At 33.2% G+C, this 288,358-nt stretch overlaps 2 protein-coding genes and 1 long non-coding RNA gene across 3 annotated transcripts; 1 reads left to right on the plus strand and 2 right to left on the minus strand.

Moving 5' to 3' along the window:
- The first annotated feature begins 8,030 nt into the window (after positions 1–8,030).
- Positions 8,031–159,230, plus strand: RhoGEF64C (Rho guanine nucleotide exchange factor at 64C). Its single transcript, XM_053750399.2, has 11 exons — positions 8,031–8,380; positions 44,184–44,222; positions 96,447–96,550; positions 146,388–148,215; positions 148,439–150,583; positions 150,656–150,933; positions 151,142–151,348; positions 151,657–151,946; positions 156,544–156,655; positions 157,564–157,827; positions 158,334–159,230. The coding sequence occupies exons 3-11, from the start codon at positions 96,488–96,490 to the stop codon at positions 158,463–158,465; spliced, it is 5,319 nt and encodes a 1,772-aa protein (XP_053606374.1). The 5' UTR covers positions 8,031–8,380; positions 44,184–44,222; positions 96,447–96,487; the 3' UTR covers positions 158,466–159,230.
- A 15,898-nt stretch (positions 159,231–175,128) lies between these two features.
- Positions 175,129–178,132, minus strand: LOC128672951 (uncharacterized). Its single transcript, XR_008405016.1, has 2 exons — positions 177,404–178,132; positions 175,129–176,761 (listed from the first exon to the last, which is right to left on the minus strand). It is a non-coding gene; the product is annotated as an uncharacterized LOC128672951 (long non-coding RNA).
- A 15,004-nt stretch (positions 178,133–193,136) lies between these two features.
- LOC128672866 (collagen alpha-2(V) chain-like) lies at positions 193,137–259,004 on the minus strand. Its single transcript, XM_053750344.1, has 25 exons — positions 258,826–259,004; positions 230,374–230,423; positions 227,443–227,942; positions 210,528–210,593; positions 210,423–210,432; positions 210,250–210,281; positions 210,032–210,103; positions 209,538–209,660; positions 208,931–209,125; positions 208,649–208,795; positions 208,053–208,161; positions 207,686–207,775; positions 206,871–206,932; positions 206,215–206,421; positions 205,890–205,961; positions 205,708–205,776; positions 205,021–205,249; positions 199,847–199,923; positions 199,395–199,487; positions 198,630–198,743; positions 197,460–197,605; positions 196,740–196,922; positions 196,220–196,363; positions 195,691–195,777; positions 193,137–195,104 (listed from the first exon to the last, which is right to left on the minus strand). Exons 1-25 carry the CDS (start codon positions 258,849–258,851, stop codon positions 195,029–195,031), a joined length of 2,979 nt encoding a protein of 992 aa, XP_053606319.1. The 5' UTR covers positions 258,852–259,004; the 3' UTR covers positions 193,137–195,028.
- Between the last annotated feature and the right edge of the window lie 29,354 nt (positions 259,005–288,358).

A 288,358-nucleotide genomic window follows, 5' to 3' on the forward strand; every position in this document is an offset into this window, starting at 1 on the left:
TTAAAGATCAAAAAATTATATAATCTCAAATTTTTATAGTCGAACAAAAAATGTTAACATTCATTACTTACATTAATAATAAATGACCAATTTATTTATTGAAAATTATAGCAACTATCAAGTTTGCTACAATGGCATTTGTCTCGCTGGTTGGCAGATAAGGTTTTCATAGATAAATTTTTATTAGAGACTCATTTGTACACCAAGGTAAATTTTATTGTTATTATTATATAAGTTACTAAATACATTTATCGAAATAAATGGTGAATGGCAACAGCTGTCTTATGTATGTTTCCATTATTAGATTGTAGAAAAGTCACAGTTTAATACATTGTGTACAAAAACACAAAGTGTGAAAAAAACTAATTAGGCATAATAGAATTTTGTACATTTTCATGGCTGTTATTTGTTTCTTAATGTATCAGGTACCTGAAATTAATGATTCTAGAACGAATTCTAAAATATAATCGTAATTATTATTTTTTTTTATAAAATACGTGCACGTATCCATTGACATTATGGTGTTGCAAGCGATGCGTAAGTGACCACTGTCCGTAAGTACATCGTACATCTCACAATTGTCCTCACGCCATCACTAAAAAACAAGAAGTTTTCAAGACAAAATCGTGTCGTTTGTCAATGAACACGCGCACGCCATAGCTGCCCAAGCGCAACGGATGTGACCACTGTCCGTGATTACTGAGTGTTACGATCGACCCGAATACATGATACATCACACGATTGTCTGCACGCTATCACTCAAAAGCAAACGGATGCTTGTTTGCAAAATGTTGCAATGTTTCGAGATACTGCAGAGGCTGTATTTGAAAGGTATGATGGTAAATAGACCAGTTAACTTCCTAACTTTTCAGGAATACAATTTTCCGCTAGACTTCTTGACCGTCCTTTGAAAAGACTGCGCTGTTGCTTTAATCAAGATAGACCTACCAGGAAAGGATTCAGACTTCGCCTATGTTCATTGGGTTTCTCAGGAACTATCCTCTTGTTGAGAACAGTAAATATAGTAGTCTATAGAACCCTCAAAATAAGAATAATTAAAAAGTATTTGTTAGTATATATGTACAAAATAACCTTGTCCTAAATTTTTAAATTGTATTATAATGTCATTACATATGTTATTTATTTTGGTTTGCGTGACCATGCTCCGCTGGTTTGCAGGATTGTTTTGTTTTTGCCTTGTTGTTTTGTAGTAATGTCTAAATGATAGTTTTAACGACATGGCTGGATTTAGAAACGTGTAATGATTTCATCATTGGAAATTAACGGGTGAAATTACTTGGAAAAAGTGTTACATCGTCCAGTTTTATTTGAGGTAAATAAAAGCTCTCATATAAACTACGCAATGTTTTTTGATTCTCGTCGGCATATGTCTGCGTTTGGCGACAGTGAAGAGCTGGCATTAAAAGAAGAAAAATTTTAATACTAATACGATTCATTTTAAAAATGGATCTGGTACATTTAAATCGTTCATTAATTAGAATAGTGGCCAGTATTATATTGAATTTATCAATATTACAACGATAACATAAACTTACTCGGAATCATTGAAAGAGAAAGTAAATATTTCGATCTTACTCGTTACATCGAAACCAATTGAAACTGGGAACTTTCAACAATTAGCAAAATTAACTTGTTGTGAAACAGTTTAAATGGAAGGTTATAAATATTTGGTCTACTTGTGCCCTCTTCGTAAGTATACTGTTAATAGTATATGCTACAATACTTTGTAAGTATTCTATATTCTGCATTGATTTTGAGGTTAAGGCGGAGCAAGAGTTTCCATCCCGAAGGCCTACCACGAAACATAATAACATGTAGCACGTTATTAACGTCCACATGCTGTCTCTTTTTTACATATCGTATACACATCGTGTAAAAGAAGAGAGAACATGTGGATACTTTGTTGTATTTTTCTGTTTGTTTCATGGTAGCCGTTATATTTCGAAACATAAATGAATCTAATTGCGTTTGTTACTAAATCATGCAAAATCTACTAGGCGAATTGATTTTTATAATAGTAGAATATAACCTGAAATATTATATATGATATTTATATCTCGCAATCCGTGTTCACCAAATAACAGGACTTTGTACCGAAAATCTACATTCATTCCGCTTTATGTACTTGAACACCGTGATCACACCTTTGTTATGACTTTCATCATCATCATCAACTTTAGGCTATACTTATCAATCCATTGCTGTATATAGATCTTCCTTTTTTCGCGTCAAAATGGATTCCTATGGTCCTGAGCCAGTCTGGCAGTCTTGTCCTTCGCTTTCCCGTGAGCCAAACAAATCTGACCAGCTGGCTTGTGGTTTACCAACCGGTTTCTGTCTCTCTCTGCCACCACTCCGTCCATTCATAGTCCATCGATGGTCCATACAATATATTATCACTATAATTTTGTTCAATTTACAAAGCATGAACGCAATCCGTGTATGACTATCACAATCATCAACTAAATGCACTTATTCATAATGCTTCTTATATAAATGTTAATTTGGATACCATGGGTACAAACATTGATGAGATTACAGAAATATCATTTTCTTGTCCATCTCTCTCTCTCATCATGGGTTTGTTTACTTGTTCTGTTTGGAGATTTGGACACAACGTGATAACTTTGTAAGTGATTCAAAAAAAGGGCTCAAATATGTTTTTTTTCTTCTATTAATTCGAAGAAAAGTAATTAATAACTAAATGTGTTGACTACGTCAGTGTTTGTATATAATTCAAAAGTGTGTCCAGATAGTATATATCTAGCGTCTGAATTTATTTTATCTATGGTCTGATTACTCAAATGGTATTTCTTTTAAACAGGTTTACATTTAAATTTAATACCGGAGATTATAACCATGGTATAATATAGCGTCATTTCTGTAAATAATGTATGTGTGATCGGCTGTCGGCACAATATAATTTTGCATGCAGTCGCGTAACATCCGGTGAACTCGGCAAACACTGCGTTTGATGATGTATATACATTAGAGTAAGTATATTTGTGCACAACCGAGCAATATATCATTAGATATTTGGTAAAGCTTGACCTGAATTGCAATCTCTTCCAACCAAAAAAGTAACGAAGTTGCTCTCATTTCTGTTTTAGGTGATTAACGTTGATATTTGTGTTTTCCTCCATTGCGATTACGTGAATTATATGATACTAATGACCCATCTCAGTGTCGCTCGGGTAAACACAAAATAACTTATACACTTAATCCTTTCCCAAGAATAACACTGGCTAATGGTGAAAACCGCATGAAAATTCGTGTAGTACCTAGCTTTTGAGTTTATCGCGATCAGACGTACAAGCGGCAGAGTACTTTATTTTATAATATGTATAGTGACCTGGAGAAGTTTTTTAGTCCTTATTTCGAAAGCATAAAACTGACGCACAAGAAGAAGAAGAAATTTGAATCTGAAGATCATGCAGTCTTTCAAAGTTCCCGTTGCGACTGAATAAGGCTGTAGGTATGGTGAATACAAAAAAAATTCAAGGTTTGAAGTGCCACCGGTACTACTGGGGTATTATTTAATCTGTGCCGGTACCATGTACCACCCATGCTAAATGATAATAAGTATAATACTTCATATTAAATGTTGCACATTAAAAACAAGCTAAATTTTCGGCCTCCAAAAGTTGTGAAAGAAGCAGAGTTGGCTTTGACCCAGCAACCTTGCACTAGACACGACAACAAGCGTACCTAACGTGCTACCAACTAGAGCTCAACATAGTTGACAAACTTTCCCAATTACCCATTCTTTACCGAACGATAAATTTGTTAAACGGCATTGCGATTGCTGATGTTGTTGTAAAATTTTCAAATGTCACTTGAATGCGGAAGAAGTTTAGCCGCAAAAATAAAACACTTTTTTTAAACTAAGTAATTTATCAAGCATAAATAACTTAGTTTTGTAAGTTATTTATCAAGCATAAATAACTTAGTTTTGCCGAAAATCTGGGAAGATTACAGATTTTCTAAATATAAATGCTTATTAAAAGAAAAGTTGATTGGTGGGAACCAATCAACTTCTTTTTAAGTATTTATATTCCAGTGTTGGTCGAATACCTATCTCTCTAATGAAACCTATTAAAACCTAGAAAATTAGGCTAAATTAGACGCATTACTGTACTGATAACCGACCAAAAAATCAGTATTTTAAAGTGATTTGCATCAACTCACAAAAAAAAAAACATTAAAAACCACTCAGTCCCACTAAAAATGTTCGATGGTCAATAGAGCCATATAATAATATTTCCAAAGAAATTGAATAACATCTAGGGTAGTATTTGGGACCCAAAACTTTGGGTGTGCGTGATAATGGTACATACCTATGAAAGACCATTATTCAAGTGTAGATCCTAGTAGGTAATTAAAACATTACAAATGCGAAAGTTTGTGGGGATGTATGTGCATATGCATGTGTGTATGTTCGCTACTTTTTCACGCTAAATTTACTGGACGTATTGTTATAAAATTTTGTACACGGGTAGATTATAACCTGGAATAACGCAGCTAGTTATACATTTATAATATAATTCGTGACTGAATTTGACGAACTCATCATATCAGACTGCTACATTTTTCAGATTGACCTGGGTCTTGGATATTTATATTAATAAATAAGGAACAATCAAAATATTTTATAATCTATACTAGGTATTGTAATAAAGAGGTAAGCGTTTGTGAGTTTGTGACTTTGTGAGTGTGTATGTTTGAGGCGAGTAATCTCCGAAACTACCGAACCGATTTCAAAAATTCTTTCACCATTAGAAAGGTACATTATCCAAGATTACTATAGACTATATTTTATCTCAAAATTCCCACGGGAGCGAAGCCCCGGGAAACATCTAAAGTCACAAATAAAGTCCAATAAACAGATACAATAACGGTCGGTGCTCAACTTATTTTCTATAAGGTCAAAGGGTAATAAAATACTCTGTCAGTTGCATGTTATTAGTCCATAAATTACGTTTTATTTTCGACATTACATGCCTTTTGTCAGACAAACAATGCTGTGTTATTTTTAAACCACATGATGTCTCCATCATGCGTTAGTGACAGTTATTATGGGATGATGGCGGTTGTAGAAAAGCTTAAATGTGAATTTAATGATGGGATTCTATTAGACTCTTCGTAGGTCATAGAATCACATTGAACTGTAGTAAGGTTATCCTAACTAATATTATAAATGCGAAAGTAAGTTTGCTTGTTATCTCTTCACGGTTTATTTGCACATACAATATTTTTGAAATTTTGCATAAGTACATATAGTTTGAAGTACGGAGAAAGACAAGAAGGACCTTTCAACCCCGAGAAATGAATGTTCTCGTGGGAAATTCACGGTGACGAAGCCGCGGGCAAAAACTAAGTGGTTGCTATTATATATATTCTTATATGATATTTTGAGATGTAGGTACAAGGTAATAGAATAATTTGTACTCATTGTTATTAAGCACTATTCTCTCTAATATAATAATGCCCTATTGCTAAGAAGGCATCTAATATTACTTTTACGAATATCGCAAGTGACAGTAGACGCAAGACGCAAATTAATTTCGACCTGTAATCAGTTTCAGGTATCACGACTCTTGGCTCTGTCTATCCCGTAAGTGATAAAGACGTGACACTGTATATGTTAATCTAATTTCGTGATAAATAAAATTAATTACGTGCCATAGATATTAAAAGACAAACAACGATATTAAGACACAACACGCTGTTCTAATTAAAAAGCTATTTCGCCACGTGCTGATTTAGCATTCTAAGGTTTTGAAATTCTATCCGCGGATAACACTAGTAAAAGTGGTTTGAATATGAATATTAATGACTTGAATGATGTATGGAGGTCTGTACCCGGAATTTGAGCTAACAGATTCTAATAAAATAGTTTAGATAAATCTTCTAAAGATCTTATGGCATTATAATGTGTAAGTACTATGATCACAAAGATTTTTATTCTCTAATTCTCTAACAAAAAATAATACGTGTACGCAAAAGAAGAACTTATGGGAAATTAGGAATAAAATGCTTCGTGTATTTTCATGTTTCACTCCGCCTGTATAACACGGCATAATTAACTCTGGATTTCTGGACGTGAATATTCTTCCCGTTCCCGTATCGAGGGCTCGCGCTCGTCCCGTCGTCTCAGTACATTTAACAGCGTGGCCAAAAACATGTCGTAATTTTTCCTTGCTTGTTTTGTAAACCATACTAGAGTGTAGACATGACTTCATCGACGCCAAATCCAGAGTTCAGACATTATTTTTACGACAAATGCAAGGAAAATTACTTACACTTTGCCACGCAGAAGCACTAATCCTATAATTTTTTTTTGGTTACTTTGTAAGGCGTATATTTTTCAACCACATAACATACAACATGTAGTAGGTATGTGGGGTCGCACTTAAAGTTGGAAAAGACTGTGTAGTTAATTATGATTTTTCAATCATATATCCTGATATTTCCTAATATACTAGTTTTTTTTTTGCAAAAACTAAGCGCCAGTCGTGGTACAGTCAACAGCATATTAAGTTACCCTGCAACAACCTCTATGGCGCGGTAATAGCGGCGATTTTGCAATGAATTTGGTAGGTTAATGTGCTGTTGACTGTACATAATATTAATTTATCATTGACAAAAAAAAAATTTAAAATATGTATGTAGGAACTTTACTATCGTGCAACAAAAAACTGTCGAAACAAGTTTGTTTCCATATCATTGGTTACACATTAAACACGCCCAGCTCAGAATTGACGGAATGCAGTTGACATTTGTTAGTAAATGAAGCGAAATATATTTAGAAAACGTCTCTTTTGATAGATCACCATTCACAATATGTTTCATACTTACGTACCATTCTTTACGTACATACATATCGCACGTCGATTTTGGACATTTACTTGATCCAATTATTATTATTGTTCAATTGTATGCTGCGCTTTTGTAAGCGTCTGTTTGTGTACTTAATAAATAAAATAAATATGTTGGATACATATTTCCGTTGTTACATGAACAAATCATGAACACACACAGATTAACTTAGCTGCTTGAAGTTAATTCGAGACTTGTGTTATGTTATGAGACAGTAAAGGGTGAGTTGCGCCAGACAAGTTTGACCTGGGCGAGGCTGACGAGACAAACTCAGAAAAACGCAAAGCTTAATTTTGCGTTTTTCTTCTCAAGTTGACTGGTGCAACCGCAATAATGCGATTGATAATTTATAAGGAATACCTACCTATTACTACCTACGTAATAATAATGAACCTATTGGTATAAGTAACCATAGACCCTGATGTTATGTTTTGTTAGGTGTGCAAAATCAAGGTCAAAGTCATAGCAGGATATTCAGAAATTAGACCATCACAGGCACTTTTTCACGTCAAATTTTATATTATATAGTATTCTAAAAAAATTGAAGAATTGCCGAATTGAACTAAACGCAACGAATGATGAGTGTGTGACTGTAATGAAAAAGAAGATGCTGGCCAGGTTTTGTGGGCCCATGAGTTTGGGGTCCCAAGGATACAGCACACTCTAACGTCTGGTAGGTTCGCGACTGGCTTCCAAAATTAAAATAGCCTATTAGATTTTTCATTAATTTGGTATTACCGTGATAAATAATAAATTGCAGCCTGAGTAGGTATACTTAATATTGCAGCAGAAAATAGCCACAACTAAAAATTGTCGTCATAATTTACAAAGCCGGTATTGCTTTATTTAGAAACACACAAATTCGTATAGATAATATCTCTTTATAGGACCTTTATTTCGTTTTCTGTCTGCAATGTCGATAGCTATAAAGCAACTATGAAGCCGAGCGTCTATTTAGGAGCGTACAATCGAAATGTCAACTGTCTATTAAAAGAAAATAAATACGGCGTCCAATCGGCGGCCTATGGCGCGGCATCAGCAAACATTTTCTACAGAAACAGTTGCTATGCAACTGCAAGGAAACCGCTCGGTTGCGAAACAGGCCGCGCGGCTAAGGTGAAGGCAGCTTCGCCAGTCGCTCCGACGAGAGAGTGCCGAACGTACACGCTTGCGCCGCCGATAGCGAACTAAGGCCGCGCGCGCATCGCGCAGTGCACTCCTGCACCGTTCCAAATTCAAAAAGTAGTGTTGTGATTCCAATTTAAATTAGTTAGTAAAAAAATAAACAGTGCTGTGCCAGTGTTTTGACGATTCCCCCTGATCAGTGCATGGAGATTGTGAGAATTTTTCTCGTTATTTGACACACATATGACGTGAATAACGGTGCGGAGATCCGACGGTCGATCGACTCGCTAAAATCAAAGTGCTAGTGTTTCATCTGAACAGTGTACCGGAATTTTACGGACTTGCCTAAGCAAAGGTAAGCGGATATTTACAGTTATGCTTATTGTATAACTTTGGACGGAGAAAGCTCTCACACAAGTCCAATTTAATTTATCAGAAGCGCATACAAATAGAGACGCGAACTGCGCGACTCATCGTGAATTACAAGTTGGTATTAAATACTTAAAAGTTACTACACATATGTGAATATTGATTCGGTTTATACATGCAAATAACTGGTTGAGTAAAAGTTGTCACTCAAATTCTTGGTACATAATTTTAGACTAGTCAGCTTAGCTGGAGAATATTCATAGAGTTATGAGAGATAGAGTTATGAATATGCAAAAGAAATATCTATAGAGTCAAGTCTTAGACAAAAATGCTAGAAACAGGTTTACGTCCAGAAACGACAATGTTAGGAAAATATTCTTGAGAGTTCAGTTCGTTTCGGTAGTAGAGCGTGAGCTTTAAAAGGACTTTACTATCTCTAGAGAATAAGAAGGTTTCAATTTTAAATAACTATAAAATAAAATACATTTTATTCAATGCCCTTAATAATTAACAATAATGTAATATATTTAATATTCAAAACTAAGAGGAGGAACCTTTAAAAAACCTTTTAAATGTTTTAATTTTTTACCTCAAAAAATCTTATGCAAATATACTATAATATGTCTTGCTTTCATTGTATCTAAACATTTTTAATGTCTTATGAGAATCCTTTACTGTGTTGACAAAAGCAGGATTCAAAAAATTCGAAGGTTGCATTCGTCTGAATAAGGGTTAGAGATTACAAAATAGTGACAGGTTGCAAACCCACATTTATAAATAAAAAAACTGGGATACCAGTTTACAGAAATTCGATTGATTTTAATAATATGTGTGCGAGGAGAAACAAAAGACTATGCTTTTCCCCTATTCAGATCTGAATTTAAATGAAACTAGCGGCCGGACCCGGCTTCGCACGTATAAAAACATAATAAAATATAAACATAAACCTTCGTCAGGAATCACACTATTTATTGGTGAAAACTGCATGAAAACCCATGTATCAGTTTTTGAGTTTATCGCAAACAGACAGACAGACGCGACAATGGACTTTGTTTTATAATATGTAAGGACAAGAGTAAGAGCGTGCTCTATAGAAAATACTCGTTCTAAGGGTGAAAAGGACTCTGACTCATCCCGTAGCGTCGACTTCTGTTAGTATACATCCATTTAAGGTTGAACTTAAACGAATAATGATGAATTTATTTGTACGTTAGTTTTTTTTTAATACTTATTACTTTTTTAAAATCTGTTTTTTCTTAACGGTCAGGTTTTTGTCTTCTATGATATGTAACTGCGTTGCCTAATAGCAGCATCTCTAAACTTCTTTAGTAATTTTCTTTGTGTTTATTCTATTAAGAATATTAAATATCTATATAATCTACTATGTAAAATATAAAAAAAAAATACTGTACATAGACCAATCAATACTTTTTGACCACCAATTAGAGGAATGTTGTTATATATTGACTTCACGCAATACACATAATAATTACATTGCATGTCTTCAATATTGCTTACTAAATAATCGAAAATTACAGTGAGGGCAACAAAATAAATCAAACATAATTTTATCCACACGTTGCATATTATATCGGTCTCATTTAGATGCAATATCCTTCGATGCTATTTCCGGTACATTAATTTATTTACAAGCTATATGTATTTAATACCATTAATAATATTTTCTAAATGATCGTCTTCTGTTCTAGTCGTCTTCGAAATGCAAATTTAAAAAAAAAAACAGACATTCGAGGCCAGTTCCTTAATTAACGTTCTGAATTTAAAAAAGCGCGGTTTCAGGTTTGACCTGCAGCTGTCATTTGATTAATCAAAGTGGAAATCGTCAAAAAGTATTCGTTAATGATACTACTGATATGTTTTGGCACATCATATATATTATTTTTAACACCGTACATACTTTCTATCAATTAGTAAGATCAATAAATCAAATTGATACCTGTTGACATTCTGTGTATTCAGCAAATACTTTGTAAATATGTAATGTGCTTAAATTTATGTTTTCTCGTCAATTATTTGCAATCCATTTAGGATTTGAGGGAGTTTTGTGTTTGTTATTTACTTAATATTAATATCTTGAAATGTAGGTTACAACAAGCTAAGCTTTCGATACATTTAGCTTAATAAAATAGAATTATTTATCAAAGTTGCCATTTTCGTCGCTAGCTACTGTTAGATGCCTTTACTAGCAGCTTAAAAGAAATGTGACATTACTAGGCCACAAACACATTCGAAAAAAGAAATAAATCCTTATTCGGCAGGTGAGCCAAATATGAGATAATTTAAAAAAAGAAACGGTTTTATAATCACCGATCCTTAAAAGACGGCAAAGAATGTAAAAATTTTGCTTAAAATGTTGTTGTGCAAAAGATTGCAATGTGCGGCGACAGACAGTGACGACATTAACAAGTTACAAGACTAGCTATATTATTTATCACCACAATAATTCATTTTGTGGGATTGGCTCTATATATTAACTACGATAGGCTTTATATAAGGTCTACAAGATGGTTAAGTTGTAGTAAAATTAAATTGATTGATATAGAAACCAAAATATAAATTTTGTGCACAGTGTTACATTTTAAATAAGGAAAAAAAATAGAAAATTTAGATATTACATTTTTATTTAAATTATTTATATTCCTTTATTATTAACTTAATTACTCATTTAAATTTGAAGAACAAAGTGTACTGTATATTTCAAATAAAATATGATGATCAAAAATATTTCTGTAGGTTCCTGAATTTATCGTAAGTCTCGTTAATTCACATCACGCAATTTTTGGTCACGTAATATTATGACGGTCTTCTGATTATTGACGTTGACTGAATTATTAAAAAAAAACTCACTTTTCATTTGCATTAAAAATTGGAGTAATATTCTAACAAGGATTAGGAAATCAAAGTATTCTATAATCTAACTAAGTAGATACCTATATGAATTACATTTACGTAATTCAACGTTTCTGAGCCAGTTATTTGATAGATAGACAAAAATCATTAAAAATATATACTTCATTTAAAATAAACTAGATACCTACAGAAATCAATTCGTATTTCTTTAACTAACCAATTTGAATATAATGTTTTTTCTACATTAATATACAACTCAGCGAAAAAAAAAAACGGTTCAGTTACAAATAATATAGTGCAATAGCAAAATGAAGCCTGAAAATAGAAACGTAGTGTTAGTTTATTATTGTAGGTAGTGTTTCAAAGTTTACGTGCGATATTAAAGTTGGCATATCATATTAGGACACCATGTTATCTCGGGAGAATGGTAAACACGTGGTATCACAGACTATAAACTATGCCGTTATCAGGACAAAGGTTCTATGTTTATGGGAGTGTAAACACGTTCGCAAACACGGGGTGGCATAAAGGTAATTCCACATGGGTACACGACCCCGTGCTGTTTAACCGATATATTCTCACAGACTGCTCTGAGAACTTATTGTATTTATAATAAAATTCTTAAGAGATTCGTGTACAGAGGGCGAAGTGCCGGTTGGCATTTCACTTCTAACTATCTATTGTGGTTGTCGCTGCGTCACAGTGGCGCATTGTGATTGGTTAGCTGCGTCTCACTGCGAATCGACTCGATGGTGAGATGTAAATAGCAAAGTCGCACTACGCACACTGATCGCACGTATAGACCTATGTGGCGGTAATATAGGCGAATTTCCCTTGAATTTAGATATATGGAGATTGTGCTAACGACTGTACTTGTAGACTCGGGATGAAGCACAATATTCAGCGTTAATGAAGACTCTAACGTGTACAAATGTGAAATTTAATTGCCTGATAGACATTTTTATTTTCTGTTAACAATTTAATTGCATGTCATCTCTGAAGCCACGTAAACACACCTTTACTTCTCACCTGATAAACCAAAAATATTCGAAACATGTTTACTTTAGATTGGCCTTGCTCTTTGACTTCATTATACAAACAATGTAACATTTTTGTTATCTCAGTTACAATGTGACTACACCGGGGACAACTCCAGGAGTTTAATTTTTTCACAGTATGTGTACTTATGTATGTTGCACTAAGATATACTTTGTAAATTTTGGATATATAAAAGAAATATGTTTACCCGTAATTATTAATTATCAGGTAATAATAATAGATGATAATAAAAATATAAAATACACATAATGTATAATTATGTGTATTAATGTAATGTATAATACGATATTTGGACCAATAACATCCAAATATCGGTAGGATAGAACCAATCCAATCACTGCTTTTGAATCAGACAGATTTGATTGAAAATGGCCGCCGAAATATATCAGCCATTTTATCCTCAAAGGAATATTAGAATAAATACAGAAAAACGTGATTTATTGTCTTAAAATGAATCCGACCTTTTAATACAAAAGGTCAAGATCTGCTTTTAACTCCTCAATCTAGCCTAAATGTCAAACAAAACGTTATTTCAGATTTTGTATTAATATTTTAAAACATTTAATGATGCCTTAACCTTCTTTTTTATACAATATATTTTCATAGCTATTTTCATGAGATAAAAAAATGTCCGTATAATATATTTACATATAATGTTTTGTGGTCTTTTTCAGATTATATTCTGAACTGTGATTCTGAATTATCACGACAACCATTTCAAAATTTTCGTTCAGATTTTCAGATACGACACTAACAGTAATATATATAAATCATTTAATATATTATCTCTTCCTTATAGAGATTTATTTTAAGAAGGGTGGTATAGATTAATAAAGAGTGTTTAATGTGATTTTTATTTTTGATTTGAATTTTTTTATGATGTGAATAACATGTATGGATTTTAATTATCTGAAATAAACATGATTTTATTTATTTTTATTTTTTTAAACAAAATTTATGAAAACTTAATTAAGTAAAAAGGAACAAAACAACTTTTGAAAAGTGAATAATGTTTTAATTTAAGAATATAGTGTGATCGTCGACTCCAAGGCGGCCCGGTCAAGCCTCCCACTGGCAAATCGAACATACATTAAAATACGCTACAGATAAGTTTAATTAAAAAAAAATAGATCAAAAATATGTGAATCGGATTACTTATGTGTAGCGTATTTTAAAATAATACAGCTCTATTTTTTACTCGATTTTTTAAAATAAATGAGACAAGTGTTCATCTCAATTCAGTATAGGTATATACAGGTTTACATAAGCAAAGACTAGGTATTTAGATATTTGAACTGGTTGGCGATATGATTCGTTGGCTTTGATATGCAAAATATTTCAAAATATTAATATTTTTTTATGTCCAGTTTTTATAAACCGAAACAAAGGAAGTATCAAATTTTGAGGATTTTTCTGTACCCTAGTTGATTTGAAGTAAAAGGGCAGCGTAATTAGACCAAGGAGGTCTTATCCGTTTTGTTTACTGTATAAGTAGGTATGCACAAAGTGAAACAATTAAGTGTAACATTCCTCTTTAGGTTTAACTTAATTTAAAATAATGATAATCTGAATTTTATAACTTAGAAAATTCTATTAACTAACTTCCAATATTCATTCATCAAAGACAGTTTTAGTATAAAGTCCGGAATAAACGAAATAGTAATAGATTTTGTTTTTGTAGTTCGGTTGGTTTCATATTATGTTATTTTATTCTTAAATTGGATAGAATTGTAACATTTACAATATATTTTCTTTTCAAAATTTTCCTCTCATACATATTTATTTAAATCCTAACATCTTAACACACTCCTTCCATCGCTTGGATCTTCCTCTCCAGCTCAATCTTAACTACGGAAACAGTACTTATTCTGAGTTATCGACTAGCTACATTTGTACAACACTGAACTTCTCACGATCACGACTGTACATAACGACGTAATGTCTAACTAGAAAAATCAACATGTTTTTGGATTTTTCCAAGCACGTATAGCAATTAGGTATGGTATGCCACGCCGACATGATGGCTGCCAATGAACACGTTTCACTGTCTGACAGCAGACTGAAATGGCCACAGAATTGGTAATTCAGAATTGTCACGTTCATGCGTAATCAGTGACGGTTTTTGCAGTTTCGCAGTGCGAGTGCCCAGGGCGAAGTTTCTTCGGCGCTAGCTATCTGTATTTCTAGAGCGCCCTGCGCGACCCAGTTTATCAATTTGGGCAAAGCTACGATGAAATGTGTACAGACGTCACGTAAAGAGGCGGGGTTAATTTCGTTTTCTATTCGAAAAAAGGGGACTCGTAGTGGAACTTCTTACCTCATTCGTCTGCCCCAGCCCCGCGTATTGTCACACAATTTTTTGTTAGAGAAATATCAATAAGGGATTTGTTCTTTGGTATTGCATCGTGGTAAAAAGAGGCCGGTTACGTTTGTATATCTTTTTGTATCCGGCCTGGTGTGTTTTGCGTCCATAATAAAGGCTCATCTACGAATCTAAAACCGCCCCTTTATATCCAGCGCCCTGGGCGTTCAGCCATACGAGCCCTACCCTAACAACACGTAATACAACATGTTCATAATCATAATATTTAAAAAAATACATTACTAACTAGACGTACCTAATTATAATTAAAATGCTAGACAAAAACTTAACTGCCCGTTGATTAAAAACTCAAATTGCTTTGAATCCGGTAGTGTTACAATGTCAGACTGATTAGATTTAACTAGGCGGTGATTAGATTCGATTTTGCACTTAGTTCCGTAACTTTTTACAGGGATGAAAGTCCCCCTGTACGAGTATATGTTCCTGATGTGTCCTAACTATACAAATACAAGCGTGGAGAGGTAACAGACAAATATACAAACTCATATTTGCACTTAAAAATAGGTTTTACCCGCGGCCTGCTCGTGTTTATTTCCCACGGGAGCTGTACTTTTGGTATGATAGGAAGCCTATTTCCTTTTCCGTATTCCTAACTATATGTATGCAACATTTCAAGAATATTGGTTGAGTAGATAAAGCGTGAAGAGGTAACAAATAAATAAACAAACTTTCGCAATTACAATCTTACAATTTTCAACTTCCGCCTCACATATTACTTTCTTGTTGAAAAATAATCAACATTAAATAGCGAAAATCGTATGCAACGTAAATAAGTTTTAGTTAACGGAAAAATAAATAACTACGTTTTTATTTTTCTCTATTTGCCGATATATAACTGCAACTAAGGCGTAATAAGAAAAAACTCGTGAGTTGTAAAGAAAATCCGTTTAGAGGTGCCGGCCAATTGGACCTCGGCTCGACCTCGCAGCAGCCTCGGCACCACCGCATTCACTGTCGCTATTGGCTCAAATGCTGCAATCGCTTTTAAATATAGACTTTTTTTATTCATATTCCGTGTCACGATATGCGATAAACACGAATTTTACATTTAATTTTATTTTCAGCCAGCGTTCTCGGCGAAAAATAAAATGTTTTCACGTTTATTGAATAATTCTAAATTCCAAAATTAAAAAAATTCTTTTTTTTATTATATCATGATGAGACAACGGCAGAAACCATTAGAATAAATGATTTCACATTATACAAATGAAATTGAATAAACACTTATATGAACGACAATATAAAGTAACTTTAAATTTTGAATGCATTTTGACGTCATAAAATTTACCATATAAGTTCCTTGAATTGTTTTTGACATCTATAAAAAAATATTATTATTTTCAGGAATTTTACGTATAAAATAGCATATTCTGACGTTGGAGCATAGATACATCTAGACGTATTTTTTATTTTTAGAATTATTAGCAAGATATATTTTTGTGGGCGAAACTTGCGGTGCAACCTTGGATTGAACAAAACATGTTGTGAAAAGTCACATTCAAATCTCGTGATATAAATGCTAGTACATGTTAGTACAATTGTTCTGATAACATTGATAGTAGCAAGTATTGTCTGTCTGACAATGGCTCAAATATGTGAATTACCTCGAAAATATTCCATGCAATTTATATTAATGCCATAAGTTTTTCGCACGACATCTTAAATGTGTTTTAAAGTAATTCATGTTGCTGTGTCATTTGAGGTGTTAAAAATAACTGCAATGTTTAAATTTGGAACCGTCATTTGGTTTATTAGCATTTACTTAGTAATAATTATACCTTAATATGGCGTAATTACTGCTATTAGTTTACTATTACTGTTTACGATTATTTTGGGTCAAACAAATTATTTAACATTACATATAAAATTAATCCACTTGTTGCACATTCAGATAGGCGTAAAGGAGGAATCATTTTTCATCTTCATGTTTCATCTATTAAACCAATCATCTTGTATTTTCATTAAACGCTGATAAGAAATGTCAAATGCGTGTAGATATGAAAAACCAGCAATGTTAACCGAATACGCCAAAGTTTGGCAAACTGTCCGACGACAGTGTGGAGCCAAGCATAAAAAGGACTGTTGAAAATTAATTTAATCCATTGCAAATTTACTAAATCTGTTTCTCTGTTATCTGTCCAGTGTGAGTGAACTGTGTTTCCAGTTCAATTCGCGGCTATAACGTTTCGTACATACTCTTTCGTATATATGCTGCTATCATTTCTGTAAGCAGGTCTCATGGTAAGCCGATCTGGCATGATAGGGACCAACACTGTTCAAATGAGTTTCTTTCGGCATTTCTTCTCAGCAGTGGTCGTTCCGAAATGCCAGTAGTTTCTAGCTTGTGAGAAATAACTATAAATTTAAAGATTGACGAGAAAAAGTGCCTATGAAGGTCTAATTTCTGAATAAATGATTTGAATTTGAATTTGAATTTGAATTTGCAGAGACTATGGATCTTCACATGCCACGATCTAGACAAATCTCACTTGCTTTCTCTACACCCGAGTATTTTTTTCTTTTCTGTTGAGTTTATCTCACTCATAACTCTTTTCATGCATGCTTGCCGCTGAATTTTGAATCCATAAAATATTTTATCATAAACAATGTATGTAAATGAAGAATGGCAAAGTCTGATACTCAAGTCGGGCTGTTTAATAGTTTATGGACAAATTTTAGCCGATTTTCTCTTTCTAGTATTTTCTCATCATATACCTACATAAAATTGTAGTTACGTCTCCGTGTCTATCCATTGATTTGTAATAGAGAGTTCACTTTCAATTTTCTTCTGCAATAAATACTTTCATTGAGGACGGTACGAGGCTATAAAAGTTTCTGGTCGCAAACCATATCATATGGTTGGACTTTCCAGGCTTTTACTGTCTTTAAAGTACCAATCTTCGCTTACGTAAGCAAGGAGTGGTACCTACTTTGTTATATTATTTTTCACTGTTAATCTTATCTTGATATCATCTTAATATCTCAAACTTTAACAATATTGTTTTTGGTGCAATAAAGTGATTTTACTTACATATAAATATCCTATACTAATCCTAACATAATAAATGTGAAATTATTATAAATTATCTACTCAACCAATTTTCTTGATGAATACCTAACAAAACAAGTAAAAAAAATCAATTTATAACTATGATCTTTTAAAAACGTATTACAAAAAAAGAAAATTAATATTTATTTATTTATTATTATTTATTATTAGTAAAAACTTTCACTTAAATGGACTCGATTTGTACGCTCCGAATGTTCAACTTTAAAATATTTTATATTCGTTTAAATATTGATAATGCGTCAACGCGTCAACATGGGACATACATGATTTTCGTTTTAAATGTACAACACAGATATTTTACTGAGATTTTATATTTATTTACTGAAAAGGTATATTTATGTTTTTATTAAAAAAAAAATTGCAAATACATCTCTTCTTTGTAAATATTCTAAAGCAGAATTAAATAGGTATATACTGGCTACATTTATGCTGTGTTTACTTCTTCACACATAGTAGGTAACACATTAGTAGGTTTTTCACTTTCTGTTTGTTTCCAACAAAAAACCTACTCACATGAGTAGGTCTTTGGAAACAAACAGGTAAGTAAGGTAATGTAATGTCTCAATCACCCTTCAATAAGTATACTTTAAATAACTCGAGTAGGTAGTGATTATTCTTGTTCGTAAATTCGTATAATAAATTGCAACCCAGATTAATTCGTGACTGATGAATGAGAGGTGATGCAACTGCAAAGTTCAAGTTTTGCTTAACGACTTATTCGATCGAATTAATTTTGTTGCTCCTATTTTTTGTCTTGGTTTTTATGCTGATCCGGGAGAGAAAGGAAAATATTAAACGCCAGCTACTCCTGCTGCTTGTAAAATTAAATCAAGGGAAAGGGCTATAAACAGCTAATTATTCTCATTGGCTAGAAACATTACTATTTCAGAAGCTTTATCCATAGACAAACCCAATGCGACTCCACGCATAATGGTGTATACGGCTAATGACAAGTTTGTAGAAAAAAATATGTTTTTCCTATTAGCAAAACAAAAATTACGCGTAACGACATATATGTGTAAATAAAAATATATGTGAAATATATATATAGGCCTGGCCTTCATGTTCGCGAGTTATCCATAGTTTTACAAGTAAAAATTTCCAATTCTGTCGCAAAAGTAAGTATCGGGCAAAAGTTGGTAGTACTTAACTCCTGTATTTGTACATAATGGTAAATCACTTGTACAGTTTTACAAAATCCAACCTTGAGTTGTAAGCTGTATAGTTTGTACAATTTCTTTCAAACGTTACAACGTAGCGAACAATGGCAGCCGCCGAATTTCAATGTGCTTCACGTTTCGAAAGTGAGTATTGACCGTAATTTGTATGGAAATCTTTAGTTGTACCGAAGACCTTTTTACATGTTAACGTTATCGCGAAATCCGGGATTTTATTGATTTACTGTGTGGACAATTAGATTGTTATTTTGGATTGTGAAAAAAAAAACGCTTTTGCTGTTATCACAATAATAATTACAACATTAATTATGCTTTGTCATTAAATATTTCAATGATCCTATGATTATCGAAAAAACTAGGAAAGTCCACACTAGAGAAAGACATTATAAAGCCGTTCATTTTTCTGTCCTTTAAAATCTTACAATTTTGACTATAATGTCAAGGTTTAATTTCTGAATAAATACTATGAAATATAAATAAATATATTAGGACAAATCACACAGATTGAGCTAGCCCCAAAGTAAGTTCGAGACTTGTATTATGGGATACAAACTCAATGATATTATATTTTATAACAAATACATTATATAGATAAACATCCAAAACCCGAGTCAATCAGAAAAATATCATTTTCCACCATGACCCGACCGGGGATCAAACCCGGGACCTCTCCGTTCAGTGGCAAGAACTTTACCACTGCGCCACCAAATAATAAAATATCCCTCCCCTGGCTTTTACGATTTCGGCAACATTAAAAGTTTCTAGTCAATGCTGTTTTTAACTTTACTCCCACTTCAGCTTGGAAGACATAAAATCTGGACTTGCACATAAATTCTTCAATTTCAAGTACAAAATGAATGATCGTGGGATTTCTAATCTGAGTTAATAGTCATGCCGTTGACACCAATATAAATAGCTCCGAATGTGTTATAATGTTGGCCGTAAAATGTAATGGAGGACGCGTGCGAAACCAAGAGCAATAGTTAGTTTAATCTTAATGTAACCTTACTAATTTTATATTTAAGAGATTAGTGACTATTTGCAACTTTATCTGATGTAATACATTGTGATAAGGATATTGACAAGACATTGGTAGAAGTTGGAAATAATCGTGATGTGGTTTTTTTTGGAAATTCAAAAATATCAGCTGAATGGAAAGAATATGAAATGAAAAGGTCTCAAATACAGAAGAAAAATCACCATCCTTATTAAAACTCTTGCTAGTTTTAATTAATAAAGGGAAAATGTAAAATATTAGATCACTTGACACAACACGGCTTTTTAAGGAGTACCATTGAAAGAAAGGTAAAATCAAGATGGATCCAGAACCAGAAAGACAAAGCGCTAGTTATATGAGACAGATAAAGTCAAAACTGAGCATTGTGTCGTCAATTGGCAATGAAAAGGAATAATTGGAAGGAACTCCACCGAAAAGAGGCTAGTTAAATTTATATGATGATGATGATGATAAAAGGATATGTTGTAGAAATTTTGCTTTATTTCCATCATTTTATTAGTTATGTTTAATTAGACTAAGAATTTTTTGAAATAGTTCCAACGGTAAACTTTGTGTAAATTTGTGTAAATTTCAACGGTAAACTTATAAACATAGACATATCAGATATAATCCAGAACGAATTACGATCGAACAAGGAAACTTAGAACCTGATCTGTGTAAACTGGCGCGGTGTGTCAATATTTCCTGATCACGACTTTAAAATTTTAAACCGGAGTCAAACAAAACATTCTTTGAAGTTACCTCGTTGAATCATTCAAGGGAAGGCATAGTGACGAATGCATGGCCCAATCAACATCGAATAGAAGGATCTCACATCAATTGTAGAAATTATTTTATGTACGTTCACCAATTTCATTATCACAGTTGTACGTAAAAAAAAAACGTGTTTGTTATCATTATTCTGTTACGCTCGAGTGCCTGCGCAGGCGCACACACATAACACATTACAATAACGTCGAGTTGAACTGAACGCTGAATGCAGTTAACATACGCGGTGTTTTGTTTCAAAAGCAATTTTATACATACCGGTTTTAAATTATACTTAAGTACTCACAACTTTTATGTTGATCTCGTCACAATACAGGTCAAGGCAATGTGTGAAACTGCACAGCCGTATAATTTATTTTGAGTATTATTTTTTATTAACATATTTCTCATAATAGCTTGTAGATACTATCTGGTTATATGTTTGAGATACTTAGTGGTTTGAAATAGAGCATAAATAAAATAAAAAATCACGCCATTTTGTCGATATGTCAGCGGCGGACCGGTTAAAGTCAACGTCAAAATTGACGGTGCAATTAACCCTAAGTTTTCTATAGCTGTCTCCATGATCAACTAAATTTATCTCGCTTCAGCGGTTTTATAGGTTAAATACTCAAAAGTATTGTAAATAACGAATTCTTTAAATCACTTTTTGTCACCTTTCTTAAAATTAATAGACCAGCACGCGATATGGTTCTTAGCTAAGATTAATTTTACACTTTTTATTATTAATTATTACTATTCAGATGTTTAAATAAATGTTTATCTAGTCAATTTTATTTCAGAAAAATACCTAATTAATTATTGGCTGTAATAAAATCCGAACTAATATAGATGTGATGTAAAAAGAACAAAAATTTAATAATCAGAAGCACGCACGTTTTTTAAACAAATTATTACTAGTTAAAAATGTCTGAGCAAAATCTATTCCATTTCATTATAATCTGTACTAGCGAGCAGTCTCGACTTCGCTCGGGTAAAAAGATAAGAGAAATTGTACACAATATCTTCCTCAGGACAACTATCCTCCTCCTTCTTCACACTATCTATTGGTGAAAACCATAAGAAAATCCGTTAGATTTTGATTTTATCGCGAACAGACAGACCCGGCAGAGGACTTTGTTTTTATATATATCTAAGAATAAGGATTCTGTGATTTCACTCCCATAGAGTATATAAATACCGCTATTTTATGTGACATGAAAAAAGTAAGACATATTTTTTTCCTAACGGACTTGATTTCATTTCTCTCAGTTAAGTAATTGAAAAAATACCGCATATATTTTGGAGTAAAAAACCAAAAACTATTTCTTAATCAACTTTTGCGTAGTTGACAATATTTTTCGACTTTGAAAATCCTCAGCTCTGATCCACGTATTATGTATGCGATTTCTCTGTTTATAATTTGGTATCGTTTTCTATCGCTCACACACGCGAGGTGACGACTTGGTGTGATTTATTGTATGTTAATAAGATATATTATGTGTAAGAAGATATATATATGCGATGGAGACTTTGTATGTACTGTAATTAAAAACATAAAACACTTGATCTAATCATTTATCGTCTCTTCAGGTATCGTTGTCGTAATTTTTATCAGTAAAAAGTTCGTGAAATTATCTGTGAATCGAAAAAAAGTAAAAATGCGTTAACATTTTATCTTAAGTGTATTTTTGACGTCAATAAGTGACGTGTATCATTTTATGTTGAAAAAAGAATTTCGAATTTGAGTCAAATACCTATAAAAGTTATGTAAGTCTTTAAGATTATGTTATGTATATAAAGCATAAACACTGGTACCGATCATTTGACGAGACATAGAGCATTTTTTGATAATCAAATTTTAGCACACTAGTGGTAGCAGGTTTGGAGGTCTCGATCATTAGCATTTATTTGACAATTTGTCATCTCGGGTCGAAATTTTTAGCTTACTTTTGCAAAGAAGTACAAGTGCGTGAGGTGCCTTAAGAAAATCCTACTAATGTTATAAATGCGAAAGTTTGTGACGATGTATGTGACTATGTGTGTTTGTTACTCTTTCACGCAAAATCTATTGGACGGATTGATGTGAAATTTGGTATAACTATATATATTATTATACTTTATTATGGAATAATACAGGGTACTTTTTATCCCGAAATTTTCACGGGAATGAAGCCCCGGGGCGTGGGCGCTAGTATTTTACATTGCGTTGCGGAGAATAGCTCAAATAAAAATTAGAAAATTTCGCGAGAATTTTGTTGTTTCCATAAACAAAAGACGGTTACGACATAACAGTGAAAATTTCGAAAGCAAAGTCGGAAGTGATTGGCGAGTGCAACATTGTGAGCTTTTCTTTTTGCCAAATTCATCGAGATCCGTCGAGCCGTTTTGACGAGGTTGAATAACAAACAAACAATAGCATTCATTAATATTGTATCATGTGGTTCCGCCCTGGAATAGGAATCTGAGGCTAAAGAGATACATAGTGTTAGTAGCTTATGAGTAACGATAGCATTTGCTAGAAGGATCGATGTCAAAAAAATTAAAATTGTATCATGATTTATTTTTACCTGAATGTGTTTGCGGAAGCAGATGGATTTACAGCCCCGAATACAGGGCGAATAAAAGAGATAGTACGATATTGGCAGTTGTTTATAAAGTGAAGAGATTTTGAAGTTCTAAATTTAAATTTCAATGTAAGTAATGTCGATGCCATTTCATAAAATAAAACAATCATAACAATGATTATGAATTTATACTCGTAACAAGTTGATCAAAACAAAATCAGAATAGGTAAATGTGCGTTGACTTTACAAGAATTTCAAATTTCAAATTGGCATCGAATTTTTGCAGTCATCGTAAAAGGTCCGTGATCCGTGGTTATTGATAAATTAAATATATCTTAATGCCATAGAAATAGGATTGCTTTTTGATTGTAATATACTTTTTTTATAAACTTACATGTCAATCATTCACACATTCATGGTTCGGTGCGACCTTATATTGTCAGGTTCAAACTCTGTCAAGTGGAAAATATATAAATAAATGAAATAATGTATTCATGGACGCTTTGAAAATAAATATAGTTAACAGACAACTATTTATAGTAAATTAGCTGCTATTACTGTCGCATAAAGGTCCAATTTAACTAGACCTTTATGTTGTTGACTGTATCTATTTTAAAATTCACAAAATGTCTAATTTACTGCATGACAAGCGGCCGGTTCCGGCTCCGCTCGGGTAATATTATGATAAATCATACATCTAAACCTTCCTCAGGAATGACACGTATCTATTCGTAATAACACTTCTTTTGCGGTATTGTGAACTTTTGTGATGGCTAAAAAAATGGTTAAACTCGCGTCAGAACACGTGACCCGAAATTCGTAGGACGTCGAAAATGCACAACGTTTTAATTCAAGTCTTCACTTTTGCCGGCATTCCCCGAGTGCAACCCGTTTTTTATAATATCCGAATATATGAATTAAGAGCAGTTTCTACTCTAGATAAAACTATCGAGTTTTTTATTGAAAATATATTAAATCTGGCTTGTATAGCTTTCGAATGGGACTTTGTTAGCAGAAAAAGCCATGGTAGTATACTGGTCTAATATCCGAACTAGTTTCACAGTAGCCTGTATTAAAAATAGTACAGATAATACTCGTTCATTCTCGCGTGATTTTGGTTTCTTTCGGGGCTACAGCGCCGTGAAGCTCGGGGCTGAAGTTTCGTCTGTGATTTCGTTTGACGTTAACCCTCCCTGGGAATGCTTTCGTTGCCTGTCAGCTGCCAAGGCTATGTGTATCTTGGTGGCCTTATCCGATATTGAGGGGAGGATAAGGAGTAAGAGAGGAGGACTTTAAGGTGGAACACGCCTCACATTTGATAGTGAAAATAATTTTTAAGGCTGTATTCCGACTAGAGAGATATATCTCTCTACAAGAATCTCCACAAGAGTTTTATTACGATACGATTTATCAGAAAAATAAGAACTATCGGTGACATTTTTCTTACGCTCCAGTCCTTCACTTCGTATACGAAGTATTAAAATAATTTTATAACATTTAGTCCACTAGTCTTAGGCGTATGAAAATTTATGTATTTCCATAGAAATATAAACAAGTAAAATTGGTCACGCTAATCAAATCAAATGTATATAGAAATTAGACCTTTACAGGCGTTTTTTCACGTCATATTTTAAATTGAATAATATTTACCAAAGCTACAAACTACTAGCTTTCACAGCCTGTAGAACATTTTTTTTCTAATTCTAAATTATTTCCACTCATTGCCCGTGGTACAGTTCAGTTGTCCGGTTAAACTGTGTAACAAAAGTTTTCTGTGCTCCCCATAATTTGCAGTTGCAGACGCTAGATGAGTACATATAGCCGTATACGTGTTCGTGATAACGTCGCGTGCGCAAGCGCAGATTTCTTCCACACGCTCATGGAGAGATACCTTGTGTCGACCGTGTAGGAAAATAGTTGGTGATCACATGCCTTACTTAACCGGCATTCTTTCTATGGTTTATTTATCGGATGTAGAAGCGATTTCATTATTTGTGATGATTTACTCAGTCGCTTACGACGTATCGTATCGACGTATGTGCATCTATAATAATCATGATCAAGTTAATCACATAAGGTATTATTATTATTCTCGTGGAACGCCACATTATATATGGTATTTTAAGGCTATCTATAGTTAAAGTCTGATGATTATGTGAACGACTATAATGTTTGGCGCAAGCACGGTGCAGTATCCTTTTATGTAATTGATTTATGACATGATTACGAACGTTTTGTACATTTAGCTTTTTATTTATATTTTTTTTTGTGTGACAATTTTCAATAATTTTATTGGAAATACAACTTTTTTTTATTTTATTTATTCATTTAAATTTTGACATTTTTAATATTGATGTAAATTCGTCTTCCTAACTTTTAATATACGTATATAAGACCTATATTTGTTAATTGACGTCCTTGGGAAAAAGGCTGTGGTGAAGTTTGTTGCGCCGCTTCTTCTTCACCTGCGCTTTGGAAGTCGGCAGTAGACTTACTTTAAGCAATTTTTGACGTCTATAAGTGACGTATATCATTCTAAATTGACTAAAGAATTTTGAATTTGAAAGATGTAACAGAAATAAAATGTATTGCAGACAATTTTAAATATTACAATTTGAATAGGTTGATGTGCAGTTTGGTTATTCATACATTTGGCAATTAATAAAAGAGAATTTATTTTTGAAACTTTAATATTCACTGCAAACGAAACAAAAAAATGAAATGAGGTTAAAATGACATCACACATTTTTGATGATCACTTCGATTTTTAAAATTACATTTCAAATGACAGTAATTTGTTCAAAATTTCTGTAACAAATCTGATACACATAGCATACTCTGAGCCATTTTTTAAATGCAGCAAAGCATTTCAAAAAGAGCTTATGCTCAGAGTACAGAGAGGTTTAATTAAATATACCTAGGCGTTTTGGCATGGCATGTTGTCTTATTTTCAAAATAATTGTAGAATGCTTATCTAATTGCTGCGTCGAAAAATATTCGTACCGTAAGTACCTATTTACATGTGAATGTATGTAAATGTTAAATTAGCTTATAATCGCGTGCGCCGCCCATGGGAACGCTAGAGACATTACCTGCGCCATGATTAGGATTTACGCAAGCGATAATCGCCCATGACACAATTCACAATATTATTTTCATTCAAATTATATAAGTATAATTTTACACACATGGAGAGTTTTTGAAAAGAAAACTATGATTGAGAATTTTAAGTATATGTTTTCTTTCAAATTGTCTAAGTTTCGATGTTTATCCTCAATGAGAAAAAGTGGCACGAAGCGAGACGAAAATTATCAACGGTATGAATTTAATATATATTATGATACAAACGCGGGGTTAGGTGGCGGCATCATGTTGCCAAAGTTTGTACAAAAAGAAATGTAGGAGATGGTTTTTCCACATTCCTTAAAATAAGGTTAAATGTCTTTTGACAAGATGTGATATATTTTAGTTATTAATTAAATTCTGTTATCAAACCAAACTGAAACTGAATTTAATAAAAATCCACAACTTGTGCTTTTGACAAATATTGTGTCTTAAACGTTCCATTGTATTTTAAAAACAAAAATAAACAATTTGTCAAGTGCAGTAAAGTATTGCAATATAATATTGCGTTACTGTTTGATAGACTGTACTCAACTTTCTTGCATGCAATGAGACAGCCCGTGTTTTGCTTGCAAGTGTCGCAATTGCAACGAATTGATACTTAATAGTTACGTGTGAATGTTGAAGAAATTATTATAATTTAATAATTATGGTAGCCGGAGGGTTATTATTTGATATGATATTTTATAATGATATATAATTAGCGGTAGATTCAATAGAAAATTTTACTTAGAAATAATTTAGGTAGTTTCATCATTTATCAAATTAAAGTTGTAATCATTTCTAAAATTACCATTTTTTTTTATATTTCCCATCTTGTTTTATATTTTCATATTAACGAATTATTCTCTCATATATTTTCATTACAAGAACAATGAATTGAAACGGTACTTGACAACTGAAAATGTTATTGCTATGGAAGAAAAATGGTATCAAGATATCTACTAGTTTATTGCACTACAGTACTACAGCCAAACATGGCGGCTTCGACTTACAATGCTGGTTTTCCCTTGCGGTAAAAAAATCACACTATAAACCACGCAATGTACGTTCGTTCGCGTCGATATCTGTCTGGGTTTGCCGATACGAGTAGCGTGGAGCAATTTTGACACTCTCATACAGGGCAAACCTTTTAAATAACAGTCAAATAACTATGTTAAACAAATTAACCTAAATAAAAATAACAGTTCACAATATTATCTTGAACATTTAAATTAGTATTTGAGCAACTCGCAAGAAAAACAAGTCAAAATGACCTAACGTTGCAGATTCAAAGTTGAAGGTCGCGCAAAAAGCGCGCGCGCAGTGATCATTACCATAAAACTAGCGTATCTGTTGAGACATCGCTTTCAAACACTTGTATAAATTGGTCGAGTTAACTGTCATATGTCACATATCTGTATATTTGTCAACCAAATTATGGCAAAAAGACAAGCAATAAGATTACGATAAAAAATTTTAGGTCATATGAAATTAAATCACATGATGTGACCTTATAATTTTTTATTTATTTTGTGACAACCCTGATATAATATTTTTTTACATTAAAGTACAACTAAAAGAAATAAAAAATAAAACTAATTAAGAATAATAAACTATTTTAAAAAGTGACCTTTAGCAGATACGAGATATAGGTAGGTACTTAATAAAAATATTAACAGCGGTCATAGCATCAAGGATGAACATTTCTAGACAAAAAATAACCTTTAGATCAGACCTAATGGAACTACTTGTATTTTATATAGCTTTAGTTCTAGTAGACCAATCAATTAATGTCTGGCTACTATAAATTGATAAAACTATAAACAAACACGTCAATGTGGTTGGTGCTGGCTGGTTGTCACGAACAAAAAAATAATAAAAATAAATATGATTCGGTCATTGTGAACCTTGCGCCAAGGAGTGCAGGAATTTTCCGTTCACCAAGGCGCTCTCATTTGTGGTGCATTCCTCTGAGGACACTTACGAGTAGTTATTGGAATTTTGAGGACATTCAATTCGGCGTTCACTATTTTGTAAACGTACATCGCATTCAGATTTTCATGTTTTATGTATGTATATATCAGAATGAAAAAGAAATTAAAAATGCTAAAATGTTTTCGATGTTTCGATCAAAAATGAGTTTCATTGTGTATGTCGTTGTTGTTCTATGTCTATGTCTATCAGAATTTGAAATATCACTCTTCCTTCAGTCTACGGATTTCAATGAAATTTGGTATACAGATAGGATAAAAGTCGGTGCAGTCCGAATGTTTGAGGATTTTTTGGGACTGCAACATTCATGCACGCTTAACTATTTACTTTAGTAGTATTTAATTTTTGAAGATCCATTTCGCTTTCTACTTTACCACGATGTTTCACAGAGATATATGTGTGTTGAAACATATCTCAGTACTGCGGCATGATCGCAGTCTAATTTATATCATGACTTAGAAAGTACACACAAAACGTGACCGATTCGGATCGATGTGTTACATCTTCCAAGACATGCTTGATAACATTTTGTTGATGTCCCTTTGTTTTTTGAATTGTCATCTTGTTGAACTTAATCTATATCCATATTTCTCAACAATCTGTTAGCGTGGTTCCGCCCAAAAATAGGATCACTCCACACCCTCCAGTGTTTGTCGTACGACACGACAAAGCGACTCATAGCAGAGGCAGCTAATAGGCAACAATACCATTCCCGAAGGTTGATGTAAGGCAGGCGGCCGCCCGACCAGTTGTAAAATTGAAAAGCGAATTTCCGCAAATGAGGTTATTTTTTAAATGAGGTGTTTCGCGAAGCCCGGTGACAGAGGTGTCACCGGGCTTCGCGAAACACCCGCAGAAAATCTTGTTTGAAAATCAGTGTTATCTTCAACAAATCATTGTTTGGGATAACAAAAGCTTGTCATGTTGTTATTGCAAATAGTTTTTTCCACTAAATAAAATATATTGGCATTACTATAATTAATATAAACGGTGGTGAATCATTCAATTGCAAATTGTGTGCAAGTAAATTGTACAATAACAGTGAACATCCTAGCGAGCCAGTGAACATGGAAAAAGAGAAACGTAGCAAAAACTATTGAGGTCTCCGTGACGGAATCTAGTCGCTGCCCGATCGGGTGTGAACCAGTCATCTCTGGTTTCAGCCGCTTCTGCAGGGTTTTGTAATGGAAAAATACCCATACTAATATTATAAATGTTACTGTCTGTATGTCTGGGCTTATTTTGATGACATGGAAGGATGTCGCAGAACGTGCGAAGTGGAGCGGATACTGGGCTATGATGCTCTGCGATTGAGGAAGCAACTGGAAAATGCTTAGATAAGAAAGAGATGGATATTTGAAGTGAACGAAAAAAATATTATATTATGTTTTTTCTCTCAATATCATTCAACATTTCAGTCTTTTACAATGCAATGTTATAGTGTAATAAACACAAAAATTACTATTTACCGGGTATCGTAGTAAAATAACAGTACCGAGCCAATTTCTTTAATAAACGTTTTTACGAATCGCTCGACCAGAGCCTTATTAGATCAAAAATATGGAAAAAAGGTCTTTATTCCATTAGAATAAGGGTTAATGGAGTAACAGTAAAATGCCAGATGTTTTCGAAATAGATTTAGAGTGGAAAATTGTTAGATATCGAGCCCGGTCGATGGCCTGTGTGACCGATCGATGATTGCCCAAGTGCACTATCGATAAATGCACAATTCTATGCAATTGTTATGAATTCATTCAGTCATAGATACATTTATGTCATTTGAATGATCTCCATATTATCGCAACATGGATGTTGAGACTAATCTGAGTAATATTCTACAGACGTCTATCTGTTAAATAAATATTAGGGCAATTTCACTCGGTGATTTAAATTGGAAATTTGAAACAAATATCGATAGCATATGCTCTAAAAATCTGAAATGGCTATAATGCTATAATGGGTCTCTATCATTAAGCATAAAAATTTAAGCCATAATGTAACATGGAATAACGGTTTACGCATAACTAACCTAGCCTAAAAGTATTGTACCTATGTCAAAAATCAATTATGCCTTAGACCTATTATGCCCAAACCGATGTGCCAAAGAACAATAGAACAAAATAAAAAATGCGAAAAATCGGGACCCCAACTATAATATTGGACTGGACAAAGTGTAATACCAGCTAAAAATCTACAAAACTAAAGTGTATTTTTCGTCTTTGAACCACAACTTGACATTGCCGTACACTGTAACTACCATTAAAAGACAGATTTAAATAGCATAATTTTGACCTATGCTCACATAATTTTGACCTATGCTCACAACTAACAGGGCAAGTTAAATAAATACTTAAAGAAAATTGAATTGCATTTTAGGAGGTCTATATCTTGCAGTAGTTGTAATAGGCTGTACAAAGAAGACAACAGGGTGGAGCAATGTCGATATGATCCGACATTATCTTGGCAGAATCTCAATGCCGCCTTCTCCATAAACCCCACAATATTTTTGCAATTTCATTAACAAACAAAGACATCTTTGTGTGAAGTCAAGGCAGTGGCGTAGCTACCAGAGGCCTGCACCGGGCACCTTAGCTCAAGGGGCCTTTAATCAACGAGCTATTTTTCTGCACAAGCACGTTTATCATTTTTTATGACAAATTTAAATAATCGAGAAAGGGTGACACTAGCTATCGATCTTTTTTGCTCAGGGCATATGGTGTGAGCACTCATCAATTAATATTCGGGTGTAACCATAGATAACGTAAAAAGATTTTCTCAACGACGAAGGCTGTTCTACATCCGCCCTTCCCTCTTTGGTGAGATGTAGTGGTAGGTTAGTTATAGCAGGGGGCCCTTGATATTTTTTGCACCAAGGTTTATGATTACCTAGCTACGCCACTGAGTCAAGGACCTTGTTTTAATCGACCATTTCCAGTGTACGTGTCCGGAATCCCAAGCTTCCTAAGATTCTATCTCTTTCCTGAGGTTTCATAACAATGTTAATGGAGTCACGACAGAGATATAATAAGAAATATACAAAACATTTACACATCCGTTTTAATTCACGGATTTGTACAGGCAACGCAATAACTTATAAGCCGGCTACTACAATACTATCGTCGAACTCAAACGCGACGCGAATGCATGAACATTGTGTAGTTTGTATGGGCGCTTTTATTTAGCAGCGATGTATGCCGAATCCACGAGATCCGCTATAGTGTGGAGATGGCATTACAAAAATTAATTTTGATTTCAATATTGTACCGTCATCTAATGGCGAGAGGTTAACGACAATAACACAAGTGTTTTTTATTGCAAACTAGTGGCCCGTCCCGGCTTCGCTCGGCTATAAACATAAGAAAATGTGTACCTAAACCATCCTCAGAAATAACACTATCGATTGGTGAAATCCGTACAAAAATCCCTCTAGTAGATATCCATTCATTACTCAGATTTGAAGTGAAATTAAAGGACAAAATCAGTATTTTGTCTACATCTGATTTTTGTCATAATTAGGTGCTTCTTTTTTGTGATTTCTCTATGCTGCAAACTGAATGCAGACAAAAATCAAACCTTAGGTTAAGATGATAACAAGTATCAAGAAACGACAAATATGTCTCTAGGTTTGACGTATGTAAATGTTGGATTTCTCTTCAATAAATCAATCAATCACTACATTTATTCTGAGTTTCAATAGTTTACCCGCCATCGCCATGTAAATTATGGTCTTCATTATTTTACGCTTTCTATGATCCTGGGATTTATTTCGCTAGCTTTATCAAAACTAATCATTATATTCAACCAATTCGGAATCCAATAATACTCATACGGCATGTTTAACTTATTATCCAGTAAACATTGTTTATTTATCTCCAAGTTAAATTGTGATTGCTTATAACTTCTGTAAATGCATCTGTGGAAAGATTGCTTTTCAATAGGAAGTAGTCAACTGGATAGCCTATAACTTGAGTAGGTTTAATACTTTATGAGTAATCCAGAGAAATTATAGTTGGATTAATTTTCCCTCGTTGATTTTCTCTTGGGCAATAAAAACGTCAGTGTAATTTTATGTTTTGTTGAGTGTGCTATGTGAGTGTTAAAAGTTAAAAGATTGTTTTTATTATTTATTTCTCTATTGGGAATTGAGGTTTTACACATAATATCCACATTTTAGAGGTTTCTCTTGAGGAATACCTAACACAATTTTTAGATAAATGCGGATATGTAATGATGTTTACGGATATTTTTCATCGATGAAGAAAAAATTGTTGGGCTGGGTGCGATATATCATCTATGGAATGTACTACCAGCTGCTCCTCCTGCACAAATTGTAAAAGCCAATCAAGGGAAAGGGAACTGGAGATTCTTCACAAAGGCTAGGCTTGCACCAGTCATACAGAATCTAAATTCAATTTTATATAGCTTAACTTAGCCTTCGAGTTTCACGACCCTTCAAGGTCTATACTCCGTGATAACCAGCATATTTAGTTTTGTTTCCTTTTACGCTATGAATGAATGTATGAATTTTAATAATGAAAATGATTTACATTTGTTTGTTGCTAATTATTTACAAACAACTGTAGAACCAGGCCTAAAGTCACCTTTAGTACAACATTACCAAGCCTGCCTACTTCACGATATATCTAACTGGCTTGGTTGGTAAGTTAATATGTCTATAAAGATTAGTAACATCGGATCAACCCAGGTAGACAAACGCAGATCGCATTTGTCTATTTGAGTATTATAGCATTCAAATCAAGAATGAGTCACGACAATAGGCGTATTGTGGACTTTCGCAGCTCAGTCAAGGGTAGCCACCGCTGACTACTTACTGGTCGGTGTGGTCGACTATCCGGTTCAGACATGTGTCTAGATCCTGTTGTGGTTTGGGTGTCAATGTCGCTTTTATTGTTTATTTTGAAGCGGATTTTATATAAACTAGTAATTTCACATTATGAAAATAAATCAATTAGAATAATGTCTATTCTATACTCTTGTTAAAAGAATTAGGAAATTAAGATAATATAATTATAACATAACATAGTGTTAGTTCTTTATAACTAAATTATAATGAACACATCTAATTCATTATTTCAAATCAATTCCATCAATAAAATTCATACTTTTTTCGTTTTAGAATAATCTGTTCAACTTCATTCATACAAAAATAAATCGTAAGCAGGACAGTTCCTGATTTATTTTTGTATGTATTATGTATGTCTTAAAACATGACACAGTTACCATGTTTTAAGATATGATTTTTAGCATAAATGAAGGATGCGAATACTTAAATCATCGTTTGGAGGAAACAGGAACTTAATTACATTTTACCAATTACATGCATTACACAGCACAAGGCTATCAAAACGTTGATTGTCTATAATTTTGTTAGAATTTATTGAACGGCAACGAGAAAAATAAAACATAAAAAACAAAAAAAAACACTGGCAGTTTCGAAGGTTTTACTTTTTTTTAACGAAGCCAAGCGAAACCTCACTTGTCTCGACTCGACGTCTCCCCGATGTCATGGCTCAGCGATCTCTATAACGAGATCTCGATTCTCGAGTGAATAAATCGATTGAATCGATTTGCAACTCTATGATGTGTTCTATAAACATTACGGCTGCAGTAAATATGCACCAGTTCGAACATTACAAGTCTAGTATTCGTTGGAAATCGTCATTTTATACATATGTTGACGCCTCATTATAATGTTTTGCTTGCGCCTATTAGCATTCATAAAGATTTGCATAATAATCTAATGTTTATGTAATAGATGCAGTCGTTAAATTTCTTATTTGGATTCAACGATTTTCTGGTCAAAAGAAGACATTGACAAATGTTTAATAACTTCTTGATATTTCATACGATGTATATTTTTAATACGATATAGAAAATTTAAATGAATAATTAAATTATGTTAACATTATATCATAAACAGCCTTTTTATATCTTGGATTATTATACACAAAAAAAGCCTTTTAATTTATGTCACAGAGTAAGAATATATAAATGTTGTATTAAAATATCCATTTGTTCCTTTACTTTATGATCGATAAAACTGAGAGCCTAATAAATTCAATACGTTCACAAAAAGTCTATAAATTACCTACAATTACAAACAGTAGGTAATAATATAAACTTGTGGTTGGCGAAACAATTGCCTATATAATTAACAAAGAACATTGAGTGTAGAGGAGTCATTTCCGTATGTTCAATCATGGAGAAACATTTGTCGAGTCGTGAGAAGAGGAAGACTCGCTTTCTCCGCTATTAACCGTTGTTGACTTTTTCATGCACACACAAAGGTTTGTCAAAGACGTTTATGAACAGACCTACTAACAGTGAGTCACCTGACATTTTACGAGGATGTCACAGAACAGCATTCTGAACCAAAATAGATGACTAATTTTATAAACTATTCCGAGGATCTCAATATAATAGAAACAACGGTAAAACTTGTTTCATTTAAAATTAGTATGTAGTGTAATAATTATAACTATTAAAAGGCTTTCAATTATTTTTACGGTAAAATGCGAAAGTTTCATTTGAATTTTGATTTCATATATACTGCACAATTTACTCAACAGTAAAATATATATATTTTTTTAATCATAGGAATTTAAAAATATATTTTACCTTGTCTAGACTTGATTATAAATAATGTAGACTTAAGCTATTACCAAATTACTATATAGGTATGTGCAAATCACCATTTAATTGAAATTTTGTGAGTGAATAGAAAATAATTTGTGTTTAATGTCTAATCATCGTGAGATGAAATAACCAAAATCGGTGTTTACGTGTCATTGCACCTGTATAAGTATTTCAACTCATTTTACACCAGGCTCAATGTGTGCGTGCGTTTGACAATAACGCGGACCAATCAAATCAAAGCACACAACTATAATCCGTATAGCTACATACATGCTCACGCACACATTGATACGCGCGTTAAGATTACATGAACTAATTCGAGATGACTAGTTAATTTATATACCAAAAGGTATTAAGGTTACTTTTAACGCCGCTGTAAGTAGTAACGAGATTTATATAACACTATTGCAAACTGCAATTTTCTTTGAACTATGACTTCACTCTTGTAGGCTTCATTCTTGTAGGCTACAATTATTTTTCACTTATGCCACGATGAGTGGCGAAGACTCGTTAAACAGCTACATTAGTTGATTCTTTGTGATTGTATATAAATTATTTCGTTCCGGCATATCGTCTACATAATATGTACAAAATGAGTTCGTGACATGAAATGTCGTAGTCAATTGGATTTCGTAATATGTAAATGAGTCATTCTGTTTAGGTTTAAAAGACATGAAATATTTTTCATATTTTGAACATAAAAAGCAATGTTTTTATCAGTTGCACTAGTCAACTTTGATATTAACTCTAAACTGAGCGTCGCCACTGTTTGGATAAAATGACAAACTGCGTTGTTGCAGGTTAAATTTAACGTGAAATTTGACTGGTGCAACTGACGCAAAATCAGTTAGTTCAAAATCTCAAGGAATTAGTAGGTACTCCGTCGAAGTACTTAGTAAATCCATGCAAAATGTTAGTATATACGTACTAACTGGCTAGTAAAAATAAATACTAATATATTTTAAGTTGTAAATTACGACATAATGACCATCTTTTTCAAAATAAAATTTATTTTTATTTATTTATTTATTTATTAGGACAAATCACACAGATTGAGTTAGCCCCAAAGTAAGTTCGAGACTTGTGTTATGGGATACTAACTCAACGATACTATATTTTATAATAAATACATATATAGATAAACATCCAAGACCCGGGCCAATCAGAAAAAGATCATTTTCCATCATGACCCGACCGGGGTTCGAACCCGGGACCTCTCGGTTCAGTGGTAAGAATCTTACCACTGCGCCACCGAGGCCGTCCTAAGAATTATTCTAAGGTAGATTTTCCTCCAGTGTTTATGTTGTTTGTTTCTACAGTGTTAGTTAATTACAATGACAAACAGACAGATTCCCACGGCTTCAGTAATTCCATTATGCAAGGAAAATGACACCCAGGAGTATGGCTGTGGTTACCAGTCTCGTCACGTCAGCCATATCTTATACGCCATCTTTATGAAATATTTATATAGTGTTCCTACCTACCATAATTTAAAGACTTACCCTGTTATTTATAAAAAAATATAAAATATACTTTAAACTAAAAAAAAATGTCTCGTCTCGTTCTATTACTATCAAATTTTGTAAAGTGCGACAGTGACAAAACATGCTTTATCTTTTTAAGAATAACAGGGTTAGATTATTGCAAACATTGCAACAACCACAAATCACCAAATAGGGTATATTTGGTGATTTGTGGTTTTTGGGTTGCATGAAAATTGTAATCATTTTCTAGAAAACGGTTTTGTTGTTTTAAATTTATTATGAAAGACTGATTTCATCAACCGATCAGCACTATCAATATACAAGGAAATATGTTCCCGTCGATAGATCACGTTCGATTGCCAGTTTGTCGATAAAAATGTACGAATATCGAATAAAATCGATTAGAAAAAACGTATTGACGTGATGGCACGCACTAGCCGTGTCGGTCAAGCGAATAAGGATGTAGATTACTGCTGTACCTAATCGTGTGTAATCGATTTACAAAAATTATCGATTATGAATTCGTAATTGATTGTACAGTTTGGAAATTAAGGCGATTTTGTGTAGATTTTGATATAAAACTAGTATGTATATGGAATTGTTTATTTATTATTTAGAGCCATCTGGTGAGCCCTCATCTTAGGCCATTCATTCTTTCAACTCGGCCCATTGTAGGTTATATATATGCTCGATGAACTAATCAATTTACCGTAGTATGTATTTTATTGAAATTGGATCACCTATTTAAAAAAGCAATCGTGCTTAGATGCCTGGATTTGAAAAGTTAAAGACAAATGACATTATAAAAATATCACTACATCACTTACCTATGTATATTGGTATTACATATAAATAACAAATATAATGGACTACCTTACATGAACACAGAATGTATGTGAGAGTTACAAATATGTGCATGGGTATTGAATAGGTATATAAAGGTTTTTCACACAATAATCGCAGCACATACGAATTCGATATGCAGATTGCGCAAACGCAAATTTCCGAGTCAAACCCGTTTGCGACAGGAAATATCAGATAGCGGTGTCACGATGCTTCGGCTCTCTCGCTTTTACAGTTTTTCTTTGTTGTACTTAGGTCTTAAACAATGTAAATATATCGATTTTGTATCAGGAATACTCGCCTTGTATCGATTCTGCCAACTCGTGTAAAGACTAATATAGAAATGTGATATTTTCTTAAATAATTTGTGTTTTTCAAGTCACCTAAAGACATAAGCATGAAGCGGTGGTAGTGTAATGGTTAAGACGCCTGTGGATCGAAAGGTCTCAGGTTCGAATCCTACTCGTGCCACATGAGTTTATATACCAATCTGACTCTATTGTTTTCATCGACCACCACTTGCTTCCGGTGAAGGAAAACATCGCGAGGAAACCTGCACACTGGTAGATAATTAACTTGTGTGTGAAATGGAGAAGGCAATGGAAAACCACTCCATTACTAATGCCAAGAAAGTTGTTTGTGTGTTTAATTCCACGTAATGGTCACGACCCTCAGCCATGAGGAATACGTCTATGAAGAAGAAAGACATAAGTAATATTTCCTTGGCTTTAGGACTCAAGTCAAGTCAGATGTCTCTAGGCGACTTCAATAAAATCGGACACCAATTTTAGATATAACACAAGCGATAGGAGAGAAAGAAGGACACAAGTTATGTAGATAGCTGACTGCTGCCAATTTAAAGGAGCTATATTTAGGCACGAATAGTTTTTTATGAATATAATCTATAATTTTTGGTTATGGATGTGATCAGTGACATACATAGCCCAATGTTTTACTTAATATGGCACAATGGTCGAGTTACACAATTCTACAAACTGTAACATTCCATTTCTGTTTGAATTACACAAACTCAACACTTGTGTGAGCACAGCTGACCAGCCTAATTAAAGGACCGTTTTATTGCATAATTCCGTTTCGGTTTTAATTCAAAATATATAAATGTATAAATAGGACATCGATAACCTAATGTTGATTAGGTACATTACATTAGGCAAATAATGAAAATATTAAGGAGGCAGTCGATGCAATTATACATACAATTTAGTTATTAATTTGACAAATTACATATTATTAAAAAGTTACATATTTGTAATGACAAGCAAAATATTTCAATAATGTTGTTTCCAAAATGTCACAAAAATTAGGTACGATCCAAACGTACCTATTTTTTGTGATAATTGGACTAGATTTGACCAAATTTAGTTTTCATTTTCTTGTTTAATTTCAAACCACGGTGCAGAAATGTCGTTTTCATCCGTTTCATGCATATCATTCTGTGGTCAACTCTCGTACAAATAGATTTAAATGTTGGGTTTAATATGCAGTGAAAACGACTGACTCTCGCTCGATATCATTAGCACATAATCAGTGTTTACGTATAGGCTCGTGGTTAGTATATAAATAGATTGGAATATACTATATTTAGTACATTTCTACGATCGATATTTTCATGTACTTACAGATAAACAAATTTCGATGTCAGTTAATTGAATTGGAAATGTATTGATAACATTTTTTATACATTGCACGTTTTCCCCAACATTTCAGTTGGAAACAAATTCCCGTAACATACCTGTCATGGCAATCTTTTCATAGAACAAGTTCAATTATATTTGACCGTTAGTTAAAATCGGCGAAACGAATTAAAACTCAGTTCAGTCTTCGACGAGATGAGTGTAGTTTGAGATGCTTTAATAAAAAAAATAATATCCTCCTAATTTATGTTTTTATACATATTTCAATGATACATATTATATGGTCTAAACTAGCGGCCCAACCCGTCTTCGCCCGGGTAAAACCGTAAAAAAATACTAAAACCTTCCTCAGGAATCACACGATTTGTTGTTGAAAACCGTGTATATGTATAAATCCGTCCATTTTTGAGTTTATCGCAGACATATTCATACTTATAAACAGACGCCACAGGAACTTCTTTTTATAATAGGTATGTAGTAAAGATAAGGTGGGTGTACTACAAGTAAAAACTAAATAAACTTTATACATAATTTAAGTCATTCTTTTTCTATGTATAATGATTGGTAAAAAATATGAAAAGAATTTAAGTGACGTGCTAAATTGGCAGTAGCCAATTTTGGGCAATTGTTTAAGTGTGAAAAATATAAACAAACAGGCATTTTCCATACAAATTATGTCAATGGCGATACGATTACATACCTACTTGTAAAAACTCGTGCTAACCACACCAACTGATAAATATTTTGATTGCCTTGCTCTAGATCCATTGATTTGGCTATCGTCTTTCATATTTTATGCAACTCGACATTGGAATTAATTTTAGGGATTTTCCTCTGTTATTTGCTCAGTTGTGAAAATATAATTATGACATATGTCATACATAACAAGGTCGCCAAAATATTATCTATTGGTTTTTTATTAATAAATAAATAAATAATCGCTAATTCCTAATAATAGCGTAGTCAAGTGGAAAAAGTGAAACTACCTCACAGAATTCGTCTGTAAAATATTCAAGTACGAAAGTAATTTTAATAGACATATTTCAATTTGGTGTACAAAATGTCCGAGAAAGCCCGTGTTCCCATGTCACAATGCCCTTTCATTTGACAGGTTACGTAACGGTTGGTAACAATGCGCACGAATTCGGTGGATATGACATGTCATATTTAAAATCGAGAGTGAAAATTAAAAATACTGGCAAGCAAGAGCTAACAAAAAAAATATCATGAACTTCGTGTAGGTATAACATTTAAATTTTATTTTAAAGTAGACGATGAAAATTATTAACACCGGCAAGCAAGAGCAAAGTAAAAAATATCGTGGATTTAAAATGTTGATTTTGTTCTATTTTCGAACTAGTTGTTATGTAGTGAAGGCAAAATATTTCTTCGTTTTATTTTATAAGATTTTATCACAAAGAAAATAATCGCTACGTAATAATATATCGGGATTTGTTACCTTATCTTATTTGGTTTGGGTCCCGCCGTAGACTACGATCTACTATCACGTATACTACGATCACGAGTCGACTAAGGGTTAAATAATTTACCGAGGCTTCTGACTATGATGCCCCAACATAGTCGCAAACACCTTATGTCCAAGTTTTGCGTTAATATCAAGTATATTATAGTTGATGCTATATCTTGGTTATTATTGTTGTCTCATTTAAACAGAGTCGTGAAGAAAGTGATTATCAGCTATTCTGTCACGAACGCTAATTCCGAGAATTTCGTTATAATGAGTGCAATTGCTACTAGTACAATTGATATAATTAATATGTAGGAGTGTTTGTGGCAGTTATGTATCTTTATAAGTTCACCTTTTGTGAAAAAATAATACATAATATTTTTAAAAGGATAATATTTTTGTAATATGTGACATGAAAGTACAAATAAATATTAACTATGCTTGTTATCATATAGATTAAAAAAATAATACTATATGAGCTGTTCAAAAAAATATATTTATTGAGTAATAAAATTTTGACGAAATAAAAAAATGCAGACTAAATCAAGTTGTTTGTTTCTTGAATCCATGTCTAAACGTCTCGTTTGAAGGCATGTTTTAACCTCACCGCTTGTTCCTACGGACGGGAAGCCAATACTAATGAGGCAAACAATGCACATGAAAAGTAGGTGCCACAAGTCTATTGTTCAGCAACGACACACGAACGTACTTTTTTTGACCTCCGTACTTTTGTTTTTTTAGGCGGCCGGCTCTGTTTGTGTCAATAGCCTTTTTCGGGAGCTTGTGTATTGTATTTTAGGACAAGTTTAAAAATTTATAGCTTTACTAGCTTTTGCCCGCGGCTTCGACCGCGTTAATTTTCCGGGATGAAAGGTACCCTATGTTCTTCTCCATATTTCAAACTACATGTATGCAAAATTTCATAAAGATTGCTTGAGTAGATAGAGCGTGAAGAGGTAAGTATAAAACCCAACAAACATACTAAAAGGCTACAATTGTATTCTTGAAAAGGCACATTCCTTGACTCATATTAGTTAATAAAAAAAATATTTGAGCTACGGTTATTTCAAACACCTCGTTATCACGCTCAATTCCAAAATGTTATGTAATAATATATAAAATAAACAGCACCTTTGTATTTTATTGTTATTGAGCAGAAAGTGATAAAATTACGCAATATTTGTTACGGACACAATTATTTTACGTAGATGTAGGATTTTTAACAAATATTTTTTTTTTTCCAAAACCGTTTCAAGTCATTAAGTTATGTAAGTAACATGAGAGCATACGGTGTTGGTTTGTTTGTGTGAATGTTTGTATATGAACTAGTTCGGTGGAATTCAAAGAGGCATTAAAACGTGTCCCCGGCGTCACTAACTGTTACGCAAAGAATTAGAGAAATTTATTTGTTGAACAATTTTTTTTTCATTTTAATTACCTACATTACCGATTAAATAGATGTTTTACAATTTTTATACAGAAAACTAAAATTGTTTCTTTTTGACAGTTAGCTTGGTCCTAAAAAGAGGTAAAAAATTCTTTTTAATTTATTTTTTGCTGTTGAAGTAACTGGTAGTAAATTTTATACATACTACGTCTTTATTCCTCACGGTGTAGACAGAGTCAAGAATTTCGAAAATTGAATGCCACATTTCGTTTGAAGTAATTTTTTTCAAACTGACCTGACTACAATAGAAATAAAATCGACTCGTGACGTTAGCGATATCGTAACAGTCCACATTCGATTACAGTAACTGAGTGTTTTAAAATGTAATTTAATAAAAGTGTCGAGTTATTGAACTCTTCTTCGATGCGTCAGATGCCTCCCGTCCATCTGCCGGAAGAAACTTTGTGTGGTGCAAGTGACGAGCGCAAGCGATTTTCACGCGGTCATAATTTAATACAAGCTCATTGTTGCGAAGATATGCGTCAAATGAGTATCGCGGTTGTCTATTTATTAGCAACTTTATGTAGCAAGAGGACAAGCTATTTTCATAATGGTTGTGAACGTTGAACGTCATACAACTACCACTATATGTATACTACCACTATATATGTTACCGTTGTAACTGTTAAATTAATCTTTTCTTTCGCTGTATTTTTAAAAGATTTTGAGCAATTATGTTTATATGTTACAATTCTTTTTCACTTTTATATTTCTTGCCACAAACGAAACATGGATTTAGGATAATTTTGAACATTTGTAAATACTTTGTGGTATAAATTTTACAATTATTTATTTTATTTACATACGTAGAAAATATTTATCGCTAGAAGTTTATTAATTAATCCTGATATTACTTTGAACAGAAATCAAAGTTAATTTTCTTGCGTAACCGCGTGGCAACCCATATTTTTTGTTCGTCTAGTTCACTTTTATAGGTATCGGAAAGTGATTCAAGTTACATGCAGGAAAAAATGTTTCTTCCAATCACTTTCATCTTTATTTATAGTTTGTGGGTATTTATATAATCGTATTTGTAAATTCAAGTATGTACCTAACTATTTGTAATACATAAATACGAAATAAAACTATTTACGCCACATAAATAAGAATTATATATTGCGTATTTAAAAAATTAATGATTACACTTACATAACAATATAAAACTACTCTTATCGAAACTTTCTTAAAAAGGAAGCCGTATCATATCTGATACTCACAATCGTTACATATTATAAAACAAAGTCCTCTGCCGCATCTGTCTGTCTGTCTGTCTATCTGTCTGATAAACTCAAAAACTACTGTACGTATTCTCATGCGGTTTTCACCAATAGATAGTCTGATTCTGGAGGAAGGTTTAGGTGTAATCGAGCGAAGCCGGGACGGGTCGCTAGTCATATTATTATATTTCATATTAAAATTATATTTCAACCGCGAGTAAACAAAATCAGATGATTTATCAGTATGAGAATAAAATAAATAAAAAGCACCCAAAAACGAGTTTCGTACGCAAACGATTTATCTGGTTTCGTCAAGATGGCCGCGCTTGCGCCTCTTACTTTCGTTATTTTCACTCTCGTTCAATGTAATCAAAGTGCGTTAACATTACTCAATTTAGTTCTTAACAATGGCGTAACTAACTAACCATACGACCTGGGGCAAAACGGATCTTGGGCCCCAATCCACATAACTCTACAGAAATCACTTTAATTCATTGAAGTATGGACTTCCATACTAATTTTATAAATGTGAAAGTGTATTTGTTTTTTAATTCATTGCTCCGAAAGAAAGACGTAAAAGAAGACTTTTACGTCTTTCTTTCGGAGCAATGAATTATATTGATGAGACTATTAGTCAGTATGGACATTGAGTAGCTAGCTAACAATTGTAAGTGCAAAAAAGATCTTGGGTGCACCACCACAATATTAATAATTTTTATATATTTTTTTTGTGCGAAATGTGACTGTTAATGATAAAAGGGCATTGGTCGGGGCTTGTGGCCCCTGGAGTTCGGGAGCCCCGGTGTATGGAATCGTCTAGTCTTTTAATAGCTACGTCATTAGTTCTGAATGACTTTGAATATTTCTATCATGATGGCTTCCGTGGTAGGCGTTACCTATATGTTTTACTCAAATATTGATTGCTATAAGTGCTAATTAATAGTACGTTTCGTAACTAGTTATTTTTGACATTTTGACGTTTCACATCGTTTGTGCTGTATCTAATTACTGTTTTGTTTTGATTACAGATTTTCTGGACGCGAGAGAAGCCATCGCTTGTGACTCAGGTAAGTTATTTTAAAATAATTATATAGTTTGCGATTTGTGAAACTTTTGAACAGGTTGCGTTACTATCATGCGCGTAGGAAAAAAGGGACTACGGCAGAATGGTTTGCTGCCCAGTAGAATGTTTAAAAACAATCTGAAAAAACAATTAACCCGTTTCAATATTATAGCGTGGGCTAATAATGGTCTTTAGGAAACCTGCAGAGATTTTCATGTTAAAGTCGGCTTTGGTAACCCTAGATAAATAAATATGTTAGGACAAATCACACAGATTGAGCTAGCCACAAAGTAAGTTCTACTGTTCTAGACTTGTGTTATGGGATACTAACTCAACGATACTATATTATATAAAATGTCTAGATCATTATTATTGAGTCATAAATTTATTTAAGCAGTAATTATGATGCAAGGACTTTCCCAAGGCAGAAAATCTTATCATATGTTAGTATTAACATAACTATTTAATGCAATTTACCTATAAATTTGTAAGCTAGCTAGATTTATGAAAAAATAGCAGTTCGTTCTAGCCGCTGTAAATTTATGCAAAAATAATTAATTTCAATTACAGTGATACATTTTGTGGGTTAAAAGGTCAAATATGGTGTTGGATCTATTGCGTTAAATATCCTTGTAAAATTACAAAATTGTAAAGATAATATAATTTTACAAATTTGAGGTGACCATATATACATTATATATGGTTATCTTTATTACTATTTACAATATGAACGACATTTGTTTGTTGTTTTACTTAATCTCAACTGTTATTGTATAATAAAATCATATGTTGTTGTATATTGTTGCGTGCGTCATAATTTTTGAATGCAAAAAGCATCTCATTGTTTGTAAATAAACTTCAGATATAGGTTTGTTATGTCATTTCAATTTCTATCTACTAAACGCGCTATCTACTAAACCAATCTTCTTGAAATTTTGCATACATATAGCTTGACGTACGGGGAAGGACATAGGTTACCTTTCATACCGGAAAAATAACTGCTCCCATGGCAAATCACGCGGGCGAAGCCGCGGGCAAAAGCTAATAAGTTATAAATAAAAATATAAAACTATTAAGTAACATATAAAACACAAATAAAGTAAATTTGTGTAATTGTTTTCGATGAAAAAGAAATTGTTCAAATAGGCTCTGTATCGTATAACAAGCGACGCCATACTTTTTCAGTTCTGTCTAATATCTTATTTCCATAAAAAAAATATAAATTTATAAATCAATCAAGGATGTTCACACATCCCATGGGCCATTTGTTTTCTCTTTGATAACCTTTATCTGAATAATCTCATTAGTGTCGGCATTAGAAATAATTCGGGCACATAAATATTCATGTGGTTGCAAAAAACGACGATTTCGATTTTGCTAATGTAAACTAATTTTAAAACAACAAGTTAGGAAACTTATCATGATTAATATGTGCAATATTAATTAGACAAACGCCACAATTTTTAGATTTTTTATTATTATTTTCATTAATTTTTTATAGTTTCGTGCCCAAAGAGTACTACTAACTACTAATAATAATAATACCATATTGTTTTATTCATTCATAGCATTAATGGATAGAAAAAAAAATGGGATTCATCCAAAATGGCCTTTTCTGACCAGGCTGTTATTATGCACTATTTGGTTCAATAAATTCAATTTTGTTAAACAATTAAAAAACCCCGACTTTCAGTATTCATTTTGAACGGCTGAACCAATTTTCATGAAACATTCGGGATAAAATTATCTATGACACAAAAAATCGGTTCATTCGTTTGGGAGCTACGATGCCACAGACAGATACACAGATAGACACGTTAACACTCCTCTTTTTGCGTCGGGGGTTAAAATTCATTGTAATACAGTAGCATGTCTACTAATCACCAGCGGCTGGTAAAATAATGGTTTATTAATACCGCGATGACCTTTAAAGTGTGAGAACGTCTAGACCGGCATTTCACGATTGGGTTCCAGTGTTTAATCAAGTAGAGAGGTAATAAGATTTCGTTCGTCTATTCGTTGTCTTATTGACAACATTTATGGTGTCTATATTCTTTAGGTATTTTATAACTATTGGAACTTATGACTCCATGATCAGGTCTGCTTCTTGACCTTATTTAAGAGTTATACCGGCTTTTCTGTCTTTTCTTCTCCAATTCGCACGATCTTAGTTTTAGTAGTCAGACCACAGGCCAGCTCTTTCAACTGTCTCGAAGTATACCAAAAAAATACTCAATTCAACACTCTGTTTTAACGTGAATAAAGGACAAATAAACACTTTCACAATCGTACTATTAGTATGGATTTTCTTGGAGAATTTTATGAGACAGGCCGCAGGCCCCTCCATATACGATCACAGTTGAAAAAAAATGAAATGTAATTTTCTAGTCTATATTCATTACAGTGTTGTCCTCACCGAGCTATATTTTGTTCATCTAATAAGCCGTAGACAAACGAAAGCTTACCGAAAATTAAATATTCTAATAGATAAATCAAAAATTAGTTCAGTGGAATCAGTTTTAGTTTATCAGAACACAGATCGGTTGTTCAACCTTCATAAAACTATGTATCCGATACGCACGCCTTCATCGGAAGTGTTCAGGGGAAGTAACACGATAAGTATATAATATCAAATATCCTTGTGAGATAAATGTTGGACATAAGTATTCATTTAACAAAAATTTGAAGAGAATAATAGTCTAGAATTTAATTTAATTTGAAGAGGATAATTCTCTTGATGGCTGTTAAGCAACTTAAGCAATGGTTGGTTATGGAATGGGTGACCGAAAAAGTTATCTCGTCTTGCTTGGTGCGTCGAAAGGCACGTTAGCCGTTGCTTGGTTCACCTGTTTTTGTAGTCCTATGAACCCAGCATGCATTTGGTTTGCGAGATGGGTAATGACCATAGATAAAAGAATGACATCTTCCATACCAGCTATAAGGAAGACCATCAGAGGGAACTTTAAAAATAGACTTGTGAGTTTGTATTATTAAGACAATTATCCACAGCGAACTCATTTCCGTTTATCAAAATTATTTGCATCAACATTGTTAAGGTTGAAGTAACATTAACAAAACCTAACATAACCAAACGATTTTCCTTCTTGTATGTACTGCAGATTCAATTTATCAACTTCGGACTTCGATCTAAGATAAACCATTCACGGCCAATTCAATACTATCTGCATTCGATCTAGGCATTGTATCGGAACTTTCGTTTCGATTGTGTCAGATTTCTTACCTCTATGACCCAGACCTTGTTATATAAGATGTTATCGTGAAAGTGCCAGGTGCTATACCGACACAACACTCGAGGCGTTTTCTTTTATAACCGGTTATAATTCCTTCTAATTGTTTTGAATGGCTTTTATTAATTGGACGCAGATCATAGTGTAGGAATATTGAATTAAACATCATCCTATGCAATTAGGTGGTGATAGTTCGAGCGAAAGTACTTACGAAAGTATTCGTTATACAATATTGCACATTTTGTTTGACAGATTGTTAAGTAGGTACTTAAGTTTTTAAATTAATTTTTTATTGTAGATATAAAATTGTACGGTAAAAAAAATTGAATTTCGAATTAAACTCAAAATTATTTCCAACACGAATTTAAATTTTATGCACCTTTCAAGATATTTTAGCACATTTCTTATCAACAAACCGTAAGTATGTTAAATTAACAAGCCGTAGATCCTGTTAAGAGTTGATAAAATGTACTTGTTTAATTCTGTAAAGACCCTTATGTCGTAGTCATAGTTGCCAAATTACAAAAACTTATCGTTTCACATGCGTTATCTGTAGCCGGAAATGCGAGCTAATATTATTCAAGTAAAACCAGTTGCTTTGACATCTTTTGTTTAGAAATTCATAGAGAAAATGAGAAAGAGTCGTGTTAATGACCTCATCGTCTCGTAATGTTTGACCCCTGTCTGCTGTAGTGTCGTCATGTGTGCGAAATTTTTAATAATTTTAAATTCTCTTTGTTTAAAATGGTATTTCGAAATATATTATTATCACTACATATTACAAAAAAGTCGCCCTCCGTTTTTAAGCTTTCTTCTTTCAAATCACACAATGTATTTTGATGCAGTTTTCGCTGTTGTTTAGACAATAGTTTGTCTAAACAACCAATGGTTTATAGACCTCGTTTAATTATACTAGGCCGAGTCGCTAGTTGTTAATAATTTTCAATTCTTTGTTTATTTATTATTGAAATGGTATTACGAAATAAGAAATAAAAAAATGTTTTCTAATTAAGAAATAATTTCATCATCTAATTAACAGTTAAAATTAAAAAAAAAAAATTCTAGTTATCAATAGTTTATTTCTGCGACATTAGCACAAAATAAGAGGAAATTACGCGTTTAATCGATTGCTATAATCGACAATCGATCATGGCGCCTACATTATGGTAACTTATAATTTGACGGCTGTCAAAACTCATATACTTAATCTGTGGACGGATATAAATACCGCCAAAACTCGTTTTACAACTTGTATGGATGATCCGAAAGTTAGTTATAATGTAACTGTTAAACATGATATAAGTAAATAATATATGAGGTTGAAATATTAATTTACGACTAGTTTATGTATTATCTAAAATATCAAGAAATAATTTTACGTAAATATTTTATGTATCAAAAATATATTTTTTTTGTATTTTACTAAAAGTATATTTACTTTTTCAATAGATAAATACCACATAAATACATACTTCTTTTCTGGAAATTATTGTAATGAAGTTGAAAAACGATGCAAAAATTTGCTCAAGTTTTATTTACTTTGACGATGAGAAAAGATTTTCAAGTCATATTAAAAATAGCTTCCTTGTGTACATTCTTTGTTGCAACAAACGGTTTGATTACACGGTCGTTAAATAATTAAATATTTAATAAAAAACAAGTAAATCCGGCGAAAACTGGTCACGTTAAGTGGGTCAAGCAACCAAGAGGAAGTTCAACGACTTATTAATGTAGGTACATAAGTATATTCTCAGGAAAGCACGTCTTTAGAGATATGCACAAAATATAACGGTCTTTCATACCTCTTGAAACTTTGAACGACAAAATCCTGCGAATATATGTGGAATACAGCAATTAGGATAAGGCATTATTTGAGAATATACATTTATAGGTTGCCATAAAAAATAACCTTTTTATCATAATTTAATATAAGTATACTAAACTCTAATTTAATATTTTTATATAATGTAGTCTTAAATGTTTAATATGATTATACTTGGCTCGACGGCAAAAATTGGAATCATTTTGAAAAAATATTATCTTGACGTATTTGCGCGTCGCTACTGTTGAACAAATTTCACATTGACCATAAATATATGGCTAGATGAGAGCGACCTATAACTTTGTTTCTTATATTCCCGCTGCAGCAGTTAACTTATAAGAAAATACAATTGTAATATTTACTTAGGTGTTAACCCCCCGCACCCCGGCCCCTAAGGTCATAACCAGTAACAACCGGTAACTCAACCAACCGAGACTGTTCTCATATGAACAATGTACCATTATCTCCCTGTATATTAGAACTATTCCCATTGAATATCAATTAGAATTCTGAGTTTTTTTAATTAACAGCTGTGTGTGTATGTAATTACTATTCCATATAATGTTGATTTTATTTTTGTTGGAATGTAGATTTAATTATTTTAGTACGCTGAATATTTTGTAATAATGTGTAATAATTTGCTAAAATTTTGTTAAAAAACTATGTATATATATATAAACCGAAATATCTAGTTATATAAAATTAATATAGTACGCTGGCCATTTTATAATAATGTGTAAATCTGAAATTTTGTTCAAAAACTATTATAACACTTAAATGAATTTGCTGCAAATAAATAAAAACTGAAATACCTTATTATATAAAATACAGTTGAAACCACAAACGGCTAACTATAAACTCATTTCAAAAAGGAAAGCAATAAATATAAAATAAAATAAATATAAAATTATATTTTCATTTTAGTTCTGTTATATATTAAAAGGTCTCATTTATTAATAAATGCAAATGCACATTATACAGTTGTTTAGGCGCTAACACCACACACATAGACAAGGGATGAGTTAGTGATGTGACATCTGACAAGTTCCATTAAACTCATTATTAGTGTGTGACGAACTCGACCCTTTATAATATGCGCGACAGGAGAAACTCGCAATGTTCCTATATAATCGACTAAGGCAGCTTTATAAAAGAAACTATTGCTCTTTATTCTGAATACATAACCTCAACAACAACAATAAATTTACAACAAACTTATACGACTACTTAATGGTAAACATAAATATTTCGTGTCTCGTTCCCGGTCTTAAATATCATTTACTTGTAGAATACATAACAACTAACTCATAAATGATCTTGCACAAATATGTGCGAGAACATAACACAAAAAATCGTGCTAGCTCCACAGAATATAAGATTTAGGTTTCTATAATGGCAAGGCAAATTGGCCTGAGATCCTGCCCTGTAATTGAGGTATTCGTTATTCGAGAGCCCTCAATACCGGTTTTAATAGAACGTCAGTTAAGACATGCGATTCTGCGGTCATGCAACATTGATGATCGTATTATGCAATTTTATCGCCGCGTTTTTGTTAAAAATTCAATAGCTATCCTATTTATTGTTTGTTGTCTAATTGTATGCAATTGAAATAGAGATCTTTGGAAATTAAGGTTAATGGATATAGGGGGAGAGAACGACCAAAATGTGATCATGAAAGCTAAAGATTTGTGTAGTAAGATGACGGTGGGAAAGATAAGGAAATGATCAATTTGGAAAAAGATTGAATCGGATTATACTATCACAAACCTTCAATTTAAAAGCTTTGTTTAACTTAATGTGGTAGGTCCAAAACCTACACCTATACTCACCACAGGTGTGTGTACTGTTCCACAATTTAATAAACAAGTGAGACAGCTATATATGGCCTTCGATTTCCGCAACTCTTGGCTCTGCTTATCCCGTAAGGAATACCTTACCTTACGGGATAGACAAAGCCAAGACGAGACGTGATAAGATGAGACGTCCTTCTCTGTACTCCCAACTTTATATGAGAAATTTCGAGACGATTGGTTGAATAAATAAAGTGTGAAGAGGTAACAAACAAACTTAGTTCAGCTTTTATAATATTGGTTACATTATATTTTGATGTATATGCTGCATATAATACCTATAGTCTTTGCCATGACAAGGTGTTTTGTGTAAACGTTGAACATTGTTTAAAACAGCTAATTATTATTAACCTTACTACATACAGCCAGCTGGTAGGAAGCACTTTTGACAGCTGCTAAAAAGTAACAGCTGTAACTTAAAAGTATAAAATTACGTCACTTTGGAATAAATTACGCTTGGCCGAAATAAAATGCGCGAAAATTTCAAATTGACAATAAAGACACCATATGCTTGAACAGACCGTTTACAATTTTTACCTATAATTGTACATTTTAATAATATACAAAACCATGTTATAATTATACTTATCAGTATTTTCTGGGATAACCTTGGTTACGAAAATGGTTCGTGCTTATAATAGCTAGATGCGCCTTCGGCTATGCTTCTGTGCAACACAGTGATGTTCCAGGCTATTTTCTACTCCTATAGTGAATTATAGCATGGGCACCATATTACCTTCCTTAATGGATGATGTAATTAAAACTTTTAATCCATTATACACAACATTTTTGTATATACTTATTTTAATTTTAGCTGTTGGTATAAGCTGCCAATGTCACTCTACGACCGTTCGACTATCTCTAGATCTATTTTTTATATTTCTAATATTACGTTTCTTCATAGTCGTATTCCTCATGGCTAAGGGTCGTGGTCATTACGTCGAATTAAAAACACACAACAACTTTCTTGGCGTGGTTTGCCATGCCTTCTCCATTTCACACACAAGTTGATTCTTATTGAATCAACCAGTGTGCAGGTTTCCTCACGATGTTTTCCTTCACCGGAAGCAAGTGGTGGTCGATGAAAACTACTATACATGACTCAGATTGGTATACAAACTCATGTGGCACGAGTAGGATCAGAACCTGGGACCTTTCGATCCACAGGCGGGCATCTTAACCATTACACCACCACCGCTTCAATATTACGTTTAGATTCACTTATTAGCATTTGTAATATTCGGAAATAAAAAATCTACAACGTGGTCTCTACTTTTAGAGCACCAGATCAGATTAACATTTAAAAGTCCTTGTATCGGGGATTTATGTAATATAAGGAACAATCATAACAACCAAGGCAGACGAACGGACATCCTCTACTATCATCCGATACATTTGTCCGTATGTCTGTTTAGATGAGCGTAGCGGACCGTGTATCCGGCGTATTGTCAGCACACGCAATATGGAATAATTAACTAGAAAAGCGATGAATTATATGTTTGCACATTCTTGTGATTATTGATTATCTGTAATTATATGTTGGAACGTAAATGTTGATCGCAATAGATTGCTCGTGAGCATAAGTTTTATTTTAATTTTATAATATTATAATTACGTCTGTCTGTTGAATTGATCTATGGATTTTATTTGAACTTTCTCTAAATATTGAATTCTTGCAGTTTAAGCAACAGTCAGCACTGTTTCACCCAGCTATTTACCTAGTTAACTAGTAATGTGTAGTCTTAGAGTGTCGATTTTGCAGAGGGTGTCGATTATGTTGATAATTTTTTTTTAAATAGTCCCTCTAAGATAAACATTTGCCGTTCGTCGTTGAATCGACACTATGAAAAATAATAACTATGAGAGCCGGCCCCATATAATGTGAAAAAGGCTCGTAAAGGAGATTTTAATTGCAGCTATGTAAAATTAAATGCCGATTAATTGATATCTCAATTAAACACAGGCTTGGCCACGTCTCGTGTCTCGAAGCAAAGAAAGCGTTTCACTTAACGCTCCGTCGCCTGTGCGTTGATCTTAATAAAAAAAATATTGAAGGATGTTCATCATCTATAAACAGTTTATCACAATTTATTTCGCATAATATGACGTTTCGGAGTGAATATATTTGTTATGTAATGATTAGGCATGTGTTTTAAATCTATCCATTTCATATGCCAAATTGTTTCGCAACATTAAAAGGTGTTACATTTTACTGATATTTTTTTTTAATTGTCGATATTATTCTACTTTCATTACTGGAAGCCTTATATTTATTGATGGATGGCGTTCAGTAGAAATAATTGGCCTTAAAATCAGACTTTTTATTTATACTTTAAACGTACTTACTCGAATCCGTGCTGCACTTATTACGCAACATGGGATATGCGGGATAAATCAGAGAAATGCGTATTTATATTCCGACGTAAGAAAGTTTTCAACAATATTTCACAATTTTAAACATTCCCTATGTAAACGGGATAGAGTTGAAAATGCATCAGACATTTATGAAAACGAGTTTAGCTGTCATATCAGCGTAGTCTTTTGTAAAGAAACTTGTTGACACGACAGCTGGCGAAAGTGATAATTGATTCTTCAGATTATGTGAACAACTTGGCATTATGATCGAGAATGTTAAGAGTAGGTATCGACTTGAAATTTAGACGTGATTGGACCAAAAAAAAATAGTACCAGCTTTTTCATTATGGTCTGTGTGGTCACTATTTGATCATATTATAATAATGTATGGTCATCGAAATTGTGTACAAAACAGAAGTTTTGAACACAATACAATATAATTTTGAAATAGATTGAACCATTGGGCAGAAGCCCAATGGTTCAATCTGCTTAAGAATTCATTTGCAAGGTTCCATCCGAACAAAATATATTGCCATTCATACATATATTGCAAGATAAAAACACAAGCTAGTAAATAGTCATGCAATCACCCTTGGCCAGGGTTGCCTACGTAAACCTCTAAAATTGCATTTCAAGCTTATTTCAATAGATGCATGTCAACGCTTTAGGAATTTGCGCAGAGCAAATAATAGGTATTGCAAGAGATAGACCGCTCCCGTCGTAGGATCTCCGACGAGCTTCCTATTATTTTTAGTTCTTTAATTAAGTATAAAACTATTGTAATTAGTTTCAATACATTTATAAAAAACGTTTCAATTAAGCACCCAAACAAGTCTAAGTTGATTACTTGGTTTATATGATAAGATATTGCATGACATCATAAAATAAATTACAGCAAAAATATAAAAAAAAACAATATTCAGTCGGTAAAGGTACTATACTACTAACTATATGATTTATATCTTTTGTATTAGAAGCCATTTTGAGCAAAATATGTAATTATGATTTATAACGAAGTGTATGTAGAAGTTTTATAGGCCACATTTGAATAAAAAAATAACCCATATTCGTGACTCGACAATCAGAAAGTTTATATCCATAACAAATTATTGTATTACTGTCTTGTACGAAATGAATGCTAATTTGAATGGTCGGAACTCAAGGATGTCATGATAAATATAGGACCTATTTTTTCCTCATGCAACAAAGAAATTACTCTTCTTTTTGTACCTAGTCTCTAATATTGTTCGGTAGATATATTTATATCTATATTTTCTACACATACTTATAAATTAAAAGCCACATTATATGCAAAACGCGACTATACGTGTGGTGTAGGGTATTTGGGGTTACTTTTTAGGTTTGCATATTTTTTAGATACAATTTATTAGAACTAACTTACAAATTAATAATTAAGATGTGATTTTAATTAAACTCAAATGAATTGATGGTAGGCCCCTATTATCAGTTTTACAAGATAAAACTAAAGAAGGACAAAATTACAGTTTCAAAGAAACCGACTCGCTTGACATCAATACATTACCAAACTTCGTGACTATCCTATTTGTGTACTATTGCTAATCATTCTATTTATTGCGATATACTAACACTATAGCACAAAGGACCCAAATGTTGTGAAACACGTCGACCTTTCCTGACTCATTGCAAAGTGCTGAGCGGTGAAATTGTACACAGAAATAACTGTATAGTCCATTTTCAATAACGAATTAGCAAATATTGAAAAAGGATTCCAAAACAAACATAACTTATAGCAGTACAAGCTAAAAGCTGAAAATAAAAAAATAGGTAGGTATTCGTTCTGTAAACTTTTCTTTGTAAATATAACAAGAAATCTTTACATATATTAAAACTGTAAGTGGACTATATCCGTATATATGAGACAATTAAAGAAAAATAATTAAGAGGTTACTTTATGTGACTAATAGAAGCAAAATCATTGTTTTAAGAATTTTTTTTTATCTATCTGTTTGTTTGTTGGCGCATCACGCAAAAAATACTGATGGAATTTGGTGCAATTTTCACAGTTGTGTAGCGGAAGGTCTGACTTAAACTCTGGTATACCTAGGTTTCATTGCGATACGTTGCTTAGACCCGAATAAGTGGACGCACGAAATAAACGCGAGCGAAGCCGCAAAAAGCTAGATTTTTAATAACATTGAGCTATTTACTTTAAAGAGTCAAAAACAAAAGTGGATCGAAAGAAATGGAGCATGAAGTGGCATTTGCCGTCCTAGTTGAAATAAAAGTTGTTACCTTTCTTCCGTTAGTCGAGGTCAACCGTGACCAATACAAATTCCTCGATCAAAACCCCATTGGCCCTGATCAGACCCAGTTGTTCATAAGACAATATCGTTCTTTGCAGGTCTTTGTTTTATTGAATGAAATCTTCTTCGAAATAATAAATTTGTTTTAAAAGACCGTAGTTTCATGCGAATTTGATTCAAAAGTATCGTGATCACTACATAGTAGGTACCAAAGTCGCTTTCCGCTATATGTCAATATATACCAAAACAGATTTTTATGTGGGTTTTTTAATAGATAGAGTGATTCAAGAGGAAGGTTTAGGTATGTAATTTATTATAATGTTTAAACTTTATATAAATAAATAAATATATTAGGTCAAATCACACAGATTAAGCCAGCCCCAAAGTAAGTTCGAGACTTGTGTTATGGGATACTAACTCAACGATACTATATTTTAAAACAAATACATATATAGATAAACATCCAAGACCCGGGCCAATCAGAAAAAGATCATTTTCCATCATGACCCGACCGGTGATCGAACCCGGGACCTCTCGGTCCAGTGGCAAGAACTTTACCACTGCGCCACCGAGGTCGTTTAATGTATGTAGTTATTATGATTTCACCCGAGCGAAACCGAGACGGGTTGCTTGTATAAATAATAAGTCTTTCAAGTTCGTTGGGCATTTGTCACTCTATAAAAGACTATCATTACAAATTTATTGGACATTTTTGTCTGTATTCTATGGAAGTTTCATTTTTGTATAGTTACCAATATGTCGTTCGTTCCAACTGCCAAAAGCAGTACAGTTCTACATTTATCGTAATAAACCATGCATGTACATTGTAGTAGGTACATTGTAAATTATTTTCTATTGTCTTTAATAATAGCTAAGCCTTCTCCAACTTTGTCATGTTAGTAATTTTTACTAGTTTAGTCATGCGGGTCTCGTTTAAATGACCCTGTCTACTTTCCATAGAACATAATGGTAGCATTATAAGTACATTAGATAGCTGAGTCTTCGCGCTTGTAAAGTCGGCTAAATCCAGTAGAAACTCGAATTTATAGGGCATTTGCATTATACATTGACTTCGTTGGAACACCATAAAATATAAGTATTATCTGTAAATGATGTCAAATACTCGGAATATCTTTCTCTCCGCTAAAATACATGTTTATTCATGGTTTCAGTCGCTTCCTAGTTAGCTTTATGGTTATAGCAATGGACCCTTTCTATAAAATTATTGTTCTTTATTTATCTGGAGCACGCCCTGTTCTAGATGTTTAGTGTACTATATTCTGTTTTACGGTATCTAAAACATTGTACAGTACTTCGTTTATTTAATATACTTGGATAATAATTAATTAAATTATTGTTTTTATCTCAGTAGTCAGTAGCTTTACGTCGGACTCCCCTTTAGCAAGACCCATTCTTCCGTTGCGTAAAACTGTGTCGTGTCTGGGGAATATTCTGTTTGCATATATTAACATCTATGAAATACTCGCTATAAATTAATGTTGATAAACGTATCGGCTCTAGTTCATATGCCGACTGCGTTTGCGAAATATTTGTCGACAAAAATCACGATTCTGACATTTGGAATAGTGCTGCGGTCGGCGCCGAACACGGCATTTGCGCCTGCGCATTCCTCCAGCTTGCTGCCAGGATTTTGCCGTGTTTGACCCCAAGGTTACATCCAGTGTAGACATCTATCACCTGTCACTATAGTTATTAGAGAAAATAAATTATGTCCAAAATCTTTGTTTCGTCAAAATCGTCATTTTAATGTCATTTCTGCAAGAATTATTTCTCTGCCTTTTTGTACATGTCGTTAACATAAAATAGGAATTTAAGAAAAATAAAAAGAAATAACCTTCAGCAACTGTCAGATTTAAAAAAATACTAGTTACTTGTTCTTCACTATTTTTACAAATAGAACGAGCACATAAAAGATATCGGTTCAAATCAGTTGCAAGTCAATAGATTCACAGATAACTTTGGAACCGATACGTAGGCGTCGGATTGCAAATCAAACATTTAGAGCACCATTCTCTTATACATTATGAGCTCTATGACTAACAACTTAAGAATAAGTGCATTTGCAATCAGATCGTAATGAGATGGACCCTTCTAATGCCCTTGCAGTATATGAAACAGTCTTTATAGTTCACTGGTCTTGGCGCTTACCCTATGAGGTCATGTGGCCTATTATGCTGATTTATCGATTTGATTATATGGATGACCAGATTGACCTAAAAGTAGTAAAGAAGGAAGACTTCAGGCAGACGGTAAATCGTAAAACTATGGCTTTGCTATTAAAATATATGCTTTATCCTTTAAGCGGTTGGGCCCGATAAGGCTTTGAGAAACACGCTCTGGAAAAAAATGAGGGAGTCTCAACTAGTCAAATGTATATTTGACTACATATTTTTTAATTATAAGGTACATACACGTTTGTAAATGTATGTCTATGCAGCAAATGCTGCATTTAGTTCTTCTTCACTAGCGTTTAATGTCATCAACTTGGTCGATGAAATAGAGACGATTTATTGTAATAATTTTTAATGATGTGTTTAAAATGAGGAAATTTGGTGGTTAGAAACTTAGATATCGAGGTACCAAACACTTTTGCAAGTCACTCAATACATATATTTTAATATTATTAACAATAAGGGCACGTTCATGGACAAGCCAGAGCGTCAAGGAATTCTGGTTGCTTTAGCATCATTCCACGGGATTATTTTGTAGCGGCCAGAGATGGTATGGTAAGCGTGGTGGCGGTAGGAGTTACCAAACTTTGGCGGTTTTGACTTACATCGCTGGTGTTTCCTTGCTGTATAAAGAAGCTCACATATGAACTACGTAATGCACATTTATTTTCAACGGCATATGTCTGATTTCGCCAACAGTTACAGCCGGTTTTGTTATAAACGAAACACATAAAAGTTGAATGCCAAAATCGTGCCGCTGTGATGTAGATATGTGTAATTCGTTTGCACACAACTCCAAAGGGTGGTCCGTACCGTAAATGCTTAACAAAATGTCAATCTCTGCTTGAAGCTGACCATTTAGATAGTCATAACTTGAGGCTAGCCAAACGAAATGTGTGTATCTGTATACTTAGCGTGACTTGTACCAGTAAATTTTGACGTTCACGAAAACTACGCGCCACTGACGTGTAGACAAAATGGCGTACTTTACGTTTTTTTTTGCGCATGCTAAAGTTAACGTTAAAGTTGACTGGTGCAACTCACTCTTAGATTAAAAAGCAATGGTTACAAAATTTATTGGTGTTTGACAGATCTAGTGGCAAATTATTGATTAGTCCTAGAGAAGATATCCAAGGTCATATTCTTTTTAAATAAACTGTAATGAAAATCAATAAATCGTTCTTTCAATATCAAATACTGAAACGAGAAAGAGGTACAAAAAGCATAACTAATCCAAGCTTAATTAAAGGTTTAAAATCATATAAAATGATGTAGTTAAAAATAAAGTTAAAATTTATATAAATCGATTGTAAAATTTTCTTTACCATAAATTGAGCTCCATTACTACTAGTACTACCAACTGGTCCAATAAATTGTACAACTATCACAATACTGCCTGGTAGATATTGCAAAAGCATTTAACTGAACTTTCAATTATTGTTCACGTGCTGCATATAATTTGTCCGTCTGTTAGTTGCAGTATCGGAAACTTATTAAAATTGATTGGTTGCGAAAGTAGGCAATACTTACTATAAAATATAAAGCCTTAAAATTAATAACAGGTACTTACTTTGTGCAAAATCACTACATGGTATAAAACAAAGTGGGTTTCCGCTGTCCAAATGTCTGTCCCTATATAGTGTACATTTTATTATAATTTTACCTGAGTGAAGCCGGGAAAGGATGCTAGTAACATTTATAAAATATATTAGTGTTAAATATGCATCATGATTTACTAAAATCGATTGAAATTCGATAAAATCGGCGATTGATTTATGAGAAACTTTAAATAGATGTTTTTGATCAACTCCCGAAATATGATCCAGTCCTTGTAGAATAACATATTAGAATAACAAACATATAACATAATACGGATTTTATGATAAAACAATATATTATACCTGTCTATTAGTGATAGTTAACACTAACACTAATTTGGTTATGAAAGTACAGTCATCAGCATATCATCGTTTCCACATTCAAAGCAAATTCGCCTCTATTACAGTACAGTAAAAGTCAATTTGAGAAACTTCACATGTGGTTTACTGTAGGCTATTAAAGGATTAATTTCGGCAATTATCAATTTTATCTAACGTAAACAAATGCAGTTTTTAAAAGGTTAAGGGTGAGTTGCACCGTCAAGTTTGACGTTGATTTTAAACGGCGCGTCGTTGACGTTTAGACAAACTGGCGTACTATGCGTTTTCCTGCGCACGTTAAAGTTAACGTCAAAGTTGACGGTAAAATCGACCCTTAGTGTATACATTCGGCAACAATATTTTCCAAGTTTGAAATTTACTGAGGGTGAATTGCACCGGTCATCTTTGACGTTGACTTTGACTTGCGCGCCGCTGACGTTTAGACAAAATGGCGTACTTTGCATTTTTCTGCACAGGTTAAATTTAACGTTAAAGTTGACGGTGCAACCCACTCTATACGTTTCATCATTTTATAAGTAGACAGCAGGAAATTTATTTACTAACAAATTTACTTTATTGTTTCAGGTACATACATAATATTACATTTACACATTGATGAAGTAATGCTCCAAAGTAAGGTAAATAACAATGAGATATAAGGAATATCAAGGTCCGTATGAATGATTTGTCTAGATAATGTTAATTGCGCTTAACTTCTATAGACAACGCGTGTTAATATATGAGCATAATGAGAAAAATGACGCGCCTCAGCCGCTCTTTACGAACATACAGTGGAATACGGTCGTGGAGAATATTATTTCAAGATGAGATAATTTTGAGCTATATAGCTCGCACTAAAATAGATGTGAAAAAAGAAGTGTCACTGAAAATATAGACGACTACATGAGCCTGATTTTCATGTCGATATTAGTGGAACGAAAACAGTATGTTCTTGGTAAATTTCATCTAAAATTTCACTTGAATCTTGACGTTTACGCGTGAAATTTATGTCGAAGTAACCGTTTCAAAACTTTGTGCTTCTAGTATTGAAATGAAGATTAAGCTCTATTGATAGTATGTAACTGCGGGAATCTAGGACCCCAATATCTGGCATAATAATAGCAGGTAATGTTTATGACAACATATCGATAGGGTTGTACGGTGGCTTATAATAATCTATCATTGACGAATGAAACTTTAAGCCATTAACATTTTTATCTTGGCATAACTTTGATGTTTACCTTCCCATAGACGATAAAGAGAATAAAACTACTACAAAATCATTATTTAGGTATATAGATAGCTATTCTACCTACACGTTGACAATTTTGATACATACCAATACAATGGTAGTATTATTACATAAATTACGACACCGCATTCAACTCATCATTACGTTTCGTCTCACGCAGCCAACGCAATGAAAGTGAACTCTTATAATTAATTGTGACTTACAAATTATTATTTAAGACTTAGTTGAGTAACAACACTTTCTCAACTCAATTGTCAGAGCTATTACATCTTTAATCTTATTTACTGTACCCATTGTGAGCCCTGAGAACTGTCTTGTCTGGAGTAGTATGCTTTCATCTTTTGTTTTTACCCTTTCTCATAGCTACGTGACTCGGAACGTCATTTTCCGTGACTACTTCTGACTTTAAGTGCGCTAAAAATTCTTGGATATCGGTGAAAATGCTTTCTCGCACATTATTAGGCTTTTAGTTGTTATTATTACAGTTAAGAAGAATTTTTACTTTCAAAGTGTTTTAGCGTGAGCACTAAATCGATTCGTGACTTTTATTCTCACTTTCTATAAAGATATTTGTTCACATTGATTTATATTATGAGTTAAATTAAAACCTCGTAAATTGTATTAAGATCTCGAAATAATCTTTAATAAAACACTAATTGTGTTCTACTATGTTTATGTTTAATGAGAATAGTAAAACATTGATATGTATAAATGTAATTATGTAATTATGAAATAATGGATTTTTTCATATTGAAATTATATTACTCATATTGCCCTATGTATTTTATCTTTAAGTCTGAATAATGTAATCAGATCACCGGCTCTTCTAGGTAAAGAACCTGGTGTGGTTTTTTGTTCAACCCGTTCTTGCATAGACATCTTAATCAAATTAGCATTAATTATTGAAGCATAGACATTACTGTACGTGTCTATAGAGAATCGTGATGAGTTATTAAAATATCTCACTTTCCAATTATTGAAAAACATGGCTGCCATTACGTGCATATTTTCTCGTCTTCTCATTAACAGAACATTCCAGACGCATGTTTCTCACATTGTTACTAGCGATGTTGATTGCTTGAAGTGTAGTAGTTTGGTCGACATCATTCTGTGCTAAGTTTTGTGTTTTTGTAAGATGAAACATTGAATTGGATTTATATACTATTTGTATCACCGACTTGAAATTTGATCTGTTTAGTTGGAGTAGTCAAATTAAATTTGGAGGAATCAAATTTGGAGCTATTATATACTTAAAAATTCCATTTTGAAGCTCATCTTGACTGTTCGTCGAAGCGTACCTTTTAGTTGTTAAATCCAAGATTTTTGTCGGTAGAAGCTTCCATTTTTCTTTATATGTTCTCAATTCTTTCTCTTCCTATAACCAATACTTTCTTCATCTGACTCTGTTTTCTTTCCTCGGGTAAGGATAAGTTTTTTGTTTGATTTTGTTTATTATCTGGCATTATTTTTGGTTTCTCATTACGATTGTCTATATATGACTCGAATATGATAACTAGGTTTCTACGTAATCCAAGTTTCCGCAAATAGAACACATAACCACAAGTAATAACTGTAACTACATGCTGTGGCGTAAGTCAGGAAATGTTACTTGTAAATAAACTTTTAGAACCTAAGTAGTTTCCTCTCAAAGATTTCGATGAGTAGGTAAAAGTATTGTATATAAATTTATACAACTGTATCATTTCATTAAGTTTTGAAAGTGTAGTTGAAGTTTATATTATTTGAAATTAATATACCTAATTCATGTACGTCATCTATAATGTGTGATTGTGCGGCTCATCACAAAGTCATTGCAAATTCGCACCTATTACCGCAGCATAAAGATCCATAGTTAACTTGACATGCGGTCGAGGATACTATGATATAAATCCTGAATAAGCAGGCGTTTTAAAAGCGCGGATGATAACATGGTTAACATTTACGAGGTCCGCATTATCATAAACTTAATTATCTACTGAGAAGCAGTATCGATCCGGATACACGATCCAAGATAACACTCTTTTCGATCGTGAAATTGCACGTGGAAAGTACACAACTATGTTAATATTAAGGTTTTATACCTATATAATATTTTAGTATCACGTCTGAACCACCTTCGGGATAGACGGAGCCATGAGTTACGAAATTCGAAGGTCATTGTTTTTATGGTGGGCTTATTGATGGAATTGTGATAGGTTGCTATCCCGTCGCCACTATAAGTACGACAGAAGCACTGCGGATCCGAAGGACATAACTCAGAAACGGGTACAACGCACTAAGAACCGCAGATAAATATCACAAGTGATCACAAGTTCAAGTATTTGCCCGCGTTGGGAATCGAACCCATCTCCAGATAGGGGTCGGAAAGCGTGATGAACTGATGACTACTACGCCACCAAGGTCTACAAATTTATATATGCTCATGTTGTGCCCATACATCTTTTAATTATAAAAACAAATCTAATATTTATATTGCTATGTAATTGTAAGTATTAAAGCCTTTACCAAATAATAAAAGTCCGGAAATCCTCATCAGCAAATTAGTACTATATCTTGACCATATACATTTTATCTACCTACTCATAATACTGCCATTTATCGCCTAAGTATATCAATCATTATAATATATCGTATTTCAAACACTTATGAGCTATAGTTAAAACCTTGTTATTGAATTTTTTTATTTATAAAAAGAAACAAAGACCCGGAGGTGAAAACAGGTTGACCTTTGAGCCAATATTAATATAAATATCATTGTCTCTAACAAATAAAACTGTTAGTATCTAAAAGCTGGTTATGATATTCATCTGTCAGTTTTTTTTGCCTTAGCTAATGAAATGTTCAATGTGAAGGACATTTTGTATGATAGTTGGTTCGAAGCTATACAATTTATCATATAATACGAAAAGCCTGACAGGCATTTGCGATTATAAAAGATATATAAAATAGTGCATATTCTAAGAAACTTTGTTTCACTTAGTCCGAGATCTTGATGCAAGGTCTTATTCTGGCTTTGATATCTGTGCACAAATTTCACAATCGTTATAACCTTAACCAAATAAATGGAAAATGCAAAAACAAATTAACGGTTTCATCTTTAAATCTTCTTTGATGTAATATTAGGTATAAAATGTAGAGAAGTCCCCCTGTCGTGTATGCTTGTCTGTACGATCGCGATTAACTCAAAAACTACCGGACGGATTTTTTTCACCAAAGTTTGATTCTAACGAAGGTTTAGGTGTAAATTTTTTTATGCTTTTACCCGAGTGAAACCAGGACGTCACACGTTTCACTGTTTGGGTTCGGAAACCAAAATGGATCACTGAGCAAATTAAAATTAGAATTGCACATTGAGATCTCGGACTATTGGGCGCGCCAGTGAGAGGCAGACAACCTTGATGCACCTTCATTTTTACTTCCTCCTAACCGGTGCATTGTGTACTTATCTTTGAACTTATGCATTCATGCATACGATATTCACGTACGCTCTATTGTAGTTTAAAGGAAATAATGTGTTTTGTGGTAGTCAAATGTCGCTTGATGTGGCTTTTAGATAAGGTTGATGGATATACAGACTGATCTTTTCGTTTTATTGTCTATCTTCCGTAATTTATAGATTGATACTTGATACTGTGATTATATCTAAAACGGCGGTAAAATACCATACAAATTGTATTACAAATGACAATATTTGGCTTGGCAGATTTTTCGTGATCATCTGGTGAAAATCTGCTGGACGGTTTTGGATGTTTGGAACATTAGGAGTCATTTTAAAGCACTGAAAATTCCATGAAGCGAGTGAGCTCAGGGTCAGATTTCCTACATTTTCTTCCTCCACTTGGCACAGTCTTCGGCATACTTATTGGCACGGATCGACATTGACGATATCGAGCCAACATTTCTTGGGTTCGCCCTTTCTGCCAATATATTTTTTCCATACATAATTTTCTAATTCAAAGACATGGCCATAAACAGAACTCCTGATGTTTTGCTATATCATGAACATAAAGACTGTCTCTAATACGCTTTTACTATTAGACACTACCAAGCTATAAACCCAAATAATTGTTAGCTTATTTTCAAGTCTTCATTCAGCTAGATCCACTAAGGGAAAGGTATGTCGATAGTGTCTTACAACGACTTTCAAAAGCAAACACAACTCATACTATATTTCAAACCAACCTAAACTGATTTCTCTCCATTGTCTGTCGAGGCTATATGTCTCCATTGATATGTTAAGCTCCAGAACTGGGCCACTCAGACCACCACATTTAGCCCAAGTAACGGAACACCAGTTCATTATTGAATGCATATGGGAGGATGTCGTAATTGGATGCAGTGTACACTATATCCGTTTTTGTTCACACTAGATGGCGGCCGTTAAGTCACTTCAGAGGCCTTTAGATTACTTGGAAAATATGACACTTTAGTGCATAGTTATATTTACAACTAACAATATCCTTAAAATGTGAGCCATTTTTGAAGAAATTGATAGGTGATTGGTGATTTACGTAATAACAAATAGGAATGGACAGGACGCTAATCTAGAGAAAACCGATTGATGGATAGCAATTAGTTGAAAAGCAACGAGTCGCTAACGTAATTGTTAATCAGATGGCAATGTGTGGTTGCGGGAGGGCAACTATAATGCATCTGATGAGACTGGTACTGGAATGGGGGAAAAGGGACATGTACAAAAAAGGAAACCTATTCTTTAGAGAATTTTATCAAATTATTGGAAATGGATAGGTACCCTTTTGTTCTTCGTTCTGGTTTGTTCTTAAATTCCTCGGATATTGTAGATCCAGGTTACAGCTAGTCATGCAAATATAGATTCTATATCTTATCTTCTCTCGGATTGTTCACCTGAATGCCTTTCTAACTGGGGAATATCAGAGTGTCGGAAACAATAGTAAGAAAATTTCTCGGAACGGAACGAAATGTTTCAGATTGGCCCGGTTACTGAACCAAGACAACGTTGAGCAAGATGCTTCCTCATTTCTAAAATGAAGGAGATGCCCTAGGGATCGAACAGGTTGTTGGTAGGTTAGGAGGTAAACAAAAACACTGGTTGATTTTAACAAGAATATAATATTATGAGAGAATTGTTGGAGAATTAAAAAGTAAAAATGTACCATTTCATGTAACATTTCTAGCGTGATGCTGAATGCAAAATCCACAAAATTGTTCACTAAAAACACGATATTTAATTTATTCCTATGCTTTCTATTGTTTTAAGTTATATGTAAAATACATTCTAGTGTATTGACTAAATAGACGTGCTTTAGATACATCAACATGAATATATTATAATGACACGATTAAAAAGGCCTTAGTACCTTTTCCAGATTATAGCATTTAGGTTTCTCAATTAGGTTTATTGAGATTAGGTTGCTGAAGAGTTGATTTTATCATGGAGCTTTGATTGATTTACGAATATTACTTCGGCAATATAGATACGAAAATAATAAATGATTATTAAGCACATAGAAAGCTATTCTACAAATCAAAATAGTCTATGCAATCAAAATAAATGCACAGTGCATTGTGGTGCTGTAACCGCCCACGCAATGGTCATTGTCCCACAGAATCCAGCCAATTAGGTTCTGTAACGGTTTTATAATGGTCCCTAGTGGTTCTATTGTTGGGTCTAGGCTCATAAGTAAATACAATGTCGAATATAAAGTTAGCTACGAGCGGCCGATTCTGATTTAAAATTTATTTTGAATATTAAATGACATCGTTTGATATCCTTGTGCCTATCTTAGACTTATTTCAATTCGATTTTCCCTTGATATGATTAATATAAAATACCTATACAGCCAATAAAATAAAATAAAACTTCAAATTCTCGTCATTTAAAAAAAAATGTATATTTAAGTTTTATTTATAAATATTTTCTTTGCAAGTGCAGAATAAGCGATGGTCTGTTAACTGATGTTTAATTAATGCTTTTATGTTTGTTTAAAATATATTATAGCTAAATACAATTAAGCTATTATTATCATCAACATTTACTACACGTGAACATGGCATCACATAATTAAGAATTAATTACTTGTTTACATCATTATTGTTTTAAACAAGGTCGTTGTAAACATTTAACACGGTCTGCTGATTCTGAAATTACGTGCACATTTTAATGAATCTTGTGGGTTACATATAAGTATGTAGGTAGATATTATACCTATGTGGTTGACCTGATCCACAGGCAAATCTTTCTGAAGTCCAGCAGTGTGTTTCGTGTGGCTGAGATTATGATAATGTCACGACTAAATATATATTTTTTTTTACAGCACGGTTTTTACAGCATATAAAATATGATTTGATGCAAAGTTTATGAAATATAAAACAAATAAAAAAAAGTTGTGATCTGGCGGATCATTCACTATGCGACCAATCGGAAATGACCACGCATGTAATATACGAATTAATTTTGTGCGTATACAATTTGATCATATTAAAATTTTCGGACTTCTGATCGCACGAAACTCTCAGTGTCATTCTATAGTGAATACCTGAATTAGCCTATTATTTTACTCTTGAAAACTGCAAATCGTTTTTGAAATTATAGGAAAGTAGATCAGAAGCAGGATATAACATATTCTGGAATTTGGGGCGAAAATTTAAGACGAATAGGGCATAAATTGATAAACTACTTTCATTGTAAGTGACACGACTCCGTTTATTCTATTACAGTTGTGCAACAGAATAAGGCTTAGCTAATTTAATGACAAAAGCATCTCGATTTATGTCCCAGACTACCCACTACAATAAAGCCTGTAATTCCTATCTATTATTATAGTATTAAAACGTAGGCCACATCGAGTTGTCTTTTCTCTATTTATAGGATCCCATACTTTAAAAAAAAAACGGAACCTTTAAAAAGATACTCGGGCGTCTGTTTGCCCGACCTTCACAGCTACAGAGTCAATTGAATTGAAATTAGGTATGAATATGACCCAAAGATTATGTAACTTGAATACAATTATTTTATTCTGGGCGCTACTATAGGCGGTTAAAAAACGTTTCGCAAAATGTATCGTGTGATATAACAATTGAAAGATTTTTGTTTGGGGATCCCAAATTTCGCGGTAAAAAATCTAAATTCATGACAGACCGAAGTGGAAATTCAATGGCCAGGATTTGTCCAAAGACTTCCGTAGTTAAATGATAAATTTAGCACACCTAGTGCTGTATCTAGCTGAGCGTGACTTATAAAACAATATATTTTTTAATAAAAACAAATTAGTAAAGTAGCTTTTCATGTTAATAAGACGCCATTAAGCCCATTATTTATTAAATAGAAGTGATATTATAAAATAATTCGTTTACCTTTATTTATTGACTAGTAATGGAAATACCTTTTGTGGTGCGACCCTACTTCAAGACTTGTCTAAATGTATTGTGGGAGCTCCTAATTTAAATCTAATTTATTTTATTACTAATTGTAGGGAAATATAATTTATCTTTATCTCAGGCGGTAATATCTTATCTTAACATAATTTTATTGAAGTTAGTCAGTGATATTAAGATGTTATCTGCTTTAGTGAAACTTGTAAAGCTAACGATCGCTCATGCTTCCTGACGGTTTAGAGCGTCCATAAAGATTATCCCTGATTAAACACTGGCAATGAAATTATCAAGAAATATAACTGTGTCCAGCCAGATAGATTTTTATAGTCCAATTGGTCCTGATAGTAAAGGGACACTGTATATCAAATGATTAGTAAGATTTTGAACTGAAATATAGCAGCATCTATAGAGTAGAAATATTTGTATAAATAATTTAACATAAATGATCGAGTTGCAATCCTAATCCTACCTTCTAATATGAAAGTATGTTTGTTTGTTACATCTTCAGGTTTTATTCGCTAAGTGAATCTTCTTGAAATGTATACTATACTTAGTTTGTGCTCGCAATTTCTCATCAAAATAACCGTTTCTTAGTGTTGCCGTTACACTTCCCAAAAACCCATATTTAAAATTTCAACAACATCTAGTGTTTTTGATTGTGCATTATCCGTGGTCCGTGTAGGTCCGTGCAGTGTGTAAGATTTTTTTAAAATATATTGCTTGGTAATATTCGTTTAATAACTAATGCTTCTTTTTACCTATCTAAGTATTTCTTACTTTAATATGTAGAATGTATCAATACTTTTATTAAGTTAATATACTTTTTGCACACAATGTTTACGTATTCTTAAAAATTGTGTATAAAAAGTGTGTTTTCATAGAATTTAATGGTCATTGAACATAATTTGGCGGCTATTGTAAAGTTTGCATAACGAGTGAAGGGCGAGGGACGGAAGTGGCCACACCGACGAATTGATTCAGTTATGGCGACTGCTTTCTCCGTTGATTTGGGAAATTTTAATTAACTTTCTAAACACCTGCTTATTTGTCACTTTTAAAATGTAATAAAGGGATTCATACGCATATAATGAACATATTATTTTTCTTAATTATAAGTAAAAAGTATGTACGATTATAATATTTTTACTAAAAATCACTTGGCCGAATTTTGATGAAATTTTGGCACAGAGATAAACGAAACATTCGGGCGTTACACAGGCTACTTTTTTATTATGGTTTCTCCCGAGCGAAGCCGGACCGCTAATTACGAAATCAATACGAACTTAAAATTAATAATAACAAACTCTAATATTAAACTAGACCACAATAGATCAGTTATCTCGACCGATGCATCTGTTATCAATGGCCCATAGCTGTTACGTTACTGCAAATTCAATCTGGAGCTTTCTAAGCTCTAAGGCACAAAAATAAAGAGAGGACAGAAGAGCGACTCAAATGAAGCAATCACATTTTAGAATAGGACCATACGATATCCATTGTTGTCGTACGAGGTGTCAGACGAACACATAGCCTTGGTATCTGATAAGCAACAATATAATAAAAAACAGTCTGGCAGGCCGGTTTTTAAATCGCAGTACAATTTTTTACGCCAACGGGCTTCACAGCGTTATAACCAACTTGAGAAAAAGCGGTAAAAACATCTCAAATAGTTTTTTTCTATTAAAATTTACAAAAAATAATGGGAATGTTAACATACAAAGATTACTAGTTATTTGAATTTCAATGATTTTTTTCCAGAAACCCGCGAAAGAAAAATGGAAGAATAATTAATTAGATAGAATACGATATCTCACTATTAGTTAATTCTCTTATTTATTGCGTGTGGTTCCGCCCAAGAATATGACCACTCCATGTCATGCGACTGAGGGACACATAGCTTAGGCAGCTAATAGGCAACAATATCCCAACCCAAGGAGGAATGACGTCAGGCAGGCGGCTGGTTATAAAATCACAGTCAAATCTCCAAAATTTGAAGGGATTCGCGGCGCCACATTTCCAAAAGCAACAAGGAGTATGCGGAGATGAGAGAGAGTTAATTCTCTTCTTTTTATAGTTTATTCTGAAAGGTAAATGCTAGATGCCTATCGCAAATAACGGACATTACGGGCATTACCGATCATTTTGATATACGGGCTCGGTGTTTCCCCTAAGCGAAACAATAAAATATTGGCAACACTAGTTATAGCTCTCGCTGTGATGAAATTTAGATTTTTTGGTTATTATTTCAATTTACGAGTAGACTTATTAAATTTATAAATGCAAAAGTTTAGATGTGAGTGATGGATATTTATTTCTCAATCACGCAAAATCTATTTGATGTAATTTGGTAAATGGATGGAATATTATTTGGATTAGTACAAAGTGTAATATTTATCGCTAAATTAGCCTGAAGACATACATACATGTGTCTATGTCATATCCGAGGTAATGTATTTAAAGAAGAGAATAAAAATAATTGAATATACTTTCACAAGAAAACTTGTAAGTAGTACCTAATTAATACCTACATAGCATTATGATCATAATATATAAGTACCCTATATTCTATATACCTTATAACCATCAATATTTTTTTCATTCTGTATGTTTCTAGTTATGCAAAGATATGTTGCCTAATGAAATATCTTCATATAACAGCATTATTATGTTTACATTGATATAAAAATCAGTTATCGGTGAAAGGGTTATTAAAAAAATATTAACATTTAAATAGCTATGACTAAGAATCGAATAATATCCGTTGCGAATAGCCATCGATATCGATTTACAATCGATAATCTGCAGCGGGAAATCGATTGAAATGCGAGAACTCGTCTACAAATTACCTGTCATTAGAAATGAATATCCATTTAATGTTATTAAGATAATTTGTCTGGCATTGGGATCATACGATAATAGTTGCAATGATAATTTTAATATTATTAAGAGCTTTATTATTAAGTTACGTTCAATCCTACTAATAATTAATTATAATTTTAAATGCGAAAGTTTGTGAGGATGTGTGTATTTAAGTATAGATAGATAAACACTTTATTGCACCATTCACAAAGGAGTTACAAGTTACAACAAGATATTCAAACATAATGAGTGCAAAGGCGGACTTATCGCTAATGCAATTTCTTCCAGCCAACCTTTGTATATATGTTTGTTACTCTTTCACGCAAAATCTTCTGGACTGATTGTTATGAAATTTGGTACACAGCTAGAACCTAGAATAACACATATGGTACTTTTATCCCGAAATTCCCACAGAAGCGAAGCCCCGGTGCGCAACTAGTAAGAAATAGTATTTCGTCGTCCTTAATGAACGAATTTTTATTGTAAACCTGTCATTGCAAACGGTGGTGGTTCAGAGGTTAAGACCGTCCTCCTGTGATCGAAAGGTCTCAGGTTCGAATCCTACTCGGGCCACAAAAATGTGTATACCAATCAGACTCAGATAATACATTTCACAGATCATCACTGGCTTCCGGTAAGGAAAACATCGTGAGGAACTGTTTTCCAAAACAAATTATATTACTGTAATAATTTGAAACAAAATAAACACTATTTTATTAAATTCATGAAATACAGCATTTGCTTGCGGCTTCGCCCGTTTAATTTCCCAAGGGAACAATTATATTTCCTTTGAACTAAGTACATGCAAAATTTCTTGAAGATTGGTTGAGCAGATTAAGCGTGAAGAGGTAACAAATCAGCAAACTTACTGTCGCATTTGTAATATTTGTTATTACCTACGTAGTTGCTGTTCATCGGTACGTAATTTTTATTTTTCAATATTTCATTCTCGATACCTCCGTTACGATACGATTACAAAAAAGAATACAATTAATAAAAAATATTTCAGTTCCTACATACTCGTAACACCTCAAAATATCAATACATCATTCAAAATCCTACGCTCCAGCGCTCGACAAAGAAAATCGTCGCACAATGCGGGCTTGACTTTCGTGTATTTGTAACCTGTCATTACATGAATGGACTATATGATGGGCCAACGAGTGCACTTTCGTTTTACAAACAGAGGGTTAAGAGGTCACGACGACACACCATTTTATATGTCAAGTGTTGCGTTGATAGAATCGATCCACTGTGCATTTCTATCTTTCTAAATTCTATAGCGAAGTTTTTTATCTCTCTCATCCTCGCATATTAGCGGTTAAATTCGGAGCTGTGACACTCCGAAAAAGGGTTTGCGTAAAAAATATTTGGAAGATTTGGCTATGATTTTTAACCGGCTACCTGCCTGATTTAACTTTTTGGGGGTATTATTTTTGCCTACCAGCTGTTAATACACGTGTCCATTAGTCGCCTCATACGACATCCACGGAAGGATTTGGAGCGGTCCTATTTTAGAGCGGAACCACACGGCACAATATGGAAATTTGTGTAATAACTTTTATCTAAGTACATCGTTCTCAATCCACCAGTAGGTACTGTATTCAGTACCTACTGGTGGATTGGAAAGAATCTGTTTGTGTACTTCAAAAGACCTAAGCAGCGTTTCTCAACACATACCTACCTCATTGCAATTAGCACTAAGAATGAAAAAAGCGACGTTGGTACGTGTACAATATCGGTTTGTTCTCTTTGATACAATGAAATACACGCTGATTTCATTAAAATCATCAATCAATTATAATATTCTTTGTACCGTTTAACAATGTTGTTGCATTTTAGGACCAATTAATAGATATTATTACAAAAAACATTGTTTAAATTATTTTTAATAACATTTATGTACTTAACTTTTTTATTTTGAATAAATTATTTACAATTTCTCGAAGTGAAATATTTTAACATAGGTAATCGTCTCATTTATCATCCCATCCTCGATATTGTATCCATAACAGGTTCCTATTTGAAAATTATTTAAACTTGAGCGTATGTTTTTCGATTACGTGCTCTACCCAGTAAGGGATAACGAACTGAACTTATAAATAAAATAAATGAGCCTTTTATAATAAGTTTCGTTTACATGTCATGTAACTGTTTATCATTTTCTTTTTTTAAATTAGTCTAGCTTGTATTAATTTCCATTTTCACACACAAAATTTAAACTTCAATTGCATTAAATACATGAATTAAACTTATTTTGATTACATTGCATGTATAGATGCGCATATTATTACGATATAATTATCGTCAACCTATGAAATTAGTCTCTTATTTTTACGTAAGTCACAAGTCAATTGTAAAAATTTCTGTCTTTTACAAGAGGAACAAATCTAAAAGATACATGTGAACGAAACTCTCCAACTAATATCCCTTTAAGTTGTTCGTTTTTACGTATTGTACGCTACTGGGTACTGAATTCACACGAAAGAACAATGATAAGTGTGAATTGCTTCAGTGGTGTAAAATTTGTGAGGAGAAAGCAATGTGAACTTAGAAATCGCATGTTAATTGTCTATGGGCGTAAGCCCTAACAAAATGTTTATTATCTTTGACATATTTTAGTACTGAACTATAATAAACATATTGTTAAGCTCGATGCATAGGAATCCAATGAAAGATCGTAAAAGAAAACTTAACACTTCTTTGAATTATCTCGTTGCGTTATCTGCAGAATAAAGATTGTTGTAATCTGGCAGCTAATTTATAAAGTATTGTATGAATCGTATAAATGCGAAAGTTTAGATTAGATCATTGTTGTTTTTTATATACTAGCAGCGCCCAGGGCTTTGCACCTGTGGCAATATGGAGATAAACAGTATCCTATGTCACTAAGGGATAATGTAGCTTACTACTTAAAGAACAGGGTATTGGAAATCAGTTGAATATTTCCGAAGATATAGTTTACAAAAAAAAAAGATTCAAATAATTTCGTTTTATAATAATAAAATTGAAATTGAAATATATTTTTTTAATTTTGATAAAATTTAGTAAGTAGGCAGATTTTTTCATAAAATTATAGACTAAGTGTAGCTTGTACCGTCAACATTAACGCAGAAAAACGCAAAGTACGCCATTTTGTCTAAACTTCAGCGACGCGCCCCGGTCAACGTCAAATTTAACGGTGCAACTCACCCTAATTAATTTTCAGCGCAAACATTTAACGGAAAAAATAATTATTTTTTGTAGGTCAGAATTAGTTATTCATATTGAATTGCAATTATTTCGTTTGTGGATAAAACGCAAACAACAATATCAGAATCTTCAACTTTCATCCAAATTAAAAAAAAAATGTAACCGAACAGTTTAATAACCTGTTCGGTCAGTACTGGGAATAAAATAATTATTTGGAACAAACCGATAATTTTTAATTCGGGCAAAACTGTGTGGTTCACACGAAGGATACTCGTACAATCATATAAATAATTAGTGAATTTAATTATCAACTAAATTTACACTTCATACCTATAGTTTAAACATTTACATAAATGTTTTTACAGAACTTTTTATGCAAACATATTTATTTTTAAACAAAAATGCTTTTCTCAAATTTTCCATGGACTATGTTAGATCTTGGAAAAGAAATAAGAAAAAAAGAAAGAAAAATAAATGAGAAAAGTAATGTTTCTTATGAGACTAAAGATTTCTTAACCCCATAAATATATTATTTTAGTTTATTTATCATCAACAGCACTAAAAAAAATTATGTTGAGAACCGGCCTCATTTGTTTGCTGCCACTCGAAATTGAGCTAGATACGGACCCAACAACGACCCACATACCCGAGGCTTGCATAAGATTGCTCCACTCAAAACTAATGTGGAAGTGCTCTGATTCAAACTGTAGAAAGTAAACAATTGATTCTGACAGTCAATGACAGTCACTTGTTTTTAGAAAACGTTGCGCTGCGCGTGATTGATAGGCAGCATGTATTTCTGGTACACAATTATTGTGTGATCAACTAAAGTTTTATAAATCACAAATTGCATTATACTTACAAATTTGTTGTGAGTCTTATCTTAGGTTGGGTTTATTATAAAAAGTCAAATTTTAGCAAATGTTTTTTAGGAAAAAGTCAATGGAGCCTGCATGTTTACAGCCAATATCTGGAACTGGATCATAGAAATAATCGATATCAATAAAAACGTATCCTATAAGGATTCAATAAATACGAGTAATCCTTGTTCATAATTTTTCAGTCGCATGTTAGAACGTTTTAAAAAACTGAAAATATAAATGTAAAATTTTTACATTTTTATGGAAATAGGCATTTCCATAAAAATGGAAGTAGCATCTTTTGACCTGAATTAGGCTATGACTACCAATGAACTCTTTATAGTTTTTGTAATGAATAAATATCAACCATCGACGTATACAACATTCCTTACAAGAGAAAATATTCTTTGTTCTTGGTTCTGCAGAGTTGTATAATATAAAACTCTGCTATATTTTTTGATAATTTAATATTTGAAATAATTATATTTAGAAGCACTTAACGTTCATTTCTACATTGATCTTCGTTTCTGATTGTATACGTCTCGAATGTACCAGTAATACATGAAAATAAATAAAATAAGTTGATTTAGTAGCTATGCTCTGTTGTACATTTTGGAGTTCTGGATCTTCGTGTAAAAAGGAAAAATATGAATAAATTTTAATCGGATTCCAGAGACCAACATTTTATCTATTCCAACACTAAATACAATTTTAACCCTTTTTCTAACACGACACAAGACATAAAAAAAAGTTTAATTGTTACTAGTGTGTTAAATATATCTTCAGAATTATTACTTGTATATTCAAGACGGTATGAACGAAGTGAATGTAACAATTTACTATCAAATTGTACAATATCCTTTTAAGAATAAAAATATAAAACATAGTCTAGAAATTCTTTCAACATCCAACACAAAGTGCTATCACTTAACTACTTAACTTTCTTAGGCTTCATCATTATATCAGTCTGAAATATCTTCGTCTAGTTAACAGCTAAGTAACAGGTATTCTTACGTAATTAGTTCCGAAGATTTATACTTTTTATGAACCGGAACGTTTTATATCCATTACAGATTTATAGATCACGAAAGTTAAGTCTAAGCTAGTTATGTAAGGTGATTCGCGACAATTTGTGTAGGAGTATTGTTAATTGTTTCTTTTTTAATTGGCATTATAGAAGTTATCCGGTTGTTTTCTGGTTAGTATCTAAGTTATAATTTTTGTCTGTGGACTAAAACTTATGATACACTGACTTGCCTTCACTCATTGACCAGTTTTGTGTAAGTTCAGATCTTAACTAGTTTTACATATTACCTGTTGAATTACGTATATACATACCCATATTGTGGCTATTATAGTTTAATACATTTACTGTGTATAGATAGTTCATATTAATATTTTGTATATTATGCATTACGTAGGTATAATGTTGTATTTAGTTATATGCTTATGCTTATTTATAATAATAATTCAAAATTTACATAAATAATACAAATAAAAAATGCAGGACTGCTGCAGAACCCATAACCATTCGATACTGCGTATTGCGTGGACGGTATCAGTTACATGGATCCAGTATTTCTCGCTCGCGTGAGGTATGTAGGTACCGTTAGCATAATTTTATTTGGTTTTTCTACGTAACAATATTTTTAGACCTCGTAAAGTCGTCCACTTCGGTGTAACTCATAAATACTTGGGTTATTTTTGTATCCGTGAACAGTTTTTGTTGAGCTTATGAATCAGCTGAAAATACAATGATTTTCGATATTTTCACATTTTGCGGTCGCAACGTTTATCGTCAAAACATTTGGATTGTTCAGAAGTAAGTAAATATTTTAATATCTTGAAAGCACGAATATGAAAAGCATTGCTAAATTTATTTGATTTGTTTTACCGAGCTATTATGTTGTAGTAAATATTATTTCGGAAATTAATCAAATAGAATAATTAAACAAGGACGACATGACTAGAGATGCCAACGACCCTGTGAAGTGGAGACGTAAAAATGGCAGACCCTGGGCGCCGACGCTCAACGGTTTAGGAGGAAACCGGTAAAACGCTCAAATGACAGACAATCGAACATGAAAAACTAAATGAGAAAATGTCAAACTGTTTTGATTTTAAAACATATTTACACAACAAAATGTTATCAATTTCTTATTCATGCAATGTTTTTCTGCATGAATAACAACATGCTTATTGGATTTATTTATTTAGGTTCCAAACCTTACGATCCATATTTTAAGTAAGTTCTTCTTATTGTAGTAAGTTAGTAAAAATACTTTATTGCACCAAAAATAAGATATAAACACAATTTAATCATTAAGATCATTTGTATGATACGTACAGATCGCATGACTGTTCCGATCATATGATTACGCCCCGAAACGAAAGCAAAAGTCAATTTTGCTTGGTTAACTGATAAATAACCCCTGCGTTACATAACACACCATAATCTGTGGTGTAATGATCTGTAGTACGGCTAAACCGAGCAATCAGATCTAATATTTGTTTTTACAGAAGCCTCAGGCTTATACTAGTCACGTAATAGCTATAAACAGTTTTGAAACAATCATGTAGTTTGTTCAATTGAATTGTAATGTACATATTTACACAATAACAGTTATGCATTTGAACAGAATGTCGACTTTTTGTTAATGTTAATAAAGTTTAAGAGATCAGGTAGGTCAGACCAGTATATTACCAAAAATACACATAAAAATATTTATTTTTAAATATGTTTTCCATATAACAATAATAGAATATTATTATTGACCTAATGAATGACCATGACTACTGGAAGTAAGTAGGTATTGTATAATCTGTGCCATGACCAATAAGGTAGGTAACTACATACCTATAAAAGGTTGGTACTCAGAGCGTTTACTGATAAAAAATTATACATAAATTTATATTTAAAAAATGGTAAGCCCTTCTGGCATAATAGGGACCAACACTGTTTGAATGAGTTTCTTTCGGCATTTCTTCTCAGCAGTGGTCTTTCCGAAATGCTAGTAGTTTGTAGCTTTGGTAAACATCATTTAATTTAGAATATGACGTGAAAAAGTGCCTGTGAAGGCCTAATTTCTGAATAAATGATTTGATTTTGATTTTGATTTGGTTTCGTCTGCTGCGGCAGCGCTGTCATTACAATTTTTCAAATTTTAACAAAGGACAAGAATTAGTTTTACTCTGACTTTAAAATAATGAATTTGTACTATGGTAATGTCAATTTTATCAATGATTGATTTTGGCAATGATTCCTTCCTCAAGAAAATTGACAGCGCGGCCGCATCGGTCGAAACGCTCTGAGCATAACCTAAAACACCTATGAACTTATATGAAAATCGTCTGTAAAGGCCTAATTTCTTAATTGACTTTGATGTATAAATTACATAATGTTTTAATTAAAATAATTTATACAACAAAAACCCATCATTTTGCAAGACAACTACATCTAATATTTATCAAACAAATTGAATGATTAAAGTGGTGAAACACAAGAATTAGCGCGCATTGTAGTGTGAATGAAACGAGATAAAAAGAAATCGTTTAGGCACGGCCGTTGCGCAGACGCAGACGTCCTAATAGGTGTTGTGAAATTGGAGCGGGCCTATTTAGACTATGTTAGGACTTTTTTAACAAGTGTCTTTGATAATTTTTAGTACTAAATAATGCCCGGGGCTTCACTCCCGTGGGAATTTTGAGATGAAATATAGCCTAGGTACATAAAAAATATAAATATATATCAATAATGTTATATCTTGGATAATGTACCCTGCTAATAGCGAATTCATTTTTGAAATCGGTTCGGTAGTTTCGGTGATTACCCGCCTGAAACACAAACGCTTACCTCTTTATAATATTAGTATAGATTACTACCATTCGTCCGAATGGACCTAACTGGTAGTGAGCCAGGCTATCTGTGGACCCATATAACATTTTTTAAAATTACGAAATGATTAAAAATGTATAGTCTTCATTAAAAAAAATAACGTTTTCTATTGCGGCGCCAAACAAAACTGACATTATAAAAAATTGCAGAATTATGAATTAATGGTAATTATTTTCTTGTTTCAGGTACCTAAAACATCACATATAGACATAGTAAGAACTATAGGGGATCTATAAGACGTCGCAGTATAACGCAGGTTTTCGAAGTAATCCCACGCACACAAAAAGCACTTAATTCTTACATGTAATGAAACAAAGTCCTATGCCGAACAGACAGCGGTCTGTTCGCGATAAACTCAAAAACTAGGACACGAATTTTGAGGCGGTTTTCACCAATAGATAGTGTGACTCCTGAATAACATTTAGGTATACACCTAAATGTTACTCGGATAAAAACATAACAAAACTATACAGTTTTGTTATGTTTTTATCCGAGTGAAGCCGGAACGTGCATTTCCCTCTTACACAAATAGTAGAAAAGGGGATTTTACGAGTGTTAGTAGTATTTAATAGTTTAGTTAGTTAGGAACCTTTATATAGTGTATAAACACTATATAAAGGTTCCTCTCCACAGAGATGCAAATAAGAGACACATATACGGTCTGATTGGCAAGTGGAGTGCGAGCACAGACAATGTGCAATGATGTTACATATATTGCGTGTTATGAATTACATACATATATTTTAACAGTACATTTAAAATACTGCACTTTTGGCCGTGTTTGTTCTATAATCGAAATATGTTCTTTTTTGGGAAAAGAAAATTTAAAAAATGAAGATTAACTGAGCATTTTCATTATGAAGTTGACAGATTTTCTTTCCGATAATAAAAATATGTATTATAGTTTTGACACTATAATATAATAGTTGTATTTTAAAAAGAGAGTAATGCCTTTCAAATCTATACTCCAATGTCTGATCTATGCTATGTGTTACTTTCCAACGCGATTTAGCTCGCAATATATCATACTGTGTGAACGAAAGGGCATTAGCAGCTTAGTTAGAGTTTAATACATCCAAGTTGAAACGTGAAGCAGTTCGAGCAAAACTGGACTTAAAATCCATTTGTTTTAAAGTCCAATTTTAGTCGAATACCGTTAAATGATCTTGGACGTTTTGAAAGTTTTGGTCCACTTCCAGTCCATGTACCATATCGGTGTTATTGAAAACTGATCGCATAAGGTTCGCGTCAACGTTCGCTACTCATTAATTAAGGACAACTCCGGAATGTGGTCCAAGTTACAAGAATATCGTGCTATGAATATTCAGTGTGAATGTCCAATATAATGCGACTTGGCGGTTTGGTGTGGAAGTAGGTGCTTATGGGATTCATATAGAAAAAAGTGACATGAAGGGATTTGATTATGTATTTAGTTTGATGAAATGTCCTACGAAAGTGCTGTGTAGGTATAGTGACAACTTCGTCTTAAGACTATAAAATAAATAACAAAAAAACCTAAGTATTATAAATGTCCTATCATAAATCAAGATTTTTATTGATCAAGAATTAGCATTAAAATGTAAGTACTAATAATATGTTTCTCCTTGAAGAAAATGGAATGACATTTCATTCTAAAAATGTATATTTATCTTTTAATAGTTGATTATTTTTTTTATTTGCATCTGAAAAATGGACCAGAGAGCATAGAGCGTAATATCCAACCAGGATATTGTCATAGATCATAAAAAACGAGAATAAATATCGGTCAACACTAGCGCTTATGGATTGAGCCACGCTGCGATTCTCTATAATACGACCGGCCACATACAGTTATTCTGACCTCAGAATAATAATTCAGATCTACCTAGATCTGAATTATGAACACGTAACTGGATCCTGGAGTTTCAGATCTGAGGTAGTGTTTAGAACTAATTAACTAATTAATTGATGGGAATAATTTACTTAACGATGCTAAGAACGATTTTATTTTTAATGTTTTTTTTTGTAATAAATTTTATTTTAAAGTTACGTAAGCAACATCAAAATTAATAACTGTATTTATGCTTTCATATCCTAATATTTTTTGGTTCAGATAGGCAAAGCTAAGATTTTGAAATGGATAAAATATATTTATCACAGTGTTAAAAATATTTTCTATTTATTTTGATGATCTACTTTATATAACTACATACTACTTCGATAGAAGAGATATTTTGGAACATACCATTACGTATTTTCTGTCACTGTTAATGACTTCATCTATCTTATCAACCCAAGGATTATGACCAATAATTGTCATCATAAACTATCACGACCTCCCAATCATCGTGATCTAAATATGCTTTTGTAACGTTATCGATATATGCGATATCGATCTTTTGAATCGATTAAACTTGAGTAACGATTATGTCAGTTATTATAACCGTTATGTAAAACAAATTGTGGGTCAATGAAAAACAACAATAATGATATCGATTAATTTTGTTTCTCTCAAGAAATGTTCGATTATTATCGACTCCAGGACTTAAAGTAGCCTTTTATTTTTTAAAATTATAATAATTACAGCTTCGTTCATGCCAATATAATCGATAACTGAGATAGCATTCCCATCACATGTCGATTTTGGCGAGATGAATATTTATGAGTTGAAATTGGGTGATACTTTTTAAAAAAATCAGGTCACTTGACTGGTTTCTCTCCGATTAATTTGTCAATCATTCGGATAAGACAATGGGCGTCGGTAAAATATGTTTTGAATCGATTATTCTCACTCGATACGGTCTTCATAGATTTATCAGTTGTATCCATTAACCTACTTGTAATTCTAGTGTACTAATCGGAAATGATTGTGTTCTAAATGTTTCAATCTATCGTTTGCATTAATTCAATTGAGATTACTCACTGTTATTTTTATTTCATTTTATAAGACAGATATTCGTTTAGATGTATGATAATATATCGTAGTAATCATAGACACTTTATTGTAATTCCAGTAACTGTTCTGTTTTTTTTATTTTACCTATAGGTGTTGGGTCTTATTTTCCTTTTGCTTACTCTGTCCTTTTCGGTGAAAAAAGTTAAAACTAAGTTTGAAACTTAATGTAGTACTACAGCATCTTCCTGTAAAATTTAGGCATTCCAATTTTTTTACCTATGGTCATCACGATGGAGAGTTATTTACTTGTCCTAGTTTTGTGTGGCAATAAACTGAACATTGAAAAATTACGAAAATATGCTCAATGAATCTCACACGAAAACAAGAATCTATCTGCAATTTTGTGAAGTCACACATCTTATTCGACATAACTATCAGGTGTGCGAACGTTTCACTCTAGTTGTGTTTGTAATTAACTGTTACGTAATCGTTGTGTCAGTCTGTACGTTGAAATACATTCGGATGTTTATTTGTAAACATAAATGTTGTTTGTTCATGATTTCATATTTTCATATTTCATATTACTATCTCTCTCTTTCTCTGCTCGAGCTGATAATTACGCAGAATATGCGAGAGGAATTTTTTCAAACGGGATAAAAAAATTAAAAAAAATTGAAGTGGCTCTCGATTTTTTTTTGTATACCGATGTTTGTATTTTGTATACCGTTGTTTTTTGTATACGATTTTTTATATATCGATGTTTTTTTATGTAACCTACCAATTCTATGAATTTTGACACTAGTCTAGACATCTGATTTTCCACTAGCGCAGTCTAACGTGGAAAAAGTCCAGGAAAACTGAATAGTGTCGTTTGATTTTGAAGATATAAACAATTTTAAATGCTATAAAAATACATTTATTATAACAATCATAAACATAGAGATTATGTAAGTCATCTAAATCGGTCGTTCACCAACAGTTCCCAAGGTTTTATGTGAAAAGTAACGTTAACATATATCAATTTTGTATGCGGCGAACATGTCCTAGTACGTGATATTACATTACTTACGTAAATGGAAACGCACCGTATCTGATTCATTCTTTCTCATATCTAGCCGTTATATGTCCACATAGTGATTGTAATATCACGTAGGAATAAATAGGCGAGACGATTTATTACTATACTTTGGAAAATGTTATTTTGTGGTGGCGTATGGTTCTGCTCTAGAAATAGGACAAATTCATATCCTCCCGTGGATGTCGTATGAGGCGACTAAGCGACACACAACCTAGGTTAAAAGGTAACAATAGCATTGCCAAGGAAGGCTGACGTCAGGCAGGCGGCTGGATGTAACATACAGCATTGAAAAAAATTTTGCAGAGAAAATCGATCTAGAAGTCGCGGCGCACTACTTGTGCAAACAAATATACATTTGAATGCGAAAGTAACATGCATTTGAATACAAATATACAAGAGGATCGTTAGCACAAGGTTGGCAGCTTGTAGTGAAAAAATATAATCACAGGTTGACCGCGACCCAAAACTAGTTGTACAGTCGAATGAATTTTTAACCAAACTCGTAAAAAAGTTTAAACCTATTTCAAGTTAATATATATTTTATTCCTATCGAATTTTATAACGTTTGATATTGAAGAAACGAGACAAAACATATTTTGTCTTAAATTAGGTTTAAACGTTCTTATGAATAAAAGGGAAAAATCTGTAGTAAAAATTGATGTGTGTATGTCAAGAAGCTCACTGATTGAGGTGAAATGGTACGTCTGCTGACTCATATAATCTTTATATATTATTTTGGACGTGTGTTGTTTTTTAATTATCATCTCAATCAATCACGCAAAGTTTACTAGACGGAGATGTTGTTTAATTTTTTTTATATTTATTTAGGCACATCAACAATATTTTACATATTAAAAGCTTAAGCTACTTAGTGTATACATTTATGACAGACGTGCACAACATTCTATGTTAATTTGATGGAGTAAGTATAATAATAAAGTATAAAATAAATATAATAGTAAAATAATATATAATATCAATCAAATGGAGTTCCATTAGTTTCTGCTAATATTGAAGAAAATAATTTTATAGCTAAATGATATTAAAAAAAATCAAATAATTTATTTATATTCTCTTATTAAAATTGTATTAAAACTTATAATATAAAAATAAAAAGAGAAGATATTAAAATTTAAAATATATACTTATTTTTGTTTTTTTTTTATAGATGTTTGACACAAAGCCTGATTTGATTCAATGACGAGTTGAAAACACTTCTATTAAACATTTCAATCCCAAAATTTATGAGCGAAGTTAGCCAAATTAAAATAAAAAAAACAATAAACCGTTGTTTAGATAAGAAAATGGTAGAAACTGTACACGAAGCACCAAAACCCAGTGCCGTATATGTAGTGACTGAGCAAGAATAGTATTCAACAATAGCACACGCCCAAAATAGAAGACCTGTTTCTTATTTTCTAACTCTATCAATCACGGCCAATTTGAAAAGATTACCGCAAAGATTACCTACATTCAATTATGTTATTCAGTCAGTTTTTTTTAGCATAAAAGGGCGCTGGCTTTTCAAAATGTCTTATACTCGTTTTTAGTGTTCCGTAGTCCTGCAGACAAGGAACCCTTAGTGTTTCGCCTTACCGTATCGTCCGTCCGTGGTCTAGTAAAAAACTATTAGTACTAGATTTATGTGTATATTATGTGGGTAATCGCGCCGCAAAAGTGGTTAAATAAAATCTCGAAAAACCCAAATTATTTGGATACTTCCTCTACACGAAAAATATTAATTACTACGCGTAAATTTAGCGTAAACCTATTTCAGTTTATCACGGACGATGTTTTGTTCCCGATTAGCCTAGAAGTCAGATCTAATTCATAGGTATTATCTACCTAATGGATAGTTATCATAGTTTCACCGCTTAAGCAAGCTTACTCGTATTTATAAACCGCTTATAATATCACATAAATTTTAACGATCTATCCTCAAGCGACTATGTGCGGTGAAATTTTCGCACATACTAAGATAAAATGGAACAGAAGTTTAACTCCAAAGTTAAATGATAACGGATTATAGTAAACCGTGGGACATTTACAAGAAATATAATAATTTTTACATATTATATCAGTACGCAATCAAGTTTTGGTGCAGGTAAATAGGAAAAAAAACGGTACAAAATATACCAACGTGATACAATAACCGTTTAACTAAGTCTTAAAAAAGCTTTACTTCGGTACCCTATTCAAGTAACATATCGATACGAAGCAGCATCTCGATTAATTATGTCAGTAAAGCGTGCGGTGATCGATAACCCGTTGGATCACGTGCCGGTGATCGATTGGAACGTAAGAAAATGGTCAGTTTTCTAATTGACAGCCAGCGCCATCTGTGTGTCAATTAATTCCGCGTAAATCATTGCTCTAGTTCTGTGTGAATTGTGGGTAGTTTTCATTGCTAACTAGCTTTTGCGTTAGCTACGCCCGTGTATGTTGCTGGCCACATTGCTCCGTCGTGCTTTGTTGCGTCGACGTAGCGCGTTGTTGCTCTCAAGTACTCTTGTTATTTTACATAGGTTTTGACGTTGAAGTGCGCCAATGTACGTTGACACTCCAATTTCTGCTCAATGAGGCCTGACCCTAAATATATGTCGTCATACACATCCCTTAGGATGGAATTTCCAAAATTCTATTTGTGTCTGTGCTCTCATAGGTAGGTTGAAGATCATTATGATGGATCCCGTACTTCTAAGTCTATATTAGATTTTTTTAGCTTAGCTGTACTTCAAAGCGCTGGTCTATATTGCGCACGGTTATTTATAAATCAGATTATCTAAAATATTTGCAGCTACTTACATTAAAAGTGAATACGTGTTCACAAAATGGGTGATTTGGTTTATAGATCAGCAATGTTAGACGAATGTTCTGTTCAGTAATAGGTAATTCAGTAGCAAATTTATTATGGCGGTACAGTCAACAGCACATTAGGCTATCCAAACTATTCACAAATATACTGTTTTATTGTAGTCGCATAGAGTACCGTGCAGGGGGGGTAACTTGATGTGCGGTTGTCTGTACATCAGCGAATGATTTCCTGAATTGAATCAGAATTGATTTGAAATTAACGCAGTTTCATCTGAGTTACAACCGCCTAGATATCGAATACACGCGTGATGTTTTTAACTATGTGTTTGGTGCGAGTGAAAAGCGCGGAGCGATATGTTTTCTTGTACTAATTTATACTTGGCTATTGTTTTAGTCGTACACTTATTATTTTTGATGAAAATTCACAAGATACTTCGTGAAAATATAAAACTACAATTAGACTATCTCGTTCGTTTAACTTTTTGAAATCAGCGGCTCAAAAAAATACACAAAAAGTTACTGACATTATTTTCACGATTATCTAATTTTTTTTTACAAAAAATGTCTTTTATGACATAAGCTTTTATTGTTGTCAGAGATATCTTATTGCATTCAATGTGTGACAAAAAATCATGCTCGCGCAGTAAACCGTTGAGGAGTTTCCATGTTTAGAGCCGTTCTTGCGTACACTATCAGGTGATTGTCATTCTTCATATATAGCTATCATAAATAATGCATTACCATCCAAACTACGATACAAAATTGTAAAATTTCAAAATCGGCTGAATAATATCTGCTTTAAATTTGAGTTACAAGATTCCCTCCATTACAAGTTAAATTAAAAGATTGTAAAATTAAGTAAAATCTGTATAACTTCTTCAGTGAAATCTAGGTCTTTGGTTGAAGCGGGCTCTCTTCCCCTGATTTTCTTGGACCACACCACAAATCGCGGTATCATCAATACAGCGTTGCTGATATATCCGCTGTTGGGTTCCTACGTGATAAATTATTTAAATTCACCTGTATCTATTTCCTGCGATTTCTATATTGCGAGATTCTGTACAATTTCATATGAAACATGGATAATTCAATTCCTGTGCGTATCTTTTGTTTCATGTGGGTGTCTTACCATTTATTTTTCGGTGTGCAAATGTTGCACTTGATATTTTTTGAAACTTCCGAATTATTAGAATTAATGTAATTTTAGACTGGAACTGTTAAAAAAGTCAAGACTTTACAATATATCTAAAGTATTTTTTGATATATTTAATTAAATTCTTTATAATATTGTAAGACTTTTATCAGTTCCAGGCTCCTTGACTCTAGAACGTAATAAGTAATGGATATAAAGAAACACTGTTCTTTGGGGAAGAACGCAATCTTCACAGTACTTATTGTTGAGTTTTGTTGAAAATAAATCAAGTATCAGTTCAATCCTATACATTCTAAATTAGAACATAAAATCACAAAAATAATAGAGTCTGTTTTAATTTATATTTATGTAAAATAATTGAAATACATGGTACTTAATATTGTTTACGTAATAAGACTTGTTAGTTAACTTTAATTGCGTTAGAGTTAACCTGTCGCTGTAGTCCGTAATATAATGATGTAAAAATAAATGAAATAAATAAATGTCCTACGTATTTCTATGATACAAGTAGGTGCAAAACATTAGCATTCGCGGTTTTCACCGCAGAATAGAAAGTAGCACCGTCGCTGTGCGACTGTTAATGCCATTTTTAGTGGAAACCAATCAGTTCCGTCGTACGTGCTATGGACACCCTTTAAGGTCTGTTAACCTGTATTTTTATGGGACTTTTACTATTGACTATTTGCAATACGTGATGAGCATGTTCGTATCCTTAATTTGTTAAGTGACACAGTGATGTAATTTTACACCGATGTCGAAAAAATAGGTAATGATATATGATATAGACATTGCTTTGCAGTGACAAGCCATAACAGTTTAAAGTTAACATACCATACAATTAATAAACATCTAAATGTTTTCGAAAATCCATGGAATTAGTAGGTACTCCGATGGAATATCTCCACTGGACTGGAGGAATCCCATGGAATTAGTCCACAATGGAGTGGATTAATTCCATGCGAAAATCATCATTTTTATTTGAATTCTCATCTTGAAACGTCATCGGTCAAAAGGTACTCATATGTTATTTAATTAAAAATTGGAGCGACAATGCCTTGTCAATATATGTGGGTAAATTAAAAAAAAAAAGCATATGTACCTAATCAGTAATCTCTTATGAAATTCAAACCTCACAATTGACAAATAGTGCAGAACAAAACAATCAAATAAAAGTTTTTCTGTATTTCGGGGGTATATATTAAATGATAGTATTACAGCGAATAGTAACCTAACGCAAAATCGCCACCGTAAAATTCAATTGGAAACACACTGCTGATCACAAAACGGTGTGTTTCGAGACACACAAATAATAGGGTCTTTTAACGCACGATCGACGTTACAATAAGGTCATGCCATGATCTTTGTGGACTGCTCACAAATTGATATAAGTTATAGAGAGGTATAACAATAACTGAATCATTTACTTCACGAAATTTTCTTGTGAATTATGATTTCTTAGTACAATATTTTCAGGTGAAGGTCTTGGATCATAGGACCACTGGGACCAAAATAAACTTGAAAAGTGGACCCAGTTTCACCCAAACATTGTATCTGTATGGGTTCACTCTGACCGCAGTTCCAGTCACCCAATACTTACGTCGGCATCCTTAGTTATCAGACCATTAGCACGCATATCATCCTTCACGATATAAAGTCATCACTTCTTGGGTTTGACCCTTCTGTCAGGGCCAGAACAAAAATAGTTATTTATTTCACCCTAATTACATAATTTACTACATGTATTTGACGTACTAACGTCATATTTATATTTTATGTTCATTAATAAAAAAATATAATTTGGTATATTAATGTGGTTTGAAACTTATAACTACCGATAGCAGAGTACATCACATCATTGGTCGAGTTCCACTTCTAAACCTTGGATATTTTTTGACTATGCCATACAAAAAGATTGGGCAAGCGCCGATCGATTTAATCTCGAGTTTGGAGCAATTTCGTATCAAATAACCGTATTTTTGCCAGATTGCGGAATAGCTTAAAGGGTGATTTTATCTATTCATGTTAACCCCATTCGATTTGCTAGTTTAGGATTTATGTGGAAATAGTTTCGTTTGTTTTATCATAGAACACATTACATAAGCTTTTACATTTAAATAATTATAAGTAGGTAGATATGTTACGTTACATGTATATTTGTTTTTGGCGTGTGGTTCCGTTCTAGTACAGGACCACTTCATATCCTCCCGTGGATGTCGTACGAGGCGACTAAGGGGCACACAGCATAGGCAACAATTCCCAAGAAGGGTTGACGTCAGGTATGCGGCCGGTATATAAAAAAAATATTGTACATATAATACATTTTGTTGATAATTTCTAAATGTTTTTTGAATAAAAATATCAGATGAACCCGTCAACGTTGCCTCAGTGAGTACCGACTTCATAAATTAGTATAATAATTTAATAAACTATGACTGGAAATTGCGTGGGAGCATAGTTATCTCCTATCCAGGAATTGGGTGAAGCAAAATAATGGCGTGATCTTCTACCCACACTCTACTGTCTTCGAGAATGGCAAACGTTTTACTTACTTCCTAGTTCGTATTGTTTATAATGTATCTATTTATTTATTAAGGTAATACACAGCAGCTTACAATTAATTTATGTTTGAAAATAGTGGCAATTCTATATAACAAAAGATGATTGTGGCTTAACTTATATTTTAATTTACGGTAAAGTAATGAAGCATACAGAAAACTTAACAGAACCGGATCAAATGGAAGGAATGGAGGTCTAGTATCAGCTCGTTGTTCGTTGAGAAAAAGAAATGAAACTGTGTCAATTTATTGAACAAAAGATAAGGATTACTATTATAAGTTAAATCTTATAATACCTCTCTGATTTTGTTAAGGGTTGAAAAAGAAGACTGCTGAAAGACGGGCTCCTTTCGTAATTTTATATAGCCACATAATGCAAGTTGATTCCCACATCACGAAACTCGAGCTGATATCGAAATGACGCGATGAAATTTCCATTGTTTAAACTTTTCTCATAAATATCTTTATAGCTTATCTTTTAAACACCATGTTAAAGGAATACCTTTGATATTTATTTTTATTATAGTGAATAAACATGCAAATGTGTATATAATATTTAAACTTTAAAACTATGAAGGTTGCTAAATTAATTTGCCCTGTGGCGTAATTTTTTTTGTGGACAGGAATATGTAATTTTGTTCCTATTTTGCTTAGCTCTCTAGTATAATAATATTTCGGTAAAAAATATTCTGATTAATATAAGAGCTGACATCGTCATCATCATATCGAGTGTGTTATTACTAACACTGGTGTCAGATTTCATTCAAGTCGCCTAAAGGCATCTGACATGATTTTTACGACCAGGTACTTACCGCCAGAGCTGTCATATGAATTTTATTTAACTTGTTTAAAAGTTTGATCTGGTAATTGTGTTTTTTATGTTTTGTCATAAAAAGTACGTAAACTACGAAATAAAAAAAAATTACGCGAATTTTACTTTAAACCTTTCATTGCAAATTAAACAGATCTTATTCGTATTGTTTTTTTACTACTTTATTATGCGTTTAAATCCATAATTACATTATTAGTAGTCCTTTCTAACTCAGCCCTAATAACATCCCAGTATCACACCTACTCCTGTGATAACAGATAAGTAAACGATATATTGAATGGCCTAGTAATAACTGCAGACAATATATGCATTTTCGACTGCGGATTATACTGCACAAGGGACTATGGTGTGGGTTTGAATAACTTCATTTCCAATACGCAGGCGTGGGATTGTTAGTATGTAATATCATATGTTAAGGCCATAAATGCTCCACATTTTGATATAACAAATAACGAACAATGTTATTCGACGAGTCTAGATGTGTGTCTTTGATTTTTCTTTTTGTTATATTTTTTTAAGTGAACTTCTTTATTTACGTTGTGCACTTTTTGTGATGAGTAAAAAATGTTAAACTCGCGTCAGGACACGTGACCTGATCGAAAATTCGTAAACGTTAAAAATACAACGTTAATATTCAAGTTTTCACTTCTGTCGGCACTCCCGGAGTGCAACACGTTTTTATCGAGTATATTGCTAACACTAGTGTTAGATTTTATTCAAGCCACCTACGTCTAACATGACTTTACAATAATCTACTGACATCTAGTGACAAGTACATTTGTCAATTAATAAAAACACTTAAATAGTGTTTTTGAAATAAATTTCCTTTTTTTACAATTATGCGTTTCCGTTTTGGATTAATAGCAATGTAATTTGAAAAAGTGTTGTTTTTGTTAAACAACAATATTTACTTTTCGTATGTCAAGTTCATACATTACGGTGGTAATGTATGAACGATATTGCACAAAAATGTAGGTTGCAATTGCAAGAAAGCTCGTGCCTACGCGCACTACTTTTAGGGAGTCGAGTAAAAAGGTCGTTGACTCACTACTGGCATTCTCAAAGAAGTAGGTAGGCGAGTACGGTTAATTTCGACAATTATGTCAAATGTATTAATCACTTTCGATTAAGAAAGTTCGGATCATAGATGAAAGAAAAATATATTCGGATATTAATGAAGGATCGATGTATTAAAAAATATTTTGATATTCTTTCATCTAGTTTCAATTATTTTAACCACTATGATAAATCTTCTTTATTACTTTGCAAACTTGTTTTTTTTAATATTTTATTACATTTCAAATATAATATTCGTGTTATTATGAAGCTGAATAATATGCTGATTTAATTGAATCGGATGGATATATAATTACATAGCTAATTGGTTATTGGATTTGACGTTAATGTCTATTTGAGATTTATGTGAAAGATTAATTAGGTAATAATATTATATTAATTTTTGCCTAAACCTGTCCCTATAATAGTTATAAAAAAATAGCCTATGAATGTAGGCTATTTTTGTTATTGTATTGCAAAAATCGGCAAAAATTTGGACCTTTTTGGATTTTCCCCTTTTTTTCGCTGTTAAATCTTTAATCTCTCGAGTTGGAGATTTTTTTATATATCCTAGAGAAAGAGGTCCTATTTTTGCTGAACAATTTTAAACCTCGCCCGGGTCAACTGGACGAATACATATATAGTCCTAAGAAAAAGTGACATTATTTGCCAGCCCCTCGTGCGTCACCTTCTGGGAGAAAAATCTAATTTCTTTTCGATACTGTGACAAACAGAAGTAACGCTGTTTGTGTATTTTTATGAATTACAACGCCAGTAGGTCGTATTTGGTCCGCCTCGATTGTACAACGATTGCGGTTATTTCCCATGAATTACGTTGACAAATGGGTGATTGACGTGAGTTTGCCGAAATACGGTTACGGTTTTCGTATTTATTCTACTTAAGATTCAATTTTTATTTTGCCGCTTTCGTTTTTTTTTTTTGCATTTTGTTGATTTTCATTGTTTTCGTAAAGAAGGGCGAATTTAAAGCATATTTGTTTTGTCTCTTTCTGTCAGTGTGCAATATTGCGCGCGCCGGTCCTTTCGAAATTTATGGTGACAATCATATTTCAGCCATGGATTTAATAAGGATTTTAAGATTTTTTTAAAGATTTTATAATAATACTTTCAGTAGGTACTGAAAGTAATTATTAAATCCATGGCAGGAATTAGTAGGTACTAATTCCATGGTTTCAGCTTAAAGTAGATATGTTTTAACTTTTTTACAAAAAAAGAGGTGATGTAGACTTGTCGTTTCTTATAGTGTTTTCTATAGATATTAAAAGTCACCATAACATTTGGAATTTAAATTGGTTTTATTCAAACTTTATTTACCAAGACACAAAGGGCGGTCTAAATGGTAAAATGTATTCTCTATCACTCAGCCTTCGAGAAAAATTGAAAAATTAAGTACAGCATTAGGTGTCTGAGTAGGTATTACCAGTGACTGCCGGTAGACATCAGCAGCAAATAAAAGGCAAGACTATAAAATAAACCAGAAATATATATATATCCGTTATTACCCGAATAATAAAACTGCTTTTCCACACGAATTGAAGGGGAGATTATGATGACTACACGTGTAATAGACTAATTTGAACGTGATTTAATCAAATCCTTCTTGTTTAAGGCTTGAAATAGCTTGGAGTAGGTACTTGGTATTCAACATGATCGTCAACTTTCATGTCTATCTATCAGCGTTATAGGATTATATTGCCTTATGACGCGGAGTTCGTGTATTCACATGGAATTCAATTTTCAATTAGAATGGTTCGTTATTCTCATCTCAGGGTATAAACCCTGACTGACTCGATTGACAACCCTAAGGGACTTAGGGAATAATCGCGAGGAAAGCATACTTACTATCTGGTCACTAACTAGTAACATTTCATCTATTCCGTCCTCGTGTGTTCCATTCGTGGTCGACTTGTTCGCCGCGAACTTAGACTTCGCGAACACAATATTTTTTTTTACAAAATTGTGAATATTCCAAAAACGGCTTAACCAATTTTGTTGCCCCACGAACATAAAAATTCAGATCAGATCAGATAGATCTGATAGATCCTAGATACCTTTTAAATTACATCAAAATCTGACCAACGGTTCGAAAGTTATCGCGTTACAGACATACATACAAAAAATTTATTTTTGCTCCAAGTAGAATTGTAGACCTCGCTCGCTTCGCTCGCTCAGTCAATAATAAACAATTTTGATGGCTGTACTTTCGCGGTCGTCTACTTAACGGCAACTTTCTAGGAATTATTTTTTTAACTATCTTGCTTTTTTAACTATTTTGCTTGCTGAAAGGCTTATAGAATGAAATAGGATAATTTCCACCGCGAGAAATTAAATAATTGACACGAAATCTGGTATTTCCGTAACCCGCTGTCAATAATATGATTAGCGTATAGTTTACTATTCTTCTGTCCTGCGGATGAAGCTGCGGGTCGTCTTCCAGTTTTTTTGTGCTGTGGCAGTGCTGATTTAACTATGTTCACTTTCACCATCTTCATGTTAGTGGGACATTTTCGTTCTTGGTCACACAATTATATATATATCATTTTCTCGACGATGCTCAATACGTTGACAATTTCTGAGATTGAATCGCGTTTTCGACTGCTATTTTGTAGATGTAGCAATTTCCGTTTTTGTTGGTTAAATATTTTGTACTCGTTTTACTTGATGACTTTATTTGATACAACTTTGACAGTGTTTAAGTGCTTTTATTTTAATTTTAAAAGTGCGGCACGAACATATTGCTGTACTCTATCTAGTCGAATCAAAATAAATAAATAATCCTAAAGTCCTAATATATTAGGACAAATCACACAGATTGAGCTAGCCCCAAAGTAAGTTCGTAAGGGATACTAGCTCATCGATACCATATTTTATAACAAATACTTATATAGATAAATATCCAAGACCCGGGCCAATCAGAAAAAGATCATTTTCTATCATGACTCGACCGGGGATCGAACCCGGGACCCCTCGGTTCAGAGGCAAGCACTTTACCACTGCGCCACCGAGGTAGTCAATTAATAGGCTTTCAGTGTATGGCGTAAAAAGTGACGTAATTATAAAGTGATAATAAATGGAGACTTGGAAGTTTAGACATAGAAAAAGAAAAGTCCAACTTTGAAATATATTTTTTGAAAATTTGTTAAATATATATTTTTTATTATTTATTATACGTGTATTGTTTGATGTTCAAAAAAGCTGTATATTCTATAATAACATATTTTGCTTTTAAATAAACAATCTTCGAGTTTATTATTGGTTCAAATTTGTAGTAGTAACTCTGTGTTAGTAACTCTATGCCACAGATAATTTCCATGCTTTATGCCTCTGTGCTCTGACGCCGCCACTGACAAGTCATTCCCCCCACCTGCCGACACGTCAAACAACAAACTTGCAATTAAGTACCCTAGTACTTCAGATTACGACCTTTATGGGAACTGTCTCTGGGGTCAGTGACCCCGCGTGCACCGGCGCGACTCATACGGATGCACTTGAACATTGCACAACAATCACTGCGGTTTAAGAAATAAAACATAGGTCTGTTTTATCTGTGAAGTTAATTGTTGTTGCGTGTTACAAGAAATTATATTTCTTATTTCGATGGAAAAGGCTTTGCACGTGCAAAATGTATGAGGGCCGCGCCATTTTGCGATTTTGGTGTCTTAACCCGTTCAATGCTACAGTCTGTAATATAAGTCATAACGACGAATCTATTTTGCACAAATTAATTTTAAGAAATTGGATTGTCACGTGTAATACGCCGAGGAAAAAGATTCATAAAGTTTTATTTCTTCGTTTGATAGCAAGTCTATCTTCTCAGAACCAAAAGTGTAAAAAGCAATGTGATATTACATTTCATCCAAGTCAGGGGGTACCTAGTTGATAATAAACAATTACAAGCCGTTACAACAAACTCTTTTATGAACTAAAAGACGTTTAAAAATTCATAATTACCCGAATTAGTCTGAATTAAATATTCAGTCTAAACTTAGATTGGTAAATGCACATATTAATCATGCCAATTTTTTGTCAAGAATTATAAATCAAGTTAGGTAAAAAGAAGCAAGTCTAATCTGTGCTTCGTTTTAATATTTATTCGCCCTATTCCCACTAACTCAAATAACCCTTTCCATGATGAATGATCAGGCACAGGGCAATAAATTTCTTTTATTAATATCCCAGTCTAATATTTTCTTGGAAATAGTAAATTAGACGGGATTAATGGTTTAGGTACGAGTTTGAGTGTAGGGCTGTATTATAGATATATAGTAGACTTAGTTTTTTGCTAAATGCCGTTTTCTCTTATTTTAAAATGTTAGTTATAAACCTTGAAAAAAAATTGTGATAAATTAATGAGATAAATTATAGAACAATACATAACAAACTTCATCGATAATACAGCACCATGGAAGATTTTGTAGATTCTTGCAGGATAACCTGTAGAACCTGTAGAGTATTTTACTAACGAAATAATCTTCAACACTAATTAATGTTATAAAAGCTTATTTTCTTTGTGGATAGGTAAATAGTTAGATATGCATTATGCCCGGGTCCACACTATCAGCAAACATTTGGACAAACTATTATGGTTTTGACGTACAATGGTGGGTTTTCTTTGCAGTAATAAAAAGCTCACATACAACGCAATGTACGTTGATTCCAGCCATTTGTCTGAGTTCGCCAATAATATGAAGGCCACATTAAATAAGGCTTTGTCTTGCTTGAAATAGCAGGGAAGTGTAACTTCTTTTCATTGTTTCAGAGCGATGTCACGGTGGAAGGGAATAGTGAGGTAGCCGACAGATGGCAGCAGCGGGTGCGATGTTCCGCCCCGGGGGCACGCTAGACCCCTACGGTACTCAACGGGTAAGTAATAGCCGCTTTCGAGAGATGGCGCGCTGTCAAGTTTTGAATTTGGATCTTTATATTGTTAATTTTATTTAAATATTTTTGCCAATGATTCTCCTTTTAAAATTTATTGAAGGAAATCTTTCTCAATATTTCCATCGCCTCTCTTTTGGAAAGTAGGTTTGCTGGCTAATCGGACTAATTCGTTCCTTCTGAATATTTTATGAGATTTATTTTATCTCTATAAATAAAAAGACTTACGTCCAATAGAACGCTCAATTTTAATTAAACCAAACATTGGTTGGCACTGTTTCGAAATAATGACAAAATTCGACATCAATTTAATAAAGTGGGATGTCCAACTCTGCCTGTCAATTTCGGATAAAAACCGCTCCGACTATTTTCACTTATTACACGAAAAGCAGAATTCATGAATAACAATTTGACGACCGCTTAATTTTGTCTGTGTTAAACTGATGTGGTCAGAGCATAAGATAAAAAGTACAGAAAAACATATGTAATTTATTTATCTCTTATATCCATTACATTTATAACAAATCGGCGCTAATCAATTGCTTAAATTTGTTGATAAATAAATAATAAATTACTAATACATTGACTATAATACATTGACTCAGACAGACAGACAGAGATCAACGAAATAACTACGATTCATTGGATATAATTTACTGCCAAATTCAGAAAGATCATTGTAAAATTCTTTGCGTGTTCAAGCGTAGAGACAGACGTGAAAAATGTTGTTTTGTCGACATTTTTTCGATGTTTGTGTACCTGACCTGTGTGCATCGTGCGATTTTGCTATTTACATCTTACCATCGAGTCTACTCGCAGTGAAACGTAGCTAACCAATCACAGTGTGCCATTGTGACGCAACGACATCTATACCACAATGTGATTGGTTCGCCGCGTCTCACTTCGAATCGATTCGATAGTGAAAAGTGAAATGCAAAGCCACACTTCGCCCTCTGTACTCTCGTTAGTTTGTACAGAGCTAAGGGTGGTAATGGAGAGCCAAAAAAGGGATTTGGAGCGTTATTGTAGTCGAAATGAAGTTGGGCCTTTTAGTTTAATTGTAAACAAATCCAACAAGCTGAGTTATTTGAGGCTGGTGTTTCATGAAAAGTTTAAACGATTTCGAAATTGATAACCTTTCATAACTTTGTTATTTGAATATTTTACATTTAAGCCTATATTAGGCTTAAATGTCAAATATACATGCATTCGCAAAATATCAAAAAAATTGAAAGCTTATACAATTTAAAGCTGATATAAAAAATGTGATTGGTTTTTTTGATTGTGCACATTTCTGCAACTCCTTGCGGGATTTGAATATTTATTTTAATGTAATTTACAAAATCTTGCAAATACTTAAGTTTAATATATGTTTGTTTAACAATAATAATGATATAATTAGTTTTTACAAATTAATTTCATTCATTCATTCATCATTTCCATGAACTAAAATTTCTAAAACCCTTTAAATCTAGAAGTTTTCAGTATCCATTAGAATGTATAAGCAGTTTTGTTTGCCAAAAGATTTTTTTTGCAAATAGAAACTCAGTTTTCATCTGTGTCCGTAAACCTGTGTGCAATAAGCTGACACAACGCTCTGCATATATGAATAAAATCACAACAGTACTCTTCAGATCAGAATTCTACTAAAATGGCGCACGTTATTTATGAAAAAAAAATTATACTACTGTTGTTGTTAGGTATATTTTGAATACTCTAAATAAGTTGTAAGATACTCAAACCTAAATATAACATTATTTTAAGTTATTTTTTTGAGGATAAAATATTTTTAAGGACATTTAAGGACATACAATTTTTTGCTGACCAAAAACAAAACTACTCAATTAATATAATTGAAGAATTGATTAATAAATCATTTTGGCCCTCTGTCATGTTTGTCAAGTAGTTTACATACACGAATACGTAGCGCATGCGTCTGTGACGTAAGCAAACATGGCGGATGTTTGATCTGTCGTAATGGACATGTAATGAGTTGTATTTACTGTGAGGAAACAATGCCTCCGTTACTTGTCGGTCAAGTGCTGTTGACTCACCTTTTGTGACGTTGTTTGATCGGGTCGTATGCAGTGAAAGGGTTAAACGGTAAACTATATAGATTTCCGCGATATAAATATAATGTATGCTATGTACGAGTGATAAAAAAATATTAACACACAGTTACATTCTTAGAAAATTGTTGCTTAAATAGCGCAATAGTTTATAATAGAAATACAATAAGAATATCTCATAAAAAAGGAATTCTTATGGAATTAAAAACAAACATTTTCACAATTTTTATAGTATTTTAGTAATACATGCTGCTAAATAAAGTTTCCCATTTCTTCCACGCATTCTCGCCGTCTTTTATACTTATTATTATTACATGTTTTTAATAAACAAAGAACTTAGGATTAAAACGTATATTTACACAAATAAATAATATATTTTTACTACCACTACAGCGTCATAATAGTTGCCATATAAATAAAAGTGAAACAAATCTGATAGACAGCCGTGTCCACCACCGATTTACTTTAACTAAAGCCCTTCAGGTTGCAATACTACCTTGTTATTTTCTTCCAACCATTATTATTTGGTATAACCATACATTTCGTTATCCATACTAAACAGAATTTTTGTGCGTTATTTGGACGAAACGCCACGATTGTTATGGAAATGTCCCGCGCGGCGTGTGGTCATTGTCATCCTAATTTGTTTGTTGAGTGTTTCCTGCGTTTACGCAACATTTTTTGAGTTTATTCTTAATGTAAATTATTACCGTAAATCTAAAGAACCTACGTTCCAAATGAGTGTTTAGAGTATTATACAATAATTATGTTAATAGAAGATTTTTTCATATTTATTCAGTTTTTCTTAAATAAAAGCAAAATTGACAAATAATACGCTATGAATTTGTGTAGACGCATTAAAAATAAATATTATCTTTATTATTCTATGACATCTGTAAGAAAAAGAGACAAAAATACCTCAAGAAAACATGTGAAATAAATGTGTCATAAGTATTTATAGGTAGCTATTGTGACGTATAATTATCTAGATAGAGATTCGAAGATGATACCGTCATCGTCGTGAGAAAATCAGATGCGACTTGTGTGAAATAAGAATGGTATAAGGTGAAATAGAAGAAAAGTGAAAATCTTCTGAGCTTGTAACGTGACAAGGGTGTAATTATACACGAAGAAATCAAGTACTTTCACTGGTGTTGTTGACATATCGTTATTATGATCATGTCTTCTAATATGTCCTATTTATAATTGTGACAGGTGATTTATTTATTTTTTGTATGTGCTCTGGCCAGTGTATTTGTACGAAATACTAGATTTATATCAAAATCGTAAGTTTTAAGCATTGAGGGTGAATAGTTACGCCGCGGGTGAAATGTCGATTTAGTATTTATCACTTTGATTGCGAGGAATTTAACAATATGTAATTATTGTTAATTGGCGTTCTAATGTTCGTCATTGTAGGGTTGGCATTGTAGGCCCCTGTTTGATTTGACCAATCAAGTTACTGGCCACTTACGACCATAAGCTGATTAGACGAAAATTTTACTTATTTTGATCTTGGACATTTTCTGTACGATTTTACTATACGTTCTGGAGTAAAAATTGAAATAAAAACGAACATTTTCTAGAGCTCATAATGCATAATTGTGATTACTGATAATCTCAGTATTTCAAGATTTGTATTATTGACGATAATGTGACAAAATAATTTAATGAATTTCGAAGGTTCCAACTAATTATGGTGTACTAAAACTGATACAAAAGGTAAATTTGTCAAATGACTCGAAATGGTTTATGTACATTACAAAATGGCAACAAATTTACCGACGTCTATTCGCCTTGTCCCCTGAGGTTATGTCTCGTAGGGGCATTTTAGAAAAAACAAATCGCGATTCGGTAAGTAAGTATTACTACAATAGGAGCTAAGCCTACAAAAATACACTACAAAAATATTCAAGTTGTCATAATAAACGAATTTCTTGATTTTATTAATGAGATGTTAATTAAACTTATTACTTACTATAGACTAACAAAAAAAAGAAATAACACGGATGTAACAGTCCCTGTACGAGTGTATGAAGAGAGCATTTATAAGCAACAATTGACGACCACGACCGTCCTGAAACGAGCATAATATAACATTTTATAAATAAAAGACTGTTCATCAAATGAGTCGTTTCGTTACGCTCTAAAGTCACTCAGATTTGTTGCGTGTTAAAAATAATTGAATTGCAAAAAATATATTAGTTTTGATGATCGGGCAATCGGCACCGATGAATATTGTACCTAATCGTTTTCTACTGTACCTAATTTTTCAGTTGCCGTTTACAACGTTTGGTTGACATTGCAACCTTCTCAATGTCCCTCATGGGGGCGCAAAGGGAGTGGTAGCACTAATTTCGATACCTCCTACGTAAAGTATCGTAACTGCATTTCGTCAACTTTACAGCACAGCCGTTTAAAGATCCGTTGCTAGTTTATCCATGATTATTCAGAAAAATGAAATCCTAACTTTTTGAAAATTTGCAAATGAATTAAGAAATGTGTAAGTAATAAACATGTGTACTAGCTTAAATAATATTTGTTCTAGTTTTTGAGAAAAATCACTTAAGACATTTTACGTGGATAATCCTAAGAAGTAAAGAATAGTATGTCGTACTTACCATAATTTACTTTGGACAGTTAACAAAACTATTTCATTTAAGTTATAGATACTATATTCTACGTCGTAAAATTTTGTAAAAAAATATTGTAAATAATAGATAATATATTATACTTTGTTTGATCGGTAAATAATAATATCTTAACTTTAGCAATTTTATTGCAATGAAAGGAAAATAATAAAAGAAATATGAAATCAAACATTTTTATTGATACTATAATGATTTCTTATCATTGTGTCACAATAATTTGAGTACTCAAAGTGCTATAAAATTAAATGTGACATAATCGTTTAATCTCTTACTTTGAGATCCTTCAATACAACTTGTTTATGACCTTATAATGTACTTATTTATGTATATGAATCAGTCTTATACATTTAAGTTAGGAAATAGGCAAATACCTAATAATTCGTAAATTCTTTAAGATGCAGGAAAAACATTGAACATATTGTATCACTAATTTTTGTAATCTCTTACCTACTTTGAGATTCTTTAAAACTTGCTTCTTGAACTGATGTGATTCATAAAGCTCTGTTTCAAGCAATGTCGGTGAAGGTTTGTTTTTATAAATGTCGCATTTATCACATTGGTCCTTCTTAGGAATGTAAAAACTTAGCTTAAAATGTTGGTTAACGATATTATCACGATATTGCCTTTCAGTATGGGCTTTATCAGAGTATATGTGTTCGTCAAAGCATTCTTTGTATAAGTCAAATAAGCGACGAAAATTTTAAATCACCATCTAAATTAATTACTACTTCTACTATTTATTACTTCTACTTCGCCCGTAATGAGATTCGTAATGAGAGATGGGTTGAATGGACTTGATGTGATCACACACACTTTTAACAACGTCTTCAGTTATCAGCTTCCGAGGATTATCATGGCGTCCATGCTGGTCCATATCTATTAATCCACTAGTAACATATAGTTTTTCCAAATCAGTGTAGACAAATTGTTCACTAATAGAGAAAGTATTTAAAAATGTTTTCTTACAAACAATCACAAATTCGTTTTCATCACTTCTGTTTACTTTAAGTCTATAAATTAAAGTAAAATTACTGCCTTGATGTTGTATCTGTGAAAACCCTACGTTTTTCTGTTTCTGCACTAAATAAGCTACATAAGCCCATTGCTTTTCTCTGTCACCTAAATTTCAAAATTGATTAAAAATGGCAATTATTTCAACGTTACTAATTTTCCAAGAACATTTTTGTCTACACTTCTCCAAACACATCGGTTTTATTGTTTTCGCATGCCTAGTGGTACCATCTCGACTCTTATATTCTTGGCCTAAATTTCTTAACGTCTTCCGCTTATTATCAATCCAATCTGCAACATGCCGACGTACCTACGATATTACCTACATCCTTTCGAGAAATCTTCTTTCTTTTTCTGGAACAACTTGGCGTTGATTCGGAAAATGAAGACAATGGAGTGTGACAATGAATGCTTGTGGTGTGGTTAGTAGATAGGTAGTCGGAAATGACTGATAAGGGTTCCTGTAAAGCATTCTCAATATACCAAGGACAGAAGTAATTTTCACAATCGTAGTCTAAATGGTTTGTAGCACAGTTTGGGGAAGGAATAGGTGTAATATTACTATTTGGTATTAGTTTCGGATGAATCTAAAACAATAAATTGTAAAAATAATAATTAAGCACTTATAAATAATATAATTTACTAATGCATTACCAAGGAATTGGCATAGGTTCACCTTCTTGTGCACCATTTACTTTTAAATTAATAAATGTAAGTGCGTCGTCAGGGTGTGCATCAAATTTTTTATTGATTTCCGATATAGGACCTAAAAATAAAAAAAACTTAAAAAATCTTCGTTAAATATTCTTATTATAAGAACAGTCCACAAACTGCAAGAAAATGGTAAATAACAATAGGAGTACCAAAAATCAATTTGTTTAAAGAAATAACTTACTATTCCGCGATGTACATTCTTGGACGTTGTTCTCAACCTCTATGTCAGAATCTGATAAAAAACACATCATTTGCTCAATTGCATCTAAATTTATATTTAAATGCAAAGGTAAAAATGCTGAAAAAACAAAATTTGACGATTTTTTGACACGTATAATGTGGTAAGTCACATGCCTTACCGAAGTAATCTATAGGATGTAGTACATACGATAAAAAAACAAAATTAAACGCCGACGTAAAACATCGTATGTACATGTTCCGATATAATACATTTTTATTTTTCCGGTGTAAAATATTGTATGTTACACATACGACATTTATTTTCTAAGTGAAAACGACGTAAAATATAGTAAGTATGAAATACTGTATTTTACATCGGCAAAGATAGAGAATTTTACTTTTATTTAAAAAAACCATTAATTTTACTAACAAAGTACACAACTTATATAGTACAAAATACATAACTTCATTTCTTTCTGATTCTTCAATCACAGGTGTTGTTTTAACTTGATTTTTTTTTCGTAATTTGAATTTTCAACTGTGTCTTCATTACGTACCGCATCATTTGTTTTGTCTATTATGATAAAATCAAGGATTCTTTGTTCTCTAGACGACATTTTGATTATACTTTAACGAAAAACATGCAAATCAATGTAAAAAAGAACAATAATAATGAATTTAATTGCTGCGTGACGACCGTACACTCCTCCCGCGTACTGTATGGTAACTGAAACATACGAGGCGCCCGCGCGTGCCTTGCGTCCCCGCACCCCCGCGTATTGTGTCGATAGTACAACATACGATTTTATACACGGGCAACATTTATTATACGATATTTTGTAGTCTGATTATCTAGACCTTCTAATAAAAATGTAACATTTTTTATTCTTGCAGTCATTAGTTGTTATGTTTAGAAGTACGAAAATGAAGAAAAGTTAAAAACCGCAAATTGTTGGTTACGACACTTTACGTAGGAGGTATCGATTTACCGGTTGTGTGAGTTCGTGTGGTGCTCGCTAATTACAGAATGCGGACATAGCGGTCAAGTTTAGTGCCATGTGATACCTACGATACTTGATCCTATTTCATAGTCCAATGCACATTTTGCACAGGCTATTTTTAATTTATTTTGCACGGGTGTTTCGTTTAAATTTATCGTCAATAATTATGTTGTCGAAATTCAGATTTTTGTAAACGAAGAAAATACTTACATACTCGTACAATTCTTCTAATATAAATTTACTAGCAGCTCGTCCCAGCCTCGCTCGGGTAAAACCATAATAAAACTTTCACAGAAATCTTACCCTATAGATAATCAGAATTAATTCAAAATAATTCAAGTTTAGGAAGTTAGGATGAATTCAATGGTGTTTAGCGCTTGACGAAATTTTGAATGGGATTATTCGTTATTTCATTTCACTCTCATTTAGCTACCCGAATTTTAAGAAATCCTGAAACACTGGTATCATTATTTTTGTTGCATAGCATTTATGTTTCAAGTATTTCAAGTTTGTATGAAAAATAACGAAAATCTTTACTGATCAGTAAAGATTTTCGTTATTTTTCATACAAACTTTACCCCCAACTTTTACCCCTTTAGGGGTAGAATTTTGAAAATTCCTTTCTTATCTGAGCACTATGTAATAACCTAAAGCTACTGTCCAAATTTCGCGTTTATTTTAGGCTTTGCGTTGATTAGTAAAAAACGCCTGTTCTTTATATACATATTATTATTATTCTTTTATACATTTCGTGCTTGACTAAGTTGTGATGAAATGGTAACATACATTAAGAAACAATTGTCGGCTCTAAATAAATAAATAAATAAATGATTAAGGAAATCAATACCTACATAGGTAATTTGGAAATAAATCTGTGTTTTACTGTATCATCATTATAATTTATACTAATGTATGTGCATTGTTAGGTACAAAATATTAAAGCAAAGTATACGCAATTTTGTCTAAACGCAGGGGCGCGCAGGTCAAAGTCAACGTCGAAGTTGACTAGTGCAACTTGCGACAATCGTAAGGAATCTACTATTTATACGGTCATTTTATGAAGCTATGCAAATTATATCTGTCAAAGTATTTCACATTACATGAGTGACATTGTTTTATAAAAAATGGAGGCTTTTAGACTTAATGGTGTTTTACGCGAGTCATTTGTTTTGGTTGGCAACACTGTGACATTTCCAGTGGAGTTTGATTTAAACACATTTGTCAATTTAGCAGAATATAATTTCAAAAATATTAGGCAATAGTCGGGTTCATGTGGTGTTTTATTTTGAAACCACGTAAGCGTGAGTTATTCATTTAGTTATGCGATAGCGAAATGTGCCCTTTGCTGTACAGATGACCGCATGTCGAGTTACCCTGTATCCTTATGTCACGGTAATAGGGGCGAATTGGCAATTAATTTGTGTAAGTTAATGTGGTATTAACTGTACTTTAGACTTGTAACAGATTATCTAATAATATTATCAAATAGATTTTTTAACAAGGTAAGGTGAAAATAATCCCTAGTAAATGGATAGCATGTAACAGAGTTGAGAGAAGGAGGTGAGTTAAAATTTTAGTTTTATAAATTTTAACTCACCTCCTGATAGTATAGTAGATTTAATAATGCAATTTAGCAATCGCAAAAAAGCACGGTAATCTGTAAAAAAAAACCTAACTATAAAACTTGAGTTCATTACCTGATATTGAGTAACTGATGGGTTTATAAACTTTCCCATTTTAATAGAGTAATTTAAAGTAATGATTATACATTATACGCCCGTATTGTCATATATGATTTATTACATAATTATGTGCAACATATGTTAGCTCAATCTCGAACATAAACGGTCTGTAAAGTTCACATTGGTTGAAGGTTTAGTAATGCGTCCTTTATAGTTTTAAATAGCTGTTTTTTGTAAACAACGGTGTAGAACTTTCATATAAAAGGTTTCCACCCCTTTCACCCCTTCGGGGTAGAATTGCCAAAAATCCTTTCTTAGTGCTCACCTACACTCCGCAGGGAACATACAGGCACTCAGTCACTTAGTCACTCAGTCACTCAGTCACTCAGTCACTCAGTTACTCAGGCACTCACTGACTCAGTCACTCAGTAAGAATTATATATATATATATATAGGTTGTGGGTGAATGGATGTATCTAATTTGAATATAAATGGTAGTTCAAGAGATACTTTTATTTAAAATATATTAATATCTTTATTTATCTTCCTCTCATCTTCGGGTGTTCCTTATTACATCCGGGTCTGAGACGCTCCAAAACTCACGCAAAAAATAACCATGAAATTTTGGAGATAAATATTTGGGTTGACATATTGCCTATCAGTCGTTAAGGCTATGTATAAGGGACACACTTGCTTCATACAACATCAAAGGGAGAATATTATATTAATGCCACACACCGTGATGTCTACCTATCTATTGTCTATTTCGTCGCGAACTTTTAAGTACAGCAGCAGTTGGCATACCACACATGCGTGTGCGCAGAATTCCGTGTTGATCTTTGTCTCTCTATTTTAAAAATTTAGACAATGCTTTTACCCAAAAGTTAAGGTATTTTAACATACTCCCTATGTTAAATATCGGCGATTAGTTTTTGCGCTAGTACGAGTAGACACTCGTCTATTTCACTTGCCCAATGTCAATATCAATACCCAATAATACCATTGCAATCGTGACCTATTATGATTCCTGTTCAGAAGAACTATGCGATTGACCTTACTTTCAATAGGACAATAGTTTTTAGAGTCCGGAATGCTATGAAAAGTTAATATTAACGTCACGACTTACATCGGTTTCTGAATGAGGTCGCTAGTTGGTATAGATAAACCAAGGTTTTCGACATATTCTTGCATAAGTTTAAATATTTTGTTCAGTGATCCAAGATAACAAACAGATTAGCCGATAGAATGTCTTTTTAATATTGTTCATTAATAATGCAAGAATAGGTTTGAAGTAATAGATGCATGTATATTGCTATTCAAAGTTTTATATATAAATAGGCACGGTTTAAAATCACACAATTTTATCATTTTTTCTGGACTAATATGATGTCATCGTAGTCATGAAATTTAATGTACGGTGTTGGTGTGTCTCTTTTAACACCACATTGTAAAAAAATGTAAACTCTTAATAATGTAAATGTTTTTGCAAATAAATAATCTTTGTCTTTGTGAAAAATCAATAAGTTTTATATATGAAATTCACAGATACGTGACAAATGTATAAAAGTTCACTTTTTCTGAAGTGAGACTTTGAAAGATTTTTCGTAATGAATAGAATACCTGACACTTTTGTTTTTTTAATCGTTTCTCTCTTTCTGTCTGCTATTCTAGCATGTTTCTATCTCAGGAATGAAGTGTTGAAGCCTGGGTAAAACTTATATTAAAACTCTGATACGGTTGCCTTCTTTCGCGATTCATTGTCTCACAATAGGATAACTAATCTTTGATTGACGCGTCTTTGTTGCACCTCATACATACATCTTTGGGCAACTTTGGACTTATCACAATGTCTCATACTAGGTACATAATGGTGACTCATATGATATCATAGGCAAGAAAATCTTAAAATAAAATTATTTTGAGATATAAATTTAAAGTGATTAATAGCAAAATATATGTAATTTTTTGCTTCACGAGATCCCCATATTTTTAAGGACTTAAGCATTTTAGTTGTCTGTCCGTACCCTTTCTAACAACTGAATATCTTTTGAAATACAGACTACATATTTGAAACGCACATTCCAACAGACGACGATGCGATGTAGCGTATGTCGGGAAACTTCTTAACAATCTTGTCTATTCTCGAGCTAGTACGTTAAAAATTATAAATATACTTCATAGCACTATTTCGGCACTTATTTCGCTTTTCCACTTTAATATAATTATATTAAAGTAGTTTAAATTATGAGAGCTTGCAAAGAAGGAGTCAAAAGTTCCGTGCTCAGTCAGTGTTCCGTTGCGACGACGCAGTACGTATATATGAAGCGGTGGTGGTGTAATGGTTAAGACTACGATGCCACAGACAGATACACACATACATAAATACACAAGCAGACCCGTTAAACTTATAACACCCCTCTTTTTGCGTCGGGGGTTAAAAATTAATTTGATGGTAGGAATTTGCAATGCAGATTAGTTTAGGTTCTGAACGCATTAAGAGACGATGGTATAAGACTCCTGGTGTTAGATTTTATTCATGTCGCCTTACTCTCATTTACGTAGTCTCATACAGATTAATCAACTTAATGTCAACCAGTTTTACGATGTTTTCCTAGCTTTAGTAACTGACAGGTAATAATAGCATTCCAGACAGGTGGCCGGTTTTATCATAGCCTATTCTTAATTTTTATTTACGGCCGAAGCACTCTGGAGTATGGGAGAATCAGAGATACTTGTATTTTTAAAATAACACATCTTTAACATACTTACATAATCCTTACATTTTATAAGAAGTCCCCTTGTCGCGTCTGTCGGTATGAACGCGACAAACTCAAAAACTACCGGACGGATTTTTCTTCTTCTTCAACAATAGATAAGTTATTCCTGTGGAAGCTTTAGGTGTATATTTTAATCTAGTTTTACCCGAGTGAAGTTAGGACGGGACGCTAGTACGATACATAATATATCTGTTAGGGGTCACTTAGCAAATTCACGGCATAGTTGCATAACAGACCGGCACAGGAATTCACTTTCCACGTGGAATGCTGTACTTAAACGTTGATTAGTTGTTATATCTGTATACTAAACTTAATATATAACTAGCGGTACCCGTCCCTCGCTCAGGTAAAAACATAGTAATTCATACACTTAAACCTTCCTATTTGTGAAAACCCCATGAAAATCCGTGAAGTAGATACAGACGCGGCAGAAGATTTTGTTTTATAAAATGTAGGATAATTTCACGCGTGTTTGAGTAAATTGACGTCTGTCACTTTTTGGGTAACTATGTACCAAATTTAATTCAAATCTATCTAGTAGTTTTTGATTGAGATCTTTACAAACGAAAGTATACCTCTTTTCTCTTTATCACTGTATAACATCTCGTCGTGTGTCTGTCCCTGTTATGCTTCTTTGATCTTTCAAAATAAGCAACGGATTTTGATATGGATTTTTAAAGATTACGACCTCGGTGGCGCAGTGGTAAAGTGCTTGCCTCCGAACCGAGAGGTCCCGGATTCGAACCCCGGTCAAAATGATCATCGGAAAATGATCTTTTTCTGATTGGCCCGGGTCTTGGATGTTTATCTAATCTATATATGTATTTGTTATAAAATATAGAGAGGTCCTGGGTTCGATCCACGGTCGGGTCATGATGGAAAATGATCTTTTTCTGATTGGCCCAGGTCTTGGATGTTTATCTATATGTATTTGTTATAAAATATAGTACCGTTGAGTTAATATCCCATAACACAAGTCTCGAACTTACTTAGGGGCTAACTCAATCTGTGTGATTTGTCCTAATATATTTATTTAATTATATTTATTTTGTTTAAAGATACTGTGATTTCTGAGGAAGGTTGTGTTAACTTACCATGGATTTTTTTCCAAACGAAGCCGAGACGCGCCGCTCGTCCTTCCTTCTTCATAGACGTATTCTTCATGGCTGAGGGTCGTGGTTATTACGTGGAATGAAACACACACAACAACTTTCTTGGCATTATTAATGGAGTGGTTTGCCATTGCCTTCTCCATTTCAAACACAAGTTAATAAGAATCAACCAGTGTGCAGGTTTCCTCACGAAACCGGAAACAAGTGGTGGTCTATGAAAACTACTATACGTGAGTCAGATTGGTATACAAACTCATGTCACTACACCACCACCGAATCACCGCGTCCTTCCTACTGATATTATAAATGCCAACGTTTGTGAGGATGTATGTGCGTATGTTTGTTACTATTTCACGCAAAATCTACTAGACGGATTATTATGAAATTTGGTACACGGGTAGAAATAACTTAGAATAACACATAGGGTACTTTTTATCCCGAAATTGCCACGGGAGCCCCGGGGCGCAGCTAGTAAATAGTAAATCTTCAATAACCTGAACGAAAAATCACTTACCGTTCTTGTGTAATAACGATGTAATAACAATAATCGTTTAGTATAATTCTATCAATGATTTACATAAGCCCCGCCCATACTTTCGCACTAGTGATGGGACCGGTCCTACTACGACACAGTAGGGTTGCCACTTGCCAGATGGAATGACTAAATACATGGGAAAAAAAGTCCGGATATTTGCCGTAGTTGGAATAATTAAATACAACGAAATAAAAATATGTTTTTTTTTTGTATTAAAATTCTTCCTATTATTATATAATATAACATAAGTAAACAAAATAAGATTTTTTTATCAAAATTATGCCAACCAATTGATTATTCCATCTAATGAGTGAAGTTATTAACTAGTTGTTAGCCGCGAACTTAGACCTCAGGAACACAGTAAATTTTTACAAAATTGTAAATATTTCAAAAACGACTTCACCGATTTTGATGCCCCACGAACTTAAAAATTCTATTGACAGATTACATCTATTGACATACCTTTTATATTTCATCAAAATCGGACCAACGGTTCGAAAGTTATCACGTTACAAACATACATACAAAAAAAATATTTTTGCCCCAAATAGAATTAATTGTAGACCTCGCTCGCCTCGATCGCTCGGTCAATAAACAGCGTAATTTTAGATTTATATAGTTTCGTATTTTTTTATTTGGGACACTTTGCGTTTATACGTGCAAATGCACACTGCAATGCACTTTGCATTTATAAAAAAATATGTCAAGAGACATGACATAGTTTTATTTTCTATTTTAAATCCCTTATAAATAAATATCGTCGTGACAATCCCGACGAATCCCGATCATGGCAACCCTACGGCTAACCCAATGTAAATAGTGTTGTGTAATAACGCGGCGAAAGGCACACAGGTGATATCACTTTCCATTTTTATACTATCGACGTTTGTCATTCGGTCATTTACACTACGCTAGACTTTATTAGTTGACTAAAATTTGTTCACGGTTTTGTGTGAAGTTTTATATAAAGCCGGCTACATACTATCGAACTTAGATGCCGACGGGAATGAATGTATTTAATGCCGCCTACACACTATCATTTAGTCAAAAAAGCAAACATTTAGTCAAACTTTAGTTCGGTATATATTGATGATTTTTCATTGCGATAATTAAAACAGATCCATGATCCTTATCATTATATACTTTAAAACAAAGTCCTCTACCGAATCTGTCTGTCTGTTCGCGATAATATAGCGATAAACTCAAAAATAATTGCACGGATCCGATTATGTGGTTCCTGAGGAAGGTTTATTTATTATGGTTTAAACCGAGCGAAGCCGGGGCGGGCCGCTAGTAAAAAAGGCCCTTTTATTACAAATTTTATTCTCATATCTTATTACATGCTACATAATTTTAATACTAAAGATGCCTTGAAAATAAACTAATTACATCACTCACAATAAACAATGGGTACGGTATAATTACTGTTTTTGGAGCATTATATGTAATCTTACCTTGTACTGGGTTAATTAGGCCTTGTCTGTAAGTACAATACCTGATATAATCAGACAAATAATCAGCGGCTCAGACTCCGTTCGCAGAAAGGGCCCATACAAGAAGCCTAACTGCGGAAAATAGTTCTCGAGGGAAGTAAGTAATACTTCCATACTAATATTATAAATACGAAAGTCTGTTTGTATGTCTTCGCTCTTCCGCTTCACGCTCGCTTTCACGGCCAAGCAGCTGGATGGATTTGTTTAATGTGGCATATTCGGCATATTCCCGTTTAAAACATTTAAGCATTTTTTTTAAATCCTCAAATGATTATAATGATTATAAAAAATAGACAATTCATTTTCACAATGTTAAAAGTACAAAAATAATACTTATTTCATACTAGAGTTTCATATATGCGACACGAAGGTTATAACGTGTCCTCGACGAGTGTCTCAAGTCTCAACATTAATATAAAATGGCTGATGTCGGCAATATGACATCCGGTCTTAGAAAGGAGATGTTGAGATAATTGCCAATAAAAGTCGACATTCGCTAGATGTTCCCAGTCTTAGATGGCGCATTGAAATTGTTTTAAAAAGATTTAACGAAATAACTAACGGTAGATTTCAGTTATAGTTAAATTTAGTGTAGCACAGAAACAACAACTGATGCCCGTTATTAGAAAATTGAAAAAAATATCTTTTTTTGGTGAGTTGCACCGTCAAACCGTTGATTTTAATTGGCGCGCCGCTGCCTGTTTACGCGCAATTAAAGTTAAAGTTAACGTCAAATTTGACTCGGGGATCCCCCTCTATTTTTTTATAGATTTCGACACATTTAACACAATATCTATACCTATAGGTATTGTGTTAAATGTGTGTGTTCCGCTAAACTATTTTGATTTGCGAATGTTAAAAAAGCAGAAACTGAAAATCTACGTATTATGTATAAATGAAAATTTGGCAGGCAATGAAATATCACCACACATTTTTCTATAGTCGTCGCACAAAGTCGCATTAGAACAAATTATTGTGACATTTTGCGTACATAATTATCCCCTGCGGTACGCCTGTCCTTTTGTGCCCTTTCCCTACCCCTTTGCCTCGGAAGTAAGTATATAATGTAAAACCCACAAATTACCAACAGATTCATCACATTTATTTTATATCAATATCCTTCTTACTTGAGAATAAAACATTTTATTATAGCATTTACCCACACGTCGGGAAAATGCCTACAATAATCATTATTTCCGATACGTTAAGTATCGAAATTAAATCTTTATCTATTGTATAATATATGCTTAATTAATTAAAACATTTAGTGGGTTGCACAGTCAATTATAATGGAAAAAATTATAATCATGAGCTGAGAACGTGGTGTGAGATTCCGTTTTAGAATAGGGACTTTCCATACCCTGCCGTGGATGTCGTACGAGGCGACTAGCGTATACAGCATTGACTGATATGCAACAATAGCAGGTTGTAAAAGCACAGTGGAATTTTCAAAACTGAAAGGTTTCTTTTTCACGCCCACTTTGCGCTTCGTGGTGTCACACCCTTAGGGTGTAACCAGAAATACGTAAATGAGAGAGAAAGAGAGAGTGAACGAATGAATGGGCTCAATGTTGTTGATTCTTCTCACGTTTACGAACACTTCTTCTAATATTATGATTAATATAAACATTAAAGCACCCACATTGAGTAATTCATTGACGAAAACAGTAATCTCCACTTCCTGTTAATAAAATATAATTGAATCAAAGGAAAGTATATCCAATCAATTAAAGAATAAAGATCAAATTTCCATGATTCGCCCTTTGTTTGCCAAAGCGAAATGAAAACTGGTATAATTGCTTCCCAAACGGCAATTACATTTTGTGCCTTTGATGTTATTCAAAAAGATATGTTCCGTCAAACGATCGACACCAAAATACTTGGAAATGTATTTAGTAAATTTGACCAATATTCCCTGAATACTACAAACTTGTATCCCATGATTTTGTCCACGTTTCAGGCTCACTCATGTATAGTAAGTATTTGTTGACCAACATTTGCTTCCGGTGAATAAAAACGTCGTGAGGAAACCTGCACACTGGTTGACTATTTAGTTTACTTGTGTTTATGCGACTACTTGTCACTAGATGGCGATAGGCAGTCGTAAGAGTCAGATGCTGTTAAGCGAGTTGAATAAAATCTGAGATCGGCGTTAGCGAAAAAGAGAAAGAAAGCACTATTGTGCTTTCTTTCTCTTTTTACTACACACATAGCGTAACCTAACACAATGTTAAGCGTAACACAATGAGAAAGAAACAATAAATAAAGAGATCAGAAAATTATATACATTACAATATAGGTATAATTATCATGAAAATTATCACCTCATTTGCGATTAAATTGTATGACATACAAAAGCGGTAAATCAAGAAATACGATTATGTCACCTGTAATGGATGTGACATAAACGTTATTCTCATTTATAAAAGCATTTAAATACATTAAACCAGTTACCAGAATAGCCTCTAGTGCCAATGAAATTTCTCTACTTTCCTATCGTATCGTTAAGTCAAGTTGCATAACCTATAAAACTAGTTGCGTACGTTAATACAAGATTCCAAATTAGTCATAGACATCCTCCCATCTTCATGTATTAGAGGTAAACATCATTATTTTATCGATTAAATAGTTTGTAATTTGTCGATAAACATTGTCTCATAATATTAATTTACTTCTAATTTGGTTGTTTAAAAAAATTTAATCTCATACATTTTTTACACAACTCATGTCAGGTATAATATGAGCTAGTTTTACTTTAATTACTAATTGGCACTATGATGTTTCTGCCTAATACATCTATATTTTTACATTCATATAATTTCTTTTTCGCATTTTCTTCGACATAAAAAGTAATCTATGTTACAAGGAGTATAGTTCTATTCCATGACAAATTTCATAACAATCGGGCCAATATTAAAATTAATACGTTACAAATTACAAATCTATTCTATTTATATCATTAGTGACATAGATAAATATAACTATTTGCAGTAAGATGGATGGTATATCGTTAACCTAATTGTTCTTATTTTAAAGTCGTACGTAGTGTCGTAGTCGCTGAGGATCGTGGTCATAAGTGGAATGAAACAAACCCAATATTTTTTTGGCAATATTAATGGAGTGGTTCTCCATTGCCATTTCCCATACTAGGTGATAAATTATCAACTAGAGTGCTCTCCGCGATGTTTACCTTCATCGGAAACAAGTGGTGGTCGTGGAAAACTATACGTGAGTCAGATTAGTATACAAATTCACGTGGCACAAGTAGTATTCAAACTTGGGGCCATTCGGTTCACAGATGGGGTTTTAACCATTAGACTAATACTGCGTTAATTAGTAAACTATAAATAAATGAACCGACGTTATTAGCCAGATGGCTGTGTATCAAAATCCGATTTTCCGACCAGTAAAGGTAACACACGCCCGATAACGAAGCCAGAAGTTGATCTTAATGACACTTAACATATCCGAACTAGATCGGTTTAATGAACTGTTTACAAGCTTGATTGAAATATCCTATATAATAGAGCAATATAGCAAAGACAAATAAATAAATTTTAGTACGTCAATCCTTCTTCTTGTCAGTTACGCAAAATACACTATTCTAATGAAACTTGAGGTAGCAAAGTTGAGTAGGGTAGGGTTATTTTTCATTTTTTCCTGCGGCACCCAGTAAATCTATTCACATACCAAACCACACAGATAATAAATGTATTCAAATATTTAGCGGTCCAAATCGCCTAAAGATCCAATTAATACCGTCGGGAGTGAGCTCAAAAACATTAATGACATAACCTTAATAGGGAAAGTGGTAAGAAAACCGTCTTTACCGTTAAACCAGCATAAACTGAACAGTTTCTTACGAGAATGTCGCATCAAAACTGTTTAACACGGCTTTAGCCCGCCACCTCATTAACTGTACCTATCAACAACCTTATATGCGATATTTAGAGTAATGACTTTACTGACATTATTACAGTAATAAAATATCTAACATAAAATTCGTTTTAATGCGCCATATTTATTTAATTTTATGACACGATAGCCCGATTATTTATTGTATAGTGAACTATAAAATATTAAATATAGTCATGTTGTCCACATTTGATGATTGATCAAAATCATGGCCTATCTGACAATTCAAAATTTATTTTTTAATGTAGATATATCTAAATATATTAATATCAACATATATAATGATTATTATGCCGATTCTCTGTAGTTTTTTTTTAGAGTTTTTCTGACAGATTTTTATATTAAAATTACACGATTTCAATACTTTTAATTGACGAGTATACAGAGTCAATGCATAAATAATTTGAACATATTTGTGTTCAAGTACACAAACAATTTAAAGTAAACATAACCTTCCAATGTAAGAAGTCTAATTTGCTATAGAAATGTATAAATTGTCAGCAACAAATTGGTCAAGGTAATGCGATTGTTAATTTATATTTTTTTATTTAAATGTCAAGGAATTTCTAAAGGTTTAAGAGAAGAATTAGTAATAATTTTATATTTGTATATATTCATTGATCGTTTAGATTGCTAATAAAGTTATTTAAATGAGTAATCTAAAGATACTAGACACAATGTAAAAGCGTTAAGGAATTATTCAAATAAAGCTTATGAAACATACCTACATACATGAAGCCTGAAATATAATATTAAATTTTTCGACAATCTTTTAAAGGCATTAATACCTACTTTTTATTACAAAATCTATTAATAAAACGTGACCAATCACGTCCTCTACCAACACAACTTAGGTCGACTTCGCGCTAGATTCCTCATGAAACGGCCAAAATACAACAGACACTTAAATGTCTATATTTGTTTTCCCCATCGCAAGAAGTGTAGGTACGAATGTTAACCCTCCGATTCTGAGTAGGCGCTTTTAGCCAAGGCGAGGTAGGAAGCAACCCACATTTTATTGTAGCAATAAATTTTACGCCCGCTATACAGCCAAGATTGCCCCTAGATTTTTGTACTCCCTATTCATGGGTGTCGCACTTATTTTTCTTTATTTCCAAACGGCCCGTTTGTTCCGTAATGAAAATTTGTCGGCCATATTAATGATCAAAAGCCTCTTTGTTTAACAGCGAGGAAAATCAAATTTTCCCTCGTTCAAGAGTTAATTTTGCGAGCGTGTCTAACATCTTTTTGTAAGACGTTTATTGAGTAGTAACAAAGATTTATTTGTTTGTGGCGGATATTGGAAATATGGATTCCATTTGAGGATATTTCAATTTTTCGACATTGCGTGTAGGAAACGTAGAAAATAAAAGGTTTGATTAATAAATGCATAGGTAGTAAAATTTTAGAAAATCAGGCCTGAACCTGAAATTATGTGTTAAATACTGAATTTGCAATGTGCTTCGGGGGTTGCAGCCGAATGTAACCGACACGCAAGAACGAGACAGTAAGAGACCTAAAATCACAATCAGTTTTCATATCTTTTCTCTCGTCCGAGCGTTTTCCCGCCTGTTCCCACAGCCGCAGAGCATAAGAGCCTATAGGGTACTAGCTTTTTATACTTTTTCTTCCCCACTTAACATGCTCTTGTCAGACGATTGGCTAAATCAATTTGTGATTGCATAATAAATAAACATACACAAACTACGCATTTTCGAATACAATATTCATTTCGTTGTCAAGCAAAGACATAAAATCAAAAGTGGCATGTGAAACACACCCCATTGTAATCTAGTCGTTGTATATTCGTATGTTACAACTGAGAACATTACTCGTCTACTCGTCTGATATCAGAGACGTTGCACATAAAAGGTACTCCTACAATAAGTTTCCTTTTATGTATAATATGTAGAAAATATCCCTAAAAGATTTTCTGCCAATAGAAAATATGCTCTAGCCGAATGACGTTACGATACAATTTCCAACAAAAACTGAATTGTTTCGAGAAACTTCGATTCATATGCTTTTTCATGCAATTGAAAGTGAGCAATAAATCAAAGAATGGGTTTGTAATTGCTCCACAAATGGGAGTATAGGTTTCATTTATATTAGCACTTTAAACGTGAAAGGTGATCTATCAAAACTATACCATAACTATATTAAAATTTAGAAAAAGATAGAATAAGATACGACAAGTAAATTGTATGTATTTTTAGAAAAACTTCTTATATATTCCTGTCTAGTCTTTATACATTCTTGCATCTTGGGTTGGTAAATGGTAGTGACACGAAGCCTGAGGAGATTCGGCTGAGATTTCACTTTCAGGCGCGTTCAGGAGATTTCACTTTCAGGAAATGCTATCAATGGCTACTATTTATTATTAGTCCCATCGGTACAATATCCATAGGATGTTATGAAATGATCCTATTCTAGGGCGGAATCACACGTCATTCTGATAGAAATGTATGTTTTATCTAATTGAGTACCTAAGTATCTAACCAGTCGACAGAACCACACGTCATTCTAATAGAAATGTAGGTATGTTTTATATAATTGAGTACCTATCTGACCAATCGGAGACATTGCATTCAATTAATAAATTAAACACAGATATTTTCTTCGTTAATTACGGCGACCTTAAAGTTTACTTGCCTACTTCATGTGAAATCATAGACAATTGCCGTAACCATTCATCTAAAACTTAATTGTGAATGCAAATGACATCCGTCCATAATTATAAGTGTAATTACAACGCAAATGAGAAACAATCACTATGATAATTTTCTTTGAATGTTTATATTGTGGTTAAGAGTGTACCAAGCGCACACTAGCGCCGCCATAATATTTTTAACAATTTCTTTTAAACAGAAGCAAATTTTAAATATCTTCGGACTAATTATGCAAAAAAGTATTATAGTTTTATATTGGACACAGTTGTCACAATCTACTAAACGGAAAACGGCGGCCACTAAAGTCCTTTTAGTAAATTCTGACAACATATTGTACAATAGAAAACGATATAACTTTTTAATTAAGTCCTTTATATAACATAACATAATTTGTCATAACATAATAATCTAGGTTAGATTTTTAAAATTTCCTTTAATTTAAAAGAAATTGATAAAAATATGATGGCGTACTTAGTAATCAGACCAATGGCACTCATATCCTCCAAAAACAACTTACATAACAAGTTAACAAATACTCGTAAAAAACTAAGCTTTATTTACAATTCGCACAAATGTCGTCGCCTCAACACTCAACGCTAATGCTTATGTCACGGTCTCCTGCGATTATCTCGCTTTATAGGTCATTTCGGGTAATTTCTACTGCCAAACCACATAAATTGCTTTAATATGAACGTTATAGTTAAGGAATGTTAGTCAATGCTCCGAGACTTTTTATACTAAGTACCAAACAGATTCACACAGAGACACGGCATTCATAGATGAAATAAAAGACAAGGTAAAAGTCAGTATAAGACATTATAGCGAGGTAAAATCTATGGCAGGAAACAGAGTATAATGGAAAGTACTGCATCGACAAGAACTTCGTTTTTAAATTTATTGATGACCAAACAGATATGTGGGAAGTGGTCATCGCAGGGTACGCCTGTAACACCAGCCAGGTAAGTCACAAGCGCGTTGCCGTTTCACCAAAAAATCTATAATGATTTCATATTATCCTTGGTCACGCTATAGGTATTTATTATTTGATGCTAATTTAATTATTAGTGTATTTTCAATGGAGGGATGACGTCAGTCAGGCAGGCAGCCGATTCAAATGAACCTTCAATACGGTTTATTTTTTACGCTGACCCTGGTCATTTCGTCGTCACAGCCCCGAAAACAACCAGGAACACGTAAAGATAAGAGAGTGAGAGAGAGAGAAAAAGAGACAGCTATCATACTAACTAAGGACAACATCAGTATAGTCTGCTGACGAACTTCCTTTTATTGCCATATTGTAACTCGAATATTAGTGTTGCCCGAACACAGCAAAGTGGGAAGTTTAGCCGTAACAGAAGCCAATCCTGTTTGGCTTTAGGCGAGAAATTTAATAAGTGATGAGGCAACACCTCAAACTAAAGTTAACCAACCCTCATGAAGTTATACGATATTCGTGGAGTAAAGCCGGCTGTTCAATAGCTTCCAGAGATGGGTTTGCTCCCGGACAAGACTTAGTAAACCGATGTGAAGAGCGTGGCGATTTTTAAATAGTTACGTATTAATCTTTGATTGCAAGTGGTATAATGTGTTTCTTAGTTAGTTTTAACCTTGATAATATATGTTGCCTTTACTTGTATTCAGAGCGTACAAAATTCATGTTACTATGACAATAATATCATCAATTTGGATGTGAGTTTGTAAGAATGTTTGTGACTCAATCACGTAAAATTTACTGCAGAATCGATTTTTGGTACACGGGTAGAATATATCCTGGAACATAGGGCACATTTTATACTGAACTTCGCAGCTAGTAGCTAATTAACAACAAAATTCTTGTAAGAATTTTGAAAAACGTCCAAGGAAATTGTAGACCTTACTTCAGCTTTATCCACACAGTTGTTTTGGTTATGTGTTCTATATCATTTGGTTTGTTACGAAAGAATTTTATTTTGCTATGTGTAGGGTTCCGTACCTCAAAAGGATCAAACGGAATCCTTATGCGGTCACTTAGTTGTCCGTCGCCTTGTCTGTCTGTCCAATGTAAAATAAACAGCTTGTTTTTATAATAATTGTTTAAAATTCTGCTATAGAAATATGATCATAATGAATTTATGCTGTTGTAAACTTGCAACTTTTTTTTAGTTTGGACCTAAAACACGAACTAAATTTACTATTAAATTATACATGAGTTGTAAAGAAAACAATTCGACTTTTTTAGATGGATATTTTACTTTTTATTTTGACGTCCATCTGTTACATTATAAGATATACCTAGATGTCAATAGGTTAACATTTTTATTCCATGTAGAATAAATAGTAAATACAGTATTTTGAAATTCTCATTAAATATAAGTTTGTGCTACCAATTACCTAATATTTACCACAAAATGATAAATAATTGGGTGTTGAAATGTATTGAATGGCCAGCCTTACCCCAACTTTGTTTGTTACCAACATTTCCAGCTTACGTATTAACTGGAAATGCTCCTGTTAGTGTACATTTTGATGCTTTCGTTACAAAGATGTAGCAGTTATGAGCATTGGTCTCCACTCGCAAATTAATTCCAGCTATTTGACGACCTCGGTGGCGCAGTGGTAACGTCCTTGCCTCTAAACCGATAATGGAAAATGAACTTTTTCTGATTGGCCCGGGTCTTGGATGTTTATCTATATTTGTATTTGTTATAAAATATAGTATCGTGTGATTTTTTGTATCATTAACTTAATTTCAGCTGTTTTCAGCTTGAGACACGAATTTACACTTGCATATCTATACTTTAATTCTGTTTTTATAAAATATGAGAGTGTGTTTGTCCTTCTTTCACGTTACTTTTGGTCGCGGGCCTCGGGTAATAGACTGTAATAATCCTTGGGGTGTGTCTCACCAGTCAACTTTAAACTTGACTTTAACGTGCGCAGAAAAACGCAAAGTACGCCATGTAATCTAAACGTGACGTCCATCGGCGGCGCGGCGTGCATTTTAAAGTAAATATCAAAGTAATTGACGGGGCAAATCACCCTTAGGGTGGGTTGCACTGTCAATTTTGACGTTAACTTCAACATGTGCAGAAAAACACAAAGTACCTACGCCACTTTGGGCAAACGTCAGCGGCGCTTATAATCTACGTCAAATATTACGGTGCAATTCACTCGTTGTCAATACATGACATGAAAATAATTCAGAAGTACGCGTTGTAGTGTAGGTAGCTGTTTAGTGAATAATATCTATTAGATTTTTGACGGAACCTTTTTCCCATCCTCTCTCTTCCTTTTTCAGATCGATTCGGATTTTTCACACAGGTTTTTTTTACTGAGTGTCTGCTCTCCTATAGATTAAAATTAGGTACAAAAAGTTCTAAATATATATGCCAAATACAAAGCATTCTGAACTTGAGTAATTTATTTATGGTAGGATAAAAATAAGTACATTTTGAATATATTTTTCAAATTCATAATATATCGGCTTGAAGAAATTACTCCACCTGAAGTTAATATAAATCCAATTACAAAATTGAAGATGAAATTTATATTGTGGCATATTAATTTTAGCCCTGAAAGGTAGCAACCATTATTCGCCCGTTGCGTGGAGAAAAATGAATATAAAAAGTGGCTAGAGAAATTTTTATATTAAAACTATTTTTCATGTTCATTCTTATTCTTGATACTAGGATTTGTAGAAAGGACATATTTTGTAAACACTATGTACATAGAAATAATAATTCCTTACTGAAAATATTAGTTTTTGTTATGATTAATACCCATAAGGTATCGTGTCAAAAATGCTGCTACACGGGTAGCAGGATTTGTTGGATAGCGAGGCTAAGAATCCCTTCAGCGAAAAAGCAGCCAGCCTTATTGTCACCAGTGACGAAGATTTTTTAAAAGACATCTCTCGCACGTCTCCATCTCTTCCTCAACGTCTCCAATCCAAGTGGCGCAATAATCAGTGGTCTTTAAGTCATAAATCTATAAATAAATAAATTTTCATCCCCAGCGCTGTCTAAAATAAAATTATCTATTGCTTTTTTACATGGCTGACAAATTAGCGGACCCCAGGGTTGGGAACCACTGAATTAGACAATAGAATTCTAGATTCAAGAAAATATAAAAACCATACGAGACTATAAAGGTGAGGAAAATAATTACAAAACTTATGAAGAAATTATAGGAATTATATCTAAACAACTTTGATTCCGTGACTGAGTTTCATTAACTTTCATAGTCCGTATACTTTATACTTTAAAACTGTTAACACCTGACTTATTCACACTGTAAATTACCGTTTCTAGAACAGTTTTTCATCAAGAAACTTTAATCTACAAGTCATTTTTTGTTGAGTTATTCAGTATACTTAGTCCCTTTTTAGGGTTCCGTAGTTATTAGTTTATAGGAACAGGCAGGCCTCGTTTCGTCATGTCGACACAATTTGTAAAGAACAAAGAAAAAGCGATATACCGTTGTGGGAAAAGAGAGAGACAGAAAATAGAGTTCTTCAGATATTTTTTAAGACATTCAACGGTTAATTTAATTATTTACTGATTGTTTTAAATAACAACCAGTTAGAAAAACAAATGACTGTCCACACTAAATTCCATTAGCTCGTCCAACGTGAACTAGTCGTGATAATAGCAGATTTACTTTTAATTACTGACACAGATAATATACCCTTATCTACTACGTGAGTTCAGTACTAATTTGTGTTAGCTAGAACCTGGAGCAAACTGCATTCTGTGCATCTTCAGGCACGTCCAAGATTGTTCCAGAGCAAGTTTATTAGTTAATTAAAGTTAAGTTACTGGATATTTTAATTGAAACCGTACCTCGATATCGGTATATTCCCATGCACACAAAGTTACCCTGCATGGAACTCTATGTGGCGGTAATAACGACGAATTTACAATGAAGTTGGGTTGCTTGATTTGCTGACTGTACTGTTTGTCGAAATTAGGCAATACCTATATGTATACGGAATCATCTATAATCATTGTGAGATATGTTTTTCCCCCAAGGATGACTGTATTTTGAGGTCTGTTCGATAAATAGAATAATAAACTATTCGCCATAAAATGTCCACTGTTCTCATAAGTTAGAATTTTATATATTAAATGTAATGTTTTAATATATCTTCACGACAGGGTATAAAAAAAGTTTTAGTTAGAAAGATTTATTCAGGTAATTATCACCACTACGCTAGATAAAATCGTAGTCATTTTATTAACATAAAGATAATATCGAGCTAGATAAAATATATTTATAAGAAAGTAAAGTTTGGCTACATATTTGTATTTTTGTTTGTAATGAATAAACTCAAAAACTTTTGGATCGATTTTGATGAAATAGCTCATAGATAGATGAAACCTTCAGAAGTAACATATATAGGCCGGTACGAGCTTTTAGTATCGAATATAGAATATATAGAATTTGACCGAGTATCTAAACGCCGGATCCTGAAAGTATACATTTAAAGTTACGCCATCTTGGCAACTTCCGACAAAGAATATTTACATCGTCGAATGCAATTGTAACAAATGCATAAAGAAATGCGAAGCGAGCTGTTTGCAATTTGTTGTTTTGCTTGGAAACTATAGGGACGCAAATTGGAAAACGATTTTGCTGCATATTAGCCGGAGTAATGAGTTCACGAAATGTTAAAGTTATAAGAATTTTAAATATACTTTAAAAAAATATTACCCTGGAGGGTGGGTTGCACCATCAACTTTGACGTATTATGATTTTAATCGGCTCGCCGCTGAAGTTTAGACAAAATGGCGTACTTTGCGTTTTTCTGCGCACGTCAAAGTTAACGTCAAAGTTGACGGCGCAATCCATCCTAAGGATGTGAAGGATGGTTATTATCCTTTACCCTTTTAATTTTATAAAACAATGTCATCTGCCGCTTCTGTCTGTCTGTTAGTTTGCAATAAACCCAAAAAGTACTTCACGTATTTTCATGCGGTTTTTACCAATAGAAGGTGTGATAGGATGATGTTTTTTTCCCGAGCAAATCTGGGACGGGCGCTAGTTTCTAATAAATAAAAGATTAGTTTAAATTGTATTTCATACAATCCCACTTCATATGTGAAACGCATACAACCTTACATGTGTATATCCATGTACATAGTATATGTATGTACGAGCTAACATAACCATATTTGCTCTACAGCAAATTAGAACCAGTTAGACGGCCCTTATTGTCGCTACGATAGCATAGTAAACTACTGTAGAAAGCTGGTTCACTCTCACTAGCTCGGTGTCCTAGCTGAGCGACAAAAGAAGCAAGGTGTAACGCGTCAACATCCAATGTAATGTCAAAACATCAAAGATTTACCTGTTTACGGTTTTACAATTTGGCCGTTTAACGCCTATTTATCGTAAACCATCTCTTTGACAATAGATAGTGTACTATTTTTGCCATTTGCTGAGGTTTACGATAACGTACGTACGATATCCACGAGAGAATATATAATAATCCTTATCTAGGAACCACACGCCCCAAAATCTATATTTAAAATGCATTTATGTCTAGGTAATTTATTTTTTTATTAATCAAATTGATGTTTTCAACGCGTCATGTTGTAGAGGCATCAAGGCATCTAATGTGTGGCAGCCAGTAAGCATTAGTGGATAGCGTCGTTTCGCGTCGTCGTGCATCGACCAGTTTTCCATTGCTTTTCTAGATCGCCGCTGAGTTATGACAATAACCCAGGTTTTATTGAATAGACATCTGTTTGTGGCCATTATTTACAGAAATTTTATCATTGTGTTGTTAAAATAATTTAAAATTAATTATTCTCTTGTCGATGAAGTATTCACATCACCTCATTTTAGTAATTGGTATAGAAAAATCGTATATTATAGATCAAAAGTGGCATAACAAGAAAACACAACCCAAGAAAATTATGTATAAAGAAAACAGCACTCTTCAACATGACTTTTGACGACCTCGGTGGCGCAGTGGTAAAGTTCTTGCCACTGAACCGAGAGGACCCGGGTTCGAGCCCCGGTCGGGTCATGATGGAAAATGATCTTTTTCTGATTGGCCCGGGTCTTGGATGTTTATCTATATATGTATTTGTTATAAAATATAGTATCGTTGAGTTAGTATCCCATAACACAAGTCTCGAACTTACTTTGGGGCTAGCTCAATCTGTGTGATTTGTCCTAATATATTTATTTATTTGTCCTAATATATTTATTTTAATATATTTATTTATTTACTTTGTAACGCCACGCATTATGACCTCTTTAGTCATATCGCGTGCGCGCTGGCATGATTTTTATTTCTTTCAATCTAAATTCAAAATTTTAAATTACTGTTCCACTTGATATTTTGAAATCACATTTTGACTCATTCATTACCATAACGATATCGGCACGTACCACAGTACGGTGTAATAATAATAAAATATTATATATATAATAAAATATCTTAAATTATTTATAGACCCTTGAAGGTTTTATTATGTTTCGGAAAAGTGTTCTAAATTTTACAGTGATTTAGTGCTATAGTTTATGTATTTTTTTATTGTTCACAGGTCTGTATTTTACTTATCAATTATACTATTATACAACGTCTGCCTTTGCCTATTTCTACTCCAACCCTACCTGAGATTACCCTACCACCTAACAACTTCTCTCTAAATTACGTCAGTTTGGGTGGATGTACGTAGAAATAAACAATAATTCACACACATGGATGAGTTGATGATGAGAAGAGAGAAACTGTGTGAAAATTTAGCTGTGAAACATGATAAGAAAGCGAACTCGAAGGACGATCTCACGATACTCGTTTATGGGTTATGTTTTAGCTAACTGTTCGTGGACATTAGCATAAAAACCGGTCAAGTGCGTGTCGGAATCGCGTACTAAGGGTTCCGTAAAATTTTCTTGTTCTTGTTATGTAATTTTGTATACCTATAGGTATGTACAATATCGGATATTCTTTCCTTTATCTATATTGTCCTAGAGATAAGCCTTTACTTTTTATTAAATTTCTATGTCAACTCGATACGATTTCCTGGTGAAAGGAATACCATAATCCCATAATGTAAACAAAATCTGAATACTTTATTATTATTTATCAATACACATCAACATGAGCGACGTAACGGCTCATAACTTTTGAGTTTTTACACTGAGACCTACATTCTCATATCATTTTTGAAATGAACAAATAATATTCAGAAGCGTATAGAAAAAGCCTACATAGCAGATATGACCCATGTTATATACCTACCTGTTATACTGTAATTAAGGGTTGGCTAAAGGGTCGCTGATAATTGTGGCTATCAGATAACCCTTACAGGTGACTTCACCCTTTCATTGCTTTAGCCTTTTCATTGGCCCATAAAATTTATCAGACTTTGTTTTGAATTTTATCATTTTAATGTTAAATCTTACTGTCAGTAAATATCATAAAAATATTTAAACTTTGTATTTTTTAATCTAAACTATTAGAATATAGTGAGATAGAAGTTATTTGGCTTGTGGTTCAGCTATAGTATATAATATATATATTCTAGAATAGGACAGGTTTTTTTATTTAGTATCACTTTAGAAATATTTAGCTTAAATACTGGCACGTCGACAGTCCAGGGAATTTTCTATGGAATTGTAACTGAAGAAGAAGTTACGTTACCTAAAAAAGAGGTACTTTGGTATGGAAAATTCTCTCTCTCTTATCTGAGGCCTTTCCCAATTTCTTCCAGCCATTGAGGCCCAGGGACCGCTATCCTACTTTTTTATCTTCACTTCGTATTAGGTATCAAAAAATCTAAGTAAGTACCTATCTAAATACCAAAGCCATACTTATGTAATATTTTAAAAAATGCACAGACACTTACCTTGCCTTAATACTTATTAATTAAATATTAATAAATAATTAAGATTTATATTAATAAGTATGCGGTTCCGTGATATTACGTGTAAATATGACTCGCAAATCTCAGAAATACTTATGCCTATCATAATCATATTTTAAGAGATTTGGCGAAACATTTTCTTAAGTGGATATAAAATTAGTCTCGAAATTAATTTTTCAGGTAAAATGCGCCTTCCGAAGATCGTTTTAATTTTAGCGAAATATTTTCCTAAGGGACTTATACACATTTTAATTATTTTCATTTATTTTTAAACAGCTCGATAGCTACGGCTACAAAAATTCATTAAAGGTCTTACTTAAGATTTGCTGGTTTAATATCGGACACCTAAAATTTTACCTTCCCGCTTTAATTGGGCTGAAACAACTTTTACAATCTCTAATTAATTCAATAAACAAGATACAAATAAAGTGTACTTTAAGCTGTTATTAAAGAAAATGTTTTGTGTAAACAGTTGCTATTGCATCTTCAACCTATACGGGTGAGACAGAGCCGAGGTTCGTGGAACTGTAATGCCTCATTTAGAAAATCAGTGTGTCACCTCTTGTATGATATGTGTAAGATCTTGTACTAAGATAAGACCTTTTTGTATTAGTACAACACGAACACTTCCTATTTTATGTTTCTTTGTCTATTTTTATTATTTGTTTTTTTTTTTCCTGTGTTTTTTGTATCTAGAATGTGCAAGTACTGCAGCTAATCTACAAGCCTTGCGGCTATTGACTCTGTCAACCCCGTTATTAAAAGACAAGTTCTTGTATATAATTGTGGCTGCTCGCGTATCGCGTACCAATTACGTATAAATATATATAATATATAATTCGTCTTTATTTCTGCTGGGAGATAATGCTTTTAGCATTAAGTTCGTCATTTGCTTACAACTATGTTTTTACTTGTAACAATAAAGTTTAATAAAGAAATTTATAATAAAAGTATTAGTAATTTAATTTAAATTTTTAAATTTAACTTATGTGTTAATTAAAAATGAGATTTATAAGTAGTAAAAAAATGAAAATAAATATCTATATCAAAGTCTTGTCCGCCACAATCGCATTTAAATGCCAGCTGTATCGGTTTAAAAGCGCGAGGTATTTGTTCACGAATTTGTAAAATAAACGAATTAATAAAACTGCTGGTCACAATACGTTTTATCTGTATGATACCAGTTTTGATTGTGGATACAAAATGTATAGTTAACTTTTCCAATTGCTGTTTCGTTCTTTTTAAAGAATAGATTTGTCTAAGTTGCACCAGCTACATTTGACTGCGCACATCAACACATAATTCGCCATTTTGTTTAATAAGCCATAGCGCGTAATTTAAAGTTAATGTCAAAGTTGACTGGTGCCACTGAGGCTAAATTGCCTTGAGTTTATCAAGCAGGTAGTATCATCAAAAAATATTAAAAAATCTAATCTCAAATAGACAAACCTGATGGTAAGTGATCACCACAGCCTATTAATGCTTGCAACACCAGGGGACTTTGTGACTTAGGATCTTTTACCACAGTACATCTGTTTACCCTTTCTCTCACCCTTCAAACCGGAACACAAAATTGCAAGCACTGCTGTTTGGCGGCAAAAATAGTTGAGCATGTGGTACCAAGCAGACGACCTTTGTACCAAAGTCCACCTCTGGTAATTTAACCCTTCAATCATGGTGATAATAAATACAATTGAAAAATAATTGGATCGCAATCCGATCGGGGCGCGTGCTAACTAAAAAGTTTTCGTAGATTTTGTACTGATAAATTGAGAAATACACGTTATATATATAACATTTTTATTTATTTATTCGTTTACATAATATATATTCAACAATACATAATGCTTAGCTTTCCGTAATATTCAAAATTACTGTAAATTGATTGCATGGGAATAATAAATAGGTACAACCAACGAACCAGACAAGAGAGAATGTTTGGGAATAAACCAAATATTCCCTGTTGTTTGGTAGTTCAATACGCTGTCATTTCCATTCGCAATATCTGTTCGTTTCTCAGAAACTGCCAATAATTTCCAAGGAACGTGTACAAGGAAATAAAAACAAAGCGGGCATATTATTGAGCAGAACTTCAATATTCCGTCGGAACTTGTGAGGTTTCCGCAACAAAGTGCAATGAAGAAAAATGCAAAAAACTGCGTTACAAAAGTTCTTTTTGAAATTTTTGATGTATGTAAGTTTTTGTTTCGCAGAGTAAATAAATAACCATATGGGCCTGTGCTCAAGCAGTAGAATCGTATCAATGGCTGTTGATTACGATGCACTCCAAATAGTTAAATAAAATAATATTAAACTAAAGATGAGAAGAATGCGAATTTGAATCATATATGTTCACCAGTCTTACAGAGTACGCGACAAAAAAATTACTGACATTTTTTTATGAAATTCACGCGGGCGAAGCCGCGGGCAAAAGCTAGTATTAAATAAATGTAATCGTTAGCCTAAAATCATCACAGTTTTCAGAAAAAAATATATTACACGAAATATTCAAACAAATATTTAAAAAAATCTATTTGAATTTTCGAGTTTTACTTAATACAGATATAATTTCTCATTGTTAATATTTTCCACGTAGAGCGCGATATACCGTTACATAAAAACATATTGATTCCATGACCGTTTTGTTCTCACTTCCATTTTACCGTTCTTGCGTTTTTACCTTTTTTTATGTTACCCATTATTTAGCCTTTGTTGTCGATAATACTTATACCAGGGTATTCACACAGCGAAAAATACGTTTCGCTACGCAGTGCGTACGAATATTTTTAATATCTATTTGAAATTTCATGCATACATTGTAGGTAATTGAGATCAACAACCTTTCGAACTACGTTTATGGTTTAATATTGTTTCAATATTTTAGATTCAAGTGAAAAATGAATTGTTGCATGATTGTCGTCATTAAAATTTATGTACATGTTCTTAATGTTCAAATATTTAACTGTATAATAATAAGTTGCTTCAGTCGAAACTCCGGTCTATTTGTATGAATTCCACATGCTCACGGGAGCGAAGCCCCGGAGCACAGCTAGTTCTGAATAAATTTAAATTCAAATATCAGGTAGGCGGATGATGATAAATAAGTAAATCTAAGAATTTTTATTAACCAGACTATTGGCTATTGTTCCTCTCAGAGCACGTGTGATCATATAATATGGTCTGCATTCTTCAGCAGAAAACACATTCTATAATAATTTATGTTATAATTTAGTATAAATGTTATGATTAGTGTGAGTTGTAGTGAGTATAATGTGTGTTTTAATGCAATTAGACAAGATTATTCTGGAACCGGGTCTGTAAAACTGCGAATTAGTATGTTAATGAGTATTTACATTCGAACTGGTTAGAATTTCTTAGTAATCGGCTAATTAAGATGGTGTCCAACAAAGAAGACGTTAATGTAGACACGTCAATAAATATAGATTGTGATGTGTATGGTGATGCTGACAAAGAAAGACTTCGAAGTGGCTCGGTTCTGACAAGAAAATATTTAGTGACTGTTTGAATGAGTTTCTTTCGGCATATAGCTGTCATTCCGTAATGTCAGTAGTTTGTGTTTTTAGAAATTATCAAATTATATAAATTTTGACGTGAAAAATTAAGTGCCTGTGAGTGAAGGTCTAATTTATGAATAAATTATTTGAGTTTAGTTTCCAATACAGCGTTTAGATTTACCATCAATACGCTAAAAAGAAAAAAAAATAACGAAAAGTGACTACTAGATTATTTTATATTGCTTTGGGAAAATATTTTCAATGATGCCTAACATTAAAATTGGAGCTAGAATGTACTAGAATAGGACCACTCCATATCATCCAAGGGATATAAGTCTTGAAATCAGAAACAACCGCATTCCCAACGATGGATGAAATCAGGCACAGCACAAAGCCCGGAGCTTCAAGCGCCACAGCTGTGAATGACGTAAAGATGAGAGATACCTATATTATTTCGCGCTATTTTGCTCGTCAAAATCATTTACTGTTTTTTACAATACCTCTTAGTCAAAAATGTTTTTTTTATTTTATTTTTAAATATGTATACAGTTTGAATTGAATATACTTTTGAATATTTAATAGGTAGGTATTGAGTTGGTTTCATTTCAAGCTTGAATGTTATGAATAAATTTTCCTCAGCGCGAAAGTGATGCGAAGAGAAAATTTATTTGATTTTCTCACATCAAATTATTCAGGGCTTTTTTTGATCTTCCGATGAAAATGCTTCTGAGTATTGAAGAAATGGGATCAATTAAAACTGTATTGTCTTTATCTACTTACAATTTTGTGTTATCTTCAAAAGCATGTATAATCATCTCGTTACCAATATTGTTTCCAAGATTCTGTGACAAATTCTGTAAATTAAAAACCGTCATTTATATCCGGTACCCTCGATTGTCAAAACAAACAGTAAAAAAGTAGCTCAAAATTAGTTCATTGGTATTTTAAAGTTTAGTTTAGTGTAATTTAAGTGACTTTTTAAATTTGTTTCCAGTATTTATTTCATAAGTTAAATGTGAAGAAAAATCTTAATACTTGTTTTCTTCTTACAGGTAAGCAAATTTTTAAGCTGTTTAAATATTGTATGAGGTCGTAAGTACTTATATACAAAAGCATCTGTTACATAAATCGAAATACACGAAAGTATACAAACATATATTACCTATCTGTTAATGTATCATCGATAAGGATTACTCGTAATTAGGAAATGTTTGATGCGTTATCATGAAACGATCGTAGGCCTGTGGGACTGAAATCAGATAAGTAGGTTTAATTAGGAGACAAGGCTTGGCTACACAGCCGAAATTATTATGAAGGTAATGATTTGTTTGTTATAGTGTAAATTTATGATTATGATAGTCATTTTATTGTTTACACTGTTGGGCACTGGCCTTATTATTTATACTACTTAATTATTATAAAGAGGTAAGCGTTTGTGAGTTTGTATGTTTGAGGGTAATCTCCGAAACTACCGAACCGATTTCAAAAATTCTTTCACCATTAGAAAGGTACATTATCCAAGATTGTTATATGCTATATTTTATCCCAAAATTCCCACGGGAGCCAAACCCCGGACAAGATCTAGTGAATGGATAAGGAGGATGGGCATTGATCCACCTTGGCGTCCCATTATGGATTGGAATAAACATTAAGGTGTTCGAGAAAATTCGTTTTCAGCTATTTATTCTGTGACCGGTCATGCAAACGTTGCTGAATTGACATTACCACAAAGCCACGAGCTCCTAATTGAAGAATGCATTGCATATTTGCATATACATTATTTCATATTATACATACGAGTATACATTAAAATACGACTCAACGCAAGAAAAACCGTAAAACACCAAAACCAAATCTGTAAAAATGACGAAAAATATTTGTTCCTATTGGGAATATAGCCTAGATTCTGCGGGCCAACCAAAAATCGAACTGATTTCAAAAATTCTTTCACCATTAGAAAGGTACATTATCCAAGATTGTTATAGGCTATATTTTATCTCAAAATTCCCACGGGAGCCAAACCCCGGACAAGATCTAGTGAATGGATAAGGAGGATGGGCATTGATCCACCTTGGCGTCCCATTATGGATTGGAATAAACATTAAGGTGTTCGAGAAAATTCGTTTTCAGCTATTTATTCTGTGACCGGTCATGCAAACGTTGCTGAATTGACATTACCACAAAGCCACGAGCTCCTAATTGAAGAATGTATTGCATATTTGCATATACATTATTTCATATTATACATATACATTAAAATACGACTCAAAGCAAGAAAAACCGTAAAACACCAAAACCAAATCTGTGAAAATGACGAAAAATATTTGTTCCTATTGGGAATATAGCCTAGATTCTGCGGGCCAACCAAACCTTTCATCCTACTGTATCGTCCAATAAACACACGACATTTAAAGATTTTCCAATTCTTTTATTAGCAACATCAAACGTCTGTAACACCGTTCCAGTATACGCTTGAAGTTACAAAATGAAATTTGTTCCGTAGATATATCCGTCAGATATTTTTATACCGGACGTAAAAAATCCAGAAGATCCAAATACAGTTTGAGAACTGTCATTCAAATAAAAAATCCACTCAAAAGTTACGGCTCCGAAGGACATAAAATAGACCGATTTCACACCTCACAAGGATCTATCTATAGTCAATTTTATACGCACACATAAAATGGGTGATCAATAAAAATTTAACAGTCCACGGAAAAACGTCAAAAGTAATCTGTCTAATTGACAGGAGGTAGCGGAGTGACCGTTACGTAATCTAATTGGCGTTGTGGTGGCGTATTGTAATTGTTTCCGCATTAAAAAAATAAATAGATTAAGCAAATTTAATTTAGCGAAACGAATCTATAAAAGACGATTGTATAAAATAAAATGTTTAGACATAAAAGGAGCTATTTCATTTTATTGCAATCTTATGTCCAAGTCTCAAGAACAAAGTAAAAAATTGGTATATTCATAAAGTTGCTCATTTATTTTCAAATTTAAATATAAGTTTTAATAAAAACGCACAATGATGTATCAAAAAAATAAGGAATGAATTTATTTTTCAAAGAGGGCGCATTCACAGAGTACTAATTCTTCTAAGGTCATGGTACAGACAAAAGTGTTTTAATAGTATATTGATGATTAATTTGACATTTTTCATAGTCGTATTTCTTCATAGCTGAGGGTCGTGGTCATTATGTGGAATGAAACACACACAACAACTTTCATGGCACCAGTTATTAATGGAGTGGTTTGCCATTGCCTTCTCCATTTCACACACAATTCAATAATCAATCAACCAATATGCAGGTTTCTTCACGATGTTTTCCTTTACCGGAAGCAAGACGTGACGGTCGGTATACAAACTCATGTGGCAAGAGTAGGATTCGAACCTAGATCTGGACCTTTCGATCCACAGGCGTCATCGTCTTAACCATTACACCACCGCTTCAATTGACAATAATTACTCGATAAAGGCCTGTGCAGACCTAATGCCTGAATGAGTATTGACCAGTAAGGTTCTCTCTTGTGCCGATACAAAGTCCACAAATTAAACCAGACCAATCTAAAAAATTAATACAAATTCATCTATTCACTTGCACCACGTCATTATCACAGGAGACGGTAGCAAGTTTAGGTTATAAGGTTAAGGTGTACCTCAGACAAGTTTCAGTTACTTATCTAATAATATCGAGTGCTTGTTACACAAACTATTCCACTTACAACTTGTTTACTTTGTTAGTTCGTTACTTTTGTACAAGTTGTGCGTATGTGTGTGGAATTAATTCGGTGTTTGGTGTTTTCATGGTAAAAGAAGTAAAATTAATAAAATCATTCATCAATCAAACATAAACACCGATTCTGACTTATAGTCTGAATATTTCTTTACTTTTTTGTGCTAATTCTATGGAGCTACCCCATTGTGCATTTTATATATCGCTTCTTCACTCGATATAATTTCCCTTTTTTATACTGATTTGCCCGAGTTGCATATACGATTGAAATGTATGATTACATCAATTTTATTTAGGCGACAACTACATAGGATTTTTTATTATCACAGATATAAACATTATCTACATTAAATATAGACAAGGTGCAACGCAGTGGTTAGCGCGCTCGACCTGTGACAGTGGTGGTTAAGACACTCTCACAATGGTCGGTCTTTGGATGGGTGACCAAAATTATATTGAGCACCTCCGTGCTTCGGCAGGCATATAAACCCGTTAGTTCCGGTTGTATTTGCAATCGTTAAAATCCGCAATGGGCCCGTGTGGTGCGGTCATGGCCTAAACTCCTTATCCATTCGTAAGGAAGGCCAGTGTCCCAGCAGTGGGGACGCTTAAATGGCTATTGATGATGATGATCTATATATATTAAAGTAATATAGACTGTAAACTACTTCTCAACTGGATAACATAAAATGGATATCAAAACCAAAATCACATCAAAACTTTTTGATGTTATTAATACATACTATGTTGGACTAAATATATTGCCCCTTATGCGGTTAATTAATTTTAGTTGGCATATTATATTAGTTTTACTGCTGAATATTCATCCTTCGTAATTGGGATATGTAGGAATTGTTATCTCTCCAAATAGTATCGGGGCCAAGCTTGATGATCTCGAAGATTGATTCTGAACGGTTTTTCCTATCCTCCGGCTAGGGGTTTGTTTACCCTACTACATTACATATAACATGAGGAAATACGCAATTGATTATTGTATTTTTTTCATGATTACAGTTATAATAGTAGTGCATTTTTTAAGTCGCTGGCTGGTGGCCAGAAAAAGTATAACGAGTAAATTTTGTGCCTCATTTGAATTTAGAATAACAAGATTTTATTTGAATATAATTTTAATAATATAGCATTATGTGAAAGTCTAAGGAAAGTAATATAAAAGTATTAATTTATTATTATCATTGATTGATTATATATATTAAATTCTACATAATAATTAATTTTCATCGATTTGGATCGTTTGATATGAGTGGGAATAGGGGTTATATAGGAGTTTGACGACCTCGGTGGCGCAGTGGTAAAGTACTTGCCCTTGAACCGAAAGGTCCCGGGTTCGAACCCCAGTCGGGTCATGATGAAAAATGATCTTTTTCTGATTGGCTTGGGCCTTGGACGTTTAGCTATATATGTATTTGTTATAAAATATGGTAGAGTTGAGTTAGTATTCCACAACACAAGTCTCGAACTTACTTTGGGGCTAGCTCAATCTGTGTGATTTGTCCTAATATTTATTTATTATATAGGGGGCTTAAAATACCACGATAACAATTTCAGCGGAACCAAACTTTTTTTCTCAAGCTAAGTACTTGATTTTGAGGAAAAGTATTTTATAGACTGAACATGTAGAAAAATGGACGCCAATGTATAAAACATTATCATGTATAATTTATATAGGGATAAAAATTTATTATACCGATTTTCTCATTTTTCTCGCTTTTACTCCTATTTACACAGTCAGCCCTGTGTTGTACGTCTGTCCGTCCATTTGTTGATGAATGAGAAATCCCAATGAGGTTTTCTCGCAAGTAATATTTTTTGTGGCTTTCCATAATGGCAGTACGACATGCTTACGAAATAAGCTGTCTCTCTTTTCGCATCATCTATTTGTTGGGTTGCAATTCCACTATTATTGCAAATTGTGATTTTACAATCTGCCGCCTGTCACCCAGTCAACTGGGAATACTATTGTTACCTATTAGCTTCGTAGGCTATGTATCCCTTAGTCGTCTCATACGATATCCACAAGAAGAATTTTAGTGGTCTTATTCTAGGGCGGAACCACACGCCAAATGTCTGGAACAATTTTAAGTCTAGGGCGCATGGCCCTGGCAGAAAGGGCAAACCCAAGAAATGCTGGCTTGATGTCGACAAGGATGATATGCGTGCTAATGGTCTGACAACTAGGGATGCCGACGCGACCGTACGAAGTGGAAACGCAAAAGTAGGAAAGCGAACCCTGGGCTCCGACGCTCAACGGCTGAGGAGGACCCGGGAATACGTTCAGATGAGTTTGTGGAGCAATATGAAGTAATACAATAAATTTCCTAAATGATACCATCTGGAATGGAATACAGTGGACGTGACGTGAAAGTTACATTTATCCGCCAATTTGCAACCTTCCTTATGATTTGAATATAATGAAGCAATACGACTACATAGTCGTAACATAGAGGACGTACATACGTCCTCTATTTTTGTGTGTGATTTGTACTGTATTTCAGTCCCTTTTGCACATTATTCGATTTTTACAAGCTTTTATTTGACTTGCCCTGTCAATATGTCAGTTGGTGCGGGTCAAATATGACTCGAATTTTAACCCACTTCCCAGCGTCCGATTGATCTGAAATTTAGAGTACATAACAAGTTTGTGAAGCGAAGAAGACGTGTAGACATAATTTTTTAACTACATTTATTGTCTAACATTCTACTTGGGGCAAAAATATTTTTTTGTATGTACCTATGTATGTATGTTTGTAACGCGATAACTTACGAACTGTTAGTCTGATTTCGGTGAAATTTAATAGGTATGTAGGATCTTTAAATAGAATTTTTAAGTTTGTGGGTCATCAAAATCGGTTCAGTCGTTTTTGAAATATTCACAATTTTGTAAAAATGTTTTATTTCGCGAGGTCTAAGTTCTCGGCGAACAACTAGTTATATTAAGTAGTAACTTTAACACAACTACGTATTAAACCATAGTCCGGTCAGGTTTCTACTTTATAAGTCCCCAGCGCAACCCATTTACTTGAAATCGAAATTTATTATGTAATATTATTCTTAAGATCTTTCATGTGATTTTTCATCTTATCCATAAAAAATAAACATACGTATGTTATTATATTGTGTTCCGAGTATCTAAATAAATAAATTATTAAAAATTCATTATATTGTTACGTGTCGTGACTCCTACTGAGTAATCAAACCATAAAATTATATCATATGTAATAAACTTTATTAAAGTTATAAAATGTTATCAACTAATATTTAATTCATTTGACTAAAGCCGGGTTAATGTAGGAAGTATGACAAGCGAATTTGGGCTCAATTGTAATTACTCTAAGACTGAAAATACAAATTTGTAAACATTTATTATGATGATTGTACACCAGCGACGCGTTCTAAATTTAAAATTTTAGACATGGTAGAATGAGATTTTCACTGTTTTCAACATCACATTTTAAGGTTTGTTTTTTATGCTGAATCCGGGCTTCGCGCCATCACAGTCCCAAAATAAACTAATGAGAGAGAGAGAGAGAGAAAAGCAAGCAAGAGAAGCTGCTGCTGCTCTTATAAAAATGAGCTTCAGTCGAACAGTAAATAGTAATAAGATGTAAGTAAATACATTTTATATTTTCGGAAATGTATATATTTATTTATCGTAATTATATTTAGTGACAGCAGGAATATATGTCAGATAGTCAAATATTGCATATAAATATAAATGATATAATATAAATATATACGGACAAATCACACAGATTGAGCAAGCCCCAAAGTAAGTTCGAGACTTGTGTTATGGGATATTAACTCAACGGTACTATATTTTATAACAAATACATATAGATAAACATCCAAGACCTGAAAAAAATCATTTTTCATCATGACTCGACCGTGGATCGAACCCGGGACCAAGGTTTGGGGCCAAGGACTTTACTACTGCACCACCGAGGTCGCCAAAAATATAATTAATAATAAAATATAATTTTTATTGTTGTAAAATGTTATGTTTATTAAAATTTATAAGGACGCACTGATTAACTCATTGCCTAGATCCCTTAATCGCCTAGGACGATATTCCATGGGAGGATTTGAAGTGGTCCTATTCTAGGGCGGGAGCACACGCCACGCTATTAATTACAGACTTTTATGGATGTAGGTTGTCCCATCAAAATCATTCATGCAAATAAACTACTAAAATATTTCCCTTGCTAAACTAAAGTGCCACAAGATATCAAGTTCAACTCCGTGGAAACCTTGGGGATCGGCAAACCTTGGAAATACGGGTTATAGGAGAATATCTATTGTATCTACTTGTACTGACACGGAAAAAACTTGCTAACGGAATCAAACGACAGTATGTTTCCCATAATAAAAAAAGAAAGAAAAAAGTAGTATTTCGACTAATTGGTGAAATACAATAAATTTCTCGACAATAAATTATCCTGTATATATAATATACCTTAATGTATCATTGACTAAGCTTATACATACATAGATAATATATCTAATTACACTTAATACTTTTAAAGACAATTTTAGTAATCTATTTGAAGACTCTCTTGCTTTTCCCGAGTAAAAAAAATCCACGTATTTAAAACCTACAATATAATTGGCCAAATATTAAAAAAAATAATAAGAATTTTCATCATTCATCTCAGTTACATTTTTACATCATTTGGAAAATTGGTAACTAAAATAAATTTTTTTATATATCTATTGTATTGAAATATAAATTTTTGATTTTGTTTTTGTCTGTACTCGTATAGGTAGATCGAGTTCGGTTACAGTAACCTGACGCTGGAAGTCGTGAAAGTAAACTGAATGAGGTTGGAAAGCCTTTGTTTGAGAACACGAAGCAAAAACAAAGAGGATACGCCTTATTGCCATTTACTCTAACAAAAGTTGTGTGACGGTACGCGGGGCTGAGGCAGATGGAGCGGGGAAGACTGATCAGCTCGATTCTTATATATTTTGTTTGGTTTATCGTTGATTAATATACCTATATTTTTTATCAGCTTTCGGTCAAAAATCATGACATGATTTTTATCTTGCATGTTTTTAAAGACAAATTACAACAGTCAAAGCCAAAGGTACATGAATATTTTTTAAATATGTACTCTATGTACTTAATTATTTATACTTACTATTAGAAAAAAATTGTAAAATACAATAATGGTAATGGCGTACTTTGTATTTTTCTGCGCAGTTTGTTGACGGTGCAACCCACACTAAGTAAAATCGTTTTATTTTTCACCCAAAATGTTAAGTAGCGGTGCCCACAGCATAATTTTAAAACGATTACGATTTAAAACGACGAACATTTTTTTCATAAGTCAAGTATATCATGAGGCTATCATTGAAACCGTATCTTTCAGAATTGATAGTCGCAAATACGGTCGAGTCGTTAAAAAGAAATAGGAAGCTGAAGAGGTATCCGATGTACCGGACATGATGAATGATGACGTGGGCATAGGACGGTAGGATTACTATCTCAAGATGATATAAAAGATATTGAAAAAAAGTTGTTTTCAAAAGTGTAATTTTTGAGACAATCGTCGGAGAGATCTTGTTGCATTTAACTCGTGTCAATAAAATCATTATTATCCTTTAGTTTCCTCATCTGAAACCGATCATCACATCATGTACATAATAATAAACAAGCGGCGAGTCATAAAATAAGAACAAATAAACATTCTAGTTACTTCAACATTTAGTTGAAGTCACTAGAATGTTTATTTATGAATGTATATTATATATCTAAACTAGTTAACTAAAACGATCCTAGTAAAAACCACAAAAAGGTCCAAATAAACCGGACGTCTGATCTCATTTCGGATTATCCGATAACCTTTCAGGAGTTCATCTATCGAGTTTTCCTCATCGGAAATAGGGATACATTTCCGAAACCGCTTGTGTGTTTGTCAATATTTGCCGATGTAATGGCGCGTGTTGAGGTTATAACGTTGAAAAGGTTTCCGGAAGAGTTATTATTCTCATCTAATGTTGAATTTTTTATAGTAAAGGTTAACCAATAACCAACCAATTGTCTTCTCGCAAATTTATTAAAGGAATGAGACACAATGTTAAGGGTGTGCAAATAAAATAGAGGCACCGTTAGCAACATCTGAAGATGCGAGTGTCTCGCTGAGTTAAAGATAAGCCACAATGTTGTCTCTGGAAAATAAATAATACACCGTGGTATTTTTTATATAAAGTACAACCAATGTACTGATGTTGTTGCATTCTCGGCCAGATCCTTGTATATATGTACAGTCAACAACACATCAAGTTACTCTTTTTTTGCATCCTCTATGACGCGCTAATAACGATAAGTTTATTTAATTTTTATGTTCTACCCGTGTACCAAATTTCAAATTAATAATAAAATTTATGATGACACTGAGTCGACTGTTTGAAAATGTGTTTTTGGTTCAATCATCCTATGGGATGATTTAACCAAAAACACATATGTTCGGCCCGAATTAACTAAAGAGCTCACACGGTATAAGAGTAGAGGCAGACCTCGAAAGAGATAGCAGGATAATTTGTATATTTTTCTGAGGGAATGGCAGAATGTCGCCTTCCATAGACAATAGAAATGTGGAAAAGATATTTAGCAGGGGGCCACCAATATAGGTTAGAAAACAATGCTAAAACACAAAGGTACAAAGGTAAATATGAGTTCGAGTACAGAAATTGATAATATTAAATCAGGTTAGAATTTAGTAACTATATATGATAGGTCGTAGAGTAAAGTTTCATGTATGCTAACCTGGTTACCTGTTAAGGCCAGATGTATCGAATACCTCTAGTAGCATGAGAACTAGGATCTAGAATTACAAACCACACGGCCGTAATCATTATTATACAAGTAGTTTATTTATAATTTACTAGCTGTGCCCCGGAGCTTCGCTTCCATGGGAATTTCAGGATAGAAGTACCCTATGTGTTATTACAGGTTATATTCTAACCGTGTACCAAATTTCATAACAATAACCCAATTTCAAGAGTAATAAAGAAAGATATACATACTCGCACATCATCCTCACAAACTTTCGCATTTATAACACGAGTAGGATTTTACACGATATTAAAAAGAATACCATAATATTTTCTCTTATATCTATATAACACTTATTTACTTGAGAAAAATCATGCGTTTTTTTTCTTCTAAATGTAAGTTTCAATTTTGTGTTGTCATTTAAATTGGCTTCTGTCTGATCAAATCCTAAACGAACAAAGCACTAAAATACATGTCCTAATCATAATAATGTTTACCTTTGATTATTAGTTTCATCGTAAAATTTTCCCTTAACGAGAAATCTATTTTAGTAAATGTTCTCTTGCCTTTGACCTACTAAGATCACTTGACCTATGAAACATCGTCACTACATAGTATAAAACAAAGTCGCTTTCTCTGTCCCTATATTCCTATGTATGCTTAAATCTTTAAAACTACGCAACGGATTTTTATTCGGGTTTTATTTATATATAGTTTGATTCCTGAGGAAGATTTAGGTGTATAATTTATTAAGCGAAGCAGGGACGGGCCGCTAGTAAAACCTTATAATTTTATTGCTAAATATAGGCCTTATTTATAGCATGACTGTTTAATTTTTTTTAATAGAAAGCAAAATTTTGATATACAAGGTTATACATATTCCTCGTGGGGGAGGATCGTAAACATTGGGTATATGGAATGAAACACTTATACTTTTTTGGGGAAGTGGTTTTTTTATGGTATAGAGGGTAAGATTTCTAGTTTTTTGTACTATATCATTTATAAATTTGTCATGTGATTCCGCCTGAGAATAAGTCAGACAGTTACTTCTTATGGACTGTTGGATAAAGAAGAAGGCTGAGAGTTAAAATTATTTTTTATATTTTTAAAGAGTTACGTGTAAATATTTGTAATAGTATTTACGAAAAACATTTGCGAAGTTCTTTCTGTCTCTCACCTGAACGTTTTCCGGTTTCTTCCTGAGCCGTTGAGCATTCTTAGAATGTTACAACAACATTGAAGTCGTAGATTACACATTACACGTCTATTACATCTTAAGATGAAAGGTTTCACAATATCCTTGCATAGTTGATCCGGGAGCTCATTGTTGGCTAAACGCCGCCATTTGTCTGTTGCGCGGTTTTCAATTTACTCAAACAATAGAGTTCTTATAGCCTCTTGCGACGGGTGTCCGCTTCGCAGATTGTGTGGTAACTCTCTCTGTCTGTGTTCCCGGTTTCTTTCCCGGCTGCAGCGCCTTCGAGCTAAGCTCAATTGCTACGACGTGCTCCGTTCGACGTAGCACGTTGCCGATTCGTTGTGCTCCACTGGATTTTTATATTGACGTGTATCGATGTACTTCAAAACTCCATGAAATTTCTACATTGTTCTCCGTCGATTTATGTAATCGCAACGGAAAACGACGGAGTGCGCTCCGTCGTAGCTATCTAGTTGGGCTCTTAGTCCGGGGTTCGATTAAAAGATAAGCGTTAACATTTTGAACATTCGTTTGTAATTTTACAAAATATTAAACGATTGTCGTATGAATAAATAAATAGTTTTATGAGGTTGGTCATATTGGTCTTTTTGACGTCAAGCATCTATGGAATTATGTAGCCTCTCAGTTGTTAAGGCATTTAATCCCATAGTCGCCTCGTACGACGACAATTTGAGTCTGTGAGTAGAGTAGTTCTATTCTATGTCGGGAACCAATCGCTGCATCGGAAATTGTGCGGTAGTATCGGATAGTAATAATAATGTAAATTTGGTTCGGATTTGTTAGTTCTGATTGAAATGCTGACCGCGGGACTGAGTGAAATGGTAAAATCATACTTGTTATTTACAAATAGTTTTCGTATTTATCAACAACTAAAATTACTGTTAAAAGGTAACGATATCTCTTATAGTCGTATTCTTTGTGGCTGATAGTCATAGTCATCTCGTGGAATAAAACAGACACAATGAAATTCTTGGCTACATCATTAGAGTAATTTCTCCATATTTCTCCATGGAGAATTCTTACAAAATAATAAAAAGCTCCAAATATTCAAATCAAATATTCATAATCAAAATAAACCCGCCAATGTAATAACTTTCAGTTCAACTTTCAAACAATAAAAACTAATGGATATTGGTACAACCCTTTGGTAGACCATAACACAGATAGATACACGCGTCTTTTTGCATCGAGAGTTAAAACAAATGCCTATCTCGACAAAAGGTTAGATTAAAAAGCGTTTCATTTGTTTTTATATCCTGTTTTTGATATGAAGCATCGTTACGTGGGATCGCGGCAATCGCAGCATCCATCTTGATACAGGGTCCTACCTGGCGTCCTATTGACAGTTTCTGAATTGCTTTTTAGATGCCACACTCTCTTTATATTGTGTGAGTTTTCATTGTAGTTTCTCTTTTTATAATGTTTACTTTTCACACGTTTTAAAACTTTTCATGAATCTTCGAAGTTAATGTAATTTTTTATGATGACCCCGATTTTCATGGCTTCACATGACACCCCTGAATATAGCCAGGAATACGGGAGGATATGATGGAGGAAAATGTACCGCAAAAACATGACGTATTTTGCATAAGGTAAAACGAAAAAAAATCTCGAAAACCATTTCGGTTCTCGGAGTGCATGTGATGAAAGCGGTAGGAATCAGTTCCGGAGGTATTAGTAGTGGGTCACAGGACCAACAATAGAAGCGATACCGGCTCCCGGCAGATCCCGGCTTGGACGTCACTCTCCGACCGCCATTGTATCTTTTAGTCCAGGAGCTTGTGGCATATTTCATCCCGGAACTTTCTAATAACCTCTTCTCTCTTGTTTGACACTGTTTGATTATATTGCTCATATACACCACAGAAAATATATATTTTATATTGTTACTTTACATTAAAAATCACACACGGAGTCTTATATTATCTTATATCTATTACATTCATATTTCACAAAATATATTCGAAGTCTAATAGAGAAAAAAAATCTGGAATAAAAATTGCTTTACTGAATTTTATTATAGAATGTTTGACTATTAATTGTAAAAGTCAAAAATTCTATTCTAACTATGGATTTAATAAGTACTTCGTACAACGGAGTACCTGCTAATTCCGTAATTCTAACTTATTGAAGTTAGTACTTTTTATTATGAATACATTGGTGCCGTTGGATACAAGGTTTTCAATTATATTTAAAATACAAACAAAACAGGTAAATTACTATAACTTATTCTTTGTCTAAATGTTCAAATATTTTGTAACAAGTTCGACTTCGGAGCTATTGAATGAAAATTTAATTTACGATATCCTTGAAAATTTCGATAAAAGGTGTTCGTTAACTATGTTACTGTATTGGTTTAACCCTACCCTAAAGTCAATCGTATAGTTGGTCCACAAGCTCTTAGTCTACCTAGGGTTTTCCTGTACAAAGCGTGTGGCTACCTTGGTTTGAGTCGTAATTAGAATCCGACGATCTAGTTTATCTATGAGGGTTGAAGTTAGTTTGCCTCATCAACATTAGATCATTAAATGACAATTACCAAAATTTGGAACTGAGAACGTTTCACATCACTTTAAAATATTATTCACACTTAAAATTGTTGGCGTTTAACAATATCATTGTAGACATAAAAACACTTAAATTGTACCGTAATAGTGTTCCAAATTGTGTGACAGAGAGTATGGTTTTAAATGTTATACTTGTTATATTCCATGGTCAATTGATTTTTATTCAACAGAAAAAAAATTACGATACCAGTGGCCAAGTTAAATAAAGACATTCGTAAACAATTCGCAAAGTTAATAAGTAGCAGAGAACTAAGTAAAAGTTATAATTAGGAATTTGCACAACTTGAAATTGGTTTTTGTTTCTAACGGCGTACATGTTAAATAATTTAGGAGAATAAGGGTGAGTTGGGCCGGTCAACTTTGACTGTGACTTTAACCTGCGCACCGCTGACGTTTAGACAAAATAGCGTACTTTACATTTTTCTGTGCAGTTTAAAAGTTCTGGTGCAACCCACTCTAAGGGTGAAGGATATAATGCCTTTTTTAAAAAGTATTTTTTAATGTTTTTTTTTTTTTTGTCTTGGCAAATGATAGAAAACCGAATAATTCTTCTATTTTTTGATTTTTCTATGAAATATAAAAAAATACATTTTTTTATAAATCCTTTTTTAATTTTTAAAAATAAATACATATTTTCATAATTATTGTGTGTGGTTAGCGTTTGTTCGCTGGAATGGCTCCTATTAAATATAAGCGGAATCTTGATTGCCTTGCGAAATAAATTAGACGTCTGGAATTCGTTGCCACATCGCAGTTAGTCGTGAAGACAGTCTGTCAACCAAGGACTTTACTTGTTAACGCGTTTTCTTTGTCTGAAAAGTCCTAATTTATTTTACTTAAAACATGTATTAAACGCGCATGTAGGTAAATTTTAAACCTCGGATGATTCGAGTTGTGTTACCAACGACCCGTGGTCACCGAGCAACGTGAACGAGAGTTGCGAGTATTAATTAATTAATAATGAAAAGTCTATTGTTATTAATTTATAATTAGTTTATTTATATTTGTAAACTTCACTATATTACTTACCTGTTATCCGCAGCTCCGCCCGCTGTAGGTTGCTTGACTCCGGGTCATAAATTATATATATTCCAAATTTCGTCGGCCCAGCAGCGGTTAAGCCGTGAAAGCGTAATAGACAGACAGACAGACTTTCGGAATAATAAGTATGGAAGTATCGATTAGTACTATCTACCATTCAGGACTTCGCTGCTATGGGTAGTGGGTACATCGGAATAAACATGCATTTCTTGAGTTTATTAATTAAAACATGACCATGACATTTTACGTTATTTATATGATTGTTTTCTATTTTTTTCAGATATATGATACAACAGACAACACACGCCCGAAAAAATGGTCATCAAAATTGAAACTCAACACATCGGGAAGTACGAAGTCATCAGAAAAATCTCCGGAGAGTCCGTACATGTACGGGACCATCGGGCCTGGCGGTTCAGCGCTATCGAAATCGATGAAATATGCTGAGACTTGGCTCTACGGTTCCGTCCGGACCCAAACTCCACCTATCAGACCGAGCGTCTTCTCAGCCTATCCTGAAGTAACTGGTCCTGTCCTAATCAGCACTCCTCAGAAGCCACAACCACACAACTATGCTGTTATTTTATGTTCCTGTCCTGAGTACCTTAACGGTACCAAGAAAACCAGTTCTACCAAAGTCAGTATATGTAAGAAATGCAAAGGATCTCGCCTGCCATTGACTATTGCTGACAGCCCGCGACTATTAGTAGGTGGCACAGTCCGTGGACCCCAAGTAAGTCGAGATGCTGGCATACTCAGGGCAGGAACAGTTAGAGTCCAAAGTTCAAAGTCACGACCTTCTATCCTTAAACCAAACGGGGAAGCCGACCCCTATGATTTAATGAGAAGAAGCAGATTAGCACCACCTCATGAAGCTCGAATTGGTAGTCAGTTTTCAACATCGCGGTCGAGGGCAAAAAGCATTAGTCCATGTCGAATGAAAAGTAAGAGACCAAGCCCAGAAACTCTACGAAAAAGTAGAAGTAAGTCTGTGAGTAGAGTAAATGAAATATGGGTTGAGGAGGAAGAAAGTCCGAGTGAATCGAAAAAGTCTATATTATCGTGTGACATTAATCCATATGATTTAGTGAAGACAGGTGGCAGTTTGAAATCCATGGCAGAAATCGAGTTTGATGATGATTATGGAGATATTTTTCAAACATCTTTGAAATACAGTAATGGCAGACAAATGTCTAAGTCAAAATCAGATTCAAATGTAAAAGCTATAAATGGACAACGAATCAGAATTTCAGATGAAGCTAACTCATGCACTGTTGAAGAAGTTACAGTGTATGACCCAGTTGACTATGATCTCAAAAAATATGAACAAAAATCAAAAGATAGTTCTCCGGCTCTATCTTTACCAAATATAAAGAATGAAAGTAAAAAATCGCTCTCACTAGGTAAGAATACAGGTAAAAAAATATTAAGTATAGCTACATCAAATCGTACAAAGCAAAAAAGCGTTTCTCCAAAACGCCCACCAAGAAGAATAAGAAATGTTAATAAAATTGATGACGACAGTGAAAGTGATAATCAACGTTTACCAGAAAAAAGTTTTAATAAAAGGAATGAAAACTCTCGTAGCTACAAATATAAAAATCAAAATACAGATACCATAAAATCTATTCTCAAGAAACCAAGAAATTATAACTTAAATGATTCATTGCCAAAAGCAGAAACATCAGATGACTCGTTTGAATCCAAACGTGTTAATTCTTCTCAGTTTTATTTACCTAAACCAAAAGACAAAATTACTTCACAAAATGTATACCAACGTAAGCGTGTGCAGTTTCTTGTAGAAAAAGAAGAAACTAGAATTATTTATACTGCAGAACTTAATTTGGAACAAAAAACTGTAACCCAGTTTACTAGTGATATCAATGTTGAAGGGGAGGAAGAGGTTACGGCTCAAGGAGATGTTGTAAGTAATAGCCTGATACAAACAAACAAAAACGATTTAGCAGAGCTTATAAACCAAGAAATTCAACCTGATTTTGGTATTTACGAAGATGTCCAAACAGAGAGTGCAGTTGACGACAACATTCAAACTGCTTCTGAAAACAGCGGTGCTACTAATAACACAGACGATTCCATTATTAACACAGGTAAGAACCGCTAAAATATATTACCTATCAAAATTTCAAAATTTTGTATGTTAGATATTTTCTGAATCAACAAGTTATTTTTTTTAGTTTTCTTTGTTATTAAGATTTGAATTCAAAATATTAAGCTAATTATAAATTGATTTTCACAAATATTTTAAATGCTTAGGCACCGTGTATAATGTGTAACCATATTATAGAGCTTTTAATGTAATTTTTTTTGCAGATAATGATATACCAAAAATACCAGTAGTATTACGTCGATCTGAGTCCGAGCGCGTAACTTCAACTATTACAATTTCTCCTCCAAAGTTTTTAGATACCATGGCTTTACGGCCTAAGCCTAAACACGGTCATACTAGCCAGGTGTTTTTAACAACTAATCCTGAAATAGAATCATACGAAGTTGTAACACATCCGCAAGAAGAAACTGAAAAACAGAGCGAATTACCTAGACAAGAAATCAAAAATTCTATGGAAATATATTGTCAAACCAACATTGAATCGGGAAATTTAAGTGATAGCAGTGATATAACTAGAACAATTTTAAAAGATTTACGTCGAGGTATCATAGAATCTCCTGAACCACCCCCAAGACTAAAATCAAAAGAACGATCAAAGTCAAAGAAACACAATTATATGAAAACTCGCTTTGTCCGTAATAATTCAACTAGTTCTACTAGTGATGAGTGGTCAGATGCAAATGATTATGAACAAAAAACTGTTCTAAGAGTTAAGCAGTTTGATTCAGATGAAGCAGAAGAAGCGAAAGGACATAGTGCAATGAAATTTATAGAGAGTGAACCCAGAAAAACATCAATACAAATAAATGGAAATGAGTGCTATTCTACAATGAATGTCAGCAATGACACACCTATTTATTTGTCATCTGTTGTGGTTAATGATGATTATGGAAACACTTGTAGCACATACCAAACAGGTACTACAGTAACTATAAGTGTAGGGACATCTCAAAATGAGGTAAAGAAATCGAAAAGTCAGATTTATATAGGCGCAGTGCTCTCAGAAAAAGAGAAAATTGATGATTTGAACAACTACGAAGAGTATTGCAATGAAAATAACAAATCAAATATCAAAAATAGCTCTGCAGATATGTTGTCCATCTTGGGCAATCCTGTAGAAGCAGTGAGGCTCAATTTAGTTCCACATGTTTGTGGCAAGAAAGATGAACAAATTGTTAATAATCTAGAATCGAAAACAACAAACAATAATGAAAACTCAAAAGGAGACAAAAGTAATTTTGTTACTAAGCTTTTTGATGATCCATTCTTTGGTCACTTAGCAGAAGGCCTAGAAGCAGATTTGGTCAAAAGGTTAATAGAAAATTCTCTAATAAAACTTCAAGAAACAAAACATCAAGGAACAGAAGATAACAGTAATGAAATGGAAAAACTAATAGAAACATCTTTGAAAAATTTGAAGGCAGAAATGAAGAAAAATGAGAACACGAAGAATGATACTCAAATCAATAATGAAACTAGCATGGAAAATAGCGAGATTAATAATGAAGAAGGCGCAAACAGCAATATAGCTCAAGACAACGATGATAATGTCTGCTCTGCTCCCTATGAAAGTATGGAGTATGAGAGTGGGGCTATGGGAATATTTTCAGACCTCGAACCAATGTCAGATTGTTACAATGCATCGGCAAGTGAGTTGTCTACAGAAGATGACACAAATTCTACAAGATCAAAGTTTTATCAGATGTTGGTTGATGCTGCTTTATGTGATATAGAAATAGCAAATAACACCGATGATGATCATCATTACGAATCGATTAGACTCAATACAGATCCCATTTATGAAGAAATAGGTGATATGCCACCACCGTTGCCATCAAATCCCCCGCCAAATTCTTTGTTAATCCTAGACGATGACAAACGTAGTGGTTCCCGTTCAATATTTGAAGGTGCTTCAAAATATGATATTTTATCATATTTAGTAGATGCCAAAGAAAGAGGTATTGATGACGAAGAAACCTATATCACAAGTTATGTTAATGGCAACGATTCATCAAATTTATTAGACACATCGAAAGACAAAAGTATCTCTACAGTAATAAATACACATCTTAGTAGTAACACGAGCCAACTATCAAATGCTTCTGATTCTAGTGAGGATAATTCTCTTATTATTAATCACGACTCATTAGAAAAGTCTGTAGTATGTAAGAAAACATCTGCTGAAATTGAAAGAAATGATTCTGGCGTTGGTTCAGAAACAAGCAAATCTTCAAGAAGCAGATTGCAAGGAAAGAGCTCACCTTGTGGAATGATACTTGATAAAGATACACCTATCCATCTTTGTGAAGACTGCGACTCAGCTGTTGAAACACAAGTTACAGATCAAGGTAAATTAAACTTATTAATTTATCTTATACTATATTAACTTTTTTACAAACTAATCATTTGTTTCTTTATAGGTACGATATTTGCTCCATTGGTATGCAGAAAGTGTGCAAAAAAGAGAGCAGAAAGAAAGGAAATTATCACGGAAATCGTTGAGACAGAAGAAAAATATGGTAGAGATTTGCAAATAATTCTGGAAGAATTTTATAAGCCTATGTTGGTGGCTGGACTGTTGACTCAAGAGCAATTGAGTGCAATATTTTTGAACGTTGAAGAATTGATTGAAAATAACCAAGTTCTATCTGAAAAATTACGTGATGCCCTTGAAATTGCAGTCGATCAAGGAGATGAGGTAAATCATGTTTTATTGTCTTTTATATTATCATTTGAACAAGAACTTGAAAGTGACGAGATTTGTTTTATATCACAACTTTGCTAGTTGGGTAGTTCATTGTAATCGTTAACTGATTTTGGGAACTATTTTGTTAATTTTTATAACCAGACATTATGTTTTGCATTATTATAAAGCAGTAAGTAGGTAAAATTTACATTTTTTTCAGGATTTGCTAACTGTGAACGTTGGTAAAATCCTCCTGGAGTGCTCGGGTATGCTGACGGCATTCCAGTCGTACTGCGTGAAGCAAGCAGGCGCAGCTCTCCTCTTGGCTGGCCTCGAGAAGGAGAAGGAACTACTGAGGATATTCTTGCGCGTCTCCCAGATGGAAAACACCGTCTTGAGGCGAATGAACCTGAACTCATTTCTCATGGTACATTAATTTTCGTTTTAGATTTTCATTATTAGTTCTGCCGTTAAACTATTATGTACTTGGCAGCGAGGGATAATTTTTTTTTTATAATTTTGTCTTAAGTTAAACTTAATATAGATCTAGAAAACGTTCTTTTTCTGAATGTTTTGTTGCTCCAAATATAAAAAAGACGTCATCCACGGATACTTTATTTTATGTTTTACTTTTGTTAACACCATCTATTTCATCTCTGTCACTATTTTCCAAATTTTATACTTGTACCGTAAAAGTTGCAATTTTAATTAGATTATGTCCTTCGAATATTTCAGGTGCCAGTACAACGCGTGACAAAATATCCCCTCCTTCTTTCGCGGCTGTATCGAGCCACAGCGGGTTGCGCAACCGAGCGGGACGACGTCAAAGCAGCCCAGCGCTGCGTCGAATCCCGACTCGAGGAGATCAACTCCGCTGCTGCAGCGGCTGCAGCTGCTGCAAGAGACGTGCCGCTGTGGCGCCGCCTAGCGGTCGCCAGACGAACCGCTCATGATTTACATGTAGCTGATATCAGGCTGAGGAAGATGGCTGTCGACGTTTTGGACTGGAATCATGATGATGCCAGGTAAATGGAATTGAATTATGATTACTAAAATTGTATGAAAGTTCTACATACGTACATTTTACAACAGGTTGGATTGGCTCACCTATCTTCACATGGTGTTATTTACAAGTATATTAATTGTTACCTGGAGCGATTGAAGTGGCCACTACTTAGTTGTCGTTTGAGACATATTTTATTTCTGATAAAACAAATTGATTGTTTATTTAGAATACCTACTATATTTTCTATTATATTTTTTGCGCCTACTGAGTTATTGGGATGTATTCATTTTTTATAAAAAAATATTATAATACTAGATATTGCACGGGGCTTCGATCCCGTGGGAATTTTGAGATAAAATAGCCAGCCTTTAGCCATCTTGCATAATGTACCTTTCTAATGAAAGAATTTTTGAAGTCGTTTCGGTAGTTTTGGAGATTACCCGCCTCAAACATTCAAACTCACAAACGCCTATCTCTTTATAATAATAGCATAGATTTAGAAACGTATGCCCATAGGTATTTTAATTCTATGTTGAAATAACAATCACGTTTAAAATGTAAACACGAGCAGCGCTAACAAAATCTTTAATCTGTGAAATTAGGAAATAAGCATTCAGCCCTTCGGATAAACTCGAGATGTTACGCGAATAACACTCGCGACGTTACCCTGCTATTGGTGGATGGGACAAATGACCCCATTACCAGAACCATTGCCAACCGCAGGTTTTTTGTTGGGTCTAAGTTAAAAGACATTGAATAATTATCGGCTGCATGCTGTGTGAGCACTTGCGTGGGCGATGCGACGCACGGTTTTCTTTTCTAAGGACAATACTGATACATATACTGTAAAATGTCTGAAGAAGGATGTTTGGAAGGACGGACTGTGAATAGACAGAAATGACGGGACGGAAGCTTTCTTTAAAAAAATTTCGTTATGTAATACCATGTAATAATTAATTATACAAAGCGCTAGACACTACCTAGATACTTTACAATACTATTATATTTTAAAAGGTATAATTCTATTTTTATCAACATTTCTAGTGTAATATTATTTAAATTTCCGAAGAAAGTTGTCTCATCACATTCTGATTGGCTGATCGCAAAGCAAACAAAATGAAATTACTGGGAAACCTGGACTTAGATTAAATATATAAAATATAATACCTAAATGAACATAAATAAGAAGTATGTAACAATACTTATGTCTTGATATAGAGATATAGTTTTTTTTTACGGGACTTATCCAAGGATTCGTGTTTGTATTTTTGGGTTTATTTCACCGATCCACTGTTTTTAATAAACTTCGAAAAAGGGAGGATTTTTGGAATCTCAAAACACACGAACACAAAAAAAAATGAGCGTCATTCCTCTGCCACAATTGAACGAATTGCCATAATTGAAAAAACAACATTGATTTTAAGAAATTCGCTTACCCCTGTGGCTTAGTCCGAAATCTTGATAATCGCTGTTTTAGTACCAGAAACTGCTCCGGGAGCTATTCCCGAGGGCTTTTACAGCTCCCAGTCAAGCTATACAAACAATTATATGTGAAAATGAAGTAACATTTGAAGATTCCCGTGATAAAAAAATATTATAAATACCTAATATGTTTGCTTTTTAAACATTAATTTCTGTAAATGAGGTCCATCCTGAAACATACCAGGCACAGCTATTTACTAATCTACATTAATATTAATTTAAAGAGAAAATTTTTGTAGGGTGTTCAATCTTCGAAAGCACTCAACTGATTTCCAAAACCCTTTCCCCAGAAGGAAGTTACATTATTCCTGAGTTATAAGAGGTATTTTTTATTTCAAGATTCTAACTGGAAAGAATAGAAGAACTGAAAGAAATGAAGCACCGGAGGTTGATTTTTATGGCAGTTAGGTTTTCAACTAAGCAATTTAAATTACACGCTAAAATACGCCTTTTTTATCACAATTATGATGTATTCATATATATTATGTTTTAACTTTTGTTTGTAAATAAGTGAGGTTCTGAGTATCTAAATAACAATAACAAACAAAAGTTATTGCATAGTTTAGGGTAAAGTATGTTCGGTCTCGTTTTGTCAATTTGAAGTATTATAGTGTTAGTGTGATAGTGAAATTTCGCATAAAAATATTTTTTATTTTTTCATGTCCCATTGCTGGGCAAAAGCCTCTCCACTCTCTTTCCACGTGTCGACTTTCGACAGACATTGGATGTAGAAGACCAAAGAAAAGGACGCGCATAAAAATATACTTCAACATTTTTAAGAATAAGAGAGAAAGCCGTGACGTGACTTGTGACGAATTCATTCTTTGTAATCATGTAAAATTATATTCCAAGTCTATATTGTTCGTTCGGAATATTAATCGCGACATATTAAAATTTATTCGCGGTAATATCCATCTATATTAAAAAATGTGTGTCAAAATTAATATGGCGTTAGGTACTCATATACTCATCTCCCGACGCGAAATTTATCAGCCATGATGAATTTCGCGTGCTCAAAATGAGACGTGACGTCATTCAGTAGTATAACGTTCTCGTAGGTACAGTCAACAGCACATCAACTTAACCAAATTCATTGCAAACTCGCTGCTACCGACCGCGCCATAAGAGGTTCATGCGGCTAACTTGATGTGCTTTTGACTGTACACCGCAGACTATTAAATGAATTGTCTTACATTTAGCAAAAATAATTCAAAAATCCGAAGAAGATATAACTTTTGATTTCTTATTTTCATACAGCCCAGATTCATTTCCATGAGGAATATTTTCGCTAACTAGACACGAAAAAGATGTACGCTACGTACTTATACATTATAACAATTTGTAACTTATAAACTTTTATCCGGCACTACACAATAGAAGTTATATTTAGGTGAGTTGCACCGTCAAATTTGACGTTGATTTTAAACGGAGCGCCGCTGACGTTTAGACAAAATGGCGTACTTTGTGGTTTCCAGCGTACGTTGAAGTTGACGATGCAACCTACCCATATTTTGTTTTAAAACTAATAGTAGACCAAGATTTAAAATTATTTTAAAAGTTTGCCGTTATGATCACCGGGTCAACTGCTGTGAACGTCATAATAGGACTTAAGTAGTTACTTCAGGATTTTACCTCGGACTTAAAATCTCACATCAACATTGTGGAGTCACGTCAACATAATCTTAAGTCGTGTTTTTTTACAATTTCTTACAAAATCACCAAAGACGACGCCGACTCCCCAAATTATATGCAAATAATATTATGTCAATCTAATTTCGCTTTTAAGAGGGAGATAATTTGGTTCAAATTGAATTATAATACAGCTTCTGCGATGATTTACTGCCTGATTTTTCTTTCGGATTTTGCGTGGATATAAAATTTGTTACTTGTTCATAGGTAAAATGTAAGTATATTCAAACGTCATTATAATTTATCAGTAAATAGTGATAGATCTGTCTTGACATAAAACTGAATCATGGATTACAGTGAATATAAAAGTGCAAAAGATCCCTCAATGGATTTTAGTGGACGTTGGGAAAGTTTTCATTGCCGAGTAAATTTTATTACAAATTTATATTTATTTTATTCATTTATTTTTTATTTATAAAACTTTATTGTTCCAAGTAAAAATATACTTATAAACAAATGGCGAACTTAATGCTATAAGTATTCTCTACCAGTTAACCATTAGGAGAAACAGAGAAAAGTTGTGCGGCGCAAAAAAGTAACTTAAACACAAATGCTACCACATACTAAAATACAATAATAACTATATATATAAAATAAAAATATAAATAGCAAAGCATATATACATAAGACTACATATATATCAATATACATATAAATACATACAAACTAAAATAATAAAAATTATGTCCAAGAAATACGGATAAAAGCTAAACAGAAAAGAGAAAATCAGGTGGAACATATTTATTTTGAATAATTTATTTATTTGTTTTTTAGGATTATATGCATACAAACTTGTGAACTAACTAGTCGAGCTGTGTGTAGATGCCTCGCGCTGTTTTCCGTCAACAGAAGCAAGTGATGGTACTTATATAAAATTGTATATGAGTCAAGTTGCTCGTGTGACATAAGATTCGAAACTGGGACTTAATTAATCACAGGCCAGCCGTCTTAACTACTAGATCACCACAGTATTCAACTTTTTACCGTGTTATTCAATAAAAAATTAATGGCATAATTTAAGCTAAAGTATGTTTTGTCCCTTTCTGCCATTTTCCAATATTATAAAGTACGATAGTGACAAAACATTTAACTTTTTTATGAATAACTGGGTTCGTTTTTGGATCCATATCTGCATTCGTTTCTTTAGACCTATACACACATCATTACACACGACAGACTTCACACGATACTACAAAATTTTACTGAACTAATAATTTAGTTTCAAACTAATGTTATTAATTCTAAATATCGACAACATTCCCGAAATAGCATCACCCCAAATTGTCTTTCTAGAACCTTCTTGGGAGTCTTTGATTATTCTGTAAACTTATTAAACAGATTAATAGGGATGATGTTGCTTAAGACAATAATCGTGTTATTGGGTCTACATTTTGCTGACCACTGCAAGCTTGATAAATTATGAACCTTATTGTCTTTGTTATAAGGTTCGCAATGGAAGGCAAACTGCTGTTCACCCAGCCTAACGACAACAATTGGAGGAAAGGGCGCACTATAAAGCTGACTCCTATAAATGCCCTTTTGGTAACTAATGGAAAGGTACGTAACACAGGCATTCAGGAAATTTTTGATTATTTTAAAGGTTTTGCTCTTTATTACAATCTATTTTTTTAAAAATAAGTTCTAGATAAAGGTAAGTAGGACATCAAAAATTGTAGATAACCGTCTAGTTCTTGTAGATTGACCTAGTTGCAGCCGCATTTTGGCATTTACCCGTAACATATAAATGCCATGATATTAATCCTTATCACATGGGTGTTATACCATGCAAGTCACATGTGGGTGCTGGCTTTATGTCACACAATTTTGTCACAGAAGATTTTTTCTTCATAGTCACAATAGCGTGACACAAAATATTTTCTGTCTGTATAAGTGATATTATTTATAAGGTCCACTGAAGTGAGGCCAGATGATAAATTAGGAACAGCATAAACGTTAAAAAAATATGAAAAATGTTGTTTATGAACAGTTGTAAGTATAATTTTTAATAACATTCCAATTACAATTGACATAATATTTTAAGTGAAATGTATGAATTGATGTAACTTATTCTTGTTTCAGAATTTATTCAGGCTCACATCATTGTCAAATAAAAAAATATTAGAATTACGTTAATAAGATAAACATATAATTAACTGACTGGCTGTTGCCCGCGGTTAATTATATATTCGTAGCAAAAATTACCTACAAACTTGTACAAACTTTCATTCCGAATTGTGCACCTTAGGAAGATAATTGACTAGGGGGGGGGGTGAGTGAACTATGTGTGACCACGAGGTATATTAGTACCAATTTTTAAGTTTAACGTGAAACCGTAACGGTTATTCCCAATTATAATATCTCTCTCATTTGTACTTTTTCTTGGTTCCTTACTTTACTTACGTACCATTTATGATATCAGTAGGAATATTATTACAAATTACGTGTTATATTTTAAAATTTCGCAGCCAACGACCACCCACAAAACGAACGAGATTCGCGAAACGCGCGAAGCGAGAGACCGAGAGGCGAGGGAAAGAGAGGGAGAAGCGTTGTTCGCGCGGAGTGGAGTGAGAGAGGCTGCTCTGCTCCTCGTGCGAGAGAAGGCTGGAAGATACACGTTGCAGAGGGAGCCACTGTTCTTGGATAGATGCGTGGTTGCTGCTGATCACGAGCCAGAGCATTTCTTCGAAGTTCACGAGATCACGACAAAAGATTCTTATATATTTAAGGTAAGTCTTTGGCTATTGGTGATGTGAATACTAGTAAATTAACATAGTACATAAACAGCCTGAAAGAAATTTCAGTATAAAATGTTTCAATTCAGTAAAAATAAGAGAGAGAATGATAAATGGCCAATAATATTGTCAAATTTCACATTAATATTACTAAGAACTAAAACAGATTCATATTTTGTTATGTTTTGTTTTAAGGAATAAATACTAAATCAATAAATAATGCGATATACACGATTTTATATTTTGAAATGATTTTATTTAAAAATATAAAATCTTTTGTTTTGTCACATTAGTTAGTTACTTTCTCTTCATTCATCTTTATCCCTTACGGCTGATAGAGATAAGAGTTACGAATCTAGGAAACTATAGTTTGTAGCTTTAATGAGAATGAGTTACAATCTGCGCGTGAAGAGAAACAGCAAAACATTCTGAACAGATTGGAATTCTTAATTTTAAAATGTTATTGAATGAATGAGGGTTTTTCATTAATGTTTTTCCAGTCGGAAGAGAACGCCAGAACCAGGACTTGGTACCGTCAGCTTCAGTACCACGCGCAGGGCGCCGGTGCCTGGCGGAAACGTCGGAACGCGCTTGCAAACATCATGATAAACCCCATGCTGACCAGGAATTGATCAGGCTTAAGAGCTCATAGCTTTGATGCGACGATGCCACTGGACCTTCATAATTCGAACTTGTACTTGTACTTGGACCAACAATTTGGATCTTCCATCAAAAATCATCGAAACTTGATCTTGTCTACATTGTGTCTAATTTTGAAACCCCAATGGGCAATAGATTTTTTGAAAGGTCTAGGTATATAGATATAAATACATTAGTTAGGTCGATTGAATTTGTAAATCTGTATCTATTAGACTTTTTCAATATCAATGAAACCTGGGATGATGGTTAATATATTTATGATTTAAATGAAGTTAAAAATATATTTTTACCTAACAAAAAGGTATTGAAAGTATTTGGTATTTATTAGAAAGTATTTGGAAAAAAAAAAATACAAGTTTAAGAATGCATTTTGTAAGGTAATACATATATCTTCGTAATAAATATGTTGTATAATAGTATAACCTCAGCTTTAGACGAATGCAAATTTTGACACGGGTGTGGTGAAAATTTCTAGGTATTTCCAAACGCCGCCGGCTGGTAACAACTGTTGTTCATTATAATAATAAATATGAGATGGAACCGAGCATAACGTAGCCATGTCAAACAAGATACATTTTCCAAATTTTAAAAATAAAAACGTATAGACTATAAATAAATGACTGTGAGAATACAGACGACATTGGGACAAAAGCGTTTCAATTTATACTTATTCACTATATTTTTTAATTACTTTTTCTAATTATACTTTATCAATAAATAAAAAAAAACATACAAAATCGTACAATAAATATTATTGATCCAATTAAAGAGACGTTTATCATGCGATTGCATCTAAAAATTATTTTGTAACCAGGATTCAATTAGCGTAGTTGATTTGATTGCGAAAGTTAGAAATACGTCGTAAGATTGTAAGGTCATTATTTTCATTTGAGCCTGGGCTGAGAATAGACTTTAAACTATATAATAATTTGTAAATAAATAAAATCATCTGCCACTAGTTTATAGACGTAGCTTTACACCAAAATTTAGTTTTCCATTAATATTGTGCCCTATAATTATATTCATATTAACAAATCATAGCCTAGGAAATATGTCTTGTATATAAAATTTTATTTTATAGCTGTGATAACTATTCTACTTGGAGGGAAACATTGTAAAAGACGGGCTTTATATAATACAATCAATGTTTATCATGAATAAAATACGTAAAAATGTGGAACTGATGTGTTTAAACTATAGTAAGTGCTTAAATTTCTTTTTTTTTTTGCTTATTTTTGATGTAACATTGTAACTTCCTGACTAGTCTTAAGAACTTTGTGTACTAAATTCTATTTATAAGAGAATATATTTTTAAATGTTATGTATTTATTGTATGTATTAGCTTAGTTAAAACGTAAATTAGTAAAAGTGGCTGAAGATTAGTAACAAACTATTTTCATCTTGGATTATTGTATTTGTTATGTAATTATTAGATGTGAGGAATGGAAATAAATTAATAAATGAATAATTATGAAATATCATTTTATTAAAAAGGATTTATGATAATATACACCTTAGCTAATTTACTGTGTCGTAAAATTAATATGTCGTGCTAAAAGTTAAATAATATTGGTTATACTTTTTTTTAGATTTGTTTAACTTTATTTTAATTTAATTTTATCTATAAACATTAAACTAAAGAAATAAAATTAAAATTAAAGAAACTTATAATATTAAGATATTAACGGTAAGCCGTTATAAAAATGCTAGTATATACTTTAATATTAAATATATTAACTTGAAAGAACGACATTGAAAAAATAATAATGATATAATATAAAAAGTCGGTGATTTTACAAAAAATATATCATTTCTAATTCGCTTCTTCAAGAAAAAGAATCACTTCCATATGGTGCTAATTCAATTTCGCTACAGATGTCTAATAAACAGCAGCTCAATACGTCACAGTGTGAAGTTATTACTTTTGAGAGAAGATTCAGCAATCAGTGATATTAAGATATTTATTTATAGATTTGAAGATACTAGTACATTTTAGGCTTAATAGCGGATAGGCAATAATAGCAAACCCAAAGAGGGCTGAAATCAGACATGAGGCAGGTTGTAAAATCATTGCCGAATTATCAAAATTTTATGTTAAATTTTTACCTGGGCTTGTGGGCTTCACATCTGTGAACATGCGAAGATGTTAGGGAGGGAGCTAGCAATTTTTATACTAGCAATATAATTGATTTTTGAACCAATTTTATCTACATAAATCCACAGAATTAATCACGTGGTTCCTATTCCATGAATTAAAATATATTTTAGTAACTTAATTCAAATTCCAATGGAGAAAATGATCTTGTAAAATATCACGGAAGAGACAAGTTTCTAATTACGCGTTTCAAAGTTTATTAGTTTGAAGTATTCAGTCATAAAATATCGATATTATGGAACTGATACCCCAATGAAAATGGTTGCGGATTCTGTCACACTGGTATAAATAGAGAAGATTTTTTTTCTTCATAGTCACACTAGACCTACACAGAAGAATTTTTCAAATTATGTAAAGGAAACTAATAAACTTCTAAAATGTGTAGATTAAATTATTTTCCTCTAACTCCTGTAAAATATGAAACTTAATCCATGATATTGAAGTGAAAACTTCTTTAGCGGCGTTGTGGACTTTTTGTGATGGGTAAAAAATGATAAACTCGCGTCAGGACACGTGACCCTGATCGAAAATTCGTAAGACGTCAAAAATGCACAACGTTAATATTCAAGTTTTTACTTCTGCCGGCACTCCCGAAGTGCAACCCTGTTTTTTTTCTATATCCGAGAACTAAAATAAGTATCATTTTCATTTTGATTACACAGATGTAAGATGATTCAAGTCACTTATAAGCCTGATATCAGCCATTTTTATTTACAACAGATGCAATTTATGTGGGAATTTAGCTAGTAGATAGAGTACACTAGTTTATCTTTTACTAGCATCCCGGCCTGGCTTCGCTCGGGTAAAACCATAATAAATGATACATCTAAACCTCGATCGAATCGAAAACTGCACGAAAATCCGTGCAGTAGTTTTTGACTCGGCAGAAAACTTATATGTATAATAGCATAGTGTGCAAACGAGTAAGCGAGTTGCCTGAAGCAAACACTGCAGTCCATGGACACCAGCAACCCGATTCTAGTTCCTGACAATTATTATTTTGAGCAAGAAAGTTTTAATCAAACGCCTCGTGGACTAGATATTGACTGTTCGCTCAATTTGGCTCACCTGGTTGTCGCTCGGGTACAATGAAGGAAGTTTCATATTTGTCATTACATATAGTTTCAAATTGAAACCGATGCTATGGTTGAGTGAATTTTTCCACGTTGTTAGTGAACTTTAAAGGATCTTTATCAAAATGTTGTTGCATTCTGGGGCTTTGCTCCTGTCGAAATTATGGGATTATTATTCAGTATTCTACCAGCCCTGGCGAAATTCGTTCAATAATAAATAATAATTAGCTTGTATCGCGGGTCCGATGGACACAAACACAGAAACAACACACCCAGAATCACAGATAAATATTACAAATATTAAGTACGAAAGAAACCTTTCCTTTTAATCGCCTATGTAGCTGAGGATATTGATTTATGTTTTGACAGATTTTTCTCCTTCAACAAAATTTTATCAAAATTGGTTAACGTTCCTTGTCGAGCCATTAATTGGCTTGGTTGGAAAATTATCATATAACTGGGTTAGCCACTGTTAACTTTCTAGCTCATAAAAGCAAAATATTCCAAAATTTTACTAAACGCTCGCAAAATTGTTTCGAAATTAGTGAAAACAATACCAATGATATGTTAAGGTGAGGCCTACAAATTAAATCATGTTCGAATGAGCACAGAAAGTTTACAAGTTTAAAACAACAGTCTGTAAACATGCAAATGTATTCAAATGTTGTTAGTTCAGTATCTGGAAAGATAACAAACTGTAGAAATTACAGAAAACACCTAAGTACAGCAACTTTGCATTTTTGTATAAAATATGTAAATTAAAATAAACACCCTGCTTTGTTTACGAGAAGCGGCATTTTGGAGAACGTAAATTATTTATCTTTTGGTTGGTACGAAATCTGTTTATTCATGTACCAAATTTTTTTTTGGTACCTTTAGTACAAAAAATCTTTTTAGGTCATAGTTATATGTGCCTACGAGGTATAGATTTGAATGTAGATTAATTGACATTGATTTTAAGATCGGCATACTTCAAATTTATTCTAGTTCAAATTTTCCTAATGCTTATAAATAAATAAATATAAATATGTATGGACAAATCATACAGATTGAGTTGGCCCCAAAGTTATTTCGGACTTGGGTTATGGGTTACTAACTCAATGGTCTACTATATTTTATAATAAATACATATATACATAAACATCCAAGACCCGGGCCAATCAGAAAAAGATCATTTTCCATCATGTCCCGACCGGGGATCGAACCCGGGACTCCCAGTGCAGCAGTCATGATGGCCTTTTTCTGATTTTCGTTATTTTGATGTTGTTATTACAATGGACTGTAGGTTTGTTTGTTTCTAAACTCTTTATTGCACGAAGTAAACACGTACAGAGAAAGCAGTAAATTAAAAAAGAGACGCGGAGATATTGTCAATCTCAAATATTATTTTAGTTTTTTTTTATAACATCAAGCAGGCGAATGGGTAAATCGAGATAAATTATAATAACTAGAATTATTACCTAATCTTGTTTCCTTCCGGTGAAGGAAAGCATAGTGAGGAAACCTGTACAATGGCGGACAGTTTAGTTCACTAGTGTATGTGCACCTGCGGCTAGATGGCTGAAATCATGTCAGATGCCTTTAGGCAACTTAAACTTGAATAAAATCTGACACCAGTGACAATAACACACTCGATATGATGGTGATGATAACTAATTTCTTGCACTAAAGTTAAATTCCTAGCAATTATTTACATTTATTTATAAATAGGTCCATGACGAAATTTATCAGCGCAAGAATACATCGAACCAACCCTTGCACAGTTTACGAGAAGAAAATACACACGAACGACTTGAAGTGTTCATTAATTGTGCAGTATTGCAGCAGTTGCGTTTGATTTCGAATAAAAAAGAGTTTTTTTATAATATAAAAACCTAACCTAATATACCTTTTATAATATAGTATCCCCATTGTAAGCAATGGGTTTATTATGTTTAAAAAAACCCATTGCGGTGAAAGTAAAGATTAAGTTAACACGTTGATTTTTAATCGAATTGAGATTTGTATTTCAGAAATGCATCAAAATGTCGGTTAATAACACCTATATGGAAGGGATAGCAATGCCAAAGTTTTTATTTTATTTGTTACTAAATCACCATATAATTTCGAAGGGATTTGGTGAACAGGTAGAATATAATCTGAAAGAGCATATAGGGTACATGTTTCTCCGGAAACTTCCACGCGAGCAAAGGTCAGGGTCGCATCTAGTATAAGACATAAATTTTTGGTAAAGTCGCCCGTCTACAACGTTAATCTGAATAATCTGTCAACAAACTTGTTGTCGGCGAGCGCAACTGTTTCTTGCCAACTCTATACTTCTGACGGAACCACAGGACGGAACTAAATCCTCGCAACTAAGTAGTGTTAGGATGATTCCGCATTGGACTATGTCGCGATATTTTATATAAATTGAAGATTTTAAATATCCATTCCTTCTTAACGTGTTTACAATTGTGTTAGATTGTATACAAGTTGCTTCAAGGCATACCACTAAGAACTACGTTGCGCGCCGTTGTCCTCCGTCGCGTTGCCGTCCTTGGACGGATCAATGCAGGACAACGGTGCTCAACGGAGCGTCAATAAGCTGTAGTATAGCTGACTAGAGACATAGTTATATACTGTAAAATAGTTATTAGATATTAGAAAGCGATTCATTACTATCTTACTTAGGCATATAATTATAGAACTGTCCAAGTTTACTGATATGATTATATTAAAGATTTAGTTTAGTGAATTAATTGTAGGAGTGTAGTGCTGGGTGCGGCGATGGCGGGGCGCTCTTAGGATACTGAGCAAGTAAACAATATTGATCTAAATTAATTTTACATATTAGCATATCTTTCAGAAATTGTTATAGCAATAACAGATATAAAGATGAAAATTATACAAAACGAAAAAGGACTCTTCAAAGAGTGGGAATCGTTCAATTATTTTTTAAATTAAACACAAAATACAAAGTGGCCCGTTCTGTTAAATGCAAGCAGAATAAATGCAAGTTGAATCATGAATATTCATTATCGTTGTTTGAAATCAAGTGATTTTCGATCTGTAAGCAAAATTGAAAACGGCTAATGTAAATAATGAATATTTCATGGAACGGAATAATTCAGACAAGCCAGATTGTGAAATTGTCAAGAAAAGTTGTAAAACTGTTGTGAAAAAAATTATATGTAGGTAATTGGGATTTGTGAAAAATATAATTATTATTATATTTAGTGAGTAAAATTTTATATTTGGTTATAAAACTTTACTTCATGACGACCTCGGTGGCGATGAACTCGAGAGGTCCCGGGTTTGATCCCCGGTCGGGTTATGATGGAAAATGATCTTTTTCTGATTTTTTATATTTGTTACAAAATATAGTATCGTTGAGTTAGTATCCCAAAACACAAGTCTCGAACTTACTTTAGGGATAGCTCAATCTGTGTGATTTGTCCTAATATATTTATTTATTTTATTTATTTATTCACTTCTATTATTTTCCGAGTAACTAATTTTACAACTTTTCTTGTCAATTTCATAATATGCTTAGTTCTAAGAGCGTTTCGACCGCTGCGGCCGCGCTGTCAATACATTTTTTTCAAATTTTAACACAGACAAAAATTAGTATTTGACCCCCCACGCAAAAAGAGGCGTATAGTTGTAGCGAAATGAATATTGAAAGTCGGTGATTTTTAATTTGTTTAAAAAATACTATATGACTTTAAAATAATTAATCTGTACTGTGGTAATGGCGTGATAATAATTTGCATATAAGAGAGAGAGAGAGAGACGGCGAATTTCCAAGTAGCAACATTTTCTCTGTGTCATCCCTATCTGTGCAACACTGGTTGTCAATCACTTTTGTCCAAACTAAAGCTGGAAAGGTTTTGGATTGACGTCTCAAACACGACGCCAGCAACTGTCGGATTTTCCAATACGTAGTTAGTTCCCTTGCTTTTGCATACGTTTGCGAAAAATCATCAATAGGATAACTGAAAGTAGAGCATTTCTGCAAGAGGTTCATCTTAAAAATAATTTAAACATTCACTACTCATACTCACTATTTATTTAAGCCAAAAACCTCAAAATTTATTTACTTTTCTAGGCTTTTTTTGTAGTGTTGATTTTATTGGCCTTAACATGATTACCATATTGCCATTGACAACTGAGCCAACATTTTAAACATCTTCTGACGACCACCAAACCGCAGGTGAAGAAGAAGACACACCATTTTATCTAAGTCCTGTAAAACTATTTTTTTTTGAACTTAAACCTTAGTACATATATGTGGACTAATCTAACGTTTCTAGAATCTTCGATAAGACGACTAGCGACAGTGTGAAACCTTAATTACGTGGTATGAAGAGCTTATCTTAACCAGCTGCAGATTACGGTACGACGCGACGCCGCACATTAGTATATCGATAATGTGTCTATCTAAAGGCATATATACGTGTGAATTTCTATTAATCTCTAAACTAATTTTGTGCAAGATAAAGATTAATTTGCTTGAATAAACATCAATGTAAGTTACCTCAGTGTTCACTGAAATACAGACCTAATTATAGAACATTTTTTATAATAAATTAATGTTTTTTTTTTTGTTTTCGATTTAATGTTCAATGTGTGTTAACAAAAATAAAAATAAATTAGGTATATACGTAGCTGTATGTCTGACCTAGAGATGAGCGTTTAATCGTGTTTCTATCCTACAAGTTTGGAATTCTGTATCGGCGGCTTTCTCAACTACCATACTGTTATGTACATTGGATGTACTTAATGAAGATGGATGAACCAACGTTCAAGTTAGGTTGTAGCGATAAGTAGCATGTTACATGTTTGCTCATTTGATTAATCGGTGTTTAGTATAAATCCATATGTTTTCGAGCGTGTTGTCACTTATGTCAGATTTTATACAAGTCGCCTAAAAGCATCTGACATGACTTTTATCTAGCAATGTATAATGGCAAGTGTACTAAACTGATAATCAGTGTGTAAGTGGTGGTCTATGAAAACTAACATGAGTACATGAGTCTATACAATGACATGAGTACGGGTCAGGTGGTCTTCCCCGGATAGACACCCTATCTATCCTAACACACGCCCCTGCGTGTGTTCGATTCCCGCTCGGTTTCAGATTTTTTTCAAATCATTATTATTTTTAAAATTAGTAACCATAAATGTACTATAACTAAGCCATTTCAATTAATAATAATAATCTTTCAGACTGTGTACATATAGAAGCCATATAGTAACCATAAATTAAATCCAGTTAAATTATAAATTATATCAAAATAAATTTCATTAGATTCAAACATATTAAATTCAACCAAATTAAATTAATATTAATAATGGCTTATATTAATATTGATATTAATAATGGCTTATATTAATATTGATATTAATAATGTCTAATTGAAATTTTAAGATGAACTTATTCGCATTCCTATATGCGATCTTTCTTAATCTTTAAAAAAAATTACATACATTTGTTTGGCATGTTAAGGGTGGGCTGCTCGAGTTAACTTTGATGTTGACTTTAACTTGCTTTGCATTTTTCTGCGCAGATTAAATTTAAGGTCAAAGTTTACGTTGCAAAACCTACCCCAACAATATTATATGGTGAACGTTACCGTGCGTATACATATAAAACAAAAGACAGAAATTTTCACAAAAATATCGAGAAAATGCACAGTAACAAAATACCGTTGTTATTTTGAAACTAAAAGCGTTGCGTATTTTCTAATAAACTGAACACTAGCTTCTGGACTAATATTGGTCGAGAAAATTGTGTTGATAAAATAAGTTGACACGCTTTTAGAAAACCTTTGGAAATATACTCTCTATTTTATGTTTCACAGCTTTTGTGCTACTAAGTAAGAATACGTAGGTACTTCAAATTGTCACTTTAATTGTAAAATTAGACCCATGTCTCATTGCTCAGCTACGCTACATTATATATTGGCAGCATTTTATATGATTAGAAAAAAACATTGTAAGAAACAATAATGGTAAGCGCTTCTGGCATGATAGGGACCAACACTGTTCAAATGAGTCTTTTTCGGCATTTCTTCTCAGCAGTGGTCGTTCCGAAATGCCAGTATTTTGTGGCTTGTGAAAAATAACTATAAATATAAGAGAAAAATAACTAAGAAATTGAGAAGTAAAAGTGCTTGTGAAGGTTTTATTTGAATTTACGCTCCGTCATTGACGCGTCAACAGACAACACGTGCAGAATAACGCAACATGGAATTTGCAGTATTCGGAGTACCTACTGTAATATAACACAATAAATGAATGAAGTTTCGATGTACGTCAATCTCATACCGGTTAAAATTAACGTCAAATTTGACGGTATGACTCACTCTTAAGCATATAATTTAAAAAAAATGTACAAATGTATGGGCATTTCCTCTTCAGAAATAATATATTAATCACACGTTAAAAGTCAAGATGCAATTTTCTAGTCGGAAAATGTATTTTCCCTCCATTATAACGAAGTGATGGAGTTTTCACTATATTAAATTAAAAATTCCATTAATGTAATCCCAAATCCTCTTATGAATATGTTTAGAAATAATAATTTTAAGATTTAATTTTAGTTTTAAACTTTTTTTCGCTTTTACTATAACAGTTTATGTGTTATTGGAAAAATATTTAATTTATTTTAAAGAAAAAATGTTTATATTCATTCGACTTACATATTTAGATATAAACTATATTTATGTAATTATGTTTGTTGGTATATTTAATACTAGGTCCCCAGGGCACTCCCGTGGGATATTCAGGATAAAGTGTATCATGTGCTATTCCAGGATATATTCTATAGACATAATACATTTCATAGAATATGTTTAGTAGATTTTGCGTGATTGAATAACAAACATCATATTACATACATTTAAACTTTCGCATTTGAGACATTAGTTGTGGAGAACTAGCGCATAATAACGTATAACGATAAGTAGCGCATTATAACTTTATTAAAAATACGTCCCGGCTTCGCTCGGATAAAAGTCATAATTTAAAAAAGTAGCCTATATTACTCCAGAAGGTTTCGTCTATCTCTGTCACAATTTCATCAAAATTAGTCCAGTAGTTAAGATTGATGTTGTACAGTCAGGGAGGTCAAAAAACGGCTGAGGATAGAAAGAGATGGTAGGAACTCCACCGACAAGAACGACGTTCTTGATCTTCGATTGTTTATGATGAGTTATTGATAATATATAGAGTTGTTTATTTCTAATAACTTTTTTCATGATAACAATGCATCAATTAAAATGAATACAAGAAAGATACAATACAACGGCGGACTTATCCTATGATATATGTATACAATATTCATTACATACAAAAATACAAATCTCCTCTATAATTTTAGTCTCGAAGTATGGACTAACGGGCTGTCCCGGCTTCGCTTGGGTAAAACCCAAATAAAAAGTAGCATTTTTATTCCTGAACGTTTCGTATATCTCTGTGCCAAAGTTCATCAAAATAGGTCCTTTATGAATGTTTAAAACAATTAAATAAACTACTTTATGAATGTTTTCATTACAAAAAAGAAAACAATAATTCAAATCATTTCTATTCATAATATTAGCCCATGCATAATTTATCCATATAAAGGAAAATATTGTGACATAAATCAAAATTATCATAATAATATTCCTTTGTCTACAAAAAATATTAACTTCAAAGAAATGGTAACTAATAATCAGTCTCAGATATCCAATACATTTTAAAATGGCCTAAGGCTTTTGAGAATATTCAGCGATTCCAGACGACTGGCTTATTTAAATTTCAAGCATATTAAAACAGCACCTTAAGAGTAGACAGTAAATTTAAATAAATGCTCTCCTTTTAAAATGTAGATTTCTATTGAAATAAGCAAAGGAATGGAATCTATTACCAAATTTCTCGGTTTGATTTTATTGTACCTTAGTAATGGCTGTGCGGACGATAGATGAACTATTTATTTTAATAATAAATTGAAATGATTTTGACTTTGACACATGCTTTTCAACTAATTTTGAAAATAATAATGAGATGAAAAAAATCTGGAGTCGAGCGGGAATTGAACATGTGTGTTGTTATGGGGATATAATAAATAATGCACAATTTTTGGACGTGGTACTTTTCACTTAATAAACAAGAATGTTCCGACAAATACTAAATTGTGAACTAATCCACGGACAAACTGTTAAAACACAATAACTATTTAAAAAGCCATCATTACGTCCTCGCAAACGTGTGAACCTTTTTTGGTCTTACGTGTTTTGTTTGAGAAATTACATCGAGAGTGTTCTTAGCCATGATTTAAAGTGGTTTTTTCAAATGTATTGATCATTGAATGGAGTACTTATACTAGAGTATACTCTAGTTTGACGCCCTTCGATTGCGGCAATTGCCAACACGCCGTGCATAAAGTATATACTATACAATATAATTTTTTTTTTCTTGCCAAGTTTTGACTAAATCTGTAATGGTGACTTCAGTTGGGTAGGTAACAGAAAATATAATTTTAATATATTATGATTATGTAAATTGAAATACAATCTCAAAATAGACGCAGATGCTATACAAATTTGTTAACAAGGACAAATTAAATGTATTTATCGATCTCCATCGTTGAAACAGATGGTGCGCTGTATTGTACGTGGAATGTTTGTAAGTAAATGCTAAATCATTTTGATGGATTACGTTCCCGTGTAGCTACCACCATTTTTCTCTCTTTAACAGTATGTGCAGTGCATTGTAAGTAATCGATTATTAAGTTTTTTTTTAAATTTAGTATAAATAAATATTAAATAAAAAAATTATGAAACCCCCGATTTCTAAGTTGAAATAAAAAAAATAAAAAAAAACTAGATCATAATCCGTGCAGCCGTTCGGCTGCTACGATGCCAAAGACAGACATACAGATACACAGACACAATAAACCTCCCTCCACTAAGTCACAATAAGACTCCCTCCTGTGTAGTTGGGTGTTAAAAAGCTGGGATTTTTTTACGAGAAAGATTAGATTCATTTCACACAATATTTTAAAAAGATTTAACATTTTTTTATTTATTTAAAAATAACATTTGTAATCCGTGTGATTATGGATGATGATATTTTGGTAACGATTAATTCAAAAAGCAGATCAATTTATTATTCTGTATCGAATGCTGCCAAGTACAAGATCAAAATCATAACATAGGATTAAAATTAACAGACCATTAAGAAAAACAAAATCCCGTAAGTAAAAACTAGTATTACAAATATTTTAATGTACTTAACTTGTTTTATACTTGGTTTATATGCAGCTAGAGCCATACAAACGACGTCTAAACCCATCTATATATAACTTTAGTGCTATTCTAGAAGTAATCTCAATATCTCGGGAAACTATCCAACATTGAAGTTTAAGTCTTCGTAAGAAATATGATACTCTTTGAAACTTATAAAACCAAACTTTAATGTAAGTATTAGCTCTAACATTACATAATTGTACTAGCGACCCGTCCCGATGTTGCTCGGATAAAACCATAATACTTAAATTAAACACCTAAACCATCTTAAGGAATAACACTATCTAATGGTGAAGATCGTACAAAACCCCGTTCGGTAGTTTTTGAGTTATAGTGAATACTAAAAGTAAACACTAGCCTCCTTGACGTGACAAGGAGACTTCTTTTATAATATGGTAAGATACAAGTATACTAGAATGTTTTATGCTAGTTCCAGTTTAATTAATAACTAGAATTTGTACATACGCTTCTGAATTCCGTTTTTTTTTCCATTTCTGTGCGAAGGGAAATTCTCTCCAAGAACTATTAATACATGCCAGTGTACACCCAGTGTTGTCTGTCAGTCATTCAGCTAATCCGACAAATACGAAATGCTGTATAATTTACATACTGGATCATTGTATTGTAATATATAAGGTTCACTTTTCAAGATGCGCGCAATGCACTGTTTGGTTTTTCATGAATATCATGACATAATCGCGGTGTCCAGAGGCTGCGGTGACCACTTCTCATCAAGTGGGCCGCATACCTGTTTGCTTGATAACTAGTATAAAAAAGCAGTATTCTGAAATTCAGATACAAGTTTCTGAGAGTTAGTTCTCCTTTCACGCTTCATCTACTGACCGTACTAACGAAACATTGACGTCAAATTTGGTAACAAAACTCATTACCATAGTAGAGTTTCAAATGGATTGATCATTGAATGGAGTACTTATACTAGAGTATTTTAACGCCCTTTGATTGCGGCAATTGCCAACACGCCGTGCATAAAGTAGATACTTTACAATACACATCATGAAATTCTTCTCCGTGTTCGTCTCGTAAGTCTATACTAGATACGACATGGCAGAATACAATATTGTCAATTGAAGTTGTAAAAAATTGGACTGAAAAGTATTAATTCAGTACCATTTTTCATGAAATCAATGTAAAAAAATACGAAATAGAATGGAAATGTTAATTGAACAAATATCATTTTACGAGTAGGATTGTGCAGCATTATACTTTTAAATTCATAAACTGCATAGGTACCGACTCAGAAAAATGAGGAAATTTTTTTGGACATTATTTTAGTACAACATGACATAAAATAATATAAAAAGATTTGTGATCGTCCTAGTGAAAAGGCAACTAGCAAGATTTTACATCCTAAAAGTTAAAAGGTCCAAACCTTTTAACTTTTAGGATGTAAAATCTTCTATGGGAAGACAAACGACATGGATTTGTACACCATGGCAACGTGGTATGCTTCGCGTTATATTTTCTGCTTTAAACTACATCTTTCCTTATAGTCGTATTCTTCATAGCTTAGGGTCGGGTCATTAATAATAATAAAATATTTTTATTTTAGACACATTCAAATTACTTTAATTAATTAGTCCAGAGTTGTTAGTAAAGTCTTATGTACTAATGTTAGTAATAATTGGACACATGAATAAAACTAGAATGGAGCTGTGTCCAGAGACATAAAAAGAGCCCATCTACCCTGCCAGCAATGACATTGAGAAGGCGGTTGGTGGTGCAGTTCAACCTGCGCATCAGGAAGGCTATCCTTTTTCGGGCTATAGCTTGAAGAGTGTCAATTTGAGCCCGCATATTACACACACAACTTAATTGGCAATATTAATGCAGTGGTTTGCCATTGCATTCTTAATTTCATCCAAAGGTTGATGAAGTGAACTATTATGCATTAGTAGATGTGTACACACAAACTCACAAGAAAACTTCGAATCTGGGATTTTCCACAGTCGTTTTCACGGACGTCATATCCATTTGAGCCACATCCTGACAGTTCTGTCAACACGATATCTTTGTCCCAGTGTAGTGCTCATTTCGCACTTACCCTTTCTCGGCCCTAAAAAGGTCGGCTTCATTTGCCGTCTCCCTGAACGAGATCGCTCGACGATTTGTGAAGTTTGCAGAACCTTTCCCTGTGTTGATGACTCATTCGGACCGTGTTTGAGAACGCTTTGTAACGCTGCATTGTGGAGTTTAACTCATTGATACGTGCTACTTTTTTACGAGGAGACATTTCCTCTTTTTATATGGCTACATTGTTCACTCTTTTTCGTATATTGTTTAATCGGGATTTCGATTGATCGAGGTGATTGTTATAAAATCTAAAATAGTGGACATGTCCTATTCACTAGACGGGATCAAAAACTGTGCTTCTGTAGACATTTCGGAATAAGATTACTCTGTGTATTCCAACATTATCTTCGTTCGCTAAATTCTATAGAAATAAATTTCGTGACTTTTGTCATATTGAATACAACAATCATGTTAATTGAAATAATGAGCGGGTTTTTATTATTTTTTTATTTATTCATTTATTTCCAAAAAATTACAACATAAATTTACGCAGTCCAAAAACCACGAAAGTTTGTGCGGTAAACACTATACATTGTCCTTCAATAGGCATCAGAATACTAAAATAAGATTTATGTGACTAAACAGACGATTTTGAATGAAAACAAAACAAGATGGAGTTTTAAAAAAATTTAAAGAAACATGGACCCTGATGGACCATGGACTCGGTAAACACTATACATTGTCTTTCAATAGGCATCAGAATACTAAAATATGATTTATATGACTAAACATACGATTTTGAATGAATACAAAACAAGGTGGAGTTTTAAAAGATTGAAAGAAACATGGACGAATTTGTAGGCCTATAGAAAAGGGTGAAAAAAAAAGACACTTTTACAACTTCAGAAGACAATTTTTAAAGTTAATTCAAAGGGTTGAAAATAAAGGGTGAGAGTCATTTTATAGGGTGTGAATGCAAAATACCTTGGGTTGTTTTGTCTTATTGTAAACGATGCTCTTTGGTTTCAAAGGATGGTTTGAAAGTTTCTAATGACTCGGAAACGACGGTTTTTCTGTTTCAATTTAGGTTTTCATTTAACTTATTGATATAGACTAAAGAAAAACATTGACCCTTGTTCAACATAATTTGGGTGAGTTGATTTTAACCGACGCGACTCTGTCGTTTAGACAAAATGGCATGGCGTACTTTGCGTTTTTGTATTATGGCATTATGGTAAAAAAAATGAAAAATTAAACCAACTAATAAATAAAATTAATTTAAAGTAACTAGCTAGTTAAAGCCGATAGAAAACGATAATTTATATGAAAGATCATTCATTGAAGAAATTTATATTGTTCCAATATACAATAATATAATGTAATGTTTCATATACAAGTAACGACTTGTTATGAAAACATACATAAATTCACACAGACCATCTATATGGTCTGTTTAACTTCACAATCCTATTTCTAAAGTACGCTAAAATAAACAACATTTGAGACACAATATTACTGAGAACCTACGTTTCGTGTATCTCGATTTTGTATTACTATAGTCTATATTTAATGGAGTGGAGATTTCACGGTGTCTGCCTCGAGAGAGTTGACATGGATAAATTGTGCCTTTTGCCTTCCCCGGGTTCCGCGAAGACAATTTGTAAACTGCTTTTACCTGTTACAAAAATATTCAACGGAAAAATTTCAGGTTATTTTTGCAGGTGCAGTTGAAACGCAGTTCGATTAGCTTTTGTTCAAAAAAGAATTTGGCTTTCACATTTTGCTGGCAATATATTAGTGCATTTTTTAGTTTCTCATTGTTTCGACGAAGTCAAATTTTGTGAGTTATTTAGAACTTTTTTACATTTTATCATATATGTATTTATTATTTTATTAAAGTGCTTATATCGAGTTTCAAGTTTCAAATATGCTCTAAATTGCATGGAATTTACCTATAAAAAGTGCCTAAATCAATAATGATAATATTTTTTGAAGTGAAAACTTATTTAGCAGCGTTGTGCATTTTTTGTGATGGGTAAAAAATGTTAAACTCGCGGACACGTGACCTGATCGAAAATTCGTAATACGTCAAAAATGCACAACGTTAATATTCAAGTTTTACTTCTGTCGGCACTCCCGGAGTTCAACGCGTTTTTTTTTCACTGTAGCATCAATTCAATCTAAATCTCACATACTAAAATCACAAATAATAACTTTATAATTTCGCGCAATGAAATTAAAATTAACCTAACCCTAACAATATAATAATACAAATGGAATCAAAGGCTTCTAACAAATGTAATATACCCAATTGACAGAGTTGAAAATACAAAATTGGTTGAACGAGCAATTTAGAACCAGGTGGGTCTAACAATCCTTTTATTAGCCAAAAAGCTGCAATGAAAAACAAAAACCCTTTCTTATTTGAATACTGTGGTTCTTTTAGAAATATTTTATGGGCCATTTTCCTATTATTAGCCATTTTCTTTTTTTTCTTTTGAAAGTTATTTTGCATTTTCACAGCCGCAATTAGAAGATGTAAGGAATCGAATATAGTTCAAGACATATTCGTCGATTTGTTTTTATATTTGATAAGGTTATACCTTACACAAAAGACTATATAATTTCGTGTGATAAATATTCTTCATGGTACAAGTATCTGTAAGCAAAGCAAGATTGTGCCGGCTTGAAGCTTGACTATTTAGTTATTAGACAGTATATAGTACAGTATTTAGTAGTTAGACAATTATTTCAAGAAAAATGCAGTTTTATCAAAGTTCAAATATGTATCAAAAATGTAGTTTTATCAATGTTTTTGAATCATTCGTTTTACCGTAGAGGTACGAGTATAATCGATGCTATCAATAATTATTACGCCGTAGTTTTTTACCTCTGCGTCATTAAAAATGTATTTCCTATAGTACTATTATATTTCAACATTCTTAATACAATCGTAAAAAGTTGGGTACAAGTATTTTAGTTACAAGATGTGTGTTGTCCTTGTCACTTTACAGTATATAATATTGACTGAATGAGAAAAATATATTTTGTAATATACATTTTTACTTTTTTATGAATACAATTTTACCTATATGCGTAAGTACTAACAATAGGTACATTAAGTGTGGTATTTGAACGCATAAAAGCATTTCACGAATGTATAGAGGCACTTCAGGGATGTATAGAGGAGGCTTATTTGGCGCCCAACGTGTGACTTTCATCAATCAACGTCGAAGAGCCATTGTAGATGAGTAACCTGTGAAACAGGTCTCAACTGATAAATAAGAACCCTTGTGTTATTCAATAGCCATTAATGGATAAGTGATAGATTTTTTGTTGATTGAATTAGTATATGTGAGTATTTTATTTTTTTATGTAGACCGCGGAATGAAGACTTCAAAACAGCTAAACGTGAACTTCAAGTTTCACAACTCTGACTCTGTCCATCTTGTAATGGATATAGACGTGAAGGTATGTATACAAATCTACACAAATTAGTACAATTATAATTTACACTATTTAAGTACCTACACGTCGCAATCGCATTGCGCTGTTTTAAAATAAATTATGATAGCAATTCCCGGCTACAATAGATTTCTTCGAGCAGTCGACGGCAGTCGCTGCAGGTTCTAATTAATTGCGCGCTTACGTGACGTAGTTACTTGAAACAAGGCGGTAGCATCACCGGGGCTCACACACTCAAGGGGCCGTTGGCCGTTGGTAGTTGGACCTGTGACCTGTAAAATATAAAGAGTGTACGAACTTATTTAGGCTCCATACTTAAAAAAAAGAAATGAAATAAAATTTCATAGAAAATGAACATACATTTCCAAAAAAAAATATTTCCTATAGAGACTATTATCCCTGATGTGAGATTCGATCTAATAGATTCCCTTTAGAGACTCCTCTTGAGATCCAGTACATTTTTGTACCACAGATACAAATATGATACTCATAATTTCTTACAATAAAATTTAAACTGTGTAACTCCGTTTAGCTCACCATTATAACAGATTCTCAACCAATTGACAACCTCGGTGGCGCAGTGGTAAGGTTCTTGCCACTGAACCGAGAGGTCCCGGGTTCGATCCCCGGTCGGGTCATGATGGAAAACGATCTTTTTCTGATTGGCCCGGGTCTTGGATGTTTATTTATATATGTATTTATTATAAAATATAGTATCGTTGAGTTAGTATCCCATAACACAAGTCTCGAACTTACTTTGGGACTAGCTCAATCTGTGTGATTTGTCCCAATATATTTATTTATTTATTTATTCTTAATTATGCGCTAAATAGAATACTTTCTTCAGATAGCTCGGGAGGCTCTAAGACCTTTTTAAGACCAAGGCCTATTACCTAGTTACGCCGCCAACTCACCTGCTGTAATTAACTGCATCCTCGCTACAAAGGAGATAATGATGCACAAAACCATCGATTTTTCTACACTAATTACTCGCCTTGATGAAATTTCTTCTTTTCTTCCTTATTTATACACAATTATCAATTACATAATTATCTTAGATAACACAGTATCTGCTGCATTTTAGTACCATTTAAGTTTCTGTTCTGTGGACATCCAGTCAGTATACTATAAGAGTGGTAGGTACTATCCTCAACTCTGAAAAGTGCAGATATCGCCTCGACCAACCCTTCACGCCAACTATACACTGTCGTTGAACTCGAGCACATGCCGACGCAATGCGTGAACATTGCGTAATTTGTATAAGAGCTTTTATTTACCGCAATGAAAAACTAGCAATGTATACGGAATCCTGCAAACTGTTCGATGATAGTGTGGAGTCGGTATGACATCTGATATCTTCAGGATCTCCTGCCGTTAGAGGGCTCCATTCGGATGTGAACCCTTGGCGGTAACTCTAGAAATTAGTTGGGCATGTAGACGAGATTTGAAGTGTGGGGCGCGGCAGCCAAGATAGGAGATATGGGAAGTTTTAGAAGCAACATGCATTTTAGTTTTAAGTTTAAATACATATCAAATGTTTTGATTGAAGAGTTTATTATTATTATTACTTGCAGTTTTTGTTTGTATCTAAATAATGCAAGATTTAATTCGTCAAAAACGAAAGGTAATGACGTCTGAACTTGGTGAATGGATATCAAATATTAATTAATTTCTGCATGATTCGCATTCGGACTGTTATCAACCTGAGACCTTGAATTAATGAAGTCTTTTTTTCGTATTGAGTTATCAACTTGTGAGGCCTCGTAATCTTGCCAACTACAGTTTGTTAATTGAAAAAAGTCGAGATTGATAATCCGCCTGCTGCAATGCGGTGTCGGCACCATCAGTGGACATATTTGGAGGAAAGATATTGAAACACGACTAAGTCAATAACATTCTTACATTATAACTAAACTGATAGGTAATTGAGGGCAATTAAAGAGTTTTCTTGCACTTTTTTGCAATACAACACTATATATTCTATTTTATATGATTTATTGTACTTATACATAATCTGTTGTGAACAAGAATTTATTTCTTGTGTGTGTGTGTACAAGTTATTATTTATCAAAATGTGCTAAGGTCAAAAGTTAACAAAACAGCAGTAGCTGTAAATTAAGTAAGTTTCTGTCATATTTTCAGAATTTCCCAGATATAAAACATTCCAACTATAACTCCTAGGTTTTGAAACGAAAAAGTAATTTAAACGTATGAGTTTGATAGAAAATATTCTCTAGACCGGCCCTTATAAAATCAAGATAGGAACTCTTAAAACGAAGACAGTGTAAACTTTGTCTTGTAATGGAGTCCATGGCTGATTCTCACGTTTGTGCGAGCTTCCAGATTCTTCTCAGCCATAAAGCATCGAAGGTCCAAGGTTCACTTACCGGCTGATTCTCATTCACATGGGGTCGAAAGATAAGTTAACTTTGAGTATGTACACAAATCTGACTCATATATAGTAGTTTTCATAGACCACCACTTGCTGCCGGTGAAGAAAAACATCGTGAGGAAACCTGCACACTTGTGGACAGTTTAGGTCACTAGTGTGTATGCGATTACCTGCAACTAGGTGGCGGTAAGTAGTCGTAAAAGTCATGTCAGATTCCTATAGGCGACTTGAATAAAGTCTGACACCAGGCTTTGTTCAAGTCGCCAAGTAGAAATAACACACTCGATATGATGATGATATGATGATTTTCTATATGTTCTCGGTTGTGTTCGGAGTTGTGAAATGTTATTTGACGTCAACCTCAGATTTGTTATCTATCTATCTAACCCTCCCTGGGAAATTTCATCACAAAATTATGAAATTTAATTTATTGTTGGGAGATTTACTAATATCGTTCCTCACAATACACAACCGGAGCTGCAGTCAGCAGGATTTGTGAATAAGCCGAGCTCACCCAGTTCCATTTGTTGCCAGTATTCTGCTACCAGTACTTTCGGCTTTTATTAAAAATATTTTAACTTTACTACGCAATGTGTGTGCCTTACATACAAACAATGTGTTAGCTTGCTCGTGTAGGATTTAAGTATTAGGTTTGAACAAATGTTTGTTGAATTTTTATTATTTTAAATGGAAAATGTTTTAGTGTAATATTAATACGTATTTAAATATTATAACAGCGGACTTGTTTTGAGCAAGTATATTTCTAGGACCGGTGAATGACTAAAACTTACAAAATAATTACGTTCACGTAAAGATTATCGTTATATTAAAATAACTGTGTAATCTTTCTAACTTAAAGCAAAATATAAGTTGTACTAAAAATAAATAGTTGAGTAAGTACTTATCACATTATATAATTTATTTTACAAATACATGTATCTATATCAGACATATCTTATATAGGTAGTACATATATTTCTAAAATATGTAAAACAAACATGCAAGTATAAACTTTACCAAAATTCGGCAAATCTTAGAACTTCACCCCCGCCTAAATTATTAGGGAACGTTCCTGCAACAATACATCTGAAAACAAAAGAAAGACACAGCATTGTGTCCCTCGCTCCTGGATCTTGGCTTTCTTGTGTAGGATTCACAAATCGTGACTTAACCTATTTCAACCGTCGAGACGCTACCAGAGATTTGGATTTTATTCTTATTGTAGAATTCTGTTTGAATAACTTTCGGGGTTTTGTGCTGAGATCATTTTCTGAAGATTAATAATTATTATTTTCCAGTGATGCGATGGGTGCAATTTGTATTTATTTACATGTAAAAAAATCGAAGAACTCTTACGAATTAGCAGTTAGTACTTATATCAATTCATAATGAGTACTTTTATCAACGTTAGTACAAGCGGATCAGGGTTTGCATGACGTTATTTAACATAATATTATATCACCTATGATTAGTACCATTTGTAACAACCTATAGCGATATCAAAGTAGTAAGTATTATATTTATAATTTAAACTTAACATTTAAACTTGCGTCCTAATGAAAAGTAAACTAAAATACAAATACGATAGGAACATATTTTACTTTAAATTTGGGTGAGCTGCACATGTCAACTGATGCGCCGCTGACAAAATGACGTAGCCAGGTACTTTGCGTTTTTAGCGCAGTTTAAAGTTAACGTCTAAGTTGATTAGTGCAATACACAAATAAACTGTGTTATTACATAATCTTGTATATGACATTATCATAACGCCACAGTCAATGCCAGAGCTTACTTTGACACCAATAGTATCGACGGAATTCAGTTCGATTATAGGATTATCGGCTCCAATTACTGGCGCCTCGAGTAACTAAGTTCCAAAATTAATCATATCATCGTACATTCTCACGTTTACATCATAAACAGGCTCGTCTTTGTCTTCAATACTGTAAATTTAAGATGTGAAAAATATTGAAATACCTAATATCGTTATAATACTCACCTCTACCTATTGAAGATATGGAAGAGGAAACAAAATTCAATTGGATGACTGAAAATGCCACTCTTTTAAGATACTAGACTTTCAGTAGATAGTAGGGGGTTTATCATGTTAATACATATAGATATGTATTGTTTTTATTCTATAATCGTTACCTTCGTAGTCTAACTTTGATATCGATAATTTACCTAAACTTTGGCGACAGATTTAGACATTCAAATAAAGTGTTTTTAAATTCATTTTGCTTGAAACAGATCATAGGTGTACGTAAACAAATTAAGAAAAACATTCAAAGAATTATATTTATTCTTCTGTTAACGATTGTTCTAAAAACTAGAGTTACATTATTTATTATATTAAAAACAGCAACAATTTACTACTTAGCACGTGAGAATAATCCACCTGAGTAAAAATTAAACCAGCGAAGCGTTCTATAAACTATTTTGCTCCATCTCAAATGATGTATATAAATCACCTTTATTACCTAGGAAATAAGGCAAGAAGCGAAATGTAGCACACTTTGTTTGCAGCAACCGTAATTTTTATATGTAATGCGGTGGAATGCATTCTATGCAAGCTAAGGTAATTTATTTCTGATAAAATGTTGCGCTTCAGCCTACACTTCACTGTACTTTGTCTTTAACGACCTCGGCGGCCTAATGGTCATCATGCCGGACTTCTATACTGGAGGTCCCGGGTTCAATCTCCGGTCAGGTCAAGATGGACCGGTCAGGACATCTTATTTCAAAAAGTGAGATAGCGAATATTATTATTATTATTATAAGTACATTTTATGAATACGAATACTGGCTCTTTATTTTTTAAGTACTTTATATTCAATAATATAATGTCTTACGAATAATTTTATCAAATACACATCTTTTGTGCGACTTCATTATTTTCAGTTTATTCCAGTAAAACATTATATATTCATGAATATTATGTTCGTAAGTTCTAGGAATTTATCTCGAGAGTTTTCTCATTTTACTATAATAATAAAAAAAGATGACGCTGTTTGACTTGTCTGTAATTCCAACTGCCTTCTTATTCCAAAATCGAATACATATGATTAGTTCGTAAGTTATTTTTCAATATTTCTAAAGACAACATGAGTTTTAGTACAACACCAACCGAGTATAGTCGATAACACATCAAGCTATCTATATTCATTGTAAATTCACCCGTATCACCACGTTAAATATTCATGCAAGGTAACTTGATGTGCGGTTGACTATACTCACGCGAACCTACAAGTTCTAGTACGCGCTTTCATTTCCCTTCGCACTATCGAGTCGATTCGAAGTGAGACGCAGCGAACCAATAACACTGCGGTGTGGTTGTCGTTGCGTCACAATAGCGCAAATGTTTTTGGTTCGCCACGTCTCACTGTGAATCGACTCGATAGTGCGTAGTGAATGCAAACCCGTACTAATCCCTCAGTTAGTAAAACAAACAAAATCGCGTGTAAAAATCCACGGATGATAACTAATCGTTAGTATTAATTGGGCCTGAGATTGTTGTGCCCAAAGTGAACATACCCTACAAATATGTCAACAGCAACCACAGAGGTGACTTTCGATAGTGGTCGGGTAACAGTCGACATTATCCTCGAATTACAAAGGGCTAACACCTCCACATTAGCATTTCAGATAGCGCTAAAATGCTGCTGCAATTAACCTATTCTATTTATCCTATCCTATAGTTTAAATGAGCCATCATTTTATTTATGGATTTAATAGGTAGTATAATTCCTGAAGAAGCTTTAGGTGTATAATTTATTATAAATTTACCCGAGCCAAGCCGGGGCGGGTTGCTAGTTTTAATTGAGGCAAACATATTTTATCACGATTTGTTTGGAAATACACACAATCAGATTAGATTGATAAATCAAGATATCGTTTTTGTGCTTAAACTACATAATTAAGTTTCACAAGATTCAAATCTAATATACCAGTTCGTCTTGTTTGACACTATTAGGTCATCTGTGCGATATATCAAGAGAGTATAGGCTGATACATCGATAAATCATCTGGAAACTATCCCAAAAGAAACTAATATAAGTCCATTGAGAGCCGATCTATCACTCTTGTCAACTATGAAAAAGTTGCTGATAGTTCTCAGGTAGCCGTTTACTTTTGTGCTTAGGTCAATATGTTTTTGTAGATAGATCATTTGAAATTAATATTTCTATAAAAAAATTGGTACCTGTATCCTCTCTCACTCTTTTATTTTCGGTGACAATCACGGCTGTAGTGCCATAGGCCGTGGCAAAATATACCTTTAAATTTTGAAGATGTTGCTCTCATATACTACCTCTTGTATCCTATTTGGGAATACATATAGGGGTACATAGTTCTATTATACAATATTTTATGTGTGTAGGTTTTACATGGAATTATTTGTTTACCGAGTCGAAATCAGTATGCAACATTTTAGGTCCTAAACTGTGATCGCTTATATTACAGCCCGCCTTAATGACCTGTCCGCAGGATGGATGTAGGTTTCCAATGAACCCTGTGTTTGTGACATTCCAGTGTATCTATAACGACACACACACATAGATAAAATATCACGTCTTTATTCCGTACGGCATAGACAGAACCAATAGTTGCGGAATTCCAAGGCCGCGATTATCTGTGGAGGGCTTTTTGATGAAATTGAGAAGCCTATGTGAATATTTGCTAAACTAAATTGAATTTTCATAAAGCACCTGCGGATATATTTATCGTGGTCGCTAGGTGCTATTCGCGCAGATGCCATTTGATCTGATGCTGTAAGTGGAATACTTTTGCATCAATGTAATTTTTGTTGGAAGAGAATTTTATAGTCTGTAGTCAATGCTGGCTGTTATAGGTTTTTAAGTTTGAATTTAAAGAGAAAAATTTTTTTTTTAACCGGGAAGCAGATATTGTAGTTGCTTGGAAGATTTTAAAAAGAATGGTTGTTTAATATTAATTTGAGCGTTTATAGTTTATTTTATATGTTACTAAATACACTACAATACACGTTACATACGTGTGTGTGTTTTTTGTATATTATTGTACTTTATAATAGAAAAATGGTGTTTGTTTAAATAAATATATCTCGATCGGAATAACAATTTTCATCAACAATTTTACAATAAGTAACATTTGCCATCTGCCAAATTCTTGTAACAAGGAAAATGGTTACTGGCGTGTATTATAGGGTAACACATGCGCCAAGTACACACGTTTCCCTGACTCGGTAGGCAAGAATATGATTCAATAAATAAAATATTCTATGCAAAACTAATATATACTTCGGTACGTTCCTCGATGTAATAAATTTGAACACAGTATCGAAATTCAATATGTAAATAGGCATACCCAAAATCACAAGGGAAAAATAAAAGGAAAGCGAAACAAAAAATATGATAATCAAATGTACTGAACCCAGTGCTGTATCAAGCTGGAACCCTGATTCGGTCGCGGAGTGAAAATATCGAGTACATCTTTTCTTATTCATAGATTTTCATGAAATATTGTAACGATGTTAATTTTTCATCCGCAAGGCCAAATGCTTTCGGCGTTTTGAATTATATTTTCAAGAAGAATATTCTAAGAAACTTTCGGATTTGCTTAAAGTGATTATGTAAATTGTAATTTTAGTCTATATATTTTTTTAGATTTCGTACATACGAAAATAAAAATTTGATAAAGGTTAATCCGACGTACGCAGACGGTTGGTTATATAAAATTACAATCAAATCTTCAAAGTGTGCGCTGTGGGGTCTTGTTCATTTATTTATTACTAGCTACGCCCAAATTTCGAGATTAAAAGTAGCCTATGTGTTATTCCAGATAATATTCTACCAGTGTGCCAAATTTCATAACAATCGGCCCAGTAGATTTTGAATGAAAGAGTAACAAACATACATATACACATCCTCACAAACTTTCGCATTTATAATATTAGTAGGAGTTATTTTTTCACTTAAACCGGGTTTCGGGGCGTTACAGCCGCATATCATGACAAAGCGGCATTTCATTACATCACTACTTAATCACACTACTAACAGTGGAGTTACCTAATTTGCCAGACGGCCCTAAGCGGTTTTTATTTAATGAAAAAAAGGAACCAGTTTTCTTTTGAGATGTTCAAATTGACGACCTCGGTGGCGAAGTGGTAAAGTGCTTGCCTCTGAACCGAGAGATCCCGGGTTCGATCCCCGGTCGGGTCATGATGGAAAATGATCTTTTTCTGATTGGCCCGGGTCTTGGATGTTTATCTATATATGTATATGTTATAAAATATAGTATCGTTGAGTTTGTATCCCATAACACAAGTATAGAACTTACTTTGGGGCTAGCTCAATCTGTGTGATTTGTCCTAATATATTTATTTATATATTTAATTATTGTACTTCTACATATAGCATGCATTGATATGTATTTATTGCTTGATAGCAATAACAACGAATTAGTTGAACTAGAACCACAAGTAAAATTAAATTATTTAAGGGAGAAATTTTCTAATCGTAATAACTTTATTGGTGGGTTTGTTAGTAATGTGAATAAATAAATTAATATTTTTTTAATATACGTACAGTGCACCACACACACAAAGAGACAAAGAAAAAATAAAAATGTATTATGTTTGATGTTTATTTAAAAATCTTGCTTGTATATTTATTGAACCAAAATCAGAAATTATCTTGAAGTGAAATATACGAGCGTTAGATAATAATAATATATCCCCACGCAAGCCTCTCAAAGGACCGGACTTAGTACCGTGAATTTATAAAAGGAGATACATAATAATAATAATCAATCTTTATTATTTCACCATAACCACTAAAAAGTTTACAAAACTACTTAAGAATTACTTAAATTATCTTAATATATTACTTAATAAAAAGGAAGAAAGATTATGGAGGGTTGATACCTAAACTAGGAAGATTCCTGTATCTCAGGTTATCAACCCTCCACCCCAGTAAATGTATAAACAAAAAAAATAAGAACGAAATCATAAAAATGAGCAAAACAATACAATTTACCTATTTTTTTTTAAACTAGCCTAACACGAAACTTATCAGGCGCAGGCGCCTCGTAGTAAGTAAACAAGTGAGCCGTACACTAAGTCTGTCCATGCCTATTAAATTTTGTACAGTACATTCTATTTCAATTAAGTTGTTAGGTTTAATACTGAGACAATCCAGTATATTTTTTTTTCTGGGAGACAAATACAAAGAAAAAATCTTAAGGTTTTTAACACAACTAATATTATATATGGAATTTCGAAGGAACCCACTAGAAATAAGGAAACGAAAACTCACCATTGATCAAGTGCATGAAAGAGCATTGAGCGATGTTCTAATATCCGGCAGAACTCGAACGCAGCGAGTGTGCAAGACGAGTACGGGATTGGGGATTTATGACGCTTTCGGTATGTCGGAAATCAAATTGATAGTCGAATCTTCGAGAAAATGATTTCGTTATAGATCTGTCTGAATTAATTCAGTGATCGTTTAAAAAATGTAGTGTTGTTGTTCTGAATTAGACATAAAAAAACCTTTTGTTGTGTTTTTTAGAGCATTGTGACAAAAGGAGTATGCTTGTATGCTTGTCTGATATTTGCTTACCAAATGTCACAGGCCATAGACATCAGCATCTTGACACGGGTCACCGACGCGTTGCTATATTTTTGAGAAAGCGACATACTATTTTCTTGTCGGCTCCAATGTTGAACTTACAATAATAATAAGAAAGCAGAAGTAACTAATTATTTTTCTTCTTGGTTCTAGATCACTCATGTGAAACTTCAAAGAAAGTCCCAAAACGATAACATTGATTCAGAACATTGAGGGATGTTCCAATATCCTCCAGAATTCAAGGCAGCGAATGTGCAAGACGAGTACGGGAACGTGGATTTACGACGCTGCTAATCAATGAGAATCTGGATTCAATTCGGAATCGTCGGGGAATTTTTTATAGGATGTAATTAAGTAATGATTTTACTTTTGTCGAATTGGTTACGATATTGTTTTAGAAAATAAAACAAATCAGATTGAATTAGCCCCAAGGTAAGTTCAAGACTCATATTATGGTATACTAACTCAAGAATACTATATTCTACAAAATGTATAGTATATAGCTAAGCATTCAAGACCCAGGTCAATCTGAAAAAGATCATTTTCCATTTTGTAGTACGATATCAAAACTTTAAATTTGTATTTATTCCAAATTTAGAGATTCACAGGTAAGTTCACAGGTAATTTTACACGTGATATTTTATAAATATTCATCATTACACGACGTTACAAACTACCAGCATTTTACAATTAAGTACCACTACTGAAAGCTCATCTCACCGACAGATAAAATAATTAATAAATATGTTTTTTTTTATTTATTGCAACGTGAATGTTGAACAATCATTAACAACGGTGATATTTTGAAAGAAGAAAGTTTAACTTCTTTCAAAATATCACATCAAAAACCAACAACACAGTTAAATTAAATACCTACTTTGAAACTAAGAAAATACTTCAGCTTTTTTGTTTGCCCAATGATAAATGAAAACAAAAGAAAATACATTGTATTCAAAGTCATTTGAAATAAACGACAATTTTAAAATACCTCTTTAACTTGAAGCGCAATTAAGGCGAAGAAAAAGATGCACTTTTAATTGGATACTAACGTTTTGCTACCTAAAGGACTATAATAAACAAGGAGACAATGAAAATACTACGGTTAACGGTTATTATTACATCTATTTTCTCAAGTTGGTTTCTTTTTATATTCCTATTTTGAATCATAGAAATATATTTAGTAGTTTTTTCGAGAATCGTGATCTTTTGTAATAATCATTAAAAATTGAACACATTTTTAGGGTTTTTTTAAAGAAAAAAAATTTTTTTTTTTTGATCGTGTCTATTATCATGTTTTAAGAATTGTTGAGTCTGTATTATTTCATTATATTAAGAGTGGATTGCACCAATCTAACGCTCGTGGTGATAGAAATATAAGTTATTACCTTTCTCTTGAAAATTAAACATAGACTAAGTAAATCATTATTTCGAAATGGTAAGTTATAAGCTGCCGGTTGCGGCGCACTTGGCTGCCTTCCAGGATTGCTGCAGTTTGGACCGATTAAAAAATAAAGACGCCGCGACAAAATAATTTTATTTAAAAGAGCAGGTCAAGGAAAGTTCGTCATCTTTCTAGCGTGTCCCTAGAATAACACACCCAACATTCGTCCGTGAATGTTTAATGAGAAGACTTATGAATAAAAACAGCCTAGACCGCTTATAGGCAACAACAGAATTCGCAAAGAGGATTAACGTCAGGCAGGCGGCCGGCCGGCATAAATTAAAGACAAAATATTCAAAAATTAAATATTAATTATAAACGTGGACGAGGTGGATAGGCGTGTAGACGAGAATTAATCAACATGCGAGGAAAGAGAGAGAGAGAGTCATGGCAAATCGAACTTTCTATCAAACGTCCCTTAAAGTATGGTTGTAATCAAACGTTGACTGGATAAATTTTGATAATTTCTTCGGTCACTAGGTACTTCATATAGTAAAAGAAAATGTCACATCAATTGATGAAGAATTTTTTTAATTTTTTTTTTTACCCTTCTTTATTTTCTATTCCAGAGACTAAAATTCTCCCTCGTCTTTACTTTTTGTATCTACAGTAGGAGTCAGGACAAAACCGAATGGTTTTTGTTGGACTTTGTTGCTAAGCCGTGCTAAGCTTAATTACGTGAGTACACAATCGTAGCAATTTATGTTTGCAAGTTGATATAAATTAGGTTATATCGTCTCAAGAAAGATGGCCGCCGGATCCCACGAGCTTACTTTCAAGCAGCGTGTTTGCCAATGGAATGAACCTTTATGTTACACGATGAGTGGGACATTATGAGCTGATAGTTAATTAACTAAATCGAGTTTCGTTTAAAATAATTATTTTAAACGACTCGTTGCCGTCGACAGCGCCATGAAATGTTATGAATGTTAGTTCCCACAACACAAGTTCGTGTGAGTTTTGTTCGCAAATGAATCATCTGTTCAGTAGTACAAAAGTAGTACTTTATAAGTATTTATTATATAACTAGCTCTTGCCTCTGCTCCGCTCGCGGCTTAAAACAGCCTTTGTCTCCAGCTGTCCAACTCCCACCACCCAAAAAAAATCCTCAAGTCAATGTTCCATTTTATCGTTAAATAAAGACAGACTTATAAAATGTCTTAGTATGGAAGTATGGATTTTGTGTTCAAAAGTTAATTTTGGCAAATATTTCGATTGAGTTTCTGATATCAATATGCCTCTATTTTGGGACAATAAAAGCTTTTGCAGTTTGGAATTTTAAACGTTGAAAAGTTAATCCATATAAAACGTTTCTATTCAAAATGTTTTGCATTCTATTGCCTATTTAAAATTTTATATATAGTACTGTTTTCACACAGTACATTATGTCAAATACCTATTAAAGTACTTCTTATATTATTATTATGGATGGGCGAAAGAAGATAGAAGATTAGGCCGTAAGATAGAACTGGAGACCAGAGAAGGGACGTCGAAAACAAGGAAATCCCGTTACTCGTTGGAGTAACGTCATCGCATCGCATTGGATGCTCGTTATGCAGAAGAGGCGCACAAGATTATGAAGCTTAGCGTGTGTTGGAGGATACTTATGTCTTGCATTAGAAGAAAGCTTCGGAAGATGAATTTTTGAAAAAGTTTAAATAGTAAGTATAGGTAAACATAGACTTTTGTCACTTTTAAAGTAATAGGTTTCGATGATAATAATATGGTCACGTTATGAGAGAATGCAAAAAGTGTTATGGGTTTTAAATTGAATGGGAAAATAAGTAATGGAAGGCCAATTAATATTACTGCATTAGTCGGGATATGGCTAAAAAGGGAGTAACAGACAACAGACAAGTATTAGTCGAGGAGACTGACATGCTGTGCCAATCCCACATAAAGTGGGATAAGAGTAGGCTAATTTATGACTTTAGTAAACTGTAATGTTGCATTCATACATCTAATTGTTGTGCTTGGGTAAACAGTTTACTTTCTCAATATTAATTTTAGCAATAGATTTTAGTTTTTAATATGTTTATTTTATTCTTTATCGTCTTTTTATGTATCAAAAAATCTATTCTATTGTTAGTTGTTTGGAGTAACGTTATTAAAAATTCAATATCTGCAAATATTGCAACGTAACTAAAATTAGATTTAGGGTTGATATATTGTTTCAAATTGCTTTCTGTGTTTTCTGTTTTGTTATATTGATACAAAACAGTATCGATCTGAACATTTATTGAAATACAACGTATGCAGATACATTTGAATTTTTACAATAAGTAAGAGTAATTTCATTTCACATTTAAAATTTTATGAGCAAGTTTGGATTATGAAACTGAAGAGGTTGTCGAAAAAATCTATGTTAAAAAATATTTCAATACAAATTACTGGATAAACTGATCCGACTTAATATCGGAAGGTCGAAAATGTATAGTCTTTCATAGTCAATTGCTTCAGAAAATAATGTATTGTAATTTAAAAAAAAACAAAGAGTCTAGAAGAAATACATATAACAGTTCCAAGGTTGGCTCGAGTCCAGTTGATTTCTAGCTTTAAATAATGGAGAAACAAAAAGTCGTGTCGAAAACCTCGATTGAATAAGGTCTTCTATATAAACTAACTTTTCCGTCGATAATTACACACAAAACACGGGTCACCCACCCCCATTTTCAATCAATCTTTCGAATATTTCTGATGTCAGTGTGTAACGCAGCTACGCTTTGTTTGGAATCTCTTTCGATGTATTTCGCCTGCGCTGGCACATTGGGATCTACTGTCATAAATTTTTAAAATTCTAAATCCGCTCGAACACTTTGACGCGTAAACATTACGATCAAGCCTAGCGAGGCAAGAGGGTGGCCGTGATAAATTTATAAACAATAAATAAAATATTAAGAACAGACCCAATAAGGATCTTATCTTAAGTTTTATAATAAACTTACTTTACTGCCTAGTGCCTATTTACTATCCAACCCACGATAAAACCCCGACAAGTGTAGATCAAATTTGTTACTGATGTTTCCGAAAGGGTTCACACGGTGGTAATTTCTGTAGTATTTTTAGTTAGCAAAGCTGTTCCCACTATTATTTAGTGACTGTTAAAGTGCGCTTGTACTTTGGAAGGTTCTGTGAACAATACAGACAAACGTGTGAAACTTTCTTTCCTTCAGCAAAGAATTCATTGCATCGCAATTATAGGTCCGCTCATCTACTTCATACATAATATGATCAAGAAAAAATATTTGAATTTTTGTTTGTTTTTGTTTTTTGTTTATATCATTGCATTATTTATCTTGTTGGAAATTAGTAATTACATCTGATTATTAAATCTGATTATCCATATGGGGTGATTTCTGAGACAGTTTTATTATGGTTTTACCCGTGGGTATACCCGAGCGAAGCCGGGACCGGCTACTAGTAATTTATATAATGTGATTAGAACTGTAAGTGATTGTTTTAGATCTTGGTGCCTGTGCTAAGGAGATTGGTGGCGAGAATACTGGAACCAAGCCAGAAGGGGAATTCCTATACATCACTGGCTTAAGCAGTCCATTCTCTTTGTTGTATTATCACTTGTAACTTAAATTATTCTACTTATAGATTATATATTAATATTATCCCGGAAATAGTGGGAGTCCCGTGAGAAATATTTAGTAGTTAGCTAGTAGTGGCTAGTTTGCAATATTTTTAAGTAAAAAATATTTGGGTAGTTGCCTGTGTATAAAATAAAATGTAATAACATAAAGATCAAATGTCACTTGAATTGATTAATTTTATTATTTTATAGTAAATTTACTATTTTTTTTAGTTTGAATCGCTTTTTGACTTCAACATTTGTGACGTCTCATGTGTCCACTGTCATACAAGCCTAATTTTTTTTTGTATTCGACACACAACACACGGAAAAAAGTATATCTGGGGCTACCATAAAGCATTAAATACGTAGCACTTAATTGCGTCCACACGTTCTCTCTTTCTTTTATACGATATGAGAAAAACGTGCTACCTACGTGTTTCGTGGTAGATGTTCTGGTTCTTGATGTCAATTAATGTATTTTAATCAACATTCACAATGTAATTTCTCGAGACAGTCATACGAAAAGCCAGCGAATTTTAACTCGGGGAATAACTTCATTTATTTCATACCAAGCCAAGTAGCATTAAAGTCGTTCTCATTTCAAATGAACACTATGCTACTTCTGGGCAAATTCTATGCTGCACTGATATCTTTTATTTGTTGCTAGATATGTCATCAAAAATTAATTAAAATAATGACGTTTCACAGTTTTTTTTGCATATGTTTTTACCCGAAAACAGACAAAGGGGAGTTTAACGTGTCTGTGTATATGTATGTCAGTCTGTGTCATCGTAGCAACCTAACGGCTCAACCGATATTGATCTAGTTAATTTATTTGTTTGAAATAGAATTTATCAATATTAAACTTCGGAGAGGGGAAATTTTTAATTTAGTTTTTATTTTTGATCTAAAGAGTTTTTGACTATTATTCGTGGATCGTCACAATCTTCGATCGTCAAATCTTATTACAAATTAAACAAAATATTATTTGCACGATTCTATACTACATATACTTCAATTTATAATTGGAAATTACTAATTATGTAATGATATTATATAGGTATATTTATTCTTGTTTCAATACAGATATAAGTCGTTGCACCAACGAGAATGTAAAAATGGAAGCTAAATTGGAAGGCCAATTTTTAAAAAGCAATGGATCGCCATACACTGAAATGTAATAATTTTCACATTCAATTTTCAGTATATACTTATAAATCCGTAATTTGCATTTTGCAAGCATTCTCAGTTATTACAAGCTTTTAAATAACTTGTCTTGTTAATGTAGGTAAAATCATGGAAGTTAGTAATGACACGCTTGCCAGCATGCGATTTACCTGATGGTTCATCCAGGATCGGCCCCCGACGAGGGAACTTCCCGACGGTTTACTGCACGGACATGATTTTTTTGTCACGCAATATCACTATGACGACAAATAAATGCTTGTTTTAAAAATAACAATTTAGTAAGAAAACTCATTTTCATTCATAATATATTTGAACTTACTTTGGGGCTAGCTCAATTTGTGTGATTTGTCCTAATATATGTATGTATTATTATTGTTTGTGAGAATTATGTCGCATCTGCATTCGAAGGAAAGTGAATAAAAACAAAATTACTATGCATTTATATTTTTATTCAAAGACATTTTATAAAAAGCTTAAAGGTTATTACGTTATGGCACTATCACTTGTCATAAATAATAATACTTATATTCATTTCACAACATTAATATACTTAGATCATGGGCCAAATAACTTTCTACGAATAAATGAACAAAATGCTTTTAAAATTATATTTTAAAGTATTTTCTCGAGGTAGTAAATTCTTTTTTATTATTCTATATTATATACTTACTATATATTATATCAAATTAGCAGGCAACAAATACTTCTACTTGGTTTTCAAGTTTTCTAAATCAAATAAAAAAAATAGTTTCAAAAGCATAAAAGAAATATCGTATATAATTGGTTTTAAACTAATTTTTCTTACTTGCTGTCCTCAATGCAGACAAGATAGCCTACAAATTAGTACTATTACGTATTTTTTGTCTATACTATATTCTATCTAAGCCTAGAAATAAAGTCCATTTCTTGGATTGCAATTTTAAATTTGGTCAATACGTTTGAAGCAAAAACATTTACTTTCTATGAATAAAAAAATTTACAATTACAACTATTTATACAGGGTTATTAGAAAAACGCCAGTTCATAGGACCAGAAGGCCTATACCATGAAACATACAAAGACGTAACACGTTAATAAAGTCCACATGCTGTCTCTTTTTCACTTATCGTGTACGCATCGTGTAAAAGAGAGAATGACGTACTATGTGTTCCATGTTTCATGGTCAGGCCCCGCCTTTTATCTAACATCATAAAAAACCTAAATTTGAATTGAATTTTGAAATTGGAACAACATTAGTGTTACGAGTTGTAAATATTTACAATTATTATAATATGAATTAAAATTCATCAGAAAAAATTTCAAACTATACCGCGTGAGTATGCGGTTGTTGGAGGGGCGTCACTCGCGCAAAGGTGCAAACATAGTAAACACTTGAAAATTCAATATCATATTGAGTTATGTCGTACCTCTTAACAAAAGCAGTTTATGATGTTAAGTTTCAAATCGTGCTACAGTGTTTTCAGTGATAAATAGTAGGTTATGATATCATAAAAGTAGGTTATATATAAAAAATAGGGTATTTTAATCGATGGCGAAATCAATTATATTTCAGTAAAAGCAAAGTCTGTAAATAATGTAAGTAAAAATAAGTGAGTATTTTTCGTTGAGAGTATAATAATAACCTAACAAGAGGAAGGGGTTCTCAATTTATTTGACTACCTCAGTGGCGCAGTGGTAAGATTCTTGCCACTGAACCGAGAGGTCCCGGGTTCGATCCCCGGTCGGGTCATGATGGAAAATGATCTTTTTCTGATTGGCCCGGGTCTTGGATGTTTATCTATATATGTATTTATTATAAAATATAGTATCGTTGAGTTAGTATCCCATAACACAAGTCTCGAACTTACTTTGGGGCTAGCTCAATCTGTGTGATTTGTCCTAATATAATATATTTATTTTATTTTATTTATTTAATTCACAGCAATCTTTTATTTTAATTAAATCTAAAATTTATTTCAAACTTTATCTAATATTGAAATCACTGTGTTCACAAAATTAATTTAACTTATAAAATACATCTATAACAAGCTTCGTTAAAAAGGTAAAGTAAATTACTAGATTATTTCAAAATAAATTTGATACTTAAGAAAACAATGATAGATACTTAATAAATTATGTACAATAAAAATTAAGAACGCTATGCAAAGTCGAATAATTTCTTTACTGTGCCGTATACAAGTGAAGGCATAAAGCGATTAATTAAAAAAAAAAAACTAATAATACTTACCTAATAACAACACTTAGCATTACAAGTGCTTTTAGCTATTGCATAAGTAGGAACTTACAGTAAATTCTGGGTTTTCAACATATTTTAAAAGTAAAAATGTTCGTCTAACCATAACTTAAGTGGTTTTTAGTGGATGTTATACTACTTCTGCTGAAGCGTCCTCTTTGTCGTAATCTTGACCTGGAAATTCGATAAACACTTTGTGAATCAACTTTTTTTCAATATATTTTTATAGTTTACTGAATCTTGCTCGGGGCTCAGCTAAGATGATTGTAATGTTATGTCTTTTTTCGGTACTTATATATTTAGATTATACTATATAGATTGATGAAATTTCGTGTATTGTTTGTTGTTGTAGTTATTAAGTGTAGGTAATCCATAAAAAAATAATAAACAAACAAATAAATCTACTTTTGCATTTATAATATTAGTTAGGTTACTAAATTAGGAGGACATATACGTCATTGATAAAATACAGCTGTTAGTGAGTTACAATTATAATACAACCATGCTGGACACTACATACGAGGCTGTGTTTATGCGCGACATGAAGCGGAGCGCGATAATTAAGCCTAGTATGTAATGATAAATACACACGTGTGTATCACACGACATTTTTTCGACACATGTGACTAAGCAAGTCTAAGCAATTATGTCATAATATTTCAAGTACATATAAATAAATGAAGAAGTGTCTAAGAACTTTTTTTGTAAATTAATAACAGTATAATAAATTAATTGACCGTTATTAAAGTTTATCACTTACACATGATGTCTCTCTGACTTCAATAATCTAATCTTTTTGGGCGTTGTCTCTACGCAAAGTACTATGTACTTATTATCGCATCTTTGCCTGCAATAAAAAAAAAACTTCAATTATTTGCTGGCAACCAATCAGCCCTTGCCGTCGATTTTTCTCTTTAGTTTCCGTACTTAAAATAAACAAGTAGGTACATAACTAATTATTTTTTCTCTCTCTTAATGGAGCGTATTTCTTTTTAACCCCCGACGTAAAAACAGGGGTGTTATAGTTTAATGTAATTTAAGTTTAATGTATCTGTGTATCAGTCCGTGGCATTGTAGCTCCTAAACGGATGAACCGATTTTCGTTTAGTTTTTGTTTCATACCTAGATAATTTTATCCCGAGTGTTCATGTTTCATGGAAATCGGTTCAGCCGTTCAAAAGTTGTAGCGAAATGCATATTGAAAGTATTTTTTCTTCTTTTTTTAACTTGTCTAACAAATAAACTTGTGTTTCTAATTTCAAATCGAAATAAAAATCGTGAATACTAACGGTTCCCCCAGCAATAACCTCTTGCTAAACAGCGAGGTTGCTTCCCCATAATGTACGGGACTCTCGCTCTCCCAATCTTTACAGAAAGTGTTCCTGGTTCGATTCCCGAATATGTCACTGCCGTGCCACACCCATTTCTTTGGCCTGAAAAGAGTAAAAAAGCACTGGTAAAAAAGCAATGGTATTAATATTGAAAGGTAGGTTTTACATGAGTATATAGTTGATTTATTTTCTAATGAGCCTCAATTTCTCTATGATCCTGATATTTTTCTAATAAGTGCGAAAGTTAAAATGTGTATGTGAGGATGTCTGTTATTCAATCACACAAATTCTACTCTGCGAATTTCGATGAAATTTGGCGTAAAAATTATAATCTGAAAATAGCAGATATCAGATATAGTATTGTTAATCTTGAAATTCTTACGGTAAAATGCCCTATTGCACAGATTAAACTGATATAATATGTAATAATATTACATATTAATCTGTTACAGTTTAATCTGATCAAACTGTTACTTACCACGTCGGATCCCTCATCACGTTTTTCCCGTCGAAACTGAAAATGTCTGCGTTCTGATTGGCGAATAAAGCTCCTGAGCCACTGAACATGCTACTCCACGAGTCCATCAGCAGTTCTCCTCTTAGGTTTACAACGGGCAGGTTTTCTGCGTGGAAGTTTACCATGTGCCTTATATTTCTTATGCTGAAACAAGAACAATATAGTTATTGCTTTTATTTTACAAAACTTATTAATCTATATATGATGCAGCATATGATGATTACATCATATGCTGCATCATATTATTATTATAACACAATAGTAGAAAATAATTAAAAGTAATACTGAATTTTCCAAAGTTTCAGCATAGTTGGCAACAAATGGCTCAAGATAACACAACAGACCTTTGGATAACAAAAGCGGTGGCCTTTGCCCAAGTGTGGGACACATAATACAGGCTATTAAAAAAAAAATTGAATTTTACGCTAGGTGTGTTAGTGTTGTGAAAAGTCTTTATCAAAAATTAGACGTGCGTGGAACACGGCATCATAACTATTATCGTATGTAGGTCCGTCCGTATGTTACAACCATTTAATTTAAAAATTGGTAGATAATGTTTTTAAACTTTTAATGTTTTTAAACTTGGTTGGTAGATAATGTTTTCCGTAAATTACTGTGCGATTTTTATACAAATATCAAAAAATAAAAAATATAATTCAACGGCAAAATCAAATTACTGACCTATTAGTAAGAAACGGTACGAAATTTCCGGTGATTTTCAACTTTTTCGACTGCTTGTGGCACTCGGCTTCTGCGGCAGACCAGCCTCTGCTGTTTCGCGCCAGAATATTACCAGTGTGTGGCGTATTTAATGCTCCAATACGGATCTGTAAAAATAAAGACAGAAGATTCTATTGAATATGAGGCCTTTTAAAAATAAATCTCAATTACAATGTAGTTTGTAGGTAGTTATTTATACAAAAACTAAAAACTACTAGTATCCAACTGAGAAATTGATATTTCGCTCTTATTGTCGAATGTACAGGCTTACTGGTATCTAACGCATAACCTTCCAAAGGCGCATAAGATACCTAAAGACTTAACATTTTTTGTTCTACGACCTTAGTCTAAAAGTAATAAATACAAACATTTCCCTTTTTTTAGTTTTAATGTCGTTTCTATAAAACGTTAACTCTATGTTCGATTCCGCTACATAACATAGAGTTAAATATGTAGAATGGCAAATTAAAAAGTTTTTTTTATATGAAAAAAATAACTACGAATCAGTCGTAGAATAAAAGTTGCTTGTTTTGATGTACCCAAGTTGTCTTTAGTAGTTTTTGCGTTTGATACCAGTAACTCTGTATAAGAAGTATTAAATATTTGCTAAATAGTATGCACTTATTTTAACCATTGACAAATTTGAAATAAATAAATGTACAAAGAGGGCTTAATACGGGTTTGTAAATCATATTTATTTACATTTTCGATATCGAAACGAGCGTTTAACCAATCACAGTGCGGCATTGTGGCAGGACGACAACTACACTGCAATGTGATTGGTTCGCTGCGTCTCACTGTAAAAATAATAGATAGTAAAATGTGAAGTTGCACCAGTCAACTTGGACCTTTAACCTGAACGCGATGTAAGCCAAAACAAGTTTTTTACAAAAATGTCATTTTTGTCACAAGTTTTTATTGTCGTCAGAGAGATCTTATGGTATTCAACGCCTTACAAAAAACCCATGTCCGTATTGTCCGTGCTGTAAACGATTGAGGAGTTCCCTTATTTATAACCGATCCGAGTGTACCTACTAATTCCATGGAAGTAAGTCATTTGATTCAAACGTCAGCGGCGCACAGGTCAATGACAGTTGACTGGTGCAACTCAACCCTTTAAAAAGTACTCACATGATTTCCGTGCATAAATACAGGTTCGGGTGGTGGTGACGATGATGAAGTATATTGTGCAACGTGTCTTGGCGCAGCCGTGTGCATTTCATTTGCATCCAGCATTCTACCCATCTGATGAGAAACAATCATTATTATTGGCTTTATTTTCGTAATCACCATTTTATTTATTTATTTTTTAAAATTGCAGAATATTACAAAAAGAAAAATATGTAAAGGTGGACTTAACGCCATTTATAGCATTCTCTACCAGTCAACCATTAGACCAAACAGATCAACCATTATTAATATCAGCCATTTTTAATGAACTCATTGCAGTGTTGGGGCATTGACCTTTCTTAAGGCGCTATGTACCCGCACACTATCGACATTATCAGATATTTGCCATACTATTTATGTACAGAATTTTATTAGAAAGCATTAGTTTTCCATTACGCAATGAAGTCGCAACGATTACGGTGGCCACCAAAATCCGTTTATTCAACTGTGACCACATTGTATTATAACAATAACTTTAACGTTTCACAGCTTCATTATTTGCGATTTTTGAAGTTCCGTGTTCCATTAATATTGCGTATATTATTATGCAGTTAGAAGAAAATATGTTTTAATAAAAGTCCCGCCGAGGAATCAAGGAGACGGAAAGTAGGATAGCGGACTGCGGGCTCCGACGGCAGAGAAACGAATCGGGAAAATATTTAGATGAGTAAATTTCCACGCCGAGGAATCGTTCAAAAGCAATAACTCAATAACCACAATTCTTACAGTAATGTGTTGCCAGCCGCTTTCTACCCTAAGCAGCAATATTTTCTTTTGCAAAACATAGGCCAGTGTTCCCAAAGGCGTGCTCGCAGTGCGCTGCGAAGGAAATTGAAATATTTTAGATATGAGTATATGCTGGAAAAGGAGTATATCATTATTTATTTCACACTAGCTGTGCTTTAGGGCTTCGCTCCGGTGGGAATTTCGAGCTGAAAGATATCCTACATGTTATTACCATGTACGAAATTTAGACATGGATTTACGTTTATTTATATGCCACAGATAGTATTATTTATTATGTATTACTCGAGTGAATAAAAAGAAAATATAAATTAAAGCAACAAAATAAAAAATCTATAAAATAAATTAAAATTTCATCGAAATTCTTACACCAAACATCCAAAATGTCGACTAGTATAACACATTTGGAATAGGTCAAAAAAAGGCAATTCTACCTTGAATAGTGCTGTTGTAGTGCTGTAAATAACTGTAGTCGTCGTGTAGGAGAAATCATCGTCGTCCATTGGATCATCTGAAGAAAGAAAAATAGGTAGCACTCCAGAATGTCGGCGGAAATGAAAACTTGAATATTAAGGTTGTGCATTTTGACGTCTTACAAATTTTCGATTAGGTCACGTGTCCGCGAGTTTAACATTTTTTACCCATGACAAAAAGTGCACAACGCCGCTAAATAATTTTTTTCACTTCAAAAAAATATAAAAATTCTACATCAGTACTTTATTTTTATTTATACAGATATGTCACGTCTTCATCCCTTACGGGGCAGACAGAGCCAAGAGTAACAAAACTCGAAGGCCAGGTTGAACTGTACGGTAGGCTAATAAGCCTACCGTACAGTTCAACTAATACGTTTAATTGAAATTATACACTGATAGGATGCTAGCACATCACCTATGAGAAGATTCTCGAGTTTATTTACACAATTATTACAGTATTGTTTATTCAGATATGAATATTTAAGACAACATAGCCAAAGACGAGTGTTTTTTTTTTTTTTTTTATCTTTATTTAGGCAACAAACAGTCGTTTACAAAAATAGAAATTTACATAAACTATGAGTACAATTTAAAGACCTATAGTGCCCTAAAGTGCTATATTTATATAATAAAAAGGGTTAATTACATGGCAGGAATTTGTAAATAAAATTAACTTAGCGTAGCTTTCCGCTGTTGCTGGGAACATAACAGTGTTAGGTTAATTAGGTTTGTTATATAATTATAAGTTTGTTATAAAATTATATTACTATCAGTTATTATGAACTAGATTGAAAAATGAGTTTTAATCGTTTTAGAGTAGTATTTAATAGATCTATATTTCTATATTCTTTATTATATATGGTGGTGGAACGATGTATAAATGAGTTACGAGTATAGTTTTTGTGTAAATGTGGAGGAGAGAAAAGTGGAATTTTACGTGAGGGACGTACAGGTAAACGCCTAGGAGTAACAAAGGAAATTTTACTCAGAAGTTTTGAAGAATCAATTAAATTATTAAGAATTTTATATAGAAACACCAAATCAAACATTTTTCGCCTGTCATTTAAGGAAAGAAACTTATGATGAAGCAAGGCCTTATTATATGATTCAAATTGTGTACACTCACGAAAATTTAAAGATTTTATAAACTTTTTTTGTACTCTTTCGATTCTATCTATGTGTACTTTATAATTAGGATTCCATACAACACTCGCAAAGTCCAAAATAGAACGAACAAATGCAAAGTATAAAATTTTCATTGTGATGGTTTGTTTAAATGGTTTACTAATTCTTAATACAAAGCCTAATTTTTGAAAAGCTTTTTTTATTGCGAAATCAATGTGTTTCCTAAATGAGAGTTCAGAATCCATAATTATACCTAGATCTCTAATTTCTGTTACTCTCTGCAAAATTTCGTTATTTATTTTATATTCGTATTTAACAATATTTCTTTTTCGTGAGTAGGTAATAATATAGCATTTATCTGTATTAAGATAAAGCTGATTAGAGGTACAGTAGTCTTGAAGAGCCAGCAAGTCCTCCTGTAATCTGTTACAGTCAACCACAGACCTAATTATTTTATATATTTTATTATCGTCAGCATATAAAAGGTGGTGACTGTTATTAAATATGTGTCCTATGTCATTTATATATAAGGAGAAAAGCAAGGGCCCAATATGGGAACCTTGTGGGACCCCGGAAGGCACAGGTAAAAATTGCGAACAGTATCCTTTAATACAGACGGCCTGACTCCTATTACTGATGTACGATTCAATCCACCTAAGGAGGCAGCCATGTATGCCGGCTTCTTCGAGCTTCAAAATAAGGAGTTTATGATTTAATTTATCAAACGCCCGGGAGAAATCGGTATACACGACATCCACCTGTTCATTGTTATCCATAGCTTGTGATAAAAAGTCAGTAAAAGTTACCATGTTACTTTCAACACAACGACCCTTGAAAAACCCGTGTTGTTCTTCTGCAATAAAATTTCGAACTGACAAAGAAAGATGATGAGTCACGAGTTTTTCAAAAATTTTGCCTAGAATAGATAATTTTGAGATTGGCCTATATTCAGTTATTTGTTCTTTGTTTCTATTTTTTGGAATAGGCGTAATCAAAGATTGTTTCCATTTATATGGAAATACACCTGTATCTATTGATTTTTGAAAAATAATTAACATTGGAATTGCAAGTTCTTCGGCGCAATTTGATATAAGCACAGGATGGATGTTATCGGCCCCGGCCCCTTTGTGTATATTTACTTTCTTAAATTCACAAACTATGGTTTCTAACTCGAATTTTATGTGACTTATATCAACAGTTGTGTCATGTGTTTTATCTTGTGATCTAGATGAAAAAGTGGTTTGTGAACTTACACCATTCGAAGAGATAAAAACAGAACCAAAACAATTATTAAATGCGTCACAAATTTTGTTTCCATCAGTTAAACACTCATCTTTATAGAACATATTTTCTGGAATGTCGTTATGATTCTTTTTTGATTTTACAAATGACCAAAATGAGTTAGGGTTTTTTCTAATATTTTCTTCTGAGAATTTAATATACCTATCATAGCAAGACCTTTCTAATTTTTTAAAACGTTTTCTTAAAATGGAAAAAGTATAATAATCTTGCAAATTTCCAAAGCACTTCCATTTTTTATGACATTTTTCTTTCTCTTTATCTAATTTTATCAAGGGTTGCGTGTACCAAGGAGGGAATTTATGTTTGCTATTAAATTTAGAAGTAGGTACATATTTTTCAATAAATTCGTCAAAAACACTATAAAAGTAATCTACCATAGAATTAACGTCAGACAGAGTGTTGAACTTACTTACCCAATTAATGGCATTGAGTTCCATTTTTATAGACTCGAAATCGGCTTTGAAAAAAAGTTTTCTCTTACTTTTCGCATCACTTAAGGAAGATGGAGAAAGAAAGTTAGTGTTTAAAATAATATTTAAGGATTTATGATTCGGATCTTCTTTTACTAAAGGAAAATTACAAGAGTTAACAGTGCATAATTCATTACTAAAAACTAAGTCTAACATTCTATTGTTTAAATTAAATTGATTATTATATTGGGAAAGCAATGAAAAGTTCAAAAAATCCTCGGTAATACAGGCCAAGTTATTGTTATTGGTATGTATATCCATGCATTGGTTATCTACATTATGTGACCAATCCGCTAAAGTGACATTAAAATCACCAAGAACCAGAAAGACGTCGTCTGGATGAGCGTTTATAAAATCGATAACCCTGTCATAAAATGAAGTAAGCAAACACTCATGATTCGGTCCGTGAGATATATACGTAGAAATAATGTGTAAGTAGCGAGGCGATGCAGCGCACGGACGCCGAAGGTCAGGCGAGTACGGCGGCGAGCTTAGCGCCACGGACACCCATACCTCATCTGCCGGCGGCGGCGCACGCATGTCAATCCTGTGTACCGGGCGCAGGTCGCGTCGCACGGCTATCACAACACCGCCACCCATATCCATACCGCTTGCTATTGGGTCGCGATCACATCGATACACCGAGTACCTATTATCAAAGTACTCGGAATCATAAAGTTATCATTGAGCCAACTTTCGTTTATGCATATAATGTCATAATTTCCTGACAAAACATTTCCTAAAAATTCATGTGACTTTGTACGTAAGCCCCGCACGTTTTGATAGTAAATGGAAATATTATTGTTACCGAATTTTAAATATATTTATTGTTCCACCAGCATATTCGAAACAAATAATAAAATTTAAGACTATATAGAAATAATTACGAGTACATGTTTTCTTACTATAAAAATAAATGCAAAACGAGTTTAGGGTATTAAATATAACTATTATTCTTAACACATTCAACCGGAAATTAAATAGACGGCATAGTCATTTGATTTTGATGAGATCAGATTCACGGGACACCAAAATAGCATGCGAGGTATCACTTTTTCGCACAAAAATTTTACAGTCTGATAACCATATATATTTATATAACTTTTCCTTGGCTATTTTACGAACTTGCTTATAAAGTAATTTATTTTGTGGTGTAAGATGATCACTGATGAAGATGGGACTCGCTGGACCATCCAAACCGGCATCTGCAGTGGTGAGTCCGCGTCGCGCCCGTGCCGCCGTCAACATATCTGTCTTGCGTTTTCTTTGATTAAAACGGACGATAATATTTGGTGCGAGACTAGCATCACGCGCTGGTTTTATCTCACTTGTCTGGGCATTATTGAAACGTCTTACCCGGTGGATGAAATCAATGTCTGTGGGCTCAAGAGAAATGCCAATCTTAGACGCAATATTACCAACAATGGTGTACAGGTTTTCGCCCTTGACAATTGGTATGCCGGTTATTTCTAAGTTGTTGATTCGTCCTTGTTGCTCTTTTAATCTTAATTGGTCTGTGAGTTCACTAACTTGAGACGCAAGGCTATTAATATCACATTCAATATTGTCCACTTTTTTATTTGTTTTATCATCTGATGATCTCAAATCTGTGATCTCCTTTTTTAACGTTGATTGATCCTCAATAATTTTGTGCATTGTAGCATTTAATTCATTAATTTGTCCTGTAAATGAGTTCACATCATCTCGCAACATGTTTAGTGAACTATTTAACTGTTCAGATTGAGTTGCCAGTGATTCATTGAAAGAAATGGTCATTTTCCTTTGAAAGTCACTCATAATTTCCTGGATATTACAGTGACAATCCGGTGTTTTCCTCTTGGGCCGGTTGGCTTCATGTTTTGGCGATGGAGTTTTGCGTGTGCTCATAGTTAATTATTGTTGTAAACACAAAACACGATAAAATATATTAGATTGAAGCGAGCTAGGCACGTATTCCGCTTTGTCATAAAGCAGGTAGCAATAAAAAGGTAGCCGACAATGTTTATGTAAATTGCACCTTGATTGCACTGATGCACCATTCAAATTAGCACGCACTTACTATAAGACCGGTAATTGAGTCACAAAGCAATGAGATAAGCGTCCTGCCACGAACGAACACTCGACTGAACTGATAACTATAAGTATATTGAAATATACTATAAGTATATTGAAACTGTATGATACACATTACCTAATATAAGGAGTGGGTAGTAATTATTTGGTGATGTACCTTACCTGATGTACTTTCACTTATAGAATAGAAACTGTTTTGTGAAATGACATTGCCAGGGTCTCCTTTGGGACCCATTACAGAAACGCCAGGGGGTCCTGGAGGCCCAGGTGGCCCAGGAGGTCCCATCACAGGAACTGAAGTGTTTGGACAGGTACATTGACCGGCTGGGCCTTGGGTTCCAGGCTTCCCTTGAGGTCCCATTTCACCCTTCTCGCCTTTAAGACTCTTCAGCTGTAAAATGCATACTAATGATCACAAACAGGAATGTATATGTTTGTTTTTCTTACACGTTTTAACTGATCATTGGGTTGATATGATTTTTTACGAAATATTTGAAGAGTTAGTGAGTGACAGAGTATATAGTAATAGGTAGATATTTGCAGCATGCGGAGCTTTAGGCAATGGCCAGTGTAAACATATTAATTCTATTGTATTAATAGCCAATGATACGAATTGACAAACGGAGGACCTTTACATTTGAACATTTTATATGTTGCTATATTTATATAGGTTTATTATGTATGCATAACTTTATAACATTTTCAAATAATCAAATATTTTATTTAATCTCGATTAAAGCACTCGAAATGGTTTTACACGAGTTAGTATTAGCGTTTGTAAAGTAATGTATTCAAACTAAATTCAGTCCAATATTTGATCGTTATAAAAAACTTCCAATCAGAATTTACCTTTTCATGATCGATGCTGTCCCCTTTTTGACCTTTTGGACCTGTCTTGCCATCTCGTCCCCTCGGTCCCTGAAACATTTCATTATAATAACCTCAAAACTTTTGCGAAAATCCCGTAGAGAAACTTGATTTAAGGCTTCTTATCTTGCTAATCCAATAAATTTAACCTAATGAGTCCTTACCGCTCGACCTTGAGCACCAGGATTGCCCTTAGCTCCCTTGGGACCAACTTTTCCTTGATCTCCCTTGCTGCCCTGTTAAAGAAACATATTTTTCTTTATACGTCACGAAATATTTTGGCTTCTATACAGGTTTGTTCACGTTTCATTTTTTATTTTTTAAATTTGCATAATTTTTGATAATTTTTTTGGCTAATTTTAAAATTAAATACCTAGATAACAAGCTAAAACATAAATATCTATATCAACTGAGTAAAAACTATCAATGCAATGAAAAATATATTTTGGTAAAAAATATTTCTTATGTTTTAGGTATATTTATGAGTACCTTCAACAAAGCAATCTCGTGCAATGGCACATTTCCTGGAGGACCCATTGGGCCCGGAGCGCCTGTGTCTCCTTTGTCCCCGCGGGCCCCAACTGGGCCCTGAGGTCCAGTAGGCCCTCTTTCACCCTGTGGCCCAGGTCTGCCATGTTTTCCATCAACTCCTGTATGTCCAGGGGGACCGGTTAGACCCTGATCTCCTTTCTCACCCTAGAATTATGAGAAGTTGAAACATATAATAATGAATGAAGTTTCGAGTAAATTTTCAGTTTTATTTGGGTATTTTTTAACATTTAGATTATCTTGAAAACATTTTTTAAATAATTTGTTCCGATTGATATATTTATGATAGGATATTGAACTCGGTATCTGATCAACATTCTAAGGTACTACGAGTATTTGAACCTAGGGCCCGAATCTTATGCAATCGAAGTTCACGTCATCACATTTTTTCAATTTTTTAAGTTTGCTTTTTTCATACAAAATTACAAACCAAAAAGTTAATTCAACCAAAATTTTCGATTGGAAATTTGCTTAAAAAAATAGGGAAAGTCAGGCCCCTGAACATTAAAAGAGAGAAATTGCAAGAAAACTTTCGCATATAATTAAGTATGAGTTAAGAAGTATAAATAGTAATACCCCCAGGTATAGTTGCTGACCTTTTCTCCCGCAGATCCTTTATCGCCAGAAAAACCTCTTAATTTTTCTATAATTTCTTCTCCTGAAACAAAATTACAATTAATTTGCTTTTCAGATTTCATTAGAAACGTGTTAACATCAAATTTCCTTGATTCTATATTCTCAAATGGTTCTTCGTAAAAGTTTTTAGATTAATTCAATCAGAAAGATCTGAGATTACTATATTTCATTAGGCAATACGAGTACAAGGAAAAGTAAAGAAAAATTCCAAAACACAGATCTTTCTGATTGAATGAATCTTATTACAATAAATCTATATGCCCAATGCACGGGACCCTCATCCCCGAAAGTATTGGCTCAGAACCTTCATCATATTTACCCAAACAGTTATACTTCCGCCTGTTTACGACAATTCATGTAAAACAAAATAAAGGGAAACAAAGTGATTTAGATAAAAAGAATCCCAATGCTTTCCATTCGACCGAAAAATGACACAAGCAGATGCGGTATTAAGTTATCGATGCGTAAAAGATTTTCGCGACACAATCATCCCTTCTCGCTCTCTGAAAGTATAAAACGAAAGAGATAGACATATAGAACCCAAGTTCATTGGGTAAAAGCATAGTACGAACCTGGATATGGATCAAAGCCAATAGAACCAAAAAATGTTTGGGGATTCAATCTACTTTCGTTATTACTCCGACATGACCAGAATGCTTTGTTTGTTATTGAAATTTATTCAGGTTATCTATCTTTTGGACTAGAAAGGTCTAAATAAGCAGTAAAATGTTTGGGCCCGTGAAGAATTTCGCTTGGAATAAATCTGAAAACTCACTTTCCGAGGCGTCTATGTCTTCATCTAAAATTGAGGAAAGTTTTGCCGCGGCGCCAGGTGGGCCGATTTCCCCTTTCTCCCCCTTGTCACCTGTAAAATTTTCAATACATGTTTCAATTTTGAATTTCAACATTGATATTTTATTGAAATACATATTATTCTTAACAATACAAGATCATTTTGTCAAAATTAATATTAGCTAGGAAAAATAAGTTTTATCATTATAGGTATTTTTTTGTAATTAAACTCAAAATTCAACGGTTAAATAAACCATAGCTCTAAAAACATAAGTAATTGAAAAGCAATTTCCATCTAGCTATCGTTATTAGACTGACATCATAGATTGTTACAAGCAGATAAAAAATACCTTTTTTCCCTGGATGGCCATGGCTACCAGGCACTCCAGGAATGCCGTCGATGCCTGAAGAGCCCTGTTCACCCTTCTCACCCCTAGGACCTTCGGAGCCCATATCACCCTGTTAAATTTAAAATAACTGTTAAACCTTTTTTCTATTACGGGAACACTTTACACAATTATTACATGACACTAATTTGTTATTAACTAAGTCACATCCATCCGCTATAAATATGGGGTATTCCTCACCTAAATTTTGTTCAGATGATAATTATAGTACCTTTATAATACCTTTAATTTAACTAACAAAATTAAACATGCTAAAAGTGTCACTTTGCAATTTGTCTACTTACTTTGGAAATAAAGCGTTTATATTTGATAATAAAATAGCAGGTACGTATTTTCTGTATGCACAAGATCCATTCTTCTTCCCATATGTATATATCGAAAATAATCTAATGTCTATTTTTCAGTTAAGACAAAGCACGATAAACAAATATCAAGTTTTATTAATGCAAATGTATCATGATACGTAACTAAAGCGTTTTAAGGCGTTTTAGATGGCTTATAATATAATATCAAACCACTTGTTGAAGTTTGTTAATTACCCGATCACCCTTTTCACCTCTCATTCCCGGGTGCCCTTTCTCTCCTTTGTCCCCGCGTTCCCCTGTGGGCCCAGGCGATCCCGGAGGTCCAATAGGACCTTGTTCACCTTTTTCACCAGGAACTGCTACTGTTGCCTCTTCTGTTTTCTGTCGAAATTCGGTCTGATTTATACAAACAAAGATACAGTTATATACATATCATAATTTGAAAGAAATAATCTCCATGGTTATTAAGTAAAAATGTAAAATTTAATACGATCTTAAAATTATTTAAAATATCACCTTGTAACCAGGACCAGGAGGTCCCGGTGGTCCCATTCGCCCCTCAGGCCCTTGGGGTCCTCTCTCGCCATCTTTACCCGGACGGCCATCAGTTCCAGGCTCACCATAATTTCCTGGAGGTCCAATATCACCTCTGTCACCTTTCTCACCGTTTAGGCCCGGTGGACCTCTAGGACCCTGTAGTCCCGGTTTACCCTACAGAAAAATAAAATTATGACAAAATATGTAAAACATTATACGGCCTTTTTATGAACTCCAACTATCATGAGAAAAGGTGACTCAAAACGAAAGTCAGTTTGGCTATTTATTTATTTAAATGTGTTTTTTACCTCTTCTCGTTTTGTCTATATAACGATATAGGTACTTCTATAAATTTTGTATGTAATTATACATATCTACATGCACATTTTAGAAGAATTTTTCCTAACTAGTTACACCTATTTAGTAGTTCTTAGAAAGACATATTCAGCTTTTAGCTTCATTAATTGATTAATTCAAACTTTATATTTTCAGAGAGACATGATCATAAACAGAAAGTAAAAACAAAATATTCAGCAGTTTTTGAGTCAGTGTCACTATGAGCAACAATAAATCGTTTCTAACTAACCGTCATACCGGTAGGTCCAGGGTCTCCCGTGTCACCCCTGGGTCCAGACTCCCCTGGAGGACCTCTCATTTCTGGCATATTTCTCAGGAGAGCCGATACCATTGTTTCTGTACACTGACATACCTAAAATTAAATAATGGTGAACAATTTGGATGCTAAAAATTAATGGAAAACGTAATTTTAGTTATGTACTTTATATATGTATAGCGCTATGCAAACAATTTTCTTTTTGTGTTAACATGTGCAATATTAACTAAATTTTATTTTGTTTAGTTTATCTAATTGAAATTTTCTTAAAATTACTTTTTATGGACTTATTCAATGTTAAGAAAAAAAAGTAAATATGGATTTATTATTGAAATCCAGCTTGAAGCAATTTCATTGGAAATTTTGTGTACACAATTTTATAAATCGCGTTTCGTAAAAATCTTAGAATATGTCTATAATATTTTGAAATAGATGAACCCTCAATTTTGTAGTGTGGTTGAACTTACCCCTTTCTCTCCTTTCTTTCCATGAGGTCCAATTGGGCCTCGGGGTCCTACAACTGTCTCGCCGGGCTCGCCCTGGACGATTAATTTTTTTTATTACGATGATTTAATAAATTATTTCCTACTAATTTCAAATTTATACAATAAAATGAAAAATTTTTTGGATGTCGCAAGTAATTAGCTTTTATATAGATATAATTTTTAGTAAATAATTTATGTACCTTTTGCCCCTTTTCACCCTTAATTGCCTTCTCTGAAATCAAACAACAATGACATTTAGAAATTAGTAAGATAAAGGTTGATTTTTTTTTGTTATTTATGTTTTATTTCCAGTAATATATTTTTAAATATTTCAATATGTATGTAAGTATACTTATTGTTTGAAGCGACTTACCATCCGGTGGCTGTAACAAAAACCATAAATTGATTAATATTTCAAAAAAGTGTTTCTAATTCGCTAAAAGTATAAGCATATAGGTATTATAAGCATGTAACTTACACATAACTCCAGGATAGTGTCGTCTAAACTAGTGCCGGTTAGAATCGTAAGTTCTTCTATAGTTCCCTGGAACCAAGAATGATAGCTGTTGTGATTCATTTAAATTAAAATTGAAACAAATTAGGTATAATGTAGGTTTATAAAAAAAGTTGTTTTCATATTCTAATAAAGAGCTCCTTTTTTTGTTATCTAATTGAAACAGTTCTGACCACCACCTTGCTTACGGTGAAAGAAAACATCGTGAGGAAACCTGCACACCGGTTGATTATTAACTTGTGTGTGAAATGGAGAAGGCAATGGCAAACCACTCCATTAATTATGCTAAGAAAGTTGTTGTGTGTGTGTTTTATTCCACGTAATGACTACGACCCTCAGCCATGAGGAAAACGACTATGAAGAAGAATTGAAACAGTAAATACGAATAATTAATATTTTCTTTTTCATAATCTTTTTTTTTCAAATAAGTAAATTACGTGCATGTTTTCCTAAATGCCATTGAAAACCAACGAAACCACAAAGTATGTTTCATCACTTTTTGATAAAATATCGTAATATTCTGGCGGATAAAGCAGCTGCTAAATAAATTTACTTGATGTGTTTGGTCTGTTAGCCCTATTCAACATTTCAATATGTTATTTTATAGAATATTAGATATTTTATCGCAGCACACGGAATAACCGGCCTTACGAATCGGGCATAATCTAGTACAATCACTGGCAAACATGCCTAACCAAATTCATTGGAAATTCGCCATTATCACCTCCGAATTACAGAGTGCCAAATATTTGATATGTAAATGACTGTATGTAGAACTTCGCTGCAGTTGTTTCATAAATGCATTTAACAAGTAGAAACCGGCACGTGCATCTAATTAACCATTGTCAAGCGTTGCGTTTATCATGTAACTCTCAAAGTGCATTTAGTGCTAGAAAACCGTAAAATACTCGCTGTGTTGAGACTAAAATTCGAAATATAAGAGCTTTCGTATCTTGTTATTTTGTTGTGTTTCTACTTTTGCTGTTTGTGTTTGTAACTATGTATTTTCCTGCCTGTTGGCTGGAGAACATCATCCATGGGTCAACCGTTGGTAGTGTTTATTTTATTTGTGTTTTTCATCAAGTTCTTTCAAACAAACAAATAAACTAATCAAAATATAAACTCCTAATGTGTAGGTACCAATGCTGTTTTCTCGATTGAAAAGTGATTTCAATAAAATATTTTTTAAACATATGTTACGATCTGTAACTTTCCAATATATTATTTGAAGATGTTGCTATGATCTCTTTCAAGGAACCGTTTTTTATATCCTCCAGGAACTAACTATTTCTATGGTTCGATACTAGTTTACATTACAATAATTTGCTTTTCTCTTTGCAGTTTTGTTTTATAACCCTTGAGCTGTCCACTCTTCACTGAGCAACAATTTTTTGTTTGATAATTTTAAAGCTTTTTGTTGTTCATTTTAACACACTCGTGGCAAGCAAAAAATTGTATTAATTGATTTGATTTGATTTAAAAATATACCACGTCTTTATGCTTCACGAGGTAGACTTCTCAAAACACGTCTATTTGTGGATAAGGCCAGGTCGCTTGTTCAGTAGTATAAAAATCGGTGTGATTTGTCCGTATACAATGATTTATATATTTACTTTGTTACTATCTCTCAGCTTCTATGTTTCATTTAGTTTCAATTAGTAACCAGCATTTGTTAGAAGCAGACTGTGACAGTAAATACGTTCCCGACAAACTCCAAACCGCATTTGATTTCAAGCGGATTCCGCCGCACCTCGCTTCGCAAGGGATGTCGTGGCCAAAGATGTGAGAAACAGACTTTTTTGATGTGTCATTTTTAGATTACAACATTTTGTATTATTACTTCGCATCTTATAAAACATTGGCTTCCAGTGGCGTGCAGCTCTTGTTAGAATGGGACTATCACATTACTAATGCCTGAAACACAGGATGATTTTTCTTCCTAGTTCAGACGCCCTTTGTTTTATTTTAGTTTAAATCTTAATTTAGCTCTATTGTATAAATATTATTTAAGTAACATGAATAAAGACATATTATTATTAATTAGTTAGCCCCAATCGGTGTGAATTGTCCTTATATATGAGTGCGAACTCTTATTTATTTATCTTCTTCTTCTTTTTATTTATTTTTATGTACGAGGCGAAAAAAGCCGCTGAGAATACAAAGCATTTTAAAAGAAGATTGACGTCAGGCGGCAGGTCGTAAAGTCATGTTAAAAATTAAGGCTCATTTTTCAAGCAGAGCTCAGACTTTGAGGCGTTGCAGCCGAGAATGTAACCGCTAATTACCATTGAACGTTAGATTCCACCTCCTTTAATAATATTAAAGAAAGTTTTAATAAAATGGGAATGCCGGCAAAATTATAGTATTTAAAACATTACAATATTTTTTTTGATGTTGTAACAAATTAAAACAAAGTTCAAATATCAAAATTTCTCCATGCAAAGATGCATGCTAAATCTTTTTAAAAAAAATGTATATTAAATACTCATTTTTTTTAAAGATTGAAGTACTTTAATTTACTTTTTTTTAAATTCAATAAACGACGCGTATAATTGAACTTTATTCGATATTTTCTGTGAAAGCAGAAACTACAATCTTACCGAAAACTAAAAAAACGTAACCTACAAAAGCAAAACCTATAACAAAATTGGTCGGACAGCTACACCGCAGATCGCGGGTTCGAACCCCGGAAAGGAGAAGAAGTACGCCTATGTAATATACCTATATAATAAAATATAGAATCGACAGCTATATCATAAGTCTCAAACTTACTTGGGAACTAAATCAATTTATGTGTAAGAATATATATATATATATATATATATATATATATATATATATATATATATATATATATATATATATATATATATATATATATATATAATGAAATTTTAAGTTTAATCAATATAGCCATATTAATACTCATCATGAAAATATATACAATTAAATAAGAAAAGAAATTAAAACTAATAAAAACAAAAATTATTAAAATAAAAATAAAATAATTATTTATATACCTATTTACAAAAATGCCAGTCCCTGCCATTCGTTACCTTGAGGATATTAATATATATTTTATCAAATCCTCATATACATTTATTTATTAGTGTAATCATAAACAAAAGAATTAAGCTCAAGCACGGGGGCGAAAAATTCTCCGCGTCGTAAAATCTTCTTACTCCTCCATGGAGTTCCGAAGCAGTTGGGAAGTTATGACATGCCGGATATAACCTAACCGAGAAACGTAAAGCATAAATCGAGGCCATTCGTCTCCCTGTATCTTTTGGCTTCCTTCTGTGAATATCTGTATAACTTGTGTTTTCTTAATTCAGGGCTTCTTTGTCATTTTCAATAAAAACTAGCGACCAGCCCCGGCTTCGCTCGGGTAAAAACATAATTACCTAAAGCTTCCTACGGAATCACACTATCTATTGGTGAAAACAGCATGAGAATACTATCGATTAATTTCTCAAAATCGGTTCAGCTGTTTGACTGCTACGATCCCACTGACAGACATAGAGATACACAGACACATTAAACTTATAAACCTCCTCTTTCTGTCGTCAAGGGTCAAAAAGGGATAAATTACATAAATTTAAGTAGATAAAGTAATATTAGATGTTTTAATTCAAGGCCTATAGCAATATAAAAAGGGTGTTTTTACTGATCCAGAGATCGAACCCATAAGTAAGTGAATTAACATGTCAATCATATTACACCACTCTATTTCGATTAACATAAAATATAAAATTTATAAAATTATTAATGATCTTTTCGAGTGTGTATTTGTTAACACTGGTGTTAGATTTTATTCCAGTCGTATAAAAGAATCTGACATGATTTTTACGACTACCTACCGACATCTAGTGGGAAGTAGTCGCGTGCACATAACTAGTGAACTAAATCGTTACTCAGTGTTCAGGTTTCCTCACGATGTTACCCTTCACCGAAAGTAAATGGTCTATGGAAACTTATAACACATGATTCAGATTAGTATACAAATTGATGTGGCATGAGTAGCATTCGAACTTGGGACCTTTCAATGGTGGACGATCTTAACCACTGAACTGATGATAAAATTCAACTATTGAATGCTTATGGGTCACTTGCGAACCTAAGCTGAATGCAGAAAACACTTCAATAAATTAAACTGTGATATTTAAATATCTAGATATTTAAAAATCAATCTTTTAAAGTCACATCGAAGGGAAATCTTTACAATGGAACGACTCGAATCATATTTTTAATCTGTCGTCGTCGCGCAGACATTTGTATTATTCTTTAGGTATTTTTATATTAGTAAGATAAATATAGTATTGCTTTTTAGTAAAAAAATAAATTTGGAACGTTATTTTCTTTTTAAATATATTTATTCAACTTGTCTAGTCTGGTGTAATTGAGGCGTCGTATTGCTGCTATAGAATTTTGTCAAGAAAACCACTTATCAAACTGTGTGCACAATGAAATTGAGACGGTTAGCGTGGGTTGCACCAGTCAATTTTGATGTTAACTTTAACCTGAACAGAAAAACGCAAAGTACGCCATTTTGTCGAAACCTCAACAGCGCGTAGGTTTAAGTAAATGTCACCTTTTAGTAGATTGATATTATCTACTCAAGATAAAATATTTAGGTTGAAATATTATTTTGTCTAAATCTTTGTGAGATAGAGGCCTTTTGTAGATGTCCTAGTTGATTCTGTTTTATATAAGAATTATCTGAGAGCGGCGTATTTTGGCTTGGCTTATGATAGATAACCTTATACTAAATTTGGTAAGAAAAATTTTACAAGCTTTTATTTAGTTTCACCTGTCCCGATGTTTATTTGTGACGTACATGCAAGTTAGTACGTGTATAACACAGTTATACGAGCCTTGACCTAGTATTCAACGCGGCTGAGCTCTTGTCAGCTAACAAGGGCGCTGCTTTCTTTCTAGATACTTCAGGAATAAATGATGTGTTGGTGTTTTCATGAAACATTAAAGCAAATAGGTGTAATTTTAAAAGATTATCTGTGAACTCAATGGAAGTAAAGAATAATTAATATTATTCTTTATTTAAAAAAGAGGCAAAAAGAAATTAGCTTTACAGATTACGGGGACTGCTTGGTGTTATACATTTTCACTTTACATCGTCTACTAGGTAATTGATCACACTCATCGTATATTGGACGGTGGTTATCGAGTTGATTATAATCAGTATGTTATTGATGATGGCATGAACATTTTCGGACATATACTTCGGGATTAATCTTGGAGATTGGGTTTCTATTGCAGCAATAACTACACTAAGACTGATGGAATTATTATGTAATCTGTGCCGAGACATGACTATATTGAAATATGATATTGAAAACGCGCTATGATTGGATGGTGTTGTTATTCGAAATTTAAATAAATATAATTTTAGGCATTATGTATTCGAAAAATCTATTTTAATATGTAACAATATTTGTATATTTTCTGCATTTAAATTGTTTATCACGTGTAAAATAATAGAACAGTGATATAAAATAAATAATTATGCCGCTCATAATGCGTTTTCGTGGTAATAGAATAGAGTGAAATGCGTCAAGCCGTTACAACAATGGGAACATCATGAATGCATTTGAATTTCATATTTCATCCGTAACTCATAACTCATAGCGGCTAGACGCGTGAAATAAGCCAAATTGAGTTTTATTACACGTTATATTTGGCCGAGGAAAAAATTCAAAGAAAATTCCGAATAAGAACTTCGAATATACCTCGCGCAAATGAGTACAAAGCGCGCCGTATGAAAATCTCATTCAAATTTTGCATATTTTTATTGTGCGAAAAAAATATGAGGGCAAGGGAAATTATACGCGGGATGCCTCCACAGAATATATCTCGAAAGCGGAGGCTAATTTGTAAGTGAGCCCGTCGTAAATTTCACGCGTGAAGTTGTAAACTTTTACAAAAAGTACAGTCGTATATCGTGGGTATACATCACTTTGGCTGACGTTTGAATACCTTCTAAAGTGTGGCTGTACTCATTTCAGCTTGTACCGCTTTCGGGATTTTAAGGGTTTCCCTGTTTTTATCTAAGTTTTTAAACAATGTCCGTTCCTTTCGCTTCTTAATTTGCACGTTTTGTTGTGACAGAGGTACGATGGAGTAAAAAATTACGGGTCTACCGAATCTTTTTGTTTACTTTTTGCTCAGTTCAGCGGCATCCGAGTGGAGACAAGGGTCTCGTGTGCGGTGAAGTAAATTATTAGAAGACGACATACTTATTCATTTAAATTTTCCATTCTAAATCCACATTACATAAGAAAAAACTACTTATTTGTTAGAAATAGGTCGATTTTTATAATAAAATCTCAAGGAGAGAACCAGACAGAGCCTATTTGATAGAATATTATAATCTGAAAAATCTGTGTAATATTATTTAATAAATATGTTAAATAAAAGTTAATATCAGAAAATAAAACTTGATTTCTTAGGTACCTATATACAATGGACTACGTTAAAACAAAATGAAAAATAGAATGTCCTTTAGAGAAATATATCCAGTCGGGGTAAAATATAGCGACTTGTATATTTCATACTTGGCCATTGCCACAGTCTAGAACAAATGAATGGACTGCCGTTGAGTAAACGTGGTTTGAGGATTGCCACAGAGCAGTAAATTGCACAGATTCAGCTTTTGTTTAGGTTTTTCAAACTGTGCTATCATGAACTAGGGCGCAATAGTTTTGTACTGTTTTTTTTTATATTGACGAATAAATAATATTGATATGAATATCTGAATGCGATCATGCCATAACAAAATAGGTATGTAGATATTTCTTTCATACTTTTTGAAAATAGACTTTCCAACCAACTTTTAATTTATCTATATAATATATTATCATAATGATTTAATATTAGAATACATCTATTTTAGTTAATTTATACATATTTTTTACAATTTTCTAACTATAGGTGATACGTATTTTAACGAGATATTTTGAAACATTCGTGATTTTCCAAAAACTATATATATATATATATTTTATCTAGCCTGTATGTAGGTGTTGTGTTCCACTGCTGGGCCAAGGCCTCCCCCTTATTTTTCCACTGAAACTATTTTCAGTGGAAAAATAAGGGGGAGGATATAGATAAATTAAAAGTTGGTTGGAAAGTCTATTTTCAAAAAGTATGAAAGAAATATCTATCTGAACTATAAATAAAAAACTATATATAAAAACCGTAATATAATTCATTGGTTCACCTCACCTTCGATAGTCGAGTAAAAAATAGTTTATATACTCGTGTTAGTTTTAACAATATTAAAAATATTATTCCTATGTTTGACACAACACACTTTCATAACTAAATGAATGTTGCACGTCGAGTTTGCTTCAGTGTTGTTTGTTTGTTTTATTTCCACGACTATTTTAAAACGCTAGAGAGACAGTTTTTATGCACTCACTTGCACTGTCGCACTTTATTCAGTCCACTGTGTGGACGGGTAAGCTCCGTGGAAAATATAAAACACTAACTCTTGCCCACAGCTCTGCCTGGCGCAAAAACCCTTCCAACAATCTTCAAACAAAAAATCACACTAATTTATTGCTCCGTTTTGACTTTATACGCATCTCTTTTTACTGCTCTGTATGTGTTTTCTCTGTGCAATAAAGAGTTACCAAACAAACAAGCTAGCTGATTTCAAACTGGTGAATGAAAAACAGATTTCCTTTGTTATCGAAGTCTATAGTTAAGAAAGATCATAGGTTATCCAGTGTCCCAAAATGTAATGGGAAGTGTAATATTCCCCGTTACACTTGAATAGTGAAAATAGTGGATTGCCACTGAGTGCGGCACTAACTCAGCGTAAAATATGAGGGACGTGCGAGATTATGATAAGGCTGAGCTCGGTAAATCATCGGATTTTCTGGTTGAGGACCGAGGCAAATTTAAGGAAGATCCTGGGGGATCTGACCCGGTGCCGATGAAACTTGGCTTGTATGTTCTTGTTTCTAGATTAAATGATATATAGTTTAGCTGTGAGTAGTGCCCTTTCGAGAGACCTTTGGCTTTGATCTTAAATACATTAATAGGATATAGGAGCCTAATTCACTAAATTGTTTAAGAGAATTTTATTATTGATACGAATAAAAACTAGTTTCGAAATTTCGGAACTATCGGCTGAATTTTTGATCGAAAATCGAAAGATGGTTAGGCCGAAATTTACTGAAATAGAAATTGATCATCACATTTAAAGAAATTTTCAAATTGACATTTACTGAAGTCTGAATATAATTTATTAACTATATATTTTAAAAACACCTTGTCGTAAAATTGTATTTACTAGTTAAAAATATGTTTTTAAGGGTTTTTAGATAGTAATCAAGTTTTGTTATGACAGAACTTGAGTACTACCTAAACACGCACGTTGTATAGAAACTTAAGTATTAAAACTTGTAACTCGGACTAATTTTGCGAAACAGAACACAAACAAATATAACAAGTAGTGTTTCACAAAGCCCTCTTCAAAGAAAGTTCCCACAAAAACGGAGCGGACTTTGTTGAGAAACCCGACTGAAAACCTTACGAAGGAGTCCCAAACCGCCGCCGTTTGGTCTCTTACTTTAATGTTATGGTGCAATTTATTAATGGAAGCGATTCTAGACAATATATTTATCCATACTATCTATATTAATACTATCATACTATAGAAATATTAATATGACGATTATATAACAATACAAATGGTATATTTAAATATTATAACATATGAGCCGCTAGGTACTCGATTTGCAAAACCTGTAGAAACTATGTAATAATTTTGAGACCATCATTGAACGCTTAGTTTTACTCATATTCATTTTTTTTTGTCAAAGTTATTAACATTATAGAGAGAAAATACTTGTATTTTTGTTTGTAACGAATGAACTCAAAAAGTAGTAGAGAGTAGTAGTCTACTCTCTACTACTTTTTGAGTTAAATACTTATAAGTACTTAGTTGAGAGATTTTGGTAAAATTTAGCACAGAGACAGATTGACAGATAGAAAATTTCAGCCTTATAAGCTGCCACGGCTATATAACTCCAGCTCATAGAAGATAGGGACCACACTTCATATTTTCACTTTCAATATATTACAAAAATGTATACCCACGTTGCTATAGAAGCGGCTGTTATTCAGTTTTCATTAATTAGACTTCAAAAGGCAGCATATAAAATCTGAAAAAAATTCACCATTATTTTATAACTTGAACCGCATAAAAACTGTTCGAACTTTGAAGCTATATGCGCATTGTTCCGACAGGTACTGTGCTAAGTTTTTCTGTCCATACCCACACTACGTGACTCAACTTGCACACTACAATTTATTAAGAACTCCGCAAACCAACGAGGAATCTCGGCAATAAAGTTTTGAGACCGCAAATTTAAACAAATGCGATAGATTTCTTACATGTGGATCATTCTACTAATATTAATAAATGTGAAAGTTTATGAGGATGTATGTTTGTTATGCGTGTGAATGTATGTGTGTACGTATATTTTGCGTGAAAGAGACGCGAAATCTACTGGATCGATTGTTATGAATTTTGGTACACGAATAGAATATAACCTGGAATAACACACATACTAATAACACATATACCGAAATTTCCACGGCAGCGAAGCCTCGGGTCGCAGCTAATGATTTATATTTACCAGAAAAAATGACATCTTTTATTACATTTTATCCTGCCTCAATGTAATATCAAGTGCTTTTCGAGAACGAGTGTTGTTTTCATTATTTCAATTGATATAATATATATTAAATTCTGCTAATATTTCGGTTACCATCCTCTGGAAAAGATAATTATTTTAAATTTTAGTCGTTGCCCTGAAACTAACACCCATGAATAATCTCAAACTCCAATTAGTCGGGAGCAAACGGAGTAACTTGCGAATTTGTATAAACAATATTTCATCTACACGTGTTACATCCTATAGTCGCGCTCGCTTAATGAACTCATAACGTGTGATTTAACGAGATATTTTGGCGACATTAGGATTGCTAGTTTCAATTATTGTTTTGTCACATGTTTCCGAGAAAGTTTTATTTCGCCACGACGTAACGTAAAATATGATGTGAGTTACATAGTTTTTTCCTATTGTAACGCTTATTGAAACGGTGGTGGTGTAATGGTTAAGACGTCCGTCTGTACAAATATTTTCCAAATATAGCTTAGAACATTATCGATTAATTTATCTTTCAAATAAAGTTATACCAAGTTGGCCATGAGAGTTAGCACCCTGTAAGCGAAATTTAAATCTTTTTCAGTCCCAAATAGGGATTCTATAAACTGATATCATCTCGTGCTTATGGTATATTTAGATTTATATGTGAAATGTTATTGATAACATTCAGAGATAACTAGCACACACTGTCATACACTTACCCAAGATAACAACATAGTAAATAAAGACTAGATCAAAATCGGTACAGCCGTTTGGCTGTTATGATGCTACGGACAGACATACAGATAAACTGACACGTTAACTTATAACTTTACTCTTTCTCTTGTCGAAAGTTAAAAAGGAAAAAACTGTATTTTCATAGCAGGTGTCATATTGTTAATAGCCTTCAAGCAAAAATGAATCCTGAATTTTGAATTCAAATTGTCATCATTTCCGAATTTAAAAAATATATTTCATTTCCATTTAAAATTAACCCTGTTTGACTCCTATGCGGCTGACAGTTCGCGATAAATATACCATTTAGGATAGCTCAGAGAGCGAAGTAAAAAACCTTTCAGGATACTCGCATTTTAAAACGTCAGTATAATAACTAAACGGGATTTATTCAGCGCTGTATGTTTTGGTTGAAACGATTTTAGGTTTTATAGTTTAGGTAGTAGATACTCTTTATTGTCGACCTCTGTAGCCTAAGTGGTCACCATGCCGGACTGCTACACTGGTGGTCCCGGGTTTGATTAAGTGAACGTCTTGTTTAGTTGATACAGCAGCTGTATGAAAGATTTTGTTGGTTAGTGTTTGTTTAGGTTTTAAATGGGAGTTCTAGTCAATTATACAGTTTAACCAAAAACATTGGGACTTAATTTATGTGTATTCTATGTTGTAAAATAAATAGAGCCAAATAATGTAGACTTTAAGGACAATGAAATTAAGTGTAAACAGCCAGTTCTCCAGATATCATTATTGGTACGTTTCACTTACACGTTCGATGAAGTGGAAACGGCCAGATTGTATGTGTAATATTGTCTATTGAGGGCAGCCTCAAATAAAGAGAGTGTGAGAAACGGAGAAAATTGGATTTGCTTTGAGACGGCTCCGGTACAAAATTGAAAATATGCTGGAAATGATATAGATTATGTGTTCAACACGATTAATTTTAGACGTGTGGCCCCACCTTAGAATAGGACCACTACATATCCGTTGTCGTACGAGGCGACTAAGGGACACGTAACCTTGGCAGCTGATGGACAACTAGCATTCGATTTGATGACCTCGGTGGCGCAGTGGTGAAGTGCTTGCCTTTGAACCGAGAGGTCCCGGGTTCGATCCTCAGTTGGGTCATGATGGAAAATGATATTTTACTGATTGGCCCGAGTCTTGGATGTTTATTTATATATGTATTTGTTATAAATTATAGTATCGTTTAGTTAGTATCCCATAACACGAGTCTCGAACTTTCTTTGGGGCTAGCTCAATCTGTGTGAGTTGTCCTAATATTTATTTATTATATTTTATTCTCAAGGATGGTTGACGTCAGTCAACCAGTTGTAAAATCACAGTCAAATCTTCATACTTTCAAGGCTTCGCGACACCACAGCTTCGAAAGAAACTAGGAACATGGGGAGTTAAGAGAGAGAGAGACAGATGTAATAAGACGTGATATTTCCACGCAGTGACTGATATCAACAATATAAAGACCAACTCTCTCTCTTCGTATTGTTGCTATCAGTCAATAATACGAACAGAGGTTCTGCTCGTACTCTATACTCATAAATAAAAAGTCTAGGAGTTATTCCAAGGTTTCCATGTCAGTCTTATGTACAAAAATCCCTTAAGTATTCTGTGAAATAACAAATATTCTCATGCACGAACATTCTTTTTAATTTAAAAATATCCAAACTTTCGCATTTATTCTTGTTAGAATTAAATTTTATATCAATTATATATTAAAATCTCGAGTAAGCGCTGGCTACAATACAAGCTTATACTCGTATAATATGTGCATAAGATATAATAACAGATATCATAATATTTCCTAATTATCATTTCTAATGCTGTAAACTGAATGTGAAATGAAGCGGTGGTGGTGTAATGGTTTAAGACGGCCGCCTGTGGATCAAAAGGTCCCAGGTTCGAATCCTACTCGTGCCATATGAGCTTGTATTCAAATCTGACTTATATAGTAGTTTTCATCGACCACCACTTGCTTCCGGTGAAGGAAAACATTGTGAGGAAACCTGCACACTGGCTGATTATTATTAACTTGTATGTGAAATGGAGAAGGCAATGGCAAACCACTCCATTAATAATGCCAAGAAAGTTATTGTGTGTGTTTCATTCCACGTAATGACCACGACTCTCAGCCATGAGGAATACGACTATGAAGAAGAAACTGAATGCAGTAAAACTGAAATATTGCTGTAGTTTTAGTTTGATTACGCTAGTCTTTTTGTTATGAACTAATTTTGAAGACCCTTTGCTCAAACGCTCAGTGGTTGAGGAAGAAACCGGGAAACACTCAGATAAGACAGAGTGCGATAGTTGAAGTGATAATTTAAAAAATCGTTAGTATACGATCGACGCCTATATTGATGTTTAGATTTATATCTAAACATAACATAAATAAAACTAACTTCAGAAAAACGCAAAGTACCTAAGTCATTATTGACGTACTGTGCGTTTTTCTGAAGTTAAATACAACTTCAAAGTGGACAAGGGCAACTCACCCTAAATTTCTATTTACAACACTAAATATATTGTTCACAGTTCTTTAAAAATAATTGCGTTATCACAAAAGCTACAATTCTTTTTATAATTAAGTATTATTAATAGACTTTTACCACGCAAATTGTTTTGAAAGAAAACTTACATTTACGAATTTATTTTTAACAGTTATGGCAATATTGTATACATAATTTGTCTCTAATGTGACTAAATTAGGATTAAGCCTGTATAATAACACGTGGAAAATGATATATTATAAATATATAAAGAAAATATAGTCCCCATTTCTAATCCATACTAATATTATAAAGAGAAAATATTTGTATTTTTGTCTGTAATGGATAAACTCAAAAACTACTAGGCCAATTTTGATGAAATTTGTCACAGAGATAGGTGAAACCTTCAGGAGTGATACAGGCTTATTTTACAAAATGCCAGGAATCACAGATAGGATTGATAGGGGTCAGATTGGTAGTTTTCATAGACCACCACTTGCTTTCGGTGAAGGAAAACATCGTCAGGAAACCTTCACACTGGTTGACAGTTTAGTTCCCTAGTTTGTATGGACTACCTGCCACTAGATGGCGGTAAGTAGTCGTAAAAGTCATGTCTGATGCCTATAGGCGACTTGAATAAAATCGAACACCAGTGTTAGATTTTATAACACACTTGATATGATGAGAGATAAATAGTTTTGGATGAAGAATTTGAAGAGTGGAATGGCGCCCTCACCAAGCCAGCCAGGCGCCGAGTATAAGACTGAGCATATTTTTTTTATTTCCATACTAAACTTTAGAAAATAATAACTTTGACAAAAAAATTAACATAAATTATACTATTACATCCAAGCCGTCCAGGCTTCGATCAGGTAAAGCTATAATAAATTAATACAGCTAAAACCTTATGTTTGAAACACTTTATCTATTTAAAAAATTCGCATCGAAATCCGTGGCGTAGCTCCAAAGATTATAGGGGCAGATAAAAAGCGGGAAGCGACTTTGTTTTATTCATGGAATTAGTAGGTACTCCGTCGAAGTACTTATTCTACGTAATGATGTTTGTCATGATGACACATATCATAGACAACTACATATTCTGTAACACCCTGTTTATCGGAATTCCCAGAATATCGATAACAAGATGCTAATTTATGTAATTGTTGGCTTTACCCGCGGGTTCGTCCGTGTGATTTTCTCACAAGCGCAGTACTTTTTCCAGGAAGAACGGTATCGTACTCTGTATCTATATATTATGTGGAATTTCAAAAATAATGGTTGAGAATATAAAGGATTGCGAAGTAACAAACTCACTTTCACATTTTGTAATAGTAGATAGGATCCGTCAATAATTGTTATCATTCTTGAACTTTCTCAATAAATATGAATCATAGTTCACAAGAGATATATTGTTTATGTCATCAATTATTATATGATCTAATGCGAAACTTGCTAATTGCCTATGATCAACAAGAAGACGCTCTAGTTAATAGCATTTTCCTTAAACGACTTTTAAAATCTACGCGAAAGAAAAAAGCAGGTGTCAAATCCTATGGTTGTTGAAATTCTTGAAAATAAATCTCCAAAGATACTCGTATAAAATAACCAACGCTTGAAACTTTCGCATGAAATATTCTGAAAGGGTGTGCTCATCTGCCGTACATAATTCTAACTGCTCAATTTAATAGTTACTCTTTTGTTCTCTGCTCCAGTTTCAGCTGTCATCCCAGCTTTTCTAGTTGTACATTTTAATGTAATCTCACTGGGGATTACAACTTAAATTATTACATCGACGGCCACGATGTGTAATAAATAGGTACACCGCGAGCGTTTCGATAATTAAAATTCAGATTTCATAATGATATTCCATATAAAAATATTATAAATGCGAAAGTCTATCTGTCTGTTGCGCTTTCACGGTAGTGTTTACGGTGGAGTAATATTATTTATAATGTTTGCTTTTACCACAGCACCAAACTGAGGTCGCCATTTCGGTTGACATATTATATAATTATTCGTTATTCTTTGTTTTGTACTCATAAGTGTTAATGTTTAGTTCTTATATGTTTGCCGAATTTTATTCTATGTATGTATCGTCGAAAATGTACAACAAAATTTAAAAAAATATTATTAGATAGAAGAAAACGCTGTCAACAGACTGCTTCGCGAAAACCATTAGAGCCGGGACACGTGTGTCGATTCCCGTCGAATAGTGTTGGTTCTTCCCCGGAGCTTGCTATTAATATCTAACAACAGTATTTTAAAAGCAGCTTAATATTTTATCAACTGTCTTTCTTTCTATAAATTCGAAAACATAATAAATTACAGCAGTAATAGAGAATAAACTCGATTCTCACGAACATTTCCCATCAAGAATGTATCCCACCAGTTCAAAAATGTCAAATGTTCCGAACAAACTACTTCCTTCCTGTAGCAGGAAAGTCGACGTTTAAAATAGGCTAAGAACACATTTTCCTTTGGATATACGTTGAGTTGGTTTTACGTGGAACCTTATTATGTTGAACGATAAAATGAATATATTGGTGTTAAATAAATAATATTTCTATTAAGAAATTACCACTACCGAATTGCAGAACTTTTGTGTTTATTTTTTTTACAGACGTTAGTTTTACTGTATGCTTAATTACAGAGTTAAACTATACGATAGGATATTGTATTATTTTTTCGATTTCTAATTTGAAAATGAAAAATTGTTGAATTTTTTCAACTTACACACAACATTATAGATGGAAATTATTACAGCGCTTAATCGACTCTAGTCTAGAATGACCAAAAGTTACATAATATATGTATTATCGATTCGATTAAAAACTTATATCGATACTCAGCATCAAAATTCGATCTTCGGAGTGTGTTCTTTGCAAGCCACTGCATCGGCTATATTTTCTGTGACATCTGCGGTAGAATTTACACCAAGTTGCACACTGCAGGTTAAGTCGCTCCCATCCACTCGACTTGACGGCAGATAAACATTGAAATTGTGAAATGGTTTTTTAATGTACGATTTTAAGTAGGTTATAAGTAGAAGAGTATGTTTTTTTAAACTCAAAATATCATAATGATTTTTTAAATATGGATTTTTAGCCATGTTCATAATGAAAAACTCATGGGTGCTATTTGTGGAATTCCTCTAGTGTTATATTGATTTTTTTTTCCGTGCCCGAAATAGCATTTGTCACAAAGGGTAGCAAAACTGTATTTTTTGAACAATGTTTTTTTTAATTAAGCGACAAAATTAAAAAAAAAAACTTAAGTGTCTCAAGTTTTGTTCGAAAACATTTTTCACATAAGTCAAAAATTTATTTCCACCAAAAATATATGAAATAAACAACAAACAAAACTTTCGAAGCGAAAAGTGGAGTTAAGAGTCATATCGCCGGATTAACAAAGTTGCTCTACAAAATTAATACTAAACTCCGGGACGCAGTTAATTTAATATCTGTGTTTTGTTCACTTCAACTTAGTATCACACACACTGATAACATATACTTTTGAGGAAGCTGAAATTACATTTTATTAGTGTTGGACTGTAGACTCTTAAATTCGCTCTTGTGGGAATTTATATTTAGACTACCGGCCCATCTCGGTTTCGCTCGAGCAAAACCATGAAAAAGCCTATGTTTCGTCCTGAAGTTGAGTTAATTAATTACAAACAAAACTACAAATATTTTTTTCTTTATAACACTAAAATTGATAGTATGGATAATGGCAGTGACAATTTTTTCACATGTTTTCTTAATCAGAACCCAACATTTGCCAGGACTAGAAATCGTTTATAAAGAAAATATGAAAAGCTACAGTTGCAAACGAAAATTTTGACATTACAGGTAATTTGTGTTTGTGTTGAAAACTGCATCAAAACCTGTTGCGTGGTCTAAAAGAAACAGACAGACGCGGTGGGCGATTTTATTTATACTATATAGTGAAGTAATATCTTACCTGAAACAAATACTGAGTCCCACTGGTTCTTCCCAAATATAGCAGAGTATTTTCACTCAACTCCACTTCTCCAAACATTTCATCGAAATTCGCTTCACCGAAATACATACAGTTGACTCTCAAGGTCATTACATTTTTGTTTACATACAGCAATATATTCATTGTCTCCTTCATGTCCATTGAAAACGTCAAAGACTGTTCATTACTCAAACTCGTTAGTGTCACTTTAGCCAGTTCTTCAGACACTGAATATAAGCAAAGCCGTAACTTTACTTCACCAATTTCTCCAACTTCCTCACCATCTTCAATGGAAAATAAACAAGACTTCTCCAAATCTTTCAGTTTGAACGTTGTATGTACTATGAACGGTGTTGGTAGTATGTTTTTGTGGAATACGTCATATATATCCACCGGATCAGATGGTTCGCTGTCGAATTTTAGAGGTATATCGTAAACGCCTGTCTGTTTGCCCATGAAGATGACTGCCAAGTCGTAGGATACTGAAACAAAGAAATATACAATGGAAAATAACTACTTTTAAACTTTCGCGTTGCATAATTATATATTAAACGACAGGTGGGTTAGGTAGGTTGCAGAGTCAGCCGCCCAGTAACCACGGACCTTTGTAACAAGGTCGGAAACGTCTGGGAAATAAAAAAGTATGTGCGCGTTTAATACCTATCGCTTAATATATAATAATTAAAAATAACTTGGCGATTTCTATATAACCAAGATCTATAAGTAAAATCAAAGTGGTGTAAGTAGCACTGATACTTGTAGCATAGATAGATCTGGCAAATTATTATTCACTAAACATTCATCGAGTGTAAGTATTATTTAATTGGTTGTGTTACTATCTAGCGCCTACAATCGTCTACGTGGAAAACCATAAAATGAAGGTTTATTTTTAAAACATAAACATCTCCATTAACACGAAATTCTTATCTATAGCTATTTGTCAAACTGGAAGCAAACAAATTGCTGAATTAGTTTCGCCCCATCCACCCGCCGAGCCCCGTTTGCACGATGGTAAGGAGATAAAGAAAGTTTTTTTTTTTTAAATAAAAAAAGTTAAGAAGTTTTTCTTTCAGTGAAGATATATTTCCAGGTTAATTGGCCAATTAATTATTTTTATCACGATAGAGTGCACAACTGAAATTTGATGTAAACAGCGTTTTTTGACATTGACAATGACAGCTTTCCAAAGCATGACAGATGATCTTGCATGGATTCGGGTAGTTTGTGTTGGTGTTCCCTTATGATTGAGAAAGTAATTTATATCAATCGCTATCAGAATATAGTTTCATCTTGGAATTACTCCGTACAACATACCTACCTACTAATTCCATGATTTTCATAGCTGACAATATAGAATAAATATTAAAATTATATAAATTCTTAGTATACGTTTTTACATTTATATATTACTAGCTTTTGCCCGCGGCTTCGCCCGCGTGTATTTCATAGAAAAATATCAGTAATTTTATCGCGTACTTTGTAAGACTGGTAAACATATATGATTTGAATCATATATGTATACCAGTCTTCGCATTTTTTCTCATCTTTAGTTCAATTTCCCATTTCCCGCGGTGTGTCTCGTCGCGCAAACTTGTCCAACTTGTCCGCTTCCTGCTATGTAATATAGAATTGTAGATATCCCGTACCGTTTCCTACATATTATGTGCCATCACGTTTTTCGCAATGTGTCCCGTCCCGTTATCCACTACGTGTCTCCTCCCCATTTCCCGCTCCGACTCCTACTCCCGCTTTCTGCAACACGTGCCGTCCCATTTGAACCCCCCTTTCACCCCCTTAGAGGGTGAATTTTAAAAAATCCTTCCTTAGTGCACCCCTAGGCCACATAAGGAACCTACGTAAGAAATTTGAAGTTTCTAGACCCAGCGGTTTAGGCTGTACGTTGATATGTCAGTCAGTCATTTAGTTTGTTCTTTTATATATTTAGAAGATTAGAAAAAAACATTGCAAGAAACAATAATGGTAAGCCGATCTGGCATGATAGGCACCAACACTGAGTTCAAATGAGTTTCTTTCGGCATTTCTTCTCAGCAGTGGTCGTTCCGAAATGCCAGTAGTTTGTAGCTTGTGAGAAATAACTATAAATATAAAAATTGACGAGAAAAAGTGCCTGTGAAGGTCTAATATCTGAATAAATGATTTGAATTTGAATCATTATAAACGTCCTGTGAATAAAAGAGAGCTAAAATTTGCCATGGGACTAATTACTCGAAATGCCACGAGAACGTTAACAAAGAAAAAAAAAAATTACACGCGTACAAACTTTCAAGCTAGTCCTAAATAAAAGTTATTTAGCTATTCATTACTTAAAATGTGACAATAAGATTGCTCAAACGGGCCTACAGACGCGCCCTTGTATTAGAAGCAGCTGTTTAAGCTAATCTTGATGGCAGTTAATGGCGGTGGTCACGGTAGCAACCAGTAGCAACCAAAATACGGCGATTCGGCGCTTACAAAATACAACCTCTCTAATTTGTAGGTGTTATATTGTTAACATAAGTTATTTGTGGCAGTAAATCAAATTTTACTTTCTTTGATTCAAATCATTTTATTTTTCTGTCCTTGCATGTTGGATTGAATGGTTTTGCAGCGAATACATGGATCTTTTAGGATTCTTGTCAAAAGCGAGAAAACATATTTTTAGCATAAAAGTTTTAACTATTGATGGCTGAAATTAATTGAAGTTATGGAATTGAGATTTTTGCTGCAATTAACGAAAATTAAAAAAATATATTTTCACTCTTGTACAAGAAGTACAAGAGTGAAAAAGCTAATGTCGTCCGAAACCGAAAATATGACTGAATGTAGATTTCAAGGCCGCAACCGAAACCGATTATTCGGTTGGAAACTACTGTTTTATGATTTAATTAAGTAAATTAATTGTGAGACACTAACCTGGAGATTCACACGAAGCGGTGTTTAGCGCCAAAAATATGCCAAAGTACCTGAAGAAATAACAAAATCCAATTTTAATAAAGCAGTATTAAAATTTAAGTATTACAATATTATTAGGTCATTGATTTTATAGTTTATTTACTTAATCCGTGTAATAGGTATAGGTGTCAGAGTTTTACCAGATTTATTCAAATTGCTCGTAGGTATCTGTCGTGACTTTTCAATAGTTACCACTACGACGAATGTTTATCTAACAAATAAAAATTCTAGTCGAAGTACGGCGCACCATACCTGAATTTTTGATTTGCCATTCCTCTCATTATCGAGTCGATTCGCAGCTAACCAATCACAGTGCGCCATTGTGCCGCGCTGACAACCACACCGCAACGTGATTGGTTAGCTACGTCTCAAACGCGAATTCACTCGATGGTGAGAATATGTGAATTGCTGTTGTTGTGAAACTTATCAGTAACTAGTCAGTAACGTAGATCGTAAACAAACTACACTACAATGATCATGTTTAATTATTTGTATTAGTTTAAATATTTGCAATAAAACGTTTTAAATACCTAGATATGCTAATGTACCATTAATACGCCATTCCTATCATACAGATATCAGATATCATACAGTTGGATGATCCTACTTGGTGAAGTTTTCAAACCTCATTTACATCCATCGTTAAGTAGGTCGCCTGCATGGAAGACACGTTGTAAGTATTATGGACACAGATTATGAAAGTATCAATATTGCGTTAGTAACAATGATTTCAAAAATGATTTTGTAAAAAAATACCTATGTTATTATCATAAATAGGCAATATATATTGGAAATGTTGTTTTGAGCACGTCACATTTTGAGTACGTCGCGAATTTACACATTTCTTCATAATTATCATCGCCAACCTTTTATTTACCACAGCTTTTGCTGTTTTATATTATTACTTTTATAATATAAATTATAAAAAAGCAAAAAAATCTCTATGTAACAGCTAAACTATAATAATAATACCTACAAAGAACAAAATTCATTCGGCACATTCTTTTTCTAATAAATCATAAATCGCAAACACGTCATATTAAGCAAGAACGCGACTGAGCATAAAAATAATTCTTCATCATTCTCGTATTACCAATTTCGCTCATCCCTCCACTGTATTACATTTATTCTGTCTTTCATAACATGACGCTATACTTTGCAGAGATTTTTCCCTCTTATGATCATCTTTATTGAACAATCAGCTTATTACGTAAGCGTGTGTCAGTGTTTTCATTGGAATAAATTAGATTTTTTTATTGCTTTGTTATCCAGCTTTGGATAATGTGAACGAATTTTTCAGAATAAGACGTTATTCAAAGTGGCGGAAATTATTAGAGACATGCCACGATGCCATTTCGACTTTTTCCTATTGACATATAAATAAAAATAAAATAAAAAGTTTTGTTGGGTAATGAAGTTTTATGTAAAATCATGGACTTAGTACTTCGTACAACCGGAGTACCTGCTAATACCTACCAATTCTAATGTGTAAAACATGTTTTGAAAGTCTTTTTGCATGACGTACTTGTGACAGAAGGCTCCTAAAAGGTATTTTTCCTTCATATATCACCTAATAAGTTCTGTGCATAAATCCTCGGTGGCGCAGTGGTAAAGTGCTTGCCTCTGAACCGAGAGGTCCCGGGTTCGAACCCCGATCGGGTCATGATGGAAAATGATCTTTTTCTGACTGGCCCGAGTCTTGGATGATTATCTGTATATGTATTTGTTATAAAGTATAGTATCGTTGAGTTAGTATCCCATAACACAAGTCTCGAACTTACTTAGGGTCTAGCTCAATCTGTGTGATTTGTTCTAATATATTTTTTTATTTATAAATTATATTTTTTTCACTTCCCGCGTGCTAATCGGAGTTGGCTATAAGACAGATATTAGTTTTGACACTGCTCTATGTCCAAAGTTGCATTAAACAAATAAACGTTTAAAAAGTTGCTCTATGAAATCGAACCCAATAAAATAGTATATAAGGAATATATTAAATTATTTCTAACTCTCAAAGAACATTTGGTTTTGTAATATGAGATCGGTGAATAAACATAAGTAAATAGGTATATCAGATTCTATTCGTTCTCGTATGTATATGGATTATAAGATGTCAAGTACTTACTCATGTTGTAAGGTCGCTGTCTGTTCATAACGTCGTAGGTAAATGGTTTATTAATTAATGTTAGTGTGTGATACAGCATAGATTTTATTGAAATGTGTATGTTATTTACTGGCGGCTCGTCCCGGCTACGCTTGGGTAAAAACATATATAAACCTAAACCTTCCTCAGGAATCGCACTATTTATTGGCGAAACCCGCATTAAAATCCGTGGAGTAGGTTTTGAGTTTATCGCATACAGAAAGACAGAAGAGGCAGAGGACTTTGTTTTATAATATGTAAGGATGATTTATTTTGGTCTAGAGCTTTCATCTTTATGCTGGAATAAAATGAAATAAAAAAGTAAAATGTCCTCATCCTCGCGTGTTCTAGGTTACATACTGGGCTGTGACGCTGTGAATTTGTGAAAACAAAAAAAAATGGCTATGATAATACAACTGGTCGCCTGTCTGCCTGTTTGACTTTTTCTGCGCAGGCGGTGCAACTAATCCTTAGAGTGGGTGGCACCAGTCAACTTTGACTTTAACTTTGTTATGCGAAGAAAAACGTAAACGCGACGTTTATACAAAATGGCGTTTTTCCGCGCAAGTTAAAATTAACGTCCAATTTGACAGTGCAACCTACTATGTTTATATTTACTTTGAAATACCTACTATTTACAAATTTAGTGAAAGGGCTCAGTGCTCATTTCAAATACAAAATTCTATCTGTAGGCGCACATTACTCGTTAGTCATACACAATATCCAGTTTTGTAAGTACCAACTGAGCTAGTTTCATAAGAAACGGCTTTATAACCTTTTGCGAGTTGTTAGCTTCTAATACCGGCTACGCCCCTGGGCTAAGCTCCCGCGGGAATTTCGGGATAAAAAGGATGTACCCTATGTACCGTAATTAAGTACTGCGTAGGTAATTCCTATTACTGTTTTGTTACACCTGACAGAGTATTTACTTGACAATTACCATCCGTATTGAGTGATGATAGATGATGATAGATTGTTCGAATTTTTAATTTCATATGATAAACAATAATATCTAAAATATTATATTATTAGTATTGTTTGGAAGAGCTAAGCCAATTTTGTATTCATAGCAAAATGCGTTGAATGTACCTTGTCTCAGTAATAATCACAACAATTAAACCATTTCAAGAGAAAAAAACAATCGTTTTCTCTATTAAACTATTTTTATTACAGAATGTGGGATTCTACCTATTTAAAAATAGCTAATCGTGCTTGTAGATGACTACAAAGACATTTTTAAAAATTATAAAAAAAACCCTCTAAAAGTTAAACCTTCAACTCCACCTCAATCAAACCCTTCGCCCGTGTTCAACGATCAAGATAACTATTTGGTTCTACGCCATTTTTCATTCCCGGAACCCCAATGTCACTTTAACTGAAAGGTTAACTCCCACCTTAATTTATAGTGTGCATTAAAAATGATAGACGGCCATTTTTAATTTGACTTAAAATTATGCTTCTTTTTGAATGTTAATACAGCAATTACTTTATTGATAGATGTTTTAAATTAAAATTGTATTATTAATTTTTTATTGAAATAGGTATATACATATACACAGGATACTCCGCCGTATGCGCGTACAGAGCAGACGTGTTCACAATTCTTTCCTCAAATAAATAAATCCACTGCACGCAATTATAAACCTTATCTCAAAGGAATTTAAATCCGTAATTGTCTAATACAGTTAAAGTGACATACTACCAGCGACTCCCGAGCTGCCGCCACTGCGTCTTGCACGAAAAGGACAGGTAATCTTTACGACTGACTCACGCACCTTCCACTCGCACTAGGAACAAAGATTAACTATGAGTGTTCAACGATCTCCGACTGGAAGTGGCCTAAGCGCTGGCCGATGTGGCTCTTTCCCAGAACTCTCTACTGCATCTCCATCTTCTGATTCAGCGCAAATCACCTTTCGTAACAAACGCAGACTGCCTTGTGAGTGTGGCCATATGGATACAGAAACGTCTAAGACTAACTCAGAACTCGCTGAAATGAAGAAGCAAATGTCTGGTTTGCAAGCCCAAATGCAGGAAATGATGTCTCATTTAATGACAAATAATAGCATACAATTAGAAAACTTTAATAAATTATGTGAAGACATATCTATTATTAAGGAACAAGCCAGTAGTATGAAATTAGCAACAGACCACCTGGCGGAAGAACAAAAGTGTATAAAGATAGAAATTTCAGATTTAAAAAATTCTAATATCAGAAATGAAGAAAAAATTGCCACCATTGAATCAAGTCTGAAAGAAATGCCAGCACCAACGTCACATAACTCAATTCAAACACAGGAAAATATAGTGGCTGAGCTGAACGAACGCCAGATAAGATGCAAAAACATTTTAATATCTGGTGTACCTGAACCTACAACGAATAACATCAAAGACAGGCAAGAACAAGACCGAAAGGCAGTTTGTAACATTATCAAATCTATTTGTCCTGACAGCGCAGAACCCATGAAATTGTTCAGACTCGGAAAATACTATACCGACAAAAAACGCCTAATCAAAGTTATCTTTACGTCGCAAGAGCAGGCTTTACAAATACTTCGGCAGAAAGAAAACCTTAAAGATGAGGGCATAAAAATCTTCTCCGATCAAACACCTCAACAACAATCATACATGAAAATTGTTAAAGAAGAACTCGATCGTCGTATCAAAAATGGTGAACCCAATCTTATCATCAAATATATCAAAGGCATACCCAAGATCGTCGTACCTGCAAATTCAAAAAACTACCAGCAATAACTGCCACGAGCAGTTTACCAAGCAAAAACGAGATAAACAACGTCTCTCATCAGTACTGCATCAAGTATGGCGACATTACTATGAATAGAAAATCTCTGAAATTTCTGTACGCAAATGCTCGAAGTATAATGAAGGCCGGTAAATTGGACGAGCTAAAGTGTATTCTACAATCACTGCACGAAACTATCCAAATTATAGTGATCTCTGAGACCTGGATAAAATCCGAAGAGGATGTGAAAACCGCGCAAATACCCGAATATACTCACTATTATAATCATAGATACGACTCAAAGGGTGGTGGAGTTTCCATATTCACTCATAACACGCTGAAACACAGCCTCGTTGAAGAAAAAACTGTTGATGATAACCATTACCTCTGGATACACATAGACAAATTTTCATTAGACATAGGTGCAATTTATAAACCTGGTCGCACAAATAGCATAAGTTTTCTAGAAGAATACACGTCGCAGTTAGAGAAGCAAAAACGAGCTGTTGTCTTCGGTGATTTTAACTATGACTTATTAAGTCACGAAAAATCTGCTGACTACAAATATGCTATGGAAGAAAGTGGTTTCAACATTCTCAACAAAATTGATCCATTATACATTACTCGTGAAACGGACTCGACAAAATCAATATTAGATCACGTATGTACAAACGTAAATAACAACAAGTTTCACTTTGCAATTAAAGAATCAAACTTGTCAGACCACAAACATATATATTTGGAAATTGATAAACATATACCAGCGGCTATTAAATCAACCCAATATGAAGCAATTAATTATGATAAACTACTGGAAACAGTCAAAGGCGTGGATTTTAACAATACAGATGCGGAATATACCAAATTAGAAGAGATCTTAACTTCGTGCGTATCAAAATGTAAATTTACCAAAACTAAAAAGCTTAATCCTCCGAGACAAGATTGGATTAACCAAAACATTATGGACATGATCAATAAAAGAAATGAACTAGGACTTATGAATAGAAAATATCCAAAAGACAAATCAATACAAGAAGCGTTGATCAAAGAAAGAAAAGAAGTCACAAGTCAAATTCAGAAAACAAAAGCAACCTACTATCACAATGCCCTCAAAAACTGTGTAAATAAACCAGCGAAAATGTGGACACTTATTAACAGCCTATATCTAAATAAAGTAAAAGATTCCAACACGACCTCACCAAATAAACTTGTATCTGACAATGGAATCATTACAGATGAAAAAGAGATGTGCGAGTTCTTCAACGACTATTTTTCTACAATAGGTGAAACTTTGGCTAATGAAATACCACAAAAATACCACAAAGACAACATCTTTAACGCTGCTAGCCGCCCTCCGAACCCAGACTTGCACGATCTCTCGAATTTTACACCTGCATCAACTGAAGAAGTCGGAAAAATTATAGATAATTTAAAAAGTAACACTGCCTCGGGCATAGATGGCTTAACTGTAAGAACAATTAAATGTCTAAAAAATCTCATATTGGAAAATTTGACCAACAGTATAAATAAATGTTTGGAACTGGGCTTATTTCCCGATAGTCTAAAGATAGCAAAAGTTACCCCAATATTCAAAACAGGAAAGAAAACAGACCCTAGTAATTACCGCCCTATCTCAGTCCTGCCAACTATGTCAAAAATCTTTGAAAAAGTCTTATATAACCGTCTTGAATCTTACCTTGCAACAAAAAACATTATATCTAGTAAACAGTACGGTTTTAGACCAAAATCTAATACGCTTTCTGCAACGGTTGATATAATTACAAAAATAAAAACAAATATAGATCAGAAACAAATAGCCATGGGAGTATTCATAGACCTGAAAAAGGCTTTTGATACCGTAAGTCATAAAATACTTTTAAAAAAGTTAAATTCCATAGGTATTACTGGAACTGCGCTCAGTATGTTCAAATCTTACCTATCTAATCGGCGTCAAGTAGTCAGAATTGGAAACCAACATAGCCAAGCTAAATCTATCACATACGGTGTTCCGCAGGGATCAATCTTAGGTCCACTGCTATTCCTCATATATATAAATAATATTCATGAAATAGGCTTGAAGGGTGACGTCACGCTTTACGCTGATGATACAAGTCTTTTTTATTTTGGAAACTCAGTTGACTCTGTGATCTCGGACGCTCAAAGTGATCTTGACTTATTAAATCAATGGTTCCAGTTCAACCTATTGACAATAAATGTTCTGAAAACCAACTACATCATATTTAAAGCTAAAAATAAAAAAATTGACAATCATCAACCTCTAAAAATAAATGGAAAACCTATCAGTAAGACAAACCAACAAATTTATCTCGGCCTTCTGCTTGATAACCAACTCACCTGGAAACCACATCTAGAAAAGATAAAGTCCAAACTATCATCCCTTACAGGAGCTTTGCGTGTAATTGTAAAATGCCTACCTAAAAATACGCGATACTGTATCTACAACGCCCTGGTGAAGCCTCACATTGATTACCTTATTCAAATCTGGGGTACAGCAGCCAAATCCCATTTAGATGTTATCCAAAGAGCTCAAAACAAATTAGTCAAAGTGCTTTTTCACTATCCATTTCTAACTTCTACAAAAAAGATATACAAAGAAACCAATTTACTAAATATTACTCAATCGTACATATATTTTACATGCCTTTTAATCCGAAAAATACTAACTAATGATATTCACAGCGAAATAAAATTTACAAAAAAAAGGCAGATACATAAAATGACATTAAGAAGTGCAAATGACATTGTTTTAAGAGCGCCTAGAACAAATTATGGCAAGAAAACTATTTTGTTCGAAGGAGGGCAACTATATAATAAACTTCCTAAAAATATCAAAGAAGCCAAATCAATGTATTCATTTAAAAAACTATTAAAACAATACATCAGTAACAACTTTTAACCCACTAATTACTAATTACTTAAATGCTAAATAATGTGTATATATATGTATGTATATATGTGTATATATCTATGTATATATATCAAGTTCTGTGCGTATTGTTTGATTAAAAAAAAAAAAAAAAACCCTACTTAATAATATACTTGCCTAAAAGTAAAATTAAAATAAAACATATCATTTTCATTTATAATATTAAACACATGTATAATTTTTTGGTTAGGTTTTATATATCTAAATGTTCATAAAACATAAACCTCACGCAGTTCCAAACACGATGCGACGATGTCTCATCTAGTACGGAGTCGCAGTCGTACATCTTTGTACGCATCTTGTTTACCGGCCATCTACTTACCTATCTATGCCCGGCGGTGCAGTGGATTGACATTTTTATAAATTTGTGAGGGTACCGTGCGACAACTACTTGTGTTCTCGATGTCTATGTACGCGTATCACTACTTATGTTAAATTATGTATGTTCTCATGTAAGTGAATTTTTTTTTTGTAATTCTTTTTGAGAATAAATGTCTTAAACCACATATGTAGGATTGCGCCAAAAACGAGCATTTTAATGGAAATATAAATTATAACAATTATATTTAAATAATTTATTATATTTAAATAATTTTGATAAACATGTCACATGTGCTAACTAAAGGCCACAGACAGGCGTGAGTTCAATTCCTGCTCGATTCCAAAATTTTTTTGTCTTATCATTTTTATATAAATAATTATTTTTATTCTAAATAAGTTATTATTTTACGCAAATGTCAATTTTCAAAAATGACACAAGCTTTTATTCTTCTTATTACATTAAATGTGGAACAAAAATTACATGTCTGTGTAATAAACCGTTGAGGAGTTTCCACGTCTAGAGCCGTTCCTGGGTGCACCATCACGTCTTGCTTATCATAATACTGCTACTGTGCATTTTTATGCACGTACGCCATTTTTCACGTACATTTTACACGTACCTAAGCATATTTTTAAAATAATTACGCCGGTAACCACACCGCGGAGTGGATCTAGTCCTTCTAATTTGATAAATGCGAAAGTTTGCGAAGAAGTATGTGTGTATGTATGTTTGCTACTCTTTCACGTAAAATCTACTGGACGGATTGTTATAAAATGGTATGGAATAACATATACATGCAGCCATACATATAATACAAGTGACAACATTACCCAAATTAACCAATGTCAGCCGTTTTACTCGCATATTCAGGATGATTATAATTAAAAGCAAACACAGCAAATTGTGTGACCTCCTCAGGGATACAGGGTGGAGATATAAATGCAATGCATCAGTTACTCCCCGACGGTTTCAGGTGATAGCTATACAGGATGATCTACTATCGCCATTATCCATACCACGTTAGTTGGTCATTACTGAGAGTTATTAACTTTTTGCAATTTCAGCCGTATCCAGGTTTCTATTATGATTCGTTTTTTATTTTAAGAAGTTTCTTTTTGAAAATAACTATAAGCCTTTTTTTATCTATGTAAAATCTAAATCTATTTTCTTTATCTAGATTTTTTAATTGACCTAGTTCCTATATTAATAGTAATTTTACGGCTCCATCAGTTTCGACATTTATGACCTAAAAACATGTTATATAAAAACATTTTCACCTCAAGTGATTGATTTAGTAATACATAATCCTATTAAATTCGAAGGATCTTGTGTGATATAAATTATTACTAGTTCCAGGTAGGGAATGTGTATCCCAGGGGATTATTTTCTCCCATTAGGTCCCGTCCTCTGCGCAACATAAAGTGTAATTACGCCTGCCGACTTAAGAAATCTTCGCGAAGTGGTATTTTTCAAGAGATCAGCCTTTAGACTTACTTGGCTACTATTTAATGTTTGATCTTATTTAGGTTTTTTTTTCAAGTTTGGAACTTGTAATTTTTATGTATGTGTACAGTATTACAATCTTACTACAATAATTTTTTTACATTATTCTACAATAAAAATAAAAAACGAATATTAAATAAATATTATTCGTTCTAATTCATCAGCATTTGTAACTACGTATATGTTTTCACATCTAAGATCTTGTGCTGGAGAAACAAAGCCGCAATGTGTTGTTAAAATAATCTGCATGGTCGTAGATCCAGAAAGTAGCCAACGTGCTTCTGACAGCTCTGGTATTGCAGGGGTCGGTAGGCTGTGGTGACCACTTACCATCTGGTTGGCCGCATGCCTGTTTGCATGCTAGGGAGTATAAAAAATGCTTTTATTATATTATGACTATAGAGTCTTGCCTTATTATCATTACCTAATACAAACCTTAAACTGGTTCTCATGAAGTTGATAAATTGAACAGTTCAACAAATTAATATTCAAGCTTTATTGATAGTGGTAATAATACAGGTTTATGTTATATTCAATTCAACGAGCGTCAGTAAATTACTGGTTAATTTCCATTCAATACAATTAAATGTTACCTATCTTATAAGTGACTATGTAGAACTTAATGCACCTAATAAAATAAGCTCAATGATTACTTTGCAAGATTTGTTATTTTGTTTTATATTTTAATATTTTTTTTTCGTAAATATTTCCTATACAGACATAGTCGAGTTACAGTTACAGTTTTATTATAATTATAGATTATGTGTTTTCATTCGAATCCACAAAAATAATAGGCAAGTAGATGCACAGGGGATTCACGAAGTCTCGTTGGGGACTCTGTCTCAGCTCTCTCTAATTTTGAGATGTTTCTGGTTGCATTCTAAGCTGTGCTGTATTGCGAAGTCCGGAGTCAGAGTTAAAAATGAACGTTACAATTCTGAAGATTCGGCTGTCATTTTACAACTGGCCGCCCGCGGCTATTACTTAGCTGCCAAGGTTGTATTTAGTCTCTTCGTACGATCTCTATTGGAGTTATATGGAGCTGTCCAATTTTAGGGCGGGATCCCACGCCGCACTTACTCGTTTCTCTACACTTACCTACGTTTTAAATTTCCGTTAAATTATGTAACCAAATTTGGCCCAGTCAATGGGCACTGTAACAAAGTAAAGAAACCTTAAGATCCCAAAATACCTACTTGAGAATTCGGCAAAATGGTTTACTTCTTATTGTCCCTACGCTTATTATATTAGGTTAAGAGGTCGGTAAAGGTACACAATGCAGATAATTATGTTAGCTACCTTTTGTTGACGTAAACAATGCCAGATATTTAAGTCCTGTATTTCCCAAATTGTGGGACACAGAATAACTTACGCTGCCTCCTATGTATCGGCATTTAGGAAAGTGAAGTCACGGTTTGTCAAGTAGTGCAAAATATTTCTCGATTAGTTTTCGTTGTAAATCGTATTTGTCTCATACAAGCAAACGTTGATATAATTGCTTGTTTCTAACTTTAACTCCAAATAATTTCAATTTCGACGAAACAAAATCTGTAATAGTTCATAGGCTTGGCTTGTATAACATAGTAGAAAAACATAGTAATCGTAGTTATATTACATCTATGAAATCTCCAATTCAAGAACCAATATTTTAAATTGTTTTTTTTCTCTCGTTGTCTTAAACGATCTTTTTCGAAATAAGTTTTGACTGTATTGACGGTTACAGAGATTTAACTGGAGATTGTTAAGCTAAGACATATAAAAAGATTGGGAACCTTTGTACAGTCAGTGGAAGTTAAGGAGTTTCTAGATTCTTATCGGAGGGTTCAAAAGGACTGGCCAATTGAGTCGTATTCAATGTTGGTTTCTATCGAATCGGATCGGGAATGTTCTAACAACTTTAAATAGAAATAGCTTGTTGATTTCCTTTACAGGTGTCTTTTATTTCATAAAGAACATCAATTTTTGAAATAAGTTATAAAAAATGATATATTCATTTATTACAAAAAAAATGGAAAGAATATTATTGACTCCATTATTTCTGACAAAGGTAGGTACGCAAAAGTGCCTTTGCTTGAGCTGCGCAAGAGTAAATAAAAATTGCTACGGCCATGTTTTGGGAGAACCAGAAAATTGCGTAGGGAAAAAATATGCCGCTTCTTGATGTCAACAATGATATGTGCCAATAGCCTGACATAGGGATGTCGACGATCGTGCGAATTGGAGAAGAAAAAGTAGAAAAGCTGTGTCTAGGCCACTGACCTCCATATATGTCCAGGCTCAAATGCTCTATGGCGAGGAAATAACCAGGAAAACGATCAGACGAGAGAGTAAGAGAAATAAGTGAAGCTGAATCTCAAAACACGGAATACACTAATCTACACTAAACCGATATCCAAAACTTAGTCGATGAAATTTATCTATGCAAATAAAATTAACCTCGCCGAAACGATGTGAAGATTCCTTATCGTTTGCATAGTTAATAGGAATATATTCAGAATTGTAAGAGTCAAATCATGGAATCTGATTGCCGCTTTCAATTATCACGTGACGTGCGTGTTGGATCAAGAGATCTGATTTACACGTTCCGACCTTACCCGTGCTTTCGACGATGTATCAACCTCTTGCTAAATTCCTAGCTTCATTAGGACCGCTATCTGAAGACCAATACAGTTAAACTGAAGTGAGATAGTAATACCTACAGGAAGATGATGATTTCGGTAATGGCGACAAGTTCGAAGCTGGCTAATCGCATATGGCTTATGTAGCCAATATTGTTATTACCGGATAGTGACGATGTTGATCGCCGCCGATAAGACAGGCAGTATATATAAGAACGTCTAGTACAAGGTGATGCTAGGAACTCTCCTGGTATATACTCTGATGTGACTCGCAAAACCTAAATTTGGTCTTGAAAGTGCGACTGGATATTCTGCACCCTAACTGGCCGCTTGCATTTTGTTTACTGTTACAAGTAATGTCACAGTATCATACATACCTATATAGTTCACGTCTTTAATACTATCTTAACGAAATAAATAATTATTACTTCTAACTAATAGACGAGTTTGGGCCGGAGTTTTTGGGAAAATAATGGTATGTATATGTAATGAATGTAAAACCTTAAAAAATAAAATTTTAAGTCGTCGACATAGACAAACCGATGTCGACGACATGAAATTTTATTTTTTAACGTTTGAAAATTTTCTTGCGACCAAAGTGAAATACATAATTGCAATAATTATAAAATCTAATTCAATTATTGTTTATGAAACGCCTATTTATATACGTATATTTTATGCAAATAAGTAAAAAAAAAAATTTTTAGTCTTAGTGTCGTATATTGTAAAACATCCTAACTTATCAGACGGATAGTGACATGTAATTTACATTACGCGCATAATTTTCGTATTCGAGATACCGTAGCCACAGTTTACTTATAGTATTACATGGTATATAGTTATATTTATCCTTATATATAAAAGAAGAACAAGTGTCTGCCTGTTCGCGATAAACTCATAAACTACTGACGGATTTTCATGCAATTTTCACCAATAGATATTGTGATTCCTGATTTTACGTGCATAATTTATTTTGTTTTTACGCGAGCGAAGCCATGACGGGCCGGTAGTTGTTTATATAATGTGGGCAAAGGATGAGCAAATTAGTAAAATATTTTAATTGCTTTTTGTGGACGTGGAGTTTTTTTTATTATATCTCATTATGGTTATTAAGATTCATACTTTCAGAGTGCTAAAATCTATATTGCACCACTGCTCTAACATAAAGCCAATGACACTTCTTTATCAAGCTAACAAAAAGCTAAGGATTTGCTGTATTTTCTAATAAAAAGCCTTACAAGGAATAAAAATGTACTGTTATGTATACGACGAGGTTGTTTTCGTGTTAAATTAAATTTGATATTCGTATTTGATAAAGGCATTGTTGCCAGGTATTAATTAAGCGTCATGTCGTGTGACGTCACGTGACGCACAATTCTTGGGGTTATCGGGTTATTATGTGAACCAATTATTATTATTCAATGCCTTATAAATTGCAATATTCCCAATTAAATGATCTTTGTTGTATTACTAGACAAAAATTATATAAAAAAACAATAATGGTAAGCCCTTCTGGCATTGTAACCTATTACAACTAGAAGGATTTCAAGAGAATTGACTTTTCACTATTTTTAACGGAACCGTGGGAGTAGTATTAATAAGATGACATTTAATACTTTTCTAATTTCAGTATAACAAAAAATACGATCTTTATTTAATTTTGGCACAGTCTCAATGAGTCGTCAACTTCATTCGCTTTTTTTTTGCTAATGTACAAAAATACAGTTGCTTTTCATTGACACCAAACAGTTGTAGGTTAAAATCTGTTCCACTAGGTTAAAAATACATACTTAAATTTAATTTCTCAAGCCTCATCAATGTCAGCTGAAAATTTGCGATTACTCGCCTCGGTAACACTATAGCTGAGCTGTACCCATTTTCTTATTCTGTGGCACAATGGTATTTTTCTTTTGTTAGCTATATTATTACAGTTTTGTGTGAAATAGTAGAAAATAAGAGTTTTTATCTATATACCAAATTTAATTTGCGCATGTTGAAATCTGTTTCTTGCAAAAATGGTGTAGGAACATTTGCTACATTATAAATCTATGAACCAAACCCAACGGGAGTGATTCCCGTGTATCATACGTCGTAATAATAATAATAAAAAGTAAAGAATTCACAGCTCAATAAACATTTCTCGGCCACTAAGTTGTCTCAAATAAATTAGGTCTTAAGAGGCAGTATAACCCCGCAACAGAGCAGAGAGCATTTATATACCAAGCTAATATCCGATGCTAATTTATTAGGTCGAAGTGCAGTTCCATGCTGGCTAGTCATGGCAGTCAAATGTTGGTGCAACGAATGGCTTTCGTTAATTTTACTACGGTCCGTGGTTTTGTTACCGTGAGAATTTCGATATTAAATGTATTTACGAACTAATTCAATGAAGGCTTTACTTTCAGAAACGTAATAAAACTACTAGAATAACGTATTGTTTTTTATTTTTACAAAAAATATTTTTTGTAGTTTTTTCATGTTATTAATATTAAATAAATAATTGGACAACACTTTACGGCCCACACTAAGCACTATCGAAGCTTGTTTTCAACGATTAAATAATATGCATTTCATTCAGCCTTATATAAATATATTTTAAATGTTACTAATTCGATGCAACTACGCTTTAATTGTCATAATTTGAAAAGAATCGACAGTAACAAGGTGCAATGTAACAGAAAAATAAGGGTAGAGGCACACACAATATAAATTACATAAATGATGTTTACAAGAAATAAACATAAGTAGAATTTTTTCTTGTTTTTTAATTTATAAAATATATCCGAAAAAAACTTATGTTTAAGGATATTTCTTTTTATTTTAAAACCAAACTACAAAACTAATGACTGAGAAACTCGTTCGAAAATGTAATTAACAGTATAATTTCATATCTACAGATAGGTGTACAATTACAGCACTTTATTGCGATAAGTGGTATATTGAGATAATTATAACTTGAAACTCATTAGTGTACAAATCGTTAACAAGACTCGATACTACAATGTGTACTGTGCACTCATAAAATAGAATTAATAAAATGTATCATAATTGTTTACATTTCATTTCACATTTCTTCACATACATCTTAGGATAGGTCAACCTATCCTAAATTTTATGTGAACTTAACATTATGACTTATTTCTAATAGGCTATTTCACAAATAATTAAAAAAATATTTGATTAGAATTGTGTAATATAACATTTATTGAAAAGACAAGTGCTAAAATTTATACGGATCTTGTAGTATGACAGTAACGTCATTTATCGATTTTTGTGGTAAATTTGGAAATTACTAGTAAGTAGCTTTATACCAATTTTATGAAATAAGAAATGGTAAACGACTACAAGGAAGTAATAAGTACTTCATAGAGTCAATTTCAGCACAACGACAACGACGTGTTTTCTATGTTTATCAACTCTAGTTAATAGCCCCATTGTGTCCCACACCTAACTCCTGCCAAGTCAAGCTCGTTACACTTAATTATGTAAGTGGCGGTACTTACAACACATGAAAAGCACAATTTCCATTCGATTAAGTTGCCGACAAACTGTCATTACCGAACCTGATTTTAATATTAGGTGTTTTACAACGCCGTTCAGGTTAACTTGCAGTAATTAGAGGGCTCTCGTTGCATCTCTGTTATAAGAGATTTTAAAAGGAATTAAGTAGGTATTGGTGCGCTTATTTTCCGGAGTTCAAGTTTTATTGAGTAAAGATAGTCTCATCCAAGCGATTTCCCGGTTTCTTCCGCCGCCATAATGCTTCGGAGCCCAAGCACAATCGCTTTCCTTTTCTCTTTCCGTTCGCAAAATTTTCGCTCCTTCGTTGACAGACCACTGGCACCCATATCATCCTTGACAACATCAAACCAGCACATCCACCAGGCCCAGACAGGAATAATAGTATTCAGTAAAATCAATTTTAATTTTAATAACATAGTAGGCAAAGGAGTGTGTGTTTATCCTGAAGTAAGCTTACATCGCAATCATCATCATCACAAGTCGAGTTACTGATGTGTTGCCCACTTCGTGGCCTAATGTCTTTTGTCAAAGTACCCTGTAATTGGTAGTATAACTGCCTCTCTCACTCTTCAAATCGGCCGGAGTACAACACTGCAAGCACTATTTGGCGACAGAAATACATGAGAATCAGATTTCGTAGAGAGATCAGTTTAGATAGAGAGTAATTAGTTTCGCGAAGTCTTGATCTAGTTCCACGCAGAGTAGCTTGATATCATTTGACTGTCCTACTTCATTTTATATACCTATGACCTCACCTGCACCTGCACCTACACCTACACGAGATATTACCAGCTTATTTAAAAATGCCCAAATCCTAAAGGAACCCTATGTGTTATTCTAAGGTATCTCAATACCTACCAAATTTCATAAAAAAATTCCCAACCGAACGTGAAGAAATAACAAGCATACTCACAAACTTTCGCCTTTATAGTATTAGTGGGATTAAAAATCACATATTTTCCCTCCAACAAAAATGACTCAGAGAAGACATTAAATCCAGACAATATTTAAAAGGATCTCTGCTCCTTATATTTGAAATGAAATGCACTTTAAAGCGGGCGATATCGGAAAAACATTAGTCGTGGCTCGAAGAAGATACGACAATGGAGTGAAACCAATGTTCCGTATTCATTCACCCACGATCAATCATATTTATTATGTATTTCTATTTCATTTATTTTAGCAAAACATTTTGGGTGCTCAATTTCTTACCTCCGCATGTTCCGTTCGGGGTTGACGCCACGAAGCCCGCGGTCAGTGTAAAAAAAAAACTTTAAAATTTTGAAGATTAGGCTCTGATTTTACAATCGGCCGCCTTCCTCACGTAAATCAACGTATACTAATGCTCAATATGACTTAAAATTATTATTTAATTATTATATTAAGTCATAAATATAAATTTAGGTTTGAAGAGGAAGAAAAAATATACCAGGATCAATACTATAGATGTGAATCAAAATAGTGGGTCCAACTAGAAATATGGCAAATTATCTACTTCTTAATTTTCAGGTAATTTAATACATATTTTAATATCTGTACATACCGAATGCACATTCTGGACCTGCACAGCAAAATTGTGTGGAAAATATAACTTATAACTTATGCGTGTATACACGCAAGCGTTACAAATCTATACAACCTTGTAGTAAAAGTGTTGCACAGGAAATCGATGTACACGAGATTTTATAATTTTGTTTGTCACAAATAAAATAAATATATTAGGACAGAAAAATCACACAGATTGAGCTAGCCTCAAAGTAAGTTTAAGACTTGTGTTATGGTATAATAACTCAACGATACTATATATCTTATATTTATAACAAATACATTTATAGATAAACATCCAAGATCCGGGCCAATCAGAAAAATATAATTTTCCATCATTACCCGACCGGGGATCGAACCCAGAACCTCTGGTTCAGAGGCAAGCACTTTACCACTGCACCACCGAGGTCGTCAAACAACGTCACATAATGCAAAAAATCATGGATTTAGTAAGTACTTCGAGCCTTACGATCATTTAGTAAGTACCTACTAATTCCATGAAAAGAATACAGCCCACAGAATTTAGGATTTATAGAAGTGCCATTCTATGTAATGAGAGTGTACGTTTATGAGGGTACTTGGACTATCATTAAGAATAACTGTATGTACCTAATCAATATATAGACATCATCCAAAAGTCTAATAACGAAAACTCGAGCATATTGAGGCGGCACACCACTTCTATTTTGTTTGCACAGTTCTAAATTCTATGAGAATATATTACGCAAATCTGTTTCATTGATTAAATTAAACAACACCAATGACAAATGTTAAAAATAGATGGAAAATACTTTGACATAGTAACAAAAGCTCAATTAACGAATCGAAATCTTCCACGCTCGACTTTTGGCATCAATAACCATAAATCTATCAGAATATTTTAGAATATTCTCACTGGAACTCTGCCATATAACAGTAACATTTTGAAATGACACGACCACATACGATGTTACATTGTCTGAAGGTTTGTCTGATAATTTGTAATTCTATACTAATAGATACAAATAATATTCCGGTTCAAATTGAAGAATTTAATTGTAGCTGGCGTGTGGTTCCGCCCGGGAATAGGACTACACCTTATCCCCGCGTGGGTGTCATGCGAGGCGATTAAGGGACACAGTCTTAGCAGCTAATATTCAACAATACCAGCAGCTGACCGATTGTTAAATCACAGCCGAACTCGAATTGTAGGGTTTGCTAAAAAGCAAACTCTACAATTCAATCGTAAAAACAATGACCTTAGGCTCTGCAGTTTCACAACCCTTCATGCAACCGAAAACATGTGGTATTGAGAAGAAAGAAGAAAAGAATTAGAGTATTCATGAGGCAAGCCATAACCTGGAGTTAGGTACTAAGTAAATAATGCCACAGGGCACACACATCCAGAGGTTTAGGAGGTCAATTAACCTACATTCTAGTTTTTTAAAAATAACCTGAGTAGTAACTTGAGAGTCAACTTTTAGATATTCGAACTAACTGGTGTGTTGATTATAGTATAGTAAATTTCCCTGACAACTAGGGATGCCAACGACCGTGCGAATTGGAAAATAAAATGTCGACGCGAGTAAAATGTAAAATGAGACGCTCAACGGCTGAGGAAGAAACCGGGAAAATGCTTAGATGAGAGAAAGAGAGAGTCAGGTAACCCAAAATACCTTTCCCATGTGGCTACTATAACGGCGATGTTATGATGCTATAAACTTATATTTGTCTGTACCCAACTATATGGTTAATTGAAGACGCGACAGACCGACAACGTCCTCGGTTTTCGCGATGAGTTTTCACAATTTCCTCTAAAAATAAACCGCTTTCGTCAGTGATTCAATATAGTGCAGCCAACAACGCTCTGTTACGACCCTGAAGTGCAGAGGGGATAGTATTAATTTTATTTCAGACTTGCATTTTCAAATTGTTTTCGTTTAGCCGTGAAACCGTGACAGATAGATAGAGAACATACAAACTTTTGAATAAAAGAAATTATACACGTACCTACCTCAGGAATTACACTATCAAGTGGTGAAAACAGTATACTAATATGTATGGTAGTTTTTGAGTTTTTTTAGTCAAATACGACAGGGATTATTTTTTAATATGTGAAAATTATGGAAGTATAGATTCCCTAAAATATTTTTATGACGTAAATAAAACCACTTCACTATTTCTAACTCAGATGAGGTTTTCAAATGTTTTCAACAAAATAAATTTGCAATGAACATCAATAATACGTATCGTATAGTACTTGGAGGCCGTCCAAAACTGAATATTTGAGTTATTGGTGTTTAGTGGATCGTAAATTATTATATTGTAGTCACAAATTAACAAATATTAAACTAATTTATCAAATTATAAACGCATAATTAGGTAGATGGGGTTATATAAACTTATTATGTAACTTAAATTATATTTTATCTGTACACAACAAGATTCTCCTTATATATAATATTATAAAAAATGTCCTCTTATTGCCTGTCTGTTCTGACGGTGTGTCTGTCTGTACACGATAAACTCGAAAACGAAAAGTGAAATCCAAACCCGCACTAACCCCTCACTTCACTTCTCACCATCGAATCGATTCGAAGTGAAACGCAGCGAACCAATCACATTGCGCCATTGAGACGCAACGACAACTACACTGCAATGTGATTGGTTCGCTTCGTCTCACTTCGAACCGATTAGATGGTGAGAAGTGAAGTGCAAACCTGCGCTAATACAAATCTAAATCGGTTTTCGCCGAATAGTAAACGAAAAAAGAAGTCTGCTCACAGAAATAGAAAATACAAGGGGAAGAATGATTGGCCACTTGATACGACACGACGCCTTATTTAAAACTATTTTTGAAGGAAAGGTAAAAGGAAGAGGAGGTCCAGGGAGACCAAGGAAGAGTTATGCAAGCCAACTGAAAGAAAAGGCAGGCGTTGTGTCGTACAACATCAAGACCTTAAAAGCAAAGCCGAGGATAGAGAGGCTTAGCTCTTAAATAAGAAGAAGTGTGAACAGAGGAAGGTTGAGGTTATAATTTATTTTCTTTACCTGAGCGAAGTCAAGACGGGCCGCTAGTTAGTGTGTTATTTATACCTAGGTAAAATACTTTTTCAAAACTTAATTGATATCTAATTTACTGATAACCAACCACTGTCACTACAGTGGTTTTTCACCGAGTCTCATTCTATATTTTTTCTCAAAACTCTACGCGAAAGTTTGAAATTTATTTGGAGCGCCCGAATATTACTCCTCAAACTCAATTTTGAACATAATCCCGTGATAACATTAAATCTGGTATTTTATTAGACATTGGTATTTTACCCTAATCTTGTGGTAGTAGGGTGAAAATTAAGCGGTATTTAGATCCAAACCGCTGATACTTATTTGTGAAAAAAAAAATTAAATATGGTGAAATTTAGAACTCAATTGCATGTTTTTTTAGATCTCTTGTGATTAGTATATTTAGATTAGTATATTAGATTAGAAGTCTTCTTATGCATAATCCTTTACCTACTTTCCTGATAATGATCTTCTTGATATCTCATCAAATCGTCCATTCTTAACATCGGTAGCTATATGACGACCACGGCTAAGACTACGTATATTGTTGTCTAAAGTTCCTGGAATTGTTGAAGTTGATCACAAATAGAGCGGCTCCAGGGCCACAAACAACGCCGCCGATAAGAAGCAAGTATATGCGTCTTCTACATATTAAATTCCCTACACACCGTTTCTCTATTGAAACAATCTCTAATGATGTCATACAGTAAAGTATTGAATTACATACCAACTTTGTAAACGAAACGTGTCTTAACTGAAAGTTATCTAGGAATGTTGTACAGACGCTTACGATAATATGGGTTAGGGCTTGGTATCATTGTTGAATAGTATAAACTGGGTTAGTTGACTGACACGAGTTTGAACATATCGAACAATCTGAAAAGTATATCGTTTTCTTCTATTTATTTATCTTATTGTTTACAAATAATATATTATATTATTTTTTTAAGTCAATCACCTGTCGCGACTTTAGTGTCCTGAAGATGAGATGATATCAGTGTATATGATAAACTATTTTATATAAATAATAATAGTTTAAATAATAATAATATAATAGTTTAAATTTTTGAAAGAATACACCGAAAAAATAATTCGCTTTTTTCTTAATAAAAATGGTTACTGGCTGCTTCACCTAGGTCCTTAGTCCATAAAACAAGTACTTTACCTAAACGAAGTATGTGTTATTATGGATTACACTTTTGTCCGATTTTTATGAATGTGAACTAAACGTAACAAGCAGAGTGCTTCTGCTAAGTATCTGTGGACGTGACCTGTCACGTGTAAACTTGCTAATGTCAGGGGGGGGCACCATCAACTATTACAAAACGATTCAATTGTAGGGCAGTTCAGTATAGGAACCTAAAATGAATCGCGTTATTTGGTACCACCAACTAATCTTAAAAATGTCGCATGGCTGTCGTAAGGAGTGAATGAAATCAATTAAAATCAAATCAATTCTCAATTACAAACAAAAATACAAATCTTTTCTCTTTATAATATTATATAGTATGGATTGGTATGGATAACGTTTGTTCAATTATTTTGGAAATAAACAACCTGACTAGCTATATTTTTTTTCTAATTTTATCCTTCGACTTTGCGGTAACGTGTCGTCTCACCGATCTCCAAAACTCGATACTTCTAAAGTATGTTTTTTTTTACGAAACATTAATTTTCAATCTATTGTCAACTGTTCCGATTATATTAAACAATGATGTGGTCATAGAGTGATTTTGTGCTGAACCATACCATAAGTACAGTTAGCTTCATGTGATAGTCGCAATAGCCCGAAAATTTACCTGTAATAGGCACTGCCAATATTTGCAAATGATTATCGTTCAAGTTATCTGTGGCTGTGACCCACAAATCAAGTATCGGTCAATGTACTTACCGTTACTCAAGATTTGTGTGGATGATTCATTCGTTTTTTTTTATCTACAAAAAAATACTAGGTGCATCCGGAGCACAGATCTCGGAAATATTTTGACAAACCATTTTTTAAAATATTTTTCCGTTAATTAATATATATTTTTTCTAATTTTATACAGTTTTTTCTAAGGTTATGTTATCGTCTATGCGGTAACGTGTCGTCTCACCCATCTCCAAAACTCGATACTACTAACGTAAAAAAATGGATTTTATAAAAATAAAAATACCACCCACACATTTGTTGATTAATATTTGAGACCCACGGCTTCGCCCGCGTAAATTTCATAGCAAAATCTCAGTAACTTTTTATCGCGTACTCTGTAAGATATTATATGATTCAAATTCGCATTTTTTCTCATCTTTAGTTCAATTTCCTGTTTCCCGCTGCCATTTGTTGGCTAATATTTGAGATTTAAAATTTGACTCGAATACCTAGTCGTTACAATCGTACACGTTTTGTTTTTAAATAGTTACTTAATATTTATTATCCTTATCTTTTTAAAAGGCCTTAAATTTATGTAATTTGAATGTAAATTAAAACAAATTACATATTCAAGAACCGACTACTACAAATTATTCTCGTTGTGAACAATTCGTGTGACGTAACTGAAAATCAAGTTCTTTTTATATTTTTTATCTATGACAATATAATTAAAACATATTAATTTAATTACTGACTTATAATTAAAACATCTACCTCAAACAAAAAACATTCAGGAAACTGGCTATTCTTCAACTAATCAAATCAGAACATGCAAGTAATTCCATGAATTAGATACATTTTTCTAAAAATAATAAATATTTTATATGGAATATATTATAACAGTAATATATTGTGATGTCACGAATTTTAAAGGCCAATAGCATTTCTAATATACTTAAATGAAAATGGTGAATCTCATAATTAATAAAACTTATGAATTAAAGTGATATTTAATTATAGTATTTGATTATTTTAAATTGACGTACCAAAGCGTCAGAATGGTGTCGCTACTGTTAAATAAATTGACAGTGAAAAATACTTTCAAAACATTTCCGTTTTTCTTTGCGGCCGCCGAACCGCCAGTTCAATTTTATCTTTGTCAATTTGTACTACCTACCTGTATTTAGACCTAGATTCTATTCTATGCCAGCTTTGTGTTGTATAAAAAAAAACAAACTTGGCAACAACCACAAACAACGCTTTGCATACATGCATTTCTGGTTTACGGGGATGAGTAATATTGAATCGTATAAGTACACAATACTCTTTTGTTTGCAATATGCAATTGCTACCTACGTTGTAATAGCTATGCACTTACGTATATGCAATTAAACTCTATAATAAAATGACTAATAATATTTTTTTACGAAAGAAATATAGGAATTTATTATTTGTAGCACAACTAAAACCGACACATTATGGTCTTTCCTTTTACATTTATTGTGCGTCTCTTATCATTCTGATATAACAGAGCTAGGTGTAGGTTGGGTACCTTACACTCATCTATCTGAGTTGTGCTTGTTGGTTCGAGGGTGAAAGAGATAGTGTAATAATAAGGTACTGTGGCAATAGACCTTAAGCCACAACCAACTTCCCTGATTTTCCAGGCATCCATTGGCTGCGGTGACCACTTCCCATCATGCTTATTTGCTTAGTAGTTTTATAAAATATAAGCTAATGCTGGACCTCAGCAAATTTTATGATAGATGGGACATTCGATCATTGTTTTTGACATAAAATAGTCCCTTGCTGGCTTTAAGTACAGTCAAAAAATTAAATAAAAAAAACGACAAAATATTTTTAAAATATATTTTGTAACAATATTACATGATTGGCAGAATGATCCATATTCACATGGCACATTGCCGAGTGGGCCACGTCGTTTTTGTTTAACATGTATTTCGCATTAGGCGCCTTGAAAATGACATTATTTTTGCGTAATCAATCACTTTTATTGTACTGGATCTAATGTCAAAATCATAAATGTTGTTTAATCATTTTTTGTTTCTCATACATAGGTTAGACGTAGGTCATTCACGATTTCTTGTCTGCTGCATTCAATTAATAGATATTTTATTTATATTCATCTTAAGAATGACAGATGAGGGTCAAAAATTATCTGCCTACTCAAGCCATGCAGATCATTTTCAAGGAGCTTAAGAATTTCAAGTGGTTAAATTGTTTTTAAAAGCTAATAACAGCTTGTTCGTGTTGAGTTATTTATAAGGTTGCTGTTTATGGTATTCATTGAATTTCTCAGTATTTTGTAAAATACAATTATTATTATATACCTATTTAGTTTATGATCCACTAACAAAATTTTCATTGAATACTGCAAGGGATATTTTTTACAATAATTTATATTTATTGTAGTTCCCTCTCATCTCTGCTCTCGGTTGCGTTCTGGTTTATGAAGCCACGAAGCCTGGGTTCAGTGTAAAAAAAAAAAAAATTTTGAATATTTGGCTATGATTTTACAACCGCCCGCCTGCCTGACGCAAACCTCCTAATGCTATTGTTGCCTATCAGCAGCCTAGGTTGTGTGTCCCTTAGTCCATGAGGATATGTATTGGTCCTATTCTAGGGCGGAACCACACGCCATAATTTAATTGTACTTACTTCATGTCATTTTCTGATTGGCAGCATTTCGAGATTGGCTCAGTGTAAATATATAAAGCGTGAAGAGGTAACCAGTAAACAAACTTTACTTTTTATTATGATTAGAATAATAATAATTATTCTACTACAAATAAAATGAGAAAGTAAATTTGTTTATTAGGTTTAGAATAGGATATATGTGTGACACGCTGTTATTACAAGCCTCTATAGACTGACGGACATACGTATCGTCAGGTAGGCCTATTGGTTACTCAATAATATAAAAAAATATATTTTGAATACGAACCCAGAAATTTTCCCCGTAAATGTGCAACAAAATACTTATTATACTTTTCCAAAACGTTATGACCATAAAAGACTTTATATTACGACGATGGTAGACTCAGATTTCAGGTGGAGTGTGTAGTCACGTATTACAATAATATACATTCATCTATGCTGTGCCAATACACGTCCAATATTGAAAATTTTTAGTGATATTCCTAAACTTCCTTTAACAGTATGCATGGGACACACGGCTTCTTAGATATTCAAATGAAATATTCCGATTTTTTATTTGCACATCCGTAAGAAAATGAAGTTTATGCCGAGTATGTAAACATATGCATAAGATCAATCAGTTTTTACGAGTTTTATTTCCTTTCACTTGTTCCGATGCTTGTTTCTGTTATAAAAATTTTGCAAGTTACGTTTCGCCTTCCGCTTGTCCTTCACGGATGAAATTTTCTACGTTGCGTCTAATATTATAACCAGGATCGGCTCCCGTCTAGGAAGCTCTTCGATGATTAAATGCGCGGGTTCATTTTTGTTGTTACGCGTCAAATTAAACAGGATGTCTGTGACGACAATAATTGCTTTTTTCATTTTATTTCACATTTTATTCCTTTGGCTTTTTTATTCCCCGTTTCCAATATGGAAGAGTTTTTTTTTGTTGATTTTAGGTCAAATATTTGACATTCAAATCCAGGTTCAAAGTAACGTTAAATTATGTATGCTTATACTATACAATATACATGTACGTACACTATACAATAACATAAACACAATGCTGATTGTCTAAGAAATTATGGTTAGACGTTTTTTATTTGTTTATTATTATTCTAAAGCGGTAAATCTGTCATTGATCAAGTATTAACAGTTACTAGAGATAGCAACTATGTTACAAGTTGTTATTCTTTTGAGTATCTAATATGAATTACTTGACTGCTTCTAGGAACAAGAATAGCTATACGAACCACCTGATGCAATTTCATAATTTCAACAAAAACTTATTACTACCAATATCTAACATAGAATAAAGTATAAACAATTTGTAGCAGCCAATCAAATGGTATATTGACAGTCAATCGATTAAAATACTGGTTAGCAGAACGTTACTTTTTACTTTTTTTTCGAATATATTTTTTTATTAGTTTTCGACCAGTGTGTGAATATTTCGCTTGGTTAAAGATACAATGTTTAGGGTAGTGTGTCCACGTGACACGGTAGACTGCAGTGTGTCACGTATCTTCATAAATTTTTAGTATTATGTAAACAGTTTCAACCTGGTTATTGACAGTGGCAGCTATTGGGGGAAACGTGCAATATTTTGAGCTGGAACAGATCGCATTGCGCGGGTAGACCATATAATTTTGTTTTTTAGTTAATTTTTGAAATTCATAGACTCCGTACATTAAGGTACAGTCGGGGGCAGCATAACCTGACCCTTTTTTGGTATTTATGTAAAGGGGTTAGGCTTAGCCGACCCCGACTGAACATGTAAATGTGACACAGTACTTTCTCTTTGTTGATTCTCCCCACTCCTTAACTGTTTTAATAGATTTTGTGAGGTAAATAATATCTGCCGTGGTTGACTCTTAATCCCTTGCTGCTCGTGGGAATCATATGGAGAGAAAAAGAAAAGAAAAATTGTCTACCCAGCTTCTAGCTGTTGTAGAAAATGAAACACTGCCCTCAACATCCAATCGTCCACAGAATTCAACTGAAAGAAGTACAAACAGCCATCATAATACGGTCCGAAGAAGTACTAGGAGAACTTGTAATAGATATAGAAGTATATCCCCCCAAACCTCGTCTGATATAATTGAACCTTACAGTCCAAGCACAGCATCATATGCACCATCATTAAGCTCTGTGGACGAAGATCCTACCGATCTATTAGCCATAAATTCAAACCCAAACTTAGATGTTGCGCAGGAGGTAAATGCCTTTTTACCTGCGTCCACTAAGGCTGGAAAACAAAGAGTCCGCATGACATGGTCAAATGATATTAATACATTCATCATGCGCTCTTATTATATTACAACTAGATTAGAAACAGACATGACTTGCTATAGAAAAACTCTGCATGAATTATTCAAACAAAAATATCCGGAAGTAAATGTAACGGAACAGAGAATATTAGAAAATTGTTAGACCTTCCTCCAAATATTTATATCAGTATGCAAAAAGCTGCAATTTTGAACACATGCAGAATAGTTCGAAAATTCATGCAGGGTGATGAAGCCCTAGATATCATCTTGGATCCCCAATAGTAGATATACTACTGCACTTGGCTTATGCTCATGATAGTTAGTATCCCTATACCAGCTTTTATAGCTGAGAAAAACGACAAAGATAAATAAACGTTTATTTGCTCACTTTTATAAGGTTGAGACTTATAACTAAGTGTAAGCTAGTCTGTTTAATGACTTGCTATAGGAACCTGTGCTACAGGTAAAAATAAATTGCACAACAGCTATTTTATTGTTTTTCTTTGGACTAAATACCGACTAAGTAGATATGAATATATTTAATAAAAAATTAAACAGAAAGCTTTCCTCAGTTTTGCTAATAAAAAAATTCAAAGTTAAAAAATAATGACGAAGTATTAGACGGAGTTAACGCATACCATCCGGGTTGCGTATCTATCATACGGACGAGATAACTTGGAATTTACTGAGAAAATGTAATAGAATAATAGTACGTCACCAGTTGACTGAACACCTTGACTGATAAGAGATAATATTTACAATAATAATACAGTTCATCGACTTTATTCCTTTATTCATTTTAAAATGTAGAAAAAATTACTTGATTTAGTTTGATGGACTTGAGCGATATTTATTTAGGAATTTCTATTATCAAATGTAATTATGCATATACGAGTAATTGAAGAAGCGAATATTGTAAGGAACGTAAGAAGAAGGTAAGAACGAATATTTCCTACGAAATAAAAAATAATAATAATGAATTTGGTTAGTCAATGTAATGATTTTTTTCCGCGTTTACTAATGAAATGCCAGATGATTTATTATAAATTATATATGAAACTGTATGTATAAATGACATCTTTTTAATTTAATATTTACGTTTATATATTTTTAGAAAATGAAAATATTGAAATAATTAACATAATATTTAAAAAACTAAAGCCTCTTTTAAAATGTTTCTAAAACTTTGTAATATTATTTTGTAGGTTTAGTAAAATTAAAATATAATTTATCAAATAAACTTACGTTAAAAAAATCATCTTGAAATACATCAAATGACACAATTCACAAAATAGCACTAATCCACAAAAATCACTCCACGCTATTTCAGAAACATTATCACAAAATATACCAATGCTATTAAATTTCGAATTCGCGCAACTCGTGCGCACGGATTCGTCCCTTGGCGCTAACTGAATTTAATTTGGCGGCGCCAGCGCATCATGTCGCACATATTTCATTAATTTATGGCACCCTTGGACTTCCTCATGAACAGAATATGTCATGAAATCATTAATAATGACATAGCGGGTTTTTGATCTTCGCTGTAGGTTGTTTTAATTGAAAAATGTCTGACATTTGTTTGTTTGACAGTTTATTCATAGAAATATGACTTCATACATTCTCCACTATTGCTATGATGTTGTTTTCATATCATTTGCTCGATGCTTGGGTTTACCCATTGCTATTTAAGCTACAACTTTTTAAATTATCTACTTCTAGTCACTCGTATTTATATATTACTATCTATTTGTATTTTTTGCTGTTTTCCCGAAAAATAAACCCAAAAAACCAATATAAAAATGATATGTGCACAAATTTGACATAAAAATAAAATGAAGTCAAAAAAATATAATAATCAAATTTAAATTCAGAATTTTTAACTTAAAATTATATATACAAAATTGTTGACGTCTTTTTTTTTAATTTAAAGTAATCTTTACATTTTGTTGATATTCTTGTCCGCGTATGACATCATCAATGGGTTTGAATATAAACTGGCTTTAGCATAGCGCTTTATGCTTATGTTCAGAATACGATATCCTATTACTAGGATATCGTATTCTGGACATAAGCCACCGTTTTTGGTAAAAAAAAACTAAATAATAATTATAAAATGTAAATGTATAAATAGATAATAATTTTTTTATGACATTTTTATTGAGTATAGTTGCATATCTAAAAAAGTCCAAGCGATCCAATGTGTGAGCGTGGTTGAAATAAAAACTTTTTTATTCATAATAATGTTGTCCTTCTTTTATTTCAGAGCATCTATCTCTCTCATGAAACCATTTGAAGTCGAGCGTATTTTTGTATTCCTATTTTATGTTTTCAATAATATACCTATAGGTATATGTATGTATTTGGTCTACAATCTACAAATACAATGACTATGACATACGGATATACGAACATGACGAAGGTATAAGGGATCCGTTATTGCTATTTTGCCACGGAACCCTAAAATACTATAAAGCACGTATCTATTATTTAAATACTCATGTTTAGAATATTGAAAACATAAAATGTTAGATAGAATGCTAATGACACATTTAACTTAAATAAATGTATTAAAAATATAATTTATTTCAAAGTGTACCTACGTGCATTGAGAGATAAATATTACCTATATGTAAATTAAGTAAATGCTAATCTTTACAAGTTATTAGCATTTTTTTATCCGTGTAGATTTGGTCGTATATTGTGCTACAATCGGCAAACTGTAGAAATAAATAATAATCCGTAAAATAATGCAATAAGTCTTTGTTTGTACGCGCTATAGAAGTTGACACGTATCGTGTCTACTCCGTGTATACCACACGGAGGAGACATCTCAAGCTTACGTAGTAAACAATTTATAGTTATTTTATATAAATATTAATATAACATTTTGCTATTGCCAATCGAATGAATATGATCGTAAACTAGCTCAAAATATTTTAAAAAATAAAGAAAAATTTATGAAGTGAACATTGAGTGAGAATCAGACCTGAGATAGTATGTTCGTTGTATACTTTTTTCATATTTTCTCTCAATTAATTTATTTCCTAGTCAAGTTTACGTTATTAGAAGTTGGCGGCAATGTGTGATTGCATTAAACTTATAATTGGCACCTAGTTACTTGTTACTAGTAGCTACATAAACTAGTGTGTCCCTGCACGGTGCTATCATAAATTACAAAATGTCACTCATTGTATGTTAATGCGAATTCTATCAACGTTATTTTTTAGCTCTGTTTATTTGAGCTTTATATATTTGAAACTACTTTATTATACGACATTTGTAGTATTTTAAGAACTATGAATAAAGATACTTCAATAAGTACTAAAAATATAAAGTGGTAAGTGTTTGTGAGTTTGTATATCCGAAACTATCAAACCAATTTCAAAACTTTCAAATTTCATATCAATTTCAAAAATTCATTCACCATTAGAAAGGTACATTATCCAAAATTGCTATAGGCTATATTTTATTTCAAAATTCTTACGGGAGCGAAGCCCCGGGCAACATATAGAATTATATATAAATGTTCACAATTAGTCAAAAGCGTTTTTTTATATAAATTTAGCTGCGCCACGGGGTTTCGCTTCCGTGGAAATTTCGGAATAAAAAGTACCCTATGTGTTATTTCAGGTTATATTCTATCCGTGTACCAAATTTCATAACAATCGGTTTAGTAGATTTTGCATGAAAGAGTAACAAACATACATACACACATCCTCACAAACTTTCGCATTTATAAGTAGGATTACGAGTGGTATTTATATGCCATCAAAGCTTTTAACTTTAATAACACAATTCTCTATCGGCCATCAAACAATGGCGATTTGGGCCACATATATTTCACCATGTCATCGTGCTAACGACCAAACCTAATGATCCATACATCCGACGTGGATATTGATTTTAACGTGTCATCAGTCCATTGAATTTAATAATCTCTATCAGAATAATGGTGAAAAGATTATGTTTATCTCTTCATTTGATGTTCGATGTTTAAAAAGTCTAATATTTTGAAGAAGGTATATAGAGTAGATTATCCACAGAAATCAATAACAAAAGTTGACAGGTTTTTTTTTGCTTTCCCGTACAAATTGGCGGATCAGCTGAATGGACTTAGTAGGTATGGTAACTCGAAAATGTATGTTTATTTTTCATTTAATTCTTATTGGGAGTTTGATACTAAGCCTACCGTTAAAAGTTGGCTGATGCGTAGAAAGCCATCCTGTATGTTATTTAATAAGAGTAAATAAGGTGACTAGAAAGCCTTTTTATATAAAGTTTGTCTCACTGGCGCATACATAAAAATGAGGGTAAAATATATATATATAAGTCTTTAGTACTGGTTGTTTGTCATTCTTAACGTACTAAAATTATATTATGGAAGCTATAAATTGTATTACAATATGGGCTGTAGAATAATTTATTACTGAATGGATCATTGCACATGTGGCTATCAAATGTTATAAAGTAGTATGGTATTTTAACTGTTGGTATATTAATTATATGGTATATTAGAACTCTGTCTCATTATGCGAGAGTAAGTTTGTTTGATATCTTTACGCTTTATCTTCTTAGCCAATCTTTTTAAAATTTTGCATACTAATAGATTGAAGTACGGGCAAGGACATAGGGCACATAGTACATATAGTATATTTCATATCGTAAAGATTTTTCCATGAGAAAAACACGCCGGCGAAGCAGCAGGCAGTAGCTAGTTATATAATATTTTTTAATGATTTATGGTATACTCATTAAGTACTGCTGGATTTTTTATTGATCTAGTACCGACACAATCATTTATGGCGGCAATTCTCAACTAAAAAACATCCTTGACCGAAATGGAAATAAACAGAAACTAACATAAATAATTTAGGCAAGATTAATAGTGCACAGATTAGTCTTCATAACTATTAGCCTTTTGAATGTCAGTCTTCATCTTTTTGCAATTACAGTTCAAAACGGCGTCTATGTTTAATATTTAATTGTTCTTTTTTCTTTAATTAATATTTAATATAAATTTAATAGTGGTCCGATGATGAAGACCCTTGTGATCAGCAGGTCCCAGGTTGAACTCAACTTGCGGTCAACTCAGGTTGCTTCCTGTGAAGGGAAACTTCGCAAGGAAACCTGCGAATTAGTTTACCATAGTATAGGGTGTAATCGCAAATGTCATATCAACCGCATGTAGCTGACATTCATCTCATAATATTCAATGTTAGTTGGCAATAGCTCATCAATAACCATAAGAAAATCTTTCATTTCATAAATAGTCTCCAATTCACGTCTGTCTGCCTTAAATGGTTTTCACCAATAGATAGTGTGATATGAATCCTAGTCGTGCCTTGTGAGTTTGTACACCAATCTGAATCATGTATAGCGGTTTTTATCGACCGCCACTTGCTTCCGTTGTAGGAAAACGTCGATATTACGTATATATATACGATTTTTTGCCATAGATTATTCAATAATATTAAGAAGAAAATGTCACATTACATTTATACTTAAAAATAACTTACGGAAAGTACGGAAAACTGGGCGGGTTTTCATACATACGGTTTTCACCAGCAGATAGTGATTTCTGGTCAAGGTGCATAAACGAAGAGCGCAGATTTCAACCCTTGGTCGGATGGCCCTAAATTGAATCATCTGAGAATCTGAAATAGGCAACTCATTCACATCGTTTATGATAAAAGTAAATAATTTCAGTTCAGTGTATACGGCTGCTAGATGGCGGTAGAATACGTAATCCTAATTTACAATAGCAATTACGGCATGGTTTTACAGCCACAGATTCTCAGAGAGACAATTCGTGTGCAATAAAATGGGCTGTACGTTTTACAGTTGCAACAAACGACAATTGTCGTTTACGACACGAAAACTGTAGGTATATTGTACTTGTATAAAAAATGACGAGATAAAAAACGAATGAGTTCGAATACCATTATTTACATTCATTATCCTCCAGCTAGCTATACATATAGTTTGTATGTAGCGATCAAGTAAAAATGTATAGAATGAATGAATACCATAGTAATAGGTTAACCATAGTTTCCATTAGAAAAGTGATTTCCTCCTGTTAACAAAGCCGACCTATGGCTACGGTCTTACGTATCGCACGCAAAGTGTAGAAACTTATAGACACGTACAAAACAGTACGAAAGTGTTTTTTTAGTACTCATGTCTTAAAATTTTTACTGTTAGTCAAGATAAATAAAAAATATACATTCAATATTATCCATAAAGCCAAGTAATCTCAAAAAATTCATAAATGTAATAAATAAATGAGTCAATGTGTATAATCGAGTTTCACGTCTTAATATACAGACAGTATCGTACGAGTATCCAGATACGGTTCCCTATTTTTATGCATACAATTTTAATTTTATGCCATAGGTTATAACAAGGCATACATTTACTTATCATAATAATAGTTACGCACAATATTAATCTAGCATAATGTTTTAGGCACAATTTTTTTACGCATTACAAAATACGTTATGTTAAATAACTAAACAATCTAAGATAAATTTTGAAGCATAATATTCTAAAGCATATTGTCGGCTTGTGGGTGGCCTACGGGCTACCCCACCGCACCCCAACCTACTGCTACACTATAACTTTATGCAAATCAAAATTATGGTTAAATACATTAGCCTTAACTATAATTATGCTTATTGAAAAGGTATACCAAGAAACAAGTACCTATGTCAAAATGTATATGTTAATGAAATTAGATATATAGTATCACGTATTTCATATTTTGTGCCAACCCTGACTGTCATGTCGCCGCTGGTGGCTGATCCGACTTAGCAAGGTCGTCGAACACATGCGAATATAATTAAGATGTGGCTTTACTATGAAGTAAATCTTTAAATAAATCCTTAAAATAAATCGCTAGTCGCTTGACCTCTGGCTGACTCCCGCGCCATACTGTTTTGTATCACGATCGGTATTCGCGTGACTGCTGATATGCACTTAAGTAAATCATTTACTTCTGCACGATCAGCTGTGTGCGTGCTCTGTCAACCTTTTTATTATAACCTGGATTGTGTGGAAAAATGTTAAGAAAATAGCACATAGGATATTTTTTAATTTCGAAACCATTAATAATATTATCCATTTGGATGTGCGGGTATTTGTTACTGGGATTAAAATTAAATTTGTTGCATGGGTGGAATATAACCTGAAATAGCCTACTTTTTACTCCCATAATTGTGACGCCGTATTGGTCCAATGGTTAAGATGCCAGCCTGTGAATCGAGTTTTGAATCCTACTCGTGCTAATGAGTTTGTATACCAAAAATTACCATTATAAGCTGGTACTTGCTTCCGGTGAAGGAAAACATCGTCAGGATACACACTACACACTACTTAGATCACTACTTATGCGACTATTTGTCGCTATATCGCTGTAGGTTGTTGTCAAAATCATGTCTGATGCCTTTAGGTGATCAGAATAAATTTTGAGGGGCCAGTGTTAGGGGCCGTCCATTAATCACGTATTTGTTTATTTTAGCATTTTTAACTAAGTACTTTTATGTTTGTCTTATAAAATTTTTTAGCTTATCGCAAAACTTTGTTTACAGGAAGCCGCACGTAATTATAAATCATTGATATTTTTCTTGTGGCGCCAATGATTCACTGGTTTTATCTGAACGACTTCAATTATAAATATTTAATTGAAGTGCAATACATATATAATTGCTCCATATACAAAGAATCGAGAATGAATTTAAACTGAAGTATTTATAAAATGTATTACAAAACACATTTAAAAGTTAAATACTTTTAATTTTTCTTTATAAAAATGTAAAGTAATGGAATATGATAGGGATAAAAATGTAATTATACCTACTATTATATTATTTTATGTATATTCGTTTTTGCATAGATACTTACTTGCCTACACTTCTTTAGTTAGTTAAAAGTAACATGAAATCTATGAAATCTATATATATAAGTATGTGTTTGTGAGTGTGTGATTTTGTGAGTTTGTGTGTTTGAGGCGGGTAATCTCCGAAACTACCGAACCGATTTCAAAAATTATTTCACCCTTAAAGACACATTATCCGAGATTGCTATAGGCTATATACGGGATATATAAAATTTATACGGGAGCGAAGTCCCGGGCAACATATAGTCGATTTATAAAGTTCATAAAATTCCAGATCCTTCAGTATTAATCACTTATATGAATCCGAATTCTAACTAAGTTTGTTTATTACGTCTTCACGTTCTATATACTCAACCAATCTTTCTGAAATTTTGCATAATGTAGTTCAGAATACGGAGAAGGACATAGGATAATTCGTCCCGGGGAAAAGATCTGTTTCCGTGGGAATATATTCCATACTAATATTATAAAGAGAATATTTGTATTTTCGTTTCTCTATTTGTATTGAATAAACTCAAAAACTACTGGACCGATTTTGATGAAATTTGGCACAGAGATAGACAAAACATTCAGGAGTAACATCGGCTATTAAGTATGGTTTTATCCAAGCGAAGCTATATCCTATGAAGACGCTAATAACACTAATGAACCTCAGTTTAATTGAACAATATTTATATACATATATAAAGGACCAGGTACTCGGCTTCCTACCACAAACCCTTTGAGAAGCACACAGTGTTGTTAATTAATGGGTAAATAGGTTCTGTGTTATATATTCCCTTGGAGATTTAACTAAAGCTTGTTATTTATTAGTGAAACTAGCTCTTAGATACTGCGAATTTGTGATAGAGCCTGTCACTCTCTCATCTGAACGTGTCTCGTTTTCAATTCTCGGCTGCGACGTCTTGAAGACCAAAGTTTGTTTACAACCATACGAAGATTGGCTTGTTCAATAAAGTTGATTGACGCTATCAAGTCTTTTTATAATTAAGTCGTCAAGATAACTTCGAGAGGCGTCTTAAACTATTCAAACTCAAATCATTTATTTTAACATCATGTGTGTTACATAGGCATTCTATGGTGGGGACCATACGCCACATAGATAGCGCTAGCTATATTGCTTATTTGGCTGTCATTGAAATGTGTTTTATATTCTTATTGGAAGGAAAAGCGCAGTATTGGGCACCTAAGGTGGTCAGGTGACCAAGCCATGGTCATAGGGAAGGAATGGTAATGTTAAATAAAGACATTTACATAAAAATGTGAAATAACCCTGTTATAATACGATGTCGAATTGTCATATTTTATTGTATAAATTAATTTAATATTTCGTTTTAATTTTAGGTTAATTTAGCTGTTATATAATTTTATATTTTTAAGTAAATAAGCTATGCAATACTTCTCTCTTCTTCTCTGCAACGGAAAGTGACCTTCTAAATTTTCCAGATGGCTATCATTGACCTATTTTTGGAAAATAAATGTTATAAATGACAAGCAATTTTTTAATTAAACCGTGTCTTGATTAACAACGTTGTATTGTCCAAAACAAGATGATTGCCAATATCAATTGGAGTGACACGGTTCTGTCAAACTTAATAACTAGAACACGCAAGGTCACTAGCTAAATGTCTCATGGAGTTTTTATTTTAAACAAACTTTAAGTTTGGATCCCCGGTCATGTCGCCAAGACTTCAAACCGACGTGTACAGATACTAATAATCCTTAACATTAATTCAGAAAATATTGTAATTAGTAAGAAAAAAAATATATTTTAGTACTAGCTGAATCTGCGACATTTTATGTATTTGTATTTTCCATTCCAATGGCTATCGAACACGACAATTTAAATTTTATTCCTGCGCGCGCACTACAAATCTAGTTTTTTTTCTATTGTTTTTTTCCTGTCATTCGATTCGATTTCTGTGTTTCATTATACCAATTTGTAAGAACAAAGATAAATATAATTATCTAATTCTTAGCTCCAAGTATTTTATTTTAACTACCTATTAGTTCCGTAACGAACATCCATATACTGACGTTTAGGAGCGAAAGAAAAAGAATTTGCGAGCGGTTTCGACTCCCGCGCGGATTTTAAAATTTAAACAGGAAAAGAGTTTAAACTGGATATTCTTCTTGCGATATGCTCGCAACCTAACACTACATTTAGTTAGGTTGCGAGCATTATCTAAATTCCCCCAATAATACAGCTAAACGTGTCCTTCGAGTTGCGCAACTCCTCGCTCTGTCTAACCGGTAAAAGGTATAGACGTGATACTGTAAGTCATACATACATTATTTTAATAAAATCCAGTTATTATTGTCACAATTCACCATTTTCGGTTACAATTACCGCTTAAATTCAACATAATACATCCTGAAATCTTACTTAATTCATCAAATTAAGCTAAGCACATAGACATATCTACCTTAATTTAAATATCAATGGGCGGAGCGGCTTTAACCCTCCTGTTACGGTACATAAAATCTACTTAATTCTTGATGGTATTAAGATTTTACATATTGAAGCAGTCTACGTGTGTTTAAACCGTTTACGCCTGGAAAAACATAGAGGATTAAGTTTAGGTGAGCGTTGAATGCCTGCCTACTTACACCATCTACTTATTTTTACTCTGTTTAAGCTGGGCTGGTATTTTTTTTAACTTTAATTAGGTACTGTTTTTTTTTGTGATGGAAAAGAGGTCCGTTACCCGTAACTTCTAGAAATGTAACGTTGATTTTGTTGAATAACTGTTACATTGCAGAATTTGTTCGATTTATTGAATTATTACTAAATTTATAATTGATTTTTGTCCTATTAAAGGGCAAATCAAATAGGTATTTTCGTTTTTAAATCATAATTTTAAATTTAAAATATTTAACATACATATATGCAGAAACTTTTTGTAAAGGTTGTGGATGTATATGAAATAAAACGTGTATTAAGAAAAATCTGATGTGTGATCTTTAAACAGTCTATCTGTATGTTACAGAAGTGGTACGAGTATATAAATACAACAATTTTCATGAAAAATCTGTTGAAAACATCAGCGACGTTTTATAGAAATCAGAAGTCAACACGACTTTAGAATTACATTAGACACATACCCATATGAGTATGTTCACCAGCAATCTGTCAACTCTCAGCGTTCCTCGTTCCCGTATATCTTCCAAGTCACGATTCTTGATCTCATCACGTTTCAGTTCCGAGAAAAATACTGCATGTGCGATTCTTCGTATAATAGAAAATTGCACAATCACAATCGTCGTCTACTTCACAACGTACGTAAACTTACTTGATCGTTTGAATATCCTGAAACCCTATTCTCACACAGCAATCGAAGTTCATTTCATAAATTTTTATTATAAGGTTTTGAGTTCGATTGAGTCAGAATATCTCTATATCGAGAGATACAGAAACTGCCCCAGGTTCATAACAAATTGGGATGTGGAGATGCGAAAACCCTCTCTCTCCACTGTTGGGAAAAACTCATTATTAATTACTTCCCGATCAAGGGCGGGATTAATTTTGAAAATTAAATACATTGGTTAGGGTGGCCGACCTCGAAAAGTTATATTATAGAAAAACCAACACGAATACTCGAAACAAAAACATAATACTCGAATACAAATGAATACTCGCGTGTTCTAAATTTAAATTCATAAATAAAAAATAATACAATTCGTCGGATTGGCTGTGTTTCAAAATTAAAAAAATATTAGTTTTATTTGTACGCCCGTAGTAAATTATCCATTAAAATAAGTCTAACGTTAAGAATCTACGGGAATACCGAGTGTTAGTTAAAAGTTCTTAGTTAAAACCTTTTTAAAAGTTCTATTTCTTTGGTTAGCACTTACCGTTTACGCTACGTTGCACTCTGTTCTTCATTACCGGCATTTTATTACAGCATCTAGATAAACTTTTTTCAATTCTGTATATCTGAAGAGATGTGATTCTTTTCTGCAAAGACGAAAAAGAAGAATATTATTTACTAGTATTTATTTATTTATTTCTTGATTGTAATACAATATTTTGATTTTGAAGAACATGCGCTGGCAAAAACTCCATTAATATTGGCAAAAAAATTGTTGTGTAAGTAGGTATGTATGTTTTTAGTCGACAAAATGGCCACAAACCACAGCTATGAGGAATAACGATGACGATAATGAAAATTGTTACATATTTACTAGACGCGGCTCAGGACTCTGCTCCCGTAAGAATACCAGGATGAATTGCATTTTGCTAACTACCTGTGTACCATTTCATTGATTTCAATGAATTTCCATCGATTGATTAAACGGATTTCCATCAAGTAGATTTAGCGTAAATAAGTAACAACATGCAGTCAACAGTAAGTTACCCAGCATGAACCTTTATGGCGCGATAATAGCAGCGAATTTGCAATGTAGGTTGATGTGCTGTTGACTGTACATCCAAACTAGCGCATTTCAAACATTATTGGCATCGCGGGATTAATATATTCGACCAAAATAATTATGATCACGATGAAAGCCTCAATGGCAAGACGATTTCAGACGCAAAGGACAGATAAGTTCGCAAAATGGAATAATTTAAAAGAATCGTGACAGACAGACATACTTTCGATATCATATCCATAATTTTATATATATATTTGAGATATAAGTAACCTACTAACTTCAATAATGATCATATAATGATTCCATAATATTTTCAATAAAAAAAGGAAATAAAAATTATAAAATACTATCAATAAAATGTTACCACTGTGATTACTTAATGGACATCCAATTAAACATTATGTACTATTTATAAATAGCTATGTATACTTATTAGAAGTAAATAAAGTTGACTAATTAACAACGCGGTTACGCAATCATTGCAAGATTGTAAGTTAACTTTTATGGCATCTAGTTGACAAGTATAAAGTCTCGAAACTTGTTAATATAGGTTACTTTAATACTGAACCACGCCAATTTGCAGTTTATTGAAATCTAGACGATATGATGAGACACGGTTTTGCACACCAATTCGAATAGCACCAATCCAAATGAGTTGACGAGAATGTTTTTCCGAAAAGATAAAATTCTTTTCAGTTCCACTGTACACGTGCAGGCTTACATTTGTTTTTTCAACTTTCCGGTACAAATAACACTTAAAATGTACTTTCCAGGGGAAATTCTCAAGCTATAACAGTACAAGTGATAGTTATATATTTTGAAGTATTGAAATAAAATATCAATTCATTCAAAACCAACGGTACCTACTAGTGATAGTTAGATATTTTTATTTATATTATTTTGAAGTATCGAAATATAATATTTCTTTTTAATATTTTTATTTTATAATACAAATTCATTAAATTCAAAACATATCACTAGTGACTAAAAAATATTGACCAGTTATTTAACATAATCGTTAGGTGCGATTGAAATTTGTGCCATTGGAATTGGTGCGCTGAACAACATAGGTACTTCTAGAACTGGACTATAAAATATATTCGAAAATTAGATAAATCTTAACTATTTTGCCACAGTTAGTGGTATTATATATATATATATATATATATATATATATGAAAAAATTATTTCCGACTATGCACATATACAATACAAGTCCATATTATATTAGTAAGAAACTTAGACAACTATGTTAGTAGAATTTAAAATGGGGGTTATCGTTTTGGACATGTAACGATGCCCAGGACTTGAGTATTGGGCTATCTACCCTCTCTGACACCACCCTCAGGAGCGTGTTGTTACTGCACCTTACCCGTGACCACAGGGAGGCAACTCTTTTACGAAGCACCGCTTGGAAGCTGTCTGTGCTGTGCTCGGCAAACATTCCTGAGGCACTGCAGCGCCAGTGCAGCCCCAACAGACCCCTGAAGCTGTTGTTGTACTGGACCCGCAAAGCATTGTAGGCTTTTTTGGTATAATTGCACCATAGGTTGCACGTGTATAATGTTTGGCAGTAACTTTTAAAAAGCGTAACCTTGACTTCTCGTGAGCAGCGTACAAACCTACGGGACAGCATATTGCCCCTTACCGACAATGCTCTGCGTTCCCTATCAATGTCCATGTCGTCATATAAATTCTCGGTGACCCAGTGACCCAAGTACTTGAATTTATGGACTATACTAATTACACACGGGTATTGTCAATAGTAATTAATTTTTAATATTAAAAACGACACGTTTAAAACGATTAGAAAAGTTACATTGGACTTAAGAATCCGTAATATTAAGTACTATTATGCCTAATAATTATAATTTTAATTAATAATAAACCATATAACCAAATAATAATTAACCATAATGTGTATAAAGTTCAAAAAAATTGTTAAAAATGATTCTTCGTTCATTTTGAGTCCATTTTAAATGTTTACGAAAATATATATTTTATGAATGAATGAATAATTTATTTATTTAAATAACCATGACTCATATTTGTTAGTAACACTTATATCTATGGTTAGTAAATATCATAATAAAAATGAAATTCAAATATTAAATTGTAATCTAGGGTTAAGATAATTAACAAAAAAAAATTCTTGGCATATACTTTAGTCTGTCATTGAATGAACTATGGAAATAAACTAGGCGATATTTTGCGAAATCGACATAAAAATATATTTTGCAAAAGTGGCATTTTGTGAAGCGGACATTTTGCTACTAATGGACATTTTGCAACGAAACGAAAAAAATGATATACGGCGCCGCCAGCGCAACCGCGAGAAGAAATTATCTCTTTCAACTAAATTAATCATCCTTTGGTTATCTTAGCTATAATTTCATGAATATAACTTTTTTTATATACCTATGGCGTGGGGTCCCGCCCTAAAATAGAGCCATTTCATATCCTCCCGGGCATGTCGTACAAGGCGACTAAGGGATACGCATCGTACGATATCCACCGTTTTCTACTGTTAAGGCAAAACCGCCTTAAGAGTTAAGCAACAATAGCATTCCCAAATAAGGTTGACGTCAGATAGGCAGCCGGTTGTAAAATCGTAGCCAAATCTTCCAAATAGTGGTTATTAAAAAAGAATAACTGTATTGTCACAACTCCAAATGTAATCGGGAATATGAGAAGTTTTGAGAGAGAACGCAATTATATTTTGGTTTAATAAGCAAAATATAGTATCAGATAGATCTCGGATTCAATCATAACTATGTCATATAACTTTCATCGCATGAACTTACCAAAACATATTGCATTATGCGGAATAACTCTAGAAACGTTGCACATGAGCTGTAAACCGTATAGAAGTTTCTTTTAAATCACTGAATCACTGACTTATTAATTTATTTCAATTTTGAAAGGTAACTAAACCTTTCTGTAGGTATACATGATAGAATAATAATCGTAGCCGTGATGGTCGAAAATAATAGAATATATTTATACATTACAACTCGACAAATAGACTTTTGTAGATACAATTTATTTTATAAAGTATAAATACTTTGTTAAAACATAGATATACTAGGGATTCAGAAATAGTAGCTGTAAATTGCATGCGGCAAGACAGTTTGTCTTGTGTTGTTAAGGTATTGATTCAATTCTACAATAGTTTTGGAACGGGTACTTCGGTAGCCTTTATTTAAAAAATGTTAACGCTGATCTTTCTTATTTTTTTTAAATAATAAGCAAGCAAATAGTCTTGTGGCCTACTTGATGGGGAATAGTCACCGCAGCATATGAACACCTTCAACACCAGGGATTTAACACGAACGTTGCCTTTAATAAATTATTAAGCGTATTTTTGAAATTATGACTGTGAAAATATATTTTAGAAACACATGAAGGCGTGTAGGAATTTCAAATGCGTTATCTCCATTTTGATTCTAAGCTCAATGATCACGACCAAGTTCCCTTGAAGTTTTATTGGTTATGCTAATGTCTATAGTAACTGTTTGTTGTTCCACCAGAGTTCGAATAGCGTTATGAAAATCCACTCTGACTATAATGTGTGAAAGTGGGACAATGATCTCTATGTACAGGTTATTTTCAACAACAGTGTCTAGATTACTTTAAAGACATTCATCTCCTAGATAAAATATAATATTTTTTAATCAAGTGGCCAATAGATACTTTCTAAAACGTCTAATAAGCAGTGTATATGTAACCATAATGATCCAATCGCTTTTTACTTTTTGAAGGACCTTACGTACATACAAAAATTAAGTTTGAAAATAGAATGCTGTGGCCTTACAGAACATCACTGAACCATACAAACTAGGCTTCACAACTCAACGGCTGAGTCAGAAAGTAGGAAAATGCTCAAATGAAAGATTGAGACAGAGAGACATGACCTAAGTTTATACGAGTACACGAATGTGTCAAAAGTAGAATCACATAAACTTTTTATTTTATTACTTCATCGGTACCTCACAACAACTTAGTAGCGTCAGTTCTCAGGTAAGCACCTATACTGATACGATCTGTTGAGGCAATATCAGCTTCTACAGAGTAATGCAGTGTTGCAAAGTCTTCTGGGACTATTTCACGAACAGTTGTCTCAATCTATACTATTATTATAAAGAGGTAAGCGTTTGTGAGTTTGTACGTTTGAGGCGGTAATCTCCGAAACTACCGAACCGATTACAAAATTTGCTAAAGGCTTTTAACTCAAAATTCCCACTGGAGCGAAGCCCCGGGCAACATTTAGAGGTATGAAATAAATTAATAATTAACAAAACAAACAAACCATTACGAGTTCCCTGTGGATTTCTTCAACTTGTATCCTTAATTACAGAGCAGTGGTCCGGCAAAGTTTAATGCTGGACTTTGTTCCCGTACACCGTGTGAGTTCCCTAAGGAGTTAGCCTGGATATGTGGTCAGTTTCTTTGAGTACCCTCTTTGTCTAACGAGCGGTCTAAGTTTCATACAAAGACTGTAGTTCAGTAACTTGAAAGCACTGATACAAAACTGAACTATGCAATAATAAGATACAGAATATGTTCGTGATATTTGACAGTTATAGATAAAAATTGAGATTTTTTATAAGGGCCTGTTTCACCGCTAAAGTAGCATTAAAATTGTGTTCCACAAATGTTTGATAGAGCTGGCCAATCACATCAGTCAGATTTATCTAGCCGTTTATTTATCTGCCACGCCCGATAGGTCTATAATCGATAGTAATATTATAAATGCGTAAGTCTGTCTATCTGTTCCGCTTTCACGGCCAAACTGCTGGAACAATTTTGATGAAATTTTGTATGCATGTAGTGAAATATCCCCGTTCTTTTTTCTGGTATTTTTTTCCAAAAATCAACTCCCAGATTATAATAGGGTTGAAAGTTTGTATGGAAATCTGTTCCGCTTTCGTAGTTAAATTCATGAGGGCGAAACCCCGCGGCTTCGCCCGCGTGAATTTACTACGAAGTAGGAGCTAGTGATTTATAATACCTATGGAAAATGACATATTTAATGTAAAAACACAAAATATTTGTAGGAATCTCAAATTTTGTAAAAAAAAAAGGACGAATTCACGTTTGATTTTTTTGCCATCACGACACCGGGCTCGAAACGACGTAATGCCAAATAGGTATATGGTATTAATCAATTAATAAAAACCTACATTTAAATACAACTCCATTTTTTCACAAAGCGAATTGTTATTAAAATGATTAAGTAAATGTATTTACTATTGTGTATGCATTAAACCTTGGGTTTTATTTTAAAACAGTTCAAATCGAATTTTATGCAAATTATATTACAGCTACTTTTAATTATAGAGGCCGTATTTACCATCCATGTATTGTTATCGCAAGTAATAATATTATACTGGATTGCAAGCAGAATACAGAAGGCCTACCATCAACTTTTACGTAATGATTCAAATGCAGCGCAGTAAAATTTAGGAACTGAAATAAATTGCATTTTTTTTTAAATTAACTCGATGGTATGAATTTGCGATGCAGATCAGTTTAAGTCCTGATCTGGATAGCATTAAGATATGACACTAAACCTCCAGATAAAATAATCCAAAGTGCTGACTTCATAACGATGATTTTTTTTTCAACGTGAAATGTAAAATAAAAAATAAAAAAACGTTTATTTTTCTCCAAAAATCGTACATAAAAATATAGACAAGAAAATGATATAAATTTTCTAAGCGATTGTAGGAGACTGGAGACTGATGAAGACTGAGCTTGTGTACTCCAGAGCCGGCAGTATAGTTGAAATACAACTTCAACTTATTTGCTAAAAGCTATACTTATTATTTATTGTATGTTGTTATATACATATAAGACAGACATAAATAATATTTATGAAAAAAAACACCCAAAATTGTTTATACGTAATACTCAGCAGGTGAATCAATCGTGAGGAAACCTGCACACTGGTTGATTATTAACTTGTGTGTGAAATGGAGAAGGCAATGGCAAAACACTCCATTACTCCACAACTTTCCAAGAAAGTTGTTGTGTGTGCTTCATTCCACGAAATGACCATGATTCTCGACTATGAAAAAAAAAAACTGGCTAATAGCCCGCCTGATGGTAAATTCGAAGCACTTTACAAAAACACTTTAAAATACTGATTAATAAACAGAGTACCTGCCTAGTATTTAGAGTTGAACTTCAAAGTATTTTTATATCCCAAAATTCTTACAAAAGCGAAGCCTGGAGGCGGAGTTTGTTGCTGAGAATTGTTTTTGCTTTAAGTAATTTTATTATTATATCTAAACCTATTCCCTAAAGGCACATTAAGGTCGTTTAAGCAATAAGTCTGTCTGGCTCCGCGTAATGGCGAAAGCTAATAACGAGTGTAGATATTTTATGTCATGCTGTAAATGTTATTTTTTGCTACGACAAATAAACTTTGATTTATTTTTAATATGAATTAATGACTACTACTTATAATGTGAAAAGATACTATAATATCATAGAGTATACCTATATTGAAAACTACCGTTACTTTTCGGCTTTGCCTGTATTTTCTGTGCCCTTTGTCTAAATTAGTTGGGGAGCCCAAATGAAGGATAATGACTACTCTGAGAACAGATACTTATCTATATTATGATAGAGTAGGTATATTCAAAACTACCGTTAGTTTTCGGCTTTGTCTGCATTTAAGTTCTATGCCCTGTATCTAATTTAGTTGCCCAAATGAATTTGCGGCCCAAATGAAGGATGTATATTTCTAAACTTCAAGTTAATCTCTCTCGTCATTGTAAATCAGTTATTTCGGGGTCCCTCTTAGGTATAAGTCATTCACTTATTCTGCAATAACCGATGTACAATGTTGCTAAATTTTGAGAAATTATTCCTTTTTTTAATTTTATTATTTCTGAAGTGTAAACTCTATAGGCACGTATGCCAATTTTTTATGCGGAAAACCCGAGATTATGTGACATTGTGGTAAACATTTTACAAATTTTTGCTTACACACCCTGTAGTATATTGATGGTGATAGTTGGATACTCCTCTGTTTTCTGCTGTAGAAAACATGTTGGTATTCGGAACATTTTACTTCCTTTATAAACCTGAAATATTAAGATAAAAGTTAGTTTTGAAATCATATTTTTAATATTTTTTTTTTATATATTAGGACAAATCACACAGATTGAGCTAGCCCCAAAGTAAGTTCGAAACTTGTATTACTTGTGTTCGAGACTTGTATATATATATATATATATATATATATAAACATCCAAGACCCGGGCCAATCAGGAAAAGATCATTTTCCATCATGACCCGACCGGGGATCGAACCCGGGACCTCTCGGTTCAGCGGCAAGAACCTTACCACTGCGCCACCGAGGTCGTCAAGTGTTGATTATGATTTAATATTTGGAAGTTAACTTATATACGAACTTTGGTAGGTACAACTTGATTGTACATAAAGATAACTTAAACCACTAATATAAATATCTAAGTGAACGGAACCCTAAATGCACTAATGCATTTATGTTCGTTATATTTGAAATTGTATGTCCTGTGATCATAAAAGTTTCAAAAATAATTTAAAAATCTCCTAGTTACACATGCATAGCAATGTGTACGCAGAGCTTGTGTTACTTTTTATTAATTTTAACGTAAGGCGATTATAGTCGGCGTTGAACAAAATCCGTGTTTCTCGTAATTTATAATATTTTCATTGCGATTAAAATATGAATTTTCTGATTTTTTTACCTTGATATTTTACTGTCTGCGCCCCGGAGCTCTTGTGGGTATTATGGCATCAAAAATACCATACGTGCTTTTTCAGAATATGTTCAACTTGTGTACTTACTAAAGTTTATCGAAATCAATCCAGTAGATTTAGCGAGATTGAAATCAAACTTTCACATTTATAATTAGTGAGATGAGTGATAGTTTAGTTTAACATTTTTTATACTTGCAATTTCATTAGTTTTTTTAGCAGAGATTGATTGAATCGGACAAGATGTATTCACCTTGATACTATTCGTTTAACTGTTCACTGATTTCCGCAAGGTATGTACCTATAGATAAATTTGAGTCGGTTTTCAGCATTTAATTCAGATTTTAAATGTAAATACTTACATAAACTGCCTCTCAACCAGTAGGAAGAGCTTCAATATATTTATTATATTATATATTCTGTTTTGAATATATAACTAGGTAAAATATACATAACTAACGACATCATTGAAATCGGTATTAAATAAATTTAAATAATGTTGTTTATAATGAAGTACAAAATTTTATTTTAGACTTAATTGGTTTGTGTGCGCAAATATTTTTAGTGTATAAGCAAATACGATGTTGGCAACAAGTGGCTCAAGAAGAGACCTTTGGTAGACAAAAGGGGAGGCCTTTGCCCAGCAGTGGGACACATAAAGGACACATACAGGCTATTTAAAATAATAAAAAAAGCAAATTCGAGTATAGTAGATAACCAGCCAATCAAAGCTCACTTTTGTTTCATGCAGCGTTGGAAATCGGGTTACACTGCGCGGCCGCGGAGGCGGCGCGCTCGCTGTCTCTTGTTCTCTTTTCGTATGTCGAATCCGGTTTGCCGCAGTCATAGCTCCAATTACGTTTTTTTTCATACCCGCTTGAAATTCTAAAAACTTGGCACACTAAAGAAAATATTAAAGCACGTATATATATAGTGAATTCATTCTCTTAAGAAAAACCTAATTCCTAAATAATATTAAAAATCCGAAAATAAGTTTGTTGGTTTCCTTTTCATGCTTTTATCTGCTTAACTAATCTTCTTGAAATTTTGCATATATGTAGTTTGAAGTACGGAGAAAGATATAAGGGTAGGTACCTTTTCATCCCGGAAAAATAAATGTAATAACGTAGCCGCGGGCAAAAGCTAGTTATAAATAAAACTTAGTGCGCATTGAACTCGAGCATGAAAGGTTCGTAATATTATTTTTTTTGAAACACGTTTTAAAATCGCAAGCATCCTGAGAATTCTCGACTCTCTAGGTATACTCTATAAATCCTAGCTTTAATTATAATTTAAAATGTTAAATAAAATTATTATAAGCAAGATCAATAGGAAAATAACATTATTATTGGTTAACCGATCATGAACATAAGATGAATTTTAATTTACAATTTAGTTTTTTTTTCATTTACACGACCATTGAAAATAAATTATTAAGCCATGCACGTACGTTCCTACCGTTTGAACCAATGCTCCGCTTTTTTAAATGGAGTTATTTATTATAACCATTTGAGATGAAAACTCGTAAATATTTTACTACCTCCAGAGTAGAATACTAAAAATTTAGATTCTATGCAGTCAAACGAATATTATAGTATATAATACTTATAATTTTCGCTTTTGACGTGATAATTGCTTGAACGAATAAACGTGACTTTTAAAGAATATCTCCTGGGAATTGTTGTTACCAAATTCACGTCATTTTCGTATTTCGAATTTATATTTTGTGTCATAAGTCTTTAATTTATGTTTAGGCATGTACCTAAAATTGATTTAATTTTTTATAAACAAATGTAAACGTTTTTAAATGGACTTAAATAAAATGAAAAAAATAAAATTAAAATACTCACGTACTTATTTAAATTAAATTAGCTTTTATTCACAAACACGGCATTATTTTAAGTTGTCATTATCATTTAATCAATAGTAAAGATTTCTCACTATAAAACTTTTGTAATAAATAAAAATCATAATATCCTTATATATTATAAAAATACGTTCCCCTGTCGTGTATGTCTGTCTGTAAGAACGCAATAAACTCAAAAACTACCGTACAGATTGTTATATACCTATACGGCTTCACCAATAACTAGTGTAATTCCTCAGGATTTACTTATAGAGAGGTGTACAATATAACTTTATTATGGTTTTACCCGAGCCAAGCCGAACCGGCTCGCTAGTTTAATTATAATTTTGAATCAATGTAAAAAAAATAGCTGATAAGGACCTGCCCTAAAGTTTACGATTCAATTTGCCAAGTTAAATTTGACCTACTGTATTTAAATGAGCGGACAATTTGCATTCAATTTATAATTCCCATTTTATTAGCAAACGAAACAAAGTCTAAAGTATTTTAAAATAACAAAGACATTTTTTTTAATAATTAATAAAATAATAAATTTTCTAACATAACTTCCCTGGTATTACAATTTAATCTATTTATATAGATGATGATTACCACGAGATAAAACTGATTTAAACGTTTTTTAGGTTGCACCGTCGTCTTTGACATTATTTTAAACGTGCGTGAAAAACGCAAAGTGCTTATACGCCATTTTGTCCTAATGTCAGCGACGCGCCGGTTAAAATGAACGACAAATTTGACTGTGCACTGTATACGTTTGGTGTCGTAGTTAGCAGCCTTGAGCGGGCGGACTAACTAGGAACTAAATTTATTAATTTGCAACGTTAAAACTTAGTTTGTTAACTCACCGCCACTGTTATTGAAATGTCTGCAACGGAATAGTTACAGCACAGATTATATAACAGTTTGTTACGGCACGAAGCTTTTACGATACTGAAAACTTGCTGAAAACCGACTCGAATTTATCTATAGGTACATTCCTTGCGGAAATCACTTAACAGGTAAACGTAGAGTATCATTTTAAAAGATTATATTCAATGTAATTTCTATTGACTTCATTAATAGTTCTCTCTCTTACTTATTAGCATCAGCGTTTTTCAGAAGTTTCTTCCTCAGCCGTTAAGTTTCGGAGCTTTGAGTTCTATGTTTCTCTACAATATTTTCTCCACTTTGCATGATCTCAGTATCATTTGAAACTACTAGCACGTTTAACGCGCTTGACGTTATCAAGCTAGCATTTTTAATGTTTGCCTTTTTGTACAAGATTTTATTTAAAAGTAATGTATGTTTTGGTGGAATTTCGTAAATCAATTTTGAAACGGATGTTTTAACCGATCGTGCTGAAATTCTGTACACATTATTATGTTATGCATGACCTGATGAGCATGAGGATGGTGCACAAAGAAAGGGCTTCCGACTATAGGACTTCTCTACGGCTTACTACACGGAAATGGTTTATGTAGCGCTTTGAATAAAGCTTTGAAAGGCATTGTGTCAAAAAATTATTTTTTGTAAATGAACTTTTTGACTTTTAAAATTAGTTTTAGACATTTTACGCAAAAAAATAATATAATATAATTTAGAAAAGAAATTACACACTTTCGTCCATTTCAAAGATTTTCTCATTATCCATCGTACTTTACCTACTTCCATCGAGGACAATTTTTCCGCAGTTAGGCCTCATGTTTGGGCTCTTTCTGCGTGATATCCATCGTAATCAAAGCAAAATTTCAATACCTATTCTTAACTACGAATTCAATATACCATCTACACATACAAAAATCCAATGGTATTTTATGTCGTCTCCAAAAAGTAAACATTATTTTACAGAATAACCTACAGAAAATAACATAAAGTTGTTATATAATAAAATCTTTAGATCAAACTTCATTTGCACCACACATTCTGAAGTTGCACGATACAAAGTTTGAAAAGTAATACAAATTCGATGCGATTGAAATTCGAATATTTTTACGAGACGCCGGCGTAACATCCACAATCGTTTCGTATCAACATTCATAAATTCGGAACCTAAAGCTACGAGTATGCACGATATTTCGAGATATTCCGTTCAGTGCACCACTTCGAATTTAACGAGTTCCATTGCTTTCTGTAATAGGTTAAGGAGTCTATTGTATAAATCATTTAAAACATATTTGTGAGAAAAAAAACTTTGTTCATGGTGTATAATTCTTGGGTGGATGCTACGTTGGGTTATGGCCTAAGTACATAATATGGCCGTACATTCCGTATATACCTACACAAAATATTATGTGTTTAAACGCGTTTTCCTAAACTTTTAGTGGATAAAAAAACTAAAGAAGCGTGTAAGAATAATTACAATGAGTTATACAAAAAGTGTGGTATCATTTAAAGGTACATGATAAAACGAGTTATTTAATTGCATCGTCAAAATTTTTATCATTGTTGTTGTGTTTTTCGCCGACAAACTGGTGTACAGTTGGCGATTTATTGTTTATATGATAACCTGTAACTGTTTTTCTGGATAAATAAATAAATAAAAACATACCCGTTCTGTTGTTATGAAATTCGTCGACAGACAACGCCGTTGTATGGAGATTGTCGACGTCACCCCGTCCGTGTCAAAATGTATGAAAAAAACAAAGTTGTAACGTGCTACGTCGAGCTAATGTAGCAATGGTCGACTAATGTTAGTAAGGTTAACATTAACTTATTCTTTATTTAAACTAAGGTTAACGGTGATGGTTTTACATTTAAGTTTCATATTGTATATTTGAAAATAATGTCAAATTGTTTATTGACCCCAATAAAAGAAAAAAAACTTCAACGTGCGCACAAAATCCAAAGTACGCCATTTTGTCTAAACGTCGCGGCGCGCCGCCTTTTGAAGTCAACGTCAAAGTTGACGGTACAATTTACCAGTCTTTTTTCAGGTGTGATTCGAGGAGTTATTAAAAAGTGTTCCTCATAGAGCACCTACAAACTTTCAGTAATAATTATTCCTTGAAATATTGACTGGTCCTTTATTCTAAACAAAACCTGTTTAGTGTGATAACCCGATAGTGACGTTTAAATTGGTCCGCTGAACGGAATGCTTCGATAGTTCAGGTACCTTTCATTTATTTTCAGGTACCTTTCTTTTATGTTCATATTATTTTCATTCTAGTGAAATCAAATTTAGTACGAAAATCTAAGTCGAGTATTTTGTTTGTTTGTAATTGTGATTCTAATTACTTAAGACCTACCTACATATTAAAAAAATAAACAGCTGAATGGTCTCATCAGGTACAATCGATAGATTTTAAAACAATTATTTTTTAACTTCTATGCCGCTGTAATAACGGCGAATTGGCAAGAAAATTATATGTTAAAAGAAATCGATAAAAAATGTGACGGTAGGACTATTGAGCCAGCTAGGGAGCACCCTCTTAATTAATTAAAATATCAAAAGTAAGAAAATTATTTTTTGTTCTGAAAATTTATACCATACCGCTGAGTACAGTCAACAGCACAACGTGGTGTCGCAATCATAGTAAATTCGCAATCGTAGTAAATTCACCTCTATTACCGTTGTAGCAGAGTTCTATGCAATGCAACCTGGACATCCAGTTAACAAAACAAAGTTCCTTCAATTCGGAGGTATGAAGTTGTCTGTGGCCAAAGTTGCAACAGAACTGTACAGACAGAACTACCTGTAACTGAAAGTTTGTTTTTTGTTAGTTAATTAATGACGAAGACAATCAGAGCGGCCGAGTTAGGGAAGTTACGCTACTTTTAGACTAGTCTATAGTATGTGTTAGATAGCGGCAGCAGGCTAGCGCATGGACTACAAGTAAATAGTAAACTAGTTGGATTAGTATGTAGTACCTAAATTGAAGAAAGCGGTCCCTGGGCTCCTACGCCCAACGCCTGGGAAGAAATCTAGAACACGCTTGGTTGAGAGAGTGTACCTAATATTGAATTGTCTTTTTAAACTTGCTGTTTGCATAAAATCGTGAAAAAGACAGAGTTGTTTTGTGCCCAGTGTGAAGTTGTTGACGATGTCAATATATTCTTATAGAGTGTAGTAAATTAAAACAAGAGAGATTTATTACTGAGGCAGCTTAAATTGAATCGGAACGATGCAGGATTAGCGCAGACCATTTTAACGAATAAACTAGATAATGTTTAATTTTTTTTTTCACAAAACAAAATCAAACTTACCACTTAAACGCACCCTCTTTTTATCCAATTTACAGACACATCCCATGATTGATGATCGGAAAATTGGAAGCAAGTATCCTAATCGTTGTTTATAGGGGAAGCCATAAATTTGGGCCAATCATTAAAACGTGTCCCCGGGGGGACCAGATAATAATTACTGTAGTTTAATTTGCTTTAGAATTGGGAAGTTGCTATCAAGTTAAACCAGATACTTTTTTTATGTGTGAAAAAACAATGGGGCTTGTATGATAATAGGCACAAATAGCGTCAAATAATATAATAGAGTCTAATAGCGTTTTAAGTTTAATTATACTTTAAGGGAAAAAAATATAATACTAAACGTTACTGTACATAAAATTGATCTAATTATGTGAAATACATTTTATTTTATACAGATGAAACTACCATATAGAGGACGAGAAAATATATATATCATGCATTGCGCAACGTATGTTTAAGTTTTAATATACCTATCACACGCCATTTTGATGACATATCTTAAAATTACTTACTGAATTTTATCGCTAAGATTTTTTGCCGTTCTAATAACAAAAAATACGATTTTCTGACGTAAGTATGTATGCATAAATGGTGTCTTACATTTACAAAAAAATCTCAGAATTTGTTAAAAGAATGAAAATTGTGATCAAAGTTTCCACTTCGGTATTTTTATTTGCTTCCAACGAATGATTAATTATGATTTAAGATCCCATTTATATGTCAGTAACATCTATTGATACGCCCACTTATCAACATGGGTCCTAATATTAATGAGTGGAACTCTGTTTACGAACTCATTATTTATATGGAAATGTAATAAAGCGGAAACATTTATCATAATATAAAATTAACAACATAGATTCATTTTTTCGTCATTATATTAGCCACGTCCCAAGAGGGATTGTCTGTGATTTTTTAGACTTTTCGCTATACGAGTTAAATACAATCAATAATTATACCCTTAAGGCATTTTAAGCCGTTGGTGCCGGTTGTATTTGCAGTCGTTAAAAGTAAATTCGTATCGGGCCCGCGTTACAGGTCATGGCCCACATTTGTCCATCCACAAGGAAGGCCTATGCTATCAGTAGCGACATTTAAATTGCTGTTGATAAATGAATGCTTTTTGAATGGTCGTGCTATTTTCACTAGGTAAATTTTCAATTAATTTCTGCGGGTTGATTTGATGTTGAGTGTACCGAATCTCAAAATCGCCTATTTAATCTTAATAATAAAAGTTCAAAGATCTATTATATAAATTTATAAAATGAAATAAATACTATCTTGCAAACATTTATTTTGTATGAATGTTTGTATGAACAAATACAAATGTTGATAAATTATTGGCCCAAAAATCATGTCGTCAACTATCGAAGACATCAACATGTTAGCGAGTCATAATTTCAATTTCAACTTCAGCTGAACGTAAAAGTTGTTTTAAATTCAAAAGGTGTAAAATTGTCATAAAGCTTGTTTTACAGGGAGGGTGATAAAATGACGAAAAGAATGAAATACTAGTGCGGAATATCAAACACTACAATAAAAATATTTATTTATTCGGTAACTGAATTCGTCATTCAATGTGGCTTTGCACAATCTTTCGACTTGTAAATCTTCGTATTTTGACTTATAAGATTTTAAAATAATGTTGAACATGTTTTTCTCCTCACTCTCCATGTATCCCTGCATTGTACATGTTGGTATGTAAAATTTAAATTTAATGGTTTACGATAACATCTTCTTCAAATTCGCATTTTGGCTATGTTAAAAATATTTTTTTTGCTCAGCGATAAATTAAACGTTTTCAGCTCTTCAGACCTTATGTTATGGTTAAGCACTTGCAGTTAACTGTTTTTTTTATTTCCCATCTCTTACGGACTTCTTTTCGAGTGTATTAATTGGTAACACAGGTATCATGTTATTCTATTTGCCTAAAAGAATCTGTTAAGTCTTTTACGACTTCCAGCGTTTAGTGGTAAGTAATCGCATACACACTAGTGAACTTAAACTGTCGATCAGTGTGCACGTTTCCCTATGATGTGTTGCTTCACCGGAAGCAAGTGGTGGTCTCTGATGGACGACACTCATATAAGAGTTAATGTTGGCCTATATATATATCTTTGTTGAAATAATATCACTTTTCCTATCTAAAGGATAGGAAAAGTTCAATTCAAAAGGAAAATTCTTAAGTCGGTAAATATGAACTATAGCATTACCTTGAGATGCAACACGAATAGCAATATATTGCTGGCTGCATATTGCTACACGTAGAAAACGCGGCGACACCGAAACTGCAATATGTATACAGTAAGCACGTGATTACGGCAGGTTTCCTTAGACATAATGTACTAGAAGAGCAAAATATATATAAAACAAGATGAAAGAGATCTATGGACATCATCATACGGGTATTAATAAAAAAATATGTTTGTTCCACGCCTTTTACTTGTTATCTATATTCTGACAAATTTCACTCGCTTCCCTCTTCATCTCTCTCTTCATGTGCTTTTCGGATACGGGACGTGCTTCTAATATCTACTATTGAGAAACAGGCGTGTAGCGATAATGTATGTATATATTTGTTCCAATATAAGTAGTATCAAAAAAACTTCACACTAGGATTCATTGTGGTGTTGATATATACTAATATGTGAAGTTACAAAATCTGAATGCATTTAGGAAAATAGTAGTCCTTGCAAAAATGTTGAAAATAAAATATAGGTACCGAAGGAGATTTAAGTAATATTATTGGGATTGACCCATATAAATCTGTAAATATTTAGCTGTATAAGTATTGCCGATTTGAGTTTTATATCTCATTTCAAGTTACCCTCATAAAATATGACCCCTTTTACTCGTATATTGCATGTCTTAACTCGGCCCAATCTTTGCGCTAGGGGAATGTATATTTTTGATTATAGATAAAATCCAGTTTATTGTCCACTAAAAATATTTTAAAGATATGTTTTATACCATATGAATCATGAAAAAAAAAACTGATTTTGAATCTTCGTCTTACTCAGTGAGTCGCGAAAAAATCTGCTATATTATCAAATCAAATACCAATCTTGAGGAAAATGTATGGAACAGCAAAATTTATTTTCGAGATTTCGGGTCTATTCCCATAAAATATGTTCAGTATCATAGAGCATGTAGGCAAGGATGAGCATTATATACAACTTATTAGTATTAGTTCACAACGAAGTACCTTTAGTATGCAGTGACTAGAAAGTAAACCGTAAATTTGCACAAAATTTCTAATACTTATGTTAATTAAATGCCATTTTTCAATGATAAAATGTTATTACTACAATCTTTACGACTTCATCGCGTAGCGTTTCCAGTGAACTAACCAAGCTAAGGTTTTAAATTATGAGTTTCATATGTAAATTTATTGCAGTCGGCGTGAGGCTAATTTGTGCCATAAATTCAGGTATACTTGTCTCGGCGGATATTCGGCCTAGTCCTAACAAGATATACGTCGGAACCGTGCGTTAAATTACGTGGGTTTTACTTAAATCTTCACATGAGTAGATAGTAGTCTTGATGAGGATGCCTACTGAGAAATTTAGGTATCACCACGCCTAGATATCTGGAAGTTAATAGATAAATTTATTTAACAGAATGAGATACTTAAGTAGTATTTTCTATAAGTACTGAAATTTTGAAGAAAACATTCATTTTTGTAGCTACTTATGAAAAACAGTTGTGAAAATGAACCGAAAAGAACTCAAAGATATCAGGTTCGATCCTACGCACGAACAAATTTTAGTGTGTTATGGTAATTTATATGTTGTATCTATATTTAGCTTAATGTTTATGTTAATCACGTATGTACAATGACTTTTTTGTACCTAATTTAAATAGGGTTTCGTGGTAATTTCAACTTTCTTGGTAATTGAAAAGGTGGTTTGCCATTGCCATTTCCATTCCAAGCGTTAACTTCATCTCGATCACCAACTACTTACTAGTCACACTAACTTTGGTTAGGAAATATAATATCTTCTGGTACAGTGTGCAAAAATACGCAACGTGTCCCGTTGTTTCGGTACGGATAGCGTACCGAAACAACGGTACGCACGACTAAATGAAACGGAAAATGTAGCCGTATTATATACTCTGCTAGCTTCTTCACAATATTTTCTTTTTCCGGAAGCCAGTGGTGTGGTGGTGGTCTATGAACACTGCAGCACTATACTGAAAAACCTGTAAAGTATAAATTTACAACAAATGATTTATCAAAGATAATGACGACATCAATACGCAAAACTACGAATACTTGAGTCAAGTATTCTGGTAGATAGATGAGCTTTTAATGGTATTACTTGTAATTCCGCTAATGCGTTTAGTTTCGGTTGCTAATGGATTAGTTAGACGTGTCTCCGCTTACACTATACTGTCACATGAAACAACAAACAAAATAAACTGATACATGATTGAAATTCTTTTATCGTACTTACCTCCTATACTTTTCAAAAACCATTTTAAGAGTTGTTTTACCTTTATCTTTCCGTCGTAAAATTGGCAATCATAAAGTCGAAGGAGCAGTATAGTTTGTGTTCGTACGCTCGGTCGGTCCGTCTGTCTTTCCTCTCATCTCCGCATATTCCTGGTTTCGTTCGGGGCTGTGACGTCGCGAAGCCTTAGGTCAGCGTAAAAAAAGAGAAAAGCAGCTCTCAATCTATATAATATTCAATACACAGGCC

The sequence above is a fragment of the Plodia interpunctella genome, chromosome 10 (genome assembly GCF_027563975.2).
Source record: "Plodia interpunctella isolate USDA-ARS_2022_Savannah chromosome 10, ilPloInte3.2, whole genome shotgun sequence".
Classification (NCBI taxonomy): domain Eukaryota; kingdom Metazoa; phylum Arthropoda; class Insecta; order Lepidoptera; family Pyralidae; genus Plodia; species Plodia interpunctella.

What these genes read in the sequence shown, in the direction of transcription:
- RhoGEF64C (XM_053750399.2), top strand. Translation starts at nt 96,488, where the DNA reads ATGGCAGCAGCGGGTGCGATGTTCCGCCCCGGGGGCACGCTAGACCCC. An exon ending in CGATTCCATTATTAACACAG is followed by an intron (nt 148,216 to 148,438) that starts GTAAGAACCGCT and finishes TTTTTTTTGCAG; the next exon opens with ATAATGATATACCAAAAATA. An exon ending in CAGTCGATCAAGGAGATGAG is followed by an intron (nt 150,934 to 151,141) that starts GTAAATCATGTT and finishes CATTTTTTTCAG; the next exon opens with GATTTGCTAACTGTGAACGT.
- LOC128672866 (XM_053750344.1), bottom strand. Translation starts at nt 258,851, where the DNA reads ATGTATTTCAAGATGATTTTTTTAAC. An exon ending in GGACTCAGTATTTGTTTCAG is followed by an intron (nt 210,594 to 227,442) that starts GTAAGATATTAC and finishes TCTTGGTTCCAG; the next exon opens with GGAACTATAGAAGAACTTAC. An exon ending in TATAAGTGAAAGTACATCAG is followed by an intron (nt 199,924 to 205,020) that starts GTAAGGTACATC and finishes TTCTTTCTTCAG; the next exon opens with ATGATCCAATGGACGACGAT.